Source organism: Hippoglossus hippoglossus, chromosome 23 (assembly GCF_009819705.1).
Source record: "Hippoglossus hippoglossus isolate fHipHip1 chromosome 23, fHipHip1.pri, whole genome shotgun sequence".
NCBI lineage: Eukaryota > Metazoa > Chordata > Actinopteri > Pleuronectiformes > Pleuronectidae > Hippoglossus > Hippoglossus hippoglossus.
This window is the reverse complement of record NC_047173.1, coordinates 1,806,941-2,095,298: the sequence shown is the minus strand read 5'-3', so window position 1 is coordinate 2,095,298 and position 288,358 is coordinate 1,806,941. Positions and strand designations below refer to the sequence as shown.

General features: G+C 42.2%; 8 protein-coding genes, 1 long non-coding RNA gene and 5 other non-coding genes across 25 annotated transcripts; 11 read left to right on the top strand and 3 right to left on the bottom strand.

Moving 5' to 3' along the window:
* Positions 1-7,218: 7,218 nt before the first annotated feature.
* Positions 7,219-9,612, top strand: LOC117757427 (tubulin beta chain). The gene is made up of 7 exons (XM_034578589.1): positions 7,219-7,275; positions 7,450-7,558; positions 7,847-7,957; positions 8,215-8,459; positions 8,580-8,902; positions 8,988-9,332; positions 9,465-9,612. Exons 1-7 carry the CDS (start codon positions 7,219-7,221, stop codon positions 9,610-9,612), a joined length of 1,338 nt encoding a protein of 445 aa, XP_034434480.1.
* An 8,055-nt stretch (positions 9,613-17,667) lies between these two features.
* Positions 17,668-17,739, top strand: trnap-agg. The gene has a single exon. It is a non-coding gene; the product is annotated as a tRNA-Pro (tRNA).
* A 24,471-nt stretch (positions 17,740-42,210) lies between these two features.
* On the top strand, positions 42,211-42,282 carry trnap-ugg. Its single transcript has one exon. It is a non-coding gene; the product is annotated as a tRNA-Pro (tRNA).
* A 1,666-nt stretch (positions 42,283-43,948) lies between these two features.
* On the top strand, positions 43,949-44,020 carry trnap-cgg. Its single transcript has one exon. It is a non-coding gene; the product is annotated as a tRNA-Pro (tRNA).
* A 28,833-nt stretch (positions 44,021-72,853) lies between these two features.
* large1 (LARGE xylosyl- and glucuronyltransferase 1) lies at positions 72,854-188,720 on the top strand. The gene is made up of 15 exons (XM_034578588.1): positions 72,854-73,414; positions 95,958-96,144; positions 118,384-118,682; positions 123,142-123,224; positions 130,814-130,937; positions 131,180-131,351; positions 166,771-166,875; positions 169,560-169,672; positions 172,869-172,994; positions 174,362-174,517; positions 177,794-177,957; positions 181,485-181,763; positions 182,192-182,338; positions 184,061-184,256; positions 188,492-188,720. The coding sequence occupies exons 2-15, from the start codon at positions 96,039-96,041 to the stop codon at positions 188,687-188,689; spliced, it is 2,268 nt and encodes a 755-aa protein (XP_034434479.1). The 5' UTR covers positions 72,854-73,414; positions 95,958-96,038; the 3' UTR covers positions 188,690-188,720.
* On the bottom strand, positions 141,302-145,961 carry LOC117757428 (tubulin beta chain-like). Of its 2 annotated transcripts, XM_034578590.1 has the most exons (8): positions 145,853-145,961; positions 143,661-143,735; positions 143,383-143,491; positions 143,046-143,156; positions 142,544-142,788; positions 142,101-142,423; positions 141,671-142,015; positions 141,302-141,538 (listed from the first exon to the last, which is right to left on the bottom strand). In XM_034578590.1, exons 2-8 carry the CDS (start codon positions 143,715-143,717, stop codon positions 141,391-141,393), a joined length of 1,338 nt encoding a protein of 445 aa, XP_034434481.1. In that variant the 5' UTR covers positions 143,718-143,735; positions 145,853-145,961; the 3' UTR covers positions 141,302-141,390. The 2 variants fall into 2 exon arrangements, with proteins under 2 accessions (XP_034434481.1, XP_034434482.1); XM_034578591.1 differs by lacking the exon at positions 145,853-145,961 and having other exon boundaries at positions 143,661-143,756.
* LOC117757429 (tubulin beta chain-like) lies at positions 147,646-149,358 on the bottom strand. The gene is made up of 5 exons (XM_034578593.1): positions 149,270-149,358; positions 148,805-149,049; positions 148,362-148,684; positions 147,932-148,276; positions 147,646-147,799 (listed from the first exon to the last, which is right to left on the bottom strand). Exons 1-5 carry the CDS (start codon positions 149,328-149,330, stop codon positions 147,652-147,654), a joined length of 1,122 nt encoding a protein of 373 aa, XP_034434484.1. The 5' UTR covers positions 149,331-149,358; the 3' UTR covers positions 147,646-147,651.
* A 1,305-nt stretch (positions 188,721-190,025) lies between the features above and the next one.
* Positions 190,026-209,594, top strand: LOC117757432. The gene is made up of 3 exons (XR_004613113.1): positions 190,026-191,043; positions 201,490-201,497; positions 209,583-209,594. It is a non-coding gene; the product is annotated as an uncharacterized LOC117757432 (long non-coding RNA).
* LOC117757423 (protein bicaudal D homolog 1-like) lies at positions 201,910-242,176 on the bottom strand. Of its 9 annotated transcripts, XR_004613112.1 has the most exons (14): positions 241,426-242,171; positions 222,665-222,877; positions 222,298-222,450; positions 220,738-221,042; positions 220,199-220,373; positions 218,592-219,095; positions 218,325-218,503; positions 217,006-217,384; positions 216,371-216,565; positions 214,614-214,765; positions 213,796-214,006; positions 205,208-205,292; positions 202,408-202,641; positions 201,910-202,048 (listed from the first exon to the last, which is right to left on the bottom strand). XR_004613112.1 is itself a non-coding variant. In XM_034578581.1 (13 exons), the coding sequence occupies exons 1-12, from the start codon at positions 241,657-241,659 to the stop codon at positions 205,239-205,241; spliced, it is 2,754 nt and encodes a 917-aa protein (XP_034434472.1). In that variant the 5' UTR covers positions 241,660-242,172; the 3' UTR covers positions 202,154-202,644; positions 205,208-205,238. The 9 variants fall into 9 exon arrangements, 8 of the variants coding, with proteins under 8 accessions (XP_034434472.1, XP_034434471.1, XP_034434476.1 ...); XM_034578581.1 differs by lacking the exon at positions 201,910-202,048 and having other exon boundaries at positions 202,154-202,644; positions 241,426-242,172; XM_034578580.1 differs by lacking the exon at positions 201,910-202,048 and having other exon boundaries at positions 202,154-202,641.
* Positions 242,177-244,410: 2,234 nt separating this feature from the next.
* strap (serine/threonine kinase receptor associated protein) lies at positions 244,411-252,033 on the top strand. The gene is made up of 9 exons (XM_034578751.1): positions 244,411-244,865; positions 245,236-245,371; positions 247,595-247,676; positions 248,393-248,465; positions 248,662-248,761; positions 249,196-249,333; positions 249,455-249,591; positions 250,241-250,390; positions 251,247-252,033. Exons 1-9 carry the CDS (start codon positions 244,754-244,756, stop codon positions 251,306-251,308), a joined length of 990 nt encoding a protein of 329 aa, XP_034434642.1. The 5' UTR covers positions 244,411-244,753; the 3' UTR covers positions 251,309-252,033.
* An 833-nt stretch (positions 252,034-252,866) lies between these two features.
* tmpoa (thymopoietin a) lies at positions 252,867-272,878 on the top strand. 2 transcript variants are annotated; one of them, XM_034578692.1, is made up of 7 exons: positions 252,867-253,428; positions 261,072-261,189; positions 263,503-263,652; positions 264,445-264,581; positions 269,696-269,796; positions 271,722-272,542; positions 272,580-272,878. In XM_034578692.1, the coding sequence occupies exons 1-6, from the start codon at positions 253,186-253,188 to the stop codon at positions 272,101-272,103; spliced, it is 1,131 nt and encodes a 376-aa protein (XP_034434583.1). In that variant the 5' UTR covers positions 252,867-253,185; the 3' UTR covers positions 272,104-272,542; positions 272,580-272,878. The 2 variants fall into 2 exon arrangements, with proteins under 2 accessions (XP_034434583.1, XP_034434584.1); XM_034578693.1 differs by having other exon boundaries at positions 271,722-272,548.
* A 1,822-nt stretch (positions 272,879-274,700) lies between these two features.
* Positions 274,701-282,580, top strand: slc25a3a (solute carrier family 25 member 3a). 2 transcript variants are annotated; one of them, XM_034578101.1, is made up of 8 exons: positions 274,701-274,843; positions 275,339-275,506; positions 277,877-278,001; positions 278,399-278,578; positions 279,275-279,456; positions 279,886-280,058; positions 281,013-281,123; positions 282,131-282,580. In XM_034578101.1, exons 2-8 carry the CDS (start codon positions 275,365-275,367, stop codon positions 282,289-282,291), a joined length of 1,074 nt encoding a protein of 357 aa, XP_034433992.1. In that variant the 5' UTR covers positions 274,701-274,843; positions 275,339-275,364; the 3' UTR covers positions 282,292-282,580. The 2 variants fall into 2 exon arrangements, with proteins under 2 accessions (XP_034433992.1, XP_034433993.1); XM_034578102.1 differs by lacking the exon at positions 277,877-278,001 and adding an exon at positions 276,578-276,702 and having other exon boundaries at positions 282,131-282,546.
* Positions 279,573-279,775, top strand: LOC117757743. Its single transcript, XR_004613198.1, has one exon. It is a non-coding gene; the product is annotated as a small nucleolar RNA SNORA53 (small nucleolar RNA).
* Positions 281,185-281,387, top strand: LOC117757744. Its single transcript, XR_004613199.1, has one exon. It is a non-coding gene; the product is annotated as a small nucleolar RNA SNORA53 (small nucleolar RNA).
* Positions 282,581-288,358: the final 5,778 nt, after the last annotated feature.

Genomic DNA, 288,358 nt, shown 5'->3' with positions numbered 1-288,358 from the left:
CTTGTATAATTTGGAGGTGTGCTTTGGGTCATTGTCCTGTTGTAGGAGGAAATTGGCTCCAATCAAGCGCTGTCCACAGGGTATGGCATGGTGTTGCAAAATGGAGTGATAGCCTTCCTTATTTAAAATCCCTTTTACCTTGTACAAATCTCCCACTTTACCAGCACCAAAGCAGCCCCAGACCATCACATTACCTCCACCATGCTTGACAGATGGCGTCAGGCACTCTTCCAGCATCTTTTCACCTGTTCTGCGTCTCACAAATGTTCTTCTCATCCAAACACCTCAAACTTTGATTCGTCTGTCCATAACACTTTTTTCCAATCTTCCTCTGTCCAATGTCTGTGTTCTTTTGCCCATATCAATCTTTTCTTTTTATTGGCCAGTCTCAGATATGGCTTTTTCTTTGCCACTCTGCCTAGAAGGCCAGCATCCCGGAGTCGCCTCTTCACTGTAGACGTTGACACTGGCGTTTTGCGGGTACCATTTAAAGAAGCTGCCAGTTGAGGACCTGTGAGGCGTCTATTTCTCAAACTAGAGACTCTAATATACTTGTCTTCTTGCTGAGTTGTGCACCGGGGCCTCCCACTTCTCTTTCTACTCTGGTTAGAGCCCGTTTGTGCTGTTCTCTGAAGGGAGTAGTACACACCGTTGTAGGACATTTTCAGTTTCTTTGCAATTTCTCGCATGGAATAGCCTTCATTTCTAAGAACAAGAATAGACTGGCGAGTTTCACATGAAAGTTCTCTTTTTCTGGCCATTTTGAGAGTATAATCGAACCCACAAATGTGATGCTCCAGATACTCAACTAGCTCAAAGGAAGGCCAGTTTTATAGCTTCTCTCACCAGCAAAACAGTTTTCAGCTCTGCTAACATAATTGCACAAGGGTTTTCTAATCATCCATTAGTCTTCTAAGGCGATTAGCAAACACAATGTACCATTAGAACACTGGAGTGATAGTTGCTGGAAATGGGCCTCTATACACCTATGTAGATATTTCATTAAAAACCAGACGTTTCCACCTAGAATAGTCATTTACCACATTAACAATGTATAGAGTGTATTTCTGATTAATTTAATGTTATCTTCATTGAAAGAAACAGTGCTTTTCTTTGAAAAACAAGGACATTTCTAAGTGACCCCAAACTTTTGAACGGTAGTGTATATCCCTGAAAGGTTAACAAAACTGTTATAAAATGCCCTGTGTTGCAATGTTAAAGACAGTTTTTTTAAATCCTGGATAAGCCTATTAAGTAGTTTTTAACAGTCCCCTAATATTCAATCAAGCTGCACTAAATTCCACACACTTTATTATGAATGTGCTAATTTTTGTACATAAGGATCCCTGCATTATTCCCTGGGTAAACAGGTTTAAGAAAGGGAAAAGGAAATCCTGGATCTGTGCCCTGATCCAAAACTTCCAAGGAAGGTTCATACCGCTTTCCACCAGGTTTCGTGTTAATCCCGCTAGCAGTTTTTGTGTAATGCTGCTAATAAACAAACCAACAAACATACAAAAAATGCTCAAGAGGCACACAAGCATTACAATCTTTGAGAGCAATAATGGTTGGATTCTTTCTGGTGAAAAAAGCCTCCATGTCCTTCGGGTCAATTTGCGCTCAGAAACCCACGTGTCTCATTTGTCTGCAAAACAGTTCTTTATTGGGTCTTAACTTCCAGCCATATTGTTGTCGTGCTCTCTGGGCTTTGCAAACTCCCTGAAAACTCTTCTTGAAGGTTGTTCAACAGCAAAGACTGAATTCCAAACAGTGTATAGAGCGTTAATCTCTGAGTGAGTTATACATCATTTCTTAAACTCATTGGAAGGTATCAAGGTTCCTACCAACCTAAACAGCAGGGAATTAAAAAGGGTGTGAGCCTGTGCCTGATGCCTTCGACGATGAAGGATACTGACTCCCTATTAGCCATGTTAGACAAGTTTTACAAGATTGTTTGTCAATGTTTAATAGTAGCATATCTTAACAATTACATTTGTGGTCCGTCTGAACAGTCTCCACATGCGGGTGTTCCAACTTATTGAGCACATTTCTTTTCTCCAAGTTGCTGCACATGAAGTGTTTTATGTTTCCCTTCAACAGTCTTTTTCTTATTATTTTTCACTGCTTCATATTTTCTCCCTCAACTTGTGCCCAAGGTGCAGCTTTATATTCTCAGGAACTAAGTGAGTCCTAACTCTGGTTTCATCCATTTTCAATTTCCTGAAAATATAATGCTAAAAAAAGATGTATATGTATTCTTTGACAAACTATGTGTAGGACTCCTTGGACTGTTTTTTCAGCTCAAGAGCATTTTGATGATGAGAACAAAATGATCTGCTTTAAGTCTAATAACACTAGAGGAACTGCCAAGGTGTCTAATGCAGTACTTAATGTAAGACACTGATGTTTTGTTGGATCGGGCACCTCCTTTGTTTAATTCAATATCTGTATTTAAACTTTTATAGAAAAAACATATAAAACAACAAAATTATTGGCTGCGATATGTGTGACCAAGGACATGCACAAAGTTGGGCTCGAGTTGAACGGTCAACATCTCGTGTGCCCTCTCATAAAATGATTTGAATAATAACTCTGTTGTCACATTATGGATACAGGCTATTTTCCTTCATGGAAAGCTGTGGATTTATTTGAAAAGTTAGACCAACACAGGAATGATGACAATCAGTTGCTGATCTGTGTGAAACAGTTATACCGTTGAATTAAATGTGGTGGTTCTCACAGTAAGAAAAAACATCACAATCAAATAGTAATAATGATAATAATTACATGAGTAGTAGTGTACTGTGGAAGAGGAAGTCAATTAGCCTATTTGGTGGTAATAGGAAACTAAATAATGGGGTTTAATGATGATGAAGGCCACAACAAACACATTTTGTTTCACTTAGCATTATGTGAGGAATTTCACTTAATTTAATGTTTTTTTTCACAGACTTTCATTCCCCATGTCCCTCCACAAATGTCGGGGGGGGGGGGAAGAGTCAAGTCTGCTCTTTGTGAAATAATGTGATGCTTGATGTAAACATACTATTCTACGTAGAATAGTATAATTAAGCATGCTCTACTTTTCAGAGCAAGATGCTGGTTTTACTATTCCAAGTGAGTGTCTGGCGAGGGACGGTTAAATCAGGCGAGGGTCCATTCAAAGAGAAGACGGATATAATTCAACGATTTGAATTGGGAGTAAACATAAGAGCTTCAACAGAACCTGGTTTCCAAAACTACCAGTGATTGGAGTGGGAGAAAAACGACAGAAGCAGCTTTTTATTATCCCCGCAGAATGTTCGGATGCACTGCAAACTGTGACGGGGAAGTTTTGTTTTGAGGCATGTGGAGTTTGGAAGCCATGGCAAAAAGTTTCTGCCGAACACAAACCCAGCCAACAGTTTTAAAAGTGATGACTACTACTGTTGATGAACAACCCGGCCCAGGAAGCCAATCAGATAAAGCTGAAGACAAAAGAGAGGGAGAGCAGACTCAGTGCCGTCTAAGGACTAGCAGACATAAACTCAACACTTGCCCGATGGAGATTACCCTTTCAAGGCCGTGATGAATCAGACCCTGGTGTTTTCAGACAAACGGCTGATTTGGTTGGAAGATATGATGAAGGTCTTTGTAAACACCGTGACTCTGCCAAGAACCACCCTAAAGCTGTCCCCAGTTATCTATCTGCGCGGAGTCAGACTGAGAAGATTCCATGTGTTGGCAAAGGAAATCAGAGGTCACTCATTATCTTCTCACCACTATGCCGATGGAGGGGTGGGTGAAGTGTTTGATTCCACAAAACATTTTGGGTGGTTTCAGGAGTTAACAGAGTTGCAGCCAAATCCAATACAATTGAAGTAACTGGTGACCACTTCTTCAAACGTAAAAAAAAGAAAAGAAAACAAGCATAAAATCCCTCAATACTGCTCCTGTGGTGTCATCCAAGTGTCTGCAAGCCCAGACATTCAAATTTGAGTCAAACGGCATCATTTACACCAATTTGTTAGCCTAAATGTCCCCCGTTCTTCTCCTCCACCTAGTCACTGCTGCAGTTCAACTTCATCCATTGGCATAGTGGTGAGAAGAGAATGAGTGAATTTTCTTTTCTGGGTAAACTATCCGTTAAAGGAGATGACGTTTCACTGTGTACATTGATACCACTACAGATATGCATATGATGATAATATCCATTTCATATCTTTTTATTTAAATCAGTGATGGAGGCCTGTTATGTGAATTTTTCCTCTCTCACATCTGACAGAACAGGCAGCAAATCTGATAATGTCCAACATCCTGATCCTCGTCCATTATATTCATATGGTACCTAGTATAAAAAAGCATCCAAACAATGCAATGAATGGAGATGGGTCTCTGTTTTTCCACATATTCTACAGAGTGTCTCAAAGACAAATGACCAGAAACCATGCAGTTTAGGACATGACCAAATATATGTCGCTGTGTGCAGGAGCCTGCATCGACCTCATCTCGGGTCAAAGTCTGGCTTTATCTTAGATAATCTTATCTTATGAAGATGGTGCACTATTTCAAACAGAACATCAATGTGTCAAATTCTCTGTGTGATAATTTCATCTAGGTCGGTTTCCCATGTTAGTCATTATGAGTTGTCAATCAGCTCCAACCACACAACGTTTACACAAGCTAGCTTGTGGCTAATCTGTTTTATCCTCTCTGTACAATGACAACACGGTATTAATGCGATAAACAACTGATATTAAAACACGTATATTCTTTTTTTGTTTGTTTTGTTTCTGCTCACATGTGGTGGTACAGACTAATTTACCCAAAATTATTATAGGGGCCTGAATAGAATAAATAAAATAATCAGTCACTGATTTGATGGGTGGATTCAGACACTTATTATAATTGCGGAATTTTAAATGTTAAGTACAAAGAAGTTCCTTCATGAATTTAAAGTAACATCAGTGTTAACTTAATCCGCTAGGAAGAAAAATGGTCTTCAAGAATATAAAAATTTAGAGGACAGTAAGAAATTGACATTTGTGTCATCCAGCTCCCCCAGAAGACCAAAGCGTATTTCAAAATCCTGGATGACATTAATCCATCTAATGAAGCATTTTATAGCAGTGTTCAGTTGAAATAATTATATGTGTGTTGTGTGAAACTTTAGAACAACATTTCTTCCAGTATGAATGGATCTCTGGCCATGTTTTCATTGTTGGCTTCAATCCGAAGGTGTAATGTTGTAATATTTGGCGAACATTGGTGTTGCCATGGTTAGGGTGGCTCATAAATAAAAAATTGAGGCAAAATAAAAACTTGAAAGATAAGGAGTGGGTGGGCAAGGAAAGCACTGATTACAACACATGCATGAAGGGGTATTTGAATTTCATTTTGGATTGACCTCTGAAGATTCCTACAGATATCTAAAGTTGAGAAGTTATTTAATGTCACAAGAGAAATGGAACTCTTTTAAAGAATTCCCTATCTCCAAGGGAAACCTATTAGTTAGAGTAGTGGAAGAAGCGGCAGGAATATTGTGTTACAAATTTCCAAATGTCTTCAATCACACAGGAAATACGAAGGATATGAAGGAGAGAAAGAAGAAACATGGGGATATATATATTAGGAGTTATATTTAATAATATTTAATACAACACTCTGAAAATAATTAAATTGGACACTAAAATTAGATAAATAAATGAGGTATTTTAAACCCCTTTCATTATTGTGAAATTTTGTTAAACAAAAAAAAAGTGCTGGAGAGATTTCAAACAAATTGGAGATCAGATCTTTTTCTAATTTTCCTAATCTCTATCTTGCTGGTTTTGCTGTCTAAAATGAAGAAGGCTCCTCTGATGACATATCATCTTTTATGTAGCATCTTCTATGAGGCATAGTATCCTTTGATGACATAGCAACTTCTCTGTGGCATAGGCTCCTTTAATGACATAGTGTCTTCTACTTGGCATAGGCTCCTTTGATGACATAGCTACTTCTATGTATCATCTTTTATGTCTTTAAAGAAGCCTTCTTCATTTAGGAGCACTGGATTCCAAGACACACCCAAAACTCCAGCTTGATCGTATGGAACATAGTCTAGGTCATCAGCACCAGAGATTTCAGACTCAGAATCAAGACCAAGGAACTACCAACTAAGTACTATTATATTTCGAGTTTTATTTTGTTGATCTAGCTATGGTTAGCTAGCTAGAAAATAATATGTCAACAGCTAGTTAGTATTGTACATAAATATCTTGTTTTTGATACAACAAATCATTATTTTCTTTTTTACTTTCTTACTTCATGAACAACATCATTTTTAATCACATGGGTCAAAAATGACCCACAAAGTATATACTGTAACATACTGAATTCTCTACGGAACACCTGCAATACATTTCACACAACTGCTTTTGCTCTCTGAAATGAAGAAGGCTCCTTTGATGACATAGCATCTTCTATGTGGCCTAGGCTCCTTGATAACATAGCATCTTCTAAGTGGCATAGGCTCATCAGGGTACCGCAGCATCCGGGCCCGCACACCAGGCTGAACCTCAGAGACAGTTTCATCCCCAGGCCATAAGACTTTTAAACTCCTCCAATCTGCCATAATTCCACTAACTCTGCACCTTAGCATATTTTCACTATTGTTTTTTCTTTAGGTTTATATATATATATTTTAGATGTTTATAGATATAGATTTATTTATTTTTATTTATTTATTTTTATTATATATTTATTTTATTCAATATTTTTTTTCGCTTGTGATATTCTGAGCATTGCTAGGAGAGCCTGTGACCCAAGCATTTCATTGCCAGCGACTGCTAAATGTAAGTTGTGCATATGACAATAAACTCATCGCATGGCATAGACTCCTTTGATGACATAGAAGTCTATGTCATCAAAGATGCATGGCATAGACTCCTTTGACGACATAGAAGTCTATGTCGTCAAAGGAGACTTATTCATTTGGGAGAGCTGGATTCCAAGACACACCCACATCTCCAGCTTAATCCTGTGGAACATAGTCTAGATCATCAGCATTAGAGATTTCAGAATCCAGAGCTGGGAATTTCCTATTAAGTATATACTGTTCTATTTCGAGTTTTACTTTGTTGATCTATCTATGGTTACCTAGCTGGAAAAGAATGCCAAAAGCTAGTTAGTATTGTACATATTTCTCTTTTTCACTATAAATGGATTGTAACATAACACTATTTCATCTAGATCACAATGAGGGAGATCCTGCATCTACAGGCGGGCCAGTGTGGCAACCAGATCGGAGCCAAGGTTTGAAAACACGTTTTAAAAGTGTAGCAGAGCAAATGTTAAATTCAGATTCGGGCTGCTGAATTAGCTTACTTGGCCTAAAAGCTAATGATAGCCCGTGTTAAGTTTGACTTGCTAGGACAGGTCGTGCTAGTTATCTGGCGAATTAAACCCCTAACGTTTCTTCTCCTCCAGTTCTGGGAGGTGATAAGCGACGAACACGGCATCGACCCATCCGGGATGTACCATGGAGACAACGACCTGCAGCTGGAGCGAATCAACGTCTACTACAATGAGGCGACAGGTTAGCACCATTGTGCCAAAGCTTTTCTAGCCAGAGTTAGATCTAATTTCCAGAGGAGTCAATGGAATTAAATTCCACAGGAGGGTTGTTATTTCCCTGACCATCCAGCAGGGGGTCCTAATCCCACAGGCTGTCCTGACACGCCTTCATAGTTACTGTCGTATTTAATGACTGTTAACAAAATAGCAGTGATGAAAAAAGGGAGCAATCTTTAGTTGTGTATTATTTTCTATTTCGACATTGTGTAAATTGTCTGTGTATTCATATTCTTGTACCCGTCATCACCAGGTGGGAAGTATGTGCCTCGTGCAGTGCTGGTGGACTTGGAGCCAGGAACAATGGACTCTGTGAGGTCTGGTGCTTTTGGCCAGATCTTTAGACCAGACAACTTTGTCTTTGGTGAGAATTTAAATGCAAATTAATATTTGCCTTTAAACACGGCCTGACAAAATTGGCTTCATTTGATCTTTTTAAATCTGAAAATGAGTTGCTTTCCACAATTCTGCAAGAGTAAAAGAGCCAGTCATTTTCAAAATATGCATTGCTCATTGCAGTAAAAGGAGTTTTACTTCCAAATACTATGAAGTCATTGTAAATAGATCAGGAATGTTTTTCTATACAGCTGTGATACAGGTCTGTATTTGCATGTACCACAGGCCAGAGTGGAGCAGGTAATAACTGGGCTAAAGGCCACTACACTGAGGGAGCCGAGCTGGTGGACTCTGTCCTGGATGTGGTGAGAAAAGAGGCAGAGAGCTGTGACTGCCTCCAGGGCTTCCAGCTCACACACTCCCTGGGTGGAGGCACCGGCTCTGGCATGGGCACGCTGCTTATCAGCAAAATCCGAGAGGAGTATCCTGACCGCATCATGAACACTTTCAGCGTGGTCCCCTCACCCAAGGTACACTTCACTCATTGAAGTGTTATCAGATGTTTGTTGCTCTACCTGTTTCCTCTGTGCTTTAATGGTGTTCCTGCTTCTTCCCTTTGTCCCCTCTTTCCCTTCACTCTCCCTCTCCAGGTGTCAGACACAGTGGTGGAGCCCTACAATGCCACCCTGTCTGTCCACCAGCTGGTGGAGAACACAGATGAGACCTACTGCATTGATAATGAGGCCCTGTATGACATCTGCTTCCGTACACTGAAACTCACTACACCCACCTATGGTGACCTCAACCACCTTGTCTCAGCCACCATGAGCGGGGTGACCACCTGCCTGCGCTTTCCCGGCCAGCTCAATGCTGATCTGAGGAAACTGGCCGTCAACATGGTGCCCTTCCCCAGGCTGCACTTCTTCATGCCAGGCTTTGCCCCCCTGACCAGTCGGGGCAGCCAGCAGTACAGGTAGGGAGGCAGGATTCCGTATCAGACCAGGAAGTAGTATTTAAAAGTATTTTGAATCTGACTTGAATTATCTGTCTGTTTCCAGGGCACTGACAGTTCCTGAACTCACCCAGCAGATGTTTGACGCCAAAAACATGATGGCAGCTTGTGACCCACGCCACGGGCGCTACCTTACTGTCGCCGCCATCTTTCGGGGCCGCATGTCCATGAAGGAGGTGGACGAGCAGATGTTGAATGTGCAGAACAAGAACAGCAGCTACTTCGTGGAGTGGATCCCAAACAACGTCAAGACAGCCGTCTGTGACATCCCTCCCCGCGGCCTCAAGATGTCCTCCACTTTCATTGGCAACAGCACAGCCATTCAGGAGCTGTTCAAACGCATGTCAGAGCAGTTCACTGCCATGTTCCGCCGCAAGGCCTTCCTCCACTGGTGAGTGAAATAAGACTGATGTCATGACAGTGGGGAGAAGTTTGTGTTCTTGTGCTGACCTGTTATTACCCAGAATTCATACACTAACTTAATGCCCATCAGTAAGTATTTACTTTATGTCCATTGTTTCAGGTACACGGGCGAAGGTATGGACGAGATGGAGTTCACAGAGGCTGAGAGCAACATGAACGACCTGGTGTCTGAGTACCAGCAGTACCAGGACGCCACTGCTGAGGAAGAGGGCGAGGGTGAGGAGGAAGGTGATGAGGAGGTGGCCTAAACAACAGCCATGACCTGTTTCTTACTATGCACAAGTTTAGGGCTTGGAGACAACGATAAAACTCAAAATTAAACTTTGTTTAAAAATGTTCACACTCTTGCTGTTTCCTTCATGTTTTGTGCTTTTGATTTGTCTTTGTTGTTGTGCAATAATGCATTAAACGTGATATCATAAAATGGTGTGCCTTTCGGCATTTAATACATTTGGTTATCAAAATAAAATATTGAATATTAATATTAAAAATATTAATATTAAATAATAACTTTAATTGATTAAAGTTACCTCGGGGCACCACCCTTCAAAGGAAGGGAAAAGATAGCCAATTTATTGATCAAGTCTCATAAAAGTACTAACTACAAATTTGGAACTCTGATTAACAATTAAATTAATAACTATAACCAAAATTACATATAGATAGTTAGCTAAATTGAAAGATATAGAGTTCTTCACAGTGTAGAGGTTGGCAAAATTAACACTTATGCAACATTAATAAAAAAACATTTGTGAAAGAAAAACATTTATTATTAAGATAAAAGTATAAAAACACAAATTACTAACGGTGTACTTACTATATAAAGATGTGTATGTCAGTATGCATGTGTGTGTCTGTGTCTGTGTCTGTGTGAGTGAGTGCGTGCTTTCAAAATGGCGGCAGGCCCCTATGAGGGTAATAAACCATCCCCCCTAGTATGTTTTACGACGATGTAGCGGGGGGTCAGAGAGATGTGTGAGAGATAGAGTGTGTGTGTGTGTTGGTATTAGAGAAAGTTACTAGATGCATGCAGAGAAAGACTGTGAAGAGCATAACATCACTAACACTAACTTTCAAATAACTTAACCAAAATATCACAGTAACACGAATCAAACTTATAAACATCACACGGAATCGAATAAACAGTCTTTGCTTAGCCTAGTATAATTATTAAGCCTAGTTGTGTTGCCTTGCTGGGTTGCGGCTCTGCCTTTGTGGTTCTGCTGTGTGATGCAGCTCAGTGCTGGTCGTAGTTCTTACGCAGGCTTTTACGTCGCTGCAGTCCAGTCAGGCCTGCTTGAAGGTTGGTAGAGCTTGGATTGGGAGGTTTCTTTGGTGAGGTGAGCTGCAAGCTGCACCTCTCCTCCATTGAAGTTGAGCAGAAAGAGAGGTGACCTCCTTTTGGAGAGATGAGTTGAGTTGAAAGAGTGAGCTGGACAGCCACCCTTCTTCTCTCGGAGGGTTGCGTAGGAAGAGAGATTGAAAAGATGCTGAGTTGGACAGCCACCCTTCTCCTCTCGGAGGGTGGCGTAGAAAGAGGAAGAAGGGGAGGGAGAAAAGGGCTTATATTGGCCTGGTGACCTCATGGGTCGTGGGGCCCAGAGTGACCAATAGTGGTTGAAACTTGTGTCCCCGGTCAGTTTTGACGTTTAGCACCCTGGGAGACTGAGTTCTGGAGGCTCTGGTTTTTCTCCAGAACAAAGAAAAAAACATGTCAAGGCTTTGACTACAAATGTAGGCCGAACTGTAGTTCACAAACACAAGGTCCCAACATTGTTTAAAGACTAAGTAACTGTCACACACCGAGCAACCATAAAACATCTGGCATGAGTCAGTAAACACTGACATGGAAAAACAAAAACTTGGACATATTGTTGTAGGGGTGGACGATATATCGAACAAGTCAATAAATTGCAGCTTGTACCACGTGCGATTTATAAAATGACTATATCACGACTGTCAAATATACATTTCCAGGTGAATGTTTCAAGCGGCATGAAATTCTCTTTGAGTTTCGCTTCTCTCGCTCTCTCTCTCTTCTCCTGCCCCTCTCACGGCAGACTGCTCACTCCCCCGCCCATCAAGAAAGCTTTCCTATGCGCATGCGTATTTGTGTATCGGGAGAGGAGGGAAGCGATTCAGAGAGCACTGAGAGAGGGGAAAAAAAAGTTTACGAGAGTTCAGAGACGGCTATTGAAGATGGCCACGGACGACTTGGTTCCGACGAGAAACAGCACTGGATCTTTCATTTGGCAGTGGTTCAGATTTCGCGAGTAAGACTTTGAACAAAACACTGTTCTCTGCAAATATATGCTGCCAAACCATTGCCACAAGAGGTAGCAGTACCACAAATTTGTTTCACCACCTGAAATGCCATCCACTACAGAAGAAGAATGCCTCAATCTTCCCATCTCCACCCACACCAAATAAAACGTCGAATGAAAAAGCCCGGCAGCAAATTACTCTGGCTTCTTCATTTGAATATCAATCCCATAGGACAAAAACAAGTCCAAAATGGAAAGTGATCACGGCCGCACTAACAAAACACATCGCCAAAGACATGGCCCTGATTAGTGTTGTGGAAAAGCCAGGATTTCAAAATCTCATAAAGACACTTGACCCAAAGTACGATTTGCCTGGTCGCGAAAGTTTTACATAGAAGGCGCTGCCAGAGTTGTACATTTCAGTAAGAGAATACGTGACCTACCAGCTAACAGATGTGACCCACAACTACGGATCTGTGGTCCAGCAGAACCTGTGAGCCTTATCTCAGGTTAACAGTACATTACATCGAAAACTGGGAGTTGAAAAGTTTGTGCCTCCAAACAAGCTTTTTTTTCTTCACGATTATACAGGACAGCTTATTGCACAAGGGCTGCAAGATGCTCTCATGTCATTGGACTTTTCAGACACTCGACAAGTGTGCATCACCGCAGATAACGGGTGAATAGCTGTGGGCCTGAATAAGTGCGATTGGTGAGTATTTGTATCGGTTTGCCTCCCCCTGATGGGAAAATTTCATAATTTGTTACATTCAATTAAAAACTGTGAGTGTATTTTTAATGATTGTTTAATACAGTTAAAAACTATATGAGAGCATTTCATGATTTTTGTGTCCGCATAATGCACGTATATAAAATATAAATATTAAGTATATAATATATGTCAAGCATATATTGCCAGAAAACTAAAATCTGTCTAAGATCTGTAGAATATATATAAAAAGAATAATTAAAAAATATATTTTGAGAGTTAGGAGTGACTGGATGTTGGATTTCTTTACAATGTGGTTTTATAACATTTTAAATGTTTTTTTTATTTTCAGAGAGAAGCATGAAATGCCCGTGCAGTTGCTGTTTGCAAGAAGATTGTGAACAGTTTCTCATTCAGTTGGAAGAGGAGGCCTGACCTGGCCACAGCGCAGAAGGAGCTAAAATATCCGTGCCACCAGCTGATCAGTGAGTCTCCCACCGGGGTGTGGGATCCCGCCAGAAGATGATCGAGCGGGTGCTGGAGCAGGAGCGAGCCATTTCTCAGTTTTTTGACCTCAGACAAAAAAAACACGGCATTTCGTTCTAACCTGGTAAGACCTGGAATACCTCGAGTCAGTGCACAAGGCTCTAAAAACCCCTCGTCGAGTTCACTGATGGTCTATCGGGTGAGGACTATACGTCACAGTGTCCCTATGTCAAAGCCTGTGCTTCATCTCTTTGTACATACTGTATATCTGTCTACAACCTAAACTGGATCAGTTGTCTGCCATCCTCCATGTTTGTTGAAAAAATATTGACACGTCTAATCGATTAGGTCGATTTAAAAGATTAAACTCGCACCTGGTAGAGCTGCCACCCCGATGAGGCAACATGCCTCCGCAGCGGCTCAAGTTCGATTCCAGCCAGTGGCCCTTTGCTGCATGTCGTACCCCACTCTCTTTGCCCCCTTTTCACGGCTAGCTCTCTCCGTCCTATTGAACTAAAGTCCAAAAGCCCCCAAAATATACTAACTAAGATGCAACTCGTTCTGGTCTTGCCAAGAATCTCATAGAGACAATGGACATATAGCAGCAACATCATGAGGCAAGGATCTGATGACTGTGATGCTTTGTCTGGATTATAGAGGGGTTGTGCAAACTCTCATTAAACAGAGCAGAGAGAAAGAATTATTTATGCATTGCCATGCACATCGATTCAACCTTGCTGTGATTGATGTGGTTGCAATAACGTGGAGTTACTTCTCTCGTGTCACTGAGCAACTCTACACTTCATGGAAGGTTCCACCGAAAAACAAGGCTTTTTCACTGATGGTGGTGGACGGTGGAGACACTGGGTTGGATTCAGACGAGTGATGCATTTGACCAAGACGCATCAGAAAGTGGAACAGCCTTCAAGGATCTGCGACCTGGAAAATGCTTTTTCGACGGATCATACAAACAGAGCACTCTCCACAGGCTCGGACTAAAGGCAGTGTCCTTAGGAGGTCATCACCTTGTACAACAATCAGACAAACACTTGAATACATCCCGTCTCAGCATTCACTGAACACACTCAGCAGATCATTCTGTCTGATCTTCAGTGAGCAACCCCCGTGCTGAGCAAGAGTTTCCAACTTCCTCCCACCTTCCATTACACATGAGGCCCTTCCATAAAAGACAGACTTCCGCACCAGAGACAACAATGTATGAAAACTACTATTGCTGCTGCAAAAATCTCAAAATAGAGGGGATTTTGTGGATCTCAAGACACAAGATATATTAAAATAAACATTTTGTGTTGGGCCCACTTCCGTACGTGGATTCTTTTTATTATGTATCCAACACACTAAGGGGCATTCAAAGACGGAGTGGCAGAACACAAATATGCCATAAAAACTAATAACGTAGATTACCCTGAGGCATGCTACTTCCATATCTATCATAGCGGCAACGACAGCCTTCTAGAAAGCGGAGGCCATTGAGTTGGTGGAGCAGTCTGTTAGAGCGGCTGATCGTTTAAATAAATGACTTCAGAGGGAGACATATTGGATTTATAAATTCAATGCTTTGGTGTGCCCAGGTCTTGATGAGAAATGGATTTCCCGACATTTCATGGGAACCTGGTCTACACCTTTCGTTATTGTACATGTTTTTCAATGTTACTTCTTTGTTTATTATAATTATGACAGTGGCTTCTTTTTTCCACATGGTCTACTTTTTTATTTATTGTGTGATATGCTGGTTCTGCTGAGTGTTCAGGTCCTGGAATACAGATGCAGGATAAGGCAGATAAGTGCAGTGAAGAGTATTTATTATGAATAGAAAGGCTAACACAGTCCCTGGCCCTTTTCAGACCTGTTGTTAGTAACATGTAATGTGTTACCCCCAAAATTAGAATGTGTCCACATCTCAATTCCCCGGCTCTTTACACAAATAAACACATTCAGTCTTTTCTGTTTACAAAGACTGACTGATTTTGTTTTTAACCAGTCTGAATATACAACTGTGTCCCTTTGTCAAAGTGTTTGTCAGCCTGTGTCAGTGTGTGAGGGAGAGAAATAGAGTTGGGCTGAAGAAATCAAGGCAGTTTGCACAGCTTTACTATGAAAGGAAAGAATGAAAGATTTGACCCATTTGAAAAAAAAAAAAAAAGAATATCGATACGTGTCAGTCAGTGTTGATATTGTGGAGGTGGCCTCGAATAAATCAATGTAGGTGAAACACTGAGAACTGTGAAAATACAGGTAATAGGATTTCAGCTGTGTTGGCGGTGGTTCAATGTGGACATTTTAGTTCACTGCTAAAATCGTGGGACGACATGTGTCCCAGACCACCTCCGAATGCGTCCTCATTCCATCTTGTGTCCACACCTGTTCTTGGAGCTGTCCACTTGTGATAGGATCAGCCAAGACAGACGCTAATTCCTGTTCAATCTCGGAGCCCATAGACTCCATCTTGACAACAAATTATGGGCCAATATTTTGGGTCGTCCGGTGTGAAGAGCAGATATTCGGGCCAAGACCCGGTCTTCCGTTTGCCATACACTGTCTGCAGTCCAATTCTTTTTCTTTTATAACACGCGCTTCTACACACGAAACACAACTGTGATAATGGTTGTAGGTGTTTTAGGGCCAGAAGACATTTCAGTAGCTAACAGCTATCTATCGAGGAACTAATAGGAATGCAGATAAATCAATAAGCCGATAGTCGATGCATTTCAGTCAATTTGGTTCCGTCTCTTTTGCTCTTCACACAGCCAAAAGGCTTCTGGCCCCAAAATCTTGTCCCTTGCCTACAGAGTCGACATTTTCACATGCAAAATCTGCTTATAGAGATTAATACCAAGTCTGAACAGAGTTTCTGGTAGACAGGACAACATGAAGCTCTAAATCAAAAATATTCCATGCAGCAAACACAAAGGAATTAATCAGGTTCACATCAAGACGGCATAGGTGACCAAAAGCAAGAGGTTTCTCAGCTTCCATCAACAAAGTGAAGAAAAAGACTGGGGAGCTTAGAGACGAGGGATACATGGACATCAGTGAAACACATTGGGAGGGCAGAAAATAACAACGGGATGAAACAGGAAGGAACAACCAGGCGAGCAAAGTTAGAAACAAACAAATACATCAACATAAAACAGGAAATAATAACAAAGTCCAAACAAAGAGTCTACATTTTCAAAACTTCAGAGTAACCAGGAAGGAAAGGTCGTATCAAGTTCAGCTTCCTTGGCCATCAGTTGTCTATACAAGTCACGCTCTGAGGAAGACCTAGTGGTGGCAGGCAAGAACACCAAAAATGTCAAACGCTAAAGTTGCAAAAGTCAGCAGCCATTGTGGCAGGCCTCCTTTATCGATTATCCACCAGACATATTCATCCATATCTGGCGAAGAGAGAGCCATTCAATACATTTTCCTCCAGACGGACATTATCACCTCTCGCCATCCAGCACCACAGCCAGCAAACTAATGTATCGATCCCCAGTATGGATCGTTGTAATGAAGAGTCTCTCAGGGACACTGCACCAGCAGCAGACAAATAACAATGGTTAAAGTAATGATCAGTGACGCTTTACAACATTTAAATTAATGTGCGTTTGCTGCTTTGTAGTACCGCATGATTTAAGAAACCGGATTTAATCCCCCAGCTTGATGGTCTGAGATTTTATTTTTATCAAAACCTGAGCAGGACAAAACCCATAAAAACTCAAGAAATCCAATATGGTTTTCCCACAAAAACTAAGGTAAGTTGTTGAAAAACTCAAAGGCAAATCGATTGGCACCGAGCTTATTATGATCTTACAAAATGATATTGTACGTTCCAGGCCTGAAACTCAGATTAAAAGGTGGGCACATAGAAAACTTTACCTTTTCAGCAAAGGAATTTCAAAAACAAGCCTCTAGTGTCAAACTCTTCACGAAACAAATTTCAGCACGGTGAAGGTCAAACATCTAAGTGAAGCAACAATAAGTGAAAGATCTCGATTTTCGACAGCATTTTTAAGATTCTTTATGATTTCACATTACCTGCTCAGTATGTTGCTTATGTAGTATCATGAGCACCTACTATCAGCGTACACGATGTATCCTGAATATCACATGAGCACAGCATTAGACTAGTTCTTTCTTTCCCACAAATGTCTGATACTGGTGGAGATTGTAGTGAAATTAATGAGCAGCAATACTTGAACATGTTTTGTTGCCCAAATGTTGCCTTAATGAGTTTCAGCTCTTGGATTTGGTCTCAGGGTTCATCTATGAAGACTGTTTGTTGTTAATAACAAACCAACATGGAGACCAGAGAGACGTCTGGGGGGAAAATCAATCAGAGCCATTGCACAAACATTTGGCAGAACCAATACAACAATTTGGAATATCCTGTAAAAGAAGAAAAGTAATAGTGTTGTACTGAGCAACAGACATTGAACAGGTCAGCCAAGGACAGCAACAGCAGCTGTTTACGATGGGTCTCTTGCAAGAACACGTTCGCATTCTTATCCTGAATTTCTTCATCTCCAGAGAAGTTTGTAAATGATGAGTGCAAACTGACAGTAATTGTGTGGGCATGCAAGAGGATAGCAAAACTTTAATTTAATGCCCGAATGATGAGATATAAGGCTACGCTTGATATCAAATAGTGAAAAGATGAACTTTAAGAGTTCACAGATTGAACTGCAGACAGGAAAGTCCTCCATGACACTACATTTTTCAATAAGTAAATTTGTGTTAAAAAAAACATATCGCCACAGCAAGGCGATCAATGACGGCAACAGGAGAAGCTGAAAGAGGTGATTTTTGAATGTAATTATCTGCTGAAAGTGGTCTTTTGTGGCTCGTTGGTCTAGGAGTATGATTCTCGCTTAGGGTGCGAGAGGTCCTGGGTTCAAATCCCGGACGAGCCCTTGTCCCCTCAGTCTTCCACCTTTCTCTCTGGCAATGGACTGTCCACATGGGAGACTTACTCAGTGTTTATTAATTGATTGTTTGTTGCGTTTGTCCTCTAAACTGTACTGGTACAATGCTCAATTCTAAAAAGACGCAGAGAAATCTTCAGAAACGTAGATTTGATATTTTGCAATATGTCTGGTAAAAGCTTGTGAAGGAGTCAGATGCAATGGTCTTTCTTTCTCACTTGAAATGTCAGAAAAACTCTCCATTGAGGTGGTTACTTTGGGGAACTTTCCTGTATAGTGGTTTGTTGGTCTCAGTGTATAATTATTGCTTTTGGGTGTGAGAGGTCCTGAGTTCAAGCTTGGCCAAAGCAAGCTTTTAAACAAAGTGCAGTATGTGTAAGTAACACATAAAATGTTCTGAGTCAGTGTGGTACTATAACTACATTGTTCTCTAAGTAGAGGTTGTCAATGACTGGCATTAAAATGCATCCATTTCCTAGATTGTATCCAGATATGATTACAGATCACACCTTGTATTAATATGTCTCTAGAGTCCCCATTGAGATCTGATCACTCTGTCCAGCTCATGTCAAATCCTCTCTTGTCGCACAGGTCCAAAGAAACAACAAATGGTAGAATAAGCTGGTGGCAATGAGTGAAGCTGTGTTTATTGTGTTTTCTGGCTTTTTGATTGGTCTCGTCTTCACTCCGTCTAGAGTCGTCTTGAATAGAATTTGGACTGAGGAGAAGACTGCTTCCTGTTTTCTGGCTAAAGCTGCTAGCTGCCTAGCTCCTGCTACCTCACTGGTTTAGAACAGTCACATGTGATTATGTCTTTCTGTTCATGTAGTTGTATGTAGATTAAAAACAATTGCATTTACACTAGCTCTGTCTGATTGTAATCTGATCACCCTAAACACATTTTATAGTATAAAAAAATATATGAATTTATAAGGGATGTCAATTTTTTCATTTAATTTTACTTATGCTTGTTACTTTCACTTCCTTCATTAATCCATAAATTCACTATTATTTAAATAAAACTTCAATTAACCAAGTTATAACTTTAAAGCTTTTATACATTAATTAATTGTTTTTATCCGCTGCAGTTGAGACATAATCCAGAGATGCAGTTCCCGATGTGAACGTGAAATTAAGGAATATAAACTGCAACAGAAACATGTTCAAGTCCCAGTTCTCATTAACGCTGAGGAAGCTGCCGTTTCTCCGGGGAGGAGTGGTGCGATGTAAGTCAGCATCCAAACAACCACGCGACCCAACGTAATGCTGTGTGTGCAGCAGATAAAGATTCGGGGGGCTTCTGGGGTGCTGATGCTCAGACATAAAACTCCCTGCCTCCCACCGCCTCTCCCCCATGCAATAAAGAGATAAATTAGGGGTTTAGAAGAAGCCTGATTGGAGACTCTTGAGATAGCTGTCAGCGTTTCGCGGCTAATCCTCCTCTAAAACCGGCGCCTCTAAAAACAGCCTTCAGTGGGAAAGAAAAACACCAGTTAATCAATAGTGATCTGTGTTTTGTGTGGTCGATGACTGTAAATCGCAGCCGCCCTCGCGGACGCATTGATATTTGGACTGGATTCAGCTCATGGGTTCCATCTTCATCACCGCAGCATGCTCAGTTAGCTCCCATTTGGCTGTTTAATTGTGTACTGATCTGTTAATAAGCGTTGATTCACAACATCATTTCAGCTATGTACAATATGCAAAGTGGTGTAGAATATTTAAATACTCGTGTTCGTAAACATGGAGGAGAAAAGAGGAGATGACATGAGAACCTCCTCTGAACAACCACTGCGCAGGCTGCCATGGTCTCTACATGACCAGGCAGGATTTGTAACGATGTAATGACAGCTCCGGTAAATAACTGTCAGCTTTCATTTATTCGCACCTCCACCAAGGACGTCATGTTTTCAACGCCTGTTTGTTGTTTATCTGAAGAAGTCTTCTCGAAACTTGTTAGAAGGGTGAAGTGCGGGGCCAGGGAAAAACTCGTTTAGCATCGGAGCAGATTTGATTACAGTGTTTTTCAACATTTCTGTGAAATGCTCAATAATAATACTGTGTAAAAGAGATGGAATTCGGTGCGGATTATGATCTGGGGTGCATCGGATCTCACTACATGTGTATGCAATATGGTGATAAAGTGGCCAATTAGTTCTGACGGAGGTAAATGGTCTGTATTTATGTAGCTGTTATCTAGTCTTGATGACCACTCAAGTGCTTTATAGTGCAGCTTTGCCATCCATCCATTATTAACACACACGCGTATGCATTCATGTCACACATCGCTCAGACACTGGCTGCACAGGCCTTCGGGACAATTTGGTCTTCGGTGTCTTGTGCGGCACGAGCTGTGGATCTAAACCACCGACACTCTGATTATTCAAGACCCTGTCTGTCTCCTGAAGCACGTGTAGCCCAAAGTGTTAAAGAAACAATTATCATTGCATATCCCAACAATCCTGACTTTGTACGTAGTGTTGACCCCCCTTGAACAGACGTGGGGTACTGAGTGGACGGCAATGTCTTCAGGGTGAACAAGAAGAGATCTCGATTTGAAGACCCAAACACTCGAAACGCTACAAGCAGGATCTGCTCCTCTGAGATTCATGCTCACCGCACATCGCATTAGCTCCGATATCGCACGGGGTTAAGTAGTGTTCACCTGTGACGTCGGCCCCAGTTAGCGGAGCACTTTTGTTTTGTTTTTGAGCTCTAATTGTCCCGTTCAGTCTCCACCTTGATGGCTGATCGCCGCTCTTCCTGTTTTGCAGCCTTTCTAAAAAGGGGGCTGCCTGTTCTCTGCCGCCTGCTCCAATACGCTCCCATTAATCTTCCTTACAGCCTTCATTAAAGCTGCCACCGCTACACTCCCTCCCTCTCTCCCATCCCTTACTATATTTTCACTTAATACATTATCATATTGGCTTTGGGTGCCTCACATGCACATCCTCTCTTTGTTCTCTGCCTCTATATCAGGAACGCTGACTTTAAAGAAGGTTTGGAGGTATTTTTTTCTATATTTGGGTTTAATAATTCATCCCATAAAGTTTAGCTGAATTAAAGTTGACTTACTCATCCTCTAACATTTCTTCCTACCCCTGCAATAAGAAACTACGTGGCAATATCTTGGCAAGCTAAAAGGCCAATTTGTATGATCACTACCCACACAGGATGAATCCTCCCTCTGACCCTTCCCCTACCGTCACCATCACGCTATAAATACTCAACAGAGCAAATTCTTATGTACATGGTGACTACTTATCTTTGCACTAGCAGTGGTAAATCACAGCTCTACAATTACCTGCTTGTCAGAACTGCAAAGGTCAGGTTGGAGTTGTTATGTTTATTCATACTTTATTCATCATCTCCCCAGAGAGTAAGGATGGAAGAAGTATTCTGTACTTTTCATGTTGTGAGCAAATCTTCTGTTCAGAGCCACTAGTACTGTGTGTGCATGAAGCCTGGTGACCTAATCTCTACCACTGAGCTCATTATATTCCAGAAAATATTGCAAATACATATTCACTTGCTGATATGTAACTTCATTCCTATGAACAAACAGTTTGTAATTTAATGTTACTCCATCTCCTATAGACCATCCTGGTGTCAGAAGTATTCACTACACCAAATGTGGTTTAGTACGCTGCTGAAATTAACTAACAAATGCATTAGTTGCCTTTGTTTGAGTAATTTAATTATTATTTATATTTTGTTATTTCAATAAAATGTGCCTTTTTAAAGAAGAAACTCCAGATGGTTTTCTTTTGGTGGGCAACTGGTCTTTTATGGAAATCAGTGAGTGTCAATAACCATAACACTTTTCCACTTCCTCCCACTGAACATAACTTAAACCAAAATATCTCAGATACAGGTGCTGCCATGTTGCACTGGTGACGTCACTTGGACCCAGAGTCTGCGGCATAGGGATGAAGTGCAGCTGAGAGACGCTGATGATACAGCCAATCATGACATTTCACTCCTTTTTCATAGCGTTAAAATGAAACACATTGAAATACATCAGTGTGATGAGAACGACCTAAAATGACAGAAACCATCTTTGGAAATAAATATTGAACTTGTTCTCTGACTTCTTGTTGTGGTTTATGGCCCATCTGCTAAAATGAAAGAAGTCGGGTTAATGATGTATACTGCAGCCAGCCACCAGAGGGCGACCGAGGTGTTTCGGCTTCACTTTTGGGAACTGTCATGTTGGCCACCTTCATATTCAGTCATCGGTGGAAACCAATGGTCCTAGGGCCGTGAGAGGCACTTACGCCCAGGCCACACTGGCTGTGTGAATGTGTGCATAACGGAATGTCTTTTCCATTTTGTCATTTTCCCAGGGTAGAGCGGCCATACTGCCTGCGTGAGCAGCGCATCTGAGGCGCGTGAGTCTTCTGAGGGATGAGGCTGCTCTTCTAGAGAGTCGGAGTCTCGCCTATTTTTTTTCTGCAGACCGCACACAGTTCACAGCTTCAATGTCTATATCTGTTGAACATGTCTCAAACACAAACATTTGCAACACTTCCTGTACTGGTTTCAGAGTAAAAGCACATTGTTGTTGACTGAATCCATTCATTTGTTTTAACAAGGTTTTAATTATTACCGCAGCACTTAGTTGCACATATAACTGTACTTTTATTCAATCAATCAATTAATCCATATTTATTTGTATTGCCCATATTCACAAATCACAGTTTGTCTCATAGGGCTGAACAAGGTGCGACATCCTCTGACCTTAATCTACCAAACAGGGGAAAAACGTAGAAACCTCAGAGAGAGCCTCTTCCAGGACAGACAGAAGTGTACATAAACAAAATGGGGAAGTGTGTCAATGTTTAAATTATTTACACATAAGTAAATACCTGATAGAAATGAAGGGAGAAGCAATGACAGTTGAAATGGAGTTATTGCCAGTAATGGTAGAATATGTGCGTTTAGGCATATTGTATATCAAGCTTGCTGTGATCATAGTCCATGATCAGCCGCCACCACGATCACGATCCACCATCACCTCAGCTGCAGGCCCAGAGCAGACAAACTGCAGCCGGCACGTGCTGCACACTCAACCAGTGTGGCGCAGGCATAATGGTAGGGAAGTCATACTGGCAGATGGAGTAACACATGCTTACATTACTTGTTTCTTGGATACATTAATTGCTGCCCTGGGTCGACCTGAATGATATTTGAAGACCCAAGCCAACATGTGGATATGTGACCCCTGATGGATGATTATGATTATCCCTTAATCATAATCTATCCATGTATCTGGAATGAGGAGTGGAAGACACTATTGATCGTCTCTGGTGAGCCTTTGCTCGACGTACCCTGTAGCTCCATGAAATGACTTTGAAAATGATGCTCCTGTCTTCAGCCGGTCCTCCCTGACACTACTGATGGTGTCAGCTTTCCCCTTTGTCAGGTCAGAGGAGTCCACCTGCGTCAAAGAGGGAGCCCCTGACGTCTGCACTCCCTGGTGACATCAGATGCTTGCTCGGTTGCCATCGCCACCTTTGTTCTCTTAATTCGATTCTCCGTTTCTAAATGAGGGATGTGTGACATGACCTAGAGGATTAGACTTTTATCTGCTCACTTACGACATCGGGCTGTGGTGGAGGACTTGCTCCACCGATCAGGGGCTGTTTGATATGTTGGCTGGAGGCCACCTGGTCCTCACGTGCTCATAGCTCAAAGTATTGACCTCAATCTTTATCAGTTTCCTTCATTATTTTCACTCCTCCATGAAATAAACATGCAAGTTGGAGATTCTTTTTTGAGCTTTAGACAATATGATCAATGATAGCAGAGGCACCTACTTATATAACCTTATCTCCGATACTAAACAAAATCCTAACATTTTGTTTGGCATAATCAGAACATGGTTGCTCCTGCATCACCTGCTGTGCCTGTTTTGCAATAAGTTTCCCTCTTTCTCGGAGGATAAGATAATGTCGGAGCCAATATCATCCAAATGCCGAGGCTAGGGGAAGAGGGCGGGAGACATTTTCTCCAACCTTACTTCTAGATTTTAATTAGCTGGTGTTGTGGGTTTAAGAATACACGACAAAGGCAGGTCGCTGTGCAGTGAAAATAATTTTATATGAAATAAACATGCTCTGGCAGGCAGACAGCTGCAAACAGAGAGTCTAACTCAGAACACGGAGAGGAACACGATGGAACAGAAGCACAAGCAAACTCCGGGGAACAGAACAGCAGCATGAGGCAACAGTGGGGAGCTGAACAAACAAACTGACAGAGACGACTGGGAGCACAGACACTAAATACACAAGAGAGGTGGGGATATACGTGGACACAGGTGAACCACATCAGGGCAAAGCAGGAAAACACAAGAGCAGGAACATAGACAAAGACAGAAAGTAAAAGAAGCAACAGACACAGTGGCTGTGTGGGAAATCACTCACTCATCACTAACCCCTACTTTACTATATAGTGACTTCTATATACAGGACTGTATAGTGAGCTCATCAGCAACAAAAAAAACTTTGCACATTTTCTTGCGTTGCCCCAAAATTATTTTATTAAATTTGTTTAATTTATCTTTATTAGGATTCACATAGTGATGACAAACATCTTAGTCTTCTGTGCAAAGTGATCCATATTTTCCACTTATTCATTACAATTATAGAACACACACACACAAAGAAAATACCACATGGGGTGTTCTTAGATACCTTAAAGAGAAATACAAATGTTTATAAATTATATACACACAATCAAACAAAAGAGTGTTTCAGAGAAATGTATGTTTTCCATTTTTTTCCCAAATTGCTTAAAATTTTACTTTCTGGAGCCTCAAAGAGAAAGTGATTCTTTCCATTATGAAAATGTCATCACGATAAATTGTAAATCTTTATTTTACACTACATGACTCACTGGACACGTATTAATACTTTTAGGTAAAAAAAATATGAACATGTTTAGATGTATAAATAAAGTTGTTTGACGCAGTTTGTTTTTGTGATCTGCTGCTCTGCTTTACATATGTACGGCAGGTAGAAGCCGTTTCTGCTGCCCTCTCGCCTCTCGCCTCTCTAACGCGAGCGAAATGCATGATGGTATATATTCCTTGGTTTCTGAGCATCAGTTGTACCCTGCTTTTCACGATGCATTGTGGGAAACAATGAGTGCACTATATAGTGTATAAAAAAGGTCACTAAACATTCGGACAGCACTTAAAAATGGCAACCTCTAATGGGCTATATAGTGATTCATTAGTGAAGATACAGTGAACATTCAAACCCTGGTTCGACCCTGTGAGCGGGGGTCCTGTGTGAGGGGCCCTGCTTGGTTATGCCTCTCAGTTCTTAAAGACTAACGCTTGCTGTGCCATATGAGGAGGGAACTCTGTGTTCGGTGAGCCTGATGGCACAGTGAGTGAAAACAATGGTTTCCTGGAACAGCTTCTATTAGTAACCACTCTTACAGCAATCCTACCTTCAGACCTCAGCGCCTCTGAGGCCATCTCTTCTCATCCATGTGCTTCCACTAAAGTACAGGCTCATAATGTCTGAGTAATTGAACTTTAATGTAACTTCATAATGGCAACTAGCAATATAGAGCAGCTGTTTTAGCCTCCAGAGCCGTTAGTCTCCACTGGTAGACATTTACTTTCAGCTAAATGCTGCTATTAAAATAATAGCACATGTGGTACTGACATAACCAAGTTAAAGCGTGTCACAAATTCTAGAATACTAATAACAAATTATTATTTTTCAACAGCACCTGGAACGTGTAGTCCTGGAACTTTTTTCAAAGAACTCAAACAGAGCTCCTGCAAACCACTGTGTTTCTACAGCGGTGTAAAGACCTGGGGAGATTTGGGATAATTATCACAGACGACTGTTTTGGGGAAATAAGTTTACATACAAAGTATTAGTTGTCTTCATCTACAATATTTAGATTTTAGAACTTGTACATTATTTGCATTGTCTTGTTTCTTGTTATACCTTTCTTGTGTACATGTACAAAACTAAATCTTGAATTTTTCATTTCTGAAAAAACTATATTGGAGGACATGGAGGAGTTTTGAATTGTGTTGCTACTGATGGGGATTTACTGCTCTGTAAATTATTAAGTCAACACAGGAAAAGAGACTAAAACTAGATACGTGTACTCAAAACAACCAAAATGCTTGACATACATTAAGGAAACAGATTTGATTGTGGAGATTGACCGTGAGGTGATTGAGGCAAACTCCCGTCCACCCCACCCACAGGCTCCTGTACATTCACAGCACTAACCACTGAGCAGGTTTTATTTTTTTTTGGGGGGGGGGGGGTGAAACGATTTCCCTGAAACTTAATTTAGACCTTGGTCCCTCCAGTGAAAATACACAAAGTTCCTGCAAAGGTTCCTAGCTCCTGAGGGGGGGGAAGTTCCTGCAGTGGAAACACAGCCTGATATAAGCTCGTTCCCAATAGGGGCTTCATTCTCTCTCCGCAGCAACTTTTGTTCAAAGACTCCAAAGTTTCCGTCTCCAAGTTTTCAAAGAGATCTTAATGAGAATAAACATTTAGATGTAATGCCCACAGTTAATCAGTGTAATGGGTAATCTAGTCAACCATCAACCTCCTGCTGGGGTTTGATAACTTACAGCAGGCCGACTAATCTGTTGGCAGTCCTCCCACTGTGTGTGTCTACACATGTTAATACAGCAAATATAAGATGCTGTTTCCTAAGGTTAGTGTGCAACAATATAGAGAGAATAACAAAGGCCCACGGGCCAAATCCATGAGGTATTCAGTTCTGCGGTGCGCACTTTATCAGGTCTTTTTTTCAGCTCTGTTATTGCAGCATCTCGTGTGCATGATAACAATGTGTTTGCTTAACAGACGGCACTTCCTCCATCAGCAGAGCGTGCTCACTGTGCCGAGTGGCGGCGGAGCACCAGACCTCAGTAGGTGATGATGATACACGGTGGATGAGAGTCTGCTTAGAATCACCTCGGGAACTCGCGGCAATGCATCACAGTGGAAGTTCTCCATCTGCTCCTGTTACTCACAATACGTTTTGTTTTTTGTTTTTTTTTAATGGCTTGTAAAGGAATCATCTATCCTCTAAAAACCTTAGTTTCTGCACAATATGAACAGACTCCAGATTCACTAGTGATGGTAACAACTTCACATACTGGCCATCTTTGAGGATGGGGAAACCAAAGATGCTTTCGTTGTCCAGATGTTGAGTTTCCTAACTGAAGCCAGTTTGCAGCCGTCAAAAACAAGTTAAAGTAGCCTGTGTTTGCCTGTGTGAACAGATGTCTATTATCATGAGTTAAAAAGGGATAGTTCACCCAAAAAGGAAAATGCACTCATTATCTACTCACCACTATGCCGATGGAGGGGTGTGTGCACGTGGATCACAGAGAAACATGGTGTTTATGACCTCGTTTCGAGTTGAATATCAACGTCGGGGCTTACGGATACTTGGATCACACCACAGGAGCAGCATGGAGGAATTTTATGGTTTTTTAACATTTGAAGAAGTGGTCACCGTTTACTTCAATTGTATTGGATTTGGCTGCAACCCTGTTTACCCCTGAAAGTCCAAAAGTGTTTTGTGCACTTTACCCAACCCTCCATCGTCACAGAGTAGATATAGTGAATTTAAATTCTTGGCTGAACTATCCCTTTAAAGTTCCTGTAATATTTTCTTTAAGGTCTTTGTTAAGCTCGTGTGTGTAGCTGGCATAAGCTACTTAGATTGGATCATCTGGACTTTTGCCTGGTCTCATACCACTAGCCTTCTGCTGGCCTCGATTCTTGCCTGGCCCTGACCTGCTTTCCCCTGCACTATACCAACTGAATGTAAACTGTTCCAACTTGTCTTCGGTGTCTTTGATTCATTTTCTTGATTTATCTGTGTCTGAGCTGTGGAAGTTTTCTTAGCTTTCATGGAAGAAACTCCTGCTCTCTTTAAACAAATATTTTCAAGGGGGAGAATAAACGTGTCTGCTCCGTGTGAAGTATTTACAGTCAGACTTTTATGTGACTACAGACTGAAGTTTTTCTCACGAAACACACTTTACGGCTCCGACTCTGAAAGGCTGCATACCAATCGAGGTGAACGTTAGACTTTAATGGACTGACTCTACTCAAACCAGGAGTGAAACTGTTATAAAACTGTGCATAAAGTAACATTGAAAAAAGGGAGGCGTGATAAAAACAGAGACACACTCCAGCTGAGTGGGATGGCGGTTGGGGTAAGCCCGAGGCGTCCCGATATGGCGATGTCCTCGTTGCTCCCTCGCCGAGGGGAGTGGGCTGAGGTCGTTGCACGGGGATGTGCACCACTGCAGGCGGCTGCAGGGGCCGCTTCTAATGAGGCAGCCTTTCCTCTCGGGCACATCAGGCAGCCTAAGTAGGGGCCCGATTAGAGGCAGACGAGAGGGGAGTAGAGACCGAGAAATAAAAATGGACTCAATTATGTGTGGTTGAGGATTTAGTTTGACCCCTGTAACCACTGACGGGCCTGTCCACTAATGAAGAGGGCAACAATCACCCTAAAGACTGGTTTCCAGTTTATGGAGCATATCTGTCTCATTGGGAAGAGACGGACTGAAAAGAGCTACTGTAGATGGGACAATATGTTCTGTGGTGCTGCTTGTCTCTAGTGCTTACTGGGGGGGGGGGTCCCATAGTGTCCCAAAGACACATGGGATACAACCTCCAGGCTGTTCTAGATTTGCTCCTGAAAATCTTCCCAGTTCTGTTATATTGTTTATTGTTTGATTCCTCACGCTGCTGCTGTCCGAGGTTTGGTCTCTTTTGAGCGTGAACTCACTGTTGACTATTTTTCTAAATTGAAAACTGGCCAACAGCGCCGTTTATGGATTCTCAATTGAGCTTCTCAGGAAATTGAGTCAGGCCCACACCCGCTGAACTACCACCTAGACCACACTGAACGCACACACAAGCAGCGTGCTTCTAATAGTTGCTATGTATAGAAGGAGATGAAGAAGGAGAACGTGTGTAAACAAGCTAAATGCAACCGTATGCATTTTTTAGAAGAACACATTTGCATTAGATGAATCTGCACACTCAGGAGTTTGTTTGATGCCGATGTTTTTTTTGTATATATTATTCTCATAACAAGTAGCAAACTTAAAACATTTCTCTGTAACCTGATGGGTACATTAAAGTTCTGATCTCTATTGATCAAGTGATGTCCCAACACAAGCTACTTTACCGATGCTCAGACACAGGAGATCCTTCTCCAGCGGAAATACAACAAAATCAAAGGAGGCTTTTTTTTGTATAGTGTCACGTCATGTACCAGTCCTTGTCCTGATGCCTAGGACAGGGGAAGAAGGGAATACTAGTCTCACATGGCGAGATCTCCACCGCTCAATGTCAGCGCTGGAGACTGGTCTGGCTGCATGGCTGCATCCATATCATTCTGCTCTGGGGAAAAAACACTCTTGTTTGTTTGTCCAGTGAGTCAGACTAGGGGAAGACAGACACACATGGCTGAGTTTACTTGATAGAAAGATCACAGAGGGAACCGGGAATGTACACACTATATGTTGACATGATCATGGGCTGTTCCCGAATAAAAATTTTTTACTGAACCGGAATATCTTTGACAGACGGATCATAGCATTGAAATGATTACCATAACCTGCAAGAGTTTGGTCTGTGAAAGAAAGACCGTGCAGGCACAGGGAGAACATGTAAACTCTGCACAGAAATGGCATTGTGGCCTCACAGGTTCAAACCCAGAACCTGTGAGGCCACAATGCCAACAACCCCTGTACCAACGTGCTACAGCTTAGGCTAACTGGCAACATGAGGGTGTGTCCCACCTGCCAGCTGGGATTGGTTCCAGCCGGCCCTCAAAGGATAAGGGAAATAGTTAATGAATGACTTTAAATATAAAAAGTAGCTTATGAAGTGGTGGAGCTACATTTGTCTGAGGGTAGTACCAGTGTAACGACTTCTCAAGTTTCTTGCCCAACTTTTTCCAATTGCAGCCCAAAGGAATCTGCACAGAGGTGTTATATTCTAGCCTGTGGAGGTCCACACTCTACATCATTTATATATTGATAACAACAGGAGCCCCTGTGCATAGGAGAAAACCACTGGGCAAACCTCGTGGCATTGTTAAGTCACCAGAAACCCACTGTCAAGAGACTTTTTTTGGACACTGTTGAAAATATGAGCAAAATATAAGCCTTCACACTATATAAAAAAAGAGTTTGTAGATGTTGAACAGTCATGTTAAAATGGCGCTCTGTTTTCAGGTGAACCACTATTATCAGCTTTATTTCTCAAGTCTCAAGGTCTCCACCAAGGTATTTATGAAGTATATATACATTTCGGTTTTGCAGAATTGAATGTCTTGAATGTGTGATGAAAATTACACATTTCATGAGCTGAAATAATTCACTTTACTGTTCTTAATTTAATAGACAACCCAGCTTTCTTTTTTCTAATGAACCCCAACAGCACCTAGTTCTGTGATAAATTGACAAAATGAAGAACACTGGCAGGAGATGATATCTGTTTTGTTTGTTTTTTTTTATTGTCAAACGCTGCCTCTTCTTGTGGAGACTGGTTTCGTTTTTTTCGGCAATCTTTCTCAGAGGTCAGAAACTTGATTGGTTCAGTGGTTCTTAAAGTTGTAGATCTTCCATTCCAAGTGCATACGTTACTAAAACGAATAGTCCAGAGAGTTGAATCTCTCCATCTGCCCTTTATTTATGTATCTCTCTAACACACACCCTTTCCTCGCCTTTCTCATTCCGTGTGTCTTTCTCAAGTCAATTCATTAATTTCCTCCCTCCACCCCTTCCTCATCAGCTATTCCATCCACACCGCTTGCTTTGCTGCTCTGGCCCTCAGGCATTGCTTCTACTACATGATTTATTGTCCTCCCTTGCTGCTCTCAACACTCCTCGGTCCTCCACTCCCCTCCCAGCTCGTCCGACAAGAAGAATGAGTAAACTTCCACTGCTGGGACGTCGTCATGCAGTCTGATGAGATGGCGAAGCCGCTCGCTGTTTACTCCGCTGAAACGAAGGGGGCGTGGACGACGTATCGTATTGCGGTTTGGAGTTTGTTTTGTAATTGACTTGTCATTTCAACTCGGAGGTTTTGCTTCCCGTTCCCAGTAGAACTTTTAATGGGGGAACACTTACGGCAACGAAAATGGAACATTTCCCATGAATCCAGAGAATCTTGACGCTACCCTGGTATCATTTGAAATCTGAAGTTAAACTTTGAGTCTGCATGAGAGGAAGTGAAAGTAGCATAATATGCCTAGGGAAGGAAGACAAATTAATTAGAGGAGCGCCAACCCAGCTCAATGCTTGGCTTGCCTGCATATTTTAAATCACTAACATTATAATTAGGAAGGGGCACACCGAGGCTTCCCCAGTAGTAAAAGATGAGAGCCACTCAAACTTTCAATTACAGGAACCACTCTGAAGATACCCCCTGAAGATACACAATGAACCTCAGTTTAGCCTTTGACATTGTCCCCAGATGATGGATCAATCGAAGACAGGGTTGTCAATGGATTTTATCGGGCTACTCATCACTGAGCTCTAGTAATTTCTGAAACTTAGTTAAAGTATGTTCGGTTAATTTCAACTTTGGTCTTTATTTGATAGTTTTTCATTCAATACCTTTACATTTTCTCATTAGTCCGATTTTAACCGAAGTTTCACTAATCTTGAACTCGGGATTCAGTTCAAGATTAGTCTTAGACTTGGGGATTGGGACACGGTAACGCAGTCGGATCAGGAATCATATCAGAATCACAGAGGCAAAAGGCAAAGTAAAAAAAAACAATGTTTGATTATAATTAGGGTAAAGCATGTTAACAGTGTGGCTCGGGAAAGCGGACAATCACAGGAAGCGAGGTGATCTGAAATGAGTCACAATGGGTATCAAAATAAAACAGGGTATAACAGGATGTGGTAATGAGGGACGCCGCTAAAGCTTGATTACAGCAGGAGGGCTTGAAGGTACAAATCAATAAACCCGGGGCTCAGACTACAAGACTTTCAGCCTGATTTAACCCAGATTCACCTCCTCTGAGGATCGCAGTAGAAATCTGGTTCGTAACCTCGATGTTCACCCCAGATTATCTGCTGTTGTTACATAGTAATTCTGAAACCTCCAGAGCTGTGAGCAGAAAGGCGCACAGCTAATCATCAAACATGGTTTATATCAGGGATCTAATATTGGGATGATTACGTCTGTACTTTCTGAGCAGAGTGCAGCAGAGAGCTGAATTGGAGAACAGCCATGTAGATATGAGGATGTGCTTACTTCTGTTGACACAGATTAATTAAATTTCAGCTCCAGTTCTCGCTGAAGAACTGACGGGCCATGTTGACTGTGTCTCCCCAGCTATTTTCTCATCCGGACTAATTTCTTCTGCTTTTGTTTTAAGTCACTACAAAGCGTTATTACCAATGGGGCCAGTTGTCGCACTATGCCATTCTCCCTCATTTTGTTTGCACCTTCTTCCTCACATTCACGTCAGAGGCTTGGCTCCCTCCGGAGTGATAATCTGAATAATATCCTGCAGTGTGTGATGAACCATTACTTTCAAATCTTGTAGTGAGGCTTATTTGAGATAACAGAGAAAATTACTTGCAAACATTCTCCGCTCGTGCGTGATGCAGCCCGATTGTAAATCCGTCAGGATTTTTAAAAACTCCTGTAGCCTGAGCCCCAGCTTAAAGGCAAAGTGGAGGGAGATCAGGTAAGAAAGCACACGGCAAGTGCTAGTCAGGCATGTTAGGTTGTTCCGAGTGTTAGGGAAGGAGGTGCTCTGAGAAGAGATGACTCTTCAGGAGGGACTTAAGGATGGAGAGGGAAGCCCCTGCTCTGACAGCACATTCCACCAGGGAGAAACCAGAAATGAGAACAGTCATGCGGGGATGGAGCGTAAGGAGCAGAAGCCCGTGATTGAGTTCAAGCAGATGGGTTCAGACCCTGAAGTCATCGTGGTGGCAGCTGATCGTGGACTAGGATTACGACAAGACTGCTTGACATACAATACGCCTGCTCACGTACTCTACCATTACTGACAATAACTCCTCAATTCATTTGTCATTGCTGCTCCCTTCATCTCTATCTGACATTTTCTTATGATTAAATACTTTAGACATTGACACACTTTCCATTATGTTACAAACTGTTTCTTCTAAACAATGTTGTAAACACTGTTATTTTGTTGATTTGTTCAGTTACAGATCTATTGCACTTCTGCCTGTCCCCTGTTAATAGGTTTTTTTTAAAGGTAGATTTTCCTTACTCTTGTTGAGGGTTAAGGGCAGAGGGTGCCACACCTTGTTAAGCCCTATGAGACAAACTATGATTTGTGAATATAGGCAACCCAAATAACATTTGATTAATTTGATTTTTCTGGCCAGTGAAATATTTGTTAACCAGTGGAGGTCAATGAGCTGCGGAGTGACAAGTGCCCTTTCAGGCTGATTGATGACCAGTCCGCTGCATTCTCTCTGTAAGGGGTTCACTATGCACGGAGGGAGGCCTGCCAGAAGAGCAGGGCGAGAGATGACCTGTGCCAAGGAGCTGGGTGGCATACTGAGTCAGGTAAAGCCTGGTATTTGCTGTTGTTTTATAGTACAAAGCGTTACAGCCAGGAGAAAGATGCAACACGGTTAAGAGATGGTCAGAGTGTGTAAGAACAGGATCTATGTACACTTACTTGACAACTGACATACTTGTGCAACATAATCAGTTATCTTTTAATTAAAAATGTTCTCAATTTTTTTATGATTACAATTACCATAATATTGTATCCCTTTTATCTTATCTAATTAGACAATCTTTGAGTCAAAGAACCACTGGTCAAAATTTAAATACATTTCCAAAGGATAAACTTGAGATATCATATTGAATAGGCCAAAAAACATGTTCTTGACCTTTGACCACCTAAATCTAAATCAGTTAATCCTCTTAAATTTGGCAAAAATGTTCACTTAGACTCACAGCGTCTTTCTCAAGGTGTTCTCAAGATAAGGCAATCACAAGGCAATAAAAAAAAAAAAAAGGTCTTGATGTTTGAGCTTTGACCACAAAAATCTAAATCAGTTCATCCTTGAGTCCAAATGAACGTTTGTACCCAATTTTGAGAAAGACCTTAAGTATGGACATACCCAAAAAACACAATATCTCTGGCCAATGTCTGTCGCCGGCATGGAGGCATAAAAAGAGATTTCGGTGCATATATTTATTTTTACATATGTGTACTAATTTCTTTAAATTGTCTGAGATATTTTAAACACATGGACATATTAAAGTGGAGAACACTTATTCACAAGAATAATCACTTGTCTTTAAGTATTACACACTTGTGTTTACATATTAAATGTGTCATATGTTCCATTTTTTTTGTCAGAGTGGACCCAAAAGGCAGAAGCAAGGTTTAGGTAACAAAGAAAAAAAAGGTATTTTAACTAAAACAAAGGGGTCATGCAGAGAAGCAGGGTAAGAAAACAAAGTCCAAAAACAGAAAAATCTAAATCAAAAAACATTGGAAACCAGAAAAGACTGCAGAAGGGCTAAACTGAAGAAAAAAAAACATTCGAAACACTGGGAACAAGATGACACTGGAAACGTGACTAGATCACAAGGAAACACAGTGTACAGCGAATGACGAGTGAAAGAGAACAAACTGACAAAGGGAAGCACTGAGACTTATATACACAGGGGAGGCAGGAATAATGGAACACAGCTGAAACACATGAGGAACACGTGCAGACAATCACAGGGGCGGGAAACTGGACAAAGACAGGAAGTTAAGCTAGAGACACACATGGGAACATAATTTCAAAACAAAACAGGAAGCAGAGAGCTCAGGGGTAAACAACTGAACACAAACCTGAACACAAGGAAACACAGGTAAAAGTCAATAAACCAAAGAGTCCATAAAACAGAAATGGTCTTTCATACTTAAAAACTTCCTAACCCTAACCCAAGGTCTGTGTCCATATTAGACGGTGGCTCAAGTCGCATTTTTCTGTCTGAAACCATCCAAGCCCGAGGGAAAACTAAACAAGCCTGACCTGAACCTGACAGGCATTCAGTTTTATGTGTCCAAACCCCACCGGGCCCAATGTAGTAACTCAGCCCAGTCAATGTCACTGGCCCAAACTGCATATTGCCGTGGTCCTGCATTGCAATCCTAAATATAATCCATATTTCTCAAGTTCATCTTATTCTCCCAATAGTATACCCAAGGGTAAATTGTTAACAACAACTAATAGCTAATTTGGCAGACTTTGAAAACTCCTGCACTTGAAGAAAGGCTGTTTGAGCCCAACCTGAGATTAGGGCCCTGTTCAGACCAGGTATTATCATGATCTTTGTTAATACTGTATCTGTGGAAACACGGAAAAGTGTTAAAATATCTTTAGTTCATTATGAAACTGTAGTGGGTCACAGGACATCAGCTGAGCAGGCGGTCCTTCAATTGAATATTTGCATTCACACTGCAAAACAATTGTTGGCCACATGTTTCCCACGCCACCTCCAATTGTGGTTTGAGTGCTCGGATCTCAAATGTGTCCTCAATGCATCTTGGATGCGTCCACACCTTCACTTAAAGCTGTCAGCGTGTGATCAGATCACGCAGGATGTTAAAACCAGGTCTGAAACAGGGTGTACAAGTACAGCAGCTGTGATCGGTAATGAGTAACCTGAACCTGAGGAAAGTAAACGGAACCAAAGACAGAGGAATTAACAGAGCAGAGTGGCAGCACAACACAGCGAACCCAGCTGGAGATATTTGGCTGGAGATGTCTTCTTTCTGGCAATGTGCTGCATTCAACAAAGAAGTCTGGCAGAATGTTGGATTAATAACAAACCAGGGAAGTGGGTGGTGGGTCACAAAGGATTTCAGCGCTCAGCACTTACTATAAATGTTCTCCTTTTGTCTTAGCGGGGCTAATCTCTTCGTGGCACCATTTGTTCTTTCTGTTGCCAGCATTCAGCTTAGTCACACTGATAACAGGACTGAGCTTTAAACACAGGCTGGAACCAACATGTGCAGCTCACTGGTTTCTACTATTAAATTATCCACCTTCTCTTTAAGCACCTTTCAAAGTGCGGATGCTCCGAAATGAAATAAATAAGCTTCAGAGAACAGGTCACCTTAGTCTGTCTAGACATGAGTGTTCACCCTTCTCCTGAAAGCATTTCTAATAAGGAGGTTGAGAGAGAGAGAGAGCCATAACATGGATCATCTTATTTATTTGCAATCATACATTAGTAGCTCGCAGTGGGGGATTTTCACAGTGTTTCAATTATTTAGTCTTATTTATTCCCAGAAAACAATGTGCTCAAAATTAAATGATTCTACCGAGGTAAATAGGAGTGCATTTCCACTACATTTGCACATACGGAAGATGCATAATAATTGCTTTTGAATAACACATAGCCTGCCCAGCAGCAGCAGCAGCAGTGTAATTCCTTGTTGATTATATCATTAATCATGCACTGAAGTAGACGTCTTCCCGGAGAGCTTGTACAGAGGCCTGAGATTCATGCTAAAAGAAAATCAAAAGGGGTAAATGTGACGTTTCTCCCTCAGTGAGCGGTTGGTCATCCTATCGCTCACGAGGCCATTAGCTCGTCTAGTTCACACTCTCCCTGCCTTTAGTTCTCCGCCACTTTGCATCATCTCACTTCGCTTTGGTCGCTTCCTCCATAACCACGCCCTTCTTTTCTGCTGGTTTCCAAACCCTAATGTTGATTTAGATTTAGTTCTCTCCCTTAGAGCCCTGAGTCAGCTTGTGACAAATGAGGGATTCAAACCTTTTTAATAGCATCAGGCCTGCGTTGTTATTGGGCCCAGTTTGATTGATGTGGCTATTGTGCCTCCAGACAAATAGGAAATTTATTCAATTTTTAACTGGGCAGTCGGTGGTTAGCGGACAAGTCTCTTGGACAAATGTATCAAGTTGGAGGAAGGTGTTGGAGTCAAAGAGAATTGCTAAAAATCAAATGTTCGCAAAAGGACGATTGTATAACATGCTGTGACGACTCGCATGGACACTGCACATAACTCCTTTTCTGTTTTATTTTGTGATGTCTTCTCCTCATACTATTTCTCAGTTGCCCGTCAGTTTTTCAATTCAGTTCAATCATCAAATCTGAAATCATTCTATTTATACCCCCCATGGTTCACTTCCTGTTTGCCAGATTGTCTTTGTTCCCCTAGCAGTGTAGGCGTGCGTTCAAATGAACCAGTTTGCTGAGGAGCCTTCCTAACTGAGTGCAATAACAAGTATTTCAGTGGCTGAAAGATTTAAAGTGATGCAACCTCATATTTGCATCTGGACAGAGAAAAAAACAAAACAGAACAGCTGTTTTGTTCTCCTGTCATGATCCAGAACTGATCTTCACATTTGTCTGAGCTCCTAATTTATTCTCTCTGTCACATCTGTCGATTCAGGGGGTCACGGTGAACAAGCATATTGAGCTTATAGTTCACTGTCACATCAACAGAACTAAATACAATGAAATCATCAATCATTAGGACTAAATATAATCAGGAGAGGTCATTTCAATCCTAATTCTCCACTTCTATAATGTGTTCCATGTAGATTCCTCACCTTATTATATTATTTCAACATTTCAGTCCGGTTTATTTTCAATGAAATCTATTTTGTCGTTTATTTCTGTGAGTTAGTGATGGTTAAATGTTTCCTCTCTTCGAACTAAAAATATCTTTTTCAGAACTTGTCATTCTGACACAGACTTTACGAGGCACACAGCCTACAGCACAGATTCACAATATAGTGCGTGTGTCTTCTATTGTATTAAAGTTGGTTCAAAAAAGGGTAAAAGTGGAGTCAGATTTTCTCTGCGACACGATTTTCCTTTCCTAACTCATTAAATGAACTGTATTTATATTGCAGTACAGTTTCCCCATCCACCCATTCACACACACACATTCATACAGTGCTTCTATGTGCAGCACTTTCTCTATCACAGACACCGGCACAACCGTCAAGGCAATTTGGTGTTCAGTATCTTGCTCAATGACACTAAGGCATGCAGGAGATGGGGATCGAACCCCCAACCTTCTGTTTAGAGGACGACCCAATCTCCTGAGCCACAGTCTCCCCCCCCCTTACAGCTTCTCCTTTGCTTCTTTCCTTCACCTTGGGACGTCTTCCATCTGGGGTCAAGAAATAGTGGTCAGGAAAGGAGATTATTTTACTTTCCAATCGCATCTTAGCTTTCCAGCCATTATAGTAATTTCTTAATATCTAATTGTATATGACCTCTGCCATGTTTTTGGACCTAGATTAATGGCTTCTCCTCTGGCCCCTGGCCCTTCCCTCTGTCCTGCTAGCCCCTCTCGTCTGTCCCTCCAGCCACCAGGCCCCAGGCAAAGGATGGCATACAAGATGAAAAGAAAAAGGACTTGGTGACTGCTAGGCAGATTGCCTAGTTGGAGGAACACAGAGTAGAGCTGCTGCAGGCACTTTCCAAGTCTGGGCAAACTGCTGTAGACATGCTGAGGAGGCTGAGTAGCACAGGGCACAGACATGCAGCAGCAGAAAACATTCATATTTGCACAATTTAATGATTTGTGGTTTCAGTTACAGTTTGTAAACACACTGTAAATCTGAACAATTCCACACTTTGTTGTTTTATGTTTTACTGTCACTATTTATATTTGCACTGTTCCCACATACACAGCATTGATATATTACCATTCCCTGTTACTGCTGATACACTTTGTAAATCTGAATAATTGCATAATAACGTAAGATGTAGAGCTACGCGAACATTACTGGATTTCTATTTTATGCCAATTTATCCATCCACTCGACTACTTTCCAGAGCAATACATGGTTCTTTCAACTCAACTATATTTGACAGCTTCAGTTACTTTTAAGATGAAAGTTTAATATTTAATATTGTCTTTTATTTCAGATACACAGAGCCTGGATTCTTGCATTATCTAGATTCAAAGACAGAATTTTTTTTACTGTCATTGTGTGTTCAGCCTGCAAATGACAAGCAGTGAAGGGTCGATGGATACCTGTGCACATATATATATATATATGGCTTTTATTGCGAGTTGATCGTAATATGATTTTCACGGTTGTGGTTTACAGATCGAGCAGTCACAATCTCTCTCGTTCTAACACACACAGAGAGAGAGAGAGAGAGAGAGAGAGAGAGATGATTTATACATCCATCAAAATCAAGCACTTTCATACATGATTTTTAAAACAACAATATTTAAAACAATACTTATATAATAAATGTAATGATAGCCGCAGCAGAGATAACAGCACCAACAAGAATGGCGCCCAGTAAAACACGTGCCTCCACAAATGCCTTACAGTCCCCTTAAATTCAATCGATCCCTCAAAGTACATGAATAATTCTCTGGGAAACTGTGTAAATGCTGGGAAACACCCTTTCTCAAAATGTGAAAAAAAAATCCCTAGATCCATTCCCTGATCCAGATTGCATCCTTCCACCAAGTTTCATGGAAATCTGTCCAGTTGTGTATTGTAGGCATGCTTCAAAACAAACATACAAACCAAGCATCAAACAAACGGACAGGGGTGAAAGCACAAGCTCCTTTGAGGAGGTGATTCATAATAATAATGATGATCAGCAGTCTAGATGTAAAACATACTTTGTAAAAAAAAAAAAAACACGTACTGCTAATGGACATTAACCAATATCACTGTCAGTCTGTCAACATTGCTGACACCGCCAGTTGTCAACAATCAGTTCCTCATCCTGCGGAGGGGAATAGCATTGACACTTATGGACCTGTGTTCCACAACAATTCAGCTGTCAGCAGTCTCATAATGAGAGACAGGAGACATGCCTCTAGCAGACTGATTGTTGGAGCTGGTGAGGGCTTTGTAAGGTGCCTGAATAACATCTGTAGGATAAAGATATACAGGACATAATGCGACTACCTCAGCGTGATCTGCTCCATGATATGGAATAGTTAGGACTATTGCTCCCATCCATATGCTGTGCACACATGTTTTATTCCTCACACGTGAACAACAAGACAAAAAAAAACAAAAAAAAACACATGTTTAATAATTGGCTGAATCACTGAAGGAGACACTCCAGGCTTTTCCCAAGGTATGTGTTCTCCATTGAATAACAGAGAAGCCTGAATATTGCATTCACAGAAAATATTTATTTGATATACATCATTGAGCTACATCTGATTTACAGTGATAACGCAGGGGGTTGTGCAGGCGTGCAGGTAGAAAAGGGCAGTAAACCTGAAAGGGGATGGGGGATGGTCTGAATACAAATAACATGAATCTTAAGGGACTCAGTCAATATGCGGTTGTGATGGGTTATAACCAGAGTTTCATATTCCACCTGAATAAATACAGGTTGATAATGTAGCATGTAGCCACTTTTACATTCCCTGTTACATTTGAAGAACCGTCCACTGTCTCAGTATTCACATATAATGCTGTGGTTGACACCTTGAGACGCACTAGGAAGAAGAAGCCAAAAAGTGTTTAAAGGGTTAAAAGATATTCAACCAGACAAGGTCTAAAGCTCTGAATCAACATGTGAACAATAGACCAGAATTACTGGAAAGTGTAATTTGCTGCTGGAGTTAGATCTGACACCAGAGACCTTTGGATAGAGATAGAAGTTGTAATCTCCTCTGTATGACCACATGTTTTCACTTGGCTGATCAACTGAACAATCTTTATAACATCTGAGAAAACTGTATCTGCTGAGTGGATTTTGTCTTAACTGCTTTTTCCAAAGTCAAGACTCAAGCAAAAAATGAAAAACACAAGCTCTGAAGCAACGTTATCTCAGAGCTTTTTTTTTTGGTTTCAGTGTTAACCCGGAGACAGATTCAACAAAAATAGAAAAGCACGAGCTTCAGATAGGAACTGTTTATTATTGAGGCATATTTGATTAGATTACATTGTATAGAGCACAAGTGGGTCACACCAACATATTTAATACACTCATTTGGAGTCTGTACGTGTGTATGCCTACTGGCTGGGGCTTCTTTGAACAGCCACATCCACACAGTCAGGGAAGAGTAACTGAAAATTGGTGGAAGCCCCAAACTCACTTTGATGTTCCCTCATTGAGTTTCCCTGCGTGAGCGCAATCCAGCGATCCAGCAAGGAAAAGAAGAGAGTTTATACACCACAGGTGCATGGCAAGACATCAAAAGCCTAATTTCAACCATACTGGATCATCTTTTCCAGGTGATCCTCCTGTTATTTTACTTTGAAATGTCTACTCAGTGGGGGGGGATATCTGTGTGTGTGTGTGTGTGGAGTGTGTGTCTGTGTTATACAACCATTTTTAGAGACTGGGCAAATTTGGGAGCAGAAATAATCTTATTGGTAGATTATTTCTACCTTTAGCAACAGGTAAAGGAAGGCTTAAAACCTTCCTTTACGATAAAGCTTACAGTCAGAGCCGGTCCAGGCTTGTCTTGGACCTGCTCTTAGTTATGCTGCTACAGGTCTTGAATGTCGGGGGACACATGACACACGGAGCTTCTCTTCCCAGCTTCTCCTTCCTCTTCTCCATCCTTAGCACATCAAAGAAATTAATATCTCATCAATACATGTTACTGACTTGACTTCTTCCCCAGAGTCCCTTTGCCTTATCGTTTACAGTGAGGTCGCTTAACAGTTAAAAAATACATTGAAAGATGTTAAATAGTAAGAGAGAAAAAGCTAAATTTTAAAATTTAGACAACTATGTGTAGATGCACATAATTGAAATACAAAATGTTGTGTAGAATTTAGTTGATCCAACGCGAAAGAACACCTCAATTATTTGGAACCACGTTTGACAACCAAATGGATAATCAGTTGATTGTTGTGCAGTGATTTAGTTGAACCGATGTGCATAATTCCTTGACTATCTAGAATTAACTTTAACAGACACATTGAAATTACATTGTTAGAGACAAAGGTTTCCAATGATGGAGTCATGGGCCCACGTCTGGGATTTAAAACCGGGACCTCTTGCACCCTATGCAAGAGTCTTACTGCTAGACCAGGGGTCGGCAACCTTTACTATCAAAAGAGCCCTTTTGACCCCTCTTCCACCAAATATACTTTGTCTGGAGCCACAAAACATATTTGATAACACAGCTTATAAAGTTGTATGTATAGTAATAACAGTGTTGTGCCAGTTACAGAACAGCCTTAGAATTGACCTTCAGATCAATGTTTTTGATCCGAAGAGCAAGAGAACTATTCAGAAGAAGCTTTTTATATACTTTTTTAGAAACTTCAATGAATCAATGAACACAACACATGCAGTATTAAGATGTATTAAGTGTTTAGTCTCAATTATTTGGTGGCATTGGTCAACCCTAACCAAATGCTGTCTGATACCTACTTTGTTTCCGATCAACAATATTTACTGACTTCTATGCTTCGGGAATCTTTATTATTATGGCTCGTTGGTCTAGGGGTATGATTCTCGCTTTGGGTGCGAGAGGTCCCGGGTTCAAATCCCGGACGAGCCCTTCATTCTATTATTGGAAACCTATATTTCTAATGATGGACGATGGTCAGCTATAATTGAGGTGTCTGTATGTTTGCACAACTCAACGCTACAGATGAATGAACTGTACCTTATGGTTATTTCTGGAAATCTTACGTCATAGTACCCTTGATTTGGAGTAAACTATGATGATTTGCTATTCGCATGCATGCTCACTCAGGTACACACAAGTGATATTCATAATTTGTATACACATCTTTTACATACTTTTTTGAGGTGGGATGTTCGTAAACGCTAACCACTAGAAACTTTTTAGGAAAAAATGTTCTTGCATGAGGCCCAATGATCTGGCTACTTGGTCAATGTGAAGGAATGACATGCCATGCAGTGTGATGACTGCTTTAATACTCAACAACACTATTTACCGAAGTAGTGTAGCTCGTTGGTCTTGGAGTATAATGCTTGCTCAGGGGCAGAGAGGTCTCTGGTTCAAATCCTGAACAAGTCCTTGATAGTTTGCAACTTTCTCTCTAAAGACAACCAGTGCTTTCCACAATGATTTGAAGTACATTCGGTTTAGACTTTTGTGCTGCACCTACGGCTTAAAAGGACAAACTCTGATTATAGACTTTACTGTATCAAGGTGCCCCCCCCCTGGCAGCGCCACATCACTCCACAGGACAACAAGTGACTCTGCTCCTCTGATGTTTTCTAATCACTCACACTTACAACTGATCTTTATAAAAAAAACTGATGAATTCATATTTATTTTCCTGAACAATGAATCAAACAGTGAATAAAACACATCATAATCTGCAGGAAGAACTTCTCTTCTGTCTGCAGGAGTGTGTGTGTGGGGGGGGGGGGGGGGGGGGGGGGGTGCTCGTCTCTGTTCACAAATGAACTGATGACATGGGATATTCATCATCTAGTCCTATATTCTAAAATAGTTATTAATCGATGATGTTGGATCTTGACTCCTGATCGTTCCGGTCACCCCGATTTCCTTTCTGTGTAAACTTCAGTACTGTACGTATCCTGATCACTTGTGATCAGTGATGGTGTTTTTAGTTAAAGTGTAAAGTGAGCACAGGTCAGATGGAGGGTGGGGAGGAAGCAGACTCCTAAAGAGACTCTGACAAACAGGTAGGACCAGACCATCTAGTGCGTCTGTCCTGAAACAGCGGTGTTATAATTATTCAGCAGATGGAGGGACGGTAGGGACAGGCCTAATCTCCTGACCTAATACTTAGATTTTCTATTCAATCATGTTGTTTGACAGGGAAGCTGTGCGCAAACAGGAATATGATATTCATTTATTTAAAAACGTTTTGTTTTTTTTAAAGCACCCCAGAAAAAGAGCACTTTCTCTCGAGGAAGAAAACGGGCAGGGGCTCAAGCCCCCTTTGATGTCTATGTGTGCACGTGCTAGCACAAAAGTGACATTGATCAGGTTTTTACACATGATGAAACACACTAACCCTTCTGAAGTTAGAGGTGTTTGTGTAATCTGATGTTGGATGTTTGTACAAACTCACTAAACCCAAAAATTTAGGAAAAGAATACAAACATGTTCTCGCATGAGGCCCAATTATTTGGCAGCATGCTCAACCCTGACCCAATGCTGTTTGAGTCCTACTTTAATTCCAATCAACAATATTTACAGATCAGGAAATCCTGAAGCTCGTGGCTCGTTGGTCTAGGGGTATGATTCTCGCTTCGGGTGCGAGAGGTCCCGGGTTCAAATCCCGGACGAGCCCTTCATTGGGTGCAACACTTGTCGTCTAACAATGGACATATATTTGTCATGATTTGTCAAGGCGTCTTTGTGTGTTTGCTGAACTCTACAGGTGAATTTTCTGAAAGGATATTACCACACTTAAATCAAAGTCGTCACGTCCAGAAATATAGATGAGAGACTCTTGCTGTCATAGAGATTGTTAGCCGGACAATATTTATTGCCTCCTTTGGTCAATGTGAAGGAATGACAGGCCATGCCATCTGATTCCTATTTGAACTGTCTATAACACTGTTAGTGAAATGGTTTTCAATATACATTCTATACTAATTTGCTATCCTCACGCACGCTCACTCAAATATCCAATTGCTAAAAACAGGTCAACTGGTCTTGGTTGAGTTTCTTAAAGATGTTTCCCCTCTCATCCAAGAGGCTTCTTCAGTTCTAACTTGCAGCTGGGAGTCCCAGGTATTTAACTTGGGGGTAGTCAGGAGTCGTTGAGGTTACCTGAGAGGCTGGACCCACCCTGCTGTTGGTTTCATTGGGAGTCGTTGACCCACACACCCCCACGTGTCACATGGCTCATGTGTCCTAAGGTGTGAATTGTTGTTAAACTTCCTGGGGATGGGAGTCAAGACTGCATTGTCTGTGGCTGATCAGAGATGGTGTCTCTAGTTTGACATAGATGGCTTCCTTCACTCCTCTTTCAAACCATCTGTCTCCATGGCCAAAATGTGGACATTGTTGTCTTCAAATGAATGTCCCGTGTCCTGACCTGAGGAGCCGGCTCTCCTGTGCTGTGCCATGCGATTGGGAAGGGGTTGTTCTCAAAAGCATAGTGTGAGTGGCTTTGACCTGCAGTGGCTGGAGAGATTCACTTGGCTGAGGCATAATGAGGAGGGCGGGATATGTCATGTGGGGCCAAAAGCTGTCCATAAACAACAGACTTAAAACATTAAAACGCCATGATATGACCGCTTCCCATAAAGCGGAAGAAAATCTGATTAGAGAAGGTAAATGGTATTCATATAGCGCTTTTCTAGTCTTGATGACCACTCAAAGCTCTTTAAAGTACAGTTTTACATTCACCCATTCACACACACATTCATACAGTGCATCTATAAGCAGCACTTTTGTTGTTCTTTGAGGGGCAATTCAGGGTTCAGCATCTTGCCCAAGGACACTTCGGCATGCAGATGGGGAAGACTGGGGATCGAACTGCCAACCTTCAGATTGGAGGACGACCGCTCTACCCCTCAGCCACAGCCGCCCACAGTAACACAATTACAGCAGGTTTATTCCATCAAAATTAATGTAAATATTTGTTTAAAAAATAATGACTTTGTTGAGCCTTAAGGGAGAACACTGCAGCATGCCATGGCTGCACAAGTGGACATGGACCACTGTCTAGAGGGCTGGTTCAAAAATAATTTATGAATGCCTCGAGCAAAAGTGGCCCCACCACACAAGTTATGAGCCTAGCATTTCCCTGTGCAAACGATTGGGCAGTGCCTTTTTGAATGTAAATACTGAATGTAAATACTTCAGCTGTTTAGTTACATGGTTGTAAACTAAGCATCTCCTCATAATTATTGTCACATAATTAGGTACTGTCCTATTTACTTTTCTGTCCCCATTAGGTCAGTGCAAACACCAAATACACCAGCAGCCACATCATTGATGAGACGGTGGGAACTGTTGGGGAGATGCTGGATGACCAGTTCGTGGCAGAGCTGTCAAAATCCCCAGTGGCGATAATGGTTGACAAGACCACAGACATCTCTGTCACTAAACAACTTGGTCTTCTTGTGAGATTAGATTACTCTCTATCTTTAAATAAGTGTATGCTACAGGCATTCGATGTCCAGGCAGGTAACAGGCAGGCAGGATTCAGGTATGGCAGACAGGCAGGGAAACTAACCAGCAGAAAGGTAATACGAGTAATCGGACTGTGTAATCTGGTGACAGGTGGAAGGAAGACCAGGGTTCTTGTGCTGCAGCAGGTGATTAGTGGAGATCAGCTACAGTTGGGCCAGAGAGAAACCACGCCCATACCCAGACCTGCTGATCAGACTCACACTAACACATAGGAGGGAGGGGCAGTCAAGGTGCAGACCATGACGATACCACTGTTATTACAATTGGCATTACTGTTCCCTTCATCTCTGTCAGACATTTTTTTTTTGACATATAATTACTTTAAACATTGATACATCTCTCCATTTATGTTCGACTCTGTCTTTTCTCATCAATATTGTAAATATTGTTTTTTTGTTGCTGTGCTGTCTCTGAGGTTTCAACGTTTTTTTCTCCTAGATAACAGAGTTTTTTTTATTAGTTTTTCCCCACTCATTCTGAGGGTTAAGGACAGAGGATGTTGCACCTTGTTAAACCCCATGAGACAAATTGTAATTTTGTGAATATGAGCTGTACAAATATAATTTGATTGATTGCTCGATGGATAGATGAAGCTTCTGCTGTGACTTCCTGAACTCCAGCCACGACATATCCCAGCACGTTATCCCCTGTAAAACCTTTTGAATGTATTTAGCAAATTTATTTATTGATTGATTGTACAAATTCTACACAATGTGTTCATTGGCGATGATTTTTTTTTTTTCAAATCATATTGAACTTCGTGTTGAAGACAAATAGTTCAAAAAGTGTGGATAATCCTGTTTTACTTTGTTTAGCTTTCTCCACCAGCGGTTCAGCCTCCGACATGTTGATATACAGAGACCTTTCGCCTGCATGCTGTGTGTTTATTCACCTCAGGTCCGGTCGGCAAATATTAACCGGTTTGCTCATAAAATACTTCCTCAGGAAGGGACTTCGAAATAATAAAACAATTTTATGGAGGTGATGGTCAGTGAGATCACTTGAGAGTCATGGTAGATAGATAGCTATAGACGGGTGTGATGACCTTCAGTGCTTGTGCTGTAGGCGCGTAGCGGTGATGAGGACGATGCCCTGCAGCATGATTAAGAATTCCCCACCGGCGCCTGTCTGCTGCATTAGTATGGAGGCTGAGTAGGTGAAAAGTCCTCTCGTGATGCTATGACCCTCGGCTGCTGTCAGGTATGAGAGACGCCTTCATTCAGGAAGTAACTGCAAACACTTGCAGGATTACAGACAAGAAGCTCAAAAGTAATGAGACAACAGAGAGTTCAAAAGTGCTTCCTCATTGTCTAGACAACTTACCAGCCTCTGTGCCCGCCCCTGCACACACACACACGCGCGCGCACACACACACACAATCCACTCTCTCACACACACACTTTCAACCACACTATCACTTCATCGGCAAGTTCATTTCCATTCTGAGCGCTTGCTGCTGGTGGGTCAAAGCCCTGATTGTGTGGAGGGCTGATGGAGGCAAAGTCTCTCAATTCCTTGTGCCACTGGAGGAGGAGGCTTCCCTTGGGCTCCCTCCTCTGACGTCTCAGGCCTCTGGCTCCCAGCGGAGGAACACAAACGTATTCATAGCAGCCACAGCATTCCCGGGATTGTTAAAAAACAAAAAGAACCTACCAGGAGATGAGGCATGAGTGAAGAGCTGGGGGATATGGGGGAGAGGAGAGTGTTTGATTAGATGCAATTCAGCATGCTGAGCAGATTTGCTTTCCCAACTCTACTCAACCAGTTACAATCTGTGATAAAGGTGTTGGCAAAACCTTTCTTAGTTGTGCCAAAGAGAATGATCGTGAAAAATTCATTTTTAATCAATATTTATTCAAAAAGCAGGTAATTCAATGTACGTAGCTATAGTTCTATTAAATCTGAAAGAGGTAAAGACAGTGGAGCTCCGTTAAATATGTCAAACTAGACCAGCAGGCACCTATCAAGAGAGTCCAAGCCGCTGCACAATTTGCACCAGATGGCAACTGGGACCTGCATGTGTACTGGTGTGATGCAAGACCCAGGAGGAGAGCATCACAGAGGAAGGTTTCTGGGGGATATTCCAGTGGGGTATTCCAAACAGCGTGGTTAAGCTAGCCTATAGTATTATTCAGGGTAAGTGATCTGAGTTGGGTGTTAATGTTGTTTTGAAATAAATCTGTGATGTATTGTGACTGTCCAGTCCCCTTTCAGTGTCTTTAAAATGTTTTGCTCTATCGTGCAAAGTCCTCTGCATCACTTACCCGATCCTGCTGCTACTTCTATGAGTTGGATCACTATTTATTCATGTGGTTTAAAAATGTGCAAATCTGCAAATTTTATGTAAATTAAACTAACCTGTGAGCCTCAGTGGGGCTCATCACTTCATCACTTTAACCAGAAGAAAATATTCCTTTACAACTGTTGCATCCTGTTGGGTCCTGTTTGAAAAAGTAGGTTTTTAGATGTTTTTCAATTTTGTGTAGAGTACATTTTCCTTTATTTCTTACTTTTGCAATTTGCATTATATGATACATTCAAAGTTTCACGCACATCACACATTCATCGTAAGTCTTTGGAGAAATTAATTTAGTACGTTTCATGTTTTCTAAACTTCTGCTACATTCATATTTTGAATTTTAATTCTTACCTCGATTGCAGTGTCACATGCTATTAGGTAAACTGCTTATGTCATTTAGTACCCAAAGAATGTCTGTCAGTTTTAGTAGCATTTGTTGGGCAGATGTTAAATGATTTCGCAAAATACACACGATGGACCTCTGAATTTTCCATTAGCAGCAGTCAACAAAACTGTTGTCACAATTCATTGGCTGTGAAGAAGATAAGTGACATAAAGCGTTATTGATTGTTTAATGTGATATTGCGGCGCTCCATCACTAATGTGGGAGACACAGCATTTCCATTACCGTCTGTCATACCTGCTGCTTTCACCCTGGTGCTTGGGTGGAGGAACACGGGTGTGTTCTACACATCTGACCGGCAGTGGGGGCGGGGGGGGAATCAGGTGACAAGTTGAAATGTCTTTTCAACACATTTATATGTAAATGCATTTTTTAATGGCTTTCCAAAATGTCTCAGGTAGGCGACCCTTGGATTCCACCTGACAGTTATATTTCACCACAGGCTAACAAGTACTTTACTAAGGCGGTGTTTTACCTGGTAGCTCCTCAACAACACCGCCACGCAATGCCACAATAACATATGGCACATTACTTTGATGTGGAGGCAGATATAAGACCGTATGAGAGAGGAGGGTTTTTTAGTGTTTTCATTGAACATATGAGCAACTTCTACACACCCTCCCATCTCCTGTTCAGAATAATGCATTTAAGAACTACACCCTTTGCTTGGTCAACGTCATTGACGTCATCAAATTGGTCAGCTTATAGCCTGGTTCCGGACCTCTTAATCACTGCTCTCATACAGTTAGCTGTAGTGTTCCCACTGATGCCCACTTTTATAATCAAGCAATCAGAGCTTGACAATCACACGTCCACATTACGATAAACAGGTGACAAGCTTGTGGGAATTTGGGGATCTTTTCAAAACAAAGCGTAATGCATGTTTCTATTGTTTTAATTCAGCATATATATATATACTTTTGTGATATTTCTGCTACCCTCTTTCCCCACCATGAATGTTTCTGTAGATCTACGCCTGCCCCTACAGATCAAAGTCAATGTGACACCAATGGGGTCATGGTGGAGTTCAACAATTCTGACTTGGACACTGAAGACAGCACTCTCACATCCTGCCAGCCAACATTGCTTTCATTCAGACCTCCATGCGTCCATAACCATGTAGTTTTAACTGTTTATACAAGTCTTAGAGGTTGCAGACCAGCAAACACTAATTAATAGTTTTTGGAATGATCCTGTTCCTTTGCTCTTACATCCTATTTTGTCGTTTAGGCTACTGGCTCTGTACAGTGTTACCAGTGAGGTCCATGGATCAACTAGTGTCAACATAAGCACATGTTAATAAGCATACAAGCCAGCATAGCATTAACATAATGCTACATGGATTCATGTGAGCTCTGGAAATCCCCTCACAGCCTCTTGTTGCCCCTCTGGAGTTGAAAGGAACAGACTCAACCTTTCACTCTTTACTCTGATCCTGAAGCTGCTGCAGCATGAACTTAAGATAAGACGTCTCATTTGGAGACACAGGCGCGGGGGACGCTGGATCATCGGGGCTCAGGGATGCATACACTTTGTCTGATCACATCCCTGGCGGTCCACGTGAAGGTCACAGACGTGACCCGACTACGAAGCCCGGGTTTATGCTGAGGCATTCCTTTTGTGCTGTGTGGTGTCACTACGTGTTGACTTCTCTGCCAAGGGAGAATTGTTTTTTGCTTCGTTTTTATGGTTTCCCCGTGAATGTCACTGAGTGTTGTGGGATGAATGACTGTCGCAGATCACTAAGGTGTTGACGAACGGAGTCGGGGATGATCAGAGAGTGTAAGGTAAATGATACAAGGCGTCTGATACACCAGCACGGATGTGACACTGGAATAATTTGAAAGCTATCAAAGTAATGAGGTGACGCCGAGGCTATACCCCTCTCCATCTGTCTCTAGGTTCATCTGTTTCCAGCAGAGACCAGCCACTGCCTTTCATTTCATGTTCTGACGTGACGGTTCATTTCCACACGGCTGCACCGCTCTGAGCAGAGCTGGAGGAATGACTCACATTCTTTATTATGTAAAGATAGCAATGCACTATTACATGCAAATGCCCTGCATTAAAATCATATTGAAAATACATATATATGTAATATAATATATACAATGTGTAACTAGCATATTTCAGTTGATTAATATACTGTTGGGAAGTTAAATCAGCGAGAGGAGTTACAAGGAATTTACATAGCATGAGTTGCACACGAAATTCCATCCACATCGACTCCAGCCTCCGTTCTGCCACCAACGTTCTGAGAATCAAGCGTCCCGTCAGCCGCCCGGAGGACAAAGCGTCTTCACCACGGTGACTGACGTGTGACGGGAGACTGTAGACAGCTCTATGAGGCTCTGCTGAAGCACAGCGGGGCTCTAATCTAAATGCTAATATCCCAATGTTTAGCATGTAACGTCTCCCATGATCACCACCACAGTCGAGTGTGTTAACATGCTGACATTTGCGACTGAGTGTTTGCACAGTATAAACCAAGGAATTGGACAAACTCATGGCGCTGGGTATGCAGTGGAACTGTGTACGTCACAGGCAGTGCTGCATGTTCCGCCCGATCAAGTCAAATTGCGTTTCATCAGTCCACACAACCTTCTCCCAGGAGCACGGTGGACCCATTCATTAACAGAGCTGTTTACCAGCTCCAGTGATTCCTGAACAAACATGCACCCTGACAGCAGCCGAATCCACCAGTCAGATTTCTTTATGCACAGGTCTCTGCGTATAGTTGTGCTGAGATTTCTGCTTGTAAGTAGAAAGGAAGCACTGCTGACCCAATCAGCAAGCAGTGAGTGTTTATGGCATCTTTCTGCAAACATCTCCGTTTCTGCCCGTCCAGACTAAAATGTAGCACCGGAGTTTTCAAACCAGAACGGGGCCAGCAGCGTTTCTACACTTCTCCATTCTGTTGCTCTAAAACTCTGCAGTAGTGTGGAGAGTTGATTTGTTGTCGTAAATGTCGTCGTATGGATGTGGCCTAAAGATCTTGAAGCGATCATTTGATTAGATAAAGAACAGATACCTCACTCTCAAGTGTTTAAAATGGAAATAAATATAAATGATATTTACTTAAAAAATGTGCTAATGATTCAACATTGATTAAAACAAAGTTAGTCATCCATCCAGATTAGAATGATATATAATAATCACAACTGTTATTATGGAGGATGAATACAGTGGAAATTATGCACAACAGCCCGACTGTTATTGTTAAACAATTTATTCCCACATGCTCCTCCAGTCCACTTGTCAAAGTGTCCCTGTGGAAAAAACATATTAGGAATGTGTGTGTGAATGGTTGAATGTGGATTATAGTGTAAAGGGCTTTGAGTGGTCGATATACAGTAATATAAGGTGCTGTATAAATACAGTCAAATGATAATTCTCAGTCCTCATTTTAAGGAGGCTCTGAAATATATTTTTAAAAAAAAATAAGCGTTAGGTCTCTACCAAAACATAAGGACAGTTTTTAGATTTTTCTCTTTTCAGCCACTTCTTTCTATTGATCTATGCTCAGTCAGAAGGGGCCCAACATATAGGATGAGAAGTTCAGATAACCCGGGAGCTCGGAGTAGAACCTCTGCGTTGAAACGAGCCAGTCAAAGTGCTTCAGACATCTGATCAGGAGGAGCGGAGACCCATCTGTTATGATACAGCAAAAAGCTTGACACAAACGCAAACTCGGACAACTTGGTTTTAGCGGGGAAAAAAAACTAAAGTGGTTCATGTTCAACGACAACAAAGGAGCAAAAGCTGAAGCGTCGTCGGTGTGAGACGAGAACGGATTACAAGCGAGGCAAAAAAAACGACGATGCAAGATCAAAAAGTTTCATGTAGCAACTTCACAGGACTGAGACAGAGAGAGCACGACTGTGTGTACGAGGAAGAAGAGATGAAGGTGAGTCCATTTGAGCTAAAGAGGGAGTAGCCGCGCCCACCAAAATACACAAACAACACAAAGGAGGGCGGAATAACAAAGGAGTAGACCGGAAAATACTGAGATCATGGCGAACGATGACACCCAGGGCGGAGCTGAAACTCATCGGAGGGATTAGTTATCTCATCTTGCCTGGGAACACATCCCTCATGTGGCGCTGGAAAGTGTTATTGGGGCGAGGGGAAGTGGAACCCCCCCCCCCGCTGAGCTTGCTGCCTCCACCACCCAACCTCAGATTAGCAGGAGAAAAATAGATGGATGGATGTGCTCGGTCTGCGCTTTGATCCGTTTGTAGTTTGTTGCCAACTTGATATTGTATCGGCCACACTTTGTGTTCACAATGAGGCAGCATTTTCTGTGTCAGCGTGATAGAACATAGTCTGAGGAGCGGACGGACTTGTTGGAGATTCCTCCCGGTGAAAGATCTTGTAACTCATGATCCCCTGTCACTAACTAGTCTTGTAGTGTGCAGGCACAACAATTAAAAGATGAATGATTACAATTACAATTACAACAAGTTGTTGTAGTGTACTCATTACAGCAATGTGATGACTGAGAAAAGTATGTAGTTGTACTTCTATTTGTGCTCTGCCTGAACTAATGCTGTATGTTCTAAAGTGATAACATAAGTTAACTGGCTAAACACAGACTTTATAATACTCAACTTAAACTCAAAGTCTGATAAATGATTTTCAAATCCCATGTTGTTTAAAAACATTGTATGAATAAGTTTAAAAAAGAGGGACTAGAGGATGAAAAATAAAACTGAATTTTAGGAAATACTTTACATACAAGTTGGAATAATTTGACTGCACGGGCATACGATGGATATTCGGTATATTAGGGACGTAAATTACTTCATAAGAGTGAAAGAATGGTATATAGAATATAATAAAACACTTGCTCGTGCTACTAGCCCATCCAATCAATACAATTATACCTTAGGTGAGGTGTGCTCCCTGTATTGAACATAATGTGTATGTTTCATTAAAAACCGATACAATAGTGTGAGCGCAGGAGCTCTGAGATCCATCACATGGTGTAACTCGCTTTAAGTCTGTGTTGATTTTCATCATGTGAAATTAACAGGGCCTTTAAATGCATCTCTCAGTCCAAAACCGTCCAACATGAGGACTGTCACTGTCTCTTATCTGCTGCGTTCAGGTGCAAATCGCAACGGACCCGCCGGTGAATCTCCGCTTGCTTAATAGAATTAGAGATGTTGCCACAGACAAACCGAATGACGCTCCGAGCAGGATTCACCCTCTAATGAAAGGATGGTAATCTACTCACGCCACCTTCTATTTGTCATCTTGATTTAATCAGATTCGTGTTTTCTGGTAATCTTTCCTCAACTGTGTCCTCGGCAAAAAAAGATATTTATATCCTCTTGCGTGTTTGTTTCATTTCGTCTTCTTTTCAGGAAGTGTGTCACAGCCTTACACTCTGTCTGACCAAAAGCAGAGCCCATGCTAGTGAGGCTGTTTTGTTTGAGGTAATAGGTGAGACAGGAGGAATTAGCAAATCCACTGTGAGGGATGGATTCCATACACTCCCTGTGGTCTGTAATGACACAATTCCACAACTCTGGAAAGCTGGCACTGCAATATGAGCTGCTGAAATACCTCAGCTCATGTCATATCTACCGCATCTTGGCGTCATATATAATGTCGGTAAAACATTAAGATTGCAATATATTATCACAAAACGTGCACTTTTACAACAACAACAAAAAAACACAACGAAACAACAAAGCAGATCATGAAGACATACTACATTATGAATGAGTGGCTGCCGTGCAATCAATATCATCACTCCCTTTAAACGTTTAGTGCTCAGAGGCACACAGGCTTTGGAGATCAAACTTTGATTTAACAGAGAATGAGGAACAAATTAGTCTCTAAATCTTGTGCTTGAAGGCAAAAGCTTATATTCTTCAAATAAGAGATAAGAGGGGTTGGAAGTAATAATACCTGCCAGTGCCAATTTTTTTTAATTCACAGCTTGAAAACTTGACTCAAGCACTTGACTCACAATCTTAGAGCAGATACTGTAGCAGTCTACCCAATGGAGCTTTAACAGAGAGGCAACCACGCACTGATTCCATACTGTTGGACACGTAGTTTGGAAAATCAATGGCAGGATCTGTTTGTTTCCTCCGAATGACCCCAGTCTCCTGAGAAAGTAAACGCATCGTTGTACCGACAAATATAATCTCCGTGTGTACGCCGGGTTGTGCTTGTGTTCCCGGACGGCAGCGATAGAACAACAGCATCAACACTGTCAGGATATCTCTCAGGGTCCAAGGGGCGTTTGTTGAATTCAAATGAAGCAATAATTACAGGCTCCGTTTTAAAACCAGAGTGAAGTCTGAAACATGATCTTTACCCATCTGTAAAAAAAATATCTGCTGCTCTTGATGATTTCTCACTGGGAAAAAAATGTCTCTGGTCCAGTGTCCAGTGATCGGACTGCTCCAGCGCGTCGGCTAACAGGTTAACATTCCGCTTTGCAGCACAGGCCCCTAGAGCAGGCTATAATTACTGAGACAGGATTGAAGGTGTGGATTAGAGTTACTGTGATGAAAAAAAAACACACTCACACACATTTGGAGGTTGGTAATCCCAAGAAGCATCTGCTGAGGATTTATGTAAAGCCGGAAATTGGTACAATTTCATTACAGTAAGTTTGGATATTTACCCGTCCACAGTAAATGGAAACCATTTATTACTGTGGCCATGCTTGTGATTGTCATCGGGGACTAAGGTGTCCCGTTTAATATATGGCAAAGAGAAATTGGACCACCCGTAGCTTTTCCTTTCCTGTGTTTAATCATTACAGTTTGTTGAGGGGGTGGCTGCCTGCACTGTACTAAGCATGGTGGTGTACCACACAAGAAACAAAGATATTCCACATGTGCACGTGCATGCACACGTTACAATTAAAGGAGACAACGGAGGCAAAAGAGGTTGACAACACACACACACATCTCTGGTCATGACCCTCCTGCACACAAATCATGGTGCAGGGAGTATGCAAAAAAAAAAAAGCCATATGTTTATCAAAGAGTACTCCACAATGCTACGGGGGAAAATGTTCTGTAGACTTATTTGTAAAGAACACACGATATATGGCATAAAATGGAAACTGTGTACCAGCATGGAAATTGAATCTCGGTGGAGTGAAGAGCAGTGGAGGGAGCATCGTGATTTGAGGCTGCTTATCTTTACAGTTATCCTCCAGGGTAATGTCAGGGTGGATGGGAAGTTGGGTGATGCAGCAGTGTGACCCTCAACAATAACAATAATTGTGATTTGAAAGAAAATGAATTCAGGAGAGATGCCGGCAGAACGAGCTCAGACATCCGTTCACATTGCACATCATAAGAATATGTGTGAGCTGAGGCGCTTCCAGCAGGAAGACCTACTGACTGCACCTCTTTCAATTATCCCCAGTGAAGCCAACTGCAGCGTGTGCTACCTGACTATCAGTCAACACACATTGGAGGTGATAACAGCTTTCTACTGTATATTTGTGGCTTGCCAGGGCAAGGTGACATTGGGAGATTGTTATTGCAAAAGCCGCGGGTCTATTTCATCGGAGTGGATCATAATTCACCATCCCCCTGCAGGGACAGTGTTTAAAACAAATCACTATCCCTAAATGGACTAGCCCAACGTGAGATATGTCAAAGATCAAGCATCCACCAACGATCCATCTGCGGCGGTTCCATGAGGTGTGTGGCGGTGCGTCTATCATTTGATGTGATCTTTTAAAAGCCTTGGCTCTTGCACACATGCGGTTGCATGTTTCACCTAAAGCGGCGGGGATGTCAAACTGTGCAGCTGACAGAGAAAGGCAGCGTGCATTATAAAGGAACACATCAGTCAGCTGTCAGTCAGTTGCTTCATTGTATTGTTCCTCCCAGCCATAAACACAGCGATGGGACCTCTGGAGACTCGGTGTGTGTCATGTGTTCACGTACGGTAGCAACATGTAGAGCACAGTACGTGGTGTATGTGTATGATGGGAAGACAGCAGCTGAGAATAGGTTCAAAAAAAGAGCCTCTGCTTCATAAAGACGTGTCAGTTTAGCTTTTTCTCTCCATTTCTTTCTATAATTCAGAGGCAAGCAGTGCACAGACACACAGAGTCTTAGTTTGTATTCCACAGAGGGAAATGTGGTGGTTATAGAGACGTAAAGTGCTATCGGAAGCTTTATGAGTTCCTGTCCAAAGCAGGGGGCCATTACTCAAGCGATGTCAGTGCTGATCTCAGCCTTAACACCGGTGTCCCCGTGGATTGAGGAGCCAAACAAACGGCAATCCAGTTCATCAAGTCTGATAAAGGCCCGGGTGAGGGGCCCAGCTCTGCATCTCTAAATTGTTTACAGTTTATTGTCTTTTCCATACGCAGGAGATTCAAATGGCACCGACTGCAATAAGGAGTAAAGGTTGCGTTCATTTTTTAATAATCCTGTACATTGCACACATCTCGGTTGGCCTCTGTGCAAGGGCCTGCAACTGTTCTGCTCTCACTGTGATGATGACACTCCATGTAAACCCAGTTGGTTGTGTCCAGTGACAACTTCAATGTTTTATTCCAAACAGATGGACAGTAAAATACAACTCCGTAATATTAAAAAGGCTCACTGCAAATTACTACCAAGCTTTTGGCAGCAGTCGTGTTGGTGTAGTAATGTTCAAACTGCAGACGGCTGACCTAAATTTCTACCTGCCAGTAAACCATGTGATGCTCTCAGAGCCAAATCGTTGATCGGTCGGGGGAATAAAATCGCAGCCAAGTGAGGCTATGAGACAGGGATCATATTTTCACTTTAGAACGATACGTATAATATCATATACAATATGTTATAAATATAGGGATTAGGGCTGTCGTGATATCAGATTACCATGATCGTCATTGTCAAAATAAAATAAAAAAAAACAATTAGGCTATCAAAGTCATTTTTATCATATAGTTGTGTCTCCCTTTTGAAAATGTATTACACTCAAGATACTGCAAAATACAACTACCTCCCATTTTTCTGTCAGGGCAGGTGCATAAAATATTATAAGAGGCACTTGATGATGTGCACAATATCATAATCTTTGTATTTTTAACATGATATATATATATATATAATAAACTAATGATTTGTCCTCTATCATTAGGATCTAAATAAATCTAAATTCAAACGTCATTTTTTTTAACTCTGTGTTACGGCCTTCTTATTTCCTTGTGTTTGGTCTTTGGATTAAAATGTTTGGATTTCTCTCTCAGTGGTTTGCATTGTGGATTTGTGGCTTCCAGTTTCATTTTGAAGTTTCTGTCACCAGGACAAAAAGATTATTCAAACGTTTATTTAGTGTTGCGTAGAACGCCCTGTTGTGTGAACGCTCCAAGTATGGCAGCTGAGAAGGTCATTCGTGGCGTTCTTGAGGAAGAATTCTTGCAAGGTAGATGACATGAGTTTAAATATGTGTTTAATGCTGCACAATGTGCTTGATGTTAAAGCCTTCACCATCAAGGGTGGTGAAAGGGGAACATCATGCTGCCTCCTGAAACACAGCCTGAGCTTATGCCCTGGCAGAACTTGTTTGATACCAAACAGAATCACTTCTTCATAGCTTCTTCATTGCTTTCCCTGCCGCCCCTCTGGCCTTTCAGTACCTGTGTGCTGCTGCAGGAGACCCAGAAGGGGCTCCTGCAGGTCAGTTCTCATGTTGCCACCGCCACAGGCCCAGATAACCTTCTGATCACACCTGCTACCAGCTGCCTCTACAATGGAGGTTTTGATCTTCTGGGACCTGGGGTGTATAAGTTGAAGGCCTCACAGACAGACAGATATTCCCTAGTTCAGCCTCACTGCTATGAAGCTTATGTATTTTATCTATATGCTCAGCTAAGATGGTCAGTGTGGTAAACAATATGTCTGCTAAACATTAGCATATGTTAGCATTGTGAGCATGTTCTAATGCTGAGGTTAATATTCAGCCGATGGAACCTAAATGTATTACATTTGATAATTTGTCTGTATGTTCATTAAAAGATAAATCTAAGAGCATATGAAACATTTCCATTGTTATCATCTGCACTGCACAGTCAGTGGAGATAGCAAATGATAAACATCAGCATATTTGCATTGTCAGCATGGCATTCACTTCTATTTTTTACATTTACCGCATCAAGAAAGCTTGAAAAAAACGTGAAGCTAAATGTTTACCCATTTTCCTCACATGATGTATTTGTATTTGTATTTGGACCGATTCCTTGACTTCCTGACAAACAATGCTGCTTCTTGAGTAGACCTTGTATTTGTTCTCACTGTCTATCACGTCCTTTGGTTGGTTGTGTGTGTGTGTGTGTGCAGTCCCAGCCCGTGATAGGTTTGATGATTATCCATTGCAGCGCTTTAATCTCAGGGGGGAGCAAATGAGCCTGAAAGCACACCGTCATTTCACACCACGACAGTGATGAGCCGCACTTGCGCCCGTCTCGTGCAGCACCGCTCGTCTCTCTGAACTCGTTCTTAATTTAGCTCCATAATTTGGAGCTGAAATGCTAATGTTCACTCCGAGTATGTTTGAAATGCTTATGAATTCTTTAAAAAAGGTCAGCCAAAATACAACAGGCAGTGTGAGGGCCCCAAAACAAATATGTATTGCACATTAGTTTGCCTCCCTTGAGGTCTCATTATGACTAATTGATTTATTTGAAGAATAGTTAGCGCACACGCACACAGCACGCCAGTCTACAATAGTGTCTTCCCTAGCATTTTCCCCCGTCTGAAGCCAGTCAGTCCTTTATTAACCCAGACACAGAGATTAGAGGATAAAGCTAACAGTAACAGCACGTCCAGGCAGAACTGGCCTCTGCTGCCCTCGGGGGGGGGCTGCTCAGCTCACCCCCTAAATCCCTGCTCGGCACAGCAGTGTAAAACAGAGCACGCTCAGTGGGAGAGAAAACCAGGACCAGCGAAAAAAAAACCTCTTTCTTTTTGCCTCCTACTCTGTGGGGAGTTTTCATTTTGGCTGTTTGATATAAGATCATGTGCGAAACAGAGGGAGTTTGCATTTGTGCGCGAGCGAGTGTCACACAGTTGGTTGTAATTACTCCCCGAGGGAGCTCTCCTCCCCCAGAGATATTTGCCTCAGCGGAAAAGCAGCGAGAACCCTATGAATATAATGCAAATTACACTCTATAATCAAAACTATATTAGGGTAATCATGTACCACTTTCCGGTCTGATATGAGTGTGTATCTATTTTTTATCTATTGTGTTTAAAACAAGTGCCTCATACCATCATTGTATTTTATTCTATTTTTATGTTATTTTTGTACACATTTCTATCTACTTTGGATTACTTTGCTCCCTCAGCTTATTTTTTAGTTTTTATACGGAGTTATCGTTTGTATTTATTCTACCTCTTTAAAGCTCTTTTATTCTACTCTTTATATTCGCTTTTATGTTGCTTGAAAACTCTTCTTTCTCGACCTGGTTTAATTTGGTCTCCGTGCTGTTTTTAATGTCCCTGTACATCACCTCGAATTTACCTCTGTGTATGAAATGTGCTGTATAAATAAAACCACCTTGCCTGATAAAACCAGCGGTGGATGTTGAAAGAGCTCGACTCGCACATTTACACCGGACTCCCCCACGAGCCTAAAAAACCTGATCCACTTTCTTAATTTTGTGGGTTGCAGCTTGTACTAGTTAAAGAAAAAAACGAGTGTGCTGGTGCAACGCTGCAGTTTATACCCTTCCATTCAATCAGCAGAGATGATGAGGCGCCGCATGTTGTCATAACAACAACATGTTTTCCGCCGTTCACTATATCTGCCTGCTCTAATTTCTCCTGTCATTGACTTTCCCTTCAGCTGTTGGCTCCGGCTCGGCCTGCAGATCCCCAGTCACCTGATGGCTACTTGTATACACAGCTGCTCTAAGGTTGCTGCCCGTGACAAACATCGCCAGCCTCTCCCACATAATAAGAACTTTATCTTCTATTGGCATTTCATGATTCACAAGGATTCAGAGTTTTAACTGCGAGCTCAACCCGTGCTAATTCCTTCATTAAACTTCCTTGGTGTCCCTGACAGTTCGGTTTTGGTTTGACCTGTCTGATATTTCATTCAAAATGATCTTGTTATGTTGGCTCCAAAGGACAAAGTGGAATCTTCCTCTCTGGTTACTCTCCTTTTTAAATGGAAAAACTGAATAATGGATTTGGTTAGACAGGGTCTTATGAGTTTTTGTGAAATGTTCTGTAATGTTGCTGCTTATTCACGTCAGGTCTATCGCCTCCTGTAGCATCCCAGAGCACTTCCACTCCCTTTGTCCTCGTGGCACGTAATTGGAAAATTATTATTTTAACAATTTCCAGTATAATACATCTTGTCCATTAACAACTTTTAATGGAAGAACGGAGATGTCCTGGTGTCCTGCAGTATTACCCTTAAGGAGCCAACCATTATTGGAAACATCCCCCAGTTTGCATCCAGTTAGGAACATACTGTATGTTGCATGTCCTGTCGTCTTTCTGCTTTTATTTCCAAAATAAATTGATAGAATACCACGAAAAATACACATTGTGTCCATCAGAGAGGTGCAGCATTGTTCCTCTTCATTGTAGCTTCATAAAATGCAGTATAGAAGCCTTTTTTGAACCCATACCTAAAGTTTAGTCACACTACTATAACTGAGTTGTGAGGTTTACTTGGACATATTAATATTCCCCACCATGAGAAAGGGTTTCCCCATATACTGAAACATACCACACAACTACTACGTGTTAGGACTCTTATAGCAAGGACACCAATAGAACGTTATGATGAAAGTTAATGAACAGTGGTGCTGTAATAGAAAAAGCTCATTTTGAATCATGTCTCCCATGTACAACATGATCAGTGGGCTCCGTCGGTCTGATTTCAGCGGTGATGGTCTTTCTTTGAGGGAGGAGCAGCGCTGTCTGCCCCCATCACTGACAGTTTGAAGCTTGGCTCCTCTGCCTCCTCCCCCTTGCAACTCTGTGGCATGACGCCCTGCTAGTCCACCTCACAAACCCCCGCCTCTTTATGAGGCCTGTCCTGCAAAATGGGTTCAAAATTGGTGTATGCTGAGCCCTGTGGAGAGATGGACCACACTAAAGAGATGAAGTGGACAATATCAGCAGCAAATCTGTCCCTGTTGACCTGAGTGAATCAGACAAAGAGAGAGAGAGGGGACTCAAAGCAGGAGTCGCTCACTGCAGCACTGAGTGAATGTGACATGATATAACTATCAGCGTTACGGGGCTGAGGACTCATGCAGCTGGGCGGGGGGGGGGGGGGGGGGGGGGGGGGGGGCTGACTAACATGCTCCAACAACCACGACCACAATAAAAGTCTTTTTGCACTCAAAAGTGGAGCGATGCTTGCAACGAGTTCAGGCGGCCAACGCGAGCTGCGCTGCTCCAATCGTGTGACATACATTAATTAATCTGCGTCTCTGCATTTATTATGTATGTGAGCTCATCGCATGAAAAATTCACTCCACGTTTCGTCTGAAAGCACCATTACTCCGACAGAACCTGCACTCACCATAATGCAATGCCTATCGCGTGTGCTTTCAATCCATTCACATCTTCAAACCTCATGCCCTCGGTTTCTAACACAGGTTTTCTGTCATGTATTCGTAGCCTCAAACAAAGGCAGCCCTGTTGACAACACGACGACGTGATTCGTCAGACTCGACAAAGCTCCCCCAGATTTCCACAGCCGTGTCTAGTTAATTGCTCTTAATCTGTCCTGTTTCACATTAAAAGCCTCCCAGCATTTCATTTTTTCCCTGGGAGGCTTTTAGAGGAAGCGTTAAGTGTCACTAAAAGCCCCGTGGAGCATCAAGAAAGATCGAGATGCGTTTATTCTGGACACGGTGTTTGTGGTACCCTGATGTACTCTCGTTAGTGTACGTCGGGGTGCTTTGGTAACATTATAAAATGGCCCCTCCTCTGGGTAGTCTGAAAGACATTAAAAAAGGCAAAAAGCTCTGTGGGCTCAGCTCAACAAGAAACATCATGACCAACAATCCCAAATGCAGTTTGAGTTGTTTATAACTTTTCCTAATCAAATAAAATATCAGGTATAGTTCAGTAATAAAACCTTGTAAAACATCAAAATATGCAAATGTAAGCATTAATATAACAATTACCGTATTCAAAAGTGTGGTGAACACCAAGTTTCATTACTGTAACTGTAGTTTTAGATTTTTCCTACTTGGAAAACGATTCAGAATCACTCTTATAGTCCTACACTCCTGTAGCCTTCTCTATACCCATCACGTGGGGGGCGGCTGCGGTTAGAGCGGTCATCCTCTAACCAGAAGGTCGGCGGTTCGATCCCAGTCTTACCCATTCTGAATGCCGAAGTGTCCTCGAGGAAGATGCTGAACCTCAAATTGCTTCTTCTCTTAGAGAATAGTGCGGCACATAGATGCTGTGTGTGAATGGGTGAATGTAAAACTGTACTGTAAAGCACTTTGGGTAGTCATCAAGACTAGAAAAGTTAAATATAAATACATACCATTTACCATGTTGCCTGCTAAATGACACTAAAGCCACTTTCAGACATGTCCTGTGGAGAATCTCCGTCGAATTGGGTCCTGACTCCTTTCGACTGTTGCACAATGCAGTGGGACGTTCTCTGCTTGGATGCATTCACAACAGCAACAAATCCCCTGCAGGATTCAAATGAGGGGTGGTCCAGCTGGTATAACGTATTGATTTCGCTGCAGAGATCACGTGATTTTGTTTACAGCACGTCGACACCGGCGTCGGCTCTTCTCACCAAAAAACTCTCTTGACATCGTCTGTGTATTCTACGTGTGTGACACCGCTGTGTTCTCACAATCGGATTCTTTGGACTCTCTGCAGACTTTATACTTAGGGGCCAGGCGGAGAAGGTCTGCAGAAACTACGGAGGCTCTCACTCTTACATTTTCGTTCACACATACTCTTCCTCCGGGGAATCTACGAAGGGTCTCCAGAGTTCAGTTCTTGCTTGAAAGCAGATTAATAGAATTAAATAAGAGGCTGTGAGTTTCCATTGGCCCTGTTTTTCATAGATCACATCGGCAAAGAGTGAATCTGCACATGCATAAACCTGACACTGATCCGCAGATGGCGAGTGATAGGCGAAAACACCTCTGAACAAGTCAAAATGACGTATAACAAAGTAATGGAACAGTGTTTAACGTGTATTAACCCCATGTGATCCTGACCCCGGGGGGGGGGGGGGGGGGCTAATGAGGCTGTGGCCCTGTGAAGTCCTGCAGTAAATCAGCACCCTCAAGCTTTAATGCTGACTCGGTGCCCAGCGCTGCTACGGACGCTACCCCTCTGCCTCAACCTCCTCCTCCTGGATTTGTATCTCTTTTTGCCCTGTTAGCAGCATTACAATTTTATTCTATGCAACACTTTGGTCCAAAGGTTTTCATAATTCATCATTTTTATTCACAGTGAGACTTTATCCTTTTTCTAACCCAACCACCAGATAAAAACTCCCCCTGAATCAACAATTTGGTCCCTCGCAAAGTATTTTAAACCAGTGATTGAATTGCAATAAAATCTACTGTAGATCATTCTGGTCCCATGTTGTTATGGCAATCAAAACATCATCAGGTTGATTCTTATCAATTTATACATTAAACTAAAATCTATATGTACTGAACACCCCATAAGCTTTTTATGTATTGGACAACACATAAGCTTCCCTTTATCATCGAGACAAAGTCGATGGGAAGAACATTTTCACTTCAGTCTGTCTTTCCTTTTCTGTGAAGCTTGTCCCTGACCCCTCCAACCTCGTGTGTTTCAAGTGATTCACCAAACACACTTAACGACACAAACTGGTCACAAATTGCTTGTTTAGGCTGATCAGTGCCTCTGAGCTGCTGTGATCTCTATTATCACTCTGTGTACTCAATCACATCCTGTGCGTTCTCGTGATGCTGGTTAATTAAGAGAATGTGAAATTGAACAAAAACTACTTTGAAGATTGAGTGTGTTTGCTCTTCAAGCGCAGAGGCCGAGGAATTGGAATGAGGGATCATTTTTGGTAAGGGGGGCCAGAGGTGAGCGGAGGCTGGACGAGGAGTAACTGGTGGCAGCTGGAGGTCTGACACGGGAGTCGGGAGGAGATTTAAAAAGCTGGACTAAGACAAGTGTAGCTGAGTGTAGGATCTGGTGGTGGAGTTTAGAATGATTTTGACAAAGAAAGGCTTGAAATCCACATTTTATTGGCAATGTAACTGATTTCTATTTTCATAACTAGTCACATGAATTGTGTTACTGTTTGTACATGTTTAACATCTAAACCTTTGTGTCATACTGGGAGTCAGCATGTGTGCGTGTGTGTGTCGTGTACACTGTGAGGTAGTTGTGTGTCTGATGTAACGTGACGTATGCAGAATCTCTGTTGGGGAGCGTAAACATCAACAGCCACATTTCGCCATTCGAGGCTGTTCCCGTTCGTTTCATTCTCAAATGTTACACTGAAGTGAAAAGCACGACTTGAAGCCACAGAGCTTGAGGGGGGAAATCAGGATGTGATTATTCAGAAAGACACAGATCATCGTTTTTCTTTAACAGGGGGGAAGAGGGTGATTAGCTCCTGATCCAATACCAACCTTTGATGTTTCGCAGTCATATTTCCATGTATCCAGGCGGCTCATCACTTGGACAGGGAGCGAGGCTGAGCGGAGCAAAGCATGGGGAGATCGGCACGAGGATTCCCAGTGTTAGAGAGACCTGAGCCCCTGCCAGCCACTGGTGCAGCTCAGGGACTAGCTCCCTGCTGGGGGCTTTGAAGGCAAGCACAGCAGCTTTACAGTAGCCTGCCACCGCTGATCCCGCTGCGAGGGCTTTGAGGTCATCGCCACGCGGCCCACAGCCTGCTGAAACAAAGACTCCCACACCCTGTAGAATCCTCCGGGAAAACATTGATTTCACCTGCAAAGTACCTGTAAGGAGAGACTTGTAACCTCATCACATTGCAGAGTGAAACTGCAGCTGTGTACGTACATGATGCAGGGAAAAAGAAAAGCCAAATAACAGAATGTGGTTCAGATGTTAGGAACCAAAGCTGGAAGGCTGGCACTGGCTCAACCCGCTTGGTTCACACTTCAATAAACTTCAGGGGGATTATGTTTGACTTCCTTTAAGAGAATCTAATAGGATGTTTTAAACTGGTGAACTAGCCCCTTGAGACACAGACAACATCAAGAAGTAAAATGAAATAACAGTTGACTGTCAAGTTCCTCTGAGCTGCAGAACAAGTGATTGACCAAAGTGCCTTTGAGGCAGTGGGGTCCCAGACCCATCATCCTCACATCCCCTAAACTCAAACTAAAGTTGTTGGTTGGTGTAAAAGAATCGAATCAATTTATGTGTTGACTCACACTGTGGAGGTTTATTTGGATGGAACTGTCAATATGTTTAATCTATAACTTGCATCTAATGTTGAAAGTGATAATCTACATTTCTTGTTTACCAAAACCCATGTGCAGAGCCAAACCAGAACCTAAACATATCCTACAACAACTACTGTGTATCCAAAGCCTGACATCGTATTTTCCTCTGTGGTTCATTGATCTTCATTGACGTCCACAAACTATTAAAACCATTTCAATGAGCCACACTGTTTCTTTGACTCAATTAAACATCTATACTTACCTGTTGCCCCAAATCAGTAAGGCACCACTGCTGAAAATAGCCCCCAACAAAAACCCTAATATAACCAGAGTAAAAATAAACTTCAGGATTCCTTTCATTTTCAGGACACACTTTCAGAGCAATCATCAAAGGCGTATTTTAACCACCAACGGAATAGTGAGGTAAGAAAGTGTTGACAGTGACTTCAATTCGATTTGTTGACGGTAAGGACAATTCGGAAAAAGATCCGCTTTATCTGTTCATTTGAATCCGTGATAATCAAATAGTTTTCCAGTCACTCACATTATCCTGCTGGATTCTATTTCATGAAAGTGTTGCCAGACATTCAGGGATTTAATGGAAATCAACTCGTGTCGTTCTCATTACCTCAGAACGTTTGAGCATGAATTATTCTAGCTTGACTCAACTAATTGAATTGAGTTTTTAAAGAAGCAAAACAAATATATTAGCAGCCTTCCCAACATGCACTGTCTGCAAGTAAAAACTCTCCACTGACTGTTCTGCATATTGAACACAACAGATGTGATAAGGGAAACTTGGCAAACGAGTAATACTGAAGATAAGTGCCGCGCAATCATTTTTTCCTTCTGGCTGGAGGAGAATCCTTAAGCACAAGTGTTTGTCGCTCAATGACTGAGTAATGAATTAACACTATTACTGTATTTAAGTGGCAGGGGAGATTGTTTGTTGACCCTGCTTCAAATTATGTTTCTGATTGGCTAATATGCCACTCCGCTTCACCATTGCTTTTACTGCTGAACTGCACCCAAAAGCTGCCGCGTTGGAGTTTCGCTCATTTATTTTTCCCAAACACATCCACCTCTTCTGACCAGTTTGGCAAGCTTCTGAGAATTAAGTTTCAAACAAACGTTTTTGAATTACTTAAAAATTGCTACATAAAAATAATTATTGTTACATCATTTATGTTTCCAAAGACCAAATATGATGTTTTTAACCAGCAGGTGGCAGTGCATTGGGCCTAGTCTTAAAAGAAAAGGATTTAAAACAAAACAGGCTGAAGCTATTGGTTATTGGCTATTGGCTTATCATGAGTGAGCCCCTCCTCCCCCATAAGTCTGACTGATGAGTGGTGTTATTTTTTCCTACATTCCATCTCAACTATTTCAGAGGTCTGTCAAGCAAATGACACAATTTTCAGACCCAAGTTCAAAGCTTTTCCAAAAAATAAACTCAAACGAACGTTGCGCTTTTACTTTTAGGACAACCAGGAAGCGATTGGTCTCTCTCTCCCCCTCACCTCCCCCTCCCCGCCGTCTCTCTCTCTCTCTTCTCTCCCCTCTTTTCCACCCATCTCTCTTCCCCTCCCCATTTTTCTTGGCTCAACCCAACCGATCGAGGCAGATGGCCGCCCACACTGAGTCTGGTTCTGCTAGAGCTTTCTTCCAGTTAACGAGGGAGTTTTCTCTCTCCACAGTCGCTGCTCATTGTGGGAAATGTTGGCTGTTTAAATTGATTGGTGGTGAGAACAAGAATCCAGAAATGACACCCATCCAGCAGCATACACAGTCAGGATCGGGGACCGAATGAGGACAGGCAAACAGCAGGAAACAGGGACGAGGGGGTAGCAAACAAAAAGGAAACAAAGGGATAATCCTAACAATACTTTTCTGCTTATGCAATTTTACTTTAGTATGATTTGACATGCATGAATGTTTGCTCGTAGGAGTAAGAGTATTTTTACATTGTGAAAACACTTTATGAAAGTAAAGAATCAGAATACCTCTTCTACCACTGATTATTCGCCTATATGCTTAAGAACCACCATGCCACTCAGTTCACACATTTGCCGAGCTGACTTGACTGTGTTTGTAATCATGGCTGATGTTTTTTTGTGATGGTATTAGGAATGTAAATTCGCAATGTGACAAAATAGTTGATTCCCTAAACATATTACCACCAGGTTATCCAGAGCTTAACACAACTGCACTTAGTGAACGGCCAACAACCCATCTACCCTGCTGATTAGTTTACATCCTGATGAGCCTATTTTCAATTAGTGGCCTATGGGGAGCATTACAGTTACAGAGCATAATGGGAGAGCCGCAGCCTGCCGCCGCTGCTGTGAGGCTCAACTTATAGCTGAATCAAAGTGACGCTCACAGGAGGAGGGTACGACTGTGCACTCTCTTCACATTGTTCTCACAAATGATGAGAGGATACAGATATAGGTTTTCCTGCATATATAATGCATGTGTGTTCCTCTGCCTTGATCATGCATCATTATGTTTATAAGACAGTATGTTTACACGTTGTACGCACTATTAACACATTGTGTATTTACACATTATTTACACCGATTTATTATGTCAAACAAAAGACATGCAGTTTGAATACAGCCTATCAAATCCATCTTTTGAGGCAGTCGTGGCTTTTCTCAGGGAAGGAGAAGACCCATGGCTGGTGGTCCTTATACAGGCTGGCACATGAACTGCCTTACACAGTTGTCTTCCATGTTGACATTGTACATCAGAAGTACGATGCAATCCTGTGTCTCCAAGATGACATGGTCCACTTTCCCAAACAGGAACAGTTGGAAAGCAAAAACGCCTTCAGCTATGCTACAGCAAAAAGCTTTCAGCTGCACTATGTAGGAGCCTTTAATGCCACGTCTGTGTTTAGGCTCCCCACTGTCCACATGCACAAGATTGCCCGATCTGGAAGCTCTTCCACTGCATCCGGCCTGGTGGTTACTTCATTGTGGGGGATAGGGGATGCCTGTGTCTGACTGCACCAGTCAACTGCATTACCCTGAATCAGGAACCAGTGTCGGGAAGGGTGAGGGTGTGCATCAACTCTCACCAGTCCAGACCTGGATCCATTATAGAAGGGGCCTTGGTATAATGAAGATAGAGTGGTAAGGACTTTTCTTTCAAGCCCTGGAAGTGGATCACACCTTTGCTCCTCGTGTCATTGCAGTGTGTGCAGCACTCACTAACGTCTGCATCATTGCTGAGGAGCTGATGTATGAAGAGGATTCAATGCCTCCATTACAGGGACAGACTGGCAGCAAGTGTCAGTCCAAACCAGCATACCTCAACTCTGCGAGACTATAAATTTGTAAAGTAAAAGTTTGATGTAAGTCATTTATTCAAGAATTGGTCTTCTACACTGCTGTTCTACACTCTCCTCCTCTCTCCCCTCTTTCCCACCCACCTACTCCTTGCATCCCCGTTTTTCTCCGCTCACCCCAAACCAGTGGAAGCAGATGGCCGCCTACGTTGAGTCTGGTTCTTCTAAAAGTTTCTTCCAGTTAATGAGGGAGTTTGTTTGTCTCCACAGTTGTCAAAGTGTTTGCTCATTGTGGGAACTGTTGGGTTTCTCTGTAATTTGAAGGTCTCAATCTTACTAATTAAAATACCTTGAAATAATGTGTAATTATAGCATAATGTTATAATTTGGTGCTATTAAAATCAAATGGACTTTGACTGAATGTCCTGTATTTGGAGCCTACGTGTGTTCCATTACTGCTTGGCTCCTTTTTTCATCTGTGCAGCCATTACATTTTGGAAGGTATTGGGATGGGAGGTAGAGCTTTCAGCTACCAGGCTCCTCTCCTGTGGAACCAGCTCGCACTCTGGGTTCCGGAGGCAGACACCGTCTCTACATTTAAGGTTCGGGCTGGATCAGGTGAGTCCTGAACCATCCCTTAGTTATGCTATATGCTATATGCTATAGGTCTAGACTGCTGGGGGAACTCCCATCATGCACTGAGCACTTCTCCCCTTCTCTAAGCCTTTTCTTTACATCTAAAGGACAAAGCAGGGCACCGAGCAGATGGCATCAGGGGTGGGAGGCCTTTCCCTAAGCGCCTCATGTAAGGCGTCAAATCACAACCAAGTCCCTGCTGTAGCCTCCACACTGCCCATGCCTCATATTCACTCTATGGATAACAAAATGTTAGTCAAAGGGCAGGGAGAATGCACAGTGACCACTAATAGAATCCATTCAACTTGTTTGCCTTATGGTTCAAATGTTGAAAAGTTGTAAGGCACATTACATTTCCATATAGACAGTTAGGGCTGCCAATGTTAGGCCTGTTTTTAATTTCAGCCTACTACCAAATTTGCTTTACCTTGTTTTTTAAGGTGAAATGTTTTAAAGGTTGCCCAACTTTGTGTATGCCTGCGTTTTACTTTTGCTAAAAGGTCAAATGAAAACTAAAATAAAAAATGTTATGAATTTAGAAGAACAGATGGGGTGGGGGGGGATTGCTGCAGAATTACCACACAGAGGGACTGGATGATCTGACAAAGTCCGGATGGAGTGACTGAGCCTTTATATACTGCTGCTGATGGTGAGTAACTGATTAGCGGATGCAGGTCTGGTGCTCCGGGGAACTGGATCTCTCTCTCTTTCGCTCTCTCACACACACACACACACACACACACAAACTCACACACAGCAAATAGGGAACATACATGACACAAAAGGGGAAGGTAGAAAAGTTGTGCATCTCTAACAAATCATGAGAATACGAAGAAGAAACAGCAGCAGTGGGGGTTGAGCCGGAACATGGGGCCAGTAGGAGGCTTACCGTCAGACTCCAGACTGTGCAGCTCCGAAAGGCAGACTAACAGAGAACAGAAGGAGAGAGGAGGGAGATGAAAAAGCACCAAACTACAGGGGAGAGAGAGAGATGAAAAGAAAGGACAGGAAGGAGAGAGAAAAGGGGAGAGGGAGACAGGGGGCACACTGCCTGGATGCTCATGTGCTTGAGGGAGCAAATAAACTATGTTACAGTGTGAAAGTTTTCCAGAAAGTTTATAGTAACCTCGTCGGAAGGACAAGCCCCAACTATACACTGTACAGACTCTATAGTACTGGGTAGAACTGATTAATTGAGACGGAGACAGACCCGCTGGTGGCAGAATTGTAAAAGCCTGAAATGGAATAATTGGGTAATAACTAAAAGATCAGGTGCAATGAGGAGTTTAAATTTTAATTTGAAGGTCTCCACACACCGAGACAGTGTGCACGCTCCTTGAGCTGGTTGCCGGTGCTACTACAGACATTTCTGAGCAAGCTGCGATCCTTTGACTCACCCATGGACTTGCCTCTTCTGTCATGCCGTGACATTTAGCCCACGAATGCAGGGTTTATGGGTAATAGTGTACATTAGAGTCAGCTGAAACGTTCAAAATGTCTCGGCCTGAGTTATGATACTAATTTGTTTGACGGAAATCTACCATACTTATCTAAACACTTCACATCAGACTCACATCACACACTATTGACAAACGCTCTGCCCTAAAAGATTGTTTTATTAATAATAACACATTGAGTTTCAGTACTTTTTGAAAAATTCCACTCGCAGTTGTAGCATCAATTTACAATTTACAGATTTTTTTTGGCAGTCGCAGCATCTGGGATGGATGCTGGAAAAAAGATGTGCATGCATTACAGCGCATATATGGTATTTGATGACATCTTCACAGCCACAGTAAATATACATTTGTGAAAAGTTTGCTGTGCCAGAAACAAGTGAGAAACAACATAAAATGCACTATTGGAAGATGATCAGTGTCTTTCCTGACAATCCTTTCAGATTTAGAGAAAAACATTCATACCATCAGTTTCACAGATCCTGTAATGCTCACTTTATTTTGTGGGTAAATATACAAAAAAACAATCTTACGATCTCACTTCTTCAAAATAGCATTGACACAACTTTATGTTCACTCTAATTATTGTTTGATTAAAAAATGTACCTGCAATTCAGATTTTTTGATTTAATACACTCAGGGATTTCTGTAATAACAACATTGTCGAGAATAAATGTACAAAAATATGATTAACATGAAACTGTTGAGGTGAAGATCTGAAAAATATGACCTGTGAATTTCTCATATTTATGTCCAATTTTATTAGTTATTTTTTGAGATATACAAAAATAATTACATTTTATTTTTTACCCCTAGATTTGATTCTTATATTATTTCAAAAAGTTACTTTTATTAAATGAAAATAACGTGTAAGAACCAGTGTCCTGACAATAAAAAACAACACTCATAATGTCAACAGTGTGTTTAGTGTGTTATGTATGATTTACAAACTTTCTCCAACCCTCATCTCCGCATCTTGAGATAGATTCATTTCATGCAGCCACAGTTTCCCCTTAACCTTCAAACTGCTTGGGACCAGGACTCATCCAGCTGAGCGCAGTGGCCAGCAGCCAAACTCGGTGGCCCCAGAGGCCCCGGAGTTCACTGTGTGGAGCCTTTTGTGGTAATTTGATTTATTGATTAATATTAAACTGAAATGAATGGCTTCGGGGGCGACTCCTGCATCTGTGCCTAATCTCTTGGGTAATGACCCTGTCCACTCTTAATACCTCTGACATTTCGGGGATGTTGTGCACACAGGGCGCCGATCCTTGGGGTGTATTTAACGGAAGGCGTGTTGGCGGCTCTCCCCGGACCCTCGGAGCGGCCCTCGGTGCGCTCGGACGCCCGGTCCGCCCGGTGAGTCCGCTCCAGGCTCCGGACCGGTGAACGATCCGCTCCTCGTTCTCCTCCCTCCCACCGCCCCTGAGCGCCGCGCCGTGATTGGCCGCTTGTCAGGAAGAAAGAGCTGCTGTGTTGAGGCCGAGCTCTCAGACACAGGCAGGACCCGGGCTGATGGAGGAAAACCACCGCGGAGGCGATGCACACTTTCACCCCCCGCGCGCTCCTAACGCGTTTTGAGTAGCCGAGCGTCAGTGGCAGCACAGACCGAGTGTCCGTGCTCCTGCCGCCGAGGCCTCTGTGTGTGTGTGTGTGTCCCCCCCCTCCCCACTCCCCTCCCCGGGCTGCGTGTCGCCTGCCTTGCTTGACCCGCTGGATCTGCTCCGTGGCGACGCAGCCACACAACACATCGAGGGATTTGAGTGTTTCCAAGCCGCCCGGAGGAGACGCGCCGGGGCCCGGCTTGTTGCTGCCGGTAGCCGCCGCTAACTGCCGGGGCTCGTAAACAACCAGACAGCGCTCCAACTCCACGGAAGAAGTCCGCGGCGGAGCTCCGTCTGGTTTTGCGCATGAGGAGCCGCTTACACGACCGAGCCGCACGCAGCTGGTGTCCGCGTGAAAGAGCCGCTCCTGGGTTGCGCGAGCGCGGATTTATTTTGACCGGAGCATCGGACCGGCAGCAGTTTTGAAGCCCCCCCCACACCCCCCGCATCAGGTAAAGTGGAAGCCGCAGATACTCGCGTCTGAGCAGCCGGAGCGACCTCACCTCACCCAGTCCCACTGTGGCCGCTTCCGACCGCCCGTCCCCGGCTGTGTTTCGGGCACCGCTCTGTGTTGTGTCTGTTCACTTGTGGTAACCTTAGAAAGTCCTTGTGCTTCGATCTCCATATATTTATATATATATATATATATATATATATGTGTGTGTGTGTGTGTGTGCGTGTACATGAGTCAGAGCGCAGGCAGTAATGCAGCAGAATGAGGCTTTATCTCCCATCCTGCAGAAACCAGGGGGATAACGGTCCTTTTAATCCCCCATAAACCTCAGTGGCTAACGGAGGGGCAGAGGATGAGCAGCGGGACTCGGTCAAACCCTCAGAGTTCCCCCCCCCCGCTGACGCAGTTCGTCTCCCCCGTGTTGGAGAAATGTGGACAAGTGGTCTTTGATGTCTTTGATAAGTATGCTAATGCTCGTCCCTGTCCACTTCGTCTCGGCAGCCGCACACAACGGTGGAGGGAGCTGAGAGGCAACAGTTGTACACAGACAGTAGTAACACAGGGGATATTAATAATGACACATGGGGGAGCTTACACCTGCTTTTTACCCCCCCCCCCCTTTTAGCAACTAATTCTGCAGATTAGGAATTCTATGTAATATATCCTAACATTCTAAAATTGTTTACAAATGTCCTTGTGACCACAATTTATATGTTGCCAAGACCAAACAAACTCGAGTTGTAAGATAAGTTAATTTAATACAAGCTTATTAAAAACTTCCATCGTTTTTTTCCTATTGAATCAACATCTTAACAGCCCGTTCGGCAGTGTCCTCTGAAAGGCCAGCATCGATTCAGTTTGTCTGAAAAACAAGGGGAAAAAACAACAACCCAAAAACCTAAAAAAATAACATCGACCTGGTTAGGTTTCATTACTTTATAATGGTTTCTTTCTTATAATGCACCAAGGTACTAGAACTGAGGCAAACAAAACACTTCAACACTACAAACTACACCAGAGTTCAGTAATGGTGATTTAATCAGTCATAATTATTGATTAATTTAAGTGATGGAAGAATGATAGGGGGAGATAGGACGCTGCCCTACCACTCCCCACATGAGAAAAATCATAGATATTATAACTGAAAAGTAATTTTGAAATGACTTGTATATAAATGACATGTTTAATATCATAAAGGTAGTGAGTTGATTATAACATACTATAAAATGTGGATTTAAAATGTTCTACCTTGTCTATAGTTACTGATTGGTCAGGCATTTCTAACCTGACCCTTGTACATGCACATTCCCTCTCCTCCATACAAGACTTAGGATGTCTGGGGAACCATTTTCCTATTAAGGCCCATTCCAGCTTTTATAACATCCTTTGCGGGCCGTAATTAAAATTTGAACATTCAATACACCAACTGAACTGCCTCTCTTTGGCAAGGCATTTGATGTCAGATGGTAGTGATGAGGATGCTGATGATGACAATGCTGCTCGCAGCAGGTTTTAGCCAAAACAACTCGCTCAAACAAGTTGTCACCTCCAGTAGGGCTTGCAAACACACAGTGGTCCGACATACAACAATGGCTGGTTGGTGTGTATTTGTTTGTTTCATTGTAGGACATTGAAAAAAAAGTATTTTTGTGCTTCAGTGATTGTTTCAATATTTTTGTCATGTCCAGCTGTAATGATGCATGTCTCCACAAACTAGAAACACACAGGCTTGTCAACTGAAAATAATAGTTTGTCTGTTGCTGTCGGCAAACATAGTATTCCACATCTACTTTTCGTGACAGTCAGGTTGTTGGGAAAAATGTTCCCTGTTCCCCACAGCGCCACCCAACAGGTGGCAGCAGAAGGAGACACTCGCACCAGGGCATGCAGTAGTGTCGCAATACTTCTGTAGCTGGAAATACTTGATAAATGGCACTGGAATGAGTTGTTGACCTTGAGCTGAGTCGAAGGCTAGGGTCACAGTTAAGTCGTTGAAAATAAGTATATTTGAGAGAAGCTCTGCCCTGATCAGCTGGCATCATGGTCCTCTTTACTGTCAATGTACATGTTGATGATTCACCACAAACCCAAATCAAATGTTAATTCAGCTCAGCAAATACAAACATTACATTACAACTATTTAAATACACTGTTAAGCACCATTATATTATTTATTTATTCAAATTGACCATACATTTACTGTAAAGTATTGAATTTGCAGGGGGTGCATTTAAGGCTGATGGGAAAATTATCATGGACACAAAAACATCTTTAAAACTTTTAAAGACGTTTTATGTTTTCAATAGTGTAACACCGATGGGTGTCGATTTCTTCTACGCTCAATGTTAAGTATTCATGTTGGCAGAGTATGACACAGCGCCACACAATTCCCAGTCTTACAAACCAGTGCTCAGCTATGGAACTGCAATGAGCCTGTGATGCCACAGTAATGTCTCTCCATATCAGTTGCAGTGTGTGAAGCATTCAACAGTGTAGTTTCTTTACACAATCAAATTACTGACAATTTAAGAAAGAAGCAGTGAGTAGCAGTCAGACACAGTGATGTTTTGTGTATACTTTAGGCTACACTGTCGTTTTAGAGAAAACACCACCGTTACTTGGGAGAAACACAGATCTGCCTGTTGCACGCAGTGCCCAGATGCTAAATTTAGCTCACGAGCGCTGCTGGCTAGCTTTTTTGGACACTAACGTTACCTTGGCACTTCTGCTAGGTAGCTTGGGTTTAATCCTCCTGCCCGCTGTGGCAAATCAGAACATTCTTGTGTGGTCGTGAAGTAAAGTAAAGGATAAGTGAGCACTTGAATTTTGCTTGACGTAATAGTCTATGTGGTGGAAAACAAGTTTTATGTCCAAGTCAATGAAACCTTATTGGCAGACATGGCCATAAAATTGTACAACAAACAAACTAATAAACCAACCCACCAATAATAATAGTAAGAACAACAATGGTAATAACAATGATAATTGGAAATGAACAGGATATTAACAACAAAAATAGTGTGTGTGTGTGTGTGTGTGTGTGTGTGTGTGTGTGTGTGTGTGTGTGTGTGTGTGTGTGTGTGTGTGTGTGTGTGTGTGTGTGTGTGTGTGTGTGTGAAGTAAATTATTATTATCATTTGAAAAGGTCTTGCAATTTCCTCAGGAAGAGTGACTGTTTTACTAAAGACAACAGTAAATAGCTCCAACAGTTACTCACTCAATGCTAATTAATAGGTTCATTTAAATTCTCTTCTCTATCAAAGACAATGTTTTGGCAAAATAGTGCAAGGGCCCTGATACATGTTTTCTTGACTTTTGGTGTATGTATATATTGGAGTTTGGTTTAGGTGCCCCCTGGAGAAAAATGCACCGGCCTTACCTTATGTCTCAAAATTGTAATCGCATATTGACCAGACCATACCAGAGTAGGATTCAATTTTAAGATAATTTAACAATGATGCTTTTTTAAATGGTAACTCTTTGTCAAATAAGTGATTAAGTAAAGTTATATATGATTTAGTCATTAAATTGTCATATTTATGAAACTATAAATATTTAATATTTGCTGTTTTGGATCAAATTTCATTGCTATCACCAAACCCTTTGCATTTTAACTATAAAGAAACATCTATGATCCCATTGCTGCATCTCAAATGTTTTTAGTTACACAGACCCAAGTCTTGGTGAAATCAGAATTTTGAGTTCTGACTATGACTGAACAGCTTGAATCAACATCAAATGTAGCAGCATATTCATAACGCTATGCTCAACCTTCAGCTTAGGTTCAGAGCAGCTCATCCGTCACAATAGATTTTGACACTTGGCCATAATGAGTCGATAATCTCTAAACAGTCTATCGACAATCAACATCTCCATCTGAGTGGATACATAGTATATCAGTATTATGTCAGTTTGTCTTCATTAATGGGCATGGAGGCTGACTTACTGTGGGGGGGGGGGGGGGGGACAGCAAAACAAGCCTGCTCTGTCCAATGCCTCATTGATTTACCCCATTCAGGCCCGGCAGTCCCATTCCAGGTGATGCACTTATCACGATGTAATCACTGTAGATATTCGGGGAGTTTAATGCCCCCCCCTCTGCCGGAGATCCGTTCACACTCTGAAATGGACTGCTGTCTGTCTGACGATGCTGATTGGGAGGCGCGTTTTTGATCCGGAGACCGTCAAGTGAGATCCAGGAGTCACGCTGCCCGCCGCTGTGACATGTTGAATGTAGTCATTGTCGGACAGCGGGTGGCTGAATCGCTCCGTCTCTGGATTTGTCTCCTCACTGAACCGAGGAGGGAAAACACCACCGTGTCATATTACTGCTCCTGCATGTGGACTATCAAAGCATTTCACTGAACCGAAGGGAACCCTGGACAACAATGAATTAGGACACAACATTTCCTTTTATTAGGGCTCGGAGTTCCTCTGATGCTGCTGCCGTTACCAGGGTAGATTTGTCATTAGGAAGCATGGATTTATTCATTATTCCATTTCCATGCTCAGAGCTGTACTATATGAAGTGTTACAGATTGTGACGCAGTCTGATTTGAATTAACCGACTTGTGCTGCCCACTTGCTGACGAGCCCGGAGTAAACAGTCATCGCATTCCGTTGTTGTGTTTAAGCCTGAAACAAATTAAACTTTAAACAAACATTAATTCAGCAATCAACAGAAAATGGATTAATGCTGAGCTGAAACAATGAATAAATCAGCCAATTAATTGATTATGTGAGTTCATTTTAAGTCCAAAATGTTGGGTGGAATGTGCAGGAGCCCTCTTTTACTCGGGGACATCTTTTACTCGGGGCATTTCTGAATAATTAACCTGTTACTTGTAAAGAAATAATTAGGAAAAAATGGATAATGAAAATAGTCTGCAGCTTCAGAAATCGACAGTGTGACATTCATGCCCCCCCCCCCCACCCCCCAGGCAGTGGCTGCGGAGATGTGGAGGTAGGCAACGGTTTGATTTTCTCTTTCGAGCTCCCATCACTTCGTGTGAGCGAATGAATGAGTGCCACAGGCTGCCTGGAAATGTGCGTTGGAGCTCCCATTTGTACAATTATCACGTCTCGCCCTTCTCTGTGACCGCAAACTTTTCACCCCACCTTCCAAGTGTGGCCATTCGGGAAAATTACTAACACCGCTGTGTTCCAATTTGATCAAATTAGGCAAAGTACAGACGTTGTTTCTCACATACGGGATTATCCCCTGATGTGACACTAATCATTGCATTTCGCATCTTTAGAGTGGCCTGCCAAGACCCTGTTTGTTTAGGTATAGAAGCTTCAATGGTCCCAGAAATGAGGGCTGTTTGCATCAGAAACATTTAGGTAATTAATTATCACAGAATTCATTCCGGGTAATTGATTTTTATTTCAATATCATCAGGCAAAAGATCAGTGTCCTCCATTCTCATTTAGATGACAAATCATTTGCCATGGGGTCCACAGTCCTAAATCTTAAGAAAGCTGTATCTTGCCCTGTTCTAAAATGCAAAAAAACCTTTTGGAACCTTGCCAGGGTTTGGTACGAGGTTCCCTGATGCGTTGTAGGGAACAGGGCGGAAGTGAGCCAACACATGAGAGGAAGTTCAACACGTCTGTGTTTAAAGAAGGGTATTGATTATTAGTTAAATGAAACAGTTCAACGTTCTCTGGCTTTAGAGAAATTTGCGTTTGTTTCGTTGTGCTGCTTGTCTTCTTTTATTTTAAAATAATAATAATGATAATAACTTATCTTAACAAGGTTACAAAGTGCTTTTACACAACAAAAATCCATGGCAAAATGAGGAATGAATTATAATAAAAGGTTTTCAGTTCAGTTCAATTTTAAGAGCCAAATCATAACAAAAAAAAAAGGTCAAGACCATAGATTTACAGGTCCCACTTAAGATAATGGTTTTCCTCCATGCTCACAGTTAAAATGTAATAGCTTTAATCATATTGAGGCTACACAAATTATAACTTGATGATTGTAAATGGTTGGAAAGTGTAAGTAATGCTCAAAAACTAAATTTGTAATGTAGCTGTTCTTTTAATTGGACCTATTGGCCAACTGGGTAAATGTTAAGGCTCGCTCTGTCCCTTTTTTTTTTAACAAAACTATAAATATACGTGACTTCATGTAACATGCTTGGACCCTGAAGTAAAGCCACAACCTGTGAGCAGTATTTGACTGGAGTAGCAGTTCTGGGAGTGCATCCAGCACAGTGTGGTGGCTGCAGGTGGTACAATAAGGACCTGTGCACACACTCAGCAGTTCACATCATAAATAGAGGAAGAGCCACAGTTTCCTTCACACCTCATAGCTTTGAGTCTGCGATGCCTTGGATTACCTGTCATCTGCTCCAGATATCACGTGGGAGTTAAAAAGTGAAATGAAGTGGGTCAGAAATGCAAATTATGTTCATAGGTATTTTTTTCTAGGTCATGAAACTTGGCACAGAAAATATAAAAAGGAGAAACAATTTAAACAGCTCTCCGGGATTTTGCCTCTGCGTCGGCGACAGTTGATTCTGCAGGTACGATGTTTTCAGGTTGGCTGTTCATCTGTCCCTCGCCGTTCATCTGTCCCGCCGTTCATCTGTCCCGCCGTTCATCTGTCCCTCTCCGTTCATCCGTTTGTCCAACTACTGTGAAAAGACGAAAAAGCTGTGAGGCACAACGGTACATGGTATGCAGAGTTACTCACCAGCTGTAGTGACATCCCTTTGTGGTATGTTGCAAGACATGTCCTCTGCATGGAGGGGATAAGTTGGTCTGTGGTGGAGCGTTGTATACCTCCTATGGGATGTTCTTACTGGCATTTACTGGTACATGCTGCTGTGGTTCAGAGTATCTCAGACTCTGATGGTGAAGAACAAGACACCACCCACACACCAGAATCTTTCATGTGCAATAAAACTTGAATAATTATCCTCGTATTTATCAATACTCATTTGCACTTTTTAATTAGTATTGTTTTTATCCTTCTTTGGTCCGAGATTCTATTGTTCCATTTTATTGTATTTATCTGCTGCTTCTGCTTAGTTTTTAAGATGCTAGTGTTCTATTTCATTGCTGCTTTACCGGGACCTCAGTATTTAGTTTCATTCCCTCTCATGTACCTCGTGTTTTGGAACGACAATACAGTAAGTCTTCTTGAGTCTTGAATCTTGAGAAGGAATTGACGGAATTTATGATCATGTATTTCCATCTCTCAAAGGATCGAGGAGGAGTTGTTTCTCTTGAAATCAATATATACATACACACTCCCACTCAATATCAGTCCATACTTGACTTGTGTACAGAGAAAGCAGCAAAACTTTAGCAAAGACGTGACTTTTTTTATGAGAAGTTGTCTGATATGTTTTTGCCTGATTTTGGTGCAAAGTGAAAGCGTTATTTCTACTACAAATATTGTGTAGGGTTCGAAGTGTCAGTCAAAACTGAGTCAATGAAACAAAATGGATGGATGTCAACGATGGGTGTGCCGCAGCTCACCGGCGTGTATTTATCAGGATGCTGGTTGGCATGTAGATATCTTCCACTTTGTCAATCGCTGCACAATTGACATATAAACCAAACTTCAGTTACACATGCTCAAACACAGACAAATGTGTGCTGGGAAGAGCCCACTTTGTCAGGAGAACGCCAGTGAAATGTAACGCTGTGATTGTTGTGCATTGTGTAGCAGTAATGGGGGCGGCCATCCACTGCCCTGAAGAGACGCTGCCGAAATGACCCCTGACATTCACACTGAGTGGAACAGCTCCTCGCTCTCCGGCCTCACTCTGCAGTGGGCGTGCGTTCCTGTGGGAGGAACTCAGCGGCTGGTTTACCAGGCTGTTTTCATGGCTGGTTACTACCCACATGTTTACGTCTCATGCAGGAGCAAGGCTGTCAATCAGCCGGTGCTGAGCGCAGGCCCTGCACTGTGGGCTTCTAATGATGCACATCTGTGTCTATTTTTAAATGACACATGCCCCTCTTGTTTTTTCCACTTACAGTATAATCTTAATTATCTACCATTGGCTTCTGTGCGGTGTCTCCTTTCCTCTGCCTCTCCTCCCGCTGTCACTAAAATGCTGCCCATTTTAAATGTCGGACTCGTGTCACTTGTACATACAGGTCACAGCAGCGGCCTCTGTAGGTCGGACCTGTTATACGTGTCTGATTTGAATGTTGTTACAGTCACATAAAGCTTCATAAGGCCAACTACGAGGACATAGTTAGCTCTGCTGATGTGCTGCTCATCGGACAGCCTCTGTGTTAACAAGAGAACCGTTAAGTAACAGTTGGTCGATTATACAACCGACCGGAGAAAGTGTTTTCCCTCTGAAAATCAGCGATGGGGAAAATATCAGCTGCATCGCTTCCTCTTTGTCACAACACTTCTGTGGATTGAATCATTCATCTCCAGCAAAACTTTATGTACTTGTCAGCAAATAAAAATTAAAGTCCCAACTCAATAGTCTGAACAGCGCGATAAATTATGCAGCTGCTATCACTTTCTGCTCCCAGCCTAGAATAATAATACTGTATGGAAACACTGGGGCTGCCCCCCCCCTGACAGTCAAACATTTGAATCATCATTTGGAGACCCCACGCTCAACTGAGATTCTTCAAGATGAGCATTTTTTTTCCTCCCTCTGTCAGTGAGCAGCTTTGTCTGGGGACATTGGGTCCCAGTAAACTGAACTTCTGACGGCCCACCAGGCCACCAACACAGAGGGATTGCTCCTGTTGCTGCCAGTGTCCAGTCGATGACACGTGAGAGAGTGGGGCGAAGACAATTGAGCTCTACCACAAAGCTATGGCACAAAATATAACACCAATCTATAGGTCTTTTATGTTGTATTAGTTTGTGGATATAAAATTGCATTATTGTATCAATATAAAACTGTGTTGGGACAAGTCAGACCATGGCAGGCTGCCACTGCACTGTTCCCAGTAATTATCTAGACTGTGGCGGCCCGCCATATTCTAATTTGTCCTGCCACAGTTTCATAATGAACTAAAACACTTTTCACACTTCTCTTAATAACAAGGGATCTCCAACTTGATGGGTGCAGCGCTGTTTGCAGCTCTATTTGCTCTGCGCTCGCTCACTCTCTCTCTCTCTCTCACTACCCCCTGTCCTTGCACAACCATGATTCACTGCGTATTTGTGCTTTGGTCCATGGAGTTTTTTATTATCCAGAATTAATCTTTTACTCTCTAGGGCCTGGTCACTCATACACGAATGCAAAGCAAATATCGCCGGTGAAAGTTCACCAGAGTTGAACTCCATGTGAAGCCACGTGGCAATTTGCCTTGCCACAGGGAGCAAGCATGCTATTCGCCCCCTCACTATCACAGGTTGGAAGTGAACGGATGGCAAAGGTTCGCTGCTGAAACATTCCCACATGTATGTGACCGGGCCCTCAGTCTGTCTACCTGTCACTCGAGATCTGTTGTGTGTGTGGGAGTGACCCTTTGGTGCGCGTGCACGCCGTTACCACCATGGGTTGAATTAATTCTCTGGGCAATGCTGCTCCGTTTGGGTAATCATTGTGAAACACGTCTTTAAATGCACCACAAGAGTAAAGGCTGCACAAACAAAGTCAAACCCACTTCTTTACTTCTAATCCTCGGCGTAAGCGGCAACACCGGTGCTGTCACAAGTTTATTAGCTGGCGGGAGAATTTCCACATGGTGGCATCCCCAATCACAACAGTTGACTAAACAAAGAATGACTCGGTGGCTTGCTGATCGTCATCCACTGAAGATGTAAGTGGTTATTCATTATTTCCCATTGATTGGCTTTGATTCATTTAACATTGAGCCTCCCTTCTTTTCCTGTGCTATTTCTCTGCGTAATTAGCATCAGATTTTAGCTACAAGCTACGACATCATCGCCGCTCCAAACTGTTGACGTTGTACACGTGTGACTGCTGGTTATTTACACCGTGACTCAGCTTCTGTTTACCAGACACAATTAATCAGCTGCTTGTGTCTCTAGGTAGATATTTTAGTGTAGATATTGTAGATATGCTGGTTGTTACCGTTGCGCCCCCTGACAGAGCTCATGTCAGCAGATGTATCAGAGACACGTAGCAACATGTGACATATGAAACATTTCCTCTGTGTCTCATGCGTCTCCTACAGAGGCCCCGTCACTTTGGCATGAAGGTTGTCACTGCCAGAGGCATGTGCCATTGATCTTTACAGAGGAGGCTTGATATTGACCCACTGGGTTGTCGAGAGAAATCCACCTCGCTCAGCTGACACCCAGCTGTAGGCCTCCAGAGTGTTTCTGATATTGTTCCACTATTTAAACCTTTCAAACCTCTTTGTTACTATCACAGTGGCGTGTTCCCGCTGTCTGTTTGGCTCACAGTACTGGTTGATACAGGAGTTTTGTCCTGTCAAAACACCTCCCTAGTCTCAGCTGTGTTATTATTTATGATGAAATATTTTTTATTAATCGAAGATTCTATTAAGTTGTCATAGGACCACATTGAAAGGCAAACATGTTTTTCTAACTGTTTAACTGTCAGTGGTGGTAAATTGAGACATTACTCTATGTGAGGGGGTTTTCCTGAACAAGTCAGTGTGGGAGAATGTATTTTTCTCTCTCTCTCTCTCTCTCTCTCTCTGATAATGTCAAAGTCCTTCATCCATATGATGTGCATAGATGTCATCAAACTGTAAAATGTATTTATGGACGTGTGCAAATAACAAAAAGAGTAATAACACACCAATGACTACGACACAGTCACTAAACTGCACCAATGTTGTCTCCGTAAATACAAATTTTAATAAACATTTACATAATAGCGTGGAAACCATTCAGCTGCACTTTCTCATGTTTCTCTGACTCTGAGTGTCACTGCCATCGCTGAAAGAAACAAACTGTTGGTTTGCACAGCCAAAGATAGTTTGTGAGAGAACCTCCACTCTGTAACAACACCAAAATGGAGATTAAGATGTCCACAGCGGTGTCATTCCAATGAATCCAATACACAGGCGGTGTAGTCGAACATTTTAAAGGAGAAATATTATGCTTTCCCTTTCGTCTAGTGTGTTAAAGGTTTTCGTGTTACATGTAAAAGGTCAAGCGTTAACCAGGCCAAAGTCTGCAACACAGGGAGCTCCTCTCCTCCACAGAAAACCCCCTCTCTTGAAGTGAAACACCTTGTCAGTAGTCCGGCCGATACCTCTGCACCACATGTACACCTGCACCTGACAGCTGGTATAGCAAACTCCCTGACAGCCAGGTAAAGCCATGGATGGAGGCTGACATTCCCTACACACGTTGGAAGCAGTATGAGGAAATGCATGTGTTTTCTGAACATCAGAGCACAGTAAACCTTTTTCAATTACGAACCCAAATTAGAATTATTAACCCCAATATGGGCATAATATGTTTCCTTTAACATAAATTAAAGTGTTTGGTATCAGGAGATAGATGCCTGATAATAAAGGACTTAGATCTGGATCAAGGCCCAAAGAACAGAAACTATTTAACATGAACTGCCGAGGGCAAAAGTGAGCTTTGCCTTTTCTCTGCGCCTTCAAAGTTCTTAATGTACTCCTGAATTTTTTAACTAAGGAGCACATGCACTCTTTGGGGAAAAAGTAAGCCCTCCGGCGCCCAGTGGGAATAGTGAAAGAGACAGTTTAGAGCCGTTAATGAGTTGCATCAGCATGAAGAGCTCATGGTCAGCGATGGTTGGTTGAAGTAAAGCAAAAATAGGGCTTCAAGAATCGTGTCAAGAGACAGACTCCCTCTCATCTTAGTGAAGAAGACTGAGGGGAAATGTTGTAACTGAAGTAAGAAGACGAGGCCAAGGCTGCAAGAGTAACATTCCACATGGAGGGTTTAATGTTTAAGGTTTAATCTTTCACTTGGAGGCATTGATGACCATGTTTCTCTTCCTAGTCCTATACCTTACGTTAGTCTTGTGCTTCCCACAAGCAGCTGTCTGCCAAATAGCCAAGTACTCATTTAATTTCTGTTGGTTATGTTATTCAGCCTTATTGTGATTCTAATTCTAATTTCCTGTTTGAATTGTATAATCGGCCGTATCTATTTTCTCTGATTCTCCTCCTGGGAGAGGCTGCGTACGAATGCGCACACACACACACACACACACACACACACACACACACACACACACACACACACAGACACAGACACAGACAAATTCTGACGGACACAATGAACCAGGTGAAGTAACGACACAGTTTCTGTGCGGTTAAAAATTAAAATGCCAATTACAAACTTAATCACTAGCTGGATTTTGTATTTCGGCAAATTGAAAGTTCATTCTTAATTTTCTCATTTCCTTTTCCCATTTTTCATTTTAAATAATTCACTACAGGTTAACAACCAGGTAGAAAAACTCATTAAAATATGCAATAATTAAGAGCATTGTGTATGAAGGAATTGTGGCATTGGAATGTGCCAGAGGCACCAAATCTGGGCTCTTGCAGCCAAATTCTGTCTCCTGGGGTTCATGTCTTCATATCCCCCCCCCCCTCGCTGGCTCATATTACCTTCTGGCTTGCTACTCCATTTCCTAGTTAAAAACCCTGGTACTCCTTGTGGTGTGTGGTCTAGAAAACCACCACGTACAGAATATGACTCATGATTGCGCAAAGGATCGACCCAATGAATTGAACTGATTCAGAGAAACATGGTTTTCAGCCGTAATCATTTTTAGAAATGATGATTCATACATGCCACCAAAGAGACCTATCTGTTTATTATGTAAGGACTTTGTGCTACACTTTGTTTTTTTTATAGCTGAATTTGTCCTTACCTGTTCGTGTTTTACAGCCGATCAACATTATAAAAGTGTTGGAGTTGTAACTTTCCCTGGACTAATGGTGCTACTTGGCTTTTGACAACAACAAAAAACTTGCAGCCAGAGAGAGATGCCGAAGGGGGAAAAAAATCACCATGAAGATGAATGTTTCAGTGGGATGTGTTCTTTTTTCTCTTGCTTCGCCTGCAGCTCAGAGTTGGCCATGATTAATTGCTTCATCTGGGCCACTAAAGGTCCGTGTCCCTCCCAACTAAACACTAGTTCATCTTCAAGCTGTTGTATCTGTGCAGTGCTGCTTCGTATAAGAGGAGGCTCCGAGAGTAGCTGGGAGATGTTGTCAGCCGCTGAGTGAAAACCAACCACTCAACTGAGAGAGCTGCCTGTAACGGCTGGGAGTGAGGTTCTACCCTGGTGCAGCGATTAAAGGGAAAACATTTTTCGGAGATTTAAGGCAGACACAGAAGTTACACCGAGTCCAAACTGGCCACAAACAATTTGTTTCTGAGTGCGCGCTTGGAGAATAGATTGGCGGTCTCCAGAAGGTGTGCATATTCCAAATGGAACCGTGAAAGGTAGAGATAAACCCGGCAGAAGAGAGATTTAAGGGTTTTCCTATCATCACAACAGTTGTGTTTTTTTTATTTTCTTTGCAGCTCCTTTGCTGAATGAAAAGAAAAAAAAAATGTCTGAGAGTTTTGATGTCACCTGTGGTCACTCTCTCTTCTCTGTCCTCGTCTCTGCCCATTTGATGGAGGGCTCAGCACCTATTATTACGTGCACACAGAGTGGACTGCAGAGTACAGAGGTCCAGGGCAAGCGCAGTGAACAAGGGGAAGTTCAGGTAATTGTTCAACAAAACCACAGTACACTTGTTAAGCTTAGAGGAAAATGTTTTTTTTTTGCACAAGCTAAAATGAGAGCTTTCAGAATGTAGCCTGTATATTTGCTACAAATCTTGAAATACGACGAACCAGCCACTTTCACTTAATTCAGGTTAACAGAAGGACACAAATTCAATAGAGACTAACTTTACAGATGAGGCTCATTGTTGATCATCATTAATGGTCTCAATGAAATCTGCAGCCCACTGGCTTTCTTTCATTTGGTCTTTCTTCCTCCTTTTCTTTCTCCTCTCTTGACATCTGACCTGTGGTATTTTGGCGAGCGAGGAGCAAACCTTTGAACGTGACAACAGGTTTTTCTGCATCTAACATTATAAACGTGCTTTCTAAAAAAGAAGATTGGATTGTGTGGCTCGGTCCGACTCGTTTCTAGTGGATCACAGGTCGCTGCAATTAGCTTTGTCCATCTTAAAATAACAGTTGTAATAAATTCTTAATGATCCTATGAACTTATTCTTTTAAGATAACAGTTTGTGGTAAGCCATGTCATGTTTCCTTGAAGTAGGATCCTATATCTGGTTTCCTTTCAAATTACATAAATCAGATTACTGTGTATAAATATGGACAACAGGACCACTCAGGACATGACTGATGCAGACATCACTTGACTTGCTGCAGTTTGATGATGTGGAATGAACGATGAGCCACTATTCATTACGCTTAAAGTGTATGTGAGAGTTTTTTCGTGAAACGTTAGTATGAAACTAATAGTATGCAAATTTTATACAGCAAAATAGCACAGTATACACTCTGTGCAAGCACTGCACTAATGATGACAACAACAACAACAACAACAACAACAACATAACAGAAAATGCAAGTGTTACACCTACAAAGAGAGTAAAGAACCTAAAAAAGGTACCATGGGTACTGGTTGTGTATTACACATCACTGCTGAGGATTTGTGAGACCTTTATAAGCTCCTGTGACATACATAGGGTAGACGCTCCTTTGCAGGGCAGTGCACATGTCGCCCTTTGCTTTAACAGAATACTAATGAGTGTATATATAGCCAAGGTAACATAATGAAATGGAAGGCAACTAATTCCCGGTGCACAATCAATACATTTCCCCCCTCTCTGTGGGTGAGGCCGAAACCATTTAGTTCACAGTACATTATGTACTCCTGTCAGGATAATTTGGATTGTTTTGACCTATGGCCACTCTTGATTATCGCGAGCGAGACAAAGAAAGGGCCTCTTAGCTGGTCTCCACTGAACAGAAGCAGCTCTTCATCTGTGCACTCCTACCCTGCCGTGTGGCTGTATACGTACACTCGGTCACACTCTATGGGCCTTTTTTTTTTTTGTCACTTCTGCTCAGCTCTTAAAGCTAATGTAAGGTTGGCTTCGTTCTCTCCTTTTTGTCTGGACGACGTGGATGTTGGAGGGCACAGGGGAAGTTATGAGATGCCCCTGTGACTGAGTGTTAAGGGCAATCTGGGATCAAACCACAAGTGACAGGTTTAATAAAGTGTTATCAGGAAGTGTCACAGTTTTCTGCGGCAGAGATGATTTCTTGCACCGAAGGACTCCTTCTCTCCCTCATGCATAATATGAACAAATTATACGTGGTTTTTCAAAGTATCAGGTCTACGAACTGATAGACAAGAACTAGTGATGAAGGGAATACGCATTTCTTCAGTACTTTGTTTTTAAGTTGGTGTCCTGAACCTAATCGATTTAGGTTATTATTGTGTGTGTGTGTGTGTGTATGTGTGTGTGTGTATTTATATCTTTGTGAGGATCAGGCTGACTTCTAGATCTAGTCTCACAATGCATAACACTTGTTTTGCTTGTATCTCCCTGTAAAGACAAACCCCCACAAAAAAACATCATCAAACCCTGCGAACATCAGCATCTGTTGCAGCTGGGAAGTTGGTGTTTCCTTCTAGGAAAGAGGACAATGAAAAGCACACTAAGCCAATTGGCAGACATATACCCACAGCCTACATTCTGTGAGCTGGATTATCACTACTATATAGAATATAAACAGGTTTACTTTCAAATGAAATTTTTGTTGACAAATTGATGTTCTTAAGTCATATCGGACAGGAATCTTATAATAGAGGGGGAGATAATCTCTCAGTTCAGTCATGAGAAAAGGAGAAAACTGAACTGAACGAACAAAGATTATTGCTTGGATCGATAATCTTAATACCACTCCATCAACTTCAGGTGAGTGGAGAAGACGCCTCTCCACAATCAGAATTCAACACGTTGACTGGAGGCCATGCTGCTGAACTAATCTCTAAATCCATAAGTAATCATGAGCAGGGTGACAAAACTGGCAGATTACTGGCCCACCAATCACGTCGCACCATTTCGTTTCACCTAATCCCCCCCCAAGTTCCAACATCTTCTGATATAGAATAGACCCCAAAGAATAGAGGATAAATGTAAAGACTGCTATGCTTCCTTATACACATCTAAAACCAACTCCTGACATGGGGGGGGACCATGGCAACCTTTTTCACCATGCCTGAAATCCCTCCGGATTACACTGGTGGAGTGGAAAAGTTGGAGAATCCAATAACTACTGATCTGTCTGTTGCTATTACATCAAGCGGTAAATGTGCAGGGCTGGACAGCCATCCAATAAAGTTGTCCTTACCCAGCAATCAGCTTGTTAAATGTGGATTTTAAGATTGCTGAAATGCTTGTCCGACACGTTCCAAACTGTTCTACCGACAACTATTTCCTTTCGCTAAGACGGATTTCTTAAAAGTAAGCACACATTTTTTTCTTATTTGTGATCTACCATCCGTCCATGATCTCCGTGCCAGAATCTGCAATATCCTTAGATCCAGAAAAAGGCCTTTCGATAACATGGAGTGGATCTTAGGCTCAGTTAGGACAAACAGTGCACTTTTTCCACCACTGCTCCACCTGACAGGGTTGTCCTTTAAATCCTCTCTTATCATCTCTTATTGACAGAGCATTTGCCATTCATGCCCCCAGACTTTGGAACAACCTGCCTGAAAACAGCCTTGTTCGAGGCTCTTCTTAAAACGCACCTTTATAGACTAGCCTTCCTGTGATCCTCTCCTAATGTTTTATTTATGTATTTCTTTATTTAGCTTTCTCAATATGTTCTGCTTGTTATACTCCTCTATTGATACTGTTCTTGGGATTGAACTTGATCTGCATGATTCCTGTTGTGTTTTATCATGTAAAGCACCTTGTAAACCTTGTTTTGGAAAGGTGCTATATAAATACAGTTTATTATTATTCTAATATTATTATTAGATTTAGTTATTGAGCACCTGTCCATCGTCCTGTGCCACCTCAAACTCAAATAATCTTCTACTCAATATTTCCTAAATTTCTTAAATAAATTAAAGCTAAATAAACATTTTAAACCAGGGAGCACTGCCCAAGCTGGTTGAACGTTGAGTGCAAAGTGGGACCTTCTTTGAGCATGTACAACAACTAGACTTCCTATGTTTTTGAAACATAAAAATTGTGATATGACAGGCAGCACACTGACTAATGCTTAGTATATTGTTATTAGTACACATGCATTTTTATTATGAATTCATTTCATGTCCTTAGTCTTACTCTTGGGTCCTGCCTTTGGTTTGTCCATTCTCTCCTGGTCAGGTCTTAGACTTGCAATGTTTCTTGGAAATGCAAAATGAAATTTAGCCAAAGAACATGAAAAGATACCTGATGAATATGGTGCAACCCATTCTTCTGTTGGGGAAAGCCCGATGACACCAGTGAAGATTTGCTCACATGTTAATCAGGCATTGAGATCTCTCTATTTCTCTATCTCAATACAATGAAGCCAAATGTGTTATTTACATCAATTCTCAGTGCTTATAGACCATGTTAATGTTTCCTAATCTTGTGTCCCAGCCACAAATCATGTTTGTCGGTGCTTTTCAAAACTATTAGAAATCACTCTTCCAGAAAATGATTTGCATGGCAGTTTTTCTAATCTGCTCCGGTAAGGAGAGATCAGCTGCACACGTCCAACAAAATGTATTCGGGTTGCAACAGAGAAAGGCTCTCGGGATGTGGCTCCATCGAAGTGAAGCATCTCCCTTCAGCATCAGATCAGTAGGCTCACGTAAGAGGCGGGACAGGATCCCCCAGTCTAGACTCGGGTAGTGGTGGTGGAGTTAAACCAGCAGGTGGGGAAACTTAAAGCTGAGGGCAAATGAAAACATGAGAAAATAGCATTTACCTGAACAGGAATAAAGATGTACTTTCAACACAGCTTAATTTAAAGTTTGGTTATATGGGTTAAGGCATCTGATAGAGAAAAAAAAGAATGGTTTGTTTCAATACTTGGTTAATATTAGTGAGTAATCATAGCCACTATTAGAATAAACCAATATTAACTCTTGGGAATGAGTAGAACAAGAAACAGAGGTCAATCATATTAGTATTATTATTTTTTTGGACCCAATCACCCCCAACCTAATTTTTGCAAGGAGTCATTACTCATGCGGCCTCTAGACGTTGCTTGTCAATTAAATGGCTAATTGGGAAAAAAAATGATGGATTCTCGCTTTGCATGCGAGCATTCTCTCCACAATATCCCACATAATCCACCCAACACAGTGTGGTCTGTTTGGATCGGGACTATTTCTTTGGTTGAAAGTAAAAGTCCAGAGGAACGCTCTACGTGATTTTAACTTTGAATGGACCTCGAGTTAAATTGAAATGTGGCCTCATTGTGGAATGAGGTGCCTTTGTCCATCACTCTTCTGTGACTATTTCTCAACAACAATTCTGCCACAGCTCTCCACATTTGGAACCTGTGTAAATCTGCCATCTTTGACCATTTCCCGGCTCCACTGCAGTGCCTTCCTTCACAGCAGATGATTCAATCAGACGCTCTCAGCGTTTCTCCCCACGGCCTTTTTCAACCGATAAAACATTGCTCTGTAATCATTGCTCATCACTTTTAGTGTCAACACACGGCAATTTAATATTGAGTTGTGGAGATAAAATTACGTTTCTCTCAACTTCCCGATGAGCCATGAGGGAAGGCTTGTTATTGACATCTCGAGCAGTCGCCATAGATATGAAGCCAGCCTATGGATAATCATGTTATGTTGTGTACCGGGGAAGATGAGGGAAAGATAGGATTCAATTCCCGCCCTTCATATTATACATGTGTGTGAGTTTTTACAAAGATTGGCTCTGTCATGGTACAAGCAGTGATATGAGCCTCATGGTCCTGCCACAGAGTTTGAAGGCTGCGATTCAGTGACTGGGGGAGTGGCCTGGTTATTTTGAGGAGTGATTAGAGGACGGATTACATAAGCTGTTTCCACTGCTGGAACTTTCCCCAGGAACTTTGTGCATTTCCACTGCAGGGACCAGGGTCTAAATTATGTTCCAAGGAATCATTTTACCCCCAAGAATAACTCCGTCCTTGGGGGTTGGTTAAAGGAAAGTACAAAAACCTTTTTTTTGAACATGCCTGATTGGTCATGTACTCCAGTGTTTTATTTCAGCCGGTCAATTTTCGCAATAGCTGGTTAAACCTGTTTCCTCACTGTAAAACCAAGTGTAGCGTTTGAGGTGTTCTGAATAGAGAGGGCTCTGATGGAGCTTCGATATACCGCTGTCTGTTTCCTGACGTGCTACACTTTGGTAAAGCTTCGGCCGCTAATGGCACCAAGTCACACCTTGGCTACAAAGCCCGAAAATGTCTTCCGGTCTGCTGCTCCACTTCAAGCTCAGCTCCTGCGTCTTCCCTCATGCAGCTGGGATGGAAAATGCCAGTGAAGTGCTTGAAGACGTTTTCAGTAGAAACCAAAAGTCTTAAAGCAGAGGCAGTTTTATTGGTGCTCAAAGTATCGAGGAAGCGAGAGATGAAGCAATACAAGCTAACTCTGTGTAATGCCACCCAGCTCTGTAGGCTGTCCCATATAAACCCAAATATACTTATATGGCAGAGACTTCACTGAAGTATTGTACACAGTAAATTACATTTGAGTGTAAACTGTGCCCAGAAGCATGGCCGAGTACTACATGGAGACATAAAGACCCAGTAATACAGAAAACTACCTAAAGGAGGAAAACTTCTCTGGCAGCAACCTAATGCCTTTTCTCCCTGCGTCCCTCCATGACTGCAGCTGCCTTCTCTGCGGTCCCACACCTCCCTTGGATGTGGTAATAAATGTCTTAAGTGTAGTATTTGCAATTTAGATCCCGAGCGTCCAGTAAAAGCTAATATCACACGGGGGTCAAAGGCTAAGGAGCAGCTGAAACGATTCACAACATTTCAAAGCAGTGGCTGTCAAACCCCTTGTTTAATCTCCTCTAGCCTCATTTAACCCCGTCTCACTCGGTGCTCCCCACACAGCCCAGGCAACAATACAATATCTCTGAGATTCAGTAAGCTGTGGAAGAGTGACACTATGATAATTGGCATCCCGGCTTGTGTATGCGCCAGCCTCCGCAGTGCCAGCCGGAGGTATTATGTTTCATCCCTGCTGTTTGGGTAACGTCTGAGGTCGGCCGGGTAATTGGACGAATGTGGTCGAAAAAACGGAAAGAGGATTTCAGCTAATATGATCTAATGAGACTTCTGCACTCTGCGCCCTGCCCCCCCGCGCCACAGAAATTGATGAATCGGTTTAGGTCATCGGGTTGGATTGATGTGTGACTGCCTGATATTATATGCAACATTTAATAACGAGATGAATATCTCTTCAGACTTGGTTGGTAGGTTAAAAAAACGGTTCAACTGCTCCGTGATTGTAGTTATGATTTTATGAGTGCCTAATCTAAATTCGATCATCATTTATTTATAGAGCTTGATAAGCGGGCTCCATGGAGACACTCAACTGAATGGTCATGTCTAACCCCACATTGGGTTTGTGTAATCAGGGTGGTTTAGAATCCCATTGATTTTGTCCCGGTTGTTTTTTTTATCTTATTAATGCTTATATCCATTTTTTATCGATCCAATTTTAGCAAAAGAAATCAATCTGCAGCTGAAACCCCGGGAGGTGCAAATGTGAAAGTTGCAACAGGACTAGAGGATTAGCGCAGACGCACATTATGAATCCGGTATCCTTTTACCGTGCTGTATTACACTGGCTCATGCCCCCCCCCCCCCCCCCCCCTCCCCGCTGACATGCACTCACTTTACACGTTAACAATAAACACCATCACTAATCAGAAGTTATTAGGCCACGAACAGAACTGAAGTTGACTTAGTGTTTGTTTGATTTGCAAGAGTTTATGAGACCTGTATTTAGACACATTGAAGAAACGACTAATAACTAAATAATATGTGATCATTTTTGTTTCTGTGAAGGGAGATGGGCAGACACACACACACATTCCTTCAGACAGGAGGGAACTTCCCACAGATTATGATACAACGCTGGGTTTTAACTTCATTGTTGCAAAAGAAGCAACGCCCCGTTCATCCAGGAACATAAATATGAATTCAGCAGGTTTTTTATAAAGATGGAGCAGAATGTCTTGTTGACTGACACCTGAGTAATGTGCCTGGATGCAGTGGCCACCTGGAAGCGACCCGGAAGCTGGCCACCCGGATTCTGTAAAGGCTATAATGAGAGTTTTTTACCACACAAGCCTAAGTGCATTGATGTAGAGAGTGTCAACATAATCCATATAATCACATCACTATTGATTTTATTAATTATATAGTTTGTTTTTTAGGGGGGCAGATAACGATTGATTTTTGGTAAATTGACAGCCTATTCAAAAGCACTCTGTAGTTTAGCCCCAGTCATAATAACCACTTGAAGCAGTTTACACTACATATCTTTGAAAAGCTCCAGATCATGTTATGATCAAATTATGCATATCCTCTATCTATTGCAGATTGTCTCCACTAAATTAGATCTGACATAGTGACACGATAAAACAGAACAGTATTGGTATTATCTTACCAATACATTTTGACCACATTTGGTGTGCATATCCAACATTTTCTTTCTCATAATCATAATAGATTTGAGAACCCCCCCCCCAAAAAAAATCAAACGCCATATCCCGTATATAACTATATATAAATTAATAACCTACACCGAGGAGGTTTTGTTTTCGTCTGTTTGTTTGTTAGCAGGATTACACAGAACCTACTGAACCATTTCCATGAATTTTGTGGAGGCCCAAGAAAAAACCCATTAAATGTTGGTGTGGTTCCAGATCAGAGGGCGGATCCAGGATTTTTTTGGTCTCTTTCTGTAAAATTTGGGAGATTGGGCATTTTTGGTGCAGATTCAAACTAGTGAATGTAAATGTGGTTTCAAACAGGGACTGTTGGGCCTTGGTGCAGGCATGAACTCTACTGAGTGCCTTTGCAGTTATAACTATATAAATTATTTTGCTCTCCATGGTCTCACGCTGCCATCTGTCCTTTCGGAGAACACCATGTGAACAATTGCAGGATTGTATCGTACCCTGTCCACGCAAAAAAAACAAACAAACATATTAAAATGTTTTTATTCAGGATTGCCTTTGTCTGTCAACTCTGACCCTTTGTAAACCTGCTTCTTTTTAGATTAAATTGTGACAGTGTAGGAGAGAAAAGTGGGTAAGAGATTCAGTAAATGGTCAAGCCCCCTGAGAATCAATCCAGGGACCTGCTGCTCAAGGCGTATGTGCCCTAACCGTTTGGCCATAGGGTCGCCCATATGTCTCTTTCTTTAACCATAGAGAATGAATGATAATTAACAGTCCTCCAGAATCTTGGGTGAATAATTCAGTGTGTCTTTTGGCTCTGGTGCTTCGGATGTGTTTCGCTTAGTGCTGAGCTGTAATTGCGTCTGTAGAGGATGTGACCGTCTACTCCTCTAACCCAGCTTTCCCTCCTCTGCCTTCTCTCCCAGTGCCATGAATCAGCCTGGACAACAGCTGCTACCCACATAGAGGTCACTTCACCTCTCTTTCCATTTGCTTTGGTCCGGAGGATGCTGGTAATGTGTCGCGGGCGCAGGAAGTTCCTGGCGGCCTCCCTTGCCCTGGTCTTCATCCCAACACTCACCTGGCTTTACCTGTCCGTTGGGAGCTTTCAAGGTACGTGTGAGTGTGTTAGCTGAGGGAACGACACATCCGCACCATGACAGTCAACACGACAGCAGCTCATTGTCCAGCACACAAGAAAAATCCATTAATACATGACATTTATAATTACCAGTCATCAAATGCCTCTAAAAACTAACAGATGGCTCGTTCCTATTTCCACTCAGTCTTCAGTATCAGCTAACTCCACATGCCACTGTATGGTCACTGAACTCCTCCCACCTTATGTTGGTCTGCATGTCTGCTGTGTGTGCACGGCTTGTATGTAAGTCTCTGGTCGTCCTGTATCCACCACTTGCCGTGCACAGTTGCTCACTCACAAGTGCATTACACTGGTGAAACTCAGTGTTATTTAATGCCGGCATTATTGATGCACATGTGTGTTACTGCCTCTGGTGAACAGATGATTTAAATGCATCCTTATTGTTAAAAAAAAGGCATAATGTGTTATCGTGTAGTGTGTGCGTGGTTCTTGATTCTTATGAAGAAAGGTGGGGGGGCACTATTTAGCTCTCCCCACTACACTGAATTTTATCTTTTGCCGATTTAGCCGAATATCAAACATAGATGACAGTCAAGCTAACCGGTCCTAAGAAAGGTGTGTGAGAGTGTAAAGTAAAATTTTCCATTGTCAGATATTATCAGGCGATTCCATTTTATTATAAACAAAAACCGAAATATAAAATGTGTTTGGACACAAGGAAGACGGAGGCTTATTATTGGACCTCTTCTCCCTTTTAGAAAATCAAGCATAATTAAAAAAATGACGAATAAACGAATAAAAACTGAGCTAACGTAATTAAAAAATTTAAACAAGAACCACACCATGAACGAAAAACAACAACAAACAATCTGTTCAGAACAGTCCAATGAAAACACATACATCTGCAATACTATGTGGAAAAAAAACATTATTGAATATTTAAATATCATGAATGAAATGTGATGATAATTTCTTTTTAAAAACCGTTACCTAAGACAACATGCGGGGGTTCTTTGCTCAGTTTCAGTCGGCCTGTGGTCTTCTCTGACTCACCTGTAGATTCACTGGTGTGTGTGTGAGTTCTTCTTCTTCACACTGTGTGATTAGACCTAACACAAAGTGTCGCCCACCTCTTTACACTGTAGCCAAGTCTTAACAGCCAAACTCATCAGAGGAAATGTGAGGAAACAAATGTCCTGCAGACAAAGTCACCCCTCCCTCCTCCCCGCTGCTGTGGAGGTGGTTTATTAATGAATTACTCGGGCCTGTCCAAAGTTGATTACTTCCTCCAGACAATATAGTTCTGGAGTGCTTGGAGCCATTTTAATGACTTTGACTCGCAGGATTGAAACGCTGCGGTGGTGCCATTTTTAATTATGATTAAACTGACAATTTTGACTTGGGGGTCACTGTCCTGGAGACTGTACTTGTGAATACATTCCCATAATGCAATTGTCGCCAGGGTCTGCAAAGTAATTATTAGATTTGGCAGTAAGTTCCAGGCGGTGGGGAGTAGTTGGTGGAAATATGATAAGTTGTGAAAGGACCTGGCTGCAGGGAGCATCAGCTGTAGGTGAGGCCTGAATGTGTGAGACAGGAGCAATGTGCTTCTGCTAGCTCACACTCTTCCTTCAACACTCTCTCTCTCTCTCTCTCTCTCTCTCTCTCTCTCTCTCTCTATCTCTCTCTCTCCCTCCCTCCCTCTCTCCATCTCTGACCTGCTTTTCTTCCTCAGTCTCCATCGTCATCATCCTCCATCCACTGTTGTTTTTGTTCCCTTCTCCCCTCTCTGCTGTGTTTATCTGTCTGGCAGACTGAGAACGATTGCGAGAGTCCCTGGGGTCTTGAGCGCTTTGTCTGGATGAGCTGCACGGAGCAGAGAGAATAGGGCCACAGATAGAGACTCACTGTATGGCGAAAGGTGTGTGACCACTGTCCACATACATATGTGTACTTTGGTGTGAGGGTGTTTTTAGAAAGCGTATTGCTGTCACACCAGAAAATGAATGGGTTAGGCTGTGTATTGATTTAGGTGTCCCCACTCTGTCCCAGCCCTCCGTCCCACTGCCTACTACATAGAGACCAATGGTTTTCCTCCCGATCGGATTTAAGTTTGTTTTGATGGAAATAAACCAGTAGCTGGTTGTGTGCATTACTCTAATCAGAAGGAGGCTTCACTTGTGTTTTACTTAACTGCAGTGTTTTGAGCCAGCCGCAGTGCATGTAATGGGGAGTCTACCTCCACCCGGTACCTGATGATATGATACCAGGAAACTTTTGATGTTATAACGGGATACTGATCTTTTTTTTTATTTTTCTGGTGTAACAGCAATATGCTTATGTAGTTTTTCTTTGGTGCCAATAGAAATATAGTCAGAGTACGATGGTGTACTGTGGCCATTATAAGTAAAAAGATATGTATTATGGAGCAAAGGGTGGGAGTAATGTTGTGAGATAAAAACTCAATTTTCTTTTGAGATTAAAGTCACAGATTTACTCCAAATTTTTTTTAAAGTCTTAGGTTTTTGGTTAAGAATTATAGTGGAGATGAGGCTTCTGGCAGGTGAAGGCTGAAGGCAAAGAGGGAATGGTCCGTTATCAGGACGCAGCCAATGGGGGCTGAGCTGTGAGGGGGGCCGGATGACTGCTCAGCAGGAAGGAGAACAAGCTGTGGTAGAACCAGCATGGTGTGGCCTGACCGTGGTTTTGCAGTGGAGGCTGGCTTTACAGCAGTGGGAAAGAGCTGGGGAGCAGAGTGACGAGGCAGGGGGCTGAGTGAAGGTGGAGGCCCGTGCAGATGAGCTGGTTATGGAGAGGTGGGGGGACTAGAGTCGAGTGGATTAACAGGCAAACATAAAAAGAACCTGGAGATCAAGAAAATAAAACGAAGGCCTTTTGAACTGTAGAGATAACCAGCTTTGCATCTGTTAACTTTGTTCTAGTGTACGACACACAAAATCTCATCAATTTGTGACTTTATAATCTCAGAAAATATCAAATTCTTTTGTCTTTACTTTAATGTTGGAAATTTCAATATTATGAAGTCTCACAATATCACCCCACCAATCCCCTGTCTATCATATTCTTTTCTTTTCGCCAAAATGGCCCTAATATGAATTTGTAAGGGTTCTGTAACCTTGTTACCTCATAACTACACAACATCTGAACCCTTTCCTAATGTGTGTTGGTCTTGTTAGAGTACTGACACACAGTCACATGCCCATATAAAATGATATTGCAGAGGCAGACTTTGTGGTGGTGGAGATAACCACACGGCAGCTAAAGGGTTTCTTTTGACCATAATGGTCTCTACATTAAAGCTGGGGTTGGTAATCCTGGAAATAGCTAGCAAGAGCAGGCTACACTTTGAAAATATGCAACTGATACACCCCAGTCCCTCCTATTGACCGTCTTGCCAAAGTTACTCCCCCGAAAACACACAAACGTGCACTGACAACTGCTCGAAGGCGACTTTTCCATGATTCGCTTGACAACTTCTGACTGTCATCTCTGCTTCAGCCGTGTATGTGTCTCCGGCTGAAGACTCCAGTCATGTGCAGTGAGAGAAAGGGCAGGGTGCACACAGGCAGGCAGGTTGGTTATTCTCAGGCTGTGCCAGCCAATCATTTCAATCAGTCCAAATGAAATGATTGGTCACATGTATTACAGTCCTGCGAGGGCCACAGACACCAGCCTTTTTTTCCAGAAAATGTTATTTATTGATGGCTCTCGGGACATGAAGAGGATTTCAAAAGTGTTTCAGAAACAATTTACCAGCCCTACCTTTAATTAGCATATAGATAATATAATCAGCTGCAGGGGATATGTTTTATTTTAACTAGAAGTTAAAATAAAGTGTGAGTGAATGTGGAGCCTGCCTGGGGTGTCTGGATAATTTGCACATTGCACAGTGGGATAAAATTAGGCTTTGGACTGAAATCAAACTGTGTGTAGCACCACAGATTAAAAACCATAAAAACCATGTAAAATATTTTTTTTTTAAAAGCATCAACAGCTCACATCAAATATGTGGTCACATTTCAAATCTTTAAACTTAAATAGCAACTTGACAAATAACAACCCGATATTTGGGGTTCAGTATCTTGCCCAAGGACATTTCGGCATGCGAATTAGGGAAGACTGGGATCGAACCACTGACTATCTGAATCCGCTCTATCCTAGAAAACTGTTTAGATGAAACACACAAGTGAAAACGTCACTAGTATTATTTTATATTATATTGCTGCTAATAGATCCCTTTCACCGAAATTTTACACACTACCTTTAATGAGTGTTTCTGTTGGAGGTGTAATTTGACTCAATCAAATCAAAACATTTTAAATGTCTATAGAGAGTGTTTCAATTATGTCTGTAGAAATGCTTGTTTATTAAGCCTTAAAGGTATTAATGTTATTTTGTTTTTAAGTGGGTGATGTTTGAAGAAAACGTCATATATGCAGCTACAAAGAAAACTAGAAGTGACACAAGAATGTAGATGACTTTCCAAGGTTTTCTTAACCAGAACAAACACTTAATAACAGGTGTTGAGCTCAACATTTGTCAGGACAAAGGGCCTGAATGGGAAGTGTAGTTTGTGTTACTGCTCGAGGTCGAAGGGAAATTCTGATTTCTGAAAACACAAAAAGGGGGAGTTGGTTGTTGCAGTTCGGTCTGCTCATCAATATGATCGACTGGGTGGGTGACATACATCTTATAGAAGCTGATTGCTGCAGTTAGCATAAAAAAGGACTCCCCTACTTAATATATCCTAACACCTGATGTTGATATATCCATTTAGAAGAGTATGGACATTTTGCTATGTTAAAGTTTAGCCTTAAATCAGACTCTGAAAAACGTGAAGGCCTTCATACTTGATCTCACTGAGACGTACCAACATTTAGTTTTCCATTTTCTCCATCAATTTTCATAAGTATATAATCTATGATGTAAAAAGCCAATTTACTTCAGCTCAGGGCCAAGAACCAAAGTTTAGTCTTGCCTCACTTTTTCAAAGGTTATCCAAAGCCTCCATCTGATTATGTCTCGTCTCATTGTCTCAGTGGCACAGTTTTTCCCTTGAGTGTATTTTCCCCCCAGAACGCTGCCAAATTTGAAATGGCTTCCATTAGGTAACGGTACATGGCCAAGTTTGGCTCTCCGCTCAAATTTTAACACTCTGTGGTCAATGCTTCACTGTGGCCACCCAAGGACACACACAGCGGATAAGGGAATTAGTGAATTAACAAAATAAATGAGTGAACAAATGGGTATTAGCTCGAATTATTCTCGTGCATCTTAGAAAACAAATCACAAGTGGCCCCGGACAACCAGATTAGTGAATCCCATATTTCATTCAAATTGGCAGTAATGGGGTCTGAAAAATGCCGGGTTTATTTTGAACTTCTCAGTGAAATTAGCCGACTCTTTGATTTATTTTTCCTAAAGCCCCGTATGCAAATATTGTCTGCCTCTCATTAATCACATCGCCCGTTGGCTACTTCATTACTTCGGCCTTCCTGTCAAATTCATTTTACCTCCCTTTGTGGTTTCGTTGAACCTCGCGGCTCCTGCTTTTGTAAATGGACAACAGTCTTTTATATTCATCAGAAAAGAGACTCGCACTGGGGAAATCTATTTACAGTAACATTCCCTCTGTTGGAAAGGAATGTTTCTCTGTCCCAAACCTGACTTACACCGTTATACAGACCCCACACAGTTGTCTCAACGACAGTGAACTACATCCTGAAACAATCCAACTACTCATGTCTGAGAGATTTGTATTGTTTGCATTGTGGGCTCATTTACTCAGCTGTCTTCTCTTATACGGATTTGGGAAAATTTAGGCTTTATTGCCCCGAGGTACCCTTCACAACCCATGTCAACAAGCCATAAGACCAAGAGTCCACACTTGAGGTCTGGATGTTGAACAGTTGTAGAATCCGTGTGTGTTCTCATGTGTGTGTTGGTCATTCGACAGCTTTTAATGTCAGTGTCTAAGGGGAATGAGAAACTGTGGATGGTGCTAGGTCGTCTGATGTTGATCACATCTGTTTGCACGGGCTCCACCATTAGCGTGCCGGGTTACGAAAGAGCGAGACTGGTTTTGGTGGGATGATTTGTCATTCAGCCATTGTGCCGCGTGAAAATGATTTGCTGCGGAGGATTTAGCACAAACTGTAAGACGGGAACCATAATGTAAGCGTTCACCTGACGTTCTCTTCTTTTCTATTTCGGTCATATTCTAATTCCCTCAGTCCCCATACTTGTCCCAGTTTTCCCATGGTGTAATCACTGTCTTTGAAGGTGTGGTATACTCCACAGCACAGCGATCTGAGCCGCACAGTACGTGACAGTTTCAGGTCTCTGTAACTTGATTTAGCTCAGAGAAGACGTTCAGTCCTCTGCTTCACCATGAGGCTTCGTCTTCCAATTGAAACTTTGGCTGTAGGGAAGGTAAGGGAGAACGAAGCCATTTCTTTTGGAATGGCATTCGGTGTCCTCTGCCTCATACTTTTGTTTATTCAAGAACAGGAAAGGCGCTGTGTTTCAGCATTAAAGGACTTTGGTAAATGGTTTGTATTTATATAGCGATTTTCTAGTCTTGATGACCACTCAAAGTGCTTTACAGTACAGTTTTCCAGTCAACCATTCACACAGTGCATCTATAATCATATAGTTTTTTTTCGAGGGGCAATTAGGGGTTCAGCATCTTGCCCAATGACACTTCGGGGGAATGGGGAAGACTGGGATCGAACTGCCGACCTTCTGGTTGGAGGACGACCGCTCTACCCCTCAGCCACAGCTTCGCTTTACTCCACTTTTCTGGAGTAAAGGTCCATTCAGTTCCGAGAAACCAAGAATTGCCCCAGAGGATGTGAGTCAGACCCAATCCAATTTACACTTAGTCTAATTGGGATAGGTAGGATACTCATTCAATCCTCACAGGTCTCAAGTCCGGGGGCTTTCAAAGTGTGACACTGTGAGCTAGCCCTCAGGTTAAGCTTAGGAAAAGTAGCCCCCTCTTCTCACAGTGGGTTATTCACTCACTCTAGATGCCTATAATTATGTGGAGAAAATACAATTCTCCACAAAACCCCTGTATCTCTGAATCATTTATTAAATGAAATCAAGCACATAGGCTGTCCTGTCTCACCTACTGAGCCTTCCCTGAAAGTGTGCGGAGCTCCCCCTCTGAAAACCTGCTCAGTGTCACTCGAGCCGTTTTCAGACATGACCTGCGGGTGAAAGCCGGAGAATGGACTACGGAGTTTACCCAGAGTTTGCCTCTCACACATGCACAACGCAGCGGGAGGTTCTCTGCACAGACGCGTTCACAACAGCAACAAATTCTCTGCATTATTCAGCCAAGTGGTGGAGCAGCCGGGTGCAGCAGGCAGAGGCAGGAAGTGATGATTTTTTTTTTAACAAAACACAGACACTAGTGTTGGTTCTTATCACCACAAACTCTCTTGACATCTTCGTCTGTGTCTTCCACGTGTGTGAAAGCGTCATCAACCCCTCCACACACTCGCGGTGAATCCAGCGGGGGATACCCTGCTGTGTTCAACATCAACTCTCTACAGACTTTATACTAGGAGGCTTTACTCTCAGGCGGATAAAGTCCGCAGTTACTTCAGAGCATCTCACTCTGACATTTGCGTTCACACGTGCACCTCCTCCAGAGAAAATAAGGAGGAACTGCATCTAATGAACTGGACTCCTTGCAAATAAGGAGTCCAGTGCATGTCTGAAAGCAGCTTATGTCTATGTATGTACTCATGTCAGCTTTGATCACATAATACAACAAAGTGGCAGAATATTTTAATAAGTATCCAATGTAAACATTTACGTTGTAAAAAAAGGCATTTTCTTTTTAGAGTTAAATTCATGTATATGAACTTATTTTCTGTCTATTTATGAATTGTTAGAGCGTTACATTATTTCTGTAGGTTAGTATTTGAAACATAGAGACTATTTAGTTTGTATGACTTGACATTCATTTGTAGGACATTATTATAAAGTGCTTATGTTCCTCTATTCCAAACAGTACTAGTTAAGTCAGTGTTTCCCTTTAATCACCTAGACTGTGGCAGCCTGCCAGGGTCCAACCTCTCCTGCCAAACGGTAGAAATCCTGAAGTGTTGGTGGGTCATCAAATTATCCATAATGTCCATACACTGGGCCGTCAACCAGGTGGAAGTCCGAATGCTTTACGCTTGTTGTGCATGTTGCCTTGAACACTGGTGAAAAGTCATAGGTGAAGCATATGTGATGTGTTTTTAGATTAAAACGTATTAGTGTGAATGTGGCTTTACTCCAGCCCTACACAAATAGGCTGGGATGTTATGCCTGGAACAAAACACAACAATCCCTTTCTTCCTGATAATTGGGATACTTTTGCATTTTCAAAACTTCGATAGGTCACCTTGGAAGAGCTGCCGGTACATTGCAATGCAAATTTACAGCCCAGTGTTGCCCTGACTCAAAGCCGAACAGTGCTCAGAGCTCTAGAGAGTTCATTATCTCTCCAGAATCATTAAAAGTCTGCTTTGGAAGTGGTCATATATATATAGTGCACATATATATTTGACATGCTTAGTTAGATCAGTCAGTGTATATCATACCATCCCCATTCTTCTTAGGTCCCATAGGACTCTTGATGTCACTTTTAATCTCTATTGTCTTGGGTACTTATTAAGGTGGTGTGGAGATGGTTGAAGGGTCTTTTAGAGTGGGCCAAACTTTAACAAAGACAAAATGGCTTCTGCACCTCTAATTTGCATTTTTTTGAATAGCGTGAAAGTATTAACATAAACTGTATGTGGATATATTGCAATTTACTTCCATTTTAACATTAATTTACTTCTAATTTGTGTCTTCTTAGAAATGGAGATAATTTAATTTCCAGATAATGATACATATACATATCCTTATTTGGTAGTCCTTTTTCTGAATGCTGTAAATTGGGATTTTAGTTGCAGCCGTTATCTACTTCCATCTTTATGATTCTCTTGCAATGTCAAAATCTGGGGTTTGTTTTGAGCACTTAATTGTACGTATGTGGCTCTTATCCATAGTCTCTCTCTGTACCCTAACAATACAGTACTTGTGCAGGCTGTAAAAGACGTAAGCAGTGTTTTGAGTCTGTTGTGAGGACCAGTCTACTCTGCGGCATTATTTGCAATGTCCATTTTTGTGGTCCGTCTCAGACTCTGTCCATGCAATGGACATAACCTCTCTTTTAGGAATGAGCTCCTTGGTTTTGTCTCGACTGGTCAGAGTCCCGCTCCTGTTCAGAATGAACCTTTTCTGTCTCACGTTCACTCCCCTCCATGTTTGGTTGCATTGCCTTCATGCAAATTCCCTGTCTGCATGCCTTGCTGTGTGGAAGAACACACAATGATGAAAGATACTGCATGAGAATGATTAGGGGCACAATGAAATAAATGATACAGAATAATGTGAAATTATAGACATTTCTCATCATCACGATACATATCGTTTTATCACAGGCTAGCCAAATAAACACTCGTGGTATTATGGATCATAATATACTAGACTATAATATACTATAATAGACTATAATCGGTTTCCTTACAGAGCAAATGTGGCTGAGATATATTAAAAACAAAAAGAAATATGTTTAATAAACACGTGGCAAAAATGCGGCATGGCAACTGAACTGAACTGAAATTTTAGGAGTTAAATATAAAGGTAGAAAACTGATACAAAGGTTAAATCATTTCAGCCTGAATGGGACAGACAGAGATGAAATAAATCAATGATCCCGCAGTGAATCCTGGTGTCAACATGAAAAGTCATCAGGGGTTACCAGCACACAAGATACATTCAGTAATGTCCTAACATTAAGCAGACAGAATGCATCACCATGTCACACACGTATGCAGTGAGACGTAGTAAACAGACTGATTGTGTACGTGACGTATCGTGTGGTGATGTGAGTAGTCAAGCCTGTTAGCAGCTGCCATGCAGAATACCATCCATCCAATCTTCAAGCAACATTGAAGGTCACTGACCCAGGCAGTTCATCAGTTTTTATTATCATGGGATCAAACCATCACTGTCAATGCCAAGATTAGGCAGCTGACATAATCCATCTGTCCTGGCACACAAACACACACACACACACAAACACACACACACACACACACAGAGAGACGTGCACACGCTGTTGGGCACTCACACGCTGAGCGTTAGAAAGGCTGCTCTAAGGCTCATTAAACCTCACATGTGGGTGGTAGATTAGTAAACTAAGAGCTTTTGAGTCTTCTGTGCACCTGTCCATAAACATTTGCTTCCTTTTAACCAAGATCTGTGAACACAGCTACACTTCCATCACTGACTCGCCTTGACTATCCTTTCAAAGGTATATTCCTGACCTCACGGATGCCCCCTGCAAGCCCAGAAGGACGGCACATTAGCCAAGGGCAAACCCCACATTTAAATTGAGTGTTTCTGTAGACCGTGTCAGCCCGTGCCCTGACCTGCCGTAAGCACAGCGAGGAAGTGCAGACAGCAACAAGACAATTTCGGGACTTAATTTAGCTTTCACCCTGAAAAAACTAATTTAGAATTCTGTGTAGACAGTAGACTGTGTGACTGAATTATGGAGTACGGAGGTCACGGAGAGGGCTAAGTTCAGTTTTGACTTGACACATCACTTACAGTAACTGTGCAATGTGTTCTCCATCGCACTCAGGGATGTGTAACATATTTAGTGTGCTCACTTCTTTTTACCCTCGATATATAAAGTGGTCCCCCTAATCTGTGTGAACGTATTCTTGCCCAGACTTTGTCACGTAGTAGTAGTAGTAGTAGAACTGGACTTGCATTAAAACAATTTACTGTTTGCCATTTTAAGTTTTTCAGTTAAACTAGGCAGGTTTGGATTCCTCCAGCTTAGTTTATTTTCACTCCACAAGAGTCCTTTCCTCTCTGGTCAAGACAATGAAACTAACTTTGAATTCCACAAACGTCTGTCTGTCCGTCTGTGGAGAACATATCTCTTATCGATTTCACACACAACCTGATTCATGTGTTTTGTAAATTGCCCAAGGAAGTGCCGTGCTGTGTACTATAAGAGCCACACACATGGAGGGCAATGAAGCAAATTCAGTTTCTTTTTAGGAAAAACATTGACTATAAAATCTTCTCTGCAGATAAACCAGGTAGGATTAACACAAAGTTTTTCTAACTTCACTCCTCACCATAGACTGTTTATAAAAAGCTCTGCACACAATGTCCAGCACACAAACAACCATTGAAGATACATACAAATGATTATAACTACCTAAAATGACAGATCATCATTAGAAAATATTTATTTGACATGTACTTTGATTTTAGCTTTATTTTTTTTTAACTTGGTCCATGCGTCTCTGCCAACATGAGGGGGGGGGGGGGGGGGGGGGGGGGGGGGGGGGGGGGGGGGGGGTTTATAAGCTATACCGCAGCCATCATACCAGGGGGGCGATCCAGATAATGTGGCTTCACTTTTGGCAGGGTTCATGTCATTCATCTTTTCATACAGTGCAAGTAAGTGTAACCCCATGGATGCCTTTGGAAGATAAACTGAAAGTTCGCTTCATCATCCTCACTTTATCATTTTGAGACTACAAAGACACAAGATACAGAATCCTCAAAGAAAAAGATCAGAGGCAGTGTGACGCAGCCAGGGGGAGGCTAGGAAGGTCACCACCAACCATTCCCCCCCCCCCCCCCCCCCCCCCCCCCACACCATGTAGCGTGGCCATGAAGCGAAGCACACTTTTGCTTTTAGAAGATGTCGAACATAATGCTGTCAGAACTTTTTGTATTGACTTTTTTTCCCTTTTCTTTTTTTTAGTATTTTCATTCTTCAGTCCAATTGGTAGATGATAATAGACATAGACATACAAATTCTATTCTCTTCAAATCCCTTTACCCGTCTACAATTTCATTGAAAATATTATTCACATTTGTCAAAATCACATTTATGTTAAAAATACTGAATCGATTCATTAATCTATTCTATTAATCCATTCTTTTTTTTCCAAATGATGTTTTACTCTTATCAGTGGCAGTGTTCGGTGAACAGTCCCCTTGTCCTAATGATAAGACAAAATAATGGCTGGCCGGTGAGTTTCAAGCCGTCTGCCAGGTCAACAGCTGCCATCACATGATGGATTTGTTGCCACTGGCCCGGAGGATATCTGCCCAAGAGCAGGAGGTAGAGGATAAGAAAAGAATCCGCAGCTTGAGAACAGCTGAGGAGAATTAAAGCTGACAAACGTGAACACACTGGGAGTGGGGCACCCAAACAGTCATGAATCATTCAGTGCCAACAGGTGTGTCTGGGTAAGAGGTCAGCTGATTAGCTTTAAGATCATTAGTTTCTGCACGCTCCAAATGGGCCTCTCTGTGATGCGCCGCTGTCATTGTTACGAGTGGGTTTTGTTTAGACAGAGATTTCTGAATTCATGAGTTGAAAAATGAATACAAATCTATAAATTGCATCTATGAACTCTGCACAGTGTTATTCTTTCTTTACAGAGTTCGAATTACACAGTGGCTTTCGGGGGAGCGCTATTTTGCGGTGGCACGACTAAATATGTCAGATACACACATAGATAGCACGGCAGCGTGGTCAATTGCAGGGTGTTGCGAATCTGGCTCCTTGGCTGTCCCATCACTTTCCCGTCTGTATGGCTGCGGGCGCAATACACAAACAAATACCGTCAACAAGTCAGTGACGAGAAGTTCAAGAGGGGACCTAATGTAAAAAATGTGATTTGAGGGCAGCCCTAATCCCAGCAGGGATTGACACAGCATTGTGTTAATTAGAGGAGACATGAAAATGCTATTTTAATGATCGAAAGTCACACATTTATTTTATTGTACCGTTTATTAAAGGAACCTTGCAGGAAATGAAAGTGTGCGACCTGTAACAAATATGCACAATGCTTCAGAGCTTCCCCGACATATCTCAAAGTAGGCTTTCAGAAGAACTCCACAATTTGAACCATGTGTATATAGGTTAAACATAAATAGAATGAAAACATGTAAAAGGCTGTGTAACAGTTGAAAAAGCCAGGGTTAAGTGCAGAATAATATTCCCCTACATGATTACTGTAATCCAGCTATGATTACTATGACTGCAATAAATATCAGGACTGCACAAACAAAATTAATGATGAAATCATGTCAGCAGCAACAACAGAGTCATGTCATACCAGCTATCTTGCAACTTTATTCAAAATGAGCCTAAACATGCTAGAAAAAAAAAAAGATTACTCTTTTACCTGAATGAGGTTGAAATGTGAAACGTCTGTGCTTGAAGTCGTGAGTTTGGTATCAGTAGCTTAACCACAGGTTGGAGGCGGCTGTGGCTGAGGGGGTAGAGCGGTCGTCCTCTAACCAGAGTCTTCCCCATCTGCATGCCGAAGTGTCCTTGTACAAGATACTGAACCCCAAATGGCCTCTCATAGTAAAAAAAGTGCAAAAAAAAACTATACTGTGAAGTGCTTTGAGTGGCCATCAAGAAAGGAAAAGCGTTATATAAATACAGACCATTTAGACTATTTGCTCACAGAGTAGAAGCAATTGCAATCGAGTGTCGGGATGGAATTAGTGCTACAAATTCACATGCAGGAAGTGATGCATTGTATCTGATACATCCCACTTGGCCCTCTCGTCCCAAACTTCGAACATGCACTGCCTGACAACTGCGAGAAGTGTTCTTTGCAGTGACTCACTCGCTGACCTCTTGCTACTGTTTCTGCCTCAGAGCTGGATGTGTCCCCAGCTGAGGTCTCATGAGGTCATGTGCAGTGAGAGTAGTCAGGGTGCGCGCGGGCTGGCAGGTCAGGTATATAGTGACAGACACCACCTCACGGATGAAATGATTGGTTGTGTTTATTGCAGTCCTGCGAGGGGCCACAGACGCCAACTTTTTTCTTTTAATAAATATTTCCATTATGTATCGATGGCTATTGGGACGTAAAGAGCATTTCAACAAATTAGATAAAAAGTGTTTCAGAAACAACTCTACCCCAACCCACCTGTAATTAAAGGGATAGTTCACAGAAAAAATGAAAATTCACTCATTATCTACTCACCACTATGATTGGGGGGGGGGGGTCTCTGGAGTCTCAGGGGTAAACAGCGCTGCAGCCAAATCCAATACAGTCAAAGTCAATGGAACCCCTTCTTCAGACGTAATAAAACAACAGAAAAAACACACAACATGCCTCCATTCTGCTCGTGTGGTGTCATCCAAGTGTCCGCAAGCCCCCACATTCATATTCGAAGTAGTATGAAGGCATGTTGTGTTTTTTTCTGTTGTTTTATTACGCCTGAAGAAGAGGTCGCCTTGGTTGAAACGCTGTTTACCCCTGAGACTCCTAAAGTGTTTTGTGGACTCAAACACTTCACCCACCCCTCCATCTGCAAAGTGGGGAGTAGATAATGAGTGCATTTTAATTTTTCTGTGCACTATCCCTTTAAACTTCTGACTCCAGTGTCATAAAATTTTAGTATATATAATAAAACCCAGTTTTATATTAAAGTCACATTCCTCTGAGGTAAATGTACTCCTCCTGTTTGAGAGTAATTTTAAATTTAGATTCTTTACTTCAGACGAGCTGTCCAATATTCAGAAATTATATTATTATACAAGTCCTGACCATAAAACTGTGGGAGCGAACTGCAATTCAGGACAGAGAGCAAGTGATAAAATCGAAAGGGTTTTTACTTTGCTGACACATCTACAGTAGATGCAGCTCAGCAAACTATAACAAATTTGATAGTTTGTGGAATTTAAATTTTACCACACATCCAAGCCAAACATTTACTCTAAACCTGATCAGTGTTTACACAAATCATTTCCTGGTGGCTTCCTCTCAGAAGTGAATAACAGTGTGGTGTCGCCCGGCAGCTGACATACTCTTATTTTTTTTTTCGTCCTCGGCAGGGGAATGTTGATCCATGTACATTATTTTGTTTGAGGCTTTTGTTTGCACACGGACAATGAGCTTCATGACAATTACCTCGGAGCCAGATGAATTGGCTTGGCCGCACGAAAGACCAGGTGCATCTGAAAATGCCATATGCAATCTCTGAGCAGCACAATCAAATGGTCATTGAGTCCGTTTCAGTGGGATTAGGCCCAGCAAATCCACTCTGAAAATTAATTACGGCTTGGACAAAATTGAGTCCAGAAGGTGCTTTGGTTATCTGGGAGAAAGCCTATGTGTCCCTCCATAGTCAGTGCATCCTGGCTGTCTTTATGCATTATGACCTCAGGGGGGGACAATACATCTCGGAGGAAGAAAGAAAGAAAGAGAAAATATTCCACTTCATTAACACATTTGTTATGACAGAAAATAAAAGCCGTGGCCAATATGAAGTTTTCATGGGAATGACTTAGATGCCTTTACATATAAAACCATTTGAGGACATTGTAAAAGAAAAGCTTTTACATGTGCTGAGTTCTTACTGCCATTTTCTCTGTAGGAGTGCAGACATGTTTTTGAGTATCTCTGTCAAAATGGGGAATATGACTTTGGCTGGGAGCAACTGGTGGTTGTCAGATAACAGATGGTATCGTACTGGAAAGCTGCCTTTCCTCCCTAACACAGATCAATACATGTAAAATGAGCTAAAATGCCTCTGGTTCTCTGCCATACTGTGAAGATGTGGATCTCTCAATAAGGCCACATCTATACTACTACATTTTCTTTTACCAAAACAATCTGTTCACATAAGCGTTTTGGCCCTGTGTCAGTTTTAATCCCTGTGCATACTAACAGGCTTTAAACAACACATGTGACTTCTTATGGACCATGGGCACGTGCGTGTAATTGATTGACCATGCTGCGTTCTACTCTGGCAGCTGAGGCCAATGCCGGTGGTTTTCTTCTGGAAGGGCGTCATGTGATAGGCGCACGGAAAAATCTGCGAAGGCTACGTTGTGACCGCAAAGACCCAATGAGCAAGCAGTTGTCCATGTCCACATCATCTATTTCCAAACTTCTCTCTTTCGGCTTGTCTGGACTAAAATTCAGCCCAGGAGTTTTCCTACTAAAACCGGGCCAGCAGCATTTCCAAACTTTGGAATTTAAGCGGCTCTACAACTCTCTAGCTGCCAGGTGCATCCATAGCAGAGTTGATGCTTTTACAAACTAAAACATAGTGCTGTGGATGTAGCACAAGGCTGTCTGTTCTCCCCCCCCCCCATCTGAGTCTCAATGGAGAACCCACTCCGTTCTTTTAGTGATCTTCAACCGAGCCTTCCCCCACCCTCCCTCTCCTTCCACCTCCCCCTTTGGGAGCTGAGGCTACTAAGATGTAGTGGAGAGAGCGAGAGCTCCATATCCTCTCAGCAGATTTATCTCCCTTCCTCTCTGCAGGGTTCAGAGCTGCTGGTTCATATTTGAAACAGACAGAGGGGAGGAGAGGAAATTGCTGCTGACGTATATCCCGAGTGCAGGTCGGCCCAGCTGTTAGGGCTGGTAGTATTGATCAAAACAAATCTGTGTACTTCCCCATCTTGAGAGGCATCAACACTTTGGTGCAACTCCTAAATGTAAACCGCTACTGCCTCACGGGGTTCTTCATTGGATATTTCTGCTTAAGGGGATAGTACACTGAAAAATGAAAATTCACTCATCATCTACTCACCACTATGCCGATGGAGGGGGGGTGGGTGGAGTTTTTGAGTTCACAAAACACTTCTGGAGTCTCAGGGGGAAACAGCGTTGCAGCAGAATCCGATACAATTGAATTCAGTGGGGACCTACGCTTGCAGACACCACGCGAGCAGTATGGAGGCATGTTCTCTTTTTACTGTTGTTTTATTACGTCACCATTGACTTAAATTGTATTGGATTCCGCTGCTACACTGTTTTATCACTGAAACTCCAAAAGTGTTGTGTGGACTCAAACGCTTCACCCGCCCCTCCATCAGCATAGTGGTGAGTAGATGATGAGTGAATTTTCAATTTTCGGTGGACTATCCCTTTAAGGTATAATCTACCTTAAATCACTAACTTTGGAAACAGCTGTTAAAGCCTGTGCTTCCGTTTGTTTGTCTTTTTGAAAGATGCCACTGCACACAACAAACCTGAACACCCCAGATCAGTATCTCTAAAATGTTAAATCATTAGAAATATTGGCCATTTGATAGTTTTTAGCCAAAGCCCAAGAGGAATTATGTCAATTGAATTGAAAGAACATGAATGTTTTACTCATTCGGTTAAATCCTACATACAGTATCTGCTTTTTATTTTGAATGACGGATTCAATCCCCTCGGGCATGGATGATATCGATAAACACATCTGTGGAGAGACGTTCTCCGTTCTCCGTTCTCCGTTCTCCATTCTCTGCCATTTGAAAGAAACTCAATGACGTAAATAATGTATTAGGTGTTGTCCAGTTGCACAGAACTGCACTGACAGATAATCAACGAGATGGAGCAAAAGAACAGTGGTGATAGCTGAAATATTGGCGAAATATTTCCAACAGATCAGATGTGTGTGATTCAGATTTAAGGATTAACGCTGTTATCCCGACATCATCCCAGTCAGGAGGAAGACAGGAAGAAAACGAAGTGGCTCCGCTTAATGTGGCTGGTGGTCTGGATTAGACTCTCAGCCAGAACCCAATCTGTTAGTGTCGTGGTCACTAACCTTACAGCGGTCACAGTTTTTTTTGCCAATAATGTCTCTGTGTTGTTTCAGTTTTCTTTCAGTTCTCTCCTTGGATGTCTCAGTTGGCAGGCGTGTGTATCAGACGGGGTTGATGGTGAATCAAAGAAAAGAAAAAGCAAAGATTCTACTTGCTCAAGGACCTGCGGGTAAACTTCAGAGAGTTGGCTGCAGTGTTTACCCGCAGTTCGCCTTCCACACGTGCACAACACAGCGGGAGGTTTTCTGCTCCGACGCGTTCACAACAGCAACAAATCCTCCACATTATTCAGCCGGGTGCCGCGGACAGAGGCAGGAAGTGACGTGATTTAATTCTACTGCGGCGATCACGTGATTTCCTTTTCAACACACAGGCACCGGGCGTCAGCTCTCATCACCACAAACTCTCTCCACATCTTTGTTGGTGTCTTCTACGTGTATGGCTCCGCTTTTTCACAGGGAGATATTTGTTTTTTCGTTTTGTTTTGTATCCCTTAACAATATCTACTCTTCCTAGCCCATTATCATTTTTTTTGTATTTAAGCTTTTAGTTTTTTGCATTCTATTGGCCAGGTATTCAAGCATCTGAAGCATCCAAATTTACATTTAAAGGTAGAAAAACAATTACACAAATACAAAAACGAATGCATTCATTACAACAACTATTTAAATTATATGTATCCACCTTTTTTCACTTGAACCTATTATTTATTGGTTTAAATGAATATTGTATCATATCAATGTAGACTATACAATACAAATGAGAAAAAAATGAATTGTAGATCAACAATAAACAGAAATATACCATCGCATTTATAACACCGTGCTGGTTAGTTACTCAGGCTCCGTGTGTAACAGGAAATGAGAATACAATCATTTGATATGTGTTATTAAATTGATTACAGCACAATGAAACAACTAATTTACTTTTATTCCACCATGTGCTAACGGGGCGAAATACTATCCAAGTCACAGTTGGTCTGTCAAATGATTTATGGTCGGACCTGTTATCTGAGAGAGAGGAGGAAATGGGGGAAATGGAGTGTTTGTGTGTGGATCAGTGAGTCCATGGTGTGAGGAGGGGTTCACTCCTTCCTGTTAATTATAATCATATCATATCGTTACTTGCCTGGGTGGGAGTAAAAGTCAAATATTAATCAAAGATGAACCAAATTTTGTTACATCACTTTACATATTACATTACGTATCATTTATCCTAAGCGACATACAATAAGTGCATTCAACCATGAAGGTCCAAACCCAGATCAGGAAGAATCAAGGAAGTACATTAGCTTAAAAAAGGCCAAATTACAAAGTGCTACATGTTAGTGCCATATATATGTTTTTTTATTTTATTTTCTATTGCCAGAGTTGACGACGGTTACTAGACCCTCGTCTTCTTAACCAAGGTGTAGTCGGAAGAGATGTGTTTTTAGCCTGCGGTGGAAGATGTGTTGACTTTCTGCTGCCCTGATGTCAAGGGGGAGCTCGTTCCACCATTTGGGAGCCAGGACAGCAAACAGTCGTGATTTTGTTGAGTGGCTATAGGTGTCCCTCGCAGTGACGGAGCAGCATGACTGTCAAGTGTCCCACCCAGGTTCCTTGCGGCCTGGGTGGGGGCTACCACAGAGTTGTCGATGGTGATGTTAAGGGTCATGGGTGGGAGAGCCCTTCCCTGGAAGGAAAAGTAACTAGCTCGGTCTTGTCAGGATGATTTTCAGGAGATGTCAGTCAGACGAGCAGAGGTCCGTGCTGCTACCTGGGTTTCAGACGGGGGATGTGTGTTGGGATCAACTTAGCTTAACTCTTTGGAGGTATTGCTTGTTAATTTCAATTTCCTAATGCCTTTTTGTCCCCAGGGCTGGACATATATCATATCGCCTATCGTATATCTCTCTCTCTGATGTATTAATAGCTGATCTGCTCTCTCTAAAATAAAGACCCTTTGTCTCTGTTTCCTCTGCGCCAGATAAGCAGGGGGGGGCAGGTAGTTCAAGCCTTTTTGGTGTGCCGGCTGTGACTGTTCTTTCTGTGACCTCTTTAATATCTTGTCACCGAGGCCAGCGTGTCCACTACACAGTGTTGTGCAGCTGTGTGAGCAGTGGTCCGTAGAGGTTCATGTGATGTCCTTCACGCTGTCTGACCGGTCTCCGAAACACCAGTTACCTCAGATAATCCTCGTGCCGAGTCAGAAGCACTGAACTGTCGGGTTGTGTCTCTGGCAAATTGTTTTGTGAGGCGTCATTTTTCAAAGGCACTTTTTGTTGTAGGTGGCATGACTCTTCCTTTACCTGTTAACCGCTGCTGTAGCTGTTTTTTTCGGCTTCTCTTCATTGTACTTGTGATGCTCTAGTTTCGTCTTCGTCACACAGTCTAGGTTTCAGACTTGTGCAGGCAGCTCCTAACCATATGGAGCCTGTGTTTCATTTAACAAACCAGGTCAAGACTGAGGAAGCTGTGGCCTTAAGAGTCTTTTATAACCTTGTTCGTGCCACTCGCTTAAATCACAGTTTGCTGCAGTGATTGCAGGCCTGTGTTTGTAATGTATTTTCAAGTACTATAGTGCAGTGGCCATCCTAAACCTGCCTGTTTGGAATGGGCTGTTTGTTTGGCCTGTGGTAATACTAATGGAGCTTTCTTTCCGATACTGTCAAAGTGACCTGCAGCGTAATTGAGCCGTGGCAAGTAAAGACCGGCTGTTGGGGGGTCCATAGAACCCTGAGGCTGCACCACCACTGCTGCACAAAGATTTGCTCACCTGTTATTTCAGAAGTTCAGTGGCGCTCCACTCAGTTTACGCACAACCCCAAACTGGTGAATTCGGTTGTTTATGCTATTATCGTGATCGACTATGTCACTTCTGCTGATGAGCACTGGTCACCTACTCATTCAGAGTTTTAGTTTTAAAAATATCACATCAAATTCAACACTGCACTTCCTTGTACCCTTAAAGGAAAAGTTCACCCAGAAATGTGTTTGAGTCCACAAAACACTTTTGGAGTTTCAGGGCTAAACAGTGTAGCACATTAATGACCTACCCTCTTTTCATTTTTGGATGAACTATCCCTTTAACAATGCATATGTCAAGTTTGAAGGCGATAAACAAGCCACAGACAGAGATTTCTGGAATTGTTAAATATATAGTTCGAGTTAAGTTCGAGTTCTTCTAATATCGGGTATCGGCCAATTACATTGTCTCATACAAAACCTAAATTGACCTCAATTTAGTTTAAATATGTATCTAACACACTTAAATAGGAGCTGTAGCTTTCTAACCCTCTGATACGTCTTATTTTCCGAGGGCTTCTTAATCCAAATGCAGAGAGAGTTCCGGTTTCAAAACTATTAGACACGCAAACCAGACATCTGTGTTTGCTGCTGCTTTCAACTGATGGAAGGTTTGCATTAAGATGAGAAGCTGCCGCTGGAGCGTGTTGTGTGTGTTCATCCTTTGCTTATGAGAACGAGCCAGCAGAGAGGTTTTATGAGCGTCCGAGTTTTGTGAGTCTGTGCGTTTTTGCTCACCTCAACTGAATATGCAAAGAAACCCTGCATTGAAAACTGACAACACAGGAGAACTGTGCTGCAACAAGCTGAAGTGGTCAAAATGCAGTAGGTTACAGAAAATAAATAATCACCTTTTGAAATATGTCTGTGTCAGCCCCAGTATCTATCCTTAGAACTGAGTCCGTCCAGGATGAATAGAGGAATGCACCAGATCTGAGTCTAAAGTTGAACCTATTGGTTTTTACCCCCCCCCGTTTTGTTTAGGGAGTGATACAGCGCATGTCATTTTGCATTGCTTTGTTAACTCGGCTGGGAATGCAGCTTTTTCGTTTAAATAGCGAATGTACCAATCAGAGCATGTAAGTGTGGGTGTGTGGCCTGTTGGTCGCCAGCTGCACACCCCCACGGAAATAAACACAGCATCTAAGAATGCTTGGTCAAGTACAGTTAGACTTTTTATATGTAAATAATTTCGTATATAACGTGACTCTGCAACTTCTTCACTTATTCCTTTTGTAGAAATTCCTTGACCCCATAATCCCTTAACAGCGAGCAACTACTGGAGGCAACCGAGTTATTATATCCTTTGCCAGTTCGGTTTATGACCTATTTTCCTCTCTGCCTCACCATCCGCCGTCCTCTCACTTTGCCCTCTGTGCTGACTGACTGAAGTCTCTGATCTGACAGGTGGCTTATACCCCTGGACAGAACAAAGGTAAACCCTGTGAGATGTATCGAACCTTGAGCCTATGGAAAGGCCTCGGGCAAGGATTTTTGGTCCCCCCCTCCATAAATCTAAATGTGATAGAAAATGAGGCTAAGATTAGAATGAGAGGACAATAATGATTAAATCCAAGATATTAACATTTTAAAGGCTGATATGTTCTCTGAAGGTCTCGGAGAGCCTGAGGGTTCCCCACTGATTACCTTCTCCTTCCATGCAGCAGCATTGTGTCATTATATCAATTTCAGTGCAAAAATATTTTCATAATGTTATGCCTTAACGATTTGGTTTCAATCCTCATGCTTAATCAATTTCTCCCTGCCCTGTCCCACAGTGAAGCCCCTCCCTCTTTCCCCACTGGAACTCCAGTCATCGACGGCCGTGGGCGGAGCGGGCGAGCGGCAGGCCTTGGAGCTGCGGGTGCGGGCGGTGGAGGAGGAGAACCGGGCTCTGCGCCGGGAGCTCAGCCAGCCGCCGAGGAGCCCGCCAGCGCGCCTCCCAAACGGCAGTCACCGTGGCAACCAGAGCCGTGCCCACTCAGAGGAGGGCACCGGCGACAATGAGGGCCAGAAAGCGGCAGCGGTGGGGAACAGTTCCGACTGCGTGCAGCAGCCGGTTGTGGATAAATGTGAGGTGAGACAACAGTTTAAAAAACAACTGCTATAACTACAAGCTGTTCCATTGTCAGCAGACCACTCAAAGCTTTCTCGCGTGGGAATGCATTATGACCTCGGAGCTAGTTTCCAGGAACCAGAGTGCCATTAGCACATTGTGAGAACCTGTTAGAGGCTGGAATTGGCTTCGTATTAGCCTAATCCTCCAGCAGTGTTGGTTTGCTGTTGGGATATGGTTCTCCGGCAGTGGGCTGCATGATGTGAGAGCTTTATTACAGCCATGCACTGATAGCACCTCCCCGCATCACAGCACATCAGCTTTCAGCTCATTGGGAGATCGTCTAGATGAGTGCAACAGCCACACGTAGTCACAACTAAGGAGTCAGGATAGTGGTTCAGTGCTATGAAACAGGATCATGGTCTTTAAATACGAAAGGTATTTTATTAATTTTTTTTTAATATCCAGGCCTTTATTTTGAGACATGCAGCTTCGGTTCATTTGTGAATCTGTCCCGAGAGATTTGATCACATGTGGGCAGTGCAACGTCTTTCTGTTCACACCTGGCATAAAATGCATCCTGAACGTGTCTCCTGTGCCCACATGGGATCGGATCTCTCTTCCTGCTAATTACACAACCGTCTGTTTGTCTCTCTGTATGTGGAGGCATATGTTGCAAAGTGTTCCACTAATCGGCTTCACACTTGGCAAGTGTATTATTGTAATAATAATATAGTCTGGTGCTAGTTGGATATTTGATACATTCAATATTGATACAAAGGTAATAAACAGGCAACCAGCTCTCTGTAGCACTAAATGGGGGTGGGGCAGTGTGTTGACCCAGTTAAACATGTCTTCTTTGACCTCCTCAGTTAAACTATCAGTGGTCGGATACTGGATCAAATCGCTGCCAGGTCATTTTGATAATTACATTTTTTTATTTCACCATATCGGACATTACATTACATTACATTTCATTTAGCTGACGCTTTTATCCAAAGCGACTTACAATAAGTGCATTTAACCATGAGGGTACAAACCCAGAACAACAAGAAACACACACACACACACACACACACACACACACACACACACACACACACACACACACACACACACACACACTGACAGACTGACCCGCAACAGGTGTTGATCTCCGTCATGGCAATTGGCAACAACATTCACAGAAGCACTTCCAGTTTGGCAATATGTCTTCAAAGTAAAAGCACAACGATTATCTTGTTACTGCAATGCTTTATTCCAAGCTGAATTACAGAGCTTTTATTTAGAAAAATTGTGAGCTTGGGTCTGAAGATTGCTTAAGAGACCTCTGGAAAAAAAACACACATTAACAGTGCTTCTATGGATGGCACTTTATGACAATGGCACAGCCGTCAGGGGCTATTTGGGGTTCAGTATCTTGCCCAAGGACACTTCGTTATGGGGAAGACTAGGATCAAACCACCGACCTTCTGGATAAAAGATGATCGTCTCTCTCTCCACTGAGCCACACCTGCCCCACCGAGTGCTTAGTACTCTCCACTAGTGATCAGATCCCTCAGGACAGATGTTAATACCAGGTCTGAACGAGGTCTGTATGTCGGTCATGCGATCGCTTGGTGACCTGTTCAGGGTGTTTCCTCCCTTTTACCCAATGTCAGCTCGGATTGGCTCCAGGTCCTCTGCGCCCCCTCAAAGGATTAGCGATATAGCCATTGGATCAATACATTAATGAATCTATCAATGGTAAGTTCTTTAGCCTCATCAACTCTGGTCAGAATTCAATAAAGAAATATATATATTTTGAAATTGACATATTGAAGAAGCTTGACAGAGATACTGAAAGGGATAGTTAGAAATTTCACTGTTGGACAAAGGATTCGAAATGACCACAAACATACTGTTGTTATTTATTTTGCCTATTGCACACAGTATGTGTCAGTACTGTTATATCCTCAGCTGGCTAATTTCTGCCCTGCAGTTTTATTAGTTGGGCTCTGGTAAGTACTTCAGGTTAATGATGACAGTCTGTTTCCCCTGGTGTCAACAAGTTCCATGTTTAGAGCCAAACCAATAATGAATATTCGAGTAACAATTAGTGTTTGTATCAAAGCCGGAGCTATCTCATTCGTCTGAGCCATGGAGACCATAGTTAAAACTATTAAAAACACATCCGTGAGACACAGTGTAGCACAGTGTAACGTGTCCCCTCATCACCATGAACACTCGTTTATTTTGACACAGTCCTTCGTACATTGTCCTGCTGTCAGAAGTACTTATGCCAATGAAAACAGTCATCAATAAATGCCCTCTTTTCCTGCTTTTTGAGTAACAATTGTGAAAACTCACATTAACCAGCTGGTTCAGCCTGTGTGTTTTCAGTGGGAACTAATGGGTTTGGAGATGAGTCACTTTCCGCGCATCTAACAAATGTTTTGCTTTCGTAAATGTAATTTATTCGTAGGTTGCAGCCGGCTGCAGCAGTGGTACTGACTGATTTTTTTATGGAAAGACGGTAAAATAAGCACTTCAATGTTTTGTTTTTCTCTGTATAATGATTTTGTGTACTGTTACACCCCTGATGCACACTTTTTATGAAAGACGTGTTTCCAACTGGTGATCATCAAACTATCTTTTTGTCTGTCAAACCATTCGCAGAAGTACTTTTTTCCCCCCCACATGCATCAGCAGCTGATTGGGCTTTGGTGTCAACTTGTCCAAACTTTTTAGAAGTTGGACCAGTCATCTCACTGCAAGATGTTACTTTGATGAATTACTGCAAATGAATCCCGCTGAGCTGAATCACACAGAAGATGATGCCCCTTCATCTCATCATCAGTGTAGCTATTTGACATCAGTTTGAACAATCTTGTCACACATTAAATAGCCTGACTTTGCTGTTTGATGTGGCACCAATTCTTGTTCTCCCTGAAGCTGACTCAACCTAATACCGTATTTTTGATAAAATGTGATAATTTAAACCATTGTGAGACACTGTGGGAAATCCTGACAGAATGCTCGTCTTCCATTCGGTAAAAGACATCCCTCATGTTTTACAGAAGTATGTCCAACCAAACTGCCAGTGGGTCAAGTTGCATAGTCGGCTCAATGGGCACGAGGTTTTGACATGAAAGATGTTAAAATAAGGGCTGTGCAGTTTTGAATAAGCAGAATACTCCTATATTAAAGAAAGAGAAGGGCAGATTGTATATAAAGATGGAAGACATGATTGCTCCCCAAAACTAAAGCCAAAGCATTTTGATCGCCACCTGGTGGCTATCTGCAGCACAGATCATAACCCTGCGTACTGGCAGGTTGCTCCTGCGCAGAGTCTGGCTGCATATGAGCAAGATGGCAGCTTTGGTATCCTGGATATTTTGGCTTCATCTCTGGATAGTGGGCGGACGTGGAGAAGCTTCTCCACGTTTTTTGGGCAGGATACACTTTTATCCCACTCGTGAGGGGAGTGTCTCAGTACATCACACGCAATCAGAATCAGTGTATTGTTAACTATTAAATACAGATGACGTTTGGATACACAGAACACAGTGTTAAGCCCTTGGCAAATAGGAGCCTATACTGTACATTCATCAGGCATTTAACAACAGTCGAAGCCAGTGGGGCGTACCCATGTGACAAGAATCTGCACCAGGAGAAAGTTACAACTGTGCAAACCAGAGAAACATTGATTTAATAAGTGTCTCTAAATAATAGATTTTCATATCTCTACAGCTCAGAATGCAACTAGAATAACAGCAGCAGCCTCAGAGCTACCCCCCCCCAGCAATCCGCTCTCTCATGGCAGGTGTGTGTGATTTGAGTGTAGCGCTGAAAAAAGCCTATGCCCTCATGGTTGTTGTTTTTATATCACCACCCTCGGCTTTCCTCCTACATCCGCTGTCACTCACACTCAGCTCTCAGCCCCTGTTCAAGCAGCCAGCTCACTGCAGGGGAAGCAGAGCTCCTTCAGGGTCACAGGAGGAGACATCTAGGGGGGGGGCATGTGTGACTGTAGCTCCTATCCAGCGGTGTTTGAACATGACCCCTGCTCATTTGAAGGGTTAGCCCCCTGCCCCCCCTGAGCCCTGGGGGAAAGAAAATGAACATGGAGTTGTGATATGTCAAGCTGGCAGTGTGGAAGGGCAGCTCAGTATAACTTGTGTCTGTCTGTCTGTCTGTCTGTCTAGCATATCCCGAGAACCGTTCATCTTATCGGCTTCACACCCTGCATGTGTTTTGTTAAGGGCCCAAGGAGGTGCTGTGTTGACTTAAGTGTTATTTGGACCCGCGATCCGTAACACAAAACTGCTGCTCACTGGATATCTTTTTGTGTTTGCCTTGGATTTGTCTTTATCTATTCTGGTACTTTTACTTCAAAACATTTTCCTTCCCTGTGTCATGCAGAATAAATGTGTCTCTTTCGGACCTTTTTTTTTTCCTCGTGTATTTCTGCTAATCCTTTACTCGTTTCCCTCCACAGACCATCCACGTGGCCATCGTGTGCGCAGGTTACAATGCGAGTCGAGACGTGGTGACACTGGTCAAATCCGTCCTTTTCCACAGGTAAAGCAATGCTCCTTTTTCTCTTCTGACACCCACACTTTCCCATATACTGTATATAGGGGTAGCATTCCTCAGGACATTGTGTGGTAAATAATATGACCACACACACACTCTCTCACATGTCATGTTAAAGTTGTGTGAGTATTAACACTTACTATTTACTATTGGTGGCTCAATATTTACTTGACTAATAGTTGTTTGCGGAACACAAATTAATTGGAAAAACTCTTTGGCAGCATATAAATATATTTTCTAGGGGACAGACACACACCGCTAAATGTTTGAGACCCATGATAATGCACCGCATCACTTTAGAGCCGGATAAGTAAGTAATATTGCTTGGCAGGGTAACTTCAGGTGATTAAGTTTCGGAGCTGACCAGCCTCAAGGAAAAATAAGGTCTGAAAAACAAATTTGCCAAGATATTTCTGCAAATATAGAGAGAATAAAAAAAGCTTCTATTGATCAGAAAATGATTCCCCATCAAATAATATGAAGATTGAGGAAGTCACACTGGACTCTACAAATGGCGTCATGTATTTTTAAACCTGCATTATTTCATGTATCTCTGCATCCTATACAACTATAAACACAACCAAAGTTTCTCTGAAAATGATTTATGATCCCAGGATCTTGTACATGTGGACATGATCTACACTGCATCGCCCCTCCGATACTTTCTGCTGCAGAAGTTTGAAAGTACACAAATATTTTCAGAATCAGAGGGCAATTATTCTTACCCAGAAACTCCATCTCGTGTTTTTTCATCCAGCTCCTTGTCATAAAGAAAGAAACGTGTATCAAGCCAGTCAACCTGTTTAGTGTGATAAAGGATGTGCTGGACCTGACGGATGTTACAGGCTAGTCTCCACTCACATCCTTTGACACGGTAGCATTTCACTGTTAAACAGCGTGAAACATCACTTGATGTGCGGCATGTGCCATTAGTCACATGTAAACATGAATAATGAAAGGTTTATTATGCATTGGAGATATGAGGATCCATTAGCAATCAGTCAGTGTGCATTCAGCATCGCAGCTTCTTACGGCACTTGTTAATTAGCTTCGGAGTTGCAGGTGAATTAATCATAAGTGCAATTATAATTAGATTTCATACTGGCAGAATTCAAGCTTTAACTCCCGCTGGCAGAGACACTTTCACACTGTGTTGGTTATTTTCATTTTTATGGCCACAGGAACTTCCGCGGCACTCTACCTGTGTCTGGTTAAGATTTCTGTCTTCTACCTGATAGAGCTGCGGGCGCTCAGAAGGAAATCAGAGAGTCTAACTACTGTTGTGTTTATCACAATCGGAGAGAGTGATCCCTGCAGGAACATAGCTTTGTTAAAACTCTACAACGTGTAATTAGGGAAGAGGAAATAAATAGGAAGCAACCGTAAAGACCATTATGAAATAGTAATGATAATAAATAAACAGTCATTATCTAAACATTCTAATTTGGATTATGCTTCAGTGTCTTAATTATTTCATGAAATAATCAAACTCACCTGAGAGTCAACTTGGCTAATAAGTGAACATTTAACTCTTGGGCAGACGCCTTGTCTATTGAGTCGAAGTCAGGAGGAAATCAGGTGTGGATTGTTTATTCCTTATTATTTCTGTGGAGCTGCCGGCCGGCTAATGAGCGACTGGCTGACCGACTTGACTATCGCCGGTTGTTGGTTTATGAAGATCTGCGGTAAAACCAGGAACGGTTTATTTTTGTTGTATCTGTTTTTCGTTGTTTGAACTGGATTGAACCGAACTATGTCTGGTTTGTGGGGGACACTGAAACAGAGTTTGTAAATATATACGGATTGAAGCGAACCGTGGATACTTCTAGTATCGTTACAGCCTTACAGAATGATGATCCTGCGTATCCAACATGTTAGCCAAGCTGCAGCACACAGTAGTCGTCGACCAGTTAAGCTGCTTGTGTTGTTCACTTATCCTGATTGTAATCAAAGAGTTTTGAGAATAACTAATCACATTTCTTTGTTTACTTTATAATTCTACTCAGCTTCTTTTCAGAGAGAACGGTGTAGCTGTTATTGCATTTATTTGATAGTTTTAAGTAAGAAATCACTTAACAGGATCAGTTTAAGCATTTATACATGCAGAGGGGCTGTATGTGAGAAAGCAAATGTCTGAGTTAGCTGCTGCAGACATTATCCGGAGTTTCTCCTGTCAGTCCCCTGGTACAAACTCTGAAGAATGTCCAAGTGAGCCCATGTGAGAACACAGACAGAGATTACCCTGTGTCACCATGAGCCAGTGGGTGCGATGATGATGACGAACACGTGACAGATCTTTAAAAAAAGTAGTATTTTACACTGTGGTATTGTTACCTTTATTAGATTAAATTATCCTACTTCTTGTTTGTTGGCTACAACCAGCAGGGATTTGTTATTCTTCATCTGGAATGGGAGTGAATGAGAGTCGGTAGCTTCAGCACCATGGACAGCGTATGATGGCTTTAACAATGCAGAGCACAGTTCGGCTGTGGAATGGAGGAAGGGTGAAAGGATAACAACAAGTTTGTGTATTTTGTCTGCATGTTGGTCATTTTACTATCAGAACCTCCCCTCATCCCCCCCTCAAATCACCTATCAGATGACAGGGCTAGGTCACCACTTGCTGTGTTCTCAAAGCATCTTCAGCACTGCTGGCAACGGATGACAAGTCTAAGAACAAACTTGAAAATCCCTGTAAATAGTAGGTGTAAACCATAATCCATTATAATTATATACACATACGAATTACACTGTCAAATATGATAAATAATTTGATAAACACCGTCACTGCTAAAATATTTCTATTAATGAAATATATAATATGCTATAAATTACCTTCCCTCGGTAATGGAGAGCCCTGGAGAGTTGCTCATTGTGTGACTGATGCTGTTCCATGTGAAAGATGGCCTCGTTCCGCTGTATTCAGTCAGACCATGGGGCTTCTCATAATTTGCTCTGTCCAACGCCGACTATAAGTCTTGTCGGGAGAATCCAATACTGTCCTCAGCAGAAAAACGACAGGAGCAGTCATCTTTTAAAAAGTTTTAAATGAGCTATGTAACCTCTTCTGGTTGAACTATTGATAACTCCTATTTGTCAGACGCAACAGCTGAAGCAGCAGAAGTGTTGTTACATTTCAAAAACGTAGAAAGTGAAACCATGGGTCACATCTGATCTCCCACCATAAGTGAACACTGGTCTCTTTTAACCGTTTTTACCCAATCTGCCCTGTGTGTCCTGCCAATGGGGCAACTGCTTATGAGGGTCAAAATCAAACTATTTTGTTGATTAGATATGAAGGCCTGATGAAATAACGCCCAGTGGGCTGGGAGCCTCCATACTCTAATACCCAGTCTGCTCTGACAAATATCCAATGACCTATGTGTTGAATGATATATTTGATGGAAGTGGTCTTGCAGCATACGACATTACATTTATACAAACTGAATATTTAGTGGAGGTATAAACTGCGGCACACATGTCAGACACACTAAATACGATACGTCACTATAATGAATGTTAGGGCTTTTTGCCTTCCACATTATATATCACACAATCAGAAGCCTAACATCCACTCCGAGTTTAGCTGAATCTTTATAAATCCAGTATGGAAACAGGCCAGTTGTTGCGTTAAACACAAGATCCGGGCATAAATTCTTAACCCAGGACATGAAGGCAGAGTGAATGTTCAAGAGAGATTTAATATATATTACAATATGCAACAGAAGAATCCAGATGACGATGAACAGTTTGAAGGTGAATGAGAACGAACAGGCAGGTGACGAATCCAATCCAGACGGAACACGACACAAACCAGACTCACACAGGGAGCAGGTGAAACAGACGGAGGGTATGAACCTGAGACACAAACACAGGCAGGAGTCAGGCTAGCAGGCAAGCAGAAAAACCCACTGGGTGGTTTGACCATTGGGCGAATCCCGGGTGCAGAGCTGGGGCTTAAATATGGTGGCAGCTGGTGGCGCTTGATTCGACAATGATAGGCAACAGTGATCGCATGAAGAGGAGGCAGGATAGAGCAGACCTGCCAGCAACGCCCTGTATCAGCACACACACTCACAGACAGGGGGAGAGGAAAACTAGAAACAAGAGGAGAAGGAGGCAGGAGAACAGCAGATCTACAAACTACGTCCATTTTTGCAAAATTGCAAAAAAATCCCAAACCCATCTTTTCAAACTCCCAAGCTGAGAGTTCAATCTGCATGGAACTTAGAATCTATGGATTGTCATGATTGTCATTCTTCCTGAGCTGCAGTTAAACAGGAAGTTTTGCAACAGTCTCTCCTAGTAACACAAAAATTAGGCAAGTAATTTCAAGTGTGCATCCAAACCTGTGTAAAATCTGGCAATAGTCAACCACATGATGGCGCGTTTGACGCAAAATTATGAAAAATGCTAAAATTATTTTTCCTTCACTCGCTTTGGGCTGTAAATGTGCTCTCTATGAAACTTTGCACATATTACATGGGCTCCAAACATTTATCGTTAAGATTTATTTTTACGAAAACTCATAGAAAGGAAGTGATGTATTATCTTTTCAAAGGTGTGTTTGATAAACAATCAGGCCAATAGTTTGCTGTGTTACCATATTGGACCCTAGGTGGCGCTTTTACATTAAATTGAAAAAGATGCCAACCGCTGGAATTTTCTCAATCCCTGTCTTCTGAGACTTGCTCCCTGCTCATAGGCCTGTAGGTTCCCTCACTATGATGGACTACACCGTGTAATCTTTGTGGGGTTTTGGACATAATTGGTTTTCATGACCAAAGCGATATCATAGAAAAACTGTTACACACTGGACTGAGCAATGTCATCCATAGGTGTGACCTTCTGCTGATACTAACTCATCAATTACTTCACTTTACCAGAAATGCATTAAAGTGGAAGTAGTGACCAACACTTTCAAAAACTTTCTCGACACTGCTCTTAATTTTGACATCTGATCTCTACAAAGAAGATGCTTTGAAAAAGTGCAAGGATGAAATTGATTTTGTGATGTTTGACAGAGAACAAAACAGGAGGCTGACTTAGAAAGGAGGAACAATGGTTCGTCTTCTCAACAAAGATTTTTTAACAAACTCAATAACAGATGAGTTAAGGTTTCTGATGTGGAAGATGAAGCCTCAGCTTAGCTAGTGAAGTACACAGGTAAAGACATACAGAAGCATATAATTAAAACAACTATGAGGAGACAGAGAGATGCATAACGACAACAAAGAGACACAAAATGATCATAAAGAGACACAAAACAGCCACAAAGACACAAAATGCCGGCACTCACACTGTTTATCGGCACAGGATCCAGTAAAGGGCTTGTTGCCGTGCATGTGAAGATCCTTTCTATTTGTACTACTGTGGCTGACAGCTTGTATGAATCAGATGCATTCGGACAGCTCCCAGCCTCCAGTACTTATTGAGCAAGTGCAGCTGACACATTCATTCCCTAAGTCATTCAGCCCAAGACACCGGGGCCGTCCTCACATCGCCGGTTCAGTGTCGCTGTATCTTGACCTGATTTGAATGTTCTGAATACCTAGTTTACACCCTACACATCTTCTCTGTGTGTGTGTGTGTGTGTGTGTGTGTGTGTGTGTGTGTGTGTGCGTGTGCGTGTGCGTGTGTGTGTGCGTGTGAGAGAGAGAGAGAGAGAGATATGGATAGATATAGAAAGAATGTACAGTCTTCTCTGGATGAAGCTTTGAGCCATCCTGTCTGCATCCCCCAAGTCTCTAAAGCCAAATTACTTGCTTTATCTGGAGCTTTCAGTCACATCACATTTCTCTCATGAGCAAATAAAGCTGTTGATGAAGATTAAGATAGACATGCACATGATGTACTCAGGATGTTTTGCTTCCTAAAAGTCACAGCGAAAACTCTGCGTGGCAAGAGTAGATCAGAATGCGTTTCAGAACACAGAGCTCTTTTCTTGTAATAAGCCATAAAATATAAAAGTTATGAAGCTATAAAATAATTCCGCTCAGCTAAAACGCAGTAAAAAAAAAAACTGTGACACTAGTTGTATATTTTAACTGTACAGTTTTTTTTTTTTTAAAAAGCTCAGTGATTTCCTTATATAGCATTTAAACAGAAAGTGTTAGAGAATATTTTAACGTTGTGATTCATCCACATTGGTGCTCTATAAGTATGTTGGGTGAAAAGATGATGTGTGTGTGTGTGAATCAAAAACCCACTCCAGTCTGTGTGCTCATAGTGATGAAGGGCCATGTCACCCAGCGTGACTCACTGATGGGATTTTAATAGGTTTTTGTAAACAATGGAGCTTTACTCAAGTAGGATAGATGCATATGAATTTTCACAATCATCAAACTATGATTTGACTCTTCATGTTTGCGCGGATGTGAACATTGTCATCCTGGCAGAGATGATCACGCCAGCGGCCATTGGCATTGATTTGCAGGCATCCTGAGATAAGTGGAGCCGAACCGTACGAGCAAAACTGGCCCCTGCAGTATAACAGAGCCATCACACGCCCCCTCGCTGTAGGGGTCAGGCTTTCAGGCCTATATTGTTCTCTGGCATATACCACGCAAGCACTCGCCCACCTGTGGAGAGCATGGTGAAGGATGAGTCATCTTGATGTATCACTTTTCTTTACAGCTGTGCAGACCAGTGCCTGTGGTGGGTTTACGCACTGCAGCTCTACAATGACATCCTTCTTTATAGCTGCTTTCGGACACTGAAGTCCAAACATTTTGTGAGAAAACAGCAAGAAAAAAAAAAACAGTTGACAGTGTTTCAAACACGCGACTGATGCCAAACTAGATGAACACAAATATCTCAGGATGAAGAAGAGTTTCCATGCACCGTGAAGACACGGACGAAGACGTCAACTTGGAAAGACAACAAGATTAATCATATCTTGGCTGACATGACGGTGATGTGTTCCAAACTGAGCTTTCCACAGTGGAACGTATACATCACATCCTGCCTCCTACATGCTGAGCTCAAGCACCACCCCTCACCAGAATGTTCAGGATTTTTTTCGCATGTGTTGTGAAGGGGTCCGATCGGGTCAGCTTCCCGCTGCAGTCTTCATACGTGAAAGCCAAACTCTGGAAAATGTCCAGACCCAATTTCGGAGGTCTTGTGTTACCATTGACAGACTGCTGTTGCTGACAGTCCTATCACTTCCATATCTTTTGGTTTCCAGCAGTGTTTACTGACGTCTCTCACATCGGTGTAAAGGCAGATGTCACTTCGGTCACTGATCCTTTTGAAACAGCCGGTTTGGTGTCTTTGTGACTGAAGCTGCTGCCATCTATGCCCCAACAATGAACCCTCGCCGAAAGTCGCTCGGATCTTTTCCTCTTGCATGCTCAGCATTTTTATTAACTGCTGCAAAACATGATGGGAGCTTTAATGCATAATTGTATCATGAGGTGCAGCTGAATGGAAGCATCAGCATTTTTTGTCTCTCCAGTCATTTGTTCAGGTTTTCCTTTAATGTTAACTGTCTGTTTAGGATGTTTCTGTAATAGAACAACAGAATGTATTTAACCTTTGGCGTGTGTGTGTGTGTGTGTGTGTCCCCACAGGCGGAACCCTCTACATTTCCATTTCATCACAGACTCCATTGCTCAGCAGATCCTGTCCTCTCTGTTCCACACCTGGATGGTTCCTGCCGTCAGGGTTGATTTCTACGACGCAGATGAGTTGAAGGTGAGGAACACCAACCGCTCTTCACTTTACTAACCCCCTGATCCCCCCCCCCAGAAACACAGAGAGCTGCACTCAGCCTCACTTTCTCTCCCGTAGCGCTCGGTGATGTGCTACCCGTTTTACTCCTCCGGAGGAAGCTATTGGCTCTGTAAACCATCTTTAAGAATGATGTTATGTAAACTGCACTTTTATTCACTTCATTTAACAGCAAATGGTCCCGATCTTTCCTCTGTGTGTTCCAGAGTGAGGTGTCATGGATCCCGAACAAACACTACTCTGGGATCTACGGCCTGATGAAGCTCGTGCTCACCAAGACGCTGCCGTCCGACCTGCAGAGGGTCATTGTTCTGGACACAGACATTACCTTTGCCACTGATATCGCTGAACTCTGGGCTGTGTTTCACAAGTTCAAAGGTAAGACAGCTCCGGTTTTCTAACTCTTGACAAATTGGCTGGACCCCATGAATATTTGATCAGAATGGCTTTGTTCTGTGATTTTGTGCTGGTAATCCGTTTTTCAACAATAGCTGATTTGAATCTAGACAAACTGTTTCCCATGTTGTGGACAGCTTTTGACAACAGCATTTAGATAGAGCCATTCACTCCAGTGTGTGACGGCATGTGAGAGTAACATTCCACTTATGGATCATGCTCCTTTCTTTTTACTACTTCACTACATGAATATGCAGCTTGTCAACTTCTTACCTGACTGGCTTCTGTTTCAGAAGCCTGGAATTCACATATATATACAACTAAATCTGTAAGTGTTTGGACAGTTCAGTTTTGGTTTAGTAGATCTACACATAGGAATTCAAATCAATCAATTATTAAAGCAATATTATTTTCTTTAATAGTAATATAACGAAGGTCTAACAACAATTTTGCCAACACCAGTGGACCGATGTGTTGGTCTGTCAGCAGCTTGCCAGAGTTTTTTCTACCTGTTTTTCGAGTTGTTAACAAATCCCGTGTTGAGCAAGCTGTATCCAAGTCAAGCAGAGCTGTGAAAACATTTAATGTCAAATTTCCCGGCTGGCATAAGTAGCTGTCATTTGGCTGAGAGTTGAAAAAGTACAGTCAAATAAAGGGAGGAACTCAAATTCCCACAGATCGAGTTGGTTGCGACAAAACAACTGAGAGCTGAACGCAGAGACTTTGAAAAACAGCTTTCTCACCTTGACAAATTGGTCATGACTTTCACTTTTATGCTAACCTCCACCCTGGGACATTACTTAGGAATGGAAGTTTGTCAGGTGAACACAGTTTACTTATTTTAAAGTGGTCTCCAGTGCCTCAATACCGCCTCGCCACGCCATGATCACTGCTGCACAGACTCCAAAATGATTTTGCAATTATTATTATAAGTGCAAAATGGTGGCACCCTTGCATATTGTAGCTTTATTTTTGCACAACAGGTAGACAGTGCATGGTGTAGACAAACCGCTGAGTAGGAGCAAAGCAAACATTACAAAATCTGTACATGAAATGAACAAACAATGCTCTCAAACCTGAAAACCGTGTACGTCATATTATTGACTCAAAGGAGAAAACAGACCAGACAAAGATTGGGACTCTGGTTTTGTTGATTAGCATCTGTCATTATGTTTGTATATCGTATAGCCCACCCAATCATTCTATCATCTAGGTCTGTGAGAGCAGCTGTATTTCTCTCTCCTCTCACATTCTCCAACAATGGCTTATGCAACAGTATGACTCACCATGTACGACTGAATCAATATGTGGTTGTGATCCGCCCGGTAGAAGCTGTGTGTGGTGCAGGTGGTGCTTCTATGAGTCTGGGGGAGTAACTTTCCATCTTTTCTTGTCCCACACTGTGCAAAAATATAGGCCAGCAGCTGTTTCCTGTTTAAATCCAAACTGGCATTCATTAGCAAAGTAAACTTTAAAGAAATTGTTATGCAATACATGGTTTTAAAAAACTAATTCTATTTTATTCAAGGAATTGTTTGGGAAATGTTTCCAAATTTCATCTACCATCTTGCTTATGTAAACCTTACACATAAGGAAATGTTAAAACGTATTGTTGGACGTAGGTGGACGTAGGTGTCGATGGACGTAGGTGTTTAATACAAATACCAAAAACCTGCCGACTCCTCTGTTGCATGTAAAAAGTGGGACGCTTCCCACATAAAAGTTTCATAGTTGAAGTATCTCTTGAGTACACAGAAGATACGTCCCTAACACCCGCTGGTGGTCAATAACATCCGCTAACATCAACTGGTGGTAGGCATTCATTACTGCGGTGGGACATACAAGGGTTATTCTCCATCTTGTCCTATGTTCTAAAATGGGACAGCGTTTAGTTTAAAAAGGCATAGAGGTAATGACGTCTGATTTACTGAGTGGGCCACATCGTGGGCTATCATAGTGCTGCCATACAAGCCAGTAACCATTCAGACTTTCCTTTAGCCTCAGCGTACCATCAGGTTCAGCCTGTAGCGTTGATCACAAGGTCAAAACACTTGATGACGCTAAGGCGCGCGACTGAAGTTGTGTCCCTAACATCCGCTGGTGGCCGCTAACACCTGCTAACATTACTGGTGGATGGTAACTTAATTAATGCAGAAGACCTTCAAACGTACGAGGGGCATTCACCGTCTGGTCATTCTCGCCATCATTCTAAAAATGAAGAGAATCCAAGCCTTGCCCTTGAACTGAACTGAACCAAAAGTCATTGTGCTGATTATTATTATAATTTATAATGAACAGATACAATTTATGAATGTTCAGTAATCACGACACATCTCCAACTGACATGAAGAGCCGAGGGGAGAGGATGAAACACTGGCCACTTATACAGCTCTGCACACCTCGCCAGTGTAACCAGCGGGTATGATTCTCAAATGACAGTTAAGGTGTCTGATTAGAACATGATCGCTGAAAGTGACTCCCTCCTTCCACGCCTTTCTGACCCCAGTTTCAGGAGGGCTGCACCCAACAATGTCCATAATCCTCCAAAGCCAACAATCTGTCATTCATACCATTGTGACATTGGGATTGGCCGGTGTGTTTAACTACTTTTGGCACTATTTTATGTAGATTACCCAATGCAACGTCCAAAACGCCTTCCATTGGAAATCTGTGTCATTATGTCCACATTTACACAATACGACCTTGCACACGACTTCAGTGAGGCTGATGAAAACCACCAACACAAAGGCCACAACAGACTGTGCCAATGGAAAATGGGTTTCAGATGCTGTTAGATGGTCAGAGCAGCACTTCTTTTGAACAGTCAGACCTTAATAGAATCCTGTCCTCTATCTTAAATAGAGGCCTGGCAGGAGGTGTGGAGGCGTTAGAACACCGTCCCGAGAGTATATCCCTGGGAGGTAGGGAAGAGAGGAGAGTAAAGATTGAGAAAGGCACATAGGCAGGATGAGGGAAGGAGGCGTAGGTGAGTCACACAGATTTATGGATAGTGCCTTCCTATAGCGCAGCATGTTCAACGGGGATTTGGATCAATCTTAATTAACAGACGATTCCAACGTGGCACCCCTACCACCCACTCCCTTTTGTTGTTCAGTCTGGCTGAACTGTGTATCCCCATTATGTTTAAAGCATTACAACAATGCACTAGCACACTTAGAAATGTAACCTAGGCTTCTAAGCACTGGCTTTCCCTGGCCTTAGTCGTAGTTTGGCTCTTAGATTAGTCTAATGGAAGTTAGTTCTCTCAACAAGTAATGTCTGACTTATTTTAACTAACTCACAACTAAGAGCCGTGTGTCCACAGTATTAATTAGTAATATCTTCCCACTGTGGTTTATTGGTCAGCCATGTTTCAGGGTGAAAAGTGTCTTAATTTACAGAATTGCTTTGCTAATGAAACTGCTTTTCTTTTTAAACATACAATTAGACATTTATCAGAATCAGGGTTGTAACGATACTAGAATTTCAAACTCGATACCAATACGCAGGAAAATACTCGCTACTTGATTATTAACATTACAAATGGGCAGGACTGATAACGTTTGGTGCCTTGCTCCCACTTTGACATTAGTTGTTTTATTATTAGCCTTAGCCGCTAGCTTAATGATAATTTAATAGACCTCTAATGTGGCTATCTGCTAATTGCTAATAAGTAAAGGGGTAACATTATCATGTCCCGCCGGCCAGGTTAATGTTTATAATAACTGATTAATACTTCAATGTTGTTGAAACCGTAGTTTAACTGATAATTCGACATTCGTCATAAAGACCGGGGGTGCTTTATGATGCTTTGACAAGTTTGTTGTGCTACTCGACTTTGTCGCCACCACTTTGTCGCATTGCTTGCTTATCAACCTCCTGAGCCTTACCCTGGTCGTTTGCCTCATATGCAAAATAAGTCCAAACGGCACATTAGCTTTTTTAATTTTCGACTAAAACTGGTCTTGAAGGCCCTTCAGCAGCAGCACTTGCCATGCTAAGTGTTGTGAACGTCAAGTTGTGTTCAGCAAGTAAGGGGAGGGGCTGTGTGCCTGCCAGTCTGCAGCAGTGCTGTGTGAAGTTTTGTGTCAACTGGAGGAGGCGAAGACGGCACTGTTGGTATCGGTTCTGTTGCAAATGAGTATCTAATCCGATACAAATTTTTTGTATCGATTGTTTGACAACCCTAATCTAAATTTGGACTTTTAGTTTGATCTGAGCCAAAATCAAACAACATCGTTCTAAAGATCTTCTCCAGTGTGTCGACAGCAGCTTGTCTTGATCTTACATGTTTAGGTATTAGTGCTGCTCTTGCAGTTTCCTGCTGTGAGTTTCTCTTGCACTTCCTCACTCACTTTCTTTCATGTAACAACTCTTACTTCCTCAACGTTTGATCATCCTTTGTCTCCACCGTCCCACTCTCAAACTTCCTGTTCTGACTGTATTCAAACTCTGTTTAGCTTTTGGGCATATTTTCAGGTCATGTGTGTAGTTGTTGTCGGACGTTTCTCCCTTGTTTGAGTGTTACTGCGGGATCAGTGCGTTATTCTGCGACAAAACATCTCAATTTCATTCGGGCATGCTGAAGTCCTACGCTTCTTATTAGTGGTGCACCGATGTATCGGCCGTATATCGGTAGCGGCCGATATTCGCCTCGTTTACTGCTATCGGCGTATCGGTAATAAACTTGACTTTCACCGATAACATTGGCCGATATTTATTGGTATGTTTTCTGCAGCCTGCCAATCTGGCATCCAGATTATGGTACACTGATGCCGGGTTTACACCGGGCGCTGAAGCGCCGCGCCGCGCAGCGCAGCGCCAAGGAAAGCCAGGCGCCTCCCATCCCCCCCCCCTGTTAAACCTTTGTGCAGTTCACATGGGCTGCGATGCGCCGCGCCGCGCCAGCGCCCTTCACCGATGGTTTCGGCGTGCGAGCGAGCGTATCGCGCCAGGAAACAGACTGAAAAATGATTTTAAACGATATAAATGACCAAATATGCATCCCATACTTTGTATTCCCCTTCTGTTGTCCTGGAGTTTTAATTTTCCCAATTTTCCCAATCACATAATTAAATGTCCCCCTCTGCCCATCCACTACAGCCACACAAGCAGTCATATAGATAAAAAGAGAGAGAGGGGGGGGCTAAAGGCTTGCTTGGAGAATACGTCATTTACCCCCGACACCCAACATTGAACGGGTTACATACAACAACAAGCGGAGAATCGCGGGCTGACCGACGCGGAGAAATGCGGGTCCGGTGTGAACAGCCAGGCGGCTGCGCGCTTGAGAATAACGCTGCGCGGCGCGGGGCGGCGCTTCAGCGCCCGGTGTAAACCCGGCGTTACACACCAAGAAGGCCACATGCAAGTAATAAACAAATATCGGTATCGGTATCGGCTATCGGCTAGATTGTTGTTTTAAATATCGGTATCGGTATCGGCCAAGAATTTCCATATCGGTGCATCCCTACTTCTTATATCAGTCTATTCAACAACTTTATTGACATTACTTCAATGAACATAATATAGCCACAGACTGATGCTAAACAATGCTGTTTAGCAGGAGTCAAGAAAAAGAATAAATCAATGTCCACTCATTATTTCTTGAGCATTAAGCCACATCCAACATTCTTTATTGGTTGGCAACTGTCATGGAGACGCCTCAGCTGTGATAATGTGAGAGATGCTAACCTCTGTCTCCGCTATCTTTTCAAAAATGTTGTCTGATGTCAGACGTGAATGTCCCTGATCTTTCTTAAGTCGTCACTGACTCCTGATCCACCGAGAGCATCCATCTCTTCCCAGTGGAGCTGTCGGTGGTTTTTTGTCAGGTGGTCACTGACACTGGTGTTCGCTGTTCATTCCGATTTTTGTCCAGGATCCTTCTTGTTTCATCCGATCCAAGGTCGTCCTGTCCTTGCGGTGTACCAGCAGAAATATGAAAGTGTTGAATGCTTTATGGTAGATGCTGGCCCCCCTGCGAGTTGAAGACTGGTTCGAATATTCTGACAACAGAGCCACGTGTGGGAGTCCATTTGGGAGGCTTCTAGTGCTCTCATTGAGTTTGCAGTGTTTGTAATTGAATGATAAGTTCAGCATAATATGAATTTTCACAGCACTTATTCCATCAGAGTCACTCTGCTGCCCCAACTTTCTCATTTTCATGCAAACACCATTTACATTTTCATATCAAATCCGGTTACTTCCACTTGGCAGCTTTTTTTTCTTTCTTTTTTTGTGCAGCTAGGGTAACATTAATGGAACACAGGCCTCCCTGCAGATGTTTCATCCTCCTTAAAATTACAATAAATTACATGCATTTCGGAGTTCTTAATTTAGGTTGAAATGTGGCCTTTTTACACTAAAATTTGAGTTTATTGGTGTGTCTTTCTTTTTTGTTTTTAAAGCAGATAGCTGCTTTCTCGTTGCCAGTAGAAAAGCTTTATGCCTCCGCACCAGTGACAGCTGCGGCCCGAGAGAATATGTTTTCATAAGGTGTTCATCATATTTGTGATCATGAGGGAGAGTGATTTGTCCAAAATCCGTTGTCATGGTTTGGTCACATCTTCAAATTTTTTTCTGGACTATATTTTCTCCACACTTCATTTATTTATTGCAAGGTAAAACACTGAATATACATTCAGCCTCTTTTCTTCCCTCGCCACAGATTGTATGTTCTTGCCAGTGGGCTCCAGGGACACAAATCACTGGTCCCTGCCTGGAATTTATTAAGAGTTAACCCTCGAGTTGTAATCAGTAGATATTCTGGGGTTAGGTGTGGAGCCCTGGGGAAATTAGCGCTCCACTCAAGACCTCATGTTTAATTTTAGCCTCGTTCCCATACCATGGTCTACAGGGAGTAGAAACCATGACCCTTGCCACTTTGACAAATTTGAGGCCTGTGAGGGTGTGTACTAAGGGGGAGGGCAGGTAGGTTGAGGTCAGGTGTAGAGACAGTCTCTTGTAATGCATTTGAACTCATTCATTCTTAAACATCTCTCAGGGACTGTGTGTAGAGTCCTGGTCCATTTTTTCTTTGCCAGGCATTTTCCTCCAAAACCATTTACAGACAAAGAGCACTTTCTTTGATTCTAGGGAGAGTTCACTCTGCACTGGGAATTGTCAAAGACATTCTGTCAACAGTACTAACCCGGCAAATATCCAGCTGTTGTGTGCAGACCTTTTCCCTGTGTGTCAACATTTATGAGATTTCATAATTGGTTATGCATTTATTGTTGCTGTTCAATGATGTGTAGTGTTTACTCAGCATTGCTGTTATTAGTTTTATAGGATTTAATCTGTGAAGGTGATTCTACAGTGATGTGGAACTTAAAGGACAATAAAACTAACAAATGTGACCCAAGGTTTACCATTAATTACCTGTGGTGACCCACCATCGACTAATATATCCGGTTTCAGACAAATCTTTGTTTATCACTTTTAAGCTCTGTTTTGCATTGTTGCTTCATTCATGTTTTTTACCATCCTCTGCATGCTGGCATGATTCAGTAGATTTAGCTTTCCCTGTGCTTGTGACTGCGACAAGCTAACAGTTCTCAGCAGAGATCAGTTGTGCATAATAGCTTCGAACTCTGCCAACACACAGTCACACAAACACCAAAGTACTCAAAATCGCCTCAGTGGTACAGTACTTGTTTCCAGGACCATGTTTTGCCATGATGACACAGTCACACAGGTGGAAACCAAACATGCAGCGCTGTCACAGCGGGTAAAGAAACAACAGGAAGTTAGTTATTGTAATTTGTCTGCTCACTAACACAGTCAGGAGTAGGAGCAGCAGCATGAAGGCAATTAAAGTTGCATCTTTTCTAAAGTTTTGCAGCTGAACCAACAATTTATACTTGATCTTGTATATATATACACATATTCTGTTGTAAGACAAATTAACAAGTATAAAATAGTTATTTAATTGTTGCCCATAAGCCCTACATGATAGTCAGCATGCAGACATTCCCAAGTTGGTGTACTGCAGAGATAACATCCTTTTTTTTTTCAATAATCCTGACATTGTCTGACTAAATCACCATAAATCTAGGTTAATGACAGAAGCTCTGCAGTGTATCCAGCTATACTGGCAAGTAAACTATCACAGAGAGAGCTAGAGGCAACTTAAGGTTGACTCCTTAACTTTACTGGCAGCGTGGCACTCCAACCCTGACTGGGTTGGCTTATATCGTTTAAAAGTTTCATTTACCCTCCTTAGTTTCTGGGGAGGAAAGAAATAATAGAAAAGATGTATTTCCATATTAAATAATCCTAATATGGACATTGTCTGTGCCAAATTGAAAACACATTCACAATACACTTGAATTTGATTTCAATGTGATTTACACTGTAGATGTCACCATTTTTTTTAGTGACAAAATTGCCTTGTCTTGCCTATCTGTAATGAAACATCCACCAATCCATTTATTTAAAAAAGACCATATAAAACCAAAGGAAAAAACAATAGCACCTCAGCTGTAGTCATGAATGAGGACCAACTACTGCTCGTTAACTTTATATAAATCTGAAGCTAAGGTCAAATGAAAAATCTCAGCTATCACCATGACAACTGAGCAAACTCCCTCCACTAGTGATGATTGTGAGATTCCGCTGTTTGTCTGCTGCAAGAGGGAATGAGCCGGGACTGTACGTCACTTTCCACTTGGAATAAAAACTACTGAAGAATGGTGGAGCAGATTCATTTGCGATTTGTGCCTAAATAAATTCAATATATTCTAAACCAGGGGTCAGCAACCTTAGGCACGCGTGCCACTATTGGCACGCGGCGCCATAATCATTGGCACATAGGCGATTTCTTATTAAAGAAATGTCCAACGGTTTTGCCGTCACGCAGCCTGTATTATTTAGCTTGATTGATGTTAACACCTCCCAGCCACTAGGTGCCAGTAATGCGGCACAGGCTAGATGCCAGTCACCATTAAATAAGAAGAAGAAGAAGCCTCCCAGCCGGCGCTGCTCACATTTTCCCACAGGAATCTCCGTGAAGCGCAGCCTTTCAGGTGTATTGGTGATGGCATGCCCGCTACCTAAAAAAACGAAGGTACGGGCATTTCAACCCTCATGGGCAGAAGACTATGGCTTAGTTTTTCATAAGGACCGTGCTGTGTGCACGTAATGTTTTGAAAATGTTGTGTGCCGAACGTCCGGTGTTAAGTGCCACTTTGAGACAAAGCACGAAAGAAGTTTCAAAGATCAGGCAGACGAGGGAGAATAAGTCTTTGCCACTGTCAAAAACCATGCGACTGAAGCAAGCTTTCGCAAATCTGAATATGAGTGTGGTTGGTGGGGTTAATGACAAACTTATTATTGCAATCATAATGAGATAAACATGTTTTTTTAAAGTGTATAGCCAATATGGATGGAATAAAATGGCATGTCTGTTGGAAATATTGACGTGGTTCAATAATATAACTTAATATTCAAAAAAAAAGTTGTTATGGCACAATAATTAACAAGAAAATGGTTGCCGACCCCTGTTCTAAATAATGTCTTTGATGCAATGTGTCTGAGAGTTCCAAGAGTGCGGAGGGATTTATGTCAGACTCATGTGAAGGGGGCGTTTGGACCAAACAAAACTCATGAATACAATTCAACATAAATCCAGGTTTTGCAACTGGAAAAAAACAAGAAACAAACAGAGGGTGATCATTCACATTACTGCACAACACCACCACTGAGCAGACAGAGCAGTCAGCAGGTGTCTGCAATGAATGGACCGAGCTGTTATACATCGACTCAAACTGATACAGGACTTGGTGAACAGGTAAGAGTCTGTGGATTATAACATAAGACAAGGACTAGAATTTCCTGACACTTGTGTATGTTAACCATTTTTATTAAAACAATAAGTCCAAAGAAGCACAAAACATGAAAGAAACAGGCAGAGTGTCAACATTTTAAAAGTTAATTTTGAATAAATTGTCGGAATTGTTTTATCGTTGTCTCCAAGCCCTAAACTTGTGCATAGTAAGAAACAGGTCATGGCTGTTGTTTAGGCCACATCCTCTTCACCTTCCTCCTCACCCTCGCCCTCTTCCTCAGCAGTGGCGTCCTGGTACTGCTGGTACTCAGACACCAGGTCGTTCATGTTGCTCTCAGCCTCTGTGAACTCCATCTCGTCCATACCTTCGCCCGTGTACCTGAAACAATGGACATAAAGTAAATACTTACTGATGGGCATTAAGTTAGTGTATGAATTCTGGGTAATAACAGGTCAGCACAAGAACACAAACTTCTCCCCACTGTCATGACATCAGTCTTATTTCACTCACCAGTGGAGGAAGGCCTTGCGGCGGAACATGGCAGTGAACTGCTCTGACATGCGTTTGAACAGCTCCTGAATGGCTGTGCTGTTGCCAATGAAAGTTGAGGACATCTTGAGGCCGCGGGGAGGGATGTCACAGACGGCTGTCTTGACGTTGTTTGGGATCCACTCCACGAAGTAGCTGCTGTTCTTGTTCTGCACATTCAACATCTGCTCGTCCACCTCCTTCATGGACATGCGGCCCCGAAAGATGGCGGCGACAGTAAGGTAGCGCCCGTGGCGTGGGTCACAAGCTGCCATCATGTTTTTGGCGTCAAACATCTGCTGGGTGAGTTCAGGAACTGTCAGTGCCCTGGAAAGAGACAGATAATTCAAGTCAGAGTCAAAATACTTTTAAATACTACTTCCTGGTCTGATATGGAATCCTGCCTCCCTACCTGTACTGCTGGCTGCCCCGACTGGTCAGGGGGGCAAAGCCTGGCATGAAGAAGTGCAGCCTGGGGAAGGGCACCATGTTGACGGCCAGTTTCCTCAGATCAGCATTGAGCTGGCCGGGAAAGCGCAGGCAGGTGGTCACCCCGCTCATGGTGGCTGAGACAAGGTGGTTGAGGTCACCATAGGTGGGTGTAGTGAGTTTCAGTGTACGGAAGCAGATGTCATACAGGGCCTCATTATCAATGCAGTAGGTCTCATCTGTGTTCTCCACCAGCTGGTGGACAGACAGGGTGGCATTGTAGGGCTCCACCACTGTGTCTGACACCTGGAGAGGGAGAGTGAAGGGAAAGAGGGGACAAAGGGAAGAAGCAGGAACACCATTAAAGCACAGAGGAAACAGGTAGAGCAACAAACATCTGATAACACTTTAATGAGTGAAGTGTACCTTGGGTGAGGGCACCACGCTGAAAGTGTTCATGATGCGGTCAGGATACTCCTCTCGGATTTTGCTGATAAGCAGCGTGCCCATGCCAGAGCCGGTGCCTCCACCCAGGGAGTGTGTGAGCTGGAAGCCCTGGAGGCAGTCACAGCTCTCTGCCTCTTTTCTCACCACATCCAGGACAGAGTCCACCAGCTCGGCTCCCTCAGTGTAGTGGCCTTTAGCCCAGTTATTACCAGCTCCACTCTGGCCTGTGGTACATGCAAATACAGACCTGTATCACAGCTGTATAGAAAAACATTCCTGATCTATTTACAATGACTTCATAGTATTTGGAAGTAAAACTCCTTTTACTGCAATGAGCAATGCATATTTTGAAAATGACTGGCTCCTTTACTCTTGCAGAATTGTGGAAAGCAACTCATTTTCAGATTTATAAAGATCAAATGAAGCCAATTTTGTCAGGCCGTGTTTAAAGGCAACTTAATATTTGCATTTAAATTCTCACCAAAGACAAAGTTGTCTGGTCTAAAGATCTGGCCAAAAGCACCAGACCTCACAGAGTCCATTGTTCCTGGCTCCAAGTCCACCAGCACTGCACGAGGCACATACTTCCCACCTGGTGATGACGGGTACAAGAATATGAATACACAGACAATTTACACAATGTCGAAATAGAAAATAATACATAGGTAAAGATCGCTCCCTTTTCGCAAGACAAAGAAGCACAGAGTGACTTGAAATGTTTGCAACAGTGGTTTATAAGTAAACTTTGCAACATTGACTCCTGTGGAAATTAGATGATCTAACTCTAGCTGGAAAAGCTTTGGCACAATGGCGCTAACCTGTCGCCTCGTTGTAGTAGACGTTGATTCGCTCCAACTGCAGGTCGTTGTCTCCATGGTACGTCCCAGACGGGTCGATGCCGTGTTCGTCGCTTATCACCTCCCAGAACTAGAGGAGAAGACATGTTAGGGGTTAAATTAGCCGGCTAACTAGCACGACCTGTCCTAGCAAGTCAAACTTAACACAGGCTTTGTCGCCAGGTAAGTTAATTCAGCAGCCTGAATCTGATCTGAATTTAACATTTGCTCTGTTACACTTTTAAAACTTGTTTTCAAACCTTGGCTCCGATCTGGTTGCCACACTGGCCAGCCTGTAGATGCAGTATCTCCCTCATTGTGGTCTAGATGAAATGCTTGCGGACTGACAGAAAGATTCTTCCCCTCTGTGAATGCAGATGAACCCAATTGGAGCAAGTTACTGTCATTCAAATCAAACAGTGAATATGATTGGTCACTTTTACACACATGGGTCAAAAATGACCCTTACTGTATGGGTCATACACGAAGGAACACCTGCCATACATTTCACATAGCTGCTTTTGCACATCTGATGCATGTAAGTGTTATGTTATTATCCATTACTAGTGAGAAAGAGAAATATGTACAATACTAACTAGCTCTTGACATTATATATTTGTAGCTAGCGTTACCTAAAATAAAACTTGATATAAAACAGTATATACTCAATAGGCAATTCTTTGTCTTGATTCTGAGTCTGAAATCTCTGATGTTGATGACCAGGACTATTTTCCAGAGGATCAAGCTGGAGTTTTAGGTGTGTCTTAGAATCAAGCTCTCCTAAATGAAAAAGGCTCTTTGGATGACATCTATATAAGGGTGACATCTATGTCATCAAAGGAACCTATACCACATACAAGGTGCTTTGTCATCAAAGGAGCCTTTGCCACATAGATGATGCTATGTCATCAAAGGAGCCTATGCCACATACAGTAGATGATGCTACATAGAAGACGTTGTGTCATCAAATGAGCCAATGCCCCATAGAAGATGCCACATAGAAGATGCTATGTCATCAAAGGAGCCTTCTTTATTCATACAGCAAAAGCAGCTATGTGAAATGTATGGCAGGTGTTACACACTGTATATACTATATGTACTATATACTATATGTATATACTATATATACTATATACTATGTCTATGTATAAATGTATGTTTGTTCATAAAGTAAGAAAGAAAAAAGGAAAATAATGATTTGCGGTATCAAAATAAAGATATTCATGTACAATACTAACAACTCTTGACATATTATTTTCTAGCTAGCTAACCATAGCTATATCAACAAAATAAAACTTGAAATAGAACAGTATATACTTATTAGGCAGTTCTTGGTCTTGATCTCTTGGTCTCTGGAGTTGTGGTGTGTCCTGGAATCCAGCTCTCCTAAATGAAGACAGCTCCTTTGATGCCCTTTGATGACACCTATGTAATCAAAGGAGCCTATGCTACACAGAATATGCTATGTCATGCTATGTCATCAAATGCTTAATAGAATATGCTATGTCATCAAAGGAGCCTATGCCACATATAAGATGCTATGTCATGCTGTCATCAAATGAGCCTTCTTCATTTCAGACAGCAAAAGCAGCTGTGTGAAATGTATAGCAGGTGTTCTGTAGAGAATACAGTACTGTATATACAGATATACAGTATGTACAAAGAGATGAAGCACAGGCTTGACATAGGACACTGTGATGTAGTCCTCACCCGATAGACCATCAGTGAACTCGACGAGGGGTTTTAGAGCCTTGTGCACTGACTCGAGGTATTCCAGGTCTTACCAGGTTAGAACGAAATGCCGTGTTTTTTTGTCTGAGGTCAAGACCTGAGAAATGGCTCGCTCCTGCTCCAGCACCCGCTCGATCATCTCCTGGCGGGATCCCCACCCGGTGGGAGACTCACTGATCAGCTGGTGGCAGGGATATTTAGCTCCTTCTGCGCTGTGGCCAGGTCCGGCCTCCTCTTCCAACTGAATGAGAAACTGTTCACAATCTTCTTGCAAACAGCAACTGCACGGGCATTTCATGCTTCTCTCTGAAAATAAAAAAACATTTAAAATGTTATAAAATCACGTTGTAAAGAAATCCAACATCCAGTCACTCAGCCTAACTCTCAAAATATATTTTTTAATTATTCTTTTTATATATATTCTACAGATCTTAGACAGATTTTAGATCCTATTTAAACGAAGTTTTCTGGCAATATATGCTTGACATATATTATATACTTAATATTTATATTTTATATACGTGCATTATGCGGACACAAAAATCATGAAATGCTCTCATATAGTTTTTAACTGTATTAAACAATCATTAAAAATACACTCACAGTTTTTAATTGAATGTAACAAATTATGAAATTTTGTCTTATTTATGTTTACCGTTGTTGATAGAAACCTTATTATCATTTTCCCATCAGGGGGAGGCAAACCGATACAAATACTCACCAATCGCACTTATTCAGGCCCACAGCTATTCACCCGTTATCTGCGGTGATGCACACTTGTCGAGTGTCTGAAAAGTCCAATGACATGAGAGCATCTTGCAGCCCTTGTGCAATAAGCTGTCCTGTATGATCGTGAAGAAAAAAAGCTTGTTTGGAGGCACAAACTTTTCAACTCCCAGTTTTCGATGTAATGTACTGTTAACCTGAGATAAGGCTCACAGGTTCTGCTGGACCACAGATCCGTAGTTGTGGGTCACATCTGTTAGCTGGTAGGTCACGTATTCTCTTACTGAAATGTACAACTCTGGCAGTGCTTTCTATGTAAAAATTTTGCGACCATCAAATCGTACTTTGGGTCAAGTGTCTTTATGAGATTTTTAAATCCTGGCTTTTCCACAACACTAATCAGGGCCATGTCTTTGGCGATGTGTTTTGTTAGTGCGGCCGTGATCACTCTCCATTTTGGACTTGTTTTTGTCCTATGGGATTGATATTCAAATGAAGAAGCCAGAATAATTTGCTGCCGGGCTTTTTCATTCAACGTTTTATTTGGTGTGGGTGGAGATGTGGAGATGCGAAGATTGAGGCATTCTTCTTTTGTAGTGGATGGCATTTCAGGTGGTGAAACAAATCTGTGGTACTGCTACCTCTTGTGGCAATGGTTTGGCAGCATATATTTGCAGAGAAGTGTTTTGTTCAAAGTCTTACTCGCGAAATCTGAACCACTGCCAAATGAAAGATCCAGTGCTGTTTTTTGTCGGAACCAAGTCGTCCGTGGCCATCTTCAATAGCCGTCTCTGAACTCTCGTAAACTTTTTTTTTCCCTCTCTCAGTGCTCTCTGAATCGCTTCCCTCCTCTCCCGATACACAAATACGCATGCTTTCCATGGACTGGTAACACAACTAGGCTTAATAATTATACTAGGCTAAGCAAAGACTGTTTATTCGATTCCGTGTGATGTTTATAAGTTTTATTCGTGTTACTGTGATATTTTGGTTAAGTTATTTGAAAGTTAATGTTAGTGATGTTATGCTCTTCACAGTCTTTCTCTGCATGCATCTAGTAACTTTCTCTAATACCAACACACACACACACTCATATCTCTTCACACATCTCTCTGACCCCCGCTACATCGTCGTAAACATACTAGGGGGGATGGTTTATTACCCTCATAGGGGCCTGCCGCCATTTTGAAAGCACGCACTCACTCACACAGACACAGACACAGACACACACACGCATACTGACATACACATCTTTATATAATAAGTACACCGTTAGTAATTTGTGTTTTTATACTTTTATCTTCATAATAAATGTTTTTCTTTCACAAATGTTTTTTTATTAATGTTGCATAAGTGTTAATTTTGCCAACCTCTACACTGTGAAGAACTCTATATCCTTCAATTTAGCAAACTATCTATATGTAATTTTGGTTATAGTTATTCATTTAATTGTTAATCAGAGTTCCAAATTTGTAGTTAGTACTTTTATGAGACTTCATCAATAAATTGGCTATCTTTTCCCTTCCTTTGAAGGGTGGTGCCCCGAGGTAACTTTAATCAATTAAAGTTATTATTTAATATTAATATTTTTAATATTAATATTCAATATTTTATTTTGATAACCAGATGTATTAAATGCCGAAAGGCACACCATTTCCAAGACAAATCAAAAGCACAAAACATGAAGGAAACAGCAAGAGTGTGAAAATTTTTAAACAAAGTTTAATTTTGAGTTTTATCGTTGTCTCCAAGCCCTAAACTTGTGCATAGTAAGAAACAGGTCATGGCTGTTGTTTAGGCCACCTCCTCATCACCTTCCTCCTCACCCTCGCCCTCTTCCTCAGCAGTGGCGTCCTGGTACTGCTGGTACTCAGACACCAGGTCGTTCATGTTGCTCTCAGCCTCTGTGAACTCCATCTCGTCCATACCTTCGCCCGTGTACCTGAAACAATGGACATAAAGTAAATACTTACTGATGGGCATTAAGTTAGTGTATGAATTCTGGGTAATAACAGGTCAGCACAAGAACACAAACTTCTCCCCACTGTCATGACATCAGTCTTATTTCACTCACCAGTGGAGGAAGGCCTTGCGGCGGAACATGGCAGTGAACTGCTCTGACATGCGTTTGAACAGCTCCTGAATGGCTGTGCTGTTGCCAATGAAAGTGGAGGACATCTTGAGGCCGCGGGGAGGGATGTCACAGACGGCTGTCTTGACGTTGTTTGGGATCCACTCCACGAAGTAGCTGCTGTTCTTGTTCTGCACATTCAACATCTGCTCGTCCACCTCCTTCATGGACATGCGGCCCCGAAAGATGGCGGCGACAGTAAGGTAGCGCCCGTGGCGTGGGTCACAAGCTGCCATCATGTTTTTGGCGTCAAACATCTGCTGGGTGAGTTCAGGAACTGTCAGTGCCCTGGAAAGAGACAGATAATTCAAGTCAGATTCAAAATACTTTTAAATACTACTTCCTGGTCTGATACGGAATCCTGCCTCCCTACCTGTACTGCTGGCTGCCCCGACTGGTCAGGGGGGCAAAGCCTGGCATGAAGAAGTGCAGCCTGGGGAAGGGCACCATGTTGACGGCCAGTTTCCTCAGATCAGCATTGAGCTGGCCGGGAAAGCGCAGGCAGGTGGTCACCCCGCTCATGGTGGCTGAGACAAGGTGGTTGAGGTCACCATAGGTGGGTGTAGTGAGTTTCAGTGTACGGAAGCAGATGTCATACAGGGCCTCATTATCAATGCAATAGGTCTCATCTGTGTTCTCCACCAGCTGGTGGACAGACAGGGTGGCATTGTAGGGCTCCACCACTGTGTCTGACACCTGGAGAGGGAGAGTGAAGGGAAAGAGGGGACAAAGGGAAGAAGCAGGAACACCATTAAAGCACAGAGGAAACAGGTAGAGCAACAAACATCTGATAACACTTTAATGAGTGAAGTGTACCTTGGGTGAGGGCACCACGCTGAAAGTGTTCATGATGCGGTCAGGATACTCCTCTCGGATTTTGCTGATAAGCAGCGTGCCCATGCCAGAGCCGGTGCCTCCACCCAGGGAGTGTGTGAGCTGGAAGCCCTGGAGGCAGTCACAGCTCTCTGCCTCTTTTCTCACCACATCCAGGACAGAGTCCACCAGCTCGGCTCCCTCAGTGTAGTGGCCTTTAGCCCAGTTATTACCAGCTCCACTCTGGCCTGTGGTACATGCAAATACAGACCTGTATCACAGCTGTATAGAAAAACATTCCTGATCTATTTACAATGACTTCATAGTATTTGGAAGTAAAACTAAAGGCTCTTTTACTCTTGCAGAATTGTGGAAAGCAACTCATTTTCAGATTTATAAAGATCAAATGAAGCCAATTTTGTCAGGCCGTGTTTAAAGGCAAATTAATATTTGCATTTATATTCTCACCAAAGACAAAGTTGTCTGGTCTAAAGATCTGGCCAAAAGCACCAGACCTCACAGAGTCCATTGTTCCTGGCTCCAAGTCCACTAGCACTGCACGAGGCACATACTTCCCACCTGGTGATGACGGGTACAAGAATATGAATACACAGACAATTTACACAATGCTGATATAGAAAATAATACACAACTAAAGATCGCTCCCTTTTTTCATCACTGCTATTTTGTCATTAAATACGTAGCCCTTTGAAGAGAGGAAAAACTCTATTAAGGTCAACACATTCAACTCTACTACATAGTTTGTATTTAATTCTGTCTAGTGATTGAAAGTCATCATACTGTCCAAGTGAAATGATAACTTCAAGTCTCAAGTTAATAGTGTTAAAGGCGTTTTACAAGTGTAATTCACCGTTTTAAAATTTCAATGGCAAGACAAAGAAGCACAGAGTGAAATGTTTGCAACAGTGGTTTATAAATCAACTTTAATCCCTCATATTTTGCAGCCTGTTGATTTATATTTGTTTATAATACAACACGTCTTGATTTCGATCACTCCCTTAAGTGCAGTCTAATAAATGTTAAGTTAAAGCTGACATTGTTAGCTGGGGTTTGTTGATTTGTTGTATCATAGAAACGGTGACAGTAACTATGAAGGCGTGTCAGGACAGCCTGTGGGATTAGGACCCCCTGCTGGATGGTCGGGGAAATAACAACCCTCCTGTGGAATTTAATTACATTGACTCCTGTGGAAATTAGATCTAACTCTGGCTAGAAAAGCTTTGGCACAATGGTGCTAACCTGTTGCCTCATTGTAGTAGACGTTGATTCGCTCCAGCTGCAGGTCGTTGTCTCCATGGTACATCCCGGACGGGTCGATGCCGTGTTCGTCGCTTATCACCTCCCAGAACTGGAGGAGAAGAAACGTTAGGGGTTTAATTCGCCAGATAACTAGCATGACCTGTCCTAGCAAGTCAAACTTAACACGGGCTATCATTAGCTTTTAGGCCAAGTAAGCTAATTCAGCAGCCTGAATCTGAATTTAACATTTGCTCTGCTACACTTTTAAAACGTGTTTTCAAACCTTGGCTCCGATCTGGTTGCCACACTGGCCCGCCTGTAGATGCAGGATCTCCCTCATTGTGATCTAGATGAAATAGTGTTATGTTACAATCCATTTATAGTGAAAAAGAGAAATATGTACAATACTAACTAGCTTTTGGCATTCTTTTCCAGCTAGGTAACCATAGATAGATCAACAAAGTAAAACTCGAAATAGAACAGTATATACTTAATAGGAAATTCCCAGCTCTGGATTCTGAAATCTCTAATGCTGATGATCTAGACTATGTTCCACAGGATTAAGCTGGAGATGTGGGTGTGTCTTGGAATCCAGCTCTCCCAAATGAATAAGGCTCCTTTGACGACATAGTCATCAAAGGAGTCATCAAAGGAGTCTATGCCATGCATCTTTGATGACATAGACATCTATGTCATCAAAGATTCAAGAGTTTATTGTCATATGCACACTTACATTTATCAGTCGCTGGCAATGAAATGGTTGGGTCACAGGCTCTCCTAGCAATGCTCAGAATATCACAAGCGAAAAAAAATATTGAATAAAATAAATATAAAATATAATAAAAATAAATAAATAAAAATAAATAAATCTATATCTATAAACATCTAAAATATATATATATATATAAACCTAAAGAAAAAACAATAGTGCAAATATGCTAAGGTGCAGAGTTAGTGGAATTATGGCAGATTGGAGGAGTTTAAAAGTCTTATGGCCTGGGGATGAAACTGTCTCTGAGGTTCAGCCTGGTGTGCGGGCCCGGATGCTGCGGTACCCTGATGATCCTATGCAACTTAGAAGATGCTATGTCATCAAGGAGCCTAGGCCACATAGAAGATGCTATGTCATCAAAAGAGCCTAGGCCACATAGAAGATGCTATGTTATCAAGGAGCCTAGGCCACTTAGAAGATGCTATGTCATCAAAGGAGCCTTCTTCATTTCAGAGAGCAAAAGCAGTTGTGTGAAATGTATTGCAGGTGTTCCGTAGAGAATTCAGTATGTTACAGTATATACTTTGTGGGTCATTTTTGACCCATGTGATTAAAAATTATGTTGTTCATGAAGTAAGAAAGTAAAAAAGAAAATAATGATTTGTTGTATCAAAAACAAGATATTTATGTTCAATACTAACTAGCTGTTGACATATTATTTTCTAGCTAGCTAACCATAGCTAGATCAACAAAATAAAACTCGAAATATAATAGTACTTAGTTGGTAGTTCCTTGGTCTTGATTCTGAGTCTGAAATCTCTGATGCTGATGACCTAGACTATGTTCCATACGATCAAGCTGGAGTTTTGGGTGTGTCTTGGAATCCAGTGCTCCTAAATGAAGAAGGCTTCTTTAAAGACATAAAAGATGATACATAGAAGTAGCTATGTCATCAAAGGAGCCTATGTCAAGTAGAAGACACTATGTCATTAAAGGAGCCTATGCCACAGAGAAGTTGCTATGTCATCAAAGGATACTATGCCTCATAGAAGATGCTACATAAAAGATGATATGTCATCAGAGGAGCCTTCTTCATTTTAGACAGCAAAACCAGCAAGATAGAGATTAGGAAAATTAGAAAAAGATCTGATCTCCAATTTGTTTGAAATCTCTCCAGCACTTTTTTTTGTTTTATCAAATTTTATAACAATGAAAGTTAAAATACCTCATTTATTTATCTAATTTTAGTGTCCAATTTAATTATTTTCAGAGTGGGCTATTAAATATTATTGTCCCTCCTAACTCCTAATATATATATCCCCATGTTTCGTCTTTCTCTCCTTCATATCCTTCGTATTTCCTGTGTGATTGAAGACATTTGGAAATTTGTAACACAATATTCCTGCCGCTTCTTCCACTACTCTAACTAATAGGTTTCCCTTGGAGATAGGGAATTCTTTAAAAGAGTTCCATTTCTCTTGTGACATTAAATAACTTCTCAACTTTAGATATCTGTAGGAATCTTCAGAGGTCAATCCAAAATGAAATTCAAATACCTAACCCCCTAACCCTATACATTTTTATATTCTTGTAGACCATTTTTCTTCCTAGCGGATTAAGTTAACACTGATGTTACTTTAAATTCATGAAGGAACTTCTTTGTACTTAACATTTAAAATTCCGCAATTATAATAAGTGTCTGAATCAACCCATCAAATCAGTGACTGATTATTTTATTTATTCTATTCAGGCCCCTATAATAATTTTTGGTAAATTAGTCTGTACCAACCACATATGAGCAGAAACAAAACAAACAAAAAAAGAATATACGTGTTTTAATATCAGTTGTTTATCGCATTAATACCGTGTTGTCATTGTACAGAGAGGATAAAACAGATTAGCCACAAGCTAGCTTGTGTAAACGTTGTGTGGTTGGAGCTGATTGACAACTCATAATGACTAACATGGGAAACCGACCTAGATGAAATTATCACACAGAGAATTTGACACATTGATGTTCTGTTTGAAATAGTGCACCATCTTCATAAGATAAGATTATCTAAGATAAAGCCAGACTTTGACCCGAGATGAGGTCGATGCAGGCTCCTGCACACAGCGACATATATTTGGTCATGTCCTAAACTGCATGGTTTCTGGTCATTTGTCTTTGAGACACTCTGTAGAATATGTGGAAAAACAGAGACCCATCTCCATTCATTGCATTGTTTGGATGCTTTTTTATACTAGGTACCATATGAATATAATGGACGAGGATCAGGATGTTGAACATTATCAGATTTGCTGCCTGTTCTGTCAGATGTGAGAGAGGAAAAATTCACATAACAGGCCTCCATCACTGATTTAAATAAAAAGATATGAAATGGATATTATCATCATATGCATATCTATATACAGTTTTTGATAAGAATAAACACCACACCTTGGGGTTAACTGCGCTCCTGGACAAGTTTCGTATGTGTGTTTCACAACAATAATCACCCTGTGACTAAATGAACAAAATAACAGCAGTAATTCCTGCCAATGGAAGCCAAATCTGGTAAACTAAGTTTAGGATTAAATTCTCAAACATCATCAACCTCAAATGAATAAAAAATAAATTCAGATCAGGGTTATTGCTCTGGTGGGCAGAGAGGAAAGGCCTGATTCACAGCCGAAATTTAGGTTTGTCATAGTAGGAAAATCACAGCCGTTACTACTAACAACCATAGCAGATGACTGTTCGACTGTGAGCCAGCTCACATCTATGGATTTTCTCTATTTAAATGTCTTTTAAAATCCCTGCACATCCACAGAGGTCTCCCCACTCTCTTATTAGAGATCTGCACCAAACTCCTGCAAAGTAACACTTAGACACACAAAACTAAGCAGGTTTAGTTTTTGCATTAAACACTTTCTGAAATACGGTTTGAAGAAATTCTTAATAGGCAGACGTGAGATAGAAGCCAAACAAATGTGAGGTCACCAAGCTTTTGTGTGATGCAAGGTTAGTGTGAACAGTTGGAAGAGAGAGAGACCAAGTGAGCATATGTGTGTATTATACACAATATGCTTATAGTGTGGAAGCTGATGACCGATTCATATCAGCCAATTTCCTGCTGATGGCCAGAACAACCTCAAAGACAGAGGGAGGAGTAAATCCCAACTAACCCACGTTATCATACAAGGAAATGTAGAGAAACCCAACCCGTCCAGCAAAGATCTCTTGGAGAGAATCATCAGTCTGATTGGTGTAATTACCTAAATTACCTAACCTCTCTTCTCTCATTTAAAACCAGTACATACAGCACATGATCCAGTAACTACTCACCCTTAGACATCCCACCGATGTTGGAAAAACTGGTTTTAGTTACAGTGCACCTTTTTAAGTGGAAGGATTTACAATCGTCCCTCAAACGACAGTCTTGTGTTCCACTTGGGGATTTAAAGTTTTTACGAGGTGATGTTTTCTTATGAATCTTGTGACTGTTTTTATTAATTTATTTGATTGTGTTGCTCGTGTTTAATTGTTTGCTTGATCTCAGGAAATGAGATCTTGATCTCAATGTAACTGCCTGATTAAACAAAGATTAAATAAAATAAAATTATACATATATTACTTTATATATATATATATATATATATTTATATATATATGTATATTATTTTATTTTATATAAATGTGTCTTCAAAAATAAATGTGAACATACAACATATTTTGTCACAGTTTGTCACTACAGACCTTTCATTCATTTTTGAACAGTTAAATAATTCAGTTTTTCATGTGTAGCTAGGTTTCTATTGAGCAGGGCTGTATTCAGCTGTGATGTATACTGTATAGTTTCGGTCTGAGCTTGGGCTGGGCCATTCAAGGACAGTCAGGAACCTGTTGCAAAGCCAATCCAGCATTTTCTTGGCTGTGTGCTTCAGGTCATTGTCATGCTGAAAGATGGAGCCAGTTTTTTCCTTCAAGCACTTCTCTGCATTTGGCAGCATTTATCTTTACTTCAATTCCCACCAGCCAGGTGAGGAGTAATGCCTGGTGTTACCCACACAAAGTCTTTTATACACATATAGCATGGTTACAAGCGTCAGCGTCTGTGTTTTTAATAGAAAAACCTGGGCTCAAACTCTTTGCCTCTAATCATGTATCAAGAGTTTGATCTGGAAGAAAATCAAATCCTTATCTGAAATTGGTTGCAGTATCAGCATGTTGAGGGTAATGTGATTTATCCTCGGGTCGACATTGACTCGTTTTTCGGAGCGCTGGCAATTCAGTCCCCGTTGCTGCTTCTCATCATCGAGACTCTGTGAAATGAAAGGCTGCCAGCCATTTCCTTTCCTCATATCTTTCGGTGTGATCACACAGTTAAATATCATGCTTTAAGAGCCGATGACACGTTGACAATAGTGTCAAAGAATCCATTTTACCAGTAGTCACACAGCTTCTACTTTCTTTTGTTCTATCTCTGCTATCTACCACTTACACCCAATTGTCTCAGATGATGTGAGACACAAACAGAAACGGAGGCAGAGATAGTAGACTAACCCATACGCAAACGGAACCTTATCAGTGAACAGGGACTGGGCTTGATATCACTTTGATTGACGTAAACAATAATTGCCCATCTCTGGTGTGATGAAGTCTTTCCACAGAGCTGCTGAGCTGGAACAAGCCCCTCACTTTTGGGATTGGAATTGTAACCCATCTAGCATCATTCAGCCCCAGGAGCAACACTGCTGCAAACAGGAGCTTTTCCTCCACACTTTTCTTTCCCGGGTGGCAAAGGTCATTGCACCTCAACCTCTGCTGAATGAGCTGTTAATGCTCTGGACACTTCTACTCCACATAACATTCATCTTCAAGGAGAAGTCATATACTATATGGTGCAGCTATACGGTATATGATTCATTTAACCAGGTACTATCTTGGCGGCACGTTGGTTGGAATCCCAGTTTAGCCAGGGTCTATGTGGATTTACTGGCTTCCTCCCACAGTCCAAAGACATGCAAACAGGAGTTAGGTTAATTGGAGACTCTAAATTGACAGTGGTGTTAAAGTGAGAGTGAATGGTTGTTTGTCTCTGTTTTGGCCTTGCCTTACGCTGGCAACCTCTCGCCCAATGTCAGCTTGAATTGGCTCCAGCCCCCGACAACCCTCGAAGCATAAGCGGTACAGATGGAGGGGTGGACTATCTTAGATGATCAGCAGTGTAAATTGCTCATTTATTGTGGACATCAACAAAAGTAGTTTTTGAATGGCCCTTGTGCCTTTATTAGATGAAGAAACTGGAGAAAGACAGGAAATGTAGGGGACCGAAGAGGAAACTGACGTGTCATAAAACATCTGGCCGACCAGGAGTAAAACCAGGGACCTGCCTCACAGAGCATGTGTGTTCATGTGGTATGTGCCCTTACAATTGCGTTATCAGGTCACCCCCAAGTTTGTAAAAGTTTAAAAGAATGATGAAAGTGAGGAGAAGAGGAAACAAACTATACAAACTTCAATCGGAAGCAGTCTCACACTTCAAAGCGAGGGCCAAATGCCAATTCATTCTGGCCTGCTTTTATGTTCGGATCTGAAAAAATTGATGATTCACTTCTTAACATTTCACTGACCTGAAGAGAACTTAATTTACTGAAATTATTATTTTCCCAGGGAGTTTTAAAGAGTCGACGTTTTACAATTTCTTCTTTCATGAGCTAATAACTGGATGGTAAAAAACAGCCTTCTTACTGCTCAACAAATAGAAGATTAAACTGCTGTCTGGTTGCCTGTAAGCACCACATCTCCTGTGGCATGTTGGAAGAATGGTATAGGCTTTCGTTACACACTTCACAGTGTGAAGCTTGTTAGCTTCAGCTCAGGGCCATGAAAAAAACTGATCTATGGACAGATTTGCAGATCTCCATCCATTAAAGTAACATGTAAAAAACAGCCAAATGAGCTGAGGTTTATACCTCACACCTCAGACTGATGTTTTTTACGACACTTACACTTTCCCTTTCTAATGGTTATTTATATTGTCTTTTGATTACACACATTTCACACACATTTGCAGATCATTTCATGCATTCATGATTAAGTTTACCTTTGCAGGTGAGATACAGTTAACAATTCTCCACAAAGCACATTTGCACATTTTGGCCCCATAAGCAATAATGGATGACTCCCATGTCATTTACTGTAGATTTGAAGTTCCAAGGTTCCTAGTTCCAAGAAATATGCAAATCCGTATGGAAGATGCTCCACAGAAGATGATCCCGTTCCATTGCAGACCCTCATGACACCACGAGCTTCACTTTAGTGCCATCTTAAGGACAATGCAGCACACTCTGCAGCATCAAGACATTTAGTTTGAATTTGTATAATATTGGGTACTGATTTCAACATTAAAGTAGCGATATACTGGTACCAAAGATGGGTCTCAGGCCTGTCTCCAGGTAATGCTGAGGGTTCATTGAAACAGAGAGATGTACATACCATCATGAAAGTGTAAAGAAGACGTTGGATCTATGAAAGACTTTTGACAGCAGAAAGACTGGTACCATGGAGTTATAGCTGTGAAGTATCCCAGCTTCCATGGCTGCTCCAAGAACCACTTTCAATGCAAATATGATTTTTTTTTTAAAAAACATATTTATTCAGTCGATATTTGTTAGCGGATGTCCCTGGTCACTGTTGAATTTTTAAACATAAAAGAACATGAGCAGGAAAGAGAGAGAGAGAGAGCCAGAGAGGATCAAGGGGAGGGGTGTGGGAATCTACATGAGTGTGCAGGTTATTGATGATGGAAGGCTTCACAGATGTAGATTGTCTCCAGAGTAAATGTCTCCAGAGTCTTTCTTTCAAATTCTTTGACTCAATCGTCGTCTTGCATCCTTAGATTTACTCCCTGATCTGACTATATCTGCAGGGAGAATTTCCAGAGTGTGAATGTTGGTTCTGGATTTTGTGCGTTGAACAATTTTCAATAGGATGATAGTCAGTGTGCGCAGAAGATATATGCATTAAACCCAAATGAAACATGTTCTGCTAATGTGGATAGTGTGTGGGTCACCATGGCAACATCCTGCACTACATTATGACACCATGCTTTCCCTCATCCCATGGCAAAATGCAATCAACGGTACTAATGGCAGATGATTCTTTGGCAGTGTAGCCGTCCAAGCTACCTGTCCTTGAATTAAGAACACTTAAGTGTATTACAGTTTTCTAAGAGCATGAGACATCACTTAGCTGTTTTGTCAGCAGTTCAATCCTCATGGGATAGAAATGCTTTTTAGCTGATCACTTTGTGGTCAAGGGCCCTGGGACAGAGGAAGTGAGTTGCTTTGTCCTGTCAGCTCACTAACTAGCCTCTTGTTTTACCTGTTGCTTTTCCTAAGCTTTAAGGCTTCATGCGGTCACTCTGGACATTACGAAAATTAAACAGAAAAGAAAATGTGGTTTGTTCATTCACAGAAGACAGTTTGACGTGTCACAGTAATGTAAAAACCACAGGTGCACGAAACAAGATGAATGGCTGAGTTCCATTTTGCAGCTTTCGTTCAGGTATTCATGTTGACTCACTTTGGCAAATATTAAATAGAAGGGGGATACTCTGTTGACCAAGTAAGTAACACCTTTGCTTTTCCTACCTTGACTAGTCAAAATGTCTGTTTTGAAAAAAGGAGCGATGTATCATTAGGTAATGAGGCCGTAAGTGATGATTAAATTTGATGAAAAATGCTGCTTACTTGAGTCCGATTTAAAACTCGGATGTGGTTGTACAGGTGCTGCAGTAGTTAGCGGTGTACTGCAGGTTAGGTACACTGGAGACTCAAAATCCCCACAACTTAGAGAAAACAATAACTTTCAAATAAAGCCCAAAAAGTTTAGCTGATGAACAAGTGGATAACAGCACCGACACGAACAAAACGCTGTCTGGCCAAGGTCAGTTTGGCTGTGGCTCCGCTGTCTAACACAGACACACACACACATGCACCAGGCCGCCCACTCAGGAGCTTAGAAACTGCAAAGAAGAACTTCTGAGAGTCTCACTGACCTTTTTCATGCCTCTGCAAAGCTGCAGCTCAACACATCGTGCTTTTCAGGTTGTCCTTCTGTGCCTCCATCCCACCTTCAAGAACACATCATGTCAGGACACTTTGTGGAAATCCCTTCGAATTAGGCATTGGCTCAAGGATGAAATGATTTTATTTTGGTGGTCAGAGGTAAAGATCCCTGTGACCTCACAAAAGACATGTTTAGTATCATTTACTAAATATCTCGTGAATAACTTAAAAGGACTGGACTTAATACATTTTGTCGGTCAAATTACCTTTTGTGAACGCGCTTTATAAGGAATGACCAGAGGAATTGTTATTACATCTGGCACAAACATTCACTTCGACTCAAGGAAGACCTGATCCGAATTTGGTGGTTAAATGTCAAAGGTACCTGTGTCCTCGCAAAACCTGTTTTTGTTTGCCTCATGAATGCCTCATGGAATGGCTTGAGGACATTTCTTCACTTTTGACTCAAATATTGAACTGCATGGATCACAGTGGCTTCACATTTGGCCATAGCTCAAGGATTATTACGCTTACTATCACATCTAGTACCATAACATCTCCAAATTCTTCTCTAAATGTATTACATGTGCCTAGAAAGACATGGGTGTTAACTGAAACTTGACTGTTTGCTGCAGGCGTACAACTGCAAGGCAGGAATTCTAGGTTTGACTATATATGTACATAAAATATCAATTCAGTCTTAGTATACACAATACATACAGCAACTGACAGAAGGAGGTTACAGATTGTAGTGCAGGGTGAGACTCCTTCACTGTTTTCCCTTGAGCATTGAAAATGGAGCACTGGTGGTGGTTCTTTATCAATCATGAATGCCAGGAATCAAGCGTATCACTTAATAAGAAAGCCAAATGTCCTTTGTGAGATTTAAAACACACATTTATTTTTGTTTTTGAGCTTTCTCACCACCAACATGTGCATTTTAACTATCTAAGTTGCACTCAAATATTCCACCATATATTCTGAATTTGGACTCATTTTGAACTTAACATTTTTCATAAAGACATGTAAAATGTCCTGATATTACTCTGGTGTTATGAGTCAATTATGTCCAACTAAATTAAGTCTACAGTCTGAGGATGCTTCATGTTTTCCACTGTGACCACTGAACATTAAAAGTGGGGCACTGTGGCTGCTCTTTATTCATCTATTAGAATCATGAATGACGTGAATTTGAGAAAACAGTTTAGTTTCTGACTAAATATGTTTCAGATATCACATTTTATGCAAATGTTGTATCTTTGTGGCTGAAGGGTGAGACATGTTACACAACATGCCCATTACACTGGACTGGGCCCACCCTATAGATTGAATAGCTTTTAGTGAACATATGGAATAAAGACTTTCTCTCGATCAAAGAACAAAATGTTTCACATTTGTCCCCCCCCCCCAAGGCCGGACTAGCAAAAAATGAGATGGCGTAAGTGGGAGACAGCGAAACGTTGTGGGTCAGATTGGCTGCTGCTCAGTTTCTCTCAGTTAAACACACATTGGACATTATCTGCTGTGAAGTATTGGAACTGAAGGGGAGGCAGTTGGCTTTCACTGGACCCAGTCAGGAATATCTCAGGGTCGACAGTATGAGCCTTCAATTGTGACGCACAAGTCGTGTCAATCTCATTCCCATTTCTCCCTGAAGCTCAGTATGTTTCATTTATTATTAAAAGGCCCTGGGCTTTGAAACAGAATGGCCAATCACACCTGACACATCGGCCGACCCCAACTGTCCTACTTACCCACTTACCCATACACGATTAAGTGCTACTGCAGGGACCTAGTATATTACTGCAAAATATTAGAATATTCTGTGGTAATGCAGGTAGTGTATATTTGTTTTAGTGCCGTGTGGAGAGAGGGGTAATACAACTAAATAAACATTGGCATTGAAACAAAGTGTGTGGTTTGTCTAATTTGTCCAATATTGATGTCCAGCTCTGGCAGCAGGATGGGAAGTTTTACTAGAAGCAACACGGTCTTGTCACTATTCTCTGTACAGACAAGTAAATGTCACAAATGGCACTTCAGTATTTAATTAGTATTTATGTTATATTAAAAAAAAGGCTGTTGTATATAATATGTTTCCTACGCACCTGAGTTTAAAATGCAATAAATCGGAAATTCTAAAGAGTTATTTTAAAAGTGCTTGTTCACCAGCGCTTTAGCAGGGAACGATTTGCCAAATCTATTCAATATGTGTGTCTTTGCTCACAGCAGCTAGTGGCAAACCAGGAAGTGCTTTACTGAAGAAGGAATTGTGTTTGGATTGTGAACATTGGTGCGTTTGTGTAAAATGTGGCCTCTTTATAGCCCCAGATCTAGGAAGAAATCTTAGATCTGCCCCAAATCAAAACTTAAAGTTAAGGTGATGTTTACTCTCTTGGAAACTACTTTCTGATGTGGTAGCATACTGTGCTGTTTTTATAGAATGTGAAAAATTGTACTCTGCTCAAATGGAATATCTGATGAATTAAACTGTGCAGGTCTCATAGTCGTTGTATAGCTGTTTCCAAAAAATAATTTCCAACGTATGTTTCAGTCAATAATGTCCCCACACTTTAGATGATTATGTAAAATAACATGAAATAAGAGATATTCCCTGCAACAAACTGTTCCACTGTGTAGTGTGTTACGTCAGAACAAACTATTCACTAGTTTTACTTGGAATCAAGAGCTTGGACAACAGATTTTTCACATTATCCCGCCTTGGTATGTGACCAGGTCAGCAAATACCTCCAGACATAAATAGGTTGTTACATAATCGCTGACAGAGAATTCTCAGTTCTCACATGTCGAGTGTACCTCTGATGCCCCATGCGAGTAGCAGTAGAGGAGGATGCGTAGTCGGAGTGAAGAGTGCATGTTTGGCCTGCTGACCCTGACATCCATCTTTCTAAATCAGCACCACTGACACCGCAGTAAAGAATTCCCTCTCATCCCCCTGGTGCCCTGCCACAGTTCATTTAGGAACATGCATCAGCCACCAGCAGGCTGGGAGTGGATGCCCTGAGGTTTGCTGTGTGCGGTCTTTGCTTTGTGGGACATGCGTACATCCAATTATGTCCACCTCTGTAATACATTCTACCCAGACTGCAGTTGCTAAATAGCAGGTATTGGCTTGAATTCCTCAGGGGCTCACAGGCCAGGTAGCCTGTCGATAAATTATAGATCAATAACAGCTAAACAGTATAATTTGAATTAATCTGTATCGAATATCCAGTGAATGCCGCTGACAGCTTTGTTTGAATACAGAGACGAGTGTGAAAAATCTGCCATTTTTGACAGAATATTATCCAGAGGTAGATTATTGCAGAGCAGAACATTTCCTCTTTGTTGAAACAGAGTGGAGCTGTATTGATTTAGTTTCTGTTTTCTTGCCTGTCATGGCTCTCTCACTTGGAAACCGACTATATGACGGAGCGGAGGGTTAAGGCTTCACGGTCAGTCACACACAGTTTTTTTTATCATTTTGAACGTTTGGATTTAGTCGCACATTTTTATCAGGAAGATAATAGTCCTGTCAAAGCCGAAAAATGCATCAACACTCTATGTTCATTTCAAAATAATGACACATATTACAGTTTTGCCATTCAACCATTTACATATACATTCATACAGGGCATCTTTGTGCAGCACATTCTCAATCAGACACTCGTACCCTGCTGGCACAGATGTCAGGGGCAAGTTGGGGTTCAGTGTCTTGCCCAAGGACACTTCAGTGTGCTGAATGGGGGATCGAACCGCCGACCTTCTGCATAGTGCACAACCTGCACTCAGCCACAGCCGTTCATTAATCACACTAACCTTTTCATTTTGCTTCTTTGGAACAGAAACAGTTCCATGGAGAATGATGCTTTCAAGTTATTCTTTATAAGTATTTTAATTGTTACTTGCCCATCCACATGAGAACTCCACACTTCTAAGCTTTGTGCAGTTTTCCCGGGCTCAGTCAGCTCATTATTTTGGTGCAAACTCTGCACTCATCAGTCTTATTTCCAGCCACAGCAGCAGGGTTGGGGTTGGGGTCCAGGGTTAGGGCAGGCAGCTGTTTTCAGTGTAAACGTCTCTAAAAACCCACTGTTCACTACCTGCTCAGCAGCAAACAGCAGACAGGCACAGTCAGAGAGCAGCCGGTGAACATGCTGGAGTCAATCCAGTTTTATTTGTTCATCCCTTTAGAGCTCGACCACTTTCTGGATCGATTCATACTTTTCGTGGCGCTAACTCCGTAAAATCTATGTGTAAGCTATGTATAAATGATATCAAAAACTTCAGAGCACCACTGTTTCAGCTCACATGTGTCTTTTTTTTAAAATATTAGATTAGACTGTGTTTGACTGTAGAATATCCACAGTATTACTTTTTGGCATCAAAACTCTGACCTCGTGACTCCCAACAAAATGACCCTAAGCTCAGCAGCAGAGAGTGAGCAGTGCCCGAGGGGGGGGCTTTCAGGCTTCGTTTCAAAGTACTCCACAGATGCTGCATTGTACTCCTGTAATATAATTGGGCTCACAATGAACAGTTTAAATAAAATAAAACTGAAATTGAAATCGATACAGCATAACCTAAGATATTGTTTTACTTTTGTCAAATCCTGGCACTTACATCACTCATAATGCAGCTCAAACACTTAACAGGTGTGTTTTGCAAGTCGGGGTGGGGGAAATTTTTGATTCACATAATTTCTTTTAATCACCACGCTTATTAGATATGTACTTTATTTAACCAATAGGTAGAATCCTATGACCTACTGTATGTATGTAATGTTATTTTAATATATTTTTTCATCAGCATGGCTTTAAGGCAAAGGCAAGGATATTATTGTACTGATGCTGTAATGGAGTCTGTTGTAAATAAATCACAGTACATATCAAATGTGTAACTAAGTATCGTGAGAGTATTAAATTGGGGGATAAGTACTGTCGGCTGGAGCACTGAGCAGAGATGAAAATCAGCCGACAGAGGATCTTTGTAACTACCAGACTTTGCATTTTCAAACTTTTAGTCTTCACATCCAGCCGACACTAACTCAAATGATATTGAGGCCATTCATCAGACTTCACAGGGCTCTCTCTGGAGACACAAACACAACCCTGACACCGGGAAATGTGTTCCCCTTTTAGCTCTGGCCTTTAGATCTGTCTGTAACTGAACTCGCCGAGTTAATTTCTCACATCTTTCAAATTGTCCCTTCCAAATAAGGAAGGTTAGACATCTTGCACATTTAACTGCGGTGGCACACAGGCACGTTTAATGAAAAATACAAAGTCCACACATTGGAAACACAACCTCAATGGAAGTGAGTTGCCATGGGTGTTGACAGTTAAACAAGCAGAGTTGCTTACTGTCTTCAAGTCCTGGATGTACGAGTCAAGTGAGCAGCTGTTTAAAATGAGATGCTTGTCTATTTGAGGTGTTACGGTACATAACACCTCAAACAGACCAGCATCTCATTTTAACTGGCGACTGATTTGACTGGGTTTTCACAAATGACAGCTAGCTTGGCAGCAGTGCTCATTTCATGGTCAACATCTGTGGTCGCTCGCCTCCGCTGTGATTGCGTTTCAGTTGTGTGGTTTTTGTGGTCGTGTTGTGGATTTGCAGCCGTGTTGTGACTTTTGCGTTCACGTTTTCCATTAATGTGCTTGTGTGAGATGTCGAGACCTCCGTATTTAACACTCTCACCTCCTGTTTCAACACACTGCACTCACTGTAGTTGTGTACACAGTACTTCACTCAGTGACAATTGGGGGTTCTGCTTTGTTTTCCGTTTGTTTTTGCTCTACCATATTTTTTTTCACCCAACTGACAGAGCTCTTTCCCTGTGACATTTGAAATTGCATGTGATCCAGGGAAAAATTGATGAAATTCCAACGCGATTAAAATGTCATTAACTGTAATGAATCACACAGTGTTATTACTTCATTATAATAAAAATGATTAACCATCATAAAACTGTTTATTAGAATATAAACAGACGGGATCTGCAGGGGAATTCTGTTCCTACCACTGCTAGCATTGATATTATGGCCTTTTTGTTAAAGTTGAGTCACCTGTGTTTCCCAGTAAAAGGGGGCAGTGTATTGTTTTTGTGCTCTAATTGTCCTGCTCAGTCGTCACCTTGATGGCAGATCTTTGGTCTTTGTTTTGCAGCCCTTCTAAAGGCCGCCTGCTCCAATAGGCTCTCATTAATCTTCCTTACAACCTTCATTAAAGCTGCCACCTCTACACCCATGCCCGCACTCAGGGTTCCTATCTCCTCCCTAATGCCTATCTCCTCGACCTTTATCTCTGCCCAGCATGCCTTCTATAATCTGTCACCCTGAAGCCCACGTACATCCCTCCCCTCTCGTCCCTTCGCCTTCTGGATCTTTCCTCTTTATTTCATCCCACCCCCTGTCCTTTTTTCTACCTAATGTCTAGTGGCCCGGAAAATCCAAATTCATACGAGCGGAGTGTTAAATTCAATTTCCGCCTTCTCCCGTGCCACTTGTATGCCATTTGTGAGGTGTGCGCTCCAAGTTTGTTGATGACTCAGACTTAAAAGCCCGTTCTTTGCGAGGATTGTGTTTCTGCTGGCTCTGTGTTGAACTAGTTAACCCTGAAGTGTCTGAAACGATCTTCTCTGATGATCTGCTGATGATCTGCAAACTGCCGACAGGTCATCAGCACATCGTGACTCGATTACCTTCTTAACTGCAACTAAAACCACCACAGCAACAAATGGCAAAAATAGATTTGTTTTTAAAGCTGCTATCCTAAAATATCATGACTGTTAGTTAGTGTGTCACACTGTGATGCTGAGTGTTGCTGTGGTCAGTATCTGACTGTTGTAGATCAGATGTGCCGACACAGGCCTATGTTTACAGCTGTGAAACATGTGCTTGGCTTTCTGTCTCGGCTTTGTAAAGTTAGAAAACAAAATAGTTACTGTTTAGGTATCTTTTCTGTGTCAAATCAATGCTGTTGCCATAGCTACAGCGCATGTGTAGTTGCCGTGTAAGTAGCCCCATGCCCTAGCTTGACATGCACTTATCTAGACATTTAACCAGGCGTCATGGCGATGCAGACCAACTATGATTGGTCAGCTTGTCGTCCATGAAAATTCACCCTCCTTCTGCCTCCATCAGTTCGGTGGCCATGCACATCATCTCCTCCGGCGTCTTCTCTCTTTTCTGCAATTGCAGCGACTTCAGAGCATTTATTAGCTCCAACTGAAGTGGAGTGTTTTTGTGTAACTTGTGTTTCGATGGTGTGACTGCAAACAGTGTAGGCCACTTGCATAGGCTCTGCATTGATCCTCTGCAGCAGCATTAGCCAGGCTTTAGTCTGCGGAATCATTTGACACCTCCGAGTGAGGATCAAAGGAAACTTTGAGCTTTCTTCTCTGCTGCTTTGTTTCTCAGTCAGCTGTCAGTGTGCGACGTAAGAACAGATGCATTCCTATTTTGATCAAACCACCCATCCTCACGGGGTACATAATGGCTCAAAGGACATTTGTATTATTTTCCTGTGTTTATGAAGTGATGTTTCGGGCTCTGGTCTACAACTCACTATCGTACCTGTACTGTTTCTGTGTGGACACACACAGAGCCCCATGAGCTGCTCCTGCTGCTCCACTAATGTGTACACATGGTGCTAATGTCAATCATCTGCATGAAGTACTGAATGTCCAAGGCAGTACTTTAACAAGTGTAGCAAGTAGAGGAGAATGGAAAGAATGTCATTGATGAAATGGTATGCCCTGAAAGAAAATTCAAATTTGAAAACCAAGCCAATAAGCCAAAACCTTAAGGACACAATACTTAACTACAGAATAAACAAATATGGACTAATATCTAAATATCTGCTAAATAAAAAAGAAAGTTGAGCGAATAAAGTGTAATTGTGAACAAGCAGTGATGATGTGTTTGCTGTATTTCAGGTCAGCAGGTTCTGGGTCTGGTGGAGAACCAGAGTGACTGGTACCTTGGGAACCTGTGGAAGAACCATCGGCCCTGGCCGGCTCTGGGCAGAGGCTTCAACACCGGTAAGTTCTTGATGACATGGCGCTGGCATAGAGACATTAATAGTCTGTTTGCGCTCATTGCTGCTGGAGTCATTGTTCTGCCTGTGCAGACACTCTAGTGTATCGTAACACATCTGGTCTATTTTTACCAGAGCAGCTGTCAGCTTCGAAGTGTGAAACTCACTTGTAAATGTGTACAACTGCTGATAGTTGACATGCATGTAGCTTGTTCAAGAATTTAATGCGGATGTGATGAATAATATCTTGTTATCACACTTTATGAAGTAGCACAGTGAAATAACTCTCATAATCCTCTGAGAAGAAGCTTTAAAAAACAGTGAACACTCTCGGAGTTGGTGTCGACCAAAAGCAGAAAATATGTAGCTTTCCCTTTTTTTACATTTTATTTCAGGTCCATATAAACAATGTAAACAGTCTCATATAACTAACAGTAAAATCGGTATATCTGCAAACCTGTATAAAAGTGATAACGACTTACATAAACAGTGTATGAGGATGAATAAAATGAATATAATACAGATTCAAATATAAAAGAATAAAATACAAAATTGAAAACCTATATTACAGAAAAGAACAAGGATGTAGGGGTGTGCCTTTGTGATATGCGTCTTTGCAAAGAGAACATTTATAGAAAACTAATTTTCTTTCAATCAGATGTTGTGAACCAAAATACCACATGATTGTGTCAGTATATTGTAACTAAATGCATGAACTGTCTATTTATGACATGGAGTACAATATACACCGTGAGGCAATATATATATATATGTATGTCAAACATGTTTTTTAACCAGATTGTTACATCTGCACTAAACTGTAGCAAACTGTCTGTCAATCTGGCTGTTTTAATCCAGTTTACATTACATTTTGCAGGTTGGTTGAGGTTAGGGTCTGGATTTGTGCTGTATATATATTTATTTATTTATTTATTTATTTATTTATTTATGTATTTATTTTTCAAATCTGTCAAGGTCATAGCATGAGATTTAAGAGCATGGAAAAGCCATTGAAGGCACATATACTTACAATTAAAATGCTATTTCATTCATCTGCACGTCGTATAAATAAATATATACACGTGTTCTCTACACTCTTGATAGTAATAGCTACACCACACATATGCTGAGAAAATGAATATTCTCATCAGGTCTTTCAATCTGTTTTGACTGTAGCATTATCAATGGTTTCTTATTGTAGCTGGCCTGCAGCCCTCTGATAAATGTCATGTTATAATTTAATCACTCTGTCAAACAGTAACATTCTGCAGCGCTTAAAAGTGAAAACCTTTGAAACAGTGCAGCATATATTGAATGTTGAAGACAGTGTGCAGCTCAGGTGTAGCTCTTGAGTGCATTTCTAGATTATACTGAAGAAGCACTGTTTGGCCACTGTGTCTATAGACAGTTCCTTGAGTGACCGTCACAAACACTTTACAATATGTTTCTATAAGATTGCGTAAACTTTGTTTGATACTTTTACCCATATTTCCCACTAAAAACTGTGACAGTTGTTGTACTTTATATCTTTATTATGGGTAAGCCAACACTGTGATTGTGTTGGTGTGTTACACCATCCGAGATAATTTGAGGGAAACTTAAGCTCAAAGAACTCGGTCTCCTGTTCTAAATAAATAACAGTGAGTGTGCAGTGAAGCAGGACACAGTCATTGATGGAATTTGCAGGCATCCAGCAGGCTTGTTAAAAGTTGTATGAAAACACATTTTCAGGAAGGTGCAGGGTATAATTCACAGAGCCTCAGAGCTGCTGATAGTGGAATGGATTGGATTCCATTACACGTTGCTATTATTTCCCCCTGCCTTTATATATAAATATTTTTACCTCCATCAAATCCAGCAGCACTTTCCCTTCAGGAGACATATAGCTCTCGTTGTGCTGTTTTGAGCAGGAGGATAAACCTTATATTGAATATAACCCAGAACAAGCAGTGTGGCCCACTGCATTGTGAATTTCAGCGGGAGCAGTGTGAAACTCCCCTGGACACGTCTGCGCTGTAAAGGTTCAGTGCTCCGCTCTTCAACCTCCCGTGAGTGTGACTGAAAAGCAAATCTCAGGGACAGAAAGGCGCGTGTTGCTTTTAGGCAGAACAGCAATTTGACAGGAGAACCTCCACTTCAGCTGCGGTCGGTCGTCTCTGTGGCAGTGACCGTGGCAACATACGGGGGGGCAACGGCACGGTGTGAAACATAGTTAGTTTGCTCCGATCCCCGAAAATGATTCACCTTGTCTGTCTTCTGAACGCTGGCTGCCGGATGTTATTCGAGGCAACTGGGGAAAAAAAGATTTGTCAGTCGAAGGAACTTAGAAGATTTTGTTTTTGAATCTTCCTGTTTGTGGCAGGTGCAGGAGGGGGGGGGGGAGGGGGGAGTCGAGCGGTGAAAAGCACATGAGCCTCTGAGAATAATTTGTGTTTCCAGGAGGATTTGAACATGTTTACTCCACCCAGTGCCAGGCTGTCTGCAAGCTTAAAGTCTACAGCTTTATCTCAGAAAATACAAGACTGTGATTCAGAGCCTCATGATGGGAATTTATCACCTTTACCAGGCAGCAAGATACTAATCTCTCTGTTTCTTAAGCTACCGTATCTCTGTCTGCGTGTGTGTGTGTGTGTGTCTGTGTGTCTGTGTCTGTGTGTGTGTTTGCATATGCGTATGCGTTCTTTCCAGGGGTGATTTTGCTTCTCCTGGATCGGCTACGGAAGCTCAGATGGGAGCAGATGTGGAGGCTGACTGCAGAGAGAGAACTAATGAGCATGCTATCCACCTCGCTGGCAGACCAGGTAACAATCCTCACACCTCACATGGGCAAATTTGTCACCTTTTGGCAGAAGTTGCTGTTTCACACGCACAAAATCACAACAACGCCTGTACCGGGGCGCCAGCTCTGGCAGACAGGTTAGACTCAGGTAACCTGTGTTCATCTTTGTGCATTAAATCACACAAACGGGGACAACAACACATATTTTAAGATGGTTTGTTCTTGTAGGTGTTGCTTGTGTAAGGGACAGATAGATTTTAATAAAAATAAAACAATTTATAAAATATATAATAAAACCCTAAGTCTTGAGAACACCACTGCTCTGCAACAGCAATGTGGATGCTAATGTTAACATGCCTGTCATTGTCTGGAAGCCACACATGCTTACAATTACCAAGCTAGCAGTCGGGTAATGTAATACAGTAAATGCTGGAATATACATTTTCCTCAGACGTATTCTAAAATTACAATACATTTACATCATCCAACAAAAGATTAACTTCCATGGTCCCTGCCATGTTTCAAAAGGTTAACACCTCTTTCAATTATTATTTCTTTCATTTCGTATTTGCAGACAGAAATGATGCACGTGTTTATTGCCATATAGAGCGAGGAGGTGAGATCCGATCACATGTGGAGACATAGGCTGTGTCCGAAAACCACTCACTTATCACCATATGGTCCACTATATAGGGAGTTCGCCATTTTGCAGTGGTGTCCGAATATTAAGTGAAACGTTTTATTCCCTGTATAATGCAATCATTATTTTACATAATACACAATGGAAAGTAGTGTACAACCGATTGTCACTAACCGAGCAATGTCATCATGCATTGCGCTCGCGGCAGAGAGACGAGAGGGAACAGCATGACCTGTCGTACAAATGTAAATATGAGCACAGCAGCTCATCACAGCACAAACTTTAGCGAACAAGTTTATTTCTACATTTAAAGAGGATCATTCAACATGTTTTCTACTTAAAGGTATGAATACTAATGCTACTATTTTGGGATTTTCCTACAGCCGACGTTGTTGTTGTCGGTGTACGTCATAATCCTGCGATAGTGACGTCATTACCGGTGCAGAGGAAATGCACCGAATAGTGTTCTCTTCTGCTGAGCTCACTTTATAGTGCTCTAAATAAAAGACCCTGTATAGTGAAGTCGGGGTTAGTGAATGAGCTGGTGATTTCGGACACAGCCATACCCTAATGACAGGTGTGAGCTGACATAGGTAGAGCTGTCTACCTGTGATGGGATCCCTCGAGGCAGATGTGAATTCCAGGTCTGAACGGGGCTTTAAAATATGTATACTACAGTAAATTGTATCCGTAGCTGCTGGCGGAGGTTTATTTTGTGTTTTGTGAGGTACCTACAGCAATGTTAATTTGATCAATAAAAAAATCGAACATCTAATAATAAGTCATACCTTAGCTTGTGCAGTCTTCCTAACGTAGTAAAGGTCACAATCTGAGAGCTCAGCGAAGGGTTTCTGTTATCGCAGAGCTCATCTTGATTACAGGTGCATTTATGATATTTTAATTCAACCTTCATTAAGCAAAGTCCTGCAAGGTATGCAGTTTGGAAAATGAGCAGGGCTTTGGAAATTGTTTCAGCATTCCTTCTGCTGTATGAGCTCTTCCAATGGCCTATCATCCCTCTTTATCACAGCCTTCATTATGTGGCCATAGAGGTTTTTATGTCTCCCATTACTGGAGTGGAATGTGTCTTGTGAACCTTCAAAACCTCAAATTGCTAAAATGTGTCTCCATTGTAACACAAGTACATCCACTCAAAGCTATTTCAAGTGTGCAGCCTTACGGGTTGTAATGACACATAAATTAAGAATAACACCTTGAACATCTGGAGACATACAAAAAACACCGCCAGCGCACAGGAGGAGTCAGTAGTGTTAAACTGGCCTCACATCTGGGGAGAATAGTTTCATTTAATTCGAGGCCATCAATTGGGTGATCATTCTTCTCACCTCTAATGTCAGTGGGGATGACAACGTTTTTCATCCATCAAAAGGTATTTTAATGGCCTCTTAAAGCTCACAGTGCAATCTCATGCTGTGCAGCCAAACCCATAAAATATATATTTTTAATTCTGGAGATTGTAAAGTTTGAAACTATTCTATATATATATATATGAATACAACGAGACAGGAATGATGATGAAGTCAGAAAAAAAAAATTACCGCAGAGTCATAAAAGAGTTACAAAGACAAACTGACCATAAGGAGACACAAAATAACTGGTAATACACTTACCAAAGAAGAACACAATCGCTCGCCCTCAGTCACAAAACAACCACAGAGATACTTAACTGGACCACAAAGAGACTCTACACCACCACAAAGAAGACACAGAATGACTGCAAATGAGTACAGTTACCATGGTTACAGGTGTCATTCCCCCCTCCATTGTGAGGTCAGTGGAAAAGATACTGCTCACCGACACGAAATGTCCATGTCACTCCGCTCTCAGGGAATGCGACTGTTGTCGGTAAATCAAGTCATCAGTATACACCTTCTCTGTGCTGTCACTGCTCACTCAGCATTAGCACAGCGCTGTTGTCAAGCCACAGAGCAGCGAACCCTACAGGAGCAGGATTCAGTCATCAAATACTGTTTATAGTCTGAGAGAAGCTGATACCTCAGAATAACATAGTGATTTATTTCTGTAGGGAACATCCAGAGGAAGATTTAGGTGGCGGATTGTTCTTCAAAGAACCGGTAATATCAGAAAACAAGACAGACAGAGACAAAATGTTCCTTCTTGGCGCAACAGGTCGGCTTCTGAGCAAGACTGCAGATATTTGGGGCTGTAGGGAAAAAAAGGAGCTCCGATCATCCGGCGTGCTTCCAGGTAGGCCGTCAACTAGCAAACTAAAAGAGCTGCTGTAAGATGCATTACCACACTCTGCACTCTGCACGGAAATTATACAAAAGTACCATATCACAAGAATAACTTAATTAACAACATGTTGGTCATACTCTCCTATAATTTGGGGAAAGCGTTTGTTTAAAAAAATCTGTTTTTGATACCGGTTAAATTGGTCTACAGCCAAAACTCCATGCAAAAATGCAAGTAAGATAAAATTCAGCTTCATGTGCACATCAAATAAACCCAGGTGTACGCCTGTAGATGATGAAACATAAGGCAAAGCATGAGGCTCAGTGTGTGTTTTGTGTGTGTTTTGTGTGTGTGTGTGCAGGACATCTTCAACGCTGTGATCAAACAGAACCCGTTCCTGGTTCACCAGCTGCCGTGCTTCTGGAACGTGCAGCTGTCCGATCACACGCGCTCTGAGAAGTGCTACAAGGATGTTTCAGACCTGAAGGTGAGGCCCTGCTGTCCCCGCCGCGAATCCACTCAGTCAGTTCAGACACAATAAACCCAATCTGACTCAACCGATGTAGGCTCCAGGTAGAAGCCTGTCATTCGCCCAGCATCCTCCTCCCCTGTGTCCCTGCTTCTGCCGGGTTAACCTTTTTCGGAAACAAGTACAAAATATGTCTTTTACATTTTTATTTGTGGCGTTTTCTTTGAAGAGAAAGGAATTCCGAGACGCTAAAGCATTTCTCCCATAGAGCAAAGTGATGAGGGGTTCACCCAGACCCATCTCTAGTGTTGACCCAGCACTGTGGAGATAGATCCGGCCTCACAAGACTATACAAGACCTGACCTGCATTAATCAGATTCTCAAGGCCCACACTCTGATATTTAATTTAACTTTTAAGCACTTTATGGATTTTGTAAACCTTGTAAAGAAACACCGTTTTTTTCCAGGCTTCAGGGGCAACCGAGGTGTAAGCACTCTGTGTAAGCACAGCAAGAAGTTAAAGTGGCAATTAATGTTTAACAAATGAAAGGAGATAAAGTGGCATTTTAAGCATCTATCTATGTCGATAACACAAGATAATCACCACTCACACATGGAGGGAACAATGTGCAGGTCTGGGATACAGGATGTTGTAAACAATTGGTTCCAGGAGGGAATGTGTAGGATGCAGGAGAAATGGCAGTTGTAGACACCTGTGGGACTTTGACAATGCCGACATGACATAAACGGGAAGGCATCTGTGCAGCCAATCAGGAGCTGTGAGTACCTACCAAACTGCAGACTGGATACAAGGGGTTGAGGGATGTGCTGGAACAATCCTGATCCTTGGCGGCTCGCAAAGCAAACCTTTTCGCGCAATGAGAGTACATACAATGCAAAGACGTGTATAAATATCACGTCACTTGTGCTGGGCGACGTAAATGATGCAACGAGACGGACGGAAAGACACGAAATTTGTCATATAAATCGTGAAACATCATGAGACAGATACAGACCCAGACACAGCTCTTGGAGAAAACTTCCCTGTGCTGTGTTTGCCTTCCTGTTCGCCTTTAGTTGGTCTTGTGAACACACACATGACATCACTGGCTTCTCCCCGCGATTCCACTACAGGTATAATGCAGACATTGTTGTCACTTAGTAGTCAGTAGTCCTTTGCTGCCAAAACTCAATGAAAACTTGTAGGACACCATGTGACAGCAGGTCAGAGCCGCATAGAAAGGACCAACAGCATATTGGACAGTGGTGGTCATCATGATTTGACTCATCATCATGTTTAAGTATTTAAAATGCTGTTGTTCAATAAAATCAGAGCATGATGATATAAACACAACCCTCCTTTACTCTGTGGCTCTTCTGAACAGGTGATCCACTGGAACTCCCCCAAGAAGCTGCGGGTAAAGAACAAGCACGTTGAGTTTTTCCGGAACCTGTATCTGACCTTTCTGGAGTACGATGGCAACCTGCTACGGCGAGAGCTGTTCGGCTGTCCCAGCGAGGCCGACCACAACAGTGAGAACGTAGGTGGAGCTGCTTCTGTAGTTCTGGTTGGGGCGTCTATTTAGTGATGAAGATAAGTACAGGTGGTGGGAAACTAGCATCCAGGCAGCTGCATCGGAGCCAAAGAAAGTATAACTGTCGAATCCAATTATCACCGCACTCACCTGCTGAGCATTGTTGAATCCCAGATGTATCAAGGAATTAGGGAATTTTGTTTGTGCTGTTGATAAGTATAGGATTTGTTTTTTAAGAAATTGAACAGCTTTAATAATTGGGCACTGGTTCTTGAGGCGATTTAGACTCCACAATGTGGCCTGACATGGCATATGCTCATATTTATAACTTTCATTTGAGTTATTACTTGAAAAGGTTGCGTTGCTCAAAAGTTTAGAAAACACATCACGTTCCTGTCCATTGCTGCAGCTCCTCCGTTCAGCCTCTGTCTGAAACACTTAGCTCCTTTCGCTCTAAGACCCCCATTCCGATGAAGCCCAGCACGCTCTGATTGGCCAGCTCACCCACTCTATTGGGATCGGTCCCTCATTGCACGGAGGAAATGTGGACCTCCACTCCACTGGCTTTGTTAAGGGACATCACGGTACCCCTGGGATGTTTTTGGCCACATTATGTAAATGAATGTGCCACAATGAAGGACTGCCTTGACTACTCAACCGACATCCCCTCTGTATAAGAGGAGCTATGTTCTCATTCACATTCTCAAAACGTGTAAGCTGTGTCTGTAATTTTAACCCATAGAGATATATGCCGATCGTCATCTTGGTTAGCCTGGAACACATTGAGGAATAGACCCAGTTTGTATTGTTTTGATTTCTTCTTCTGGCGAGTGTATTGCCTCCTCCTGATGGTTAAAAACAACTTTAAATCTCTGTAACAGCCACGTTGGTGAAGACAGCTGCTGTTCCTTCAGCTCGTCCTGAGCCGCCCTGATAAAAGAACAGCTGGTTCTGAAGACAGCAACAGTCCTACCGCTGTCAGTCAGTCAGTGTGGACTGAACAGATGGTAGCTCGTGTGTAACGCTGACAACGTACATCTGCTGCAACAGTTCGCTCAAAGGCATCCAGGTTAAGAAGAGACGTCTACACAGAGCTCTAAGTATGAACACCGTGAATGTCTAGAGACGGAGCAGGCAGGTAGTGTGAGTTGTCCGTTCAGAACAGGTTTAGGAGAAACTGTTAAGTGCAATCTGCAGACTGTTGTATGTTTTAAAATACCTGTTCTGCACCTCCTCAGTTTTTTTGACCTGCTAAAGCTCACACATGGCCAGGAGTTTGTTTTTTACAGGACAAGCCTCGATGGGGTGTAAAAATTATTCAGGTGTCAGCTCTGTGGCCAGTTAATCACATTATAGATTTCCATCGTGATGTGCCAGGCTTTTTTTTTTTTTCTTCGCCAACAGCCAATTCCGATGTGTCCTTAACTCAGGAAATAGTTTGCCCACTCAATTTTTCAGAGTTTGAGCAGCGATTTAAATCCCATTAACGTGATTATTAGACTAATGAAGTCACCGAGGGACTGGCTCCGGCGGGCTCGTTGCAGACCGGGCTCCTTCAGGGCCTCGGTGCCACTGCAGCCCAGTCACTCTCCGCAGCTCGGCGAATCACACAGCGCTCACAGCAGAGCCACGCCACACACCAAGTCCTCCGCTGACAGCCCCCCCTTTTAACACGTCTGTCTAACTCTCCCCACAGCACTGCTCCACTGTGCTCTGCTGAGCTGCAGCGATTCCAGTGTGTTTGAGCTCATCTCCACTTGAATTCAAATCAAGCCAGATAGACCCGAACAGAATGCTGACATCCATAATTCATTGGTTGATGTGTTGCTCTATTAACACATCACTTTTGCAATCCTCCATCACTGTTTGCGTGGGACATTTCATCAGAAGGTCGAAAGTTGAGCTGAACACTGCATTTTATTACATCTGCACATTACATGCATATTATTTGCATAACATTATTAACACCCTTAAAATGGACTTATGTAGGATTCGATTCCTGGTCTTTGTCATGAAATGGCAGACTCTTGACCAACATGAGTCAGTACAAATGTAGACATGCATATTAGACGTTTTCTAGTGCAAGTGTCCCGCTGTAAAATGTATGAAAAAATGGAAATGAGGGAGGAATACGGAAGCCCTGTGTGTCATATTACTGTCATGTCTTTCTATTAGCAAGGAATGTACTTTAATTTAAAAAGGGAGGCTCTAGGAAGCCAGGTGAGTATATATAGAGTAACTGATTATGGTGGTTGAAGGGTTCAAGCACAGGTCTTCCACCAAAGAAACCATTTAAAATCGTTAATTATTTTTCAGTTGTCTCTCTGTGTACCAGGTGATTCAGATTGTGCATTCAGCTCCTCACATCCGCTCCTCACACATGGAGGGAGTTTGACGCTCAGGCTTTCTGGCGAAACGTTTAAATATAATAATAAAGAAAAGAAAAATTAAAATAATGAGTCTACTAAATCAATGAGTAAAATGCGATTCATACGCCAGACCTCTCCAAGGGAAAGTGACCAATCAACCACCACAACCAGCTCTGTATAAGCCCTTTGTCACTCTTCATATCACCTCACCTGACTTCCTAACTACTCTCTTTCCAAAAAAATAAAGTCTATCCAAAAGTAAGACACCTATCTAATAGTGTCTGTCTGTATGTGGAATGCATATCTCGAGAACTGCTCATTCAGGTCTCCTATAGATGAAGGACAACAGCATAATGTTTTCTCTTTGTCATGACCAAGGTTCCTTATGAATTGACCTGTAATGTAACTGTGTCTATTTCCAACTTTCAGTCTGCTTGTCCAGTTCTCACACCACATCAGTCGTGCTCTTCCATGCCATGTCAAGTCAGATTAATGACGTAGCCATTAGTGATTTAAACTGTTGGGGATATTTATGTTGTCACTTCCAGCTGTTCAAGAACAAGCAACATAAATAGGTCTACAGGTAGTGATGGTGCCAAACCTTCCTTATGTGGCAGCTTGTACCTGTAGTGAACAGTCTCAAGACTTAACTCTTTAAGAATGTGAGCTGAAATAGTGTGATTAGCCAAACAGCACACGGAAAAACCATTAAGCCTGGTGCAGTGTTCTACTTGTGAAATGATTAATCATGTTTCTGTTTAAGCAGACTTTTGTGCTTTTGATCACGGTGCAGAATACCCAGGCAGAGAGGCAGTGGCACTGCACGTTGCTGATGCAGCAAACAGCATCTTCAGGGGCTTCCCTCTGGCCCTTTCACTGCCTCACTCCTGTCTCTCTCCTTCTCTCCCTGCAGCTCCAGAAGACTCTGTCCGAGCTGGACGAAGACGATCCTTGCTACGAGTTTCGGCGAGAGCGATTCACCGTCCACCGAACCCACCTGTACTTCCTCCACTATGAGTACGAACCCAGCTCTGACAATACTGACGTCACTCTAGTCGCTCAGCTCTCCATGGACAGGTAATGTCAGACTGCTTACCTGTAATCGGAATACTGCTGTAAAGTTTTCTAATTGTTTTGAGCATCCAGGGTTCCACAAATAAAGTTCCATATCTTATCTATATAAATAGCGTCAGATGAAACTTCAGAGGCTGGCATGATTACAAAACTTTCTTGCTTCATTTTTCAGTAGAAAAGTTGCACAACTATATAGGGTATATCTGATTTTTAATAAAGCACAGATGGTATAAGCCTGTATAGATAAAACTAAAGGACTAACAATACTCAGGGAGCTTTCTGGTAATCCAATCACAGAAGGGCATTTTTAGACCTTGGCAGAGAATTTATACCTTTGCCGAGGCCCAACTGTCCCCTTATTAAACCACATTTTAATTTGCTAGATTCAGATTTTTTTGGGGGGGGATCTGCACCAATGTGCTCATACTCATAAATATTCATATATCAGTAAGAATTGATATATGAATATACCTCATCCTCCCACCAGGTGTCATGGTAATCAGTTCAGCAGTTGTTCCGTAATCCTGCTAAGTAACAATCAAACAGACAAACAAACAAATGCAGACGAAAAGATAATTAAATGGTTTTAAACTGCCACAACAAGTTCTCTTTCAGATTCTAGGCCACTTTGGACTAATTTAGCAACTACTTGTTGTTTTATCATGATTGCAATGACGACACTTTATAATCCACACCCCTGACTGGCTTTATCTCCACAGTTGCTAGGGAGTTACCTCATGGATGTTGTAAGAATTGGAGCCTTCCTCCATACCATACTAATGACCAAGGATCTCTCAGGAACATAGTTGAAATAGCATAAAGCTGCAGCATGGTTACATTATCCCTGGCTCTTGTGTCTCTGTGTGTAGGAACCCTTTGAAAAGAAAATTGAAATGGGAATATACAACGGATACAACAGTACTTCAGGTCCGGGGGCTTCTCGGAGTCTGTAGCTCCCTCCTATCATTTGGGACACAAATACTTCCACCCCCCTTCAAAGCTGACTGCTCACCCAGTTAGAGGAACTTGTGAAAGTTCATGCCTTTATTTTCAATTCCAAGACTCGTCACATAGCTAGTAGTCTGTGCAGTGCACAGAGGAAGCGGTGCAGGTGACTGGGATGGAATTTGCTCTTCGTGGTGCTGCTTTTACCAGACATGCCTCCGTGAATAATTATCCTTTACAGCCGTTTCCATGCACATGCACACACATATGAAAGTGCCTCTGGCTCAAAGTGTTCACATGCAAGTATTCAGGTTTATATTTCATGTAAAGGGGGGGTCATGTACAAACAATAAAGCAGAATGGATGCCACTGTTCTGCTAACACCATGCTGAGACACAATGAGGCCTATTGACAGATCTCCGATATCTGAATAGATATTACAATGTTGGGCTTTTTAGTGAATTTGGAACACGCCAATGTCAGATTTAATAAAGAGCTTTGTGTTATTTGTGAAGGTGCAGAGACGATTCCATGGATTTTATCCTCAAACATCAATCTGCTATTTATATGCAAATTGTGCTGTTTGTTTCATTGCTAACTGTGGGCAGGGGGATTAAAGGCTAATTTCTCAGTGAGCATTGTGTTTTTCTGCAAACATGCAATTCCTCTTAAATACATGTATTGGAGCAAAACATGTCCAAGTATCTTTGAAGTGTAGTCCTTGGGTGACCTTGTTATTTTTCCTCGCCCGCACAATATGACAACTTGCTCCATTTTGGCCCCTAAAAGATCAACAGTGATACATGTCCACCGGTCCCACAAAGACACCACGGGAGTTTTCTTTGTATTTCCACACTCAGTCGATTTGCTAGCAAGGACATAGAAAATTCCCATGATGCTCTTGTGACCTGTGGATCGGTCATCTTGCCACTAAATGCATCAATAAGGAAGCACTGGCTCTCAATCTCAGTCTTATATCCGACTGAAGCACCTTATAATATGATATGTACGATTAAGAAAGGGACAGTTTCTTGCTCTATACTCTACGTTCTCCAACAGTAAAGATAATGCCTGGATTTTGAGACCACCAGCATTACCCCCTTCAGATGCAATATCTTTAAATCTTGTCTTCAGTGTTTGTTTTTTTCATCCGAATGTTTTCTCACTTTTTCAAACTGCGTGTTTGCAATAACCTGATTCCTCATTGGGATCACTTAATCTAAATAATATACAGAAAAGGCATTGCTCATCTGAGGAAACTTTCCTCACGTTAAATCATGAAACCAACAGAATAAAATGCTTTTCATTCAAGTGAAGGGATGGACTAATAACTTTGGCTCTCCTTTCCAAATTCTGTTCTGCTGAGGTTCAGTTTGATTGAAATTTGTTTGGCACATGTTCCTCTGAGGATGAGCACTTTTTATTAAAGGCATCCCACAAGCATTTCTGACGTGCCACACAATGTAAAACCACAACACAGGATAATTATGTAATGCGAATTCATTCATGCTCCCAGGGTGATAAACATTTAGATTTAAATAGTTTTTTAAATCACCCACAGGACAAACATAATTTAAGCCCCTATTTAATATTGTCAGTTTGTTGTGTCTTCTGCTCTGCAATATATTATTGTATGTATAATAAACATGGCTGCCTCTAGGGGCTGCTAGCTGACTATAGACTTTATCTTGTTTTAATGAGGCCCGTGGAGGGCCCGGAGCCACCGCGGGCCTGTTGCAGATCCAAATCAGTGTCAGACACTGAGCAAATAACACAATCTCACCTTCAGATAGAATACCATATTATAAACTGTAGTTTGGAAAGAATTCGATTAACAAAACATGGTTTTACAAATTAAGCCGTAGACACTTCAGAATCTTAAATACAGAAAGATAGTATTGGACTCAGTGAATACTTTAGATGTCTATTAAATATTAACATTGTGTGCCAGACTCATCAAAACAGTTCTTAAATATTGGTTCTTCAACAAAAGTATTCCTTTTAGGCAGGCTGTCTGAAAATGTCTTTAATGTAAGAAACATAAAATAAATATCTCTACTCTGTTTTGCAAGTTTAACAAGTGGCTGAGTAATTCATTATTCCCCACACAAAATAAATTGAATCTGTGATTTGTAGTTGTTATGTTGGACCACATATCTCACTTTAAAAAGTACCAAGCAAACAATATAAGTTGGAAAGGGTCAAAGAGTTGATTTCTAACACTTCCATTTTTTAATTTTGCCATTTTTGCAATTCGCAAGAGGCAAATTTGTGCATTCAAATTATTATTTGTTTTAATTAATGCACAGGCCTGAAAATTGAAGCTCAGTACATGTTAAAACAAACCAAGATCTGTCTATAGTGTAGTGTATTGAACATTTCTATATACCCTTAAGCTGGTGTGGGATGTAACTTAATATCTTGTTAGCATTATTTTTCCCCAAGTTGTTTTGCACAAACATTATTATCTCACATCCTCATCCAAAAAATGAAATGGGAAGAACTTGACTCTGATCCATTGCATAGTGGAGGATAGTGATGCATTTTTTTGTGAAGTCACTTACCCTCTGTCCTATCTGCTGCAGGCTCCAGATGTTGGAGGCCATCTGTAAGCACTGGGAAGGCCCCATCAGCCTGGCCCTGTACCTGTCCGATGCCGAGGCCCAGCAGTTCCTGCGTTACGCTCAGGGCTCCGAAGTGCTGATGAGCCGAGGGAACGTGGGCTACCACATCGTCTACAAAGAGGGACAGTTCTACCCAGTCAACCTCCTGCGGAACGTGGCCATGCGGCAGGTCAACACACCCTACATGTTCCTTTCAGACATCGACTTCCTACCCATGTATGGCCTCTACGAATATCTCAGGTAAGAGGGGAGAGAAAATGTGTTGAACACCAGCCATGATGGTATTCAAACAAAACATAAGGCCTCCATGCTGGTGACAGGTACGGCCGGAGGCTTTATGCTTTCGGGTTGGCCGTCTATGCACCCAATTCTCGTCAGACTCATCTCAGGAACACTTTGAGGGAATTTTGTCAAGTTGTCGACTTGGACTCAAGGATGTAATGATTCGATTTCTGGTGATAAAAGGGTCCAGCAACACAAAACACATTCGGTCATGACTCAAGAGTTCACTTATGACATAGGACAAAAAACACGAGTCTGGAGAGACATGGATGTAAAATGCAACTTCACTGGTTGGTGGAGGTGTATAACCGCTAAGTACTAGTTCTAGTTTTTTGAACTATTGTACAAGCAGTAAGTTTATAATTTATTCATGTGTGTGTTTACAGGAAGTCAGTGGTGCAGCTCGACATGGCCAACAACAAGAAAGCTCTGGTGGTTCCAGCCTTTGAGACGCTGCGATATCGCCTGTCCTACCCCAAATCTAAGGCTGAGCTGCTCTCTCAGCTCGACATGGGTACACTCTTCACCTTCAGGTAAAACCACTCTTCTGTTTTTGTGTAGCCAACAATGTTCAAGATCATACAAGTTTTGGTTCAACAGAACTGCAGCAGCTCTTTACATTCTTCCTAGTACGTAGTAGAGGGTTGCAAAAATCAACGCTCAATAATATTGATTCATTTTTTGCTTCATTCATTAACTCAAGTATTAATTTAACCCTCAGGGCCATACTGAGACAGACTCATTTGCACTTATGCTGAATTATCAATAGATAACGTACAAAAAGCAAATTGTGTTGAAGAATTTCAAAATGATGGACAGTTACACATTTGGAATGCTAATGACAGCACATGCATGAAAAATAGGCAATTACAAAACATTTTTTAATTTAATGCAATTTTAAGCAATTTGTGAGAGTACGATCATTGGAAGGTTGCTGTGTTCGACGTTGTGGCAACTAACAAGGCACCTTATGGACACAGTAGGTGTGGGGAAGCCAAGGCGAGTCAAGCTGCAAAGGGATGCCTGGTTGGCAGATACCTGCTGTGGCGGTCACAGACCTGGGTGTGGGGGCAGCTCATGGAAGTCTGGGCAGACTATCCAGCAGCTCATGAAAGGGAAGCAGGGCTCACTCAGGCTGCTTTCAGCAGGGGAGTGGAGCTGCTGATTCGGGATATAATTTCATGGTGGAAGGAACACTTTGAGGAATTTCTCAAACCAACCAACGTGTCCTCTGTGGCGGAGGCAAATTTTGAAGACTCAGGGTTAGTCTTAAGCATATCTCAGGCAAAGGTCTCTGAGGTAGTTAAGAAGTGCCTCCGTGGCAAAGCTCCAGGAGTGGATGAGATTTGCTCTGAGATGCTGAAGGCTCTGGACACCGTTGGCCTGTCTTGGCCGACGCATCACTTCAGTGTTCTATGTAGGACTGGCAGACGAGGGCGGTGGTTCTTTTTTTTTTGCCCTCCAGAGTGAACACTCACTTCACGCTGCTCTGTGGGGTGAAATAACTCCTAAGTCCTGTCTGCTTGATTACTTGAATCAGTCTGTGACAGGTATTTGAACTTGATACAGTCTCATGGTTTTGTTTCATATCTACAGTCTGCAAAAATGTTGTTGCAAATTTACAATCTGTCGTTACCTCTCATTAACTCAGACTGCTCGCTTGTTTACTGCATGAGTGCAGCGCCCGTTCTAAATAGGCTTGTTTGGAATGGGCTGTTTGCTCCGCCTGTGGTGATGCTGGTAGGAGCTTTCTCTCTTCCCACGGAATCGTGAAGCTGCACCACCACCGCTGCATAAAGAGCTGGTCATCTGTTTATTCAAAAGTTCAGTGACTCTTGACTTGGTACATAGAACCCCAAACTGTAGAGTCAGTTGCCAGTGCTGTTATCGTGGACACGTTGTGAACATGCTTATCAAATGAACGTTTTTCGAGATAAGCAAGTCACACACAGACAGAGATTTCTGAAATTGTTGGATAGATTATGTGAATTTCTTTGTAACACAGTGCAATATCTGCCAGTCCAATAAAACCTTTATATCTTGGGGGTGGTTGTTACAACAGAGACACGACTTTTCCCATCAAAAATCATTTGGTATGCCTTGTAAGGTAAAGTCTTCAAATAGAGTCTACGCTTTTAAGAGCTCCCGTGATATAAAGACAGGTTCATAACTGAAATGACACCTAGCATTCTTGACAGCGAAGTTCACACCGTCTCCATCAATAGTCAGAACCTTTTCCTCTTCTCTCCTGCCAGGTATCATGTGTGGACCAAAGGCCACGCACCGACTAACTTTGCCAAATGGCGGACTGCCACCACGCCCTACAGGGTGCAGTGGGAGGCAGACTTCGAGCCCTACGTAATGGTGAGGCGGGACAGTCCCGAGTACGACCGCCGCTTTGTGGGCTTCGGCTGGAACAAGGTGGCTCACATCATGGAATTGGATGCGCAGGTAACTGTACCCAACTCTTATCTATCTGTATTAAGCATTAATGTGTTGTATTTTCTTGTGATGGTGATAATATAACCAGATTTCTAGGAAAACATTTCTTAAGCTCAGAAAATAGGAATTCAGACCATCATGAAAAATAAAACTCCCCACAAAAACGTGATTGATAAACAAGTTATGGCAGGTGTGTTAGTAAATTTACTAACGTTTTACAAAAGACAAGAAATCCAGCCAATGGCTCGCCTCCAGTTTTTTTCCAATGCTGTTGCAAATTCTGCTCCAGTAAATATATTCTTGTCCACAGACACAGAGGATGCTCTCTGGCCACCTAAACTGTGTTCTCTAAATGTTAATCTATCAGCTTTATGCTGGATTTACATCACGGGAAGCACTTGGGGTGTCTTTGTTTTCTGGCTTTGGGAGAAAGATGAAAATCCTTACAAATATAAACAGAGTCCTTGTCCCCAAGTCATTGAATACCATTTTAAAGAATCACTCCCGTTTATTGCAGCACTCATTTCTTCTCTTTATTTTGGCCATCACTTGTAAGAGCAATAAGAACATTGTACCTGCCAAGTGAAGCGCTAAAATCTGGTAATGCACCAACATAGCTCAAATGAAATCAGACTGGGCCAAAAACACAATAAGTCGAATGATCAGAAATAAAACGACCTCATACCTCTGCTCTTGTCTGATCTGCAATGCCCTTGTGGAAAAGTCACATCTAAAATTAGGTGCTATTATCAAGGCTTTATTAAACGGCCTAAGGTCAGGTTTGGCTTAATTGTTCATAACCTATTCAATTAAATGCCATCTTATTATGAAGGAGTCCCTGATCGTGCCTCACAGCCTCACGAGCCTCGACAACGTGACATTTGAAACCTTGGATTCTGATTCATAAGAATGCTGTTTCCTCAAAATAAGACTTGTATCTATATAACGAACCACCTTAAAGAGGAAATATAAAATCACATGATATAAATGCTCCTCAGGTAAGAGGGGAGGTATCATCAACTCTGCCCTTCCTGTCCGGTCGACTGAGCTCTTCAGGTTCTTTCAGCTCATTGTTTTGGTGTTCGAGCCTCAAAAAACTCTGCTCTCATTAGTCTTTTCCATCAGCAGCCATTCTCCACCCGTTACTACCGAGATGAGTGGGATGAGCAGCGAAGAGAGCCAACGGGCCTTTGCACCAGCTGTGTGTTGTGTAACTCCTCCGCTGCCCTCGAACTAAGCTGTGTTTGACTGTGGGCAGGATCACTGGTACTCGTTCAACAAAGTTACATCATAGCTGAACACTTGCACCTTTTCCCGAGCAGGAGAACATCATCAGAGGAAAGGTTTCTGTTAACCACGCTTCTCCGGGAATGGTCTGTTTGTGATGAAGTACATTGATGTGCACACGGATGTAATGTGCACTACAGCTACTGGTGTGTGGATCAGTACAAATATGCAGCGGACGCAGAAATTGTCACTGGTTCTATCTCGTTGCTAAGGGGTTGTGCCAGGAATTAAGGTTTTCCTCACTTGTGTTAAGGTTGTTTTTTTTTTTACTTTTCTTTACCCATCTTTAACATAATAAAAAAGTAAAACCGCTACTGAAGCGGTTGTTAGATTATAAATTGTATGAATTAGTTCATACTTTTACTCTTTGTAATTCATGGGAGGTACTTAATTTTAATAGAGTAGCCTAAAGTTCTCTTCTTCTCCTATATTACTCAAATGCTGCACAGGAAACATTCAGCCACTTATCTCAAAATGAATGGCATTGATGCCCAGTGTCTGGTGAATGTGTGGACAATAGTTTTTTGCTAATTATAAGTCATTATAAGCTAAGGTACTATAAGATATATCAACTGTATATGTAAGTGTTGTTTTTTTCTTCTGCCACATAGTGAGCAAACAATGTAAGAAATCCATCTTTATCCTAAAGCAGCCAAAGAGTAAAGAACAGTCACATAGTCCACAAACTGACTCAGAAATGTCAGTTATGGTGTTTTTTCCACCACTTACACTGACTCAACTCGACTCACTGGTACCAGGCAGACAATATTCATATCAATGTGGCGTGGTTACAGTGGTGATGACACATAAATCTGTCAGGATATCATCTTCAACGCTGCACACACACACAAACAACGGTGGGTATCAAAGAAGTGCTGTTCCAAAGAGTTCACTGCCACTGTGGGGTTGTTGTTGGTAGCTGAAAACATTTGTATCCCAGTCCAGGAGAAGTTTGAAGACATGTCTGCCTATACTGGGAACAGGTGGAGGGCTCCCACAGTGTATTGGTGCCATTGATGGATCACAGAACCCCATATTGGCACATCAGAACTACCACTGTGACTATTTCAACTGTAAAAGCTGGCGCTGCACCATCCTTCATGGTGTTGTAGCTGGAATGGGACTCTTCTGGAACATGTTTCCAGGACAGCCTGGGAGTTAGCATGATGCTCGTGTTTTGTGGATGTCCACATTGCGGGGGAGCTGGCCAGCAGTGGCAGCTCACACTAGAATCACCGGTGGAGTGAATGTTGGCTACTACATCCTGAGCGACTCTGCCTATCCCTTACAGAACTGGCTCTTAAAGCTATTCCCTGACTTTGGATTGCTGACATCTGAACAGCAGATCTACAACAAGTTACCTCATGGAAAGAAATGACAGAGAGGCCTGTAATAGTGAGTGTGATGCACCTGCAGCAGCTGCAAATATATATGTTAAATGTAGTTCAAATACAAATGAGTCCTATATACATGGGGCACAGGGGGTCTGGCTGCTCGGCTCAGTGTACTCAGGATTGCTGGGAGGGCTTGATTTAAGGACGCAGTTGAAGCAGTCTCCTCCCTCCTCGTGGCCTCTTTCTGCTCCCTCCCTCACTTTTGCACGATTGAGGAACATCTGTAAACATCGCTCACACTGTGCTCCACATCAGCCTCAGCTGCCCCACATCCGCCGCCTGCATCCCCCTCAGGACAGGCAGATGCTGCTGTTACTGATGCTTCTTTCCTCCTGGAGAAAAACAAAGGGCTTTATCAGTGCTGTTTTGGTGAATACTCTAGTTTGAAACCTGAGACAATTCACTTATTGGTCAAAGCCTGTCTATTGAAAATAACAACAGCACCAGTGGAAGAGTGTGAGTCTTAGAAAATTGTTAGGTCAACACTGTTACATTTAATTCAGCATAGTCTACTAGACCGCATTATTTAGCAGACTTTAATTTATTTAATGGATGTTGAAGTGCTGAACGCCTACTGTTTGTTAGATTAAATTTTTTAATATATATATTTAGCTGAAGACAAAGTGCTGCTGGCAGCAGCAGTTGAAGATGTAGATCAAACTATGAGACGGATGTTTATAGATCAGTGATTGTAGCCTCAAACTCTGACCCAGTGACAGACTCGTGATTTAAGTGATTGCGATTAGAGTGAGAAGTACTGCATCACATAATCTAACCTACAATATGATATTATAACTACTGGTGAATGTGGATGCATACTGACTGGTTGCCATTGTAGAATAGCAATGGTTCAGAACATCCCCTCTTGCACGATGATGTTGCTGTAGTGATGATTCTCTCTGACAAATCAGTAGTGTGCAGAGTTTCCACATCGCCCTTTGGTGTTATCTCAGCTCACCTGGGACCTTGGTGGTGTTGATATTAAAAAGGTAACTTGTACCAGGAACTATCTACAGCCTTTGCCCAATGAAAAACCATGCAGTGGGAAAAGGGCTTTATACAACAATATCTAAAGTTTGCCAACAGTAGCTCACATGAGTCACAATAACTAATTGATCATCTAGGGAGAGGTAAGACAACAACAGGTAATGCACAACCCTTATGTGTACGTGGCCGCCCAAGGTTGACTTGATTTTCATTCATTAAAGACAATAAATGTGCAGTTTTATCTTTGAAAATATAACCTGACGCACCAGATGGTTTGTTACACAGACCCATCTGGGAAGCCTTGTTTGGAAACTGTTTGGGAAAAGGGCAAATATACTTCAGGTGAAAGGCTGAATCATCCGTCTATCACGGTTTATCACAGGTGCCAAAGTCAGTCAGGAGAGGAGTGAAAACATATTTCACATGGAGAAAAGCCTCCAGTGTTGTCCTTTGCTCTCTTTCCAATGAAATACTCACCAGTTCTGATACGACTGAAGCCACATATGTGCTCTTTGTTCTGAAGGGGCTGTCAATTTTTGTTACTCAACATTTTTTCTTGCTCTTCTCTCGCTGCAGGAGTACGAGTTCGTGGTTCTGCCCAATGCTTACATGATCCACATGCCTCACGCGCCCAGCTTCGACATCACCAAGTTCCGCTCCAACAAGCAGTACCGGGTCTGTCTCAAGACCCTGAAGGAGGAGTTCCAGCAGAACATGTCGCGGCGCTACGGCTTCGCCGCCCTTAAGTACATGACGGCCGAGAACAACAGCTAGCCACCGCTGCTGACCCTCGCACCCCCGGTGAACTGCTGAACACACTCCAGAGCCTGGGGGTGTGGTGGAGGGAATGGGGTGTTGGGGGGGGGGGGGGGGGGGGGGGGGGGCAGGGGGGCAGGGGGGTATGATGGCATGAGGGACTACAAGAAACTGGCCCTCAGCGTCTGACTGCAAGGGGTCGGACCAGCTGAACGTGGGCCCCGGCTGTAGGGGCCCTGGGCTCCAGATGTGGAACTGTGTCGGACGACAGGCAAAGGACAGAAGACATTTAATGCCTTGCCATATTTGTAAGAGCAGTGACAAAGTTGTGAGCTATGTGTAACATTATGTACGTGTGTGTGAGTGTGTGTGTGTGTGTGTGTGTGTGTACATGCAGGTAGATGAAAGGTGTTACTGTGTGTGTGTGTGTGTGTCCCTTCAGGGTGGTGCTTGGCAAAAAGCTTAAGGAGAGCTGAAGATGTGAAGCGTCGGGAGCTTAACATTCTGTTTGCACGCTGCAAAGAGGAATGCCTTCCAAGTGCCACGAAGTAACAAAAAGCTGCTGCGGTCTGACTGACAGCGCACCCCGACTCAAATGCAAATCGCCGGCGAGCGGCAGAGATAAGACAAAGCAGTAAACACGTCCACACAGATTTGGAAAATCTCCTCCTGACGAATGACACGTGCTCAGATATTGAGTCGAGCAGCCAGTCCGCCGACCATCTGCTGCTGTCTAATTTGTTCCATAGCTGATACCGATCAGAATAAATCCTCCTCCTTGTCTAACAAGGGAAGTTAAGTGCAGGGATGGCAGGAGGTCGTCCACGCGGTTGATATTCAGGGTATCTCCACGATAGCCTGAGCGTGCTCCTAGCGAGTGTTTCCAGTGTTTTGTTACAATTAACAGAATCCGACAGCAGTTGGTGCAGAGGGCTTTTTTCCCACTGTATTTTAAATTGATGCCGGGGCGATCTGCACACCGATTGCTGTCGGTTCGTGAAGCTACCACCCCGCCACGCTGAGCAGTACGCAGCGGAGCACCAGTCACTGAGCTCACAGTTTACTTTTCTTTCCAAGAATCAGAGTCGTTTATCAGTGTGTTTACCGTCCTCCTGGGTGGAGCAGGGAGGGGTAGGGTCTCTACTCACTGTCTGGAGGAAATGAGGCGGGGGGGGGGGGGGGGGGGGGGGGGGGGGGGGGGGGGGGGGGGGGGGGGAAGGAGAAGTGAAACTCCGAAACTCCACAGGAGATCCACTATCACTCTCTCTCTTTCTCACTCTGTCTATTTCTTTCTCACTCTGGCCTCTAGTTTGACGACGTCACAGAGAAAAAATGCACAGTGGATGAAAGAGCTGATAATTAATAAAAGAAATATAGCAAGTTACTGGACAAAGTCTTGAGGAATAAGTCCAACACTTACAGAATATCACAGGTTTTTTAAATCTTGTTTTCAAATGTGACAGTATGGGAAAAATAAAATTGCACTCAGTAGAGCACATGACTTTTAACCACGGCCCAACAATCCTTTAATCCCAATCAATTAAAACAATCCTTAAAGCTAATGCCACATTACGTTCCTCGGCTACACGTTGGTGATAGTTAAAAGTTTCTAGCCCTCTTATTTAAATCCACTCGATCCAGATTTTTTATTGGATCCATAAGAAAATTCACAAACTGAATGTAACACATAATTCTCTGCGACATCAAAGTTTTTATGTAATCCTGCTCACTAACAGACACATTCAATGAAAATACAACCTCCTTGGTTGAGATAAGAACCTCTGACAAGTTTATTATAGAAAGACAAAACGATGCAGGGTTTTAAATGATCAAGTAAAGATCCCAATAGGATAAGAATCTGTCCTGCTTTCCCCAGTAGGAACCAGGGTCCAGTCACGCTGCCTCACCCACACAGAACATTTAGAGGTTACACTGAGCGCTTAATGCCCCAGCAGCTCCGTAGATTTAACTTCCGCACATCAGCTGCTGAGGTAGTGACACTGAGGAGAGCAGAAGGAAGCAGAGTTTGATATATTAATACATTTTCTCCAAAAGCAATCGAATCCGCTCACACATTTCTTCCCACTCTAATCTTTAAGAAATATAATCATTACAGATATAATGCGATTCGTGATCCGATCCGAAAAAATTCACCCATCCGTCCTGAACACTTCACCGTTGTGTATCGCACTGGAACCATTCAAGCTCACATTCACACCTACAGTTAATTTAGAAACTCCAATCAGCCTTACCCCAATCTGCATCATTGGACTGTGGGAGGAAGATGGAGCACCCAGAGAGTGAGCCGCCCACTCTGCCACTGTGCCACCATTGAACATTCTGAGAAAGAAAATGGATTTCCACCGATTTCTGTACATATAGTGTGTGTGTGTGTGTGGGTGTGTGTGTGGGCACGTGTGTGTGCATGTGTAGGGGCTGATCGTGTCAATAAAAGTTTGTCGAGCTGTGATGAGTTTCATGAGAACAGTAGCTGAGATAATTTGTAGAGGGACAAACAAGCCACACTCATCATTATTTTTAATTAGGCCTGACCTTTCAGTCTGCTCACCACACATCACACGTCGCCACTGGTTTCTACTGTGTGGTTTAACTAGAGGCCCCCGCCCTCCCCTCTCTCTCTCTCTCTCTCTTACTCCCTGTCTGTCTCTCTCTCGACAGCACTCTCTCACTCTGTACAGGAGAGCTGCAGAAGGGCTCGGTGCAGTCATGCAGGTGTGTGTGTGTGTGTGTGTGTGTGTAGGTGAATGCGCTGTTTTTCTGATTGTACATGTCTGTTCAATTTGCCGGTGTGCGTGTGTGTGTGAGTGTGGAGCTGGGAGGAGCTGCGGTGTGTAAGTAGGACAGTGCTGACTGATGCTGCTACCTGAATAAAAGCAAAGTCAAACACTCTTCTGTTACTCTGTTTCACCATTTCTTTCTTTATGATTATCAGTTTAATGTGAAACACACACACACACACACACAAAGCAGAGTATTACACCTGTGTGTCTTTGCACTTGCAAGAAGTCCCAAGAGCGTTGCCATCTTTCAGAGTTAAAGGGGCACATGTCCCGTTTGTCTGGAGCTGAGAAAATCACATCACTTTGATATCAGGGTTATCAACACTTGACTACAGATTTTTAACAGGCTGCCTGAGTGTTCCCTGAATAGAACTGAAGCTAATGTGTGTGTAGACAAACCAAGTAGGTACCATCCCTGCTGAGCCTCGCTCTACAGGGAGGGAGATGTGTCCTGGTGGTCACGATGGTTCAAGGTCATTGAAACTCTTGGAATCAGCAGGTGTTTAAAAATCTCCAGTGAGTAATGGGTCTAAACCAGTGGTACTTCAGGGTGTTGTGCAGGGACACACGGGAGCTCAGCTTTAGGACAGAAATTTTGATTAATCGCAAACGTTCACATATTTGTGTTCGAGAGGAATATGAACACAAATACGATAATGAATTTAGAGAGGTTGATTTTAGAACGTTGTCACAGGATCTAATATACATTCAAATGCAGCAGGACACACCTCTGCAGCTACTGACCCACTGCTGCAGAGCAAACACTTGATCGACAAGGAAGCTGAGGAAGTGAACATTTATATGCTGCCACTGAAAACTATACTGGGGAAAAAAAGAGACTAAACTTTGTGTTGTATGACAAAACTGGAACAATGTTGTGAGTTTGGTGTGATTTGGACTGGCCATACAGTCATTGATTATTATTATTATTTGTTATCTTTATATACAAGTCAATTTACAAGCTGTAGCAGTCAGTGGGGTCGGGGCAGCATGCCAACAATCAGTCTGTGGACGGAGTTGAACATGTCTTCTTCTATGTCCTCGGATAGAGTACAGCGGTGGAGGGTAACTGGGTCAAACCGCCAGATCATTTAGATTTCTTTCAGCATATCCCGGGTCTCAGGAGCTGTTTCCATCAGACAGCAACATTCGTAGAATCCCTTTCTTTCTGGCAAGTTGTCTCTAACGTCAAAGCATAACCTATACAGTGTAAAAATCACTGATATAGTGATCAACCATTTATATGGATCAAAGAGCTTGGGACAGAATCGTTCCAATAAAAATGCTGTTTTAATAATTTGGTTACGGCGAAGAATATATTTTGTGTCAGTAATTTACTGCTCCTCTCTGTGTCTCTATCATTCGCGCTGCGTACTGCCAACCGAATCGAGCCAAACCGAGCGTGCAGCCTCCTCCTCCGGCTCTGCATACAAATTCCCCTGTTTTTACCCAGTCTGAGTTTACACGTGTCCGATCACAGTTTGTGTGAGTGTGTGTGTGTCTGTGTGAGAGAAAGAGAGAGAGAGAGGAAGAGAGCGAGCAGGGGCTGATGAATGTGGGAGCAGCTATGAAGAAAGATTTTACTCTTTGAAGAAAAGTGTCGATCATTATGTGATCATCAGTGTTGATATTGTGGCGTCACTGTAACCCTAACCCTACTGTTATGTTTTATATTGAGCTGAATTATTTAAAATTTGATTTTACTTTGAAAGATTGTGGGCCAGAATATTGTGTCCACTATACAACAGACCTCTCAAATAGCCGACATGGAATGTATGAACGGATAAGAGCAGTTCAGTAAATCATTCAAACTAAACCACACATATGAAAAGCAATACAGCAAATCCAGTTTCATTTTATGAAAAACCCTGACTATAAAATCTTCACTGCAGATAAACCAGGTAGGATAAACACAAAGTTTCTCTAACTTCACTCTGCACTATATAGTTTTATAATATATTCTGCACACAATGTCTCGCAAACAATAAAAAAGTGACAGTATATTGTAGAAGTGTTTGTGGAGGACTGTGCTTTAGTATAATGTAAGCAGGCAAGAGGCTGAGAATGAAAGTGTCCCTGGCAGCTGTTCCATCAGAGAGTGAATGATGTGTGAAAGTGCCGCGTATAGAAGCGCTGTATAAGTGTCTGTGCAAATGGGTGAATATGACTTGTAGTGGTTGCTAAGACTAAAAAATCTCCAGCCTAAATATTGAACATTTACCATGGAAAGGATTTTTAAACTGCACATTAATTTATTTCCCCCGAATGAAATAAGTGCAAGCACTAAAATACAGCTGCATTTTTCCTCACAATGGGAATTATTATCATTGTTTGCTTTTCAAGACACGTCCTATAAAATGATTACGAGTGTAATTATTTATATATGTGAAAATGAAACAAACCCTGAGGATTTAACTGCTGCTGTGATGTTGTTGTTGTTTGCAGCTTAAAGATGCCAACCATCACATTTCCTGGACTTCCACAACACATTATTACACCCATAACTTATAAGTGACCACACAGGAAGAAATTAGTTTTTTAAATTGCTGTGTCCAGGAGTCGTTCATCACAAAGTGAACACCACTTTTTCACGAGTTTCATTTCGCGTTTTATTTTCTCTTATGCCTGTTTGTACCTGTATTCCTCTGTGTGTGTGTGTGTGTGTGTGTGTGTGTGTGTGTGTGTGTGTGTGTGTGTGTGTGTGTGTGTGTGTGTGTGTGTGTGTGTGTGTGTATTCGTGCTGCTGGGACACTTGAGGCTAAGGGGACAGCAGGCTGACCTGACTCTAAATGGAATGAGAGCGGAGCACCCAGTTTATCAGCCCCCTGGTTGCCTGACTGTCCCTGGTGGAGCCATCCCTTAAACTCCCTTTAATGAAGGTCCCACGACACCATTCCTCTTATCGGATAGGCTATTAAAAGTTTTAGAGGGGCCGCGGTTTGAAATTTAATCCATGAATTTCCGCTGACTTTTACATAATAAATTCGGAGGGTTGGAGGAGGTTGGCCTCACATTGATGCGCTGTGACTTTTCTTCCTGAAAGGTGAGATTTGAAAGGGTGGAGCTGCTCCTGCTGTTGTGTTTCTTTAATTTAACCTTTCACACTGAAGAGATAAAGCCAAGGCTTCAGAATAAAAGCCAAAAGTTTGTCCAAAGGTAAGTCCTCATAGTGGCAACACAGATCTGTTACTGGTTGACTGAAACAAACAATTCCAGCACATGTGAAATCGAACTGGTCTTTGTTCTGCATCCATCATCTTCTCAGGTGAAACTTAAAATACACACGATTCAACCTCCAGATTACACACAGGTCTTAATTAAATATTAGTTAATAACATTTGAAAACCGTATATGAAACCACATAGTAGCTGCTGATGTATGTAGGTAAAATGAAGTTGAATGGGTCAAGACCCACCAACAGCCAGATGATGAGACAGGATGGAAACAAACCTCCAGGTCAGACAAACGAGACTTGCAAGAGAAAATAATTGTAAACAGTAAAATTACGACAGAATTTCTGGTTGAACTGTTTTGTTTTCATATTGATTGTCTTAATTATAATATTCAGATCATGAAATAGATCAGGACTGAAGCCCGACATGATGTTCAAAACGGTGGTCTCCCTTGTGGCTGCAGGACTCTCAGCCTTACACACACACACACACACCCACACACTCACATACACACAGTTGTATCTCCATGGCTACAGGGCACTTTACATTGACTTACATTGATTTCCTGGAGATTTACTCGAATCTTAACTATAGTAACTAGTTGCCTCACCGAAACCTTAAAATGTCTTCACCTTAAAATGCACTGATTTACATTGTGAAGACATGTCACCATAACGTGATGGTGTAGGGCAGGCAGATTTGGGTCCCCACACCATGAGTAATAACTGAACCACACAGACACACACACACAAACACAAACACCAGCGATCGGACAAAAGTCAGCAAAATGTCTCACACCAGAACTTTCTTAAGAGATCAAACACCATCACACCCTCATTTACTCATTTAATTAATTCAAGAAAAATACACATTCAGGACCACGACAGAAAACTGTATATCGATTGGTCCCTTCATCGGGACTCTGTCCTTGCTTCTTTCTTATTCCTCATTGTGAACTCACTTACAGGGAGACATTTACATAGAACTACTTTGTAAATGTCTCGCATATATGGCAGCGTGTGATTGATATTCTGTTTTACATGCTGCAGTGAATGATATTTCAGTCTTGGATGAGAAACTGCTCGTTCGTCTTTATGTTCTCTGGAGGTAGTTTGGTCTTAGATTGAATCATGGGTCCACACTGACACCTAGTGGTCATATTTCAGGCCTCTGAGAGTTTTCTCAGCATGTCTTGAATTAAATATGAAGCAAATCAAAGCAAAATATCATACCTGCAAACATGAAACACTTAAACACATCCTACATTCACGAGGCTCATGCTGCTCAGTTCTTGGTGCAGTGATGCTTCACTGTGTATTGGCTCACATTGCAGCTGTGAAGTGATGATGTTGTGTTGAACTTCATGTTTGTTATTCTGTTAGTAAAACCAGTGGACATATACTGAAGATAAAATCTATCTCTGAGGGGTTCCGTGATCCTATTCTGCTGCTGATTGGGCTTCCTGTATTTTAGCTCAATGTTTAATGTACTAACCAATCAAAATTCAGTATAATAATATATAACAGCGACAAAGTGTCAAGTCGTGTTGTCGTGTGTTTACCCGCTGGTTGTGTAGCGGCTCTGTCATTAGAGCATTTAATAGAAAACTATGATGGCACTCAGTGGAGTTCATACCTCCACCAAGACCAGTCCCCTCATTACACCACATTTAAATTCTCTACATCCAGTTTTCATTTGAATCTGCACCGAATCACACACCCTCATAAATAAACATGCCCTTTTTTCATCAAGCTCCATGAATTATTCTCTGAGAAATCAGATAAATTGCCATGTTAAATAAAGTGAAAATAAAAAGCCTATATTAACTATTAATATTCAATGGGTTCTTCCATCCTTCCACAAAGTTAATCCATCCAGTAGTTTTTGATAAATCTTGCTAAATATCAGACAGAAAAACAAACGCTGATGAAAATCCTTGGCGGAGGAACCACGTTTAACAGGGGGGGGGGGGACAGTAGAGAGGGTAGGCTGTGGCTTAGGAGGTAGAGAGGGCTGCCCACTACCCAGAAGGTCAGAGGTCTCTATCCTCCTCCAGCCTGCATTCCAAAGTGTCCTGACAGCTTTGCCAACAGTCTATGAATAGTGTGTGATAGTAAAAGCGCTGCATTTGGGGGCGCTGTTTGAAAGTGTGCGTGAATGGGTGAATGTGACTTGTACTGTAAAGTGCTTTGAGTGATTGTGAGACTAGAAAAGTGCTATATAAATATCATCCAAGTACCATTAACATTTAAAAACTTTATCAAATATAGTTCAATGACAAACCACCGCTGTATGACCCTCTCTGACAGTCCCCCGTCACAGCCAGCGTTATCTCCTAACGCTCTCTGTACAGTGATACCAGCTCTCTTTGACACTGCAGAGCTTTGACAGTACAAATAGTCCAAAATGGGATCTGTCACATTAGCCGGCTGCACAATCTCCTTTCATAAAACCCTGTTGTGTCGTATGAGAAATGACACCAACAGAGCATTCTTATTCATATCCATTTTGCCACTTTGCCTGGCTGCTCAAATCTAAGTATTAGTGATATCAGTCATCATCATCACTACCATCTGACATCAGACACCTCACCAGAGAGCCAGTCATTACATTAAAGAGGTTAGACTGATAGATGTGTTCAATTATTAGAATAACACTCAAAGGACGTTATATAAATTGAAATCATTTGGTGGGTTCCTTGACTCCTACAACTTCCTGTAGAAGCAGAAGTTCTATTTTTTTTTCTTTTAAAAGACGTGGAGTGGCTGCAAAGAATCAGCCACTGAAATCAGTCTGCAGAGGAGAGGAGGGAGGGGAAACATCCTCAGGGAAACAGAACAAACCCTCAGTTTTAAGAGAAATGAAGTTGCTCTCTGAGCTAAGAGAGAAGAACCAGAGGGGAGCAGAGAGCTGGAGGATGAATAGAAGACATCAGCAGCTCTGAAAGCAGCAGCAGCAGCAGCAGGTCATCACCGCCCTCGCCGCCTCTCACCTGACGAATATTTACAGACGGCCGTGACAGAGGATGGTGGGGCGGCGACGGGGTGACGCTGGGTGCTGTCTCCTAAAGGGGCTGAGTGCAATCTCCTCACGTAGAACTCTAATGGAGATTGTCTGGAGCGGGCCGAGTGAAACAATCAATCACTATCTGCAGGCGTCTCCCCACAGATAGCACAGCCAGCTCCGACATGCACACAGTTTAACACCAAAGCCAAACAATTCCTTCTACGTGCACAGAGCATAGGGCCACCACTTCTTCACAGCAACTGGAGAGTGTGTGAGTGATTATAATGACGTGGGTTTTTAAGAAAATGCTTTGATTTTTATTTTTTAAATGCAGTTACATGTTATGAACAGCTGTCAGTGTGCAGAGGCAGCTTGTCATTGTCATTGAAATGTTGAGACCTGGTTCTCAATATGAACACACACAACATTTGTATGTCACCACCAGGAAGCCGCATTACTTACATTTTCACTCCCCACTGGTTAATCATGTTTGTTAGTTAGGAGGCTGGTTACATGTTAGGATGGTTAAAATCTAAGACAATTTTTCTTTAGTGTGCAACATCCCAAAATTCTGGATCCTATGTTTGCTATATTGCAACATGCCTCCTTCTTCTTTCCAAATTCACACCTGCAATTTGGAGGCTTTGATCCTGACTTCATTACAGGGACATCGTCAGTTATTTTCTGTAGACAAAGCCTATCTGACTGTATCTGGGTTTTTAACCTTCTTGTGAACATGATTTCTACTGAACGCCTTCTGGGAATTTCCTGAAATTTGTTACAAACATTCACTTTGACTCACAGATGAACTCACTAGAATTTGGTGATCAAAGGTAAAAACAAAAAACACTATGACCTTACAAAACATGATTTTGGTCTTGCAACAGATCAGAAACACCTTAAGGGAATTTTTTCAAATTTGGTTCAAATGTTCACTTGGACCCACATTAACTGTAGTGAAGTGGTCTATTTAAGCTGCAAAGATTGCCCATCTCTCTCTCTTTGCTTTTCAATGCCCCCTGTGTGCCCTGCGTCAGTATCGCTGTCTGTCGATTCAGCCCCTCCACCACCCCAGCATCCACCTGTGGGCTCTGACAGGGGGATCAAAGACATTAGCTCACCCCTCCCCATTATATCCGTGTAATCATATCTGGTGAAGTGATGAAGTCGGAGCCTAGACACAAATGTCTAACTACGTTCTGCTGCTTCAATCAACATCTTCTGACACTCAAGTCACCACAGCACATTTTAAAACTGTCTCCCACAGTTATACATACAAACCATCACCGATTTATATTGGCAAATTGCAAATTATTTAACTTCCTAATGAATAATTATATGTCTGGGGATATATTGAAAACATGATCAACATGTAGTGGCCATGCAGACAGACACCAAACAGCATATCTAAGACACATGTACAAATGATATCTCCTTTTGATATTCTGAAGGTCTGCAGAGAGGGTTGAGAGGTCCCCAAAAACCATTAGGATAAATATCAGGAGATCAATTTCATTCATGACCTCAGTGATTCATTCAACTGTATTTGGGTGGGCACATGCTCAGTTACCATAGAAACAGACCTCTCCAGATGCTAAAAGATTAACGTCCATCTGACCGCTCAGTCTTCAGCTTCTTGTTCTTTTTTAGGACAATGTTTACATATAAACAGGAAGCTGCAGTGTTATTACACTCATTCTTTAATTGACTTTAATTGGCACAAACAAACACACACACACACACACACACACACACACACACACACACACGCACACACACACACACACACACACACGCGCGCACGCGCACACGCACACGCACACCCCTGCACCTCAGAGAGGAATCCATACCAGAGGAGGGCTAAGCTGTGCAGTTTCTTTGTCTCCCTGCTGCTGGTTCCTCATATTCTAAGATAGCGAGGACATTTGAGATGTAGCTGAACGTTTTTAAGAGTTAAAATACACGGAAACACTGAAGTGGTTTCTGCGTGCTGTGACTGCTCCTCCTGTTCATTCTGCCCGTTAAAGATTCCCTCTTATCTTTACCTGCGGTGAACGAGACGGGGGGAGGAATCCACAGTCCTCATTCCAAACTTTATCTAAAGTTAATGTGACGCCTCAGTGGTCTGAGCCGAGTAGAATAAACGCGTGTATGTGAGAGGCCTGGAATGAGTTGTGTTTGTATCGCCCCTCGTACATCTGCAGCTCATGCTTGATGTATTTTACTAACATTTCAAAGAGCAGCACAGTTCATTCAATAATTTCATTTTCATCTTTATTCAATCCAGAGTTTCTTCAGAGCTCGAGTGAGGAGTAATGACCTCGCTGCTTCTCAGGCAGAAAGGGGCCGGCAGTGTCCACAGAGCCTCAGATAACACAGCAAAAACAGGGATGGTGAAGCAGCACACACACACACACACACACACACACACACACACACACACGCACACACAGATACACACATGCTCCATGCATTACTGGACTGTTTCACAGGTCATTCTGAGCATCACGTCTGTGTGAAATTCAGCCAGCACTACTGTTGAGAGGGGTCAGCTGCAGAGGTCGGGGTATCATCGTATAACTCTTTATTTGTTTTGCTTTGGTGATGAATGCAAAAAAACTCACATCAAACCAAAACATTTTTAAGTTCCCTTAACAGAAAAATTGGACCTTTGTTTTTTAGTTTTAACCCCAAATCACAGATTATACGATGACACCCTGACCTGCAGGGAGATCCCTGGTGCCACAAGAGGAGTGAACAACTTCAGTTCTAGGAGTGTGGTGTTTACTGATTCAGATGTGTGGGAGTATAAAGAAAGCTTCCCCACTGATAAGAGATAAAGGGGAGTGAACAGGAGCGAGGTGGTTTGTTTTATTTGTGTCAGGGGAGAGTGGAGAGTCAGATTTCTGACCCTAAAGTCAAAGATTGACCCAAAGAGACATTATTCTCAGATTTCAAACCATTAGAGCCAGTGGTGGAAGTACATCTACTTTGCTTCTGTATTTCAGTAATCAGTACATTTCTCATTTGTGCTTTTCACATTTACACCACTACATATAACTGCAAATACCTGTAGTTTCTGCACCACTACATTTGCACAATGCATTGAGTTACATGATCACATTGCTTTTTATATTCTTTAAAATAAATACATATATATTATTTAAAGTGAGGTGGGAATTGGTCCATTGATCCAATCAGAACACACAGGTAACATTAGACCCCGCCTCCTGCAGCGCCTTGCATCACTGGTAAATAAACACTTGAAATGGATTCTGAAGAAGCCAAGACTATTTTTTACTTTAATATTTTAATTGTATCAGTATATTTTAAACATAAGTACTTGGTTTTAGTTTAGTTGAAAAGTTGATGTGGTACTTTGACCTTTACTTGAGTACATTTTTGTCGTTTTATTTGCACTTTTACTCAAGTAAACAGTCTGATATCACTGTCTCCACCACTGGTTATAGGAAACGTAGAGGATTGGATACTGCCTTACATAAGGTGCAATGAGTAATTCATCCTTATGCATTTGCGCTCTCTAGTGGTAAAAATGATAAAACCCACAAGTAGTGAGAGCTACTGAAACTGAAGCCTTCTTCTTCTGCCCCACAGCTGAGAGTGGGACAGAGGAAACATTATAATACATATTACTCTGTGGTTCGTGGACACATCTACAAAAAAATCAGTCCAAATCATTTTCTATGAACCTCTCCTAACTGAAGAAATCCAGGACCAACGAACACATCTTGGTTGAGTTGACTTGATTTACCCAGTCACCGTTCTGATGCCTGCTCCCACCTCAGCTCCACTCAGACCTCGTCACCTTTGTTTAAAGGAATCAGAGTTAACCCAAAACCAAGGCTTTGAATTCAAGTCTGTGGATGAAATCACACATTTGACATATGTGCGTCTCTACGGACGGAGCGGGTGGAGAAGAACAAAAGCAAATGTGAGTATGTGCGGTTTATTTCTCATTGGAAAGGCAGGAAGCAAAGATATATTACAATATTGCTCATGGTTAATCTCAGTATCATTAAATCCTGGACATTCTTTTTTGTGACTGCAGGTAGTGTTCAAGCCTTCACCTGGAACCCTCGCGGACAAAGTGGAACGTGGGATTATGAAGGTGACCTTGATGTGACACCATCCTCCTGTAGTCCAGTGCTGTGCAATGTGTGTCCATCAGCCCTGTGCAAAACTTTGTCGGAGTAAGAGCAGAGATTTAACGAATAAAACACTGGCTGGAGTTTGAGACTTCTAAACAGCTGACGTCGAGTCATGTTCAAACCAAACCCATGATTTTTCTCCCCAGACTCCACCTCATATCGACTGGTATATCCGGGGTTCCGAGGCTGACTCCGTGACTGCACCAAGTCACATCCAACCTCCGGCAGCTGAACAAAGGGGACATGTTGGTGATTACTGCAGTGTCACCAGCGTTTGACATGACGCATGAAAAGACACACACACACACACACGCACAAACACACACGCACACACACGCACACACACACACAGCTTTACATCAATTCACTTTGTGCTTATCTTCTTTTAGAGGTGAAGAGTCAGGATCAGTGTGACACACAAATAAATACATTGTAATGGTGTATATAGAGGTTGGAAAGCACCCAAAGCTAAAACTTTTATAGCTGCACACACCTGTATGGTGTCATATGTTTGTAATACACATGTCGGGACACACAATAACACAGTGAGCGACACAAAATGGGTAAATGCACGGATAAATAGGTACATGTGGCTCTGGTCGGTATGTGGCTCGGCTGGATGTAGCAAGTGTCACAGTATTGCTGTCAAGTGTGAGCCGGACACTCGCTGCAGAGGCATTGTGGGTCAGTCCGAGGTCCCCCTGGACAAAGTGTGGTGGGCGGGTCACAGGGGAGGACGGAGGAAAACCAGGACGGGAGGCACTCGCGGCGGGCGTCTGCAGAGTGGACTAAGTCAGTGATCCGAGAGCATCAACAAACTGCTGCTGGGAACAGGATGTAGAGGTCAGGGTTGAGCCACATTCATCTACGTTGAACATGTGCAAATAGAAATATCATGTTCTTTTGAGGTCACTGCATTACTTGATAGTAAATGCAATAATACGTGTAGTGACAAAAACACTGTAATATTCATGTTCAAGTGAGCCTTTGATGTGTTGTTGTTATGGTTACCAGCTCTAACAAAGATTGCATGGTCTTATAAATAATACCTCTGTGATAAACAGCTTCCTGTGTGATTCCATACACTCATACACTCAGATGTGACAATGTGATGGACTTTTCTATATAAACCAGATTTGTTTCAGTGTGAGACCCAAATCGTATCTTTAAATGTTATGAGAAAGCAAGGTCCAGCTCAGGTAACGGCAGCTCATGTGGTTGTGGCACTTCTGGTGGAACTTATCTGCTTAAGCTACCTGCTGCAGCTACTATTTGAACTAAAGGAGTTTAGTGTCTGTATTCGTATTCAACACTAACTTATGTATAAATACTTTAAACATTGACACACTTTCCATTATGTTAAAAACTTTTTCTTCAAATCAATGTTGTAAACACCTCTCTGAGGTTTCTACATTTTTTTAACCTCTGTTAATAGTTTTCTTTTTGTAGTTTTTCCTTACTCTTGATGAGGAAATGAAACTTCACTTATTATCCACTCACCACTATGCCGATGGAGGGTTGGTTGAAGTGTTTTGAGTCCACAAAACACTTCAGTTTCAGGGGTAAAACGCGTTGCAGCCAAATCCAATACAATTCAAGTAAATGGTGACCACTTCTTCAGACCACAAGAGCAATATGAAGGTATTTTATGTTTTTTTTTTCTGTAGTTTATTTACATTTGAAGAATTCGTCACCATGTACTTCAAATGTATTCGATTTGGCGGCATAGTCGTGAGTAGATAATGAGTGAATTTTCATTTTTCAGTGAACTATCCCTTTAAGGGCAGAGGATGTCACACCTTGTTAAGCCCTATGAGACAAATTGTGATTTATGAATATGGGCTATACAAATACAATTTGATTGATTGATTATAAAAACATTGAGTCATTTTAATGGCCTTTAATGGGGCTGTGGTTCATTTCAGAACAGGCTGTTACATTATCATTAATGTAACTGTGATGGCAAATGGTCTGTATTTAAAGTATATAGCACTTTTCTAATGTTGATGACCCCTCAAACTGCTTTACAGTACAGTTTTTTTGCCATTCACCCATTCACCCATGACTAGGTTAGCCAACTCCACCTGTACATGATCTTTGTTTTAATTTCCTGTGCAAAGTCCGCATAGCCTGTCACTTCCTTTTGATGCCATTGAACCGACAATTGGTATTTTATTTAAATTTGAAAATGAAAAAATAATAATGTCCCTTTATTCTTATTACAGGGAGTGTAATAGCGATATCTAAACCATCTGAAGGAGGACCAGGAGGATCCAACTGTAAATCTGGCTAATGTTGCAGCTGCCAACTGCTCATGGTGCCCTGAATAACTATATTCCATGCTTACAGGAAAACAGGCTCTGGTGGAACCAAAATAGCAAATGTGTCTTTTGCCGCATCACAAACACTTACAGAAAGGGTTTTCACCATGATTGAGAGGGCACAAATCTAATGTAATGGATGTATATCTATTGCTTCTGGCCCTCATATTAAAAACATAAAGAAAATTTGTTTCCTGTTTTATTCTGTAGTTCTGATCCCCCTCTACTTCCTGCTATTGTCGAGTCGTCTTCATATGTCTGCTTGTATTCCTGATCCTGCCTTGTTTTCCCTGAACAGTTCGAGTTTCGCATGTTTATTTCCTGTTGTGCCTGCCACTTAGTTTAATTTATTTATTTTCAATAAATTCAGTTTTTTTGGATTGAATCCAACTCGCTCCTGCATCTGGGTCGACCTGCTCACCAAAATTAGCAGAGTTTCATTTTTAGAACATAAACTTCATTCTGGACTATCTCATTAACACACCCCCAAGTTGTGAGAACTTAGTAGAGGCTTAGTTGCAGGCAGGTGCACCCAGACCTGCCACAACCGTGTTCAAATTTGGTTCAAAAAGTTCAATAAATTTTGAAAAAAATGACTTGTTGCATTAAAGGTTCAGTGTGTAGAATCTAGTGACATCTAGTGGTGAAGTTGCATGTTGCAGCTGAATACCGCTCACCTCAGCTTCCCCTTCCAAACATGAAGGTGAACCTGTGGTAGCCTTCAGTTGTCATAAAACCCCAGAAGGTGTTTAGTTTGTCCAGTCTGGGCTACTGTAAAAAACATGGCGGCCTCCGTAGAGAGGACCCGCTCCAGATATAAATATAAAGTATTTAAATATAAAGGGCCCATTCTAGGGTAAAGAAAACTACAACTCATACAATTTAGATGATCACACACTAGTGAAAACATTATTATTTTATACTCAATTTCTGCCAATAGATCCCTTTCACCTAAATCTTACACACTGGACCTTTAAGTGAGGTGATCTGGAGAGACAAATTCAAACCCCTGGTCCCAGGAGCTGGTGGCTGTTGGTGGTGGTTGTGACTGTGCTGCTGCTGTTACCTGTCAACAGAGCAGAGGAGGCTCCCACCCCTCAGCTGTGTGGAGGGAAGGAGGAGCGGCACTGTGGCAGAAGGCTACTGACGATCTGCAAGAGACTCACACTGTTAGAGGGACACGCATCAATATTTCAGAGGGTTTTACACACTTCAGATAGTAAAGGCTTGTCCGGATGAAGAACATGAAGGCCTCAGCACCTGACCCCTCATCAGTAGCAGTAACAGAGGGTTGCGTTAAAGGACTTTATCTTGACCTTGTGCTGTATAAAACTGAACTGATGAGCACACATGGAAATATAGAAAATGAAAGCTCCAGGAGAGATCACTGTGAACCAGTTGAGGCTTTAACCCTCCAATTGTGTTCCTGCTGAATTTGACTCGTTCTCAAGTTTAGATGTGTGAAAATCAGCTGAATGGTTTTCATGCCAAGAAAATATCCATGCAGCCATTATCTGTACAAGGTGATTGTAGTTGTTGTTAACAATTCAAGACCTGACATGGAGAGCAGCTCATACCAGTTTCTTAGGGTCTAACGGCTGGAGTGCTCTGTGTGTGTGTGTGTGTGTGTGTGTGTGTGTGTGTGTGTGTGTGTGTGTTACGGCCCTCTGCGTTTCCCTTGTTACCGATTAAGATGTGGGGGAATCTCTCTTATTTCCCGAGAGGTGAAGCACTCCTCCACCCTACGCACCTCCAGGGGATTCCTCCTGGTGCACCGCCATGCTCCGCCCCGCTCCGCCCTCCACCGCACATAGGCCAATTACGCAGCGACCAATCCGGCTCTCTTGTCCTCGTGGGCAAGAGTACAAGAAAGCCTGTGTGATGTCGAGCGGGGCAGCTGAGTTTTCTCTCATCAATTCGCCGATCAATTGTTTGAGGGTGAAGACTTGGTTTTAGGGTTAGGGTTTGAATTAGGTTTAGGTTAAGGTTAGGTCAAGGGGCGTGTGCGTGTGTGTGTGCGTTTTTGTGTGTGTGCACATATTCCTGAGTTTGTGTAGTGTGCAATCGGTAGGTGACTGTTACTGTTTGACCTAATTGGTGAATTCTCCCATGAGAAGCTTGTTTTCTGGTGTTGTTATTTTCTGTTGAATTGTAAACAAATTCTTGATTTGACCACAAATCAGTTTTGTTCATCTTGTCACAATTCTGCCTGATTCTCCATTGGCGTTGATTCCATTGTGTTTGGATTCGTTCTCTGTTCATTTCCTGTTTTAATTTCCTTCTTTAGCTTTATTTCCTGGCTTGGTTCTATTTCCTGCCCTTGTGATCACTTGAATCTGTTTCCTCATGTGTTTCACCTGCGTTCAATCATCCCTGCCTCCCTTGTGTGTATAATCTCTTTGCTTCTCTTTGTCTTTGTCAGTTTGTCTTGTTTCACACCAGTTGTGTGTTCCAGCCTTTTGTAGATCCTAGTGTTTTTCTTTATATTGATTATTTGAACTTTGTTATTTGGACTCTGTGTTCCCTTTCCTGTTGGAGCTGCCTTTCCTGTGTTTTGTATTTGCAGCTGATATTTTTGCAGCTGAACCTGTGTCTCCTGCTTCATGGGTCCACCTGCTCATCACATCATAACACATCTCTCTTTTTCTTCCCTGGTTTTCAAATTACTCAATTTGCTACTCCCTTCATCAGCTACATTTTCAGGGATGTAACAATTCCTCCTTCCTGCCAATGATGGTGAGAACCAATGCAGCAGCAATGATGACATACAGTAAAGAAAGTCCTGAAGTCAGTGCTACAGCTATTGTTACACTGATTTCTGAAAACCATTCACATCTCAGATTGAGGGTTTCCTTCATACAAACTACATGTCAGCATAACTGCTAGTTCCTTATTATTCTTATTCACTTTCACACAGTGATCGCTGTTGTCCACACATTTCCTCCTGATGTCACTGGACTTGTCCCAGCCAGGACTGACACAGTTCAGTCTGCAAAGGTCTATTAAAAATGTATTATCCTTGTCCAGATACTGTTGTTTAATGTATGCACTGCTGAGAATGTTCAGTCATTTGTTGTTTGTGATTTCAACTCGTGCTTTCTTATATCTTCAACAAGAGCTAGGAGGTGCACTCTCACTTTGTGTGCTCCTAAAGAGAATCACTGGAGGCGTTTTACTTCTACCTGTGGTCAGTGTGATGAAGTAACAGCTTCTTGCTTCAGCTTAGAGACAGATCACATAAATGCAGACCATGATCACATTTGGTTTCCTGTGTGGCTCCTGAAGGACAGAAGTTGACAGAAGTAGCTGCCATTTAAAACAATGGAACTCAACATCAAACACCTTCTACACTGATATTTCTCTCTAACTTTTCTGAAATTGTATGTAACCAATGTGAAAGGTTTAGTCAGATATGGTGACTAATATTAGAGAGAGATTTACCTTTAGCCTCAGTGTACCCTCAAGTTCAACCTGTATCATTGATTACAAGCCCAAAACACTTGATGGCGCTAAGGAGCACAGTAATGTCCCTAACATCCGATGTTGGCCACTAACACCTGCTAACATCTACTGGTAGTTGGGAACCTAAATTGTGCAGAAGACCTTCAAATGTACAAGGGATATTCACCATCTCGTCCTATATTCTCAATTAGTGCAGCAATCAAACTGCAGCCATGAAACCTTTTCCTCTGGATGGGACCTGAGAGCCAGTCAACATTTGACAGACTTCTAATTGCGTCTCGCTGGTTTAAATTCAGATGACTAGTTGTTATTTAGCAGGGACATGTGTGTCAATGTGTGAGTGTGTGAGTGTGTGTGAGTGTGTGTCTGTTTGGACAGAGTGGGGGTATCACAGAGAGGAGATCACACTGGCTTCCTTCTTTTACCTCAGCTGACACAAAGATTGCACCCGCACCAGATCCTCGTGTTCCTTCATTTCGGGTCTGCTTTAGATCCTTGCCTCTTCTAAAAATATCTTGGAGATATTTCTTAAGTGAACGACAACATAACACAGTAAATATGAGTCTGTATGTGAATGATATTCCTGCTGACAATGATAACAGACACTAAAGATGTGGGTTTTTCAAACTAACCCCATGTACCCTCTTCTTTTTTAATAAAACACTGATCCCAAACAAACCGTCTGAGGGTGTGTTATCAGTGATCATTATGGATTACACTATTTTGACATCTTGTCCAAGGACACTTCGGTACCTAGTACGGGGGGAACTGGAATCGAAAGGACGGCCTTTTGCCACTGCCCACATCTAAATATAGTATTACAGAATGGTTTGTGAATGTAAAGTAAAAAAAAAAAAAACACGAATTACCTTGATTGACAATGGTCTCTTACAAATATTCTATAGGATCTGGCTGTAATGCCCCAATTTATTAATGGTTAGTTTGAGAACATATAAAAGCCAAGCAGGCCGGAGAAGATGAAAGTGTTGGACTTAAACCTGTGAGCCTGTATAGATACCACGTCATCACTGGATTTGTATCAAACTCACATAAATTATGTTTTTTTCATTTTGACCCAGCACACAAATGAGTTGTTATTTTTATAAACACTGTTGCTCACTGACTGAAACACTCCCAGGACACAGAGCTGCAGAAATACTTCATGTAGTGTGGCAGGTATAGAAGAGGACTTGACGGTTTGAAGTAAGTGCATGTTAGTTTTCTTGCTGTGTAAAACCATTCTTTAGAAATTGGCCAGGAGCAAAAGCATGATCAGTACTAAACTGTGTAAAACCCAGGGAAACCAGTGTTGTCCTTTCCAGGAACTAATGTACACTTCCTTCTGATGAGTGTACTTCCTCAAATAGTAACTCCGCTGCATAGGATACATGGCTTCTAATTGAGAGAGGCTTTGATTACCTATATTTGAAAAGTTTAATTAATTAATCAAGTTAATGTTCATGTTATTTTAAAATCAAACCTTCCTGTATCTATTCCAAATGAAAAGCCGTTTGGCAGGTATTGAAAACGATCTAATGAACTAAAATGAAGAACCATTGTGGTTTTGGTACTTTAATATAACCCCTTTGTATCAAGATATTTATTTCCTCTTACACAGACTCCACCGTGTTGCACCATTGTGTTTCTACGGTAGAAAGACTGAACCAAACACTGGCTCTAAAGAGGTCCTTTCATGGTAGGTTCTCCTAAAGGGTGAGGGCAGGTTGATCATATAGTTAATACACAGCTTCACCACGAGATGTCACTAAATACTACAAACTGAACCTTCAATGGGCTTTTTCATTGTGAAACATATGCAGGTCGAGTATCTGTCATCCTATAATCCCATCTGGCTTTTGTTGCAAAGTGAAGTGGATATAACTGGTCTGAACATTATTTGACAGACGTCAGGAGTTTATCTCTCGTCTGGCTTTGCGTTTTGGGGATTTGAATTGACTCCTGCATTTTATTTGAGGAAGTACAGCATCTAATTCAATTGATACACGACTGTCCGGCTGCAGAGGATGCATCTTCTCTGCTGACTGTGTAGGGAAATCAGTAGAGGGAAGGATGTACTCTGACACTGAGTGCATCTGAAACATTTTTATGCTCATACTTTCAAAAGGTACGATAACGAAATCATTGTTCAAACAGTAGCATACAGCAAATGTGCAAATGACCGCTCCTAACACTTGCACCTTGAAATCAGATTGCAGACATAGAGCCTCAGTGGTTTTAGGTAGAAAAACAATGAAGCCCATCATGGTATAGACTTTCCAAAGCAGGCAATCATTCATCTCCAAAATAAAGGTGCCTGTGAAATAAGTGTTGCCCCATGTTGCATATTTAAAAAACATGTGTCATAGGCCTAACGGTGCAAAATAGTGAAAAGACAAAAGAGATCGACAGAATTAACAGGTAAGGAAACAAAGAAGACCAGTGGTGGTGTGTTGTATAGGTGGAAAAAATAAAGTATACATTGGAGAAGGGGACATATGGGGAAGTATTTGGACAGCAGCACCCTCGCCAAAAATATCTACTGACAGTTATAAGATTAGACTGTCCGACAAAGCAGAGTCATTATCCACCTCACACGCTCAAAGCAAAGACAGAAAAGACATATGTATTTCTAAACTGAGGTGGAGGTGAAATGAAAAATAATGAAAGCACATAAAAAGGTTTTGTGTCCAGGTTAAAGACAAACAGCCAGAGCAGGTATCTGATATTAAGCTGGGCTACACTGTGAAGGTACTGTATATACTTATATACTGTAAGGCACACACAGACACAGGGAATACGGTATCATGTATGCTGCAGTGGTTGCAACTTTGCTGTCAACTCAGGTCAAATGAGAAGAACAATATCAGCTGTGAGTCTGGTACAGACGTAATAATGTGTTATAGGTTTTTATAGAGCGGCTGCTTGATTTTAGGGTCTGAACAACACTCTGAACTACGGGGACAAACTGTTCATTTCATTATTATTATTATGCTTATTATTATGCTCATTATTATTATTATATAACTAGCATTGCTATCATTACATCTATAAATATCCCTATTATCATTTAAATTATAACAGTATATCAGTCTGACAGCTTAAATACGATGGTTAGATCACTTTTCCTGGTCTCTCTCTCTCCTCCTCCCCTCTTTTCCACCGACCTCTCCTCTCTTCCCCGATTTCTCCACTCACCCCAACCAGTCGAGGCAAATGGTCGCCCACAGTGATCCTGGTTCTGCTGGGAGTTTTCCTCCACTTCATTTTTTTTCTCCACAGTTTCCAAAGTGCTTGCTTGTTGAGGGAACTGTTGGTTTCTCTATTATATTGTAAAGTCTCTACCTTGCTATGTAAAGTGCCTTTAGATAATGTATGTTGTGATTTGGCGCTGTACGAATAAAATTTTATTAAATTACCAAGCTGGTATAAAAAACCTAACACAATTAAAAAAAAATCCAAATCCGAGAGTTATCTGTAAACTGAACACCCAGATGAAACTGATATCAGTCTTCTCATGTGACGCTGGGTAAGATGTAAAACAAGCATATCTCTTATAAACCTTGCTCTAATCTTAGGTGCAGTCTAACCTGGGAGGTCTGCAACCCCTGCAAACATGATGGCATGATGCTTGTAGACGCTCTGGTTTGATTTGTGAGTCATTCTGGGTCGGATGAAGTGTTTCACATTTCCTGAGTTTGGTGCAGTACCATGTTGCTTGACAAACCTCTGCAGATGGCCTCAGAGGCACGAGAGGGTGCTACATTGTTAGTGTAATGGTGTAACAGAAGTCAGCCACGCCGGTGTGTCAGAATAGTCTTTGATCGCCTCAGTTACAATTTGTGTGAAAGATCTGTTTAGCTAAGAATCTACTCGTTTTATTAGTTTGGGAAATTAAATATGCAAGGCGTTATTTTTAAACTTACTGATATTTCATACTTTCCATATTGACCAATGAAAAATAACCTCCTCCTTACTGTGCCACCCTGCTGTATGTGAAACAACTTTTTTTTTTTTGGTAATTTGATAGTTACTTGATGTACTTGAGGCGTAGACTACTGCGACACACCCCAGAGCTAACTCCAAGTCATATATCTTTCCTTGTACAATGACTAGACAATGGGATTCAGCTGATCCTACACTGGTCATATGCCATGTTTGAGTGCTCTCCAACATCCTTCCTCTTTATACAGCCTGCACCTCCATCAGGTACATTTTTCTTATGGAAGGGGGAGGAAGTCTGCGGTATAAGAGCATCCAAACGTGAGCATGCATAGCTGAGTACATGGCTATATAAGAACAAACCACTGGGTGGTGCTAGAGATGGACAAAAACTGCTAGAGGTTAAAGCTGATGATGTGACAACCATTGAAAGACCGGGAAATGAAGAACAGTCATTGAGATGCACTGACGGATTCCCGTTGGAAAGCAGTGCTCACTTTGGCAAAGTACCCCGGTGAATACCAGTGACTGGTTCATCACTCCTCTCCCACAGCTCTTTCATCATACAGGGGTGTGCGGGAGTCTGTGTGGGATTATTAAATTGAAACCTTGAAAGAATCGGTGCACTATGTTGGGAGGCCGAACAATGACTCACACCTGGCCGCCATACCCTTCCAATACTGGACTTTGGGAAACTGATTTCTCTCTAACTTTACGAAACAATAACCCGACAACCGCGTTGACTTGATCGCAGCGATTGTGTGCGGGTATAAAAGCTGTAGGCTATCTTTTTAATTTTCACACATCTTCAACTGCGACAGAATATAATACTATGAATGCCATAGTGTAAAGACTTTCAGTAAGTGTGTGTTGTTATCTCCATTTGTACCATTCACTTCTCTGCCCACCTGTGAGTGTGACCTGTCAGAACAAGTATAAACACTTTGTGCAACCTACCTAATTGGAGTCATACTAAACCTTTATGCATCCAAGTACAATACAGTATACACTGAATTTCAAGGACAGTGTGGTGTCATGGCCCTCATTGGAAGCTATGAAAGTGTCCGCCAAATGTCCATTCAATGTCTGAATGTCTCTGTGTCTCACCATGCATGTGTTGTCTCAACCTGAAGAACCTGAACACTAAAAACTCCAATTAAAAAGTCTCTTTTGACGCCCTCCTGTGGACCAATCAGCAGTCTCAGAATAAAAGGAAGGCGCTTGTGCTCCTTATGTCAAATCCCTGAGCAAAGTCACAGAACATTCAGAACCCATTGGCCAAGGCTTAGGCACAGGAAAACAGGGACTGGCAAACAGGAAACCACTCTGTCCTCCTCTCTGTGAGCCCCCAACCTCTCAGGTGAAGAAAAGAGAGGAATGATGGGAGTTTTCGGTGTCAATAAAGGCTGAAAAAGGCATATAGTATAAAGGATTCAGAGTAGGGGGTCAATGCCGGGGCCGGTAAGAACTGTTGTATCTGGGGTACAGGGGTGTGTAGTGGCTGGAGTGGCTGTGGGAGGTGGAGCTGCTAGGGGTGAGATAGGAGCTAGAGGGCAGGAAAGCAGAGGAGGAGCTGTAATAGGAAGGGGAGTAGCTGTAGGAGGAAGAAGGGGAGTAAGGGGAGGCCGAGGAAGGAGAGTATTGGACAGAAGAGCGAGTCAGACTAGAGAGGGGTCGAGTTCGGGGAGTGGGGCTCCATGTGGAGCGCCTGAGCCCAACAAGAGGGGAACGATATGGAGAAGAGGGGGCAGGTCCTAGCAGGGTGGGCCTGGTGGTGGTGGTGGACGGGGGAGAGGTGTATGTGTCTGAGGTGTAGTGCCTGGAGACTGTAGAGCCTAAGCCATGGGGCAGAGTAGGGGAGAAGTTGACATTGAAACTTTGGGAGTCGATCACAACTGTTCGCACCCCCAGGGTCCACTGGGAGGAAGTCAGCCTCAGAGGGGTTGAGGGTGGGGTCCGTGCCGAGGTAGAAGAGGGGGCCTCAAGGGATGGGGGGGTCTCTGACGCTACAAGACCAGCCAGTGAGGTGATCATTGCTGATGATGGACTGCGAGGAGGTATGTGTGAGGTAGGGGAGGTAAGAGGTGAAGCCAGAGCTGCACTGATCATGGACTGACAAAAAGACAAAGTGGAATCATCAGGAACAATTGACGAAGAACTAGTAAGGCCAGAAGCGAGGAGGCTGCCAGGGGCAAAAGATGTGGTATAGCCTTGGGCTAGGTTGGAGGCCGAAGTCGAGGATGGGGGACTTACTTTGGGGGTGCTGGTCCTCCCACGGGTCAGCCTTCCCCCACGGGTGCGGTGGGTCTGCTCTTGATCGAAAGCTAAATCCTCCAGGCGCTGGGTGAGGGCCAGCTTCTGCTGGATGGCCATCCGGAGGAGGGAGTTCAGAGTCTTCTTCTCATCCTCGGCGGCAGCCAGCTGTCTCTGCATCTCATCCAGTTGGATCACATACTCGTCACACCTGATGAGAGGAATCAGGAGGTCGAAAGAGGGAACAAAATGAAAGAGAGATTGAATCAAGGGAGTCACTGTGTCCTGCCAAGAAACAGACCTGAGAACATCTTATCTAACTCTTGACATGAGAGTCAATAAGCGTATCTCCATACTGTCAAACTCTTTAAGAAAGTTTGTGGACTGTTGGTTTGGGGGACAATGTAACCAACTTACCACAGACGCTTTGATACGACAACTTTATTGTTGCAAAATTGATTGTCCTTTTTAACACTTGGGGACAGAGAAGGTCAAAAACATGCATAACAGACAGATCTTATAGATTCAGAGTAACAATAATGTTGGGGTTACATTTCTGGCCAAATAATACCACTCATATAAGACATCCAGTCTTCAGTCTGAGACCTGTTATGGTCTCTGGAACCAAAAAATCCAGCAAATGTGACAGAAAACCCCACTTGTGCTCTAGAGGAGTCTTGAAAATGTACCTAATAGAAACTGCTCTGTGGCTGCCACCAACACCGTTCACATTGCATGTAGTCATCTGTCTTGAATCTAAAAAAAACAATGGGAGTAGCATTGGGAGAAAACGTTTTTTCTTATCGCTGGTCTCTGACCTGGTTGCGAACAGGGCTCGCAGAGAGGAGAAAGTAGCAGCATCCTCCTTCAGCGCCTTCAACTCGTTCCTCAGCTTCATCATGGTGGTGGTCACCATGGACTTCTCGGAATCATACTTACTCTTAAGGTTGGCAAGAGCCCCTTCTGCAGTCTGGATGAACACACATCACACATTCACATTTCAAAAATTGTTCTATAGGGTGTTTTTCTTTCATTGTTTTCCAAAAATCGCTTTAAATATTTGAATGCACTGTTGAAAAAACATTTCTTGAATTAATTTAAACGTGCAACATTTGCAGATCTTAATCCAGGTCTGCTTATAATACGCAACTTTGGGCTTCAATTTTTTGAAAGCCGCTTGGAAAAAACAAAGGCTTTTTGGGCAATTTTCAAAACTGTCGTTGCTTGTTATGAATATCTAACAAGCAAGTTTATTTTTTGACTTATATGATCACTATTTCCCCCGATGCATTGATTAACACTTACAGCCTGCTTACAGCCTCACAAATAATATCAGTGCTGTAGAATGATTCGCCCTGCTTTTAATCCCCATGTGGGCCTATCCCACACATTTATTGTCCTCATTGGAGAAAAATCAATGACATGTCAATCATGTTGTGGCCGTCAAAGTTGGACATTCTCACGGTTCGCTGCACGTTGGACCCAGCGACAGCGTCACCCTGATTTTCACAGACAATGCCGCCAATAAAGTGGTCTAAGTATGGACAAAAATACAACAAGGATTGGAAGAAGGAAAAAGAACTTAAAGAGTGGATATGACCAGTTGTCAGGGATGAAAGTAAAGCTCTGTGCAGATAATAAAAACATAAACATTATATAGTTCCTCGTATTTTAACATTTATATGTCAATATTTTAATACCTGGCTTGTTTTTTAAGCTGCTGTTGCTTATTTGTTGCACGAGAGTTGGCAACACTGACACCAACTCTTCAACTGAAACTATAGGAATATATGCATGACAGGACTCGTTTTCAAGAATGTAGGTTAAATCCACATCATTGAAATTGTTGTCGTTGACATTTTCTCAGTGGATAAATTTAGCTCTGGTCTCGACTTTGAATCCGCACATGCCCAAGGGTAGAAACCATATAAAACAGGAAATATAAAGTGATTGCAATGGGGGATAGGTTTGGCACAGCCCAGTGAGTCCTTCAATCAACCTTATTGGGTAATGTGTCTTAGGAAAGTGTAGACAAATAAAAAGTTGGACTACAAACTGTTGAAAATCCAAAGCCAGCTGGCAGTTTTTTTTGTGTAAAGCCATTACCCATTAAAATGTCTGTGCAAATATCTGGTTTGGTAGATGCACAGGAAAATAATTCATGTAGCTGCTGGCGTCATTGCAATGCGTTGGCCAAACAGTTAATCGGGAATCTGATTCGGTATTAAATGTACAACAACACGTCACAGTCAGCTCCAAGTAAAGACTGGGATTCACTGACATTAGTCACAACCAATCAAACAAAAACCAACTAAACACCAAAAACTTCAGTTAAAATTTGCTACATCATTTGTCTATAGCTTGCAATATGAAACTAGTAATAAGTCACGGTTTGGATGAATGGATGGATGATCAATTGACATGATAGACACCTGGACAAAGCTATAAGCAAACTGCAGGCACTCACTGTATTTTCTTCAGGTAATGCACACTTCCAGTTTGTATTGTCAAACATTTTGTCACACTACATAATTCAGTTCTACACTTCTAAGACCTCTAGCGTCTGTTCCCTCACCTGCTTGTTAGCCTTCAGCACCAGTCTGAGGGTGGCTGTCTGCTCTCTCTTGGTGCTCAGCAAAGACTTGAGCTTCAGGATCTCCTCCAGGCAGCTCTCCTTGTCCTTGTCCAGCAGAGGGGCCAGTTCCCTGGCCGCAGCTCTCTGTCTGGACAGCTGCAGAGACTGGTCCACGGCCCGCTGGAGGTGCTTCACCTGGGGGAGAAGAGGAGGTGAGGGTGGGAAACGAGGTAAGAAGAGGAGGAGAAGAGATAAGAGGATATAAGGTGGTTCCGTTTGGGGATGAATTTGGCCAAAGGGAGGGGTTTATTTTGTGGGCAAATAGAAGTTGGCAGGGAGGGGTGGAAAGGAAAGAAGGAAGGACTGAAAGCATGCTGAAAAGGGTTGTTAGTTTTCTAGACGTGTCGAGGGAGAGGTAAGAGAGGGGAAAGGTAGGAAAAACAGGTAGGAAAATGAAAAAAGGAACAAGCCGGAGGGAAGGGGAAAGAAAAACCAAAAAGAAGGATGTCGCATTTGAAGTAGCTGAAGGGGATTCTGAAACCGGAGCAAAATAGTGGACACAAAAGTTATAGAGAAGAGAGTAAAGGAAGGACAAAGGGAGTTCCAGCGACACCAACGCCAGCACCGGGTTCTACCTGCTCTCTGATGATGGCGTTGAGGTTGTAGATGTTCATTGGCTCCTTGCGCAGCTCACTGGCCGGCTCCAGGGCAGGCGATGATGATGACGATGACGATGAAGAGGCACTGATACTGGGTGAGCGGGTAGGAGGTGTGCAGGCTCGCGGGCTCTGCTCAGATGGGACCGGGGGACCCTCCTTCTCCTCCCCTCCACCCTCTCTGCACAGGGGCTCTTTGGATGGAGACTCCGAGGGACTCCGCGACTCCCCGGAAGTCGAGGTTGCAGCGGCAACAGCGGCCAGCCGCCTTGCGAGGCGCGGTGTGAGGAGAACTTTGCTGTTGTCCAACGACATGGCTTTGAGACTGGCAGTGATGGCCCTCAGTCCTCTGCCTTGTCTATAAGAACAAACAAAATGAATAAGATCAACTAATGTGTTGATGGCGTCTGCAGCAGATAAGCACTCATTCTGTTGAAAGACTTTTTCCTTCAATTCGACCCCGGTTTCCGCTGTGGTGAAATGCTCTCAAGTGCTCTTACCCTGCTAGTGAAAGCCGGCAAAGATATTTTGAGAGGTCTTGAACGATAACGTCTTTAAACTTTTCCTACAAATTTCTCAGTAACTCCATTATCAAAATCATAAGGCGCCCACAGGATTAATCAATCAAATGCACCGCAGAGTCCACGTGGGTTACCATGTAAGATGTCTATGAATCAGCTTTAGACAAAATGAGGATCATCTGTTGCCAGTAGCCTTGGCTTGGGAGGAATATCTCATCAGTGATTGGGTGAGAGTCACCAGACAGACTGCATAAAATCATAAATGCAATTTGACGTAAGGGGGGACTGTGAATACCGAGCGGAATTACCTGTACGCAGGGTCTTCAAATTCCACTGCTGTGGCAGGCTGGAGACATGGAATTTGTTTAAGAGGGATTCTTAGGGATGTAGAAAGAAAGTTGCGAGTATTGAGAACTTGCTGGTGGACACGAGAGGCGGACAAAGCTGTCAACCTCCAGCAGGTTCGAGTAGCTTTTTTAAATTTTGGTAAAAGCCTTCAAGCTGACTCAATAGAAGTGGGGTGGGGGTTTCCTCTGGCAAGGTCAGAGAACTGCATTCATTTTAATTTCCAAATAAGAATGTAAGTACAGTCAGTGTTTAGAAAATTCCACATGACATAACCCAACAGTGAATATTCTCAGTTGTGACCAGGAATGGGTGTACACGTATAGTTTGGACTAAATTTAGATTTGATCTGTGAACTAATAGGGCCTCAGTCACTGTGATTTTGAGATGTGTTGTTAATCTATGTGTATTCCAGTAAAACAGCAGTCAGACCTGTAGTAGTCCAGCATGACACGGTTGGGCGTCTCGTTGTTGCACAGACAGACGTGATGGTAGAGCTGTGCAAGCTCCTCACTCAGCGTCACCAGCTCATCCTGAGCTGCGTTCAGTGCCCCCCGGCTCTCACTGGCTCCTGACTGAGCTGCCTGCAACTCCGACTCCAGACTAGAAATCTGAGAAATGAGGACAGAAGAAGAAATCATTCATCTCTGGTATCGATATCTCATTCAGACACAGACTGTCTCAGTCTGTCAGGGTTACCTTCTCACGTCCCTCCCGGCAGCTCTTCTCCAACGAAGCGACCTGCCGCTCCAGCTTCTGGTGCTGGCTGTATCGGTTCGGCCTCTCCCCTCCTCCCTCCCCACACTGAGCCAGTCTGTCTCTAAAGCCCTTCAGCTCCGCCTTTAGCTCCACCACCTCAGTCACAGCAACACGATACTTGCACTGCAGGATCTCCAGACCCGGCGTTTGGTATGAAAATAACTGACTTTTGTTCAGTGTCTCGCTCTTATAGTCCACCGTGTCCCCTTCGTCTTCAGCCTCTAAGTCATCTCTGCTGAGGTCCTCAGGATTCAGCTGAGAGGTGACACTGCTCTGGGCTTCCTGGTTGAGCTGGGCCCTGCGATGCAGACGGCGGAGGGCAGTGACCTTCTGGCTAAGACGGAGGGTCTTCTCATACTGCTCCGTCAGGGCCCCCTGGGTGTGTTGGAGCTGAGTCTGGGACTCCTCCAGGCTCGTCATCAGTGCTACCTTCTCACGCTCAACCTTAGGGGGAACCATTAAGGGACAAATACGTGTATTTTTTACGATCTCATATGTTTCATATATTCTTCAAATAAACATATCATACAACAAATCAAATTTAGACTTTAGACAAAAAAGTGAACCAATCCTCATCTTCAAACATAGAGTAATCTCTTGTTTTGAAAGGCAATATTCCAAGTTTCAGATAAAAGCAAATACATAGGGAACATCTACTGCTGGGACTGGGTCAACACCAAATATCATGTGCTCAGTTCATGAATTTACTGGAACTATCCGAACCTCCTGCATGACTCATCAGATCCCAACCACTGGAACCAATCTGATGTTCTCAGGCTTACATTGCCAGTTAAAGAGTTTTTAAAACCACATCATAGCACAAGAGTATCTTTAGAATATTAGCAAACTGCTTCAGTAAGCAGTCCAAGTCCTCCTGGGTGTGAAGAAACAGAACTATTGCACAAGAAAGGGGATTCACTAACACAAACACGAGCAGCCAGGACATCAGGAGAAGCTGCAGTGAAAACCCATCCACCAGAGAGTGGTCGATAGTGTAGTGTGTCACAGAGATATAAATAAGCTCTTCTGCAGCCCAGCCCTATGGAGAGGCCGCAGACAGCACACACACACACACACACACACACACACACAAACACACACACACATGGATGTGCACATTCACATCATACACAGCTCTGTGGTGACGTAAGCATGATTTGATTAACTAATTCACAAACTAACTGTTAAATGTTTGAGGAAAAACCCTGAGATTTTGTGGTGGTGTGAGAGAAAGGTGTTGGGAAGGAAAACAAGAAGGACTGAGAGACAGGAAGAGAGGAGGGGGGAGGATGAGAGGCAGGGTGCTTTACGCAGTGGGGATACTGTGTGTCAGCATGGTTTTATAATAAATTATTCAAAAGCTTTTTTTTTTTCTTTAGGAGAAGACAGCTGCTTGAAAATGAACCCAGCAGAAGCTAAAAATAAAAAATAAAAACTCCGGAAATATGGGTTATCAGTGTCACCACCATCGGTATTGGAGTGTTGTTTTTCTTTCACACTGTAATCCAAACTTCCATTCTGCAGGACTGATCAGAAAACAGACTCACGGCCATTATGTGCTGCTTGAGCTTCTGGATCTCTGTCAGGTTCATCTCACTGTAGAGGTCCGACGTCGTCACTCCCTCAGCTTTGCGGCCCGGCCCTCGGCACTCTCCGTTGGGCCTGGCCCCCAGCGCTGCCGCGGTCCCCGCTGCGGTCCCGCCCTGAAGGTGGCCATTACATCTGTCGCAGCAGATTAGAGCGTGTCTTTAAAGTGCACTTTGTTTCCCTCACACCAAGTAGAGAATTATAGTAATTCATACCAAGCAGAGTTCAGAAGTACAAGCCTTTTACAACCATAACTTTCACAAAGCCGATTAACCCTTAACCTCTAACCCAGGTCCATAGCTGAATAGTACTTAAAACTTAACCTGGGACAAGATTTGTTGTGTAGTTTCAATGTTTCATCAAAACCAATATCTTTCTCTAACTTTAACAAATCATTTTAGCGACCTAAACCTAACAATATGTGAATATGCATTTTGGAAAAACATTCATCATCCATAAACATAAATTTATTTTCCACATGCGTGTGGGCAGTATCCACCTTGTTGGCTCCTCCGCGTTCGGGGACAGCAGAGTTGTCGGGGTGGCGGTGCCACTGGGCGGGGCCGAGGTGAACGTCAGGTGGGTACTGCCGGTGAAGGCCACGTCACACATGCTGAGGTGGTGCACCAGCTCCCTGCGCAGGTGGTTCTTCTGCTCACGCTCACTCTTCAGGGACTCCAGACACTCCTCCAGCTGCGTATCAGACATGTCCTTCAAACGCAGCGCGTCTTGCAGCTGGCTGTTGAGGAGTTCGGTCTCCTCCTCCAAGACCTTGATCTCGTGCTTCAGGCCTTCGTACTCCACCTGAACCACAGACCGAGGAACGCACAGGTTAATGGCTATTATGGCAGTTACGTAGATTGTGTTTGTTTGAGATTGCTGTATGAGAGTGTCATTAAATGAAAATGAAATCCCAAACTTTTCAGTATCATCAACAATACAAAAGCGATATTGTTATTCCTCTGTCCAAGCTGGATATTGTTATCATCTGTGTGTACAAAATAATTGGAAAAGGCATGGGCACATTTTCACCCACCTTAATGGAAACCAAGATATCTTGGAAATGTGTTTTGAACTTGACCTCTGACCTATCAGCTCCAAAAGCTAATCATTGTAGATATCCTCCCAAGTAATTCTTACCAGGTTTGTTTTTTGTATTTTGAACACGTACACATACATACACACACACACACACACACACACACACACACACACACACACACACACACACACACACACACACAGAGCAGTGAAAACAATACCCTGCTTGCCCTGCTATGCACTGTAGCCGGCCACATTCAGCCTTGCACGTGGAATTTAAAGCATATCAACCAAGAACAGTCAGTGTTTTTTTGTTCGATCAATCTTAATTAAAACTCACAAACTAAACTCAGATGTTCTTTAAAAATATACAGATGTGTGACAAATTTAAGGAAAAATTGAAAAAAAAACAAATATTGAGTGTAAGAAGAAAGAAATGCATCTCGCTTCCATGCAGGCAAAGATCAGTGTAGCGCTGCAACAAATGTTTATTTTCATTATTGACTGATCTGCAGATTATTTTCTTGATTGTTCCGTTAATCTTTCAACCTCATTTTTTATTTAGCAGTCAAAATTGACTGAAGGTCTCCATTCAACTATAGTCCAAATTATTAATATCTATCAAAATACAGTGGTTTAAAAAAGCTATTTTTCAAATCATGTTTTCATCCCAGGTTTTTGAGTGTTGACTGATCATCAAAGATCTACAACATAATTAAGTGTGTATGAAGAGGTCTGCATACTTCATTTTCTTTCAATTGACTAATCATAATTTAATGTGTGTGAAAAAGATGTGTTGAACAGATTGAGGTGTTGATGATGTTTGAATGAGGTGTCGTCCCTCAGACAGAACTGCATGATTGTGTCACAGAAGTAGCGCTGAGTCATTATGATATACATTTTCACTGTATCTGTATATAATCCTCTAATGTAAGTGACTTCAAAAGCAAACGACTCACGTTCCACCACTGAACCACTGGACTATTGTCCTCTGTCCATGTGTCTGAATCATCGGTACCTGGTTCTGTTTGAGGGTTGACACCAGCTTCTGCAGAGAGATGTTCTCCTCCTCCAGCTCAGTGTAGTCCTGGAGCAGCCGCGCATCCCGGAGCTTGTACTCCCTGATCTCCTCCCTCATGCGGCTGCGCTGCAGCTCCAACATTTCATTACTCTGCTGAGACAGGACAAGAGATGAAGCTGCACATGGCCAACGCAAAAGAAAACTACTGGATTCAACACCAAAGTGATGGAGTTTTCATAGAAAGATAGTGTTCTTCCATAGGAAACCATACAGTCAGCTCAAACTGAATACCTTTGAGCCACTTCCTGTTTGTTCCCATGAAAGAACACACTGATGACATTATGTATTTGCTGCTGTACAGTACCTCCCTGAGCTCCTGCAGCAGGGTGCTCAGATGCTCGTTGTCGGCCTGAGCGTTGGAGGCAGCGGCCCGGCTGAGCTTCAGCTCCGACTGCAGCTCCAGGATGCGGCCCACGTAGTAGGCCTCCTTGGTGGCGGACTCCTGCAGCAGCGTCTCCTCGTTGTTCTCCCCATCCTCGGCCACCTTACGCTGGGTGGAGTAGGCATGGCCAAATGCCTGGAAGGAGGCGGGAGAGGGGCGAGTGAGTTCTCCAACATGATCAGGTGATTCATTCATAAAGCCATGATAAGGGCAAAAAGAAAATGCCATATATCAATGTTGAAAAGAAAATGTTTTAGTTGACACAAGAGTTAACATCTTAGGAAATAAAGTGCCTGCCATTGTAAACATAACTATTTTCTGTCAGGTCAAAGCATAATTATAAGTTTATTGTTAATTATTCTATTAATAATTTTTTGTCCAACTGATGAATCCTTACAAGTTGTTAAAAATTCCATTATGTGTCCATCATAAGGTATCAAAGCTCTGAGAATCAGTAAGTGCGGTACAGAAGACAACCAACTAAATATTCACTTCCACTCAAAGATAATGGAGGCAAAGAAACTCGTCTGGATAAATGAGATGAAATGAGCATCTTGAAATCCATTCATTTATTATTCAGATTAGTTTGCTGATTTTAAGATAAATATATTTGATATTTGGTGGGAAACAAATCTGTACAAACAGACGTTTTTCATGTCTGTTTAAATAAATCCGACATGTACAGTATTTAACTCCTGCGACATTATGTGGCTTAAACGCTGGAACAAACTTGCTCTGCTCTTCTGGCTGCATCTTCTTCCATGTGAGCCCACTGGTCTGTTCTTGGCTTCCTCTTCATTTCTTTGAGCTACATCGTGAATCTGACTTGGTTTCTATGACTGTTTTCTTCAGGACTTTCGGTTGTTGCTTGTGATCTATTCTTTCCCTTTCTTATGTTTAGCTTTTCCTACAGGTTTTGCTACTTTCCCCACTATGTCGTCCTGATTTGTTCCCTCTATTTGTTGGTTATCCTCTGGGTCTGAGTTGAGAGTTGTCATCTTTTTCACTGTCCAGAGGTCGGAGAACCACGGCTGTTCTCTGTCCTTCTGTTTATCGATGCATGGACCACTGCGCACTTTGAGGTGAGCTGACTCAAGATTACTCAAGATTAATGAACCTTCACTGCCAACTCAACCCAATCCCGACTGCTGTTGGCCTTATCAACAAGGCCCTGGACCCCATCACTGCATTGCACTGGACAAATGTCCCCACGTGTCACTGTGGCACTTTCCGTGGCCAATAATGATCATACTGTACATACTTCAAATAATAAATATCTATTGTTTCTATTGCATAATCACTTTCTAGTGTTTGCAACATATTGCACAATCCTTTTTCTAGTGGTTATCATACTTTTATATTTCATACTGCTTCCTATTTGTATATTTACTTGCATAAACACACCACAGCAAATTCCTAGTATGTGTAAACCAACTTGGCAATAAACCCTGATTCTGATTCTGCAAAAATTACTCTACAAATGAAATGTGATAATGTCTTCTGTGTATTTTGTCCATATATAGCTGGATACTCTTGGGGCAAAAATCACGGAGGACATTTTACAGATGTGGAAGTCAGGAGGTGGACGGAAGTGAATGTGCTGGTAACAGTGGTGATGTGTGTTTACCTCATCATCAGTGTTAATTAACTAACATATTTCAGGTTTTGCTGGAATAAATGTATACAGAAATATTCAACTCAGATTCTGTTAAAAATAATTGTTTACTTTTGTTATATGTTGCTGCATTTAGATAACTGAAACTCACGAGTTGAGTTTTATTTGTGTTTTCACCGTAATGGTCAAATCCCCTTTGTCTTTTATCCTCTGTCGACAATAACAACCAAAGTGGTTTTCAGACATGACCTCCAGAGGATGTGCATGGATTAGAAGGCTGGACCTCAGTGCATGTCTGAAAGCAGCTTTAGACAACAAACATCTTTATCTGTGATAAAGTGAGAAGTATTTCAAAATCTTTTATGTAATTTAAATTTTTGGGTTCAGTTTAAGGATTCTCATCAGCAGCAGTAGGGATATACCTGCGTCAGAATCATGTAAAGAGACTGAGACACTTTTAGAGACTGACTGGTGAACATAGTGCCTTTCAAGCTTTCATGTTGTCTTCAATCGGCTCAACTTGTCGCCGAAAGTCTCCATTTCTGATCTCAGCTGTGATGGACATAAAAAAAAGATCTCATTCGATGGCACCCATAAACATCCAGCTGGGAGCATTTAAACCACACCAGGAAATAGAGCGATTGGATTTTACATTCTATTGGTGCACAGCTCCTCCATGTCAGCCCATTACAGACAACAAACAATATGTACATGTCAACATATGGCACCGTAATGACGTGCCAACAGAATGACCTACAGCTGACACACACATCCAACTGCTGTACATCAGAGAGAGAGGATACACCTCAGGAATGTGGCTATACAGATAGACACGATGCTTCATAGAATAAATCCTGTCATCGAACAGCAATCTACACACTTTGGTTCTGGAAAAATAATCGAAATGAAAAATATTTGCTCCTTGGCGACTGTTATGGGCCCTGACACTGGACCGTGAGTGGTGAAGGCTTAATTTCCTGCTGACAAAAAGAGGAGACTGTGATCCCCCCCCCCCCCCCCCCCCCCCTTGGGTGCAACCTGGTGTGTTATGATTCATCACTAATGGAGGGCGTTGCTCAATGCATTATGAAGTAAACAGTGCCCAGCACGGTTTGTAATATGTCCCCAAAATGAAAATCTAACCAAGGGTTGAAACGTCAACGCCATCTCATTTGCATTGAATGTCAGACAGTTAATATATTGTTTACCATGCAAACATAATTATTAGGATGTATATAAAAGTACTTCATAACTTTGTTTGGGTATTAGGTGCAACCTGCATGTAATTTCAATCCTTTAATCTTTTTCGTCCGTGTCTTTGCTAAATTCTGTCCTGTGACACAGTGGACTAGTTGGACACCGCTGGGCCTCTCTGGCTCTGTTTGTCTCTCCCTCTCTGTTTTGGCCTCGTCCTTGTCTCATTCAGTCTGAGACAGGATGATGTCAGAGTTGGCACTAGAGCGTGTTGTCAGCCTAACCAGGACACTGGTCTCAGAGCGACAGAAAAGGGAAGCAGCAGATAAAACTGGCGGAAGGCCTTGTAGGCAAACTTCTCCCACGTTTACACAGAGCAGAGAGGACAGGAGGAAGCAGGACCTCTGGCTACACTCACTCAAAGTCTGAAAAACCATCCTGCAGGATAGTGCGAAGGTATGGCCGTGTTTATTTGCGCTTTAGAAAGTTACTGCAGAGAAACAATCAGAAAAGGAACATTTTGTCTCATATGCACTGCTTTGTTTTTCGCTAACGCTCCTTTTCTTCATTTGCTCTCTGGCTCGCTTGACCACCTCTGCTCTCTCTCACTCTCATTTAAAGAGTTTCTATAAATTATAGTGGTTAATTGATCGCTAATCTGTGAGGCGAAACAGCCTCTCGAAGCAAATGAGATCCTCAGGTGAAAAGTGTAACGTTCTGCAATCGATCTAAACGTACATCTTTAGCTGTCAGGTGAGCTCTGAGGTCATAGTCAAAGATATTGCAAGAGGTTTCTAATTTTTTGCTTTTTTAGATAATTTAACGAATGAAACTGAGTTGTGTCACCCAAATGAACAACTTGAATTAAGGTCAGTGCTACAGTTTCTCTGGTGAGATGAGGGATTATTACTAATGAAGGTATCTCCATTTTCTAACTTATCTCTGCAATAGAGACACAAGCGAACGTTTATATTGGTCAGAAAATGATGTCGTACGATAAGTGAGTCAGAAAAAAGTCCGAAAATTACATTACACATCGTTCAAAAACACCTTTTTCCTGGTATCTCTGCATCCTATAGGACAATAGACACAACCTAAAGCTTATATAGTTCCAAAAGGAAGAAGTCGGAAAATTATGTCATATTGTGTTGTAACGCATTCACTTTTGCAAACAATAAGATTAGAGATAAATTCCACAGCTTATTTAGATTAACCAATCATTTGTCATCAATCAATCAATCAATCAATCAAATTGTTTCCACAAATCACAATTTGTCTCATTGGGCTTTAGAGGGTGCAACACTTTTAACAGGGGAAAAAACATAGATATATACGTATGTGAGGGATCCCTCTCCCAAAACGGACGTAAATATATATATAAACGACATGGCCTGACTGAAGTATACAGCATGTGATGCTCATTTTGGTCTTGTTCTCTGCCTCAGGCCTGCTATCCCATCTCACTGGATGAAGTCTTTAAATCTGTGACACCAGTGGACAACTGCATATTTATTTAAAAGTTTAAAAGTTAGAAGTGACGTCTAGAAGGTTTGAACTGGCCAGGAGAGATATGTTGATCTGCTGTTTGCTTCTATTGTCGCTCTGAGACCGGTGTCCTAGTTAGTTGACATTGTGCTTCACTGCCAACTCTGACTTCATCCTGTCTCAGACTGAAAGAAAAAAACGCTGACAGAGAGAGAGAAGACAGGGACAGACAAACAGAGCCAGAGAGGCAGAACAGTGTCCAAGCAGTCCCCTGTGACAGGACACACTGGCTTCACAGGACAGAAATTCTTATTCTAAAAGAGCCACAAAAGAAATTTCCGTACTGTCCCAAACCTTTGTCTCGCTCTATTTCACCTCCCTCTTTCACTCCACCCTGACTCATTTCTCTCAGTCTATCTCCGTCCCCTGTGTCTTCAGCCGGCTGCTCTGCCAGCATACTAATGCAGGCAGACTGAAGATTTTTCCCATGAAACTGTCCCTAGGCTTAGTGGTGCTGTGGGATGATGCCGGAGTGGGTTTAAGGTGCAGCGGTGAAGTCAAGTTCGGAGTGAGCTGTCATAACAAAGGAGTCACCATATGTACATGGTAAATGGTCTGCATTTATATAGCACTTTTCTACTCTTGATGACCACTCAAAGCACTTTACATATGTACATATTACGTATGTGACGGTATAAAATACTTATTTTTAACATAAAGGGTCTACTTTACTATGTGACATGTAACATGGCTGCCTGTAGGCTAGTTAGGCTCAAATCGATACAGCAGACATGATGCAACTGTGACTGTGCTCATACCTAAACAAGCCTCTACTCAGAAATGACGATCGCTCTTACTCGCTCTAAAATGGAGACCGATCTCAAAGTAGTTGTCCAGCTGACCAATCAGTGCAGACTGGGTTTTCTGGGAGGTGGGCATAGAGCTAAAAGAGCTATAGTCGCTAAACCGCTGATATGGCAAAGGCACCTCTGTCAACCTCCTCTTCGTGTATAAACATGTAACTCAAACACTAAAGCTAAAATGTCACATTCATGTTGATTAGAATCTGCTCTTCCAGATCCGACCGTACAACTATTTAATACATTTAATTCATTGAGCGTTTCTGAGTGAACTGGTAAATAAATACTGTAGGCTACATGTTCTGCTTTTTGCTCGTTATAAGACCAAGAGTTTACATGATTTGATGAGTCACCTACACGTCTATGATGTCTTTCACAGAGAGATTTTGAATGTGGCTGCAGCCTGGCCAATCTGAGATATTACACCATAGGCATCATGTGCTAAATATCACTTCCAGGTAGCTGACTTTACTATAAACTGTGTCGAGGCCTCTCTGTGTGTGTGTGTGTGTGTGTGTGTGTGTGTGTGTGTGTGTGTGTGTGTGTGTGTGTGTGTGTGTGTGTGTGTGTGTGTGTGTGTGTGTGTGTGTGTGTGTGTGTGTGTGTGTGTGTGTGTGTGTGTGTGTGTGTGTGTGTGTGTGTGTGCCCTGTATAATTGGCAGTAAACTGTCCTTGATTCAAAATACTGGCAGCCAGTCTGTGTTCACTCACTTACTTACTCACGCAGAGGTCGGCTGGACACACACACACACACACACACACACACACACACACACACACACACACACACATTTATTCATGGCCTTTCATGTAGCGAGTCTGACAGGCAGACAGCACGCGTCCCCTGACCTTTGAGACCTTCACATGAACGTCCATCCCCTGCGTCTGATAAAAACATGCTGGGATGATGTTCACATCCGTTGGTTCTCTGATATTATTTGTTCTAAAGGGTCTACTTTAGATAAGGATAAACTTATTGTACCATTTCAATACTATCCAAATTCCATTTATAGAAGTAACCTGATGTTTATAAGCAGATAACAGAGTTTATATTTGAAACTATAGGGTGTTTACTCAATATCGCTGAGACATACAAATCACACATTAGCCAAAGAGTGAAACCAAACTGTAGTGACTCTAGAAGATACAGAAAACAGCTGCAGTATAATGTGACTAAAAATCACATTCACCTTATATGTTAGAGGTGTCATCGTTTCAATTCTGAATCGAGAACTGACCAATCAAAGTTTACCATTTGAATAAAATTGTTTTTCCAACAGAATATAATTTATTGGAATACCTCGACTATTTGCTTGCATTCAGAACGCATTTAAATAAAAAAATTAAAAAATACTTGCAAGTAGCATTAGCAAGTACATAGCATACGTTCCCAGTTCTGTGCCTGCACATTCAAGACATCATGGCTACCACCATAAGAGGAGATAACACAGAAACAACTGACGTCACCGGTGTAAAAATACTATCCCCTTGAGTTAAGTCAACAGCGACAACTTGACGCCTACTGTTGTTTGATGTGAAGAGCGCACGCTGCAGTTAAAAGAAAATTGGCGTCCTCTGTTTGTTCTATGGACTGTATATAAAGATGAATGACATGACTGATCTCAATCGCCCCCTGGTGGCTGGCTGCAGTACAGGTCATAAATCCTGCCTCCTCCAATTTAACAGATGGGACATGGAACAAACTAAAAAGTCAATCTACACCAAAAAAAAAATGTTTTTTGACATTTTAGATAGTTCTTATCACACTGGTGTACATCAAGGCTCAGTTTTCCGGTTAGTTCTGTTTTAATTACTTCTTTGATTCTATAAAAATAGGGTGAAATGTCACTGACATCTGAGACTGGCCTGCGATTGGTTGAGCATGTGTATCGGCAGGACGTTGCTACTGCAGCTCAATCCCCTGAACTGCGCCGACTCTGGCTCCAAAAGAGAACAATTAGAGAGAAACCCAACAGTTCCCACAATGAGCAAGCACTTTGGCGACTGTACATGACTGTACATGTGACATTGTACATGTATGTGTCCCAATCTGTGTGTGGAGATATGTAGCTGGTCTCTGTCAGAAAGCTCTAGTGTCCTATAGTCACTGACGTTGGCTTTTATCTTTCAGAACCAACCATGCACAGGTATTCACAACTTTGCTGGGATTATCTGCTCTCGAGCCAATGAAAGAAAACGTTACTCTTATCGCCGTGCGTTAGCGCTGAGATACGACAACACCTGCTCGGTTTCGGATTTTCAAAATGCAGAGATGAAAATAAGGATACTGCACATAGTGCTACCTCAGTTTACACATGATTTTATTATCCGATCTCTCAGTGAGCCCTGAAGGAAATATACAATTTATAGCTTTCATTTGTAGGAAAGGATCTGTCTTTCCGCCCTATCTCTCTCTCTCTCCACACATTAGCTGTTATCTGTGGGAACAGCTCTAAGACACAGGGATCGATACAAACCCTGCAGTGGTGGGAGCCCAGTCTCCTCTTTAATCTTTGACCGAGAGAAAAAAGACAGGGAGCAGCAGAGAGAGGAGGAAAGACAAAGAGATTACACATAAGCTAGCATCAGTGAGGACCGGGAAAGAGCGTCTCCATGCTGTTTTCTGTACTGAGACAATGCTTTTCTTTAGTGCTAGGTTACTACAACTGATTCTCCAGTTCTGGGCTCTGCGGACTGATTCTAGCACGTTCTCACCAAGTCCGCAACCACTCTTTACCTGCTGAGGCTCCATTACTGCAAGTCACTGTTGCTGTTTAACAAAGTGCAACCAACAATACAGACCCAGGAAATGTCCCATTCCAAACAGGCCTGTTTAGAATGGGCACTGCACGAGTAGTGTAAACACAAAAAGAGGCTGCTTTCTATATTTGAAATAAAAAAATATTCTATATTGGACTATATGAAGCCTTTCGTGCATCGAAAATTATTCTTTCATAATTGTTTTCTATGGTGTTACATCTATCAGCTTTGTTGCTGCTTTGCTTTATTGCTAATACTTAGTCTAATGAAACAGTCGTGCGATAAGTCTTTAGTTTTTGTTTAAACTGTTTTAAGGAGTTGTTGCAATTGTCTGATCTGTTTTTAAGGAATTACTTTGTTCAGTTGAACTGTATAGTGTTAAACTGTGTCTTAACATTTACGAGTTTCGTGATCATATATCCACTTTGGTTAATCATTTTACTGTTCACTTTTGTTTTCTCTTCCATATTAGTTTGATGAACCTGCATTTTTGTGTTTCATAATTTGGCTTTGTTGTCACAAGACAGATCGGAAGTGGCCGAAATGAGCTTGTAGGGCTCAGCAGTAGAGTAAAGAAGTGAAAAGGAGATAGGGCCAAGAGTTTGGGCAACCCAGAGGGAGGTTGGAGAAGAGATGCTGTTCTTTAGTATCAAAAGGATGCAGTTGAGATGGTTCAGGCATCTGCTCAGGACGCCTCCTCTGTACCTTACATTAGAAGCTTTCCAGGTACGTCTAACTGGGCAAAGACCCTGGGATAGTCCCAGAAATCAGGGGGGATTGTATATCCCATCTGTCCTTAGAACGTCTCAGTTTCCCCCAAGAAGAGATGGAAAGTGGAACTGGGGAGTGGACATCTGGAGCAACGTGCAGCCATGGAAACCAGAAACTTTGGATAAGCGGAAGAAAATGGATGGATGGATGTTTTCCACATCTCATTCACTTAGTGAGTACAATGTGGCGGAAAGGTCACAACTACAAACCTCAGAGCCCAGACAGGTAATAAACCATATAAACCCTTCAAAAATATCCCTCATATTCTGGAAACACTGAAGACTGGAGCTCCTCAGAAATCATCATGACCTCATACTTACAATAAATAATTCAGCACTTCTTTGTGTGTGTGTGTGTGTGTGTGTGTGTGTGCGCGCACGCGTGCGTGTGTGTGCGCACGTGCATTCGCGGCCGTGCAGGCAGACACACACATGCATCTTTCAGCATCCAGTCTGCTCTTAAGTGCTTCTGAGCATGTGGCTGTGTCACATTCATAACTACAGACAGATTTGTAGAGAGCAGACATGCAGGAAGTGGACAACAATACTTGTTACAACTTACACAACACAATACATCAGAACACAGCTACAAACCACAGCATCAAAAGTGACCATGTAGTCAAATCAACCCTGTCTGACTCCGTCAACAGTTTTTTTTAATCACATCAAGCCTTCACCTTGACTCATAATTACTTTCCAGTCACTCGTTTTTGCTGCCATCATGGATTTTTTTTCCCCCAGTATCAGCACAGAACAGGATCCATAGGCTCGTTACATCCTACACCCTGGACAGAGAGGAAGGCGCAGAACTGACTTGGAGTCAGTGTCTGGTAACAACTCGCCATGGAGGGAGGCGTCCCTTCAGCTGTATGCCATCCCAGAGGAGTGACAGAGCGTCCCAGGGGGGCTCGCTCTGTCATGTTCTGTTTTTAGCCTCGACGGGCTGCACTGGTGCACTCTCGTCATCGCTCTTCTTCTCTGGTCCCACCCACAAACACATCCCCTCCCAAATTGGCATGGAACCACACTCTGGTCTCTATTTTAGCAATGTAAGCATGTGGAGAAAGTATGTTTAGGAAATGTCCAAATTCCCTTTAGCCTCTTTAACCAATTAAAGTGCCAATTCCCATAACCTTTACAAGTCAGTTTCTTATGGATTGAGATTATGAGCATGGATTATTGTGCTTGTAGGTCATGTGTGTGTAACAAGCAGAGTTTCAGCTCATTCTGCTCTTGCCTATGTGGCGCATAGTACCACACCACTGACTTCAGGTTTTTTTGTTGATCAACAATGCAATCAATCTCCACTGCCTCGAGATAGCAATACCTCAACGATGCATCTTACCACAACTTACTTAACATCAATGCACTTGGCCCAAAGTGCACTTGCTGAACAAACCACATGGGCGCTGGATGGGAAAATGAGAATTATCAGTCTGAAACTGGCTATTATGAGCTTTTGACCACAAGCTCTCATAGTGGCCAGAGATCAACAAACCGGGACTCTCAGAAACGGTGCCACGGGACACACTAAAATATATATATTATATATATATATATATATAAAATATATTCACATTGCTATTCAGAAGGTTGGGACAAAATACAACAGTCACCACAATTTGAAATAATTTCGACTCCACTAACTCCAGTTCTTCCATTAACTAACATGGAGGAGGCAGTGACTCCAGCGCAGGAGAACCTTTAACTCGATTTGTTTTCTTGCTCTACCCTGTGTTGTGCATGGTCCCCATCGAGCTCCACAACGCAATCCAACTCACTTTGTATCTAAACCAAACCAACCCACAGACTAACCACTTGGTTTACTTTACTTTACTATGATTTACAGCTTGTTGAGCATGGCCAGCTTTGGATATACTGAAAATAAAGTGACCTGTCAGCAGGGTGTACCCCATCTCTCCTGCAATGTCTGGCATTTCCACATGGATGAAATAACGTCCATGTTGGTCTGATTAGGTAAAAACAACAATCAGCACCGCTGTACAAATCAGCATGATGGACTCCTGTCGAGCTAATTATTAGCGAGCTGCAGTTCGCTCTTTTACAGCCCAGTGGTGGAGCTGTGTGAGGTTCCCTCCTGCTGTGTAGTGATCTCACTGACTTCCTGGCAAATCTGCCCTTTTAATGTCAATCCACCAGGGTGCAACCTCACCTGGTTTGTAAAGGGAATGGGAGATGGCACTGATTCGTTTACCACGTTACACTTAATAAATCCACTTGAGAGAACAAATACAACCCATTTCAACCATAATTAATTAAACTATAAATGGAAATACAAAATTGCAAAGTAATTCATCATTCGAAAAGAAAACGCAACAGGAAATGGAAATGCACATAATGAAATTGTCCATTTAAATGCCTCAGTAAACTAAATTTGTGGATGAAGTTATTCATTTCTCTTTTTAATCTGAATTTTCTAATATATTTTTATTTCAATTGGTTTTGAATTCATTAAGGTATTTTTAAATTTCGGTTTAATGTTGTCATTGTAATTTGAACAATTTATCGATGGAGTAATATTTCATTTATAAATTATATATTTTAAATGCCTCTTTTTATTACCCCATAAAAATGTATCAAATAATGCATATTTATTACTATTCCACTATTTACACTCCTCCATATTCATAACTATTTGTAAAGTGAAACGTCCACCCAAAATGAGTGAATACAGAACTTCATTAGCGACATCATTACTGATGTTTACCTCTTTGTGAATGGAGCCATCGAGTGCATGAACTGTGACTGTGACAGAGCTTGCGTATTCATTTGCGTTTTAAAAAGGGGGTTGAAAAAAAGATAATTTAACTTCCTTTTCTAATTAATACATCCAAACAATCCTTTCCACAGTGAATGCTTCTAACTTTAGTCACGGCTCTATCAGACTGAATGAAAATGCTGCTTTCGAGAAGTGAAAGTAGACTCAGACAGTAAATCAAGTGAATGGTGCTTGAGGAGCTTGCATGTCGTCCATGAAATAGTGATGTTTCTGTCGAGTGTAGAAAGTCTACTACAGTGAATCATTTATCAAATGAACTATTTATATAACTTTAGATTTGCACTCAGTGGCCTCACGTCGCTGTGCTGTGCTCAGAGCTGACCTGCAACAGAGAGACCTGGTAACTGCACAGCTTCATCTGTTCATCAAGAGAAATTCCTTTTACTCTCTATTTCAAATGCAAATCCCAGACATTAAAACGACTGCCTCTGGAAAACAACTTCAACTGTCTGTCTTGAACCTGCTCCTAGTTTTGCTGCTATGACCTAGATTGACCTGGGAAACATGACACATGGAGCTTCTCTTTTCTCTCTTCCCTCTTTATCACATTAATGTCTCGTCAACATGTTACTGACACGACTTCTTCCCCGGAGTCCTTTTGCTTTATCGTTTGCAGATCCAGGATCGCTGCTGCGGCCACATCGTGGATCGTGATGGTGGATGGTAGATTGTGATCCTGGACCATTAAACATGACGGTGGGTCGCAAATCAGAGTAAGTGGTGGTGGATAGTGGTGGTGGATCGTGATTGTGCTGGCAGCTGATCATGGACTATGACTACAGCAAGACTGCTTGATATATAATATGCCTACTCACATATTCTACCATTACTAACAATAACTTTTATTTGTCATAGCTGCTCCCTTCATCTCTATCAGACATTTTCCTATGTATAAATACTTTAAACATTAACACACATCCCCATTATATTAAAAGCTTTTTCTTCAAATCAATGTTGTAACCGATGTTATTTTGTTGGTTTGTTCAGTTACACACGTCATCTATTGCACTTCTGTCCGTCCTGGGAGAGGGATCCCTCACATGTGGCTCTCTCTGAGGTTTCTCCTGTTAAAAGGTTTTTTTGGTAGTTTTTCCTTCCTCTTGTTGAGGGTTAAGGACAGAGGAGGTCACACCTTGTTAAGCCCTATAAGACAAATTATGATTTGTGGATATGGGCCATACAAATCAAATTTGATTGATTGAACTGTTGGCCAGACTGAATGGTCAGACTTGTTAAAGTTCCTTGTCTCTCAACCTGCTGCAAGGTCTGTAATCATGTTATCCCACAAGTGCTTTCACTAATGAGATGCACGTGCAGCACGTGAGAACACCTGACTGCTGGAATAAAAATCTATTTGAATATTTAACAAATTCTTAAAGTTAAAATATTAGGAAGTGGAATGTGCAGGAAAGAGGAAACCTGAGGTACAGGAGGTGAAGGAATGTGGAGTAGGTCCAACAACAATGAGAAACAAATTCGGTGTTTGAAAGAGAAAATAAGTGAACACAGTGTGAAAAATGAGAAAGCTTTAGATGGGAACCTAGCTCCAATATTAACTTCAGGCCACAGTCTTCAGACAGCACATTATAATGCAATAGAAACTGGCCTCACTCTGATCATCCAGGACAAATAGAACTCCAGATAAGAACTGGTGTAAATGTCGACCATGATAAATGTCCATTGTACATTGTATACCAAAAGAGATGAGGCAAGCTCTATTGGCAAGTATTTTTAGACTTACAGCAGTACTAGTACTGTCATTCATTTCAGTAGCGCTGCAGTCGCCCAGTTTAAAAACACAGGTTTCAATGAGCAACGATTTAGCTGTTATCACTTTGAGTGGGTTCTACTGCATATAATGTAAATCTATCAGACAGCAGGAAAAAGGCTGCCATTCACTTTTGCTTTGCATAAAAACCTATAATATGTTATTGCACAATATTGACCGTTTTAGAGGGTTCGGTTACCTTGCACTCTGTGGAAAAACCACAGAGTAGCTGAAAGAAAGAAAGATGTCTGTGTGGACATGCTAAATGACATTCAGTTAGTATTCTGTCCAAGTTAATGTTAATGCAGGATATATGAGTGGTGGGAAAGCAACAGAAACTACCTTAACACAGTGATCGTTCACTGCACCAGTTTCATAGCGTCTGTAATAGCTAAAGCTCAGTGGCATTTGTCTTTCAGAGAAACTAATAATAAGCTAATTTAGTGAGGTATTAGCCCTCACACATCCACATAACCATTTTCTCCAGACAGCATGCCCTGTGACAGAGAGGATCGATAGCAATCCAATGAGCTGAAATGAGAGTTATTGAGTTAGCGGGCGTGGAACGGAGACAGATGGATGCAGTCTGTGCCACTGAGATTACTGAAAGAGAAGAAGAATGGTGGAAATGATGAAGCGTCGTGGGGGATCTTATGCGAGACTAAATTCTGCTGAGTTAGCCTCTAGAGTTCCCCTTGCATTGAACCAAGGAATTCTCCATCAGGAGTCCCATAATGAGAAAAGAGAAGCGACAACAGTCCAAAGTCACAGAGACAGGTACCACAAGTCATGGGAGCGAGGAAATACAACTTTTGGCGAGGAGGTGGAGCTGAGGACACAACCAGGTAAGATCCAAAATGGTGGTGCTGGCAAAACACTTGTCGACACACTTGTCCCCAAACAGACAGTTTCAAGGTTTAATATTATCTAACCAAATCAGAATTTTCAAAATGCTACCAAAACACACACGTTAGCATTTATTAAAATCATAGCCTGTATACAAAGATGGACGGCATGACAGCTCCCAAAAGTGAAGCCAAAACATTTCAATCGTCCCCTGGTATCTGGCTGCAGCATAGGTCACAAACCCTGCCCATGGTCCAAAATAAAGGTCAAATTTTTAACATCTTCAAAGCTGGTTTTCACTCACTTTATCCCATGTTCAAGTAAGCTTGGTTTTAATTTATTATTTGATGCAAAAAAAAACGGGTTGAAACCCCCCCCCCAAAATGCACCCATCCAATACATTTTCTCACCAGCTGCTCACAGATATAAACAAACCAACTGCTCAGCCAGATTTTTTTAAACCGCTATAGTTGGTGGTTAAAGTGCTCGTGTTTCTAGACCCACTATACTCTGTGTTCTCAGATCTTAACAATTAACCCAGTTAGTCCAATGTTATCATTACTGATTGGCCAAAATTATAAAAAATAAGACCCATGTTGTAAACCAAACCTGCATTGCCCAAGCTGGGAGGTTCCCAACAGTGCAGCACATCACGTCTCTGGCTGGTATTTACTCCAATAGACCACTGCCGTCAATAACAATGTAACCGTAGTTGAAAATTTACTGTTGACACATCATATGCATGGAGTGGTACTGCATCAGCCTGCTTTCTCTAAGCCACACACACACACACACACACACACACACACACACACACACACACACACACACACACACACACACACACACACACACACACACACACACACACACACACACACACACACACACACACACACTGACCTTCAGGATGTAACTGCACAGTCAGCTTGTGAGTCCAACTCCAGTCTAGTAAATTAGTGTTTCCATACATTACTATACATATCGATCAGAAAAATGAGTTGATCCCCAGTCAGGCATTACAGTCTCATTAGCTAAAATGTATGGCCAGAGGTGGACCAGAGAACTATGCAGAACTAGATAAACAACAAAACCAGATATGCTATGTGTTTCGTTTCGATTTTCATGATAGACCCGAAATAAGTTGGAACTATGGACCAGTTGTGATATTTCCATTCTTCTCCAATGTTACCAATAGTGTGACTCTCAAACAGGTCTCAAAGTTCCTCTCACAGAACGCCTTCCTTGATCCATTTCACCGTGGGTTTAAAAGTAGCCGCTGACAGAAGACCTGAGGGCACCTAGAGCTGCAGCTCAGTAATTTGGTTCATGTGTTGCTGGACCTATCAGCAGCCTTTGATACAGTGAACCACCTGCTATCTGTTCTCCAAAATGTACATCTTGGGCAAATGGTTTTCTTGATTTAAAACATATCTTTCTAGGCCTTTCTTCAGTCTGTCATGGCAAGGACAAACACCCTTAGCCTACCCCCTTTAGAGAAGCAGTTAAATGAGTTTATGAAGACAGTATTTTTGAAACATAAACAATCTCAGGTCCAATATGGATGAAACAAACAACTGTGATAGTAGCCTTCTACTTGGTTTAAGCACAGCCTTTCATAGAGTAGACCACTCCATCCTTTTAGAAACACTGTGCACAGCCTGTTTGGTGTCACTGGGACAGTTTTTATATGGTTCAAGTCTTGACTTACCAACCTTTGTAAGAATGGCTGAATGTTCATCTAAAAGCTATAAAATGACTTGTTGGTCCTATACTACTTTTATCCTTTTTAACCTCTAATGGCCAAGGCTATGCTGATGATACACAGCTTTATACTGCAGAGTCTCTGGATGAACCAGGGCCAATCAATGGCCTTTATAGCCATATTTCCGATATTGAGTTATGGATGGCAGAGAATTGTGTACAGCTCAACTAGGACCAAAGTAAGATCAGGTTCTAAAGCTCAGAGAGAGAAACTATAATTGTAAACTGTAATTATTTACAAGCCCTGGCACTAAACCCAAGTAAACAAGTGAAAACCCTAATCATCTTTGATTCAGACTCCAGTTTTGTCACTCACACCAGAAACTTAAGCATACATTCTTTCATCTGAAGAATATTGTCAAGGTGCAACTGTTTCTGTCTCAAGCCAACACAGAGACACTAATGTATGATTTAATTATCTGCTGGATTGACGTAATTGATCGTAATGCTCTGCCTTCTGGTCTCCCTACATGTGTTTTTTTTCATTCTACAATAATAAAACTCTTTGTGGTACATTGTTTCTATGAAAAGATTGATTGATCTCTAGTCTCGACCAATGACATAACCTTCTGGCAAGCCTCCTTTCATGCACAGCGAAACCCTTACAAAAATGTTGTGGTGCATCTGGTCATCTATTAGCCTAAAAGGACACACGTCAAGGTCCCTGGTCATTGACCTCCACTGGCTACCCATGGTCGTCCCAACCTAATCCAGTCAGTCACTCATGCTTGGCTTCGGAGTGACCTCTAGCTCTCCACCACCTGAAGCCCATCATATGAGCTTATGCTGCTTCTCAGCCACTGGGTTCTTCTAAGGAATGCCATACATTGCCAACACCTTGCACAAGGCAATAAGAAGAGAATGTTCTTGTTTGTGGTTCTCCGATGGTGGTACCAGGTACGAAATGCTCTCGGAGCAGAGGCATCCTCATCTCTTCAGGGAGCACCTCCTCCCCAAACACCAGTATCATCCTAACATGTCTAAATAGTGCTCACTGCACGCTTACTTTCTGTGCACTATTACCTGATCTCCTACACCTTCTATCTTATTGATCAACTAAATGTAAAGTCTCCTACTGTACTGAAGCTCTGGTAATGTCCTTCAGTTGTAAGTTGCTTTGGATGAAAGCATCTGCCAAATGATTAAATGTAATGTGAATATAATGATCTCATGGAGGAGGTTTCCTTATGAACACAGCTTTGCAGATGAAACATTGGTCATTGATTTTACTGAAAAGAATTAGGTGTTTCTACTCCAGCTAATACCAGCCTGTGTCATAAAGTAGCTCACAGTTCAATCAACAGTCAATTACAACATACATTCATGTTTCTTCCATTCCTTACTTGTCCATTCAAAATAAACTATTAAATATTTTTGCTAAACGTAAAACCACAGTATGAAAATGTGTAATGTAAAATTTGCAATGATTACACAGATTTCCGTAGAAAATGATGAGCAATTCTGCAGTTCCCCTTAACTCTACAAAGCTCTTTAGCCTCTTTTAGCTCATTGTTTTGGTGTTTTTGTGGCTCAAAGTGTCCACGCTCATTAACCTTCAGTCTTCCAGGTTCCACTCTACACTACATGACCCGCAGCAATAATAATGTTCTCATTCAACGTAACTTTATAAGGCAATTAGTATCAAATTCACAGCTCGTTGTTCTTTCCAAAAGTAGCTACAAAAATGATACTGATAGAGACGAGAATGGTGATAATGATTTCCGACGGAGAATTTGGATTGTGTGTCCAGCTTAACCTGTGGGACCCAGGGGAAACATAAGCTACTGTGTATGTACTGATTCTGTTTATGTACATACTGATACTCTGAGTATTGTACATCGGTCAATGACTTGACAAATCTTCTGTCCGACTGCATTTTTCTCATTAAAAAGAGGTTTGTCAACATTACCATTAACAGATATGTATATATGTAGTAGTCAAAATTTGGTTTAAAAACTTCCTTGAAATAATTCTAAACTTAAAATTTAAATTTACTTCCTGTAAATTTTAGGTTTTCTGTTGCTCTGTTAAAAAAAAAAAAGCAAAGCATTTTTATTTATGTTTCCACCCTAATATGCAGACAGAGATTATCCAATGTTAATTTCTTTTGTCTGCACCCCCAACTAGTTCATTCTGTGTTGACAGAACCTTCCCTGGCTCCTATTAGTTCGTTTATGGTATGTTCATTAAATATGTACCATGTGGGGACATAATAAAGTGAAATATTAAAGGTTTTAAAACATTTAACCTGTCGACTGTCTTCAAGACATCCACGTTAGTCACTTCCTGTTGTCACAATTATGACTTGCATCTTATTCAACATAGTAGGCTAAGTTAGTAGCCTATCTTACTATGTTTCAAGCTACTTTATACGTTATTATGAATATATATAACTTAAAAACATAACAGATACAAACAAAAAGATAAATATAACAAGATACAAATGACCAGACCAGAGTAAAAACAAACATTATAGGCTAAAGGTATATGAGCAATATGGCAATTTTCCTGTAATTGTACTTCCATAAACATGGAATTAGCACATTATATTAGGTATAAACTTAAAGTTAGCCTACATATCTCAATTGCTTTAAGTCCCCATGTTATGAGCTATAGGCCCTTCTATTGTCCAGCAGGTGTTGGTGCAGCCACTGGGTCAAATTACACTTTACTTTATTATCACGTCATGAATTATCTTCAAATAAAGTGTGATAACGGTGCCTATCACAGAACACTGCAGTAACGAATGGTTCGTCCGGTGCATCAGTGATGACATGATCCCACTTCTATTGTATCATAACTAACATTTACTTCACCATACCCCTGCTGAGCCCACCTCCTGCAGCTGCTCCAGCTCCAGCCTCAGCGCCTCCTGCTCGGCCTCCAGGTCGGCGTACTGCTGCTTCAGCCTCTGGTTCTCCTCCAGCACCACCAGCCCGCACTCCGCCGCCCGGACCTTCTCGCGGTTGGCCTCCGCCAGCTCCCGGGTCAGGCGCTCCACCTCGACCCGGCACTCCTCCACCGTGTCGCCGCATCCCGCTCCGCCGGCAGCCATCGCCCAGTCTCCCTCCCCGCCCTGCCCTCTCCTCCCTGCGTCGGACGAGCAGAGAGCCCCGCTGGAGGGAGAAACGAGGCAGACAACAACCCCCCCACCGCCTCCCCTCTCAGGGATCACACTTCACACTGCTTCAGATCTCATGTAAAAAAAATAAAAAATGTACAAAAGAACAATAAAACATCCGTAAATATCCACAGAGCGCTGTCATCATCTCCTGCCATGTGATGCTCTGAGTGATGCAGCTCCTCATCATCCGCTGCCCGCATCCCTTGTCCCTCCCTCTGCTCTGTTTTTCTGCTTATTCACCGGCATCAGGGCGCCATCTCTGCCGGCAGCCGTGAAGCAAGGCACACTCCCCGCTGCCTGTCATCCTGCAGCAGCAGCAGCTTCTCAGTGCTCGGATCCTCAGAGAGTGGGACACAGCCCTGCCTCACTCCAGCACAATAACAGGAGCTGTAAGCGCCCCCTGGAGATCACACCCATCCTTTTGTCTCCGCCTTTACGCAGCGATTTCTCTTCCTGTCAGCAAACATTTGTCCTGTTTACATGTTTCAAAGTTTCCATCGATTGATTATAAACTTACAAATAAAAAGGTTGCCTCACATTTTTGCACCTTTAGGCGTGGGTGTTTGGGATGGCTGATGTTCACTGTGCGCATTACGATGAGAAGAAATAAGGATTTTGTGTGTGAGAAGCTGCAGTTAACATGTACTTTTTCCAATTATTAGTCAAATAAAAAGTAAAATGCAATTCGAAGTCACAATTAACTCATCTTCATCACTCACAATTAACATGTTGTTATAGTTTGTGTTCTGTGCTTGAAGCCAGATTTTGGGAAGATTGAAAACATGTAATGTATATTTTGCTTAAAGAAAGTTGTTTTGATCATGTAGTGTGACTACTCCTGTGTGTTTAACCTGCTAAAACAGCATTAATAAAGATAAACATGTAAGATACAATAAAAAGACAAACAAAATATCTATTTAATGTATTTTGACCAAGTCAGATGACAGTAAAATACTGTGAAAGTAATCAAAACGCAAATGTTAATTTTACGGTAAACCCTATTGCCAGTTGATTAGCCAAATCCAATGATTTGTGAATGATCTTTTTTGTCCATGCAGTTCTTACTCCACAGCTGCAGAATCCAGATCTTATTATTATTATTATTATTAGTAGTAGTTGTAGTAGTAGTAGTAGTAGTAGTAGTATTAACTTGTTCTACTATCATTAATAACATCATCACACCTCTAAATATACTGTATCTTTTATTATTTCCCCGTTATTTCAGCTTAGTGCTTATTAGCTACAAAGCCACATTGGTCACTTTTATTTGAGGTCTGTCAATTCAATCAAACTTTATAATTTGCCTCCAATAGGAACCGGTGCCACAGACAGTACAGTGAAAACTTTTAATGTCCTGCAGGAGGCAGAGTATAAAGTAGATGCGTTAGAGTTATCCTCACATGAGGCACATGAAGAAGTCAGTGTCATTTCTTCAAAATAAAATAAAAAAACTACATTTTGAACCAGTTCATATTGCATTTTTTTGTGTTGTGTTTGTGATGGGAAATTGTAAAACAGTCCCTGGGGAAATATTTAAATTAAAACAGCTTTTGGTAAATAATCCACCGACAACAATGGCTGTCTATCGTTTTATTAACAAGATGATGTATGCACATGATGTAGTTGTCTTTTCTCCTTTAAGTGCTGGTTTACACCCATTACTTAGGGTATGTTATGGCATGCACTATTACAATAAATCAAAGTCCAAAAAGAGTGTTGTCATAATTGTTAGAAGCAAGGAGGATGAGAAGTTAAGTCTTCCCTTTGGCTGACCGAGTCTTATATGTAGTGAACGAAGTGAAATGTCTGGGTCACATCATTAGCAACAATTTATGCGATGATAATAATGAGCTGCGTCAGTGCTGTAAACTGTGAGCAAAGGCCAACATGTTGGCATGCATACTAGTTATATTAGTTATAATAGCACTTTTTAGAGCCTACGGTGTTCCATTCCGTACTGCACACTGGTGGTGCAAAACTGAGACAGCTTCAGGTGGCAGATGCATTCAGAACCATCGGAACGAAACAATGTCCCAACCCTTTCATGCTCTGCTGGTCTTAACTGAGACGACACTGAAGGACACATGTTATTCATCTTTTTTTTGGAAGCCGTGGAACGAAAGTCTCTCTGTGTTTTAATCCCTATATATACTTGTAACATATGTTGATTGTACTCATAGACTGTATATAAATATAAAGATTGTACTGTAAAATAGAATAGAAAATAATAGAATGTCTTTATTGTCAACCCACATCTGTACAATGAAAGTAGTATGTCACACAAGTGTTGAGAGAGTGTCACATACAATACAAATAACACAACACGCAAAAAGAAGCAGACATCTGAGCAGAAACAGATTCGGCATATATGTATGTGTGTGTGTGTGTGTGTGTGTGTGTGTGTGTGTGCATTGCATATTTTGTGCTGTATTCTGTAATTTACCCTTTTTAAAAAAAACTTTTGTATTGATATGTTCCTACGATTCTGAAATAACGCTTAACCATCTAATAATTTAACAACTTCTTGATTATACTGCAGTTTTATCACATTTATCCACATGATAATATACTTCGTTGTGTCTTTATTGAATCTAATGTTGACCCCTGGTGCTCCAGCCAGTCAGCAGCAGATCAGGTCTGAGAGGCTGACGCTTTTATTGTGAAGCCTTTCTCCCCGGAAGTGCGGCTCTTGTTGTCGCCAGCGGAACAGCGGCTACATGTCTGTGTGGGAGCTGCGCCGCGTTGCACGTTGCTAGTTAGTTGCAATGTTGTAGCTATTAGCACGAGAGCCTTTCTTTCTCTGGGAGGGAGACCTGACATTTACACCGACAACCCCGCGGAGTCCATTCTCAGGCATTCACCGTCCAACAGCCGCCGGCGAACGGAGAACCCCCCCAACAAGATACCCGCTAGCGTGTTGCCTTTCTCCGAGCTCCCCGCTAGCCTATCCAGCTAGCTAGTTAGCCGCTAGCCTTCTCCCGTCTCCTCTCCGTGCTCAAACCGTCTCCTGCCCGGCTGCTGGACCATGGCGATGCGGCAGACTCCGCTCACCTGCTCAGGTCACACCCGGCCTGTGGTGGACCTGGCCTTCAGTGGAATCACTTCCTCGGGATACTTCCTTATCAGCGCCTGTAAAGGTGAGGACACACGGGACTACAAAGTTGTATTAACGTTAGACATGTGTGAAGTCGTAAATCCAGGCCGACAGCTGAGTACCACTCTCTGGCTCCTGCCTGGCTCCTGAGACACAGCTGATCTTGACGTCTGTAAGGTGTATGGTTATGCTAACTCATAGAATATTAAAACAATTACTTAGACCGGCTTTTCTTCGGGATGAGCTCCCTGGGATCTGGTAGTGGCACCAGCCTTCATCAGAGTGACTCAGTCAAATAGCGGCTTGACCACCAGACGCCGCTGACAGCAGCACCAGCAGGTCTGCGTGCCACCCTCTGCTCCACTGTCCCGGAGATCTAACATCTGTGTCCTCCCTTTTTTCTCTCCCGTCAGATGGCAAGCCCATGTTGCGCCTGGGAGACACAGGGGACTGGATCGGAACGTTTCTGGGTCACAAGGGCGCAGTCTGGGGAGCCACGCTGAACACAGACGCCACCAAAGCTGCCACCGCCGCCGCTGACTTCACAGCGTGAGTGGAGAACCGTCATGTGTCTTGAAAGTCTCTTATCTATATTGTCCTCCCTATCTCAGGCTACTTTTTTGTGTGTGCATGCTAAAGTAGACTGTTGCGAGATGACCCTCAGTGTTTCATTACTCTGGCCTTTCCTTCCTTAGTCCACCATGATTTATCGGTAATGTGAACAATTGGAAATCCTCCGTAAACAGATGATAGACGGATGTCATAATACGGCGTCTTCCTCAGGAAATGATGTCAAATTAGTAATTGTTAATTGTCAGGTCATAAAAATGTGGGTGTTAAGCTGCTTTCGGACATGAACTCTGGGTAAAATGCAGACAATAGTGTCAGGAGTTTATCTGTGCAGGAGGCAGGACGTTGTGTATAAATTCCACCTGTTTTTTTTTTTTATAATATCAAGATATCAACACAGGCGTCGGCCCTTATCACCAAAACCTCACGGATTTCGGTATCTTTTCATGTTGACGGCATTTCCTACGTCTATGGCAACTCTTTTCATCCTGAGATACTTTTTTGGGAGGGGGGTTCAGCTTTGCGTCCGTCACATGTTAGAAATGTCATCAGCGTCATATTATCTAGCCTTTTTCAGACTTTACCTGCGGAGAATTTGCTGCAGAGTTTACCTGCAGTTTGCCTTACCACAAACACGCCGTCTTTGTCTGTTTCTTCTTCATGTGTGTCACTGCTTTTTCACCAGGATTTTTCTCATAATTTTTGCGTTGGTCACGTGTTAGAAGCGCCATCAACCCCCCCACTGGCTTGCGGTGAATCCAGCGGGTGATCCCATGTGTCCTCACATCGAATTCTCCTGAATATATATATACTAGGAGGCCAGCCTCTCACTCAGACATTTGCGTTAACACATAGACATCCAGAGAAAATACACAGGATTTGCAGATTTCAGTGCATGTTTGAAAGCCGCTAAACACTGGCACACTCGGACATTCTCTGGAGTTTTTACAAGGGGTTGTCAGGAAAAACTTCAGAGAAAGTCCGGAGCAACTGACTCAGATCTTCTCACATACAGCCCCTCCGGATAAATTTGGCAGGATATCCAGCGTTCAGTGCATGTCTGAAAGCAGCTTTAGAAAAAGCCACACTTGTCCTGACTCCAGGGGACTTCATGAAGCACATGTGTTTATTCAGTTATGTAAGGGCTTAATTCAAGTTTTCTGAGATAACAAATCTGATTAATGTTCAACTTAGCGGCAGACTTCACAGTAAAGAATAATTGAGTCATGTAGAGAGTCAATGCCAGAAGAATTTGGACACCTACACATTTCTTGTGTTCTTCAGGCTCTGAGCTGCAGTCACAGCTTTAATTTGAGTTTACAATAAAATAGAATTAATTTTGCGAGAGATAAAGCCCTTACACCCATTGAGCCCATATTGTATGGGTTGAAAATTGATTAGACTCATACACAAGAAGTAAATCATATTTACAATTTTGTAGAAAATTCAGTGAAATCACTACCTGCCTGAAGTCTTTGACCAACAGACACCAGTGTATCCTCCCTAAGTGCAGGTCTGAATGCACCCAAATGATCAGGTCTCTCAGGATGTATGAATACCAGGTCTGAACGGGGCTAAAGATATGCCACCTCTTCACCTTTAAAAAGCTCTCTGTTGTTGCTTTGGTCCGATATCAAGGATTGTTGTCTGACTAAAAGATGAAATGTGTTTTGTGCATTTGACTCAATCTGACCTCAGATTCCAGCTTCACATTTCCACATTCATACTGTGGTAGAACTTTCCACAAGTGCAGGCTTCTGGCTAAGCAGCCAACCCCCTTTTTAAAAGTCCAGCTGGCAACTTTATCTCAGTACATCTTTAAATAGTGACCAAAACCTTTATTTACCATGTAAAAAGATCATATTTTCAACCATTGTGTCCAGTCTCCCTGTATGTTTCACACAACCACCGTGCTGGTTAAGCCAATAACTTACTGTTATATGCATATTAGTCTAAATGGAAACCCTCAAACAGCTCTGAGTGAGCTTTTTGTTGCATGGACTAACATTGTAATGACACACATCTGCCCAACAAACTGTTAGTGATATTAGTGTTGGGGTTTTCCATCGGTTACTGAATGCCTTAGGTGCTGTGGTGGCATAGGTGTTTGATTGGAGCATTTGGCCATAGTCCCCAGTAACATAAAATTCCCATGCCACTGTTTACTCTTGTCAGTTAACTGATGACCTCTTCACTTTTCAGAAAGGTGTGGGACGCAGTGAGTGGAGACGAGGTCCTCACACTGGCACACAAACACATTGTCAAGTCTGTCAACTTCACTCAGGTCAGTGCTCCGACAGTTGTTGTTACTGAATATTATTCGTTCTGTACATATCTTGTATTCTTTATATGTCCTTGCACGGACATATGTCATGCTGGAGGAGAATATTTCTTTTGAACAACACATCTCATGAATAAATGCAGTTGATCTGAATAGATTTGAATCTTAATGAGGAAACTTGTTAACACTTTGAGCAAGGGATGTTCCTAATTACAAATTTTCCTGTGGATTAGTTAACCACAGCCTCAGGTAGTGACAGGTGGCTTATTTAAAAAAAAAAAAAAAAATAATAATCTTGGACGCAACAGTGAACCTGTGTTGTAGATGAATGAAATCATCACACCCATCAATTCTTTAAGCTACGAAGTTCAAATAGTTATATGCAGCATGAAAACACAAATGTATTTTTATAAAAGATCTTATTGATTTAATGAATACAATTTTGATGGAACCCTTTGAACATGATAATTTGAAGATTAACACATAGTAGGAGCTTTATGCTGACACCACAGGTACACCACACAGATCAGATGATCTGATTAGTAATTTAATGATGTAAAACAGATCCCAAACTCTTGTGTGCTCTGAGCATCCATGTTTTATTTGTCATGGGCATGATGACGGGGCATAAGGCTTCAAGTCATATGCATGCAAGGATATTAAAAGTATATTTGCAAAACTGATTTTGTTTTTCTACACTTGTGCCATCTGTTCCTCAGGATAGCAACAATCTGCTGACGGCAGGAAATGACAAGCTTCTGCGGATTTATGATCTCAGCTGCCCTGAAGAAGGTCGGTGAATGTGTCAAAGAGGAAGCTTTTTTATTTTAACGTACATTTGGGTAAATGAAGAATTTACTGTATTCTGGGGATTCATAATTAATCATTTCCTGTCAATCCTGCTTTAGTCAGTGCAGCACTGCCCTCTACTGGAAATAGCTGTCATATAAATCAGTGTACCTGACTATTGAAACTTGATGTCTTTCAGCACCACAGGAGATTGCAGGTCACACGTCAGCCATAAAGAAAGCTTTGTGGTGTAACGACGACAAGCAGATCCTCTCAGCTGCTGATGACAAAACCGTTCGGTCAGTGAAGTGGCTCCTTGTGGTTTAACTTGAACAGTCTGTGCATCAATGCCATCATGTGACTTTGTGTGACAAACTTGAACCCCTCCTCACTGCGACTCCCCTTTGTGCTGTCCCAGAGACATTTAGTTGTCTAACAAGTTACTTATCTGTAGTCTCGGGTACTGAAATCCGTTACCAATCATGCACCGGTTCCTACACCGATAGTACACATGACTGAATCAAGTAATGTATCAGTGGTGGGAAGAGGGATGATAACAAAGATTGCTCTTATTTATATTTCTAAATTTAAGTTTAAGTATTCTTTAAACTGTTAACAGTTAATATGTTCAATTTAAAAGTATCAATTTAGCACTGGTATGGTAAAAAACCTGAATTATACCCAACCCTATATATATTTATGTGTTATGTGTTGTGTCTGTGTGTGTGTCCAGGCTTTGGGACAGGACTTCCATGGAGGTGGTGAAAACATTGACGTTTGACTCATCTGTGAGCAGCATGGAGTACATGGCGGATGGAGAGATTCTCGTGATTACTTACGGAAAGACAATCGCTTTCTACAATGCCCTTAGGTGACTTTACATATCCTAGATCATAAGATTTCATTCCAACAGGAAATGTACATTTGATTTCTCTGACCTCCTGGATATTACTTTTTATCTGACTTTGTTATAATGTGTTTACATATTCCAGCCTGGACCCGATCAAGAATGTGGAGGCCCCAGCTACCATTAACTCAGCCTCCCTCCACCCAGACAAGGACTTCTTTGTTGCCGGTGGAGAAGACTTCAAGCTCTACAAATTTGACTACAGCTCTCTGGAAGAACTGGGTGAGGCGCAAAGCTTTTTCTCAAGACGCTGGATCATCGTGTATGGTCTCACTCAGAATTCTGAAAAGTGGTAGCTCTGTTACTGAGGCAGGATACCTCCTGTGAAGAGGAATTGTTCTCTGGTTAGAGCGATTGATGGGGACCTATTGTATAATTTTTAATTGGGCTGGCAGGCACTGTGAGAGAACATACAAACTACAAATTGCTCTAGATCAGTGACTCCAGCTCCAGGAATTGGTCTTGCTTTCATTGTGTAAGGGGGAACTTTTTTTTAATTGTCCAAAAAAAAAATTCAATATCCAAAGAAAAAGTTTTACAATTGATTCCTGGACAGATAAAAAGAACCATGAGTCCCCTTAAATTCAATCAAGCTCAAATTCAGTATGCTAAATATTCCAATCGTTTTTCCAGATCTATTCAATATTTTCCCAGGGCAAAAATCTAGCAATGTCAAAGAAAGTGATGAAATTGTCCTATCCTTCCACCAAGTTTTGTGGAAATCTGTTCAGTGAGTACAAATAGACAGGCGAAAACATAACGGTGGCTGAGGTAATTTAAAAGTCTCATGTCAACGTAGGTAAGAGAATAAAACGTGCACAAAACCTTAAGGAAAAGCAGATCTGTAACCCTTTCTTTCCCCTGTCTGCAGAGTCCTATAAGGGTCACTTTGGTCCAGTCCACTGTGTGCGGTTCAGTCCAGATGGTGAGCTGTATGCTAGTGGCTCTGAAGACGGGACTCTTCGACTGTGGCAGACGGCGGTGGGGAAAACCTACGGCTTGTGGAAGTGTGTCCTCCCTGGTAATGCTCCTGCTATAAGCACTGATTTATGTACAGTCGTCTCTGCTGCTCCCACAATCTGCAATACAGGAGGACAGTATTCTTTTTTTAAAAGGAGAAATATTAGTGATACTAAAAAGTAGCACAGTGATATAAATAGAAACCAGTGCTTTCAGAAAGTATGTAGATCCTTCATATTTTTACCTTCATTAATATTTAAATTCATTTCTTACTCCCTCGTCAAAAAAACATTTTATTTGCTGGTGTGTTGGTTACCAAAGAAACATAAAAATGGGATTTTCTCATTGAAAGAACTAATCTTTCAAAAAGGAGTGAACTCTCCAGGAAGTTGTGAAATACAATTTGGGCTGATTTAAGGGTAATTGATCAACAGAAGAGTCTCTCGAACTATTACACTCAAGCTGCTTTCAGACACGCACTGAACTCCCGAGATCCTCCGCAGTCTCCCTAATACAAGAAGCCATCAGTGAAGCCTGTTAGGTCCCATTGTAACAAATGTTAAGACTTAAATGAATCCATTATCTGATCTGATGAGACCAAAGTCAATCATGTAGCTCCAATTATTGTTGATTAACCAGCGTGTGTAATGCAGAGTTCTGCTGTGACATGATCAGGTTTTCTTCTCTGACTTAAAGCTCCTCCTGAGCCACAGAGACCGAGTCTACCTCCTCATGATGAATACACTCAAATTCATGTGTTCAATCAGGAGATAAGTGTGTTTCTGCGAGAGTCCAACACACAACCTGTTGCTGTTTTTAAAATATCAATAAGTAATAGATATACAACGTACTTCTATGAAGCCATTTATGTGATCCAATGTATTTTTTCCTAATTCTTTCTGTTGTGTTCTCCTCAGAGGACCTTGGGGCCGAGAACTGTGAGCAGCTGTACACACAAGTCCCTGAGATCAAAGCTTGAGGAGCAAGCAGTAACGTTTGGAAACGGGATGAGAAGAGAAAAGGAAAGGAGACGAACCGAGAGGTGTTCCAGTGTGTTCTATCAGGCCCCAGCGAGGAGCAGAGTCTAGAACATCTCGATCCATCAGGAACTGATGTGGATATCATGACTGCCCTGTCTGTCAGACCAGCCATCTCTCGCACACAAACACACACACACGCACTGATTTTATGCAGTCATATGGATAGTATGGGCTGGAGAGTAAAGCAGTAGATCTGTGAATGTCTCTCGTTCATCGCTGCCTGCCTTCTCTCTGGTCAGCCCAGTTCTGTCCGTCTAAACATATTTTTTACTTCTCTTTACCCTCAAACCCTTAATTCACCCCAAACCACATGATTTAAGATCGATTTTGGTTCCAAAATTAAAGTAATTGATGAGCTGGACCAAGGCCTTTGTTTTCGGTTCATAGTTACAAAAGACTGGCGATAGATGCACTGTGTGTGCTAAAAGGTGCTTTCATTTCTTTGAAAACCTTGCTTTGAGTATTCGCTGCTGTTGTACTGGTTGAGTATAAAATATTTAGTGTCCAAATAAAAGAGAATACTGTTTAGTGACAAAGTGGAAAGAGATAAAATGTCATTGAATTTTTTTTTCCCCATTTTGGGTTCTGTCTTCATTTGTGTCCGGTGATGAAATAAACCAGTGCATTACTGTTTTATTTGTAAGTAATGCAAGAGCAAAGTGGATTTGGTGTTATTTTGTGGCCATTTATGAACATCTTTAATATACACGCACAAGCAAGGACAAACACAATGTATAGCTAAATACAATATGTTACATGGTAGCAATTAACAAAGCACACAGACTAACGTAACTAACAAATTGTAATAAACAGATCTACATTGTCAGGGTTTCACATAAGAAAATACAAACTGATAGTGATAATATATATATTATAGGTAATATACAGAGATAATATGGAAGTAAACAGAATATGGATAATATAAAATGTAAACATATATTAAAATAAATAATATAAACAGATCCTGTATAATATGGATGATAATATAAACATAATATAGGAAATGTAAACAAAATATATAATATAAACATACTGTATAATATGGATCATAATATAAAACACAATCCAACATATAGGAAATGTAAATAGATAATATACAATATAGATAATATAAACTGATAATGTAAAAATTAACAGATATTTTATAATATGGACGATAATATAAACAACATATAGGAAATGTAAACAGATAATATATAGTATATATAATATACAAATGATCTATAATATAGTAAAATAAACATTATATACAGTATATATAATAATATAGGAAATGTAAAAAGATAATATATAGTATATATAATAACAAACAAATAATCTATAATAATATAAACAAATATGGTGGCGACATCGTGCACACCAGTTTTGGCTGAATGTGATGTCATAAACACGTGACATGCAGTCCGTTTTCAATAGTAGCCAGCATGTCTGTTCCACCAATGAGGAACCGTTTTCTATCAACGGCTGGCCAATAGGAGCCAGTTTCTACAGAGAGCCACTTCCGGCCAAGTCATCCCCATGAGTGTCCACATTCTTCTTTCTTCAACACAAATAGATCCGCCGAGCTTCGCTTTCACTTCTGCCCCCGGTCTGCTCCGCCGCAGGAGGAAGAGACGCCCACACTGCTTTTAGTTGTTGTTCCTCATTTAGTTTGTTGTTTGAAACAGTCTCTGCAGAGATTAGTTTCTTTACGAGCCGAGTCCAGCAAGAGGCGCTGGTTAGTCGCTGAGCCTCAACCTCCCCTCTCGCTCCCGGTGTTAGCTAGCTAACGTCCCCGCGCCGCCAGACTTCCGTCCCCCCCATCTTGCGCGCCGACATGCCGGTGTACCTGGACGACCCGTCTGTGCTCACCAAGGACAAGCTGAAGAGCGAGCTGCTGGCCCACAGCGTGGAGCTGCCGAGCGGCAACCCCACCAAGGACGTGTACGTGCAGCTGTACCTGAAGAACCTCACCGCCCAGAACGAGAAGCATGTCGTGGAAGCGTCGTGGGACGCGTTCTCCAGCGACGAGGAGCTGCCGCCGCCCGTGGTCTACAACAGAAGTCGCTCGTCCGGCAGAGTAAGTTTCTCATTCACGTTAACTCCGTGTGTTTCTGTGCAGAGGCTCGCGCAGCACGAGGTGGCATCGTGGTTAAAGTTTGTGAAACTGGACTCGAACGCATTGAAATAGTTGTATTCGGAGCACCACCGCTGTGGGTGTTTTACTACGAAAACAAACGCAGTTACTTCCGGCTGCAACTATTTATCAAGTGATTACTTTTATTTTTAATCGATTACTCGGTTGGTAACGTGGAGCCTAAACTTTCAAAAATACTAATCGGCGATTGTGTCAGAAGTTTGCACACGCTTCAAACTACAATGTTCGATTAACCTGCAAATAAAACTCAAACTAATCAATACAACTATCCCACTTGGTGTGAACGGTGCCGCCTGCTGTTACCACACACTCCCATCAACCTCCACGTTTTGTTTTTTTTTACTTCAGGTCCACACCCTAAAAAGTTTCTGCTGCTTCCTGTACCCAAGCTGTGGACAGAGCGGGTCACAGATCATTTGGTCCAGAGCTTAGCTGGCTAATAACTTGGGGCCTGTTCTGTTCCCTGATGGCCCCTTGAGTTTGCACATTCATTGCTCTAAACAAAAGTGAATCTGTGGCAGAATCTGATCAGAGCCACCAACCAGATACGAAAGATGGAGGCCCCCCCCCCCCCCCAAAAAAAATAGCCTCAAACTTTACTCCAGCTCTAACATGCCGTAGCATCGTCGTCACTGTTCTACAGCAGCCATATGCATGCACTAATCAGAACAGGTTTATCTGTGTGTCTGCAGGGTAAACCGGGTGGGGTGTCCCTCCCCTGGTGCTCAACTCTTTACTCTTTGGTGTGATAATTTAATCAGTCTGTGTTTTGAGTGGACCAACAGAAACACTGCTTTACCTGTTACATGTAGTGAAATTCCGCCCACGCTCAGATACTGTTAATAACCTGATTGGGAGCCTGTTGTTATTGAATGAATTGCTTTTCTGTTTCAGAGCAGTGCTTTGAGATTGTTTTTGAAGTTTCAGTGTTGGGCGCGGGGTGTCACTTTCCCAGCATTCCTCGGCTGTTTTAAAGACAATAATCCCACTCCAGCCGATGACTGGCTGCATTCTTTGCAGCCCTCCAAAAACAGGAGCAAGGATTTTCCCCTGAAACGCGACTTCGTACCGCGGCTGACTTTCTGAACTGCAACCACAGTTGGTTCCACGTAATCTTAACCAGCTAATCTGTCTCATAATATCATACTAGACCAAAGGATTTAAATAAAGTCGTACAGCAGACAGAAAATTGTTGGCAGCTAAGATCATTTAAATTGATCTTTGTTTCCCTTGATAAAAAAATGGTCATCACAGAGAAACCTTGGGTCACAGTGTTTAAATGAGTTACTGTTACAAACATTTTTATTTATACCTGTGATTATAGTTGATTTATTTGTTCATTCAATGCATAATTTGCTTTCATTTAGATTTTATTTTTTATTGGGGGCAGCAGTGGCTCAGGAGGTCATCCTTATAGGTTGGTGGTTCAATCCCCAGCTCCTCCAGTCGACGAGCTCGAGTGTCCCTGTGCAAGATACTGAACCCCAAATTTCCCCTAATGTCTCTGGTGGCAGTGTGTGAATGTGGCTTGATCAGCGGAGCGTTTTGAGGAGTAGATCAGACTTGAGAAACTATATAAATACAGAGCCTTTACTATTGATACTTTGTCTTCAGTGTGGTATCATTTATTTGTCATTGAGCTGTCACCATAGGCTGGATTTATGCTGGTTAAACGCACACACTGTGATGTGAACTATGCACATGTACCTGTTCCTCATTGTTGAATGAGATGTAGACTCAAGCAGGTGTGCAGCAGGACACGTCTGTTCTTGTATGTGCAAGGTGACTGAATGAAGGGCGTGAGCAAAACAAAGGTGGTGAATGAGAAATATCGTGTGTGTGTGTGTGTGATTTACTGCTGCTTGGTGTGCAGAAGCTATGTGCACCCTTTGTGTGCTGCATCCTTTTGTCACAGTCTTTGCTCAGTTGTTGATTTCTTGCACAGTTCCCACTGCTCAGGTGATGGTAGCCTCACTGTTTACTTTAAGTGGGAGCAGCTCTTTGAGTGTGTTGAGTGAGAGACGATCAATCTTTCATGAGTTCTCTGATATTGATAATTTACCCTTAAGGGAGAGAGTGATGTTTATTGTGGACATCACTTGGCAAACAAGTCTCACCAGTTGATTAGGCGTGTGTGTGTGGTTTCATAAACGCACCGTTGAATCTTTCAACTGTGACGCATATGATATGACAGAGATACCGTTAAGTTGTCTGAAGAGGAATGCTAAGAGGTGGTGCTTAAAGAGAAATACAATTGAAGTCAATCATCAGCTCTTCTTCAGACGTAATAAAACAGAAAAAAACGCAACATGCCTCCATACTGCTCGTGTGGTGTCCGCAAGCCCGACATTCATATTCGACTCGAACCAGCATAATTTACACCATGTTTTCCGCCTAAATGTCCTCTGATAGCCTCCTCAGAGGCTCGTTCACGTACCCTCGTGCACACTGAAACACAGCACACATTTGTGTCGCTACATCTGCTAGCATCGCCACTTCTGGTTGCAGACTTTTAGACTTAAATCATTTTCTAAATGATGCCGTTTCGAATTACATTTTTTGGTGAACTATCCCTTTTTAAATGTCTAGTAAACAGCCTGTGTACTTGATGCATTGAAATAACTCAGCTGTAGACTGTAGACATACCTTGCTTTTATGTGCTTCTTGTTCCAAATATTGAAGATTGTGGTTAAAAAATGTAAAGATTATAAGCTTAATTCATTGATATGATATAAATCAAAGTTCAGTTCAAAGAAAACCATCACCAATTGTGATATAACACATTGTTTCGGATTTTTGGGAGTTGCAGAAAGTTTGGCCGTGGTTGTTAAACAGTGGCGCTTCTTCTCTTTCAGTCTATCTTTGAACAGTACTGACAGAAAACATCCGTTTTCGATTTAGAACCAGCAAATATTTGACCTTTTGTCGTTGAAGATGTCATAAATAATTTTGCTATGACTTGTTGTGAAGTAAAACTCTTAACATTGCTGTTTTGAACATTCTTTTTAAAAAAGTTGCTTTCCTCACCGTTGACACTCAACCGGCCTTAAAATGTTAGATGCGCAATGGTAATTTTTACATATGTTTTACTGGCTATAACCCAAAGTGAACTAGAATGGTCCTTGGGGGTACACACCTCCACTAAGGCCCAAAATGAGGATAATTGTTTAGATCTGCATCAAATTTTGTATCAAAAGTCTTTTAAAGGAACACTAACTCCACCATTAACATCCTTATTAGAGGACAGTTACTGTAGGCAGCCTGGATTCACAGCAGATATGTGTTTCCAAAGCTACACAGTGTTATCGCAAAAAGTAACAACCCACCACCCCTCTGACCATCTGTAGGCTGTGCACAAGGTTTCCTCAGGAAATGGTTTTGCAGGAGTTAACCAGATCCTGATGCATCTGGTCCCATGAACAGTTAAGATGGCCGGCTGAACCAGGGGTGGGGAACAACTGGCCTCCGGGTGAGAAAGTTTGATCTGTTCATGAGCAAAAGAAAGCATAGAAGAACTGAGGTAAAGGTCAAATAATGGGAAGGGAACACCTGTTGTGGAGCTCAGTGAAAGTGAGTGGCTGTGTGAAGGACAACATCAAGGACAATCGTCCTTAATGTTGTCCTTCATGTCAGCTCCAAGGTCTAACCAGCCGTCAAATGTCAAATCCTTTGAAGCAGTAAACATAAGTAGACAAAAAGAAGTAAAAATATTTATTAAGCTGTTGTACAGTATTATGGAACCAACTGATGTGTCCAACACAATATCACAGCACCACAACGAAACAAGCTCTCTCTATTCTGGCTGTACTTGCATCCAGAGGCTTTACTTGTTCTGATGAGATGTGCACTGTGTTATGGTATTTTCGGAGACGATGTCTCCTCTCCATGAGACGTAGTGCAGCTTATCTTTCATGTTTGGGGAAGTGCGAGAGCATGGCCAAGGTCAAAGTCTTCACTCCCTTGACACCATAGATATGAGACTGCGTAACCAGGCAATACTGTCTCCAGAACTAGAAAATATATTTACTTGTTTAGGAAGTGGCAAACCAATAGTCTAAATCATCATTAGGGGTTTAAAGTGTGACCACAGGAAATCTGACTTCAGAATATGAGAGGACATCATGCCCAGTTGTGGCCAAGCTTCAATAAATTGGCCATTGATCAGCAGATTTTCCACAACACACTGTACATGCGTGTTTCGGCTTTCGACGACCTGCTCCTTTTGAAAACACGTATCAAATGACCGATTATGTACACCGGTCATGTGCGTGTCCGTGTAAACAGGAATCAGATTGTCTATTCTACAGTCGGTTTCAAATTAGCAGGTATACATCTCTTATTTTAAAAAAAAAATGTAACACTCACTTCCAGCAGTAGAGTTGGCCATTCTGTCTTCTTCCTCCTAGTGAGTCATGTTCAAAGTCACAAACGCACCGGAAACTGAGAAGCTATCTTACCTCACTATCTTGCCAGTGTTGTATCTTGGATGACAGGAAAAACTTACAACAGCAATTGTTTTTCTTCATAAGATGTAAAAAATAACTAAGTACACAAATCTTCATGGCTAATTATACAGCAACCCTCAGAGGTTCAGTGGGCCAGAAAAGGTGCAGCATTTCCTTAACTTCTGATTGGAGACAGAGAGGGTATTTAAATACCTGTGCAGAGTCCTTCAACCATGGGACTGAATGCCGATTGCATCCCTTCCCTGGGTTTTTGACCAGTGGAAAGGGGGCTCAAGTGTTAGCATTGCACTCACTTCTGGTAGTGGAGTCGTCGCTGATGAGATCCAATCAGGAAGAAAGCACTCCATCAATTCCTGAAGATTCTGTGGTTTTCTGTTCAGACGAGAACACAACCCTGGAGTTTTCAAACTAAAGTGATACAAGCAGTGTATTGAAATTATCAGTTTTATTGGCTTGTAAATGCTCGTAAACTAAGTATTGTGGCTGCCAGGTCATAGAAGTGACGTGTTTTACAAAGTACTTAATGTGGACGTAGCCTGAGTCTTCTTTTGCAAAGATAGAAAAAAAGGTAAACAAATGTCTGAAGTCAATGTGATGAGACTCTCCTCAGTTTAAGCAAAAGTTTATGGATTACAAACAAAGAGGAGTGTGTTTTTGTGTGGAGTTTACCTAGTGAAGTGAACATGTGAAAGACACAACCCAGGCAGTAGCTTAAGTGCAGCTGTGGCGGTTATCTTGTTGGATTTGGCCTCTTCATTGAGGAAATGCTTTTCACAGAAGGAGGACTTTGTGCTCCAATCGCTCGCGCGCGCGCGTGTGTGTGTGTGTGTGTGTGTGTGTGTGTGTTAAAAAGTCAAGGGCTGTGGAAAGACGCATCGTGTGTGTAATTAGTCTGTCCTTTGTTTTCTGTGCTACTGTAGTATTGTACGGTTTTGGTTGTTTATCTTGTGAAACATGATGCTCACATGCCAGAGTGATTATAGGCTGCTGGCAGGAGCTGCAGGTGGAGGTGGGGGTGTGCATGCAGCTTAAAAATTCATTCCTGACATTTTTGAAATCGTGAGCCTTTTTTTTTTTTTTTTCTCCCATGGTTCAAGGTTCAAATACTTTGTCTTTCATGCCTGAAGTTTATCTCTTTTCAATGTGGTGCTGATGAGATTTAAAAGAAATGGCTGTAAAGAATGAAGAATGTGTGACACCTGTACTGTAAACACTTGTGGTTAATCTTAGCAGAGTACATTATGACTAACCACACACACATTGTAGTGTGTTACTCATCCAGACAGTGAGTTGCATCACGCAGCCACAGGTCCTGGAATGTCTTGCCCTCAAACTACTACTACCATCCACGCTGCAGTGAGGAATTGTAAAGGAAAGTATGACTGTGTTGGTAGTGAGTTTACTCGACAGAGTGTGTGAGCTCACAGTTCAGTTATTCCTTTAAAGGCCAGGGTGTGGTCTGCAGCGGACGGAGCACAGACTGTTTTTCCCTCCTTTTTCCCCCTCCTCCTTTCCCTGTCTGTGCAGCCCAGGCTGCTATGATTATGAAACACTCTGGCTCACATCCAATCCAAGCCCTGCTCAGGGCCCACTGAGAGCCAGACAGAGCGAGATAACCTCTCTGTATGTGCGTCCCTCACGTTTGTTACACGCCGTGAACCGTGGCAGCACCACGCATTCCTCACATTTCAGCCTCTGTCCCGTCTGTGTTCACACTGACTACAGAGGACGTCTGAATTGAGCCATTGGCAGTCCCTGCGTTGCTGAAGCATTAATTTTTTTTAAATGCACATAATAATCATTCCCGTGTAACTTTTTTTCACATGTAGGCATAAATAATATACATGTGAGGTTTTTGAATTTAGCAGGGAAAATGAACCTTCCACCGTTTTTGTTACTAGGTAATGTGTCAACAGTTGCGTTTGTAATTTGACTGCACATTGTTATTCAAGAAGACAGTGTTGCGCATTTGTTGAAGGATACAGTTCCCAGGACAAATTGTGAGAGGCTCAACATATGTGTTGCCTGATCCTCTGGGACCGAATTAAACCAGGAGATCAGTGCTAATGTCCTGCCCTAACTTAAACCCAGTGATGTACAGAATCATGTGTGTCCACTTACTGCCCTGCTGTCCATGTCCACCTTTGCTCTGCTTTATATCAGGTGACCAGCTAGAGGCTCTGTACACTGAACACAGTTTAATTCTGCTCAGTTCCTCAGTTGTTATTTGAAAATAATGTGATTGAAAACATGGTAGCATGTGTAACTTCTATACTCGCAGCACGCTCCAGGAAAGCAGTTCATGCACGTAAACGTGATTCACTCGGAGGCAGAGCCTTGTTCAGCTGTGAGGAAGGAGACACAGGGCTTAATTTAAAGTTAGCTGGCTTCAAACTGTAATTTCCTGTGGGCTGGTGTGTGAGGGACCGCCAGTTGTTTACTATCAAACCCCTGGAATCTCTGCTTCCAAAGCGCCGCTTTCTCTCTGGCTCAATTCAGTTTACAAAACTGCTTATCCCAGTCGCATGGGTTTGTGTGCATTTCACATGTGCCTCCACAAATCTGTCAGTAGAACCTGCACAACATGAAGCAGCTGTGGTATTTTCTGCCCCTCTGCCCCATTTTCTTGCATATTTAAAACAGGTTATGGTCATTTGAGAGCAGTGTCATGTGTAATTCGCAGCTTATGTTAGTGTTTGAAAGCTTGACCAACACGGTGATCCTTTGAGGAAGAGAATGAAATAAATGTGCTAAAGACACAAGATGGATATGGTGGGACAAACAGAAAGATGTGAACTGAGAAGCAATTGAGTTTGAGTCGTTCCTCACTTTTGGCCCCTCCCTCCACTCCAAAAACTCTGCTAGTGAATATGGAAGTGCACAAATTCTCTTTTGTGAATTTACTGTTGTCTTAGCAGGCACTGCATAAACATGCCACACCCAGAAACACAAATGTCTGTCGGCTGATTCTTTTACTGTCACTATTTGCTTTTTACATCGCCCGAGGGCAAAAAGAAATCTATGGCAGTTCCTGACCTCACTGATGAGTTTTGTTCATCATTATATCACTGACCCGGCTGCTCTGTTGTCCTCCCACAGAAAGCCACCAGGAAAACTGACAAGGTGCAGCCAGATGAGCTGGATGTGACCGTGCTGACCGACGACGGCCTGAGAGACTCGCTGATCAAGCAGGGAGTGGTTGTGGGGCCAATTGTGGGTGAGTGCGCACGTTAGCAGAAATGGCAGCAGGGGCACATGAGAGTGAATGCTAAGGTGACCTCTGCCCCCTGTGCACATGTGTGCAAACAGACACGCACACACACAGGGGGATGTGGTGTGCTGGTGCTACACGCTCCACACAGGTGTTGGTATTCACAAGTGGCTTTGACATGTGAGCTAACACCATGCCATGTTTGACCTGAAGCGAATCCCCTAGAATGTGTTGGTCCGTTAGTTTAAAGTGTAACCTACGTTTCGAGTGAAGTGTTTCTCAAGCTGCTTTCAGACATGCACTGGAGTCCGCAGATACCCTGTATATTCTCCAGAGGAGGTGCATGTGTGACCACAAATGTCCGAGTGAGACGCTCCACAGTTTCTACAGACTGCCTGACCTCCTTTTTATACAGTCTGTAGAAATCAAGGGGATGTCCATGTGTGAACACAGCACGGGGACCCCCCCCCCCCCCCCCCCCCCCCCCCCCGCTGGATTCACAGCGGCCGAATGGTGATAAGAGCCGACGACGGTGTCGGGGTGCTGTAAACAAAATCACGTGATCAACGCAGCAGAGTTAACGCGTCAGTTCCTGCCTCTGCTTGCTGCACCAAGCCGATCCACCTCTCACCTGAATATTGAGGAGGATTTGTAGCTGTCGTGAAAGTGTCTGTGCAGAAAAAACCCTGAAAGGCAGACTCTGGGCAAACTCCGTAGGCCATGTCTGAAATGAGCTTCACTGGAAATTCAAAAAATGCCTTGAATGCAGTGCTGGGAGGCGGAGTTAAGACACGCCTACGACAGCCCTTTCCCCCACCCCCACAAACATACACACACACACACGACATACCTATTAGCTTGCCACAGCTAAGTTATCAAGGTTATCTAGATAACCTGCTGATAGCAGCGCAGACACTTTTGCGATTAGAAAGCATTGATTTGAAAATGGGTGCAGCTTTCCAGAATCCCATTCACGAGTGGTCACTGGTATAAAGGTCATGAGAAAGAGATGACCCGAATCGTTTGGCCCTGCAAGGTCCAAGACTGTTTGAAACACCAAGTGGCGTTACGAGCCATGTTCAAACCATAAATGTAGAATTTCTAAATACGTATGGTAATAAATGTGATGTGGCTGTGACCGTTTGGATTGTTTCTCACTAACCTAGCCCTGGCTCGTTGGTGATAACATTAAACAGTCCGGACCGATTCTGAAGTGAAGAACGGGCACTTTATTGCAGTACTACCGCCAGGCTTGGCGCGCGCGCGCGCGCGCACACACACACTATATGCAATCCTTTAACTTTGAGCTGCTAACAAAAAAAAATTGCGGTGATGATGTAATGAGCTCAATCCTGTGGTAGGCACCACATGACCACGTTGGTGCGGTTACTGTCGCAGCCTAAATGTGATATTGAAACTAGTATTGATGTGTTTCATCATAGAAAAGTCACATAATATACATAAGTTTACAGCTATATAAAAAAAACCACTGAAGTGTGCAGCATCACTTTAACAGTAACACATACAGTATCATCTATAAATATCAGCATCATGAACAATTACAAATAGTGTTCACTACTTAAACCTGGGGATAAATTCTGCAGTATAGAAGAGCTCTGATGTCTCTTCTGTTCTGTGTACTGCAGAAATGAATAAATTTAATTTTCATTTTAATTACTGCTACACAAGAGAGCTTTGTCTGACCCTCTGTGTGAGGTACTGGGACCACACAAAAACACACACTCAGCTCTAAGCATCCTGGACCAACACACAGATTTAACAAAATTATACAAACGTGTGTTAATAATTTAAAGTAACCATTAGTCAGCTGATTCTTGTGGGTGTGTTCATAAATTTAATCCGAACTGTCGCTCAGAAATTTATTTTGAATTGCTTTGCTCCTCATCCTTGCATGTACAACAATTGTGTGTAAAATGGGAACCATGTAATAGACATGAATGTAGAATGTAGCCGACTTGTCAATTAATATCTATAACAGACAGAATCCCAATGTCAGGTGGACTTGTATCTTCCGGTTACAGTGGAAGTCCTTTATGAAAATCTTGATTAAACATGGATGTAAACGTCAACATTTCTGTAAGAATTTTGGGGAGATGCCAATGAATTGGACTGAATTACAACCCTGACCAAACTAAGCTTAATCAGAAACGTCCTCGTCCAGAGGAGGCTGGCCTCACCAACATCACAGCTTTCGCCTCCTTCTGTTCCTGAGTCTTTATCTGAATCTTTAGAGATCTGTCATGGCAGTAAACACAAGAGTGCAGTGTGTAATTTACTGATATGGACTGTTCTCCCCAGCATCCACCCGTAAACTGTACGAGAAGAAACTGCAGAAGCTCCTGGACGATGGCCCCACACAGCCACCACTGCCAGAGCTGGTCCTCGCCGAGATACAAGTTAGCCACAACGGCCACTCTGAATCTGACCTCTACAGTGACAAGGAGGATGGTAAGAACTAGGGACGGTATTTCAATAAAACACACTATTCATAGTGACTCACCATTGTTATAAAAGTGATTACACTTAACACTCACTCTTTAGCATTCCTGCTGGGATCTGTATTATCCTGATTGTATAGGGGTTAGCTTATTGTCGCCTGCCCACAACACCTGCATTTACTGTACACTGACAACCACTAAGTGTATCTGAACGTTGTCCTGGCTTTCACTGGTTTTGTTAAATTTCAGTCCACCATGAAGACCAACTTGTAGACCCTAAAAATACCAATTGTCTTAATTTCTCTGAAGATATAAGGCTGTGGGTATGAGGGTAATGCACTTTGTGATAGTGAAAGTTTTATGCATGAAAGGGCTTCTTATTTTCCAACATCTAAGGGATAGAGCAGGGTTTTTCCTGCATAGAGAATTATGATGCGGCTGCCTCACCATCATGTGTGCGTGTCAGCACGCAAGAGAGAAAGCGAGCAAAGTCAGGATGAGCTGAATTAATGAATCGAAGCGTGCAACTATGAAGAAAGATTTTACTTATCTCAGTACCACCCCTGCCTAATTTCCGGCCAGGAAAAACCCTGTAGAGTAATTAAAACTGTTAACGTCACAAGCTAATTTATCAAAAGTCAAATCTTTAAGACTGGCAGCATGCAAATATGGAGGTCCATAAAGTGATATTTGCATAAAAAGTGTCTGCAGTACATAATTTGCACTCCCATCACTAAAACATGCACATCTCACCTCTGTGGTCTGTTTAATGATGGTGTATGACGACGCTGTGTTTTGTCAGAGGTGACCGCTGAACCAGAACCTGAGCCAGAACCAGTGGCAGAGCCTGAACCAGCTCCACCAGTGGTGGAGAGACCGGTGAGGAGCCGAGGGAAGTTGCCCGTCACTACCCGCACCCGCAGCAGCCAGCACCAAACGGTAAGAAACGGCTTAGCAGTGAGTCAACTTCATACTTCTCCATATTTTATCGTCCTTTAGTCACAGTGGAAAGTCCGCTCATCAGTTCACTCACCCTCTATGTGGGAACGTTACAGTTGCTTGGGAGCACTGATTTCTGCTGATATTTTTAGGGATATTAGTTTGTTTTGATTATTACTAATCTGCTTTTATGATTTCATTTTTTCTGCTGTTGGTGCAGTTCCTGAGCTGCTGAAATATCTTTATACAGATCTGAATGAGTGACTGAGGAGCTCTACGTTTCCTGGTTTAATGATGGGTTTGCTGTAATCTGTCAATTGTGAGATGCCTGGAATTTCACACCTTTTTAAAGGGAACATCGTATGCCCATTTTACCACAAGTTGATATGGTTCCTTGGGGTCTTAATGAAATGTCTGTAACATACTTTGGTCAAAATACCACAAGGATCATTTAAAACAGCACCCTTTTTACCCTGTATAAAACAGCCCTCCACAGAGTGACCTGTTTTGAGTGCCTGTTCCTTTAAATGCTAATGAGCCAGCTCCCCCCTCTCCCCCCATGATTTTAAACGATATAAATTACATATTTTATATGATATAAATTATCAAATATGCATCCCATACTTTATATTCCCCTTCTGTTGTCCTGGAGTTTTAATTTTCCCAATTTTCCCAATCACATGATTAAATGTCCCCCTCTGCCCATCCACTACAAGCACACAAGCAGATAGAAAGAGAGGGGTGGGGGGGGGCTATGAAGACCATCATTTACCCCCGAACCCCGACATTCAACGGGTACAACAACAAGCGGAGAAAGCAGAATCGCGGGCTGACCAGCGCGGAGAAATGCGCGTCCCGTGTGAACAGCCAGGCGGCTGCGCGCTTGAGAATGGCGATGCGCTTCCGCGTCCGGTGTAAACCCGGCGTGACGAGTGTGGGGAGGTGGGGGGTGGGCCAAGGCCATGTCGGGAGACTCCCACTGTATTGTGACGACACAGTACATAGGAAGCTCATTCCAGTCACTCAAGCATGACGTTTCTGACTTAGAGGAACCATAACAAAACGCGCTAGTGGTTTTTTCCCAGAGTTTTTGGGTTGGTAGACATGCCAGATACCCAAATTAACGTGTAGAAGCACTAACAAAGTGGAATTTTCATAATATGTCCCCTTTAATAGTTTCTTGTTCATCTTAAATGTTGACTGTTATAGGATATGGCAGTTACTATCGGATGATCTCCACAGTCTTTGAGAGCAGGGGGAGGTGCATAAAAACAGCTGTTTATGGTTTGCAGCTCTCTCATTCACTCTCTCGTTCTCTCTCTTATATTCAATAGCAGCTCTGATAGCAAACACACTTGACTAGTTAAAATATGCTGGCAATGTGGACAGTCAGGATGGTTTTAAACGTAATCTGATGGGTTCTGTTTGATCAAACTCGAAATTAACCACATTTGTGAATTTTAGCCTGATATTTTCAAGCAAGTGAGTAATTTTGGAAAGAAACAAAACGTTTCCCCCTCTCGGGCTGCTTTTCCACTGTCGCCACCCCCAGAAGTTTGTGTGCAGAGTGAAGCAGGTGGGATAGAGAGAAGCTGGGTTTGATTATCCAGTTTCCTCTCAAACCGACAAAGGAAGACTTTAGACCTTTTTTTTTTTTTATTGGAGCGCAGTCACACCCAGCTCAGTGTCAGCCTGTAGATGCAGTGTATCATTGCTGCTCGGTGCATGTCAGACTCGAAGCACATGATGTGGATTAGCTGCTGCCATGCACATGCTGGATGCTTTCGACTTTGAAGCATCCAGCAGGCAGTGTGTGGACTTCCTGCTGACTTTTCTCCGTATCCCTCCAGCTCTTCTGGCTGTTCTTTACCTCCAGCTGTTCTTTTGTTTTTCCTCTGATATTTGGTGTCTGTCTTTCCATACAGTTGTTATTGTAATCACCAAAATCTGGATATGGGATGCCTGGGAAATTTGCCCTTTACTTATTTTCACTTGTTTTACCATTCGCCCTCTTACATTTGTTTTTAATTATCAAATACTGCAAATGGCCTCTAGCAGTGTGAAGGCTTGATCTTCAGCATGTGATGGGTGTAATCCAACTGTCAGATTGTGACCGTGAGCAGTGCCACCTGCTGTTCACATGGTGAATGTTCACCTGTTGAGCTGAGGCCTCAAGGAACAAGAGCACATGACAACTGGTCGGCTGCCAACAATAATCTGACATGGGCTGTGGAGGAGGAGCTGTGTGTGTTTTTAATGTTGGGGCTCTGGTTGGGCCACTAATGGACATGCAGAGTTGTCCCTAAGGCTACGTCCAGATTAATATATCTTCAAGTTAAAACAAAAGACTATCTTTCCAGACAAGGAATTTGGCTCCATACCAAAAATAATCTCTGTTCCCAGGAACACACTTGAAAATTCATATCACATGTCAGTATGATTGTCTACTCTGCAGTTGGTTGCTTAGTTGCCGAAAAAACTTTAAACAAGGAACAGCAATGGTAAGAATTAAGGGAATTTATTTTCCAGTGTTTCCAAGCGTCTCAGTTTCGCAGCTCAAAAACTCCTGAGTTGTGTTGACGCCAGGTATGAACCCGGCAGCAATGGTGCAACGTATAATTCTATGTTGTTGGAAAGGCATTGACCCTCCAACCAAAAATATTTGCAATTTATACATTTATCTTTTAAAACCAAACGTAAAACACAAACAAATGTGCACAAAGTCATGGTTTCTGAATATTGTCTGAAGCCAATGTAACAGTTTTGAACTATCTCCTAGATGTGATATCAACTTGCATTAAGGTCCTACTGAGACAAATGGCATGTTTTGGCCCAACTATGAATCGGTTTCCAACTGACTAAAATATTATTTCTGTGTGGGTTTTTTAATCAAACAGATTTGTCAGGTTTTACTCCTGGTCTCTTGTGTCCCAGCAGATAGTGCCTGAGGATCTCAGGCCTGTTCTGAGAGAACCTGTCTATTTAGAGTATAACAGGAAAGTTCACGACAACCCTGAGAGTCCTTCCCAGGCTGAACCTCCCTCGGCCTCGTCCATGCGTGTAAAGGTAGCTCTAGGCCGTGGCAGGCTGTTTGTACTCTCACTGATATCTGCATGATCTCACTGGTCTGTATCTACTACTCTGTTCAAAAGATGAGGGCTTCCCCCTCAGGGATACACTGACACTTGTCTTCTTGTCTCAAACTGCATCCAGTGGTGGGCAGGTGTTGGTAATATCTGTGCATTATCACCAGGGCTGATGCTGACAAATGGGTCACATTTCATTTTCTTCTTAGTCACGGTGTCATTTTATTGAAAATGTTTGCGTTGGTTTCATTTACCTGATGTGGCTGACTGTGTAAAACTCTATCCCATATTGTGGACAATACACCGAAGTTCATTAAAGCAGTGGTTACCCAAAACCCAGGACTGCAGAGCTCCAGGGAACCATCGCCACCATCCAGGCGTCACCTGCTCATTTCTGCTGGGATTTCCTGAAGTCCTTAGAATTTGATGTGGCCCTTAGACTGTATATAAAGATAGATTACATATTTCCACTTCTCCCTGTTGGGCAAAAATATCCTGGATAGAGGTGCTGCCATCTAAAGTGCTTTTGACATAATTTGGAGCAAGGGTCTGACTTTTTCCTTTGAGCCATGTACCAACCAGTTAACACGGAGGTGGGTTTTATGACCTATACTACAGCTAGCCACAGGGGACAAAAAAGATAATCTGGTTTACATTTTAGGAGCTGTCATGTCCATCTTTTATATACAGTTTATGGTGTAGCCTCACATAAGCTAATTAAAATACGGATACGCGGTCAACAAATAGTTGTGCTTGAACATTTTCCACTAAAGGTTTTGAAGTGTGTTTCAGCCTCCTGATAATTTACAGGAGCCAGTACCTTCAGGACAGATGGTAACTTCAGGTCGCAGATACAGACAAAGTATGAGCTGTTAGATTTAAGTATCATGTGAGAAGAACAATTGAAAATAGTTGGTAATGTCGACAGGGTATGAGATTTAAGTCGGTATCCTGGTTATTCTTGAGCTGTGTTGGTCCATCAGGACCCAGGGCCAATTACTGAACCAGCATTAGGACATTGTTATCCTGTGTCTAGGTTACATACAGTAACATTTATATGACACTATTTATATGTAGTGTATTCTACCTTTTGTCTTTAATTCTTAGTATTTCCAAACGTATATCTAATTATCTCATCTGTTGTGTTGAAGTCAAAGAGTCGGCCTGAGGAACGCAGTCGACGACCAGCTGCCAACCCTTCGTCTCCTCTGGTTCACCTCACCACAGTCAACAAAGTGAACTTTAGCCCCATGTGTAACATCTCCCCCATTAAGAGTCAGGAGTCCCCCTGGACTGTGTCGGACCAGACTGGATTTAAAGTCAGCGGTGTGTCTGCAGCAGGGGTACAGCTCTACTCATACGTCTGTGGCTGCTTTTCTCTGTTTTTCTATCCCTCTGAATGCTGCGTTGTCTCTGTTGAAACACGAGGCGCTAAAACTCCCCCATTCTATAGTTCATAATGTATAGTTCCTCTGATGAATTGGCCAATTGTTCGTCTGTGTGAGTGCAGCTGTTGGGGGACTTCTGCGGGGACAGTTGTGTAACAGTTGGTTGGTTTGGTTGGACATCCTTGACACACAGTCACTCGCATTGTTTGTGATCAGGAGGAGTGTGGCCCTCCAGACATCCAGCTGCATAAAAGGAGGCAGCAGACAATCACCAGCTTCCTGTCCACGTGCAGCCCTGTGAGGACACACAACTACAAATCCACGCTGTCAGACGATGCGTTAGTGAGACAGGTAGACTGTTGCATGAGAGAGACCCTGCTCTGTTTCACGTGGTTCAGTAGTAAACGTGGTGGTTGGCCTGGCCCTTTTTGTGTGAAGGGATCACATGGTGAGAATTGTGTATCATCAGACAAGGGGTTGCTGGTCCAGACATGCACCTGCGGGTGACTGTAGTGGGGTAACGGGGTAGTTTTCCCTTTTCATCTGAATCCATTAAAAGGCGTTTACAACAAGAAGAGAGATGCCGTCATGAATCAGTGCCTTTTGCACTTTAATTAACGCTCATCATTGTTTTGTGTAGGTGGAGAAAATCACAGCCAGTGACCAAAACCCAAAATTGGAGGAGAAGGTTGTTCTGAAGGAGCTGTTCCCCAGTGACTTCAACAGTCCAACAGGAATCAAGTAAGTAACGGATTCTTATTTTTTTATGTCAGTCAGTCATCAGCCACATCAATAAAGTACTTATGTAATAAAGTTGAGTAAACTGCTGTAATATTACATTTACATAATGTTCTAATTAACTGAATCAAAGTAGAACCACTGTTCCTTTTACTCTGAAGCAAATGGCTCGTCTCTGGCAGGAAGTATTCATGCAGTCGCTGTGAACTAACAGCTACCATGTTCACTTGCGGAGGCCAGCCATCTAATAGGCCGAGCTACCGGGCTAACTGTCAGCTGCTAGCTGTTATTTCCCTACCTTTGGAGTAAAGATTAAATTTGTGAATTTTTAAATTTATTTATTTTTCCATCAAACTCAGATGATTTCAACAATTTAATTGAAGAAACATGAGCTGAAGTCCACATAATAGTAAAGAGTACCGAAATTTGGCTCAGTTTAAATTACTACCAACATAACTCGGGTAGTAACTATCCCATACAATGGGATCATGAGGTCAGTCAGGCTCAGCAGGACCTGCTCCTTATCTCTGGGGTTAGAAAGTATATAATATAACTTTATTTGTATAGAACTTATCTAAACGAGGTTACAAAGAAGTATACATATAGCGCTGATGGTGCAGTACAACTTAACCAAAACTGTCCAATCCCTTACCAGTCCATCAAGTTTACAACTCTGTTTGTTTGTGGTAAGTCTGTGTGAACAAGTGCAATACAGACAGTTGGATCTTCTTCCTTACACGGCCCAGACCAAATGAACCAAGCTACAGGTGTGGAAGTGACCTGAACCAATTGATCTCCCTCTTTAGGAGACAAAAAGCCAGACAAGTTGTAGGAGTCAACACCTCATCGCTACAATTCGACTTGATTAATAAATTAAATGTATTATTGTACCTGCTAAATGTTGCAATGTCACTGGAGGGGCACATCTCCTTTGTGCTGTAAAACAGTGTAGTCTACATGTTTTGCGCAAGGCGCACACAGAGATGGCCGGCTGCATTCAATTGTGGCTATATAAATTATTTTGCGATCTTTTACCTGAAATTCACTATTTTCTCCAGATGACTGATGTTGTGCTTAAACCCTCTGCCTCATGACACCTCTAGTCTATCCACAGAAGACAGGATACAGCGAGCATCATAAATGCGCACGTACCATGGCAGAGTGCAGTTAATGTAAAGATCAGGTGGATGTTTCTTCACAAAGCTTGTCGCTGTTCTACACGCCAGAGATGGCTTGTCATATTCTTTTAACCTGCTGCTTATTGTATCATAATGCAATGCATCCATTGCCTGATCCAGCAGAAAACATGTCAATACAAACCACCTATTATTGCATGTATTTTATTTCATCCATATCAGTGACATTACCTTGATCTCCTCCTGTTGCAGTCGTTGGCTAGACCTTTTTTTAAAGCCAATTTTATATCAATTAAATTCTTTATATCCATAGCAGTGTGACATAAAGCCAACAAAGCATCAACAGGGTTATCAGCGCTGCTTTAGTCTGTCTCTTAATTCAACTGCTGATGCTGATAAGAAGTTAAGACTTCCTCTTTGATGTCTGAAATCAGGACATCAATCTCCAAACTTAATAATTAAAAATAGTTCTCCTTTTTACTATTCAATGTCATTTTCATGAATTCTGCTGACATATGGGCCAGGAATTTTAGCCTCATGTTATATTTTGGACGTTGAACATGCTCATTTGCTATCTCCGTGCACACTGACTCAAATACGCACAGGTGGCATTCATCACGTATACATATGTCATTTACACACTTTTCTGAAGATGGAAGTGTTTCTGTAATCTGACAAGTTCGTACAAACCCAGCATAAGAACAAATGATGGATTAAAATACGAACATGTTCTTGCATGAGGTATTATACAATGACTCTAAAATCTAAATCCTCTCAAATTGATTCTTGCAGCGCCACCTGCCGGCGACCCATCCGTGGAGCTGCCGGTCGCCCAGTGAAGCCCAGTGACCTGTGGAACGACGAAAATGGCCTCTACTCTCCCAAAATCACCAAGACCACAAGCTCATCCTCCTACACAGAGAGCCGCACTGTCAACAGAGTCACCAGCCTGCCCCCCTCCACCACCTCCCCCTCCTCTGCCAGGCTTCTGTCTGCAGCTCCCCCTGCTGGCCAGACCAAAGCAGTGCGCTCCGGCATGTCCCTGTGGATTAAGCTGTTCCTGCTGGCCGTCGTGGCTGCCTTCCTGTTCTTGGTTTACCAGGCCATGGAGACCAACAGCATCAGCCCTTTTGTAGCCCCTGACAAAGAAGTGGTCAGTGGCGGCACAGAATAGAGAGCACATTGTCTGACGGGAACGAGAAGCCCGTCTGCTCCTATGTTTTTCCTTCTTCTTTTTTTTTTTTTTAAAAAGTGTGAATCTGCATTGTAGCCATTTTGTTCACAGGTGCTGTGAAGTTACCTCTGACATCATCCCTGTGCCGTAGTTTCTTTCTTTGTTTTCCTTCATGAGAAGGGACGACAGTTTCAGAGACGTTTCCAAGGATCTCCATGACATGTGAAAAGACAGTACAGCATCTGCAGTTGTTATTTTTGGTCCACCCCGTGACCCCTTGACCTCACTGTCCTTGAGGTTACAACAAAGCCAGCCGCCAGTCAACTTTGAGAGACACAAACACAGTAGGCATCACAAAGATACATGGACTCACTTTTTATTGCCTTGTTTTATTTCAGACTTGCAGTGCGCATGTGTGTGTGTGAGAGTGTGAGTGTGAGTGTGAGTGTGTGTGTGTGTGTGTGTGTGTGTGAGAGTGTGTACTGAATGTGTGAGATACTTTTTTCACTCCTTGCCTTGGCTTTTGTCTCTTTTAGTCATCAAAAGCCTTGAAGATGGAATCTGAACCTGTAATGTTTTGTACTTGACCATCTTTGTTAATGAGACGGGGAGGCTTGTTATTGTAACCCAAATACTTCTAAATCTTCTCAAACATTACGCCAATATTTTCTTAATGTTCTCTTATAATAAAATTGAATGTCCCAGTGTATTCTACTTAATTATGTATTCACTGTCACAAATATTAAACATCTACTCAATAAACTATTTAGTGGTTTGTGTGCCTGAAAGAGCTTGTTATTTGTGAGCAAGCTGTTCTTGCAGTGGACTCTTTGTACGAGCTTCAATTGGGAAAGTAGTGACACTTTGTCTATTAAGATATTGAAAAAGAACATTTCTCACATGCCTGTAGTCATACTGTATGGAGCCATGCACATAGGTTACTACCTCCACCAAAGATGTGTTTTCACCTGTTTGTTGGTAGTTTTTACAATATAGGACTAGCTGGTGAATATCCCGTGTACGTGTACAAGCAGGACTACACAAAAACAAAAAGATTTTCACAAAACTCATTGGAAGGATTCAATTTTCAATTCAATTTTATTTGTATAGCATCAAATTATAATATACATTATCTCAAGTTAATTTACATAGAAGGTCAAGACCTTAAAAATGTATAGAGAAACCCAACGGTTCCCACAATGAGCAGCACTTTGGAGAGAAAGGGGGAAAAAAACTCACTCATTAACAGGAAGAAACCTCCAGCAGAACCATACTCCATGTGGGTGGCCATCTGCCTCGCCCGGAGAGAGAGAGAGACTTGTGCACCATCAGGTTTCACCTCTGACTAGTTATAATGAAAACATAGTAATTGATAAGTATTATTGTTAATAATTGTTATTTTGCAGCTCTGCTCTTATCCTGCAGCTCTGGACTCAGAGATACCTGCAAAGAGAGAGACTATGGGAGGAAAAAGACACGGTTAGTGACGGGTAGTAAAATAAATAAATGAATGTGAGGGCAGAGAGAAGGGGAGTAGTGCTCAGTGGATGATGGGAGTTCCCCCAGCAGTGTAGACCTATAGCAGCATAACTAGGTGATGGTTGAGGACTCACCTGATCCAGGCCTAACTATAGGCTTTAGCAAAGACCCACCCCACCATAAACATGAAATGTTTGACACAAATAGTTTCTACCCCACTGCCTTACATGTACGGAGCACTGCCAAATACAGACGCTGGCCTCAGCCCACTCTCCACCTCACTACTTGCACTGACACAAAGCTGCAATGTTTACAGTTTATATGTGCAATTTTAACAGTTTTTAACAATGCAATAGCTTCTACCTAACACCCCTAATTAATAATAAATTTAGCACTTTTCAAAAAAATGCTTCACAGACCTAGAAACAGAAAATGCATGCAGTGCTATTACAAGTTTGAAGAAGTAAATGCAAGACAATGGATACAATAAAGCACTACAAATGACTGGTTGAAAGAGATATAATAAAAAAATGTAAAATTAGTAAAAAGAGTTTAAAAAAAGTTGGCTTGTCTGATCGACAGTGCAATGATTGATCTGAATGCATGGGCCATCTTGTGCAATGTGTGTGGTGTCGGTCCTTTTTCAGGAATATCAGGAATATAGTGACTTGAGTGATCAGCTCCTACGGGGGGGCTTCGCTCTCAGCCGCATTAGTCGAGACAGTAATAGACACAGCTTAGTCCACTTAATGTTCCACTCTCTGTTTGTCATTATTTTTCACGCACGCACGCACACACGTCCCTATTCTATATAACTGACTGCTGACACACACGGACATGTCCCTATTCTATATAACTGACTGCTGACACACACGGACATGTCCCTATTCTATATAACTGACTGCTGACACACACAAACACACACAAACACAAACAAACACATCCCTATTCTATATAAACTACTCCTGACAAACATTCATTCATTCATTTATTTGAGGGAGAAACTCAAACTCTGCTGTTGGATGAATCCCCTCCCAAGTCCCCTACAAGCCCCGCCTTAATGTATCACCAGGTATGTGATTGGACCGGAGGCCTTGACTGACAGCCCCTCTGCGTCTCTCTACGGCGCGGAGGAGCGCACGGACCCGCCCACACTTCCCGTTGACGTCACGAAAGGACAAACCTATTTACCGGGAGGTCATCCGGTCTCTGAGCGGCCGGTCACAGCGAAGCGGAGGCGCCATCTTAAGACACGAGCAGAGTGAGTTCCATTAATCAATGAAAATAGCATGCATGGGATATTACACGTCGACTCGGTCGGGACGATTATGTTTCTATGTTGCCGTCAGTTCCATGGAGCAGTTTAGTTTCCCGCGATGTTACGTTTTTCTGTGCAGGAAAGACGTTCCACCTTGAAGCAGCCAAGCTAGCTTAGCATGCAACCTAGCATAGCTTTTTTAGCATTGGCGTAGAAGAAGAACGAGAAATGCTACATGAATGTGTAAGGGAATCACTCTAATGCAGTTCTAGACTAGAGGATTTGGGGTACCTTGTTCTTGTGTTGCATTATTGTCAAAGTAGCCTAGCATTCATTCAAAAAAGTTAGCAATTCTTGTTCACGGTCATTCTGACACTGGACTAGCATAGGCACGTGACATCGCATCCCAATGTCCAGGTGTGTGTGTGTGAGAGTTTGTGGGGGTGGCCAGGCTGCCACAGATACCACACGGCTAACTAGTTGCTCACTGCACCTCAGCTCCGCCAGCAGGCAGGACCACCACCATGTACCCGACCGCTTTGACGCAGCTCGCCCGGGGCAACCCGTTCAGCGCCCCCCTGTTCAGCCTCCAGAAAGCGGAGGAGCCCCGCGAGAGCCTCCATGGACAGACGACCCGCAGACTGGCAGCGGCCGCCACCGCAGACGGTAACCCCGGCATACATGTCCGCAGGCAGGCTACAGTGCCAGAGTTAGCCGCATTAGCTTAGCTGTCGAGCCTCGGCCGCCTGAGCCCAACCCACATTGTGTAATTCACTATCAACTTATTATTATTATTATTATATGCAATTGACATGTATGCATTGCATCGAGTCATCAGGCCTTTTTAACCGTTATAACAATGTTATGCAGTGTGACTTTAGAGACCAGAGCTTCTAGGCCTTCACTACGCACAGTCCTGTGGAGGACAAGGAAGGACAAAGCGATGTGGTGCCCTTGCGCTGCGGTAGAAGTCTGTTACGTTTTTGACAGCTCACGTTTTAAGCGGAATAAATACTATTTTATTGAATCAGTAATTAAGTTGTATAACTGCATACGACCCCCACGACTTGTGAGCTGCCCAGTGGTGACCAAGAACAAACTGTCCTAGCTTGAAACACTTCTGACACGTTTTAAATCAATACTCTGATGTCACATGGGGGGGTCTAGTATCCAAAATGTGCAATTCTGATCTAAAAGTTGAAATGGTATCAGTTGATAGGTTTGCCCACCACACCGTCTTCACCTCCGTGCTGCTGGACAGTCTATGATCAACCACTTGTTTGGGAGATGTCAACATGCTTTTATTTGATTTTTGATTTAAGTCAAGTGCCAATAATTTCAGTTTGTGGATGAAAGCACATCTACCTATTTCAAAATGCACTTCCTTCCCATTGGTTATAAGTGTGGGTTAGGGGTTATTATTAACAGGAGTGGTCAATTTTTTGTGTTAATTACTTTGCAGTGAATCAAGTTTGGTAATACTAGTGAGGTGTTATGGAGCTTTGTAATTGGAACTGTAAACAGTTGCTGGTAGGTGGGTTAAACCACTAACTGTTGCATAAGACCAAGACTGGGAAAATAAGGTGTCTCCCTATTATAGCTTTTGGTTTGACATGTAGTTGGTTTGAAGGCAATCGCACATCCAGTAGAATTCTTTAAACTCTAAGCCAGTTATACATCTAGTGTTTAAAAAAATAAATTCACAAACTGTTTCAAATCCTACCTGTGTCTCTTCAGAGGGCAACAGTTGTGAGTTCGGCTCTCAGAAGTATTTGGTCCTGTGTGGCTTTGGTGGGATTCTGAGCTGTGGAACCACACACACAGCAGTCGTTCCCCTTGATCTGGTCAAATGCAGATTGCAGGTCTGTCTCCATGGTTCAAAGCCATTTTCTTAATGTCACACCCCGCCTATCCATAATCGTTTTTTGTCCTTTTTTTTTTAATGCACCAATTTGCATGAAAGAAAATGAGCCAGCACAGTTGTGAAATAATTTTTTTTGTCATGGTGTATTGATTCCCATGATTGTTTGATGTTTTGGAGTGATCATAACATGGTTGCATGATTTTGCACCAGTGTTCCTGTGTGTTCAATGGTTACTGCCCGCCTTGTCAACCCCCCCCACCCTTCGCCTACCCTCAGTCGTAGTAGAGGACTCGTGTAGGTGAAGGTCAAGAGAGCCAGACCTGAGTGAGAGCACGGCCCAAATGTTTACTTTGCTATTTGACACCATAGGGGTGGTCTGTATGTCAGGACTGCCTGATGTCAGACTTATTGTTCATTAATACACTGACTGATGAACATAGTAATGTCAGGTAAGAATGTTTCGTAGATAATGATTCGTAAGACACAGACCTCATGGTGATGATTAAGTAATTTGCGGCCTAAGTGCAAAAAATAGATATACATATGCCTATTAATCATGTATTTCATCCTTAGGTTTATTCCTGAATCAATTTAAATCATAGATTTGTAGGACCACATTGATCTTTTACATTTTTAGTCAATGATCTACAAATCATGAACATTTGAAAGCTAATGTTATCATACCACATTTTTAAGTGTTTTCTATCATTTATACAGCTCATGATGTCTTATGACATTATAAAGTGTTATCAGTTGCAGGTTGAAAGTTAACTTGCTTATTTTACTCAAGTAATTGGGAGCAGTGGCTGAATGTAAGATGGTAAACAAATCTAAACGTGTGGTATTCTTTGGAAAGGGATGAGGAGTATTTTACTTGCTGTAGAGAATAGCCTAACATGTGAAACATCCCTGTGGTCCTTGAAAGTTCATACTGAAATCACATGTGTGCAATGATTTAATTTTGTTCAACCTTTGGGGTGTAATCATAACAAATGGTGGCATGTTAGTGGCAGAGCCATCTATAACGGAAAAGTCCTGACACTGAATCCAAACAATCCTCAGTGACAACTTCTCCATTATGTGGTTCTGGTTTGGTGATGATTTTTGTTCTGTGTCGCATGTGACCCTGCATGTTGCATGTTTGTTGTGTGTCCCCCTCCCTTCTACCACAGAGGGAGTCAGCTGCGATTTTGGCTCCACAAAGTACTATGCCCTGTGTGGGTTTGGGGGTATCCTGAGCTGCGGTGTAACACACACAGCAGTTGTGCCCCTCGATCTTGTCAAGTGCCGTCTGCAGGTTTGTATGGAAGCTGACCCTCACAGTAGCAACAGTCAGCAGCTTGTCCCACATCTCAGTTACCCAGAGATGACGATATGTACAAGTTTCTCAAAACCCTCTCATATGCTGTGAATTCATTTTTGATGATTCAGAAATTATAAACCTGAGTACAGCAGTTATTAACTGATGCACAACATTAGTAACGCAACATTGATTTGAACTGACTGTTGATACACATGTACTTATGTACAAGGCACATCCAGTACAATATCTTTGTGGCAAGTGACTGTTAGAAAATTTCTCAATAAAACTAAGTACAAAGTCTTTCCACGGACTTATAAATGTTGCCCAAACCACAAGCTAGAACTGCCCTTGATTTTAAATACTTAATGCTAACTGCAGTGTTTCTCTTCAGGTGGACCCAGATAAATACAAGAGCATTGGCCGAGGCTTCGCAATCACAGTGAAGGAAGATGGTGTCAGAGGCTTGGCAAAGGGCTGGGCCCCCACCTTCATTGGCTACTCCATGCAGGGCCTGTGCAAGTTTGGCCTTTACGAAATGTTTAAGATCTTCTACAGTGACTTGTTGGGAGAGGTGAGTCCACACACACATCTGCATAAATGGAATGAAGTTGTCAATGTTTTTGATGAAATTGTTGGTTACATGCCTGTACAAGTGGTCATCATGAAGCCTGGAGCAAGTCTGAGGACATTAAACCTGTTGAGACTCATTATGAACCAGTTCAACTGTTGACTCATCAGCCCATGTTTTTGGAAACATGCCACAGAACAGGCACTGAACAGGCAGAAACATTGTTACTAGTTGAAACACTGCAACATACAATTACTGCACCATTGCGAAACATATCCATTTAGTACATTGAAGTACCATCGGGTTTTCTGAAATGCAACATTAAAAAAAATATAATAAATAAATAAAGGCATAAGTTCAAATGGCCTTTTCTGTCCATCTTCGAAAGCTTTATTTTCAAGATTAAATCTCCTGAATAAGGTAGATTCGGTGTTACTTGATTTTATATATAGATATGTTATATCTGTTTGATTTTAAATATATATATCTTAAATTGATTTCTCACATAATTCTGGAAATGAGACATTTTTGAATCAGGAACGGCAAACCACAATGTCTTAAATCAAGATGTTAAATCAAAGATGTTTATATCATGTGGATCATCTCTGACTGGTCATTGTCTAGAAACCTATTTTGCCACAGTTATTTGTCTGTTAACATATCATATTTGTTCTGACCATTTTTGTGGTCTCCCAATAGGAGAACACCTACCTTTGGAGGACATCATTGTACCTGGCTGCCTCAGCCAGCGCAGAGTTCTTTGCTGACATCGCTCTGGCTCCCATGGAGGCTGTGAAAGTTCGTATCCAGACCCAACCAGGCTTCGCTAACACCCTCAGAGAGGCCGTTCCCAAGATGTTCAAAGAGGAGGGGATCTGGGCGTAAGTGTGCTGCCTTCCGACACTTCCTTAGGATTCAGTTCCATTATCAATCAGAGGTATTTTATAATGGCTGCATTAGTGACTGACTAATGAATAGAAAATGGGTTTCTGATGACAACACGTTCCTTAGATCCACCTCTGGAGGGCACTGTTCTCTGAGCAGTGCTCCTCAGCAGCTTTCTGGCTGTACAGTTGGAGGTGCTTGAGTCATTGGCGTGTGAGAACAGTCTACCTGTCCCCCAGCCCAACCGCATCACTGGCAGCCCTGTCCTCTACAGACAGGGCGCCTCCAGTGCTGCAAGTCTGGTGGACGGACAAAGTGTTACAACTAGCCTAGCAAGAGTTACATCCACAAAAGAAAAGTCACTATTAGGTCAGAATTCTGTCACTGGAAACAACTGTAAAGTAACATTTCTGCTGTAACTCCAGTTTCTATAAGGGTGTGGTGCCTCTGTGGATGAGACAGATTCCTTACACCATGATGAAGTTTTCCTGCTTTGAGCGCACTGTGGAGTTGCTCTACAAGTATGCTGTTCCCAAGCCCCGCAGTGAGTGCAGCAAGTCCGAGCAGCTGGTCGTCACATTCGTGGCAGGTTACATTGGTAAGTAACAGAACACCCGAGCTGTCTGCCTCCAGTATTCTGTGTAGAACCTGTATTGACTGCACACACATTAGTTTATTCAGAACCAGATGAGCTTCCGAGAGCAGTTAAGAGTAAATATTAGGGGAGGTTCAGTGAATGCAAGTGAGAAATGTTGCTCTAGTTATTCGCTAATCTAAAGGAGTTTTGGGGAATTTAACTGTTCCACTTTTCTGAGTTACAAACAACTAATACTAGAAGACAAACCTTGTATTTAATACAGTCTCAAGTGATGTCAAAGAGTATTATAGCCAGTGTTTTTCTTTTAATTAACTAGACTGTGGCAGCCCACCAAATTAAAATTTGTCCCGCCACTCTTTCATCAGGAAAAAATCTTCTTTTATACGTCATTATAAAATAAGATCTCTAATTTGGTGTGCAGCGCCATTCAACGCACTATTTGCTGGATTCTTGTGCTACTGCATGCTTGTGGTATGGTCAGTAAAGTTTTTACCATTCACAGACATCATAGCTTCAGCTGCAGTTCTGGCATTAATATCGAGAATTTATCTTTCACTCTTTAGCCTATATACCAGTCACTCAGAATCTGTTGAGCGTGCACCCCTGTTGTGCCATAAATTGAATTATTCTGTGGGAAATACTGATCGCTGTCTTTGTCAATTGTTGAGTCCCTATGTGATCAAACAGCACAATCATGTTTACGTAGGCATCCAGAGATTGAGCAAAAAATAGGCAAGTGAACAAAGATTTGAGGATGTGCCTTTCCCACCCTACTTCTGAAGGGAGGCACACAGTCTCTCACTTTGAAAACTTGAAATCAATCGAAGAATGTTTCTTACTAACAAAGCTTAATGTTGCCAGTAATATTTCAAGATTTATTTCCACTAACTAGTACAAGAAATGTGCTGTTTGTACGGAGTAAAGTTTTAACATGGTTCTCTCCTCTGTGTGCAGCTGGTGTGTTCTGTGCCATCGTGTCCCATCCTGCTGACTCAGTGGTGTCTGTGCTGAACAAGGAGTCGGGCAGCACTGCAATGGGGGTCCTCAAGAAGCTTGGACCCAAAGGTGTGTATCTACATTCCACAGTAACAATTCAGCAGCACAGTGCAGTAGGCAAGGTTTGATCAACACGTTCCTTAGATCCACCTCTGGAGGGCGCTGTTCTCTGAGCAGTGCTCCTCAGCAGCTTTCTGGCTGTACAGTTGGAGGTGCTTGAGTCATTGGCGTGTGAGAACAGTCTACCTGTCCCCCAGCCCAACCGCATCACTGGCAGCCCTGTCCTCTACAGACAGGGCGCCTCCAGTGCTGCAAGCCTGGTGGACGGACACAACTGACAGAACTTTTCTGAATTATTGTTTTAACGAGATCAACAACAATGATCCACTACAACAGTAACACTGAATATAATTGTTTGTTATAAGTGTTTTAATGTTCATCTTGTGTTGACTTGTATGTATATAGGTTAGTGTAGTGACTATAAAGGCAAGTCTTAGTAAAAGCCAAATTCATTTTCTCCAAAAAAGGAATGACAGATTTATTTTAGAGCCTGGAATTTCATACATAGTTTTACTAAATAAGACATTAAGAAGGATTTGGCCATTGCAGAGGTATGTGCTCTCAGTGCTAATCTATTTTAGATTAATTGAATAATTTTAAATCAGTTGCTCTATCAATCGCATGCCAATTGACTGGATTCAGTTCATTTAATTATATAATCTGGAGTAGTGGTTGAGATAGATTTGTGAAAATTTGATAATTGTATCCATATTGTACCAACTGGGCTGGTACAACCTTGAAAATGATGTTAAACACTGCAGAGCTCCTGTTTTTATTCTCCTGTAAATGTTTCCATATATCCACACAACTAAATGTTTTTTTTTTTCCATCCTACATATGTGAATGACATCAGAATATTAGAGATGGTTTCACACCACTACCCTCAACATTAAACTTACGTCGCAGTATGAGATCCAAATTTCTAAATGAATGAGGAACTGATGTAAATGAAAGGGGCCCAGATTAGTGTAACTCATCCAGGAGTCTGACTCTAATGGTGTCTGTGTTGTGTTTAGGTGTGTGGAAGGGTCTGGTTGCCCGTATCATCATGATCGGTACTCTGACCGCACTGCAGTGGTTCATCTACGACTCAGTCAAGGTCTACTTCCGCCTGCCCCGTCCCCCTCCCCCCGAGATGCCCGAGTCCCTGAAGAAGAAGCTCGGCCTCACCGAGTAAAAACACAGCCCCTCCTTCCATTCCTCCACTGAGCCTCAGACGACGACTCATCTGAACCCCCAGAGTTCCACTACGCACTCAGCAGTTTTCTATATTTATGTCCTCGGCTCGTGCAGCTCTGCTCCGAGCACAGAGCTGCTACTCATGTATATTTAAAACAAGCAGAACATGGAGAGCTGTCGCTTACCAACGTGGAAATATTCCTCTGTAGAAACCCCTGTCTGGTTTGATCAGTTTCTGTCATTAGAAAATATGGTTATTCTAATAAAATAAAATTACGTCAAAAATCTGGGTTTGTGTTCTATTGAGCCAGTTTGAGACTCCTCTTCTTCTTACATGATAGTAAAAGGTGAATTTGTTTATCCATGTATTAGTGATGTTTTTTCCAAGATTTACAGTGTTATTTTGCCGACCTACATCTGTAACTACACAGGCCTGATGAAATAATGGCTACGCTATGTACACGTCTTTCAAGATTTGTCTCTTTCCTCATTGAACACTAAAAAACTACAATTATATAAAGACAAGAATAAAACCTTTTTAAAATCAACAAACTCTATGCATAACACAAAATAAAGTGACTGTGCCTCTGAGACCACATTCAAAATGGTAGCTGGAACTTCCTTGATTCCAAAGGTAATTTAGGATGGAATCATTTTAAGAATCCAAGCAGGTTTCAAGTGGCTGGCGACTTTGGGAACAGGAGGCAATTAGTAATCTTTATAAAGCATTTTTCTAAATAACTGCAAGTTGCTTCGCAAATTAAAAAGGAGATTTGAGGCAAACAATAGGAAAATCCAAACAAAGCATTACAATAAAATGTTACAGATGAGACAGTAAAAACAAGAAAATGATCTAAGACGTTTCCAGTGGAGGGGTTTTTAACCACTAGAGGGAGCCCTAACTCCGTTAACGTTTAGCTGGGATGCAAAGAGTAGTTCTATCTGAAAAGTAAAGATTTGGCATTCAAATTTCTGTTTATATAAAACTACAAGTTGATCAAAGTGTTGTCAGCAAAATGAACCCGAGGCATTTTACTCAATATGCTGAACTTAGCCTACATACAGGATACTGCTGCAAGTAGCATGTCCTGTTGTATCTTACCTACTTTTAGTTTTATATATTACTATACTCAAAATCCATCAGTACATTGAGAATATTTTTGTTGTACTTTTTAATTTGTCAGAGAAATCTTCAAAAAATGTGTATCAATTATTGAAAGAGAGAACGAGACACGTAGTGATGATCTCAAAAAACAGTAAAACCGAAGAAACTCAAATTTCGTCCTCAGATTCGTGTAGATTTGGCTGAATTCTGTATTTTTGATTTGAATGTGTAAAGCCTGAGTGTGTTGTATTATACCACCAGATCTAGGGGAGTGTGTGTGTGTGGGGGGGGGGGTTGTGTTTGTTATGTACCGCTGCTGTCATTACAATCCATTTGTTTGCTCATGAAATAGTTTACATTGACGACAATAGTGCTTCCTCTGTTGGCAAAAGGATGCGTCTCTAACAACGCAGGGCCTGCTTACATGGTAGGGTTGCAAGAGGTCATGGGAAATGGAGTCCATTTACGTGTTCCCTGGCTGTGAGATCACAGTGTCACTGCTGCCTCGTTGAATAAAACATCAGCACTATGAGGGATAAAGACTTTTCCCAGAGCTCCATGTGCGCATCTCCACATTTAGTGATAACCTGTAAATATGGGGCTCCGGTGATTTGCTCCATTGTGGTGGTGTGCAGCCCGTTGGATTTGCTCTTGCCGCTGACTTCCACACACCTTGAACAGCAGCTGCGTCCTGTTTTAATGCTCCACCTGCAGCACATCTGACTGCTGATGGGAACATCAGGGACAGTTATACTTCAGCCTTTACTTCAGCCTTTATTATCACATCCAACAAACCGTGTGTTTCCATTACACCAAGTCCAGGCCCGGCGGAGTGGCACATCACACATCAGTGACCCCGTGAACCTCCGGCTTTAATAGTTTCTCAACAGGATTTTTACTCATTTCTAAAACACTATGCTCGGATTTTGCAGGGTATGACGTCACGATTATTAGTTATGATGATTTCACAAAGAGAAGTTGGCTGCATCAGTCTCAGCTACAATATATATGTTCCTACCTGCTGCTCTACCTCTCTGACCTTCAGGTCCACCACACGCTGATTTTATGGATAAATAGTTTTTTCAAGGACAGACCACAACAGGTGTTTATAAATGGTTTTAAATCCACTAAGTTGGTTTTTAACACAGCCCATGTGTGTATCTTTTATGTGTTCTTTAACACACTCATGTGTCAGTACCATGTGGTTTTTATGTGTTTTAAATGTGTATGTTGAGCCCTCTCGAAGAAGAATTTCTGTCACTGATGGGACAGACAATAAAGATTTTCTATCTCATCCATCTACAAGTGTCCTGCCTCTGACATAATATATTATTATTAGTAATAACCACACTAAGAGTGGAGTAGTCAGGGGAATTCCATTTATTTATTAATTTATCTATTTATTCATGAGAAACAGGACAATTACATTGTTATCCTCCTGGGAGAGTGTCTTCTCATCCCAGATACATTTTTTAAATTTCTTTACCTGATTTGCATTGTAATAAAAAGGCAAAAAGGTGTGAATGTTTTTGCAGAGGACATCTGTCTTGTCTCTGTATCAGTCCAGTAGCTCATTGGAGCAGATGTGGTTGAATGTTATTGCTTCACTGCCGACAACATGCAGCAGCCTCCATCTTCAGCTTCCCCATCACAGCAGGAAGATACAGTAATGTAACGTGTGAAAGATGAAGTTAGCTTTTAATTCAAATTCAGCATCATATAATGACAACCACAAGACAGATGTTCCCTAACTAGGGGTTGAGAGTGTTGGTCAACAGGTGAAAGATTAGTGGAAAGAACATATTTTGGCCATAATTCTTACAAAAGATTTAAAAAAGTATTTATATATTACTTTTCAAGTCTTATCTTGTGAATTCACCCATTCACTCATACAGGGCCTCCATGCACTGCTTTTCTATCGTTCACCATTGGCACACTCATTAGGAGCAATTTGGAGCTCAGACATTTTGGAATGCAGACCGGCAGTGCTGCCAAACCACCGACCCTCTGGTCCGTGGACAACCCTCTCTGCCTCCCGAGCCACGGCTGCCCACATTATGCACAGTGTCATCCGCTTTCAGATGTTCTTCATCCCCACGTGACAGCAGGTCAATTTACAGCACCATAGAAAGCACTCGGCAACTTGTTCAAATTGATATGTATGCTTCAACCACCTGCCTGAATAATGGGGAGCACAAATCTCTGCCACAGTTATTTTTGGGGTCTAGGGAGAAAAGTTTGGGAACCTCTGTAATGAGAGACTGTAAAAAAATGTACGGGTGTTTGTTTTCTTTTTACATTTTATCAGCTACAATTGTAGAAACAAGTTTTTTAGGTAGGTAGGTAATAAAAACAATTGATAATAAAAGATAATTGAAAAAAAGAAGGGTTTTGGGGCTATAGCAATGTGTAGCATATTTGATTTATTACAAATACAGGTAAATTGTATATAAAAGACCTGATTGTAAGATATTTTTAATGTAATTTAGGTACTTATATCTATCCACCTGCTTATTATTACTAAAAGACAGTTTCTCAGAGGCTGCTACAAGCTGAAATAACCACATGTGTGCTGGAGGTAAACAGATTTCCACTCTCTAACAATAATCTTCCGACCCGACATATTTGCCATGTGACTCCACTCCGGGATGGATCCCTGAGGACATATAGACTAGGTGTAAAATCACCATCATTTTGAACCAAGGAATACTAAAAAGGCATGAAATAAACATGAAGTAGATCAGATGATGTTGTAGTATGATAGTCTGCATGATATCTGACTTTTCCATCATGTGTGTGAGTTGCAGTTGCAGATGTTTTGGAGAGTGTTTCCTTCTGCAGCTGCTTCCAAAGAGCAACTTGCTGAATGTCCCAACAGGTTAATTCCCTTTAATGGCTCTTTTACACAGAGCTGATATCTCCAGGCCAATGACTTTCATACAGTCTCTTAAGATATCTGGCAGTAACATTTTCAGTTGTAGCACAATTAGTCACAGCGGCTGATTCATACCCATCCTGCTACTATGGTTGTATAAATATATACTTGTGAAAGTGAATGTAGAAGGTATTTGATTTAAAGTAATTGTGTTTAGTACACAGTTGTAAACCAAGGCAAGTATTTAAATGTATTAAACTAGATGTTAAACTAGAATGGTTTTCAATTGACCACAGTCCCCTTAAATTCAGCCAAGCTGCCACAAATTTCACACACTCTTTGATTTCAGTCCTGTAGACATCCCTGATATTTGTCATCAATATCCATGAATTATTCCTTGGGAAATCAGTGAAAATGTCAAAATCTTACAAGAAAGTTTTGCAGAATTTCTGGATCCGCCATGTTAGGGAGGTGTTAGCGGAAGATATGAGTCCTTAGGAGGTTCTTAAAAATACAGGGACACCCCTGCTCTGATAGCATTTGTTAGCTCGCTCCACCATCAGGAAACCATAAACATGAACAGCTCTGTGAATGAGTTGAAGAAGACTGATCCAGATCCAGATTCAGATCCACACAGTGGCACACTGAGTCTGGTCAACTCCTCCCTGTGTTGTGAAGGTCATCGGTTTGATAACCAGCTCGTACATCAGTTGGTCTATAGAGGTTACTAATGACACTGAGAAAACATAAACCTAACGTGTGCTATATCATCTTAGAAAAACAGAATTAAATGACAACAATGTTGGACCCACACATAACTTGTGAAAATGGTTAAAATGTTTGAAGTGTTGTCAAGTATTCTTAATATTGTAAGTTTGTGGTGTGAAATAATTTGCAAGTAGTCATATGATCAAATCCAAATGACAGGCAGTGGACCTGGGAATTTTGAAGCTCCTCAGGATCCGAGTCCCGAGATCAGTTTTTCCTCCTTGGTGATCTACTCTTTTCAAAGGAGCAAAGCAGATGTTAGATTATTAACTGGACTCTGGTTTAAAGTTCTTTTTAAATATGAGATCTTGAATGAAATGTAGGCTTCTTTTTCTTTGGAAGTTTCTGCAGAGACCTCGGAGAGGGTGGAAGCTCGACCTTGTCCCTGTTCTGGTTCTTACAGTGAGGAGGGAAAGAGTCAGGGACTTCACCGCTCCACACAGAACAGGAGCTGGGACAGACACACGGACGCATGTGCAGACCTATTCATCTGTGCTTTCATGCATCTAGCCATTGTCCCTTTCAGCCTTGTGCAGAGTTTTGGAGGTCACTCTGAAATAGCATCTGTTGTGCCTGGTCACATGAGCGAGGGGGCCTGGCCTGGCTCACTTTGAAGAATTTGCAGTGGGAGGATCCATTCCACAGGCGGCAGGGGACGTCTCTGTGAGCAGGGACGGGGCTACTGGAAGAGTCGGCTGGACTACAGACAGAGCAGGGTCATCAGGTCCTGGTCTCGCTTGATTTACATTGTGGTGGGAGTTTCATGAACATACTAATTCTGCAAGCACCTGTCTTTCTGTCCTTCTGTCTGTCAGTCCTTCTGTCTGTCAGTCCTTCTGTCTGTCAGTCCTTCTGTCTGACAGCAGTAGGTCGTCGCAGACAGAGATGCAAACGTCAGTGCATGTGCAATGATTTCATGTTGTAGGTTGTCTGGCACATCAGAGGGTTCCACATTAAATTACTACACAAATATTTAGTTAAAAAAGTGACACTTCGACAATTCAACTTTGTCCAGTGCAAGCAGATCAGCAGCAACTATGCCCCTCCACAAGTTGTCCTACTGAACCACAAAATTCAACTGTGTAACATCATTTGATTTGAAAACTTAAAATTATTTGGTGCTGTAACTCATCCCAGCTTCATGTTGAACTGTGTCAGCACATCCAGTGCATCCCCTCAAACTAGACAGACTGGCACAACAAAACATTTATATCATTTGTCAATTTCTCCTGGAAACTGCAACGTTCCTCATTTACTTTTCTTTTCTTGACAGTTACCATGATGCTTTTCAGTGATGACACGTAACAGCTATGCATG

Excerpts from the sequence above, each read along its gene's own strand:
- LOC117757427 (XM_034578589.1), top strand. The coding sequence starts at position 7,219 with ATGAGGGAGATCCTGCATCTACAGGCGGGCCAGTGTGGCAACCAGATC. Across the intron at positions 7,276-7,449 it reads GCAACCAGATCGGAGCCAAG|TTCTGGGAGGTGATAAGCGA; the intron begins GTTTGAAAACAC and ends CTTCTCCTCCAG. Across the intron at positions 8,460-8,579 it reads GCGTGGTCCCCTCACCCAAG|GTGTCAGACACAGTGGTGGA; the intron begins GTACACTTCACT and ends CTCCCTCTCCAG.
- tmpoa (XM_034578692.1), top strand. The coding sequence starts at position 253,186 with ATGCCGGTGTACCTGGACGACCCGTCTGTGCTCACCAAGGACAAGCTG. Across the intron at positions 253,429-261,071 it reads GAAGTCGCTCGTCCGGCAGA|AAAGCCACCAGGAAAACTGA; the intron begins GTAAGTTTCTCA and ends GTCCTCCCACAG. Across the intron at positions 264,582-269,695 it reads GCAGCAGCCAGCACCAAACG|GTGGAGAAAATCACAGCCAG; the intron begins GTAAGAAACGGC and ends TGTTTTGTGTAG.
- LOC117757423 (XM_034578577.1), bottom strand. The coding sequence starts at position 241,659 with ATGGCTGCCGGCGGAGCGGGATGCGGCGACACGGTGGAGGAGTGCCGG. Across the intron at positions 219,096-220,198 it reads TCAAGCAGCACATAATGGCC|GTTGAGCGTGAGAAGGTAGC; the intron begins GTGAGTCTGTTT and ends GTTCCCCCTAAG. Across the intron at positions 218,504-218,591 it reads GCCGGGAGGGACGTGAGAAG|ATTTCTAGTCTGGAGTCGGA; the intron begins GTAACCCTGACA and ends CTCATTTCTCAG.
- slc25a3a (XM_034578101.1), top strand. The coding sequence starts at position 275,365 with ATGTACCCGACCGCTTTGACGCAGCTCGCCCGGGGCAACCCGTTCAGC. Across the intron at positions 275,507-277,876 it reads AGCGGCCGCCACCGCAGACG|AGGGAGTCAGCTGCGATTTT; the intron begins GTAACCCCGGCA and ends CTTCTACCACAG. Across the intron at positions 279,457-279,885 it reads AAAGAGGAGGGGATCTGGGC|TTTCTATAAGGGTGTGGTGC; the intron begins GTAAGTGTGCTG and ends CTGTAACTCCAG.
- LOC117757429 (XM_034578593.1), bottom strand. The coding sequence starts at position 149,330 with ATGGACTCTGTGAGGTCTGGTGCTTTTGGCCAGATCTTTAGACCAGAC. Across the intron at positions 149,050-149,269 it reads ACCAGACAACTTTGTCTTTG|GCCAGAGTGGAGCTGGTAAT; the intron begins GTGAGAATATAA and ends CATGTACCACAG. Across the intron at positions 148,277-148,361 it reads CGGGGCAGCCAGCAGTACAG|GGCACTGACAGTTCCTGAAC; the intron begins GTAGGGAGGCAG and ends GTCTCTTTCCAG.
- LOC117757428 (XM_034578590.1), bottom strand. The coding sequence starts at position 143,717 with ATGAGGGAGATACTGCATCTACAGGCTGGCCAGTGTGGCAACCAGATC. Across the intron at positions 142,789-143,045 it reads ACCAGACAACTTTGTCTTTG|GCCAGAGTGGAGCTGGTAAT; the intron begins GTGAGAATTTAA and ends CATGTACCACAG. Across the intron at positions 141,539-141,670 it reads CGCAAGGCCTTCCTCCACTG|GTACACGGGCGAAGGTATGG; the intron begins GTGAGTGAAATA and ends CCATTGTTTCAG.
- strap (XM_034578751.1), top strand. The coding sequence starts at position 244,754 with ATGGCGATGCGGCAGACTCCGCTCACCTGCTCAGGTCACACCCGGCCT. Across the intron at positions 248,466-248,661 it reads TCTCAGCTGCCCTGAAGAAG|CACCACAGGAGATTGCAGGT; the intron begins GTCGGTGAATGT and ends GATGTCTTTCAG. Across the intron at positions 248,762-249,195 it reads GCTGATGACAAAACCGTTCG|GCTTTGGGACAGGACTTCCA; the intron begins GTCAGTGAAGTG and ends GTGTGTGTCCAG.
- large1 (XM_034578588.1), top strand. The coding sequence starts at position 96,039 with ATGCTGGTAATGTGTCGCGGGCGCAGGAAGTTCCTGGCGGCCTCCCTT. Across the intron at positions 169,673-172,868 it reads CCACCTCGCTGGCAGACCAG|GACATCTTCAACGCTGTGAT; the intron begins GTAACAATCCTC and ends GTGTGTGTGCAG. Across the intron at positions 182,339-184,060 it reads GGTACACTCTTCACCTTCAG|GTATCATGTGTGGACCAAAG; the intron begins GTAAAACCACTC and ends CTCTCCTGCCAG.